Below are 215,380 nucleotides of genomic sequence, written 5' to 3' on the forward strand. Positions count from 1 at the left end.
TCCTCCCTTTTGAGTCAGAGCTTTCAGGGGGAAGAGGAGAAAGTTGCTGGGGTTTTGGTTTTTTTTTCTTTTAAGTATGTTTTTTTTGGTAACTTTCTTTTTAGATCAAAGCCTGAAGCCTCAAACTGCAGCCCCTCAGCTTGCTACTAACAGTCCCACTCTTACTACAGTTGCTCTAGAAAATCCTTTTTGTATGTTTGACAATTCACTGCATCCAAATAAATCTTATAATCTACTTGTATGCAGTGGAGGAATCAGGCAAGTGTCTTGCACTGTGCCTCTCTGGAAGGAAAATACATGATTTGACCTTTGCATAAAAGCCTTCACAAATTCGTGGGAGTGGGTTTGAATGGGAAAAAAGAGAAAAATCTGTAACTGTAAGCTACATAGAACTGAGCCTCTGGTCTTGGTTTTCTTTAGGGTGTTATTATAAAATATAATACAAATACTTTAGTGGTGTTGAGTACTGATACACTGTGCTTGCTGAGTCTGGGAGGTGTGGAGCAGCACTATCAGCTATCAGTGTTTGCCCAAATCTTGCTCATGAAACTAAGTACTCCACATTCTGATATCTTGTCTTTGTCTAAATGTGTAAAAGCCTGAATTCCACTAAGTAAACCTGCTGAGAGACATCAGGTAACTTCTGCTGGTTGCTTCATGGTTAGAGTAGGCAGCCCTTGCAAGGACTAATTGATTTATCTGGTTTTTCGGACTAAGGCAAGTCATGCTAGACCTGTGGTCACAGATGTCTGCCCCATGGCTTCATTCATAAAATGAGTTTCATAACTCTTGGCAGTGACATCACTGGCAAGTAAGAGCTGCCTTCTGTGTTCCCTGCTGTTCTGGCACTGTTCGAATGCCACCTAGAGCTACTCTGTGAGCTGACAGAAATTAAGGCCTTTCTTATTTCACACCTTCTCCCCTGAATGTTGTATGCAGCCTCCTTTTTGGAGAGGCACAGAGAAGAGACCTTGAAGGGGCAGCGATGAAATGGTTCTGTCTGTTAGCCAATCTTAAAACTTTCACTGCTGGTTGTTGCCACTTTGTACCAAGTGGAAAGAGAAGGCCCTGGCTGGTTGGAAGCTACAACCACAGACACCATCCCATACAACTAACACAGACAGTATTCTGGGATACATCCTGTGGCTGAAGGGCACACCTTTATATGTCTAAGCTGGGCTGCAACTGCATTAGAATTACATATAAAAGTCTACTGATAAGTAGTTATAGCCGCAAATATGGTTTGTATTAGAAATTGCATCAACCACCTCACCTTCTGCAAATTCTGTGGTAAAAACTTCCTACACAAATGAGCGAATCTATACCAAATGGAATGCTTACAGAGATGTTGTCGCGGTACGGTCGCGAGACAGTCGGCGATGAAAGAGACGGGGCAGATTGCTTGGATGCAATAAGCCGATTTTATTGATACAGGGTCGGGTTTTTATACCTTTCAGTTATATAAGCAGTTATATAAGCAGCAATCACTATAACAACCATATCTATGTTTCTTAATAACATTGCAAAACTAAAAGCTAGCACTAACTATCACAGGTACATACCAAGCATACCTTTTATGCTGACTGTTTCATTATAGGCCTTACTGCCTGCCACGGTTTGCGGCCTAGCAGCGTTAGCGCGTCTACTTCTGACATGAGTTTAGCAGTGCTCTCACTTCTGCTTTCTAGCTCTATCTCCACAGAGATACATCTGCTGCTGCTTTTCAAGGCAAGCAGATGCAAACTTGTTACATGGCAGACTGGAAGGAACTTTGTTTGGATTTGTCTCTGGTCTCTGTCCCTTGTTTGGTCTGCAGGGAAGCACATTGGCTCACCCTTAGATGCCTCCTGGAGCAGGGGGAAGGAAAAAAGATTAAGAAAACTTAATTTTCTTAACAGCTTATATTCAGCTCTATTGGTAAGAATATGCATCAGCATACTAAAAAGCTGAGGGTATGAGGAATTTCTGGAAAAGTACTGTAACTTTTGGCTTTATCCTTGTTATCAGACTTGACTTTAACTTGACTCAAGTTAAAAAAATAAAAGATCAACACCACCCCAAAAACCTCCCATAAAATGACCTTGCTAAGGCATCAGCTATTGCTTATTTACCAGAGCCAGGCTAAGAGTTACTGGAGAGTGGGAGAGCAGGAAGACCTAGCTGTAAGAAGTATTATAATTTGGGGAAGCAAGCCTAAAGAAAGAGCATGTCTTGGGTGGTATCTGTTTACATGCCATTGGCTCCCATTAAAGACAGGGGTGTCAGAACTCCACTCACTTGAGCACTGATCCTCAAGTTATACTTTTAAGCTGTGCCAGAAACTTCTCCCTTTTAAAACAGATCTAATTTTGCATTGGATCAGAGCTAAAAACATCTCACAACCTATCAGTTGCAGGAACTCTTCTCCAGGAGCACAGCAGAATGCTTTCAAACAGAAATTGTTCCCAGTGTACCACAGCTTTGGAAAAACTGCCATTCCTTCACTGCTGACAGCACTGAGCAGCTGAAGGAGGTTATAAAAAAAAAAAATTACCCCCAGTTACAGAGCTTGGGATTTGTGCCTTGGCTTTGCAGCAGGGGAAGTTTGAGAGTTGCATCAAAGTTTCCAAAGTCTCCTGGATGCAGTCATGCTTTGCTAGAAGCTGTGAGGGCTTTCAGATTCCACTGGAAGCACTGGTGCTCCTGGCTGGCCAGAAATGGAGAACCCACATGCATTCCTGCAGCCCCTACACACTGCGATCCTGGGAGGTCCAGGTGGTGTGTGACCAGAGGCCAAAGGGCTGCTGTGCCAAGAGATAAATTGTGACTACAGGAACTCTGCCTTGGCTACAGGATTAAATCTGAAATGGACTTGCTGGTTGTTTATTGGAGCAATAGATGGGGGAGGGGGGGAGGTGGGAGGAGCCTTTGCCCCCCTCCTTCCTACTCCATCAGATTCTCCTTGGAAAAGAGGAATCTGGGGAAGATAGCTGCTAAAAACTATTGCTCTGAGCTACACTGAGATCCTTTACAGTTTCTGAAGGATAAGTGTAAAGAGCTTCACCAACAAATTTACAGGAAGGGGTAGGATCACTACACAGCCAAATTGGTAGCTGATTTTTGGTTTGTCTTGGGAGTGTTTTGGGGTAGAAGTGCAAGATGTCAAATAAATACAGGGTGAATGGAAAGGGCTAAACTTGTTTTAACAGCCTTGTTAAAAATATCTCTCCTGCAGCAAGTGCAATAAGGTCCATGGTGACAGACAGCAGCAGCAAAGTGCTTGACAGCACCTTCCAGCAAGCCAAGGGGGGGGCAGCTTGGACTTTACAAGGCTGCTTTGTTCCATGTACGTAATTTGTGCATTGCCTCCCAGACTTGTGGATGCAGGAGCTGTCAGCAAAATTTCTGATAACCTGAAACAATACCTCTTCATAGTGGGGAATGATGGGATTTGCTTGTATGACCTAGACTTTCTAGATGTCTGTAACCCACCTCTTGCATCAGATACAACATTACAGGTATAATTCTTACTTCTTGAAAGTTGGTTTCTGCTCTTAAAACACAGTAGGAAGTAGCACTGAGTGTGTAAGGCTCCTTTGTGAATTACCTGCCCCCAACTGAAATGCTCAATTAAAGGTGTAGCTTTGAAGGTGTCTGGCTTTGGTCTAGCACCCTGCAGTTGGTGCTGTATGGTGCTCCAGCAGTGCTGAGCTCTCTCAGGTTAAATTCATTGTCCAGTAGGAAAATTCATACATGAACTGCTAGATCTATTCCTATGCTGGCGCAGGTAATCTAGTGACAGCATCTGATTTGAAACTGCTGATTGGAAAGGACTTTGACTGGAAAGTTTTTTATATTAGTCACCATGTGTTCTGTGATAAAATGGATACTGACAGGCACGATCTTTGGAAAGGCTAAAGCTGTTCCAGGTGTAGTTGTAGGGTTTGGAGCTCCAAGGCGGGTCCCACTCAGAGGGAGGTGCTGGCACAGCCACTGCCATCCAGGAGAGCTCAGGGTCTCACTCAGCACCGTTGTTTATAGGGTCCCAAGACTGTTAACTTTGGTCACCAGTAAGTTTCCATCCTGGCTGTAACTCAGTAATTGGTAATTACTGGGCTTTTATTCCCTAAGTGCAGGAACAACGGGTGCCACTCCACTTGAGTCAAGTGAATGGTTTACCAGGGCTACAAAGGATAATTCCTTATCCTTTGTTTCCCACCTTTCTTGGAACAGCTTATTCTTCCTACCTCTACCATGCAAGAACTCCTGGTATGGTCAGGCAGTGCCTCACGGCTGGACTGGTTCACTCAGAGGACTCTTCACTCCTCAGATGATTCAGTCAAGGCTTACCAGAAGCCTCTGAGACCCTAGAGCAGGCCCAAGGATGAGATGGGTGTGTGTGCGTGCACCCCCACACCATCACAAACATCTGTGTATTTAGAGCAAGTTAACTTTTCTCATATTATCAGTTCCTTTCTTCACTTCAGTGACAAAGGTCCTTGAATTGCCTCTAAAGTCTCTTGCCCTAAAAACACAGAATGGAATTTCTACTGTTTGTCTTGCATAAACCTTACCTTACACTTGCAACAGTGTTAAAAGAATGCTATGGCTGCAAAGTCAAGTTAGCTAAGAGTGGAAATCCATATTACAGATATTTCTGCAATATTCATTTAGCATGTTATAGGTGTTATGGTACTGTCTTGAATTACACAGTCACAAATTATTTCTTCTGCATGCTTCTGTCTCTGCTGATCAATCCAATCTGTGTGCCAGATAACACTGCATCCAATAAGGAATGAAAAAAAAATTACAGTCTTGAAGTTCAGGCCATCCATCCCTCCTTGGGAGGTAGATTTGGTCTCTTCACTTATCATGGAGTTCTGGTGCTACTCTGGACAAAAACGCCTGCACAGAATTTTTTTTGTGATCGGCAGTACTTCGCTTTTTGTTATCTGGATTCAGAGTCTGAGGATCCAGCTCTGATTTGGACAAACAATTAAGACAGCTACTGCTGTAGTCAGTGAAAAGTACCTTGAGTATCTAGGGTACTATAACATGGAAAGTAGTAGTACAAAACAGACTCTAGTAAAAAGGCAACCAAATAAAGAAATACTATTTTACTTTAATTTCTGTATGAATCATTTCCTCTTATCTCACAGGAAGTTTAAAATAAATGGCTTAATATATTTCATTGCAAATAAATCAGTAGCTTCATCTCCAGCAATGGTTTAGAGAATATGCACTATAATAAGAACAAAAGTTGTGCATTGGACAATAATGAGAAATCTTTGAAGCAAGTACCCTTCATTCTGTGTACTAAAAGACAAAGCAGTAGGATGGGGGAAAGAAATATGTGTTCCTATAAAGTCATATCATAGTGCAAATCCATGGTGAAGCAAATCAGGGATGAACAGATAAATGTTGACTTTTCTATTTCCTGTCTTCTTAGTATTTGAGCTGGAACATCACTGTAATGTTCTTTTAAACCTTTTGCAATGGATTTATTTAAATTTGCTTGTATTAACATAGAAACTTTGCAGTAGATTTCTCCAAGATAGTCTGTGTTCTTCAGCCTCTCATTGAACCATTTATTCTCATTGGCTTACAGTAACATATAATAAATTACCTTTTTTATATTAATCTTGAGTATATTTACATAAATGCTGTCATTCAGAAGCATTTAAATCAGATAGTGACTGCTCTATAAACTCAGCTCCTTGTTTAACAATACACCTAAAATATAGAACTGGACTTGTAAACCCAAGGGATTCTTTCTAAACCTGCACAGGAATTTTTCTGACTCTGACATCCTGTGGTGTGCAGTGCTTGTATTAGTTCCAGCTAATAGGTGAGGAGAAACTGAGTGAAAAGGAACTATTAGCCACAAAGAGATTGAAACCTTGGGAAATTCCTGTTATTCAAACCTTTTTACTATCCTATCTTTCCACAAAAATCAGGACTAACACCTAGGTGAAACTACCTAAAGGTATCTGAGTTTCCTCCAAAGGAAATTTTTCACCTGGAACACAGTGCATAGCTACATTGGTTTGTTTTCTTACTTGGTTTCATCTCTGCTGCTATGAGTCACTGTAAGGGATGTAGCAGGAGGAGGCAGCCATGTATTAGAAAGCTGACTTTTAAAAAGATACCCACAAACTCCCTAGCATTTTCTATAATAAAGATTGCATTAGTAGAATAAATCTAATCCTACTTTTATTGTTTCTTATCAGAAATGGGGAATTCTGGAGAGAGCCATATTGCAATATGAGTCAATATTGGAGTTAATAACTTGCTCAATAAATCCAGTAAAACTGGAGATTACGGAGCCTTTTATGCTTTATCTAGTTAAAAAGACTTGGAGACAGTTAACAAAATAACAGACAAAAAATTTCTTACAGAAATTTCTTACTGTCCCCTATTCTAGAAAAAGATTAAAACTCAAAAATATCCTTACAGATTTTTTCTTTCTTTTGTAGAATGCAAGACCTTCATATTATAACTTTTTGAGCTTTTGGGTTACATAGTGTTCAAGTGGTTAAAGCTGAGGTCTGAAGACATTGCTGTGATAATTTTGTCTGAATTCTTCTTTCAGTGATACAGGATCTAGGTGGTTCCATACGATGGCCCAGATTTTTAAATGTAACACAGAAGGCAGGTGTCCAATTATCTCTGGGCAGGAATCTGTAATATCTAATGGAATGACAGCATATGTTATAGCAAACCACTTTATTACAACATGCATTAAAAGAGATTGTAACTGAGATCTCAGACCAAAAATCATGTACAATACATAATCTGTTTCTCAGCTGTTGGTGATGTTAATCCAAGCAAGCATGATGTAAATGTGGATACAATGCTTCATTTCTCCTTAGGCAGGCTAGGGGGCATAGGGCACAGCAGCTGGCCAGATACAGAGAACTTTGCTTCTGAAGTAAAATTTCTTTTGGCTTACATCCTTGGGCTCCAGTGCTGCACTCACAGCTTTCTTTGTAGGCTGGATGCTGACTTCACAGGAATTACAAAGACAGCTACACCCCAGATTAGGCGTTTGCACGACTATTTAAGGAGTGATCGTGTTAGCAACTATGTCAAAGCAAAGGTTTGTTTACTGGAAAACTGATGAGACTTGGGTATTCAATAGCTTTATTCTGCAGTTGCACAGTGACCATCAGAACACTGAGTCAGACAGCCAGACTGACTGACCATTGCTGCGTAGGGTCACAGGTTCCTGTCCTCAGGGCTTCCCTGCGCTGTAGTTTCAGAGAATTCCAAGATCTTAACCTCTGTCTCTGCACTGCATTTTGTGCTCATGTGCTGGCTCCCGTCTGTGTAAACTCTCAGTTTGCTGATCTGTAGTGGTACTTTAAGCTTGTTAAATACATGGCTGGGTAGAAGAAGTAGCCATTGCACCACAAAAACCCACTAAGTACAAAAAACCCCACCTTATTATTTAATACCACAGTTGCCTCTGTTCTAACAGAGCAGAATATCACCTCTACTTTTGTCCCTCATTTATACAGATTTTATTTATGAAATTATTTTGGCCAACATTTTAAATTTTGGATTTTTGACAAACAGAAAAGAGTTTTTTGCCAACTCATCAACAAGTTCATATAATAATATTCCCAAAGTTCATTTCCCTGACCTAGTTAAGTTCTTTAACAGTAGCAACCTTTTCAAGCAGAATTTGAGTATTTGCAGCTTCCTGTTTGGCTTTCTCTCTTCCCAGTCATTACAGTAATATGCTTGGTTTAAATTCATTCCTTCCAGGCTTCAGAATGTTTTATTTCCTTCTACTTTCTCTTTTTTCTTTCTTTCTTTTTTTTTTTTTTTTGGTGACTGTCTTCTCTTTGGTTTATGTTTTGCTTCCTTTTTCCGTTACAGTTCTGCCTCTCCGCAGTGGTTTTCCTCCCTTTCCCATTGCTGCACACATTGCTGCTGTTCAGAACAGCTAAGGACCTTGTGACAGAACTTCTTTGTTGTTTGGTTGTTTTTGTTTTTTTTTTGTCAGAAAAATGCACAATATAAACTCTTTAATCAAAGGACATCCCATTTAGTTACACTCCTTAATTTTTCAAAGCAAACTCATGTATTCAGACTTTTTTTAAACGAGGTCAAACTAAAGTCAAGGTCAGAAAGATGACAGTTAAGAGAGCTCATTTCCCCTCTCATTCACCCTTGTAATATGTACTTTTTTCACACGTGACTGTACTGAAATGATCACACTTTCAATGTTGCTAATAGAAGGCAGGTGTGAGAGAGGCAGGTGCAAAGTAACGCAGAACTTGATGGTAATTACACTCTGTTAGGTAAGAGTTGACTGTAGGGAGACCTTGTTGGTGCAGATGTGCTTAACACTTGGCAGCTTTAAAAATATACCTGCAGTTACATCCAGAATTATATTACAGATCATGTCACTCTGCAGGGCACACACACAGACAGTGCAGCAAGTAAAATGTTATCTTTGAAAATTAATCTTTACATTCAGTCATGGGTAAACTGTAAGTGAACTGACACTGGCTTTTGAAAACATACTTTGAATTTCTGAAAGTATCTTCTTCACAGTATTTTATAAACTATTCTGTTTACCAAAATGACAAACTAGTAAGATCCAGTCATCTCCAAGTTAGAAAAGAGTTTCTTTCCTAACAGGAAAGAACTGGTAGTTCCATTGTGCAAGGAATTTTATCTCAATCATCAGGGGCCGATTGGCTTCCTGCTATGGAAAAAAATAAGACACAAGTTAATTGGTGTCTTAAAGATACTTTTCAGCAAGCTCAATAAGCTTTCATTATGAGCTTTGCTTAGTTTCTTTCAAACCAGTGGTTCTGGCATAATGTAGGCTTGGATTTACTTTATTGTAACTTCTCAAGGAGCAAGATGTCAAAAGTAAATCAACATTACATCCCAGTTCATAGAACCACAGCTGAATAATCAGATACATTGCCTCTTGGAGCCAAAACCAACTAGCTGCATTTCTTAGCCTGACGACATCCTTTCAAGTGTTATTTCCAAAGCTGGCAACAAATCCCCAAAGAAGCAACTGACTTAATGTGTTGTTTAGTACACTTGGACAAACAGATTTACGATGAGAGATAAATGTGAGGTTGAATCGAGTGTTGAACTGGTGTAGTTATTTCTTTTAAGCGTGTGTTTTACCCCTTGGACATCCTCAATTGCCTTTCTTTGTTGCTTCTTGAAAGAAACTCCATTTTTCAAAGTTCACGGATTTCAACTCACTTAAAAATTCTTTTTTCACTGTGACTTTTACTCCTGAACTTTCCGCCAGTTTTCTCATAATGGTGTTGGCTTGTCACTGTCATATTTAATTGTTCAAATTTTAAAATAACAACATGGAAATATAATGGATAATAATATAGTTTTACTTCTTATTGTACATTTGAAAAAGTATCTAAGCCTCCTTTTGGTTGTATTTTATGTATTTACTTTTGTACTGTGTTTGATTGGAAAGTATTGGTATTCTTTGTCCTTAGTAACTTTCTCGGCTTGTTGCAGGGGAATCCAGAGCTTATGAAATGTACTGTTGTTGTGACTACTCTTGGGGTTTTAAAATAATAGTGCAGTTTAAGGATATTAAAGGAGCAAGGCTTACAGGAAAAGGTAGTAATACCAGATTAATCGATTCAGACTGAAAAATGGAAATGATTTCAAAGGCCTTTCTTCACAAAAATTTCCTCTCACATCTCTTTTTAAACGAATGTGAAAAAAAGAGTATTAAGCATTGTAAATCTACAGGATGGGCCAGATGCTGAGTCTCAAGCTCAGGCAAATATTGAGCAAGTCTTTGTAACTCCTATCTACAGCTGAAAAAATATTCTGAGATACCCAACAAATTCTTTAGTAATACATTCCAGTGTTAGTACAACACAGTGTCAAATAGCATTCCAAACTGGATTTCATACATAGTTGCTAGGTTTAGGGAGAAGAATATCACCTGGTTCTTTTAAAATACAGTGTCTTTGACCTTCAGGTTTACAGAACCCTCAATATCAGCATGTTAAAATTCCTTGCTGCTTGACTGGCAGCAGTGAAGGGTGAAAGGCAAGAGCTGGAAACACTGCAGAGCCTCCCCAACTCAATCACATGTCAGTTTTCAGGTGAGACTACTTGCATTCTTCCTTCTCCTTCTGTGTTCTCACTGATCCTATCCTCCATCTTCCTTATCCTAGGAATATAATTCTCCAAATAGTTGTTAAGCCTTTCTAGAGACTGCAATATAGTAATATAAGAACAACAACAAAGTGAGAAGTGGTGTCTAGTGAATATTACACAGACAGTTCACAATGACGCAGTGTTCTTACACAGATTGAAAGTCAGTGATTTCACAGTGGTCAACACAACTGTTCTTGCCAAAACACTGGATAGGGAGTAAAAACCGTGCTTATATGTCATCTTCAAAACTGGCTATCCTTACCAAAATTCTTCCTAAAACTATACCAGAATATCAATACAACTGTGGCATTTCATGAACATAACATGATGGTCAAATCTATCACATGGACATGCAAAACCTGTGAGTCCTGACTGTACCCAAAAATAATGGAAGTGGCTGACTAGAGAAACAAAGGAAAAGGGGAAGCTTATGTCAAGAAGTACTTCAGGTCTTCAAAATGGTATCATGAGTAGAATCATGGAATCACAGACTGGTTTGGATTGGAAGGGACTTTAAAGCTCATCCAGTCCCACCCCCTGCCATGGTAAGGGACACCTTCCACTATCTCGGGTTGCTCCAAGCCCCGTCCAGCCTGGCCTTGGACACTTCCAGGGATGGGGCAGCCACAGCTTCTCTTGGCACCCTGTGCCAGGGCCTCACCAGCCTCACAGCAGGGAATTTCTTCTGCATAGTTTTGAAAACTCCAGTTATGGAACTAAAACCAGAGAATTATGCATTTTCAACCCAGTCTTGCAACTGGAATTTGAGGGTACGGGTCTGTAACAGCCTCCTTTGACACAATTACAGCCTTTACCCATCCGACTGCCAGGATTAAAGCACAGTGCTTCAAAGGGAGGTGGGACTGCTGGTGGAAAAAACGCTGCAGCTGAGCTAAATGTTAACCAACACCAGAATAAACCATGCGGAAGGACCTGGAAGTTTTTACGCTCTGGCTTTAAGATATTAAACGCTTAAAAAAAAAAAAAAAAAAAAAAGAGAGAGAGAGAGAGAGAGAGAGAGAAGATTGGGAGGGGAGGAGGCGCTGTGGGTGTTGGCTTGGGCGGTGTGACTCGCTGAAGAGAGCCTGCTGTGTGCAGTGCCGGGCTGCCCTGCTCTGCCTGCGGGTGACCGTGCCCAGGTGACCTGTGCCACCTGCTGTCACGGCGGCACAGAATCGCTCCTAATGATGCCTCGGCCAGCCCCGCCACCCCCGCCTTGCCGTCAGTAGAGCCGTCCGAGGTAACGCTGCCGTCTCTTCCTGCTGTTCCTTCTTTTTTGTTTTGTTTTGCATTCTCCTCACCGTGATGTTTTTCATCTCTTAACACCTCTGTCACCTGTACGTTTTCAGGGCACTAACTCCTTAATATGCGGGTTAACCAGGTCGCTTTCTCCTGTAAGTAAGACTTGACTGCTGTATTTCACACAGACCCGCAGGTGTATATTCTTGCCTCTCAGAGGTTTTCAGTGCTTTTAGGGAGCCGCGGCCGGTCCCATGCACGCTCTCGGACCGGGGCCTAGGGGACAGACCTGTTCGTCTCCCCGCCGCCCACCCCCCAGGGGGGTTTTAGCGGAACGGCCGCGGTTTGGGAGCAGATTTTAATTGAAATCTGCATTTCGGAGCTGCGCGGAACCTCGGTGTCGGGGCGGCTGTTTCCCGCGCGGCGGGGAAGGCTCGGCTCCCGGAAGCCGTCAGGGTCACTCCCGGAAGCAGACAGGGAATCGGGGCCGGCCGGAGCCGCTATCCAGCCCGGGCTCCTGCTCCCGGCGTCTCAGAGGCAATCGGCGGGCTCGGGACGGGGCATTCCTTTTCCCGCGGCTGCCTGTAGGTTGAACGTTTTAGGCTGATTTCAGATACAAAAGTGTCTGGAAACACGCGCTTCGTCGAGTCAGCCCAGTGACCTGGAGTTTCAGTCGGTGAATGGAGCTCTTATTTCACTGATAAAAACTGAGTGTGTTGAGCAGGAAAAATGTGAGATTAGAAGTTGTTTCGATGTCCCCTCGTTGTGTTTGGAGTAAGGACCCAGCTCCCATCCCGGCTGTCAGGCATCCCTGGATCACAGTGGGCTCCTACTTCCAGCCTGCCGTGAGGAAACCCTGTTTGAAAAGGAGCTGCCCACACCTGTGGTCAGCGCCAGAGGATGTTCCGGAGTAGTTCCCAGTACTCGAACCACGGGGAGATTTGACCTCCATCGCTTATCGCAGCCATTTCGCTGTGAGGATTGGGGGATCATTGCTCCCACTTCCTTGCACGGCTGCGCCTTCCAGGAAGCAACTTTAGGAGCTAAAAAGAAACAGCAAGGTCTGAAATGTTGGTATTGACAGCAGCCCGTGGTGAGATGCTTTTATTAAAATTGGGGAGTGGTAATTAATAAAGCTTTCTTGGATGGGGTTAAAAATAAAAACGATATTTTCCACAAAAATAAGTTGCCCTTCCTCCCTGTGTTGTTTTTGCATTGTGCACTCATAATGTTCCCATGTGTGAAGGAATCTTGTGGTGCCTGGGGGCATGGTTTAGGGTGATTATGGTGATGCTGGGGTGATGGCCATGATGATCTGGGAGGTTTCTGCTAGCCTTGATGATTCTGTGTGATTTTAAAGTGGTTTGTCCTAGACAGATTATTGTCCTGATTTTTGGATGTGCTAATGATGACAGTGGGGCACCTCCATAGGATACTGTTGGTCAGGGAAGGGAATACAGAGAAAATAAATATTACAACAAGAAAAGATTTTTCCACCTGAAAGACACCCTGGGGGCGGGGGGAGGGTGGGCTGGAGTTTGGGTTTTTTTGGTGGTGTTTTTGTTGTTGTTGTTGGTATTGGTTTGGTTTTTTTTTGTGGGGGGGTTGGGTGGGTGGGTATTTGTTTGTTTGATTTCTTTTTCTTTTGTTGTTGTTGGGGTTTTTTGGGGGGGGTTGAGGTTTTTTTGAGGTTTTTTTGCAGGGGAGGTTTGTTTTGGCTTTTTTGTGTTGGGTTGGAGTTGGTTGGTTGGGATGTTTGTGGGTTTTTAAAGTTTAGTTTGGTTTGTTGAGGGTTTTTTGGGTTTTTTTGCGGGGTGGTTTGTTTTTTCTTTTGTGGGTGGTTTTTTTGTTGGTGTTTTTGTTAGTTAAATGATCTTGAAACTTGGAGCCTCCTGCTTCCAAATTAGCTTCTAGCACACGAACACAAGAGCTGGCAACTACCTTAGGAGCCCTAGGCTCTGGCACAATATTTATTTGAGGGATTAGGGACTGCAGTTTGCCATCACCACCACCAAAAACTGTGTCTCAAGCCAAACAAAAAATACATCCTCATAAAAAAACTAACCCATGTAATGAAACTTGGGTGTTTCTAGTAATGATCCCATAGCCAGTTCTCCTGCCAAGATGCAGTCTTTCTTGTACTTCAGACATAAAACATAATAGATGATACAGAAATAAGTTATTTTTTTCTCAGCAAGTATTTTAAATAAAATCTGGCATACCCTGCAGTCTGGTCATGTAGCCAGGTGGCTCTCAGAGGGCTTCTCATGATCAGGATGTCATGTGGAAGTCTGGTTTCCACAAACTGGATTGAAACAACTGATTTTTATGAAAAAAATAAAATCAAGAAACTCCTTAATTGACTTGAAATGACTTAAAGTTTTAGTGGGTGTGCTAAATTTTATCTTGAATTTAGACACAAGTATTTTGTAGCTGCATGAATAGCTGCATCTGTGTTTTCTCAGTCCTATGGCATTTGGAAGCTTAACTGGAGCTGTGCTGGGTTTGTGCACTTGTCCTTTGGCAGGTTTGTTTCCATCAGTGCCTTGCTTCATTGGAATGTGACACATGGAGTCTTGATATTATAAGTTGGTAGGAATAAAGAGAAAAAATCAACAGTAATACATCTGATTTTGATTTCGGCTTTTTCTAAGGTAGAAGCATTAAGAATTATTTTGCTTTCTGTTTTATTCAGGGCTCAGAGATGGATTCACCAGAAGGAGCCACAGCTAGAAGTGAGCAGAAATTCAGGTAACTTGTGTTCTAGAGTTGATACAAAACTTTCTCTTAATGAAAATCTGAAATCACATTGGGAATAAACTACTGAATATCGAATACAAGAACAACATCATGCCTGAAAACTTGAAATTATCCCGGTAGTTTCTTCACTGACCAAGTACTTCATGCTCACTTAAATTGTTTAGTACGAGTAAATAATGAGAGGAAACAATTTGGGCTAAATGTAGCAGGAAGGCATGGGTCATCAAGCACGAACTTGTAGGCACTAGCTGGCAATCACATCTACATGTTCATTGCTTTGCCTGAGGCCATTTCAAGTCGAACACCATAGTTTGACCTAGGTAGTTTCAGATGATTGTGAAATAAGAGGTGTTAATCATCCTTATTACCATGTTACCAGGAACTAAAAATCTGTAAAGGTAGCTTGGAAAGTCAGGGGAGTTCTGAGGTTCTGTACTACTGAAATCCTTGTTTGTACAGAAATGATTTTACTGTATGGTTTATATGCATTTTCACTTCTTTTCTGAGTAATCATGAAAGACAGATTTTCCTCACAGTTCCCTGTGCTGGTTTGTGCAGCAACTATGGATGTAACACCAACACACCTCCGAGAAGGATCTGTGGGTAGTAATGTCTAAATAGTGTGTTGGATGAACTGTTCATCTGAACCAGCATGACTGCTATGTTCACATATCCTACAGTGACCATAAATGAGAACAAAATATTCCACTTTTTCCCAAAAAACCCCCCAGAATTTATTTTCTTGAAATACTGTGACTTGTCCCTTTGAAATAGTTCTACTTCCTTTCTATCGCACATGTATTAATTCAGTTATGGACAATCTTTTGCCTACTTTTTTCAAGATTTCATTGGAAATGGTGTTTGGCTGGCCCAGTGGCAATTGTCAATTTGGATCTCAGAGATATTAGTGATTTGAAGTTGTTGCCTTTTTTTGGCTGGCATTAACCATGCACATTTACTTGTCTGAAATGGCAAAAAGCCTTCAAGGCCATTGTTGGTTTGGGGGAGGCCGTGGGCTTCTGTGGCTGCCCATCTCATCTTGTTGTGTAGGAACAGAGAACTCTGTTCCTGCTGGTTGGTTGGTGTTTTGCAGAAGCTTTAATGGCTCAGATAAACTTCTGGAGTCAGTCCCTGAGCTCTTCAGGCAAGCCAGGAAATGCGCCATGAACAATGAGCACTTTTGTTTTCTGTGTTCAAGAAAATTCTTAAAAAGTCTTGTAAGAAAGCAGCCTCAGGACCTTCTCCTGGTAATTGGGACGGGGGTGAGTGCTGCAGTAGCCCCAGGAATCCCGGCACTCTGCTCCTGGAGAAGCTGCATTGAGGCTGTCCTTGGAGCAGCTGAGCAGCTGGAGGTGTTGCACCCGGGGGATGTCGCTGAATTCCGAAAGAAAGTAATCAAAGAGAGAGACCTGCTTGTGGTTGCACATGATCTCATCAGGAAGATGTCACCAGTGAGTATGTTTATAACCTATGTTAATTTCTAAAACTACTATGTACTTTTGTTCTAAGGAAACACGACTTCCAAAAGTTGAATTTTTTCTGGTAAAAATGGAAATTTTGTGGGTAATCATACAGCACATTGTACATTTTGGAGAGGCTAAAAAAATCTCTTGAGTTTTAGTATAAGTTAGCATTCATCAGAATTAATGCAAACAAGAGTTCTGACTATTAAGTATTTGCTATAATGTTTCTGAGAAGTGAAAGAAGAATTTCTAGATTTGTGGCTATAACTGGAGTGACCCTGAAAGTACAGGTAGGCCTTGAGCCTTGGGCCACACACTGTGAATCACTGGTGCAGCTCACGCTTCCCTGAGGACAGCCCATGCATGCCCAGTCTCAGCCATCCATCTGAGTTTCCAGAGGTTTACAAACTGTGTTAGGACCTTTGCCAAGTCTTCCTTCTAGCTGAAATAATCTGGGTGACAGACATAGTGCTAAGTGTAGGCTGGGGTGAGCCTCTCTCCAGGCCCAGTGGGACAGTAAGGTTGTCTGCATGTGTTTGTAGCAGATTTAATAAAGTTTTCTGAACGAGGAATGAAAAAACAGAACACCTGCAGCCTCCCCCTCCCCTTAATGGTATATCCCAGGGATATCCAGGATATATTGAATAGCTGAATACCTATAAAATACTGATGTGTCTGAATCCAGGGTAAGCTAACTTTAGTGTTGCTTTATTGTGTCTGTATTACAAGCTCTCTTGAGAAACTAAAACAATTGTTTGGAGCTACACTAAGTAGAGGCAAGAGCACTGGAACAAATTGAGATTTGATTTGGTACTGTTCAAGCCCTCTTTTAGAGAAATGTTTTGGCATTCAGTAGCCAGATGGCGTGGGTTCCTGTGGGAGGCAGTTGTAACGTAGCACATGGGCCTGATGGAATGTTCCTCTTCTCTTTCCTCAGCGTACTGGGGACGCGAAGCCCAACTTCTTCCAGGATTGCTTAATGGAGGTGTTTGATAATTTAGAACAACACATTCAGAACCCTGTGGTTCTGCAATCCATCCTGAGGCTCATGGACAGAGGCACAATGGTTCTGACTACAAACTATGATAATCTGCTTGAAATATTCGGTCAGCAACAGGGTAAACCTATGGACTCTTTAGACCTTAAAGATAAGGATAAGGTACGATTGAGAGCAGTAAAATTGTTAGACTTAATATATGACAAACCAGCACATAAGCTGCACTGGAAGATGTTTTCCTGTTTAAAGAGTCAAGACTAAAAGTTGTTAATTGGTAAAGCATGTCTGTAATCTACAGCAGATGCCCAGACATTTCTTTTACATATCTCTTTATACTGAATAATCTGGTTACAGTTACCAAGGAGAATTTCAGTGACATGTTTGTTAACCAGTTCCCTGCCATTTACTGGAAAAAACCCACAATTTATTTAACTTATGTAAAGTCGTTGTTAAAACCCCAAATAGAATTTCACCTGGTTGATAGTTAATTTGCTGTTCATACCTTTTCTGTCAGTGCTGCTGGAACTTGCTTCTTGGTTGACTGGCTGTTTAACCCAAAAAGCCAGAGACAGCTGCAGCATTAGCCATCACCTCTTTGTTACAATTTAAAGTGAGCTATGTAATTAGTCATTACAATCTCTTGCTGTAGGAAGGTGCAAAAGGAGTTGTTTCTGCTTTAAGTGGTTTATAAGTCAGTTCAGCTGTATAGTTTTGTGGATTCATGGTGAGTGTGGCATATTATAACAAAAGGATGCATCTTGCATGATGTGCTTTAGGTTCTTCAGTGGGCAAGAGGCCACGTAAAATATGGAGTTCTTCATATTCACGGCTTATATACAGACCCCTGTGGAATGGTGCTTGATCCCTCGGGATATAAAGATGTCACTCAAGATCCTGAAGTCATGGTTTGTGTGATCTTTAAAATTTTGACTGTGTTTTGCCTAACAGTTTTCTTGTAATGACTGCAGACAAGATACCGAAGGCTCTGTTGCACCATATAAATTAAATACTTGGGGCCCAGAGGAATTATTCAGAATTTTTCAGAAAGGTGGCTCTGTTGCAAAGGCAGTCTGTGCCCTTGGGTGCTGTGGCTGTGTAAATCACAATCAAACCCCTCAGCTGGATATCACAGTTTGTATTTATCTTTGGAAAGAACAGGAGCCTTAAAATACTGAACACCAGGACAAGGATTCATCATCATACGATTGCTAGGTTTCTTAGGGTTTTAAACTGTTACCAGCTCTGGATCCTGGATTTAATGTCATCTTAGCTGTCATAGGAAGTCAAAACATTTGGTCAAGAATATTCATTTTCCTTATTTAGAGATTGACCTAACGGGAACCCAATAGTCTGTCATCCTAATTCTTTTGATTTAAATTCCCTTACTGGCAACACTTACATTCCATGGAATGGCTTGGGTTGGAAGTGACCAAAAGATCATCTTATTCCAACTCCCAATTTTGTATGATAATTTTTCCTTTTTTTTTCATTTTTTTTTCTTTTGTGTAGGAGCAATGGTTATAAAATGTCAGTTTAGCCTGATCCTAAAACATTTACTTTTGTCAGTTCACTAGTGAGGTTCTGCTCTGCTGGTCCCTTCTCTGGCTGATGTATTTTAGAAGTTCTGACCTTTTGTCTGCTCAAGTAAGTGTGGCTCTTCTGTGTTTCTATTCCTTCACAGGAAGTTCTTCAGAACTTGTACCGAACCAAGTCTTTTTTGTTTTTGGGTTGTGGAGAGACTCTGCGTGACCAGATATTCCAAGCTCTTTTTCTTTACACAGTAAAGAACAAAGTGGATCTAGAACATTACATGTTGGTGCTTAAAGAAAACGAAGACCACTTTTTTAAGCTCCAGGCAGATATGCTGCTGCATGGAATAAAAGTGGTGTCCTATGGGGACTGCTTCCAACAATTCCCAGAGTATGTCCAGGATCTGACTGCTCAAATCTGCAAGCAGAGAAGTCCAGGTAATGTGGCCTCTTCAACAGCACAGTCTGGAGCAGGTACTGGGCAGTTTGCGCTGCCTGAACACTGCAGCTGATTCGAGGCACTGACCTCGTGTGCAGCTTTGTTGCTTGTGAGGAACATGCAGAGTTGGAGCATGTGGCCAAACTGTAACTAGATGGTTTTTTTTGAAATCTGTGGATTTTGGAGGTCTGTGGATTCTTGCAAATTTAATCTTGAATTCTGAATTTGCCTATTTGTTAGTATTTGTTAAAGATGTTAACATGTATTTATGATGTGAACTACTTCAGCTTATTGAGTATTACATTATCAGAAATCTGACTTGTCAGGAAAAAAACCTAAGAGAATTGAAGGGATTAACTGGTGGGATAAGCTGGTTGAGCCACAATATCTGACTGAGCATAGAATGGGAAATTAAGTCAGTGCATCCAATAAGTGTTTGGCTTAGTACAGTTAGGGTTGTGAAGAGAACGAAGAGAAAGAACTGTATGTCTAAGGAAAGAGATTTCTTTAATGTATTCCAAACAAGGACAGTTCCGTTTTGGTTTATCCAGAGAACAATAACTAAATGACCTTGGGAAGAATTGCTGTTCGACAGCTCTTTTATTTATCATTTCAGTGAAACTGATTTGTCTAAAATTATCCCCAGGTGGTGCATAAGTGGAACCTTTTCCCTGAAAAGTGCATGCCTGAATTATTATCCCGATTTTTGTGACCTGATGATATTCCAGTTAGACTGCATTATGTTATTCTTGCCATGAAGGCTAGAAAAAAATATTTACCGCACCATTGAGATTTCAAGAAGTTTGTCTGCAGTTTGTTTGCATCAGACTTGCAAGAAGAGGGACCTTACTCAGACTTGAAAATCTCTTGATGTCATTTACAAGTCGAGATCCCAAACAGAACCATTTTCAGGTGTGCTGAACTACTCTGTACATCACAAACTGTCAGGGTTTGGGTTTTTTGTGCCTATTTACAATCTCCCTTCTAAAATATAGCAGGAGGAGTTTGTTAAAAGGGTTATATGAAAGAAATGAGAAATGCAGGCCCTGATGCAGATTGGGGACTACAGGCCCCTGGACACTCACTGGAAAAGGAACACAGCAAACTGCAAGCAGTCCAGGAATCCTGGAATGCGTTGAAGACCACTTCCTAGGAGAGGTGATGGAGAGCCTCAGAGGAGCAGAGGAGAGGCTCAGCTGGACCTGAGGTCAGGGTTGGAAGTAGCCTGGGCTGCACCAGTCATGTCCTGGTAGAATTCTCAATCTGCTAAACCATGATGAAGTTGCTAAGCCATATTATTTGAAAAACTGTGTCAACTGGGGAAGTTCCCACTGACTGTGATGCCTTTTCCTGATCTTAAAATCAAGAATCAAACACGGTTAGAAGGAAAAAAGGGATTTTACTTCTATATTTATTTTAAGGATCCTCAGGTGCACCACGTCCAGGTGGAGTGCGCCGAAATGCACACCTCAATGCACACCTCAATGCACACCTCAATGCACACCCACAATAGATCTCGTATAACATTATAGGTCTTATTAATTAGCATTTCTATCAAAGATTCTCTAATGAGAGGCTCGAGTGAGCCCCCCTCCCCAAGGAACCTTCCCCTGCATGGTTTTATCTTAGTTTACAGAATGTGTTCTGGAGAGGACCTTGGTGTCTGGGGCACACTGATCCCTAACTACGAGGCTTCTGAGATGTTTAGTCTCCTAGCTTGACAAAATACGTCTAAGAATGTAGGCTAAAAAACACTAAGAATACAAAAGCTATAAAAAGGTAAATAACAGGGGTATAAAAGAAAAGGCAAAAAATCATCATGGCATCAACCGGAAAAGAAGAAACCTAACCCCCATTTTTAAAAAGGGAAAAAAGGGAAGACTTGGGGGATATGGGTAAAAATGGGCTGGATGGTTACACTCAGGGCTGTAGTCAGTGGTTTTATGTGTGGATGGAAACTGATGACAAGTTGTGTCCTCCAGGAGTCTGTGTTAGGACCAGGACCTTGTAATGGCTTTGAGGGGGATGTGGACAGTGAGCTCGAGTGTGTCCTCAGCAGATGACAGCAAGCTGAGCGCTGTGGTTGTAGGGAAGGGGTCACATCCATAGGGACCTTGATAGGCTGGAGAGGTAGGGCTGTGCAATCACCAAGTTCAGCAAGGTCAGGGTCCTGCAACTGGGTCAGGGCCATCCCAAGCACAAATCTAGGCTGGGGATGAGCAGATAGAACAGCCCTGGGGAGGACTTGGGGGTGCTGGTGGGTGAGAGCTGGACAGGCCCCATCCCAGAAACCTCCCTGTGCTGGGCTGAGCCCCCAGCACGGGCAGCAGAGGAGGGGGGGTTCTGCTCCTCTGCCCTGCTCAGGTGAGACCCCACCTGCAGAGCTGCCTCCAGCCCGGCGGTCCTCAACATCAGAAGGATGTGGAGCTGCTGGAAGTGGGTCTAGAGGTGGGCAACAAAGATGATCAGGGGCTGGAGTACCTGTGCTTTGGAGACAGGCTGTGAGAGCTGGGCGTGTTCAGCCTGGAGAAGAGAAGGCTCTAGGGAGATCTTACAGCAGCCTTCCAGTGCCTAAAGGGGTTCCCAGAGAGCTGGAGAGGGACTTTTGGACAAGGGCATGTAGGGATAGGATGAGGGAGAATGGCTTTAAACCGAAACGGCATAGATGTGATTCAAGAGGACATTTTTTAATGATCAGGGTGGGGAGGCCCTGACAAAGGTTGTCTGGAGAAGCTGTGGCTGCCCCATCCCTGGAAGTGTTCAAGGCCACACTGGATGGAGCTTAGAGCAACCTGGGATAGTGGAAGGTGTCCCTGACCATGCCAGGGGGTGGAACTGGATAGGCCTTAACATCCCTTCCAACCCAGACCATTCTGGGATTCTAAATACAACCTTGCTGTTTTGGGATGGTGCGTAAGAGTATAAAAACTTCCTGGATGCTCATGTGTGTTGCTGATGTCTCTCACACTTCTCTAGATGCTGATCGGGTGGACAGCACAACACTCTTGGGTAAGTAATGTTTTTATTTTCACAGAAGTTCCATAATCCTACCAACACAAGAAAAATACCCCTCTTATTTCCAAAGTAATTAAATAATTACTTCGGAGAGCTCTGAAAGTTTGCTGAATGCTCTCTTTTTACTCTCTGGTTTTCTTTCTGCCTATCAGCAGGTAACTGAAGGCCTTTTCAGGTCTATCAAATGACAAATGATAGCACGTAAAAGCTATAGAAAATATATATAAATAGTTACTAATATTCACCAGAGTACTCCGAGGTAATACTAAAGTCAATGAGATTTTTGGCTTAGATTTCCAAACACAGGTTTCTGTTCCAAAAGCCTTCCTTAAGGAGGCCAGGAAGAGTGAATCTCAGTTGTGTGGTACTGGGCGATTTTTCAGCTGAGCTGTTCAGGTGGTGGTGTGGTATTTCTGTGAATAAGTCATGCAATAATACATTCCAGTTGATGGAAAAAATATAGCAAAACTTCCCTCTGAAACAAAAAGATTCCAATCCTGAGAGATCTGGGCTGCTGCAGCCAATATCAAAATTATACAGAAGTATCATTTGGTAATGCATGTAAGGGCCTTTGGCAGTGCGGGAGGTGAAACCCCTGCTCTGTCATAATCAAAAAGTACACAAGAGGTCCAAGACACTTGTGTGCAGGTGTGAAGTCAGAAATTAGTTTTGTAATTTCAATGGGATTTTACACTTACCTGTCTCTCAACTGACTTCATAAATCCCATTTTCAATAAAATACAAATAAGCGGAAGAGAAACAAAAAACTTGAGTACAATTTATTCCAGCCCCTCTTAACATCCCTCTTAACAGTCCCTCCTTTACTAACTTGTTAGCACCATCCTTAGTTTTACCTGTTATCTTGGAATACAGACCAAGTAAAAAACCTCAAGAGGATTATTGTGTGTAATATCCCACAAAATCTATCTGGAGTTTTAAGTGAATGTTATGGTTTTGAAAGAATTTCTGTTCCATTTATGTTCCTTTCCAGTTACGCGTTTTATGTACTTCCAACAGCAGTTTACACCAAGGATTTTTATTGCAGACTTCAGGAATGGTTCAGGTTGGGACCACTGGATTAGTCTATTTCAACCCTCCAGCTCAAGCTGGGGCCTTTGAATAAGGGATCTAGACTCATGTGTGAGCTCCACAGGTGTTAAATTATCTTTGGCAAAAGGCAGCTGGATCCTGAGCTGAGTCCCTGTTGCTTGTGAGAGTACTAGACATCAGTTTTGGGGGGAGAGCTTGAGCCCAGACTTTTAGCAGGGTTAATGTTACAGGTAATTCAGAATCCAAATACAAGAACCTCTTCAGAATCCAAATACAAGAACCTCAGGGGACCAGGATTGTGTTTATCTCAATAGCTGATGCTTGTAATAAAAAGTACACCAAACACATGGATGTAGCAATATTAATTTGTTTTCTTTCCCCTCTCCCACCCCAGGAACTTCGTGTGTGGACTGTGCTAAAAGGAAGTTAGGAGAAAACAGCACTGATTCTCCCAAGAGGATCAAGCAGTCAGATAATGATATACCCACTCTTGAATGAAAAAATCCCAAACGCCCAAGGCCCACCCCAGAAGCTTTTTAACAGTAGGTGTTTTACATCTGCTGCGTGGAAAGTTTTGAGCTGGTATTTCCATGGTTTTAAGTGGAATAAAATTGTACATACTAGCTTTTTCTTTCCTAAAGCTGTAAATGTGTTGTGTGTGTAAAGCTTGAGAGTCAAATGAGTCACTCCCCTGGCACTGCCAGACCACTCAGGCAGGACCTGCAGGGTCAGATAGAAGCAGATGTAACTTCTCTTTGCCTCTACATGAAGCAACTTGGACCAAACTCTTCCCCAGGTGAAGCCACACATTTGAATCTGTCAAAAGTGCTTCTTGGCACACCTGCTTTTGAAACAAAGGGGTTTCAGTTCTCCCATTGGCTGAACTGAAGGTGGGTTGCTGGATTCTTCAGGGGTCATGCAGGCTTCCGTCTCTGATCCCCAAGTCCTGAGGAACAGTGATGTTCCACATTTATGGAACCCACAGCCTGATGACCCACCTGCTTTCCACTTTTGGCATGAGGATTTGTTTTCCTTTGTGTGGTAAGGCACAAGATCACCTGGGGAGGAAGGGCTGGAACAGTGCAGGGACAGACTGCAGGGCAGGTGCTCCCTGACCTCTCTGCAGTGGGTTCCTGTGGAAATGTTTTAAATATTGTTACAGCACAGACTGTTCTTGGACCGCAGGTAACAGAGTCCTGCAGTGAAATGAAACCCAATCAGTATCAAAAGGAGCCATCTGCAGATAATTCCTAGTAAGTTTGCCTTTGGCTGAACTGCTCCAAGGGTGAAGGTAAGGCCCAGCAGTACATAGTATTTCCTCCACCTGTATCATCTTGACAGCAAGACACAATTCCCACTGCAGCTGCCAGCACTTGTAATCATGTGTAGCTTTCCAGTCAGCTGGCTCTCACCTCAGTGGCTGCAGGAGAGCATGTCCAGGGCTGTTCCTTGTGCTGATGCCAGCACAGGTGTACCTGGCAGGGCTGAAGGATTGCTCCTGTCTGGTTTCCCTGTGGCTGTTTCCTAAGATTTCTGTTAACACCTTCTGAGAGCAGGTCACACTGTATTGGGGTTTTACAGGGAAGGCAAGGGGTGGGTCTGACAGGTGACTTTTCTCTCTGAACTGTGGTTTGGCAGGTCTTTACTCCCTTGTCACACAACCAACTCCTGCAGTTCCCTGGGACAAAAAACTTCAGTGAGGTGTGCTGTTAGGATGCTGCTGTGCTCCTGCAGGACTTCAGGCAGCCCACAGCCACCCCGGTCCTCTGAGAGAGTCTATTTACAGCAAAATCACTTCTGAAAATTGTCTTTCAGCAACACAGAGTGTTATCTGTGAGACTACCCTCTAACATATGCTTTTGCAGTCAGCATGACCTGGCTGCTTTGGAAAGTGACTAGTCAGGTTCTTGTAGATCCTGATGATCAGCTCAGAACACTTCACCTGTTGCTTCAAGCTGCAGCAAAATCCATCATTTGCACTGAGGTATTTATGACCCTGATTACTACCACTATTTAAACCCTAAAGTCATGCAACTCCTTATCATGTGCTTGAACTCGGGTCCACAGTAGAAAATCCCATCACTCCCTTTGGTAAGGATCAGCTTACAACCAGCACTGGTGATTCTTCCCAACTGCTGAACTGCAGCTTGTCCAGCAGCCTCCTGTCTCAAGGCCCATCTATTGTATTCTCAAAAGCAGAAGAGTGAGGGGTTATGTTATCTCCTAACACACACATCTGTCACCGGATTCTGAATTAAGGCACTGATGCTGACTCACACCTCTGAGTACATTATTTTATTTAATGCTGTGTAGCAGTAACACCAGTATTGGATGAACATCTGTATTCCTGTGAAACACCTCAACACTCCTGCTCAGACATTCTTCCTCCCTGAGGCAGGATCCCCACAGGCCCAGCACAAGCCCAGGGTTCACAGCACAAGACAAGGCAGGTATGTGTAGGCAACCCATGGGACAAAAGGAACCTGCTCTGTGAACACAATATATAATTATTATGAACAACTACAAACCAAGGGGAACATGTCAGCACACACAGAGGTGGAACATAAGCCAGATAAAGTGATTCCAGCTTTCAGTTTTTTATACCCAACTTCATTACTTTGCTGCTTAGATGAAAAACGGCCAGCGAAATAACTTGAGTGTACTGGGACAACTGCATAATAACCAACCAATACATTTTTATAAGGCTGGTGGCTCTATAGCATCTGCCTCATTCTTTCCACTTCTGTGCAAACTGAAATACCTCAGAGGTGAAATTTTTCAAGGTTACATCACAGCTCTAGAGCTGCATCACAAGTTTATTTGTACAGTTAACTAATACTTGCGTAAGGTTGTAGTGGAAGACTGAAGTCTTTCTGGTTGTCACAGAAGTCACCCAAGAGCACATTCCAGTACCTTACTGTTTTAGTAAAGAGGAAATAATCCTATCTGAAGGCAAATGCAGCTACAACAAAAGGTCCTGACTGGAGCAGTGAGTACCTGAACAGTGTGCTGGCACTATGGACTTTTCCTAAGAAAAGCGAGAGGCTTGTTCTTTGGGATACTGTACTTACAGAAATGAACCTGCAGCCCTTCTTCTTACAGCCAAAACATTTGGAAAGAAAGCTTTGGGTATCAGTGTGCACACCTCAGGAACAGCCTCGGCCTCTCACTCCTTAACAAAACTGCATCAAGGAGTAACAGCTGAGTCCCTTAATATTTTGCAGAACTGCTTCATTTGAAAAGTGAACATTTCCCTGTCAACTTTTAAGAACCACATTCAAACTCAGGTTTGCAACAGTCAGCTGTGAACCCAGTTCCTGCTGTCACCTGGCTCTGACACCATCCATGTGCTATTCAAAGACAGAACTGCGGCTCGGCTTCTCTGCTGTGTCCTGCTCTTCCCCCTCTGGGTACTCTGTAAGATCCAGGGTCAGGACTTGGCTAAACATAATATCATCGTGCTGGGAAGAGGGAGGATCACACCATGTAATACACTTCTGGTACTTGAAATAAGCATTTCATAACTATGAGATACAAGCATGAGCTTGAGTTCCCCAAAGGATGTTCCCCGGAGCCAGTACCTGCACAGCAGGACACACCCAGTGTGTCACCAACTGTGTGCATGACTCACTGGAGCAACACTTCAGGTGTGACCCAGCACCTCAACAACCCCATGTGCATTATTTAACCGTAATTAATTATTACCTCAGGACACACTCCAATCAATGCATCTGCCTTGCAATAAAACTCTTCCTTCAGGGAAATAACTATCATTTGGAACCGTTCATGTGCCTGTTCTCTAATGAAACTCGAGACCTTTGGAAAAAAACAAGTATTTCAGTTAGTTCTGGCAACCTGAAACAGTGCTGTGATTACAGAATGGTGAGGGAACTGAACTGTGCTAGCTGTAGAATTCCGTCATGAAGTAAGATTGATAAAATGAGAAATAAACCAGTTTTAAAAGCCAGATATTTTGCATGGCTTTAAGACAACCCCTCAGATATGCTGCTTTTTGAAAACATTTAAGAAAATAATGGTTCAGTCCAATGAATAAAGCTATAAAAAGACACCAGTGCCCATGAATAACAATTTTACTTAACGTAACTAGAAAGGAAGGTGGAAATTCCTAAATAAGTTTTTAAAAAAAGTGTGAAAAGTTTGCTACTGGCTGTATAATAATCTTAAATTAGTTCACTGCAGACAGCAGCAAGTTTCTCAATGATAATGCAACATAAAGGTACAAAATGTAAGTTACGAACTGGTGAGTATTGCAATGTCCCCCAATATAAATTAAATGCTGCATAAAGGAAATCCAGTACATTTTTCATGAGCCCTCTGCCTGCACAGTTCTATCTACACAACAAGGAAATTATTTTTTAATGAAAGAACTGTTGTTAGTAAGTTATGGGAAGAACTGTCTTTAGCAAGTTACAGACTTCACAATAATTTCAGAGTATAGTTCCAATTATTGAGGAATCTGCTTTAATACATCATCAATCTGAAAGAATGGAAGGAAATGGATTAATTTCTCAGGATAAAAAATGGATACCCAGGGAGTACCAGCAACAATCTTTTACACAGCAGTGTTGCTCACTTCCAGTATTTAATTTTAACTATGTTTAAATTGAGAAATCCAGGTGCATAGAGGCAAAATCACCTCTTTGTTTCCAGTGTTTTGACAAAAATGTTGCTCAGCACATCCTTAGGTGTAGAGGGGACCTCTCTTCTGCCAGGCAGAATGACCCTCCTCAGAGAGGCAAAGTGCCCTGTGCACTCTGTTATCAGCTCTATTAATGCATCATAGGTACCCTATATGGAAAGCTGGCAACATCCCAGAAATCCTCACTTTCATGCAGCGTGTATGGGATTGGGGCATGTCTAATGGCAACAGGAATTTACTCGGATTAATAAAGTCATCCAGGTAACAACCAGGTAAGGGCATGATCTGGGTCCCTGCCCAGCTCCAAACAGAGCCAGGAGACATACCAGACAGCCACCCCAGACAGCTGCAGAGATGGGCAGTGCTCATCACCTGACACACCACAGCTTCCATGAAAGGCAGAAATGTGGAGTTCAGCAGTAAATGGTGTAACAGCAAAGGAAAACCTGGAGTCAGCCTGCACTGCTCCGGGTCATCAGCCTTGAGACATCTGAGCCCAGAAAGAACAACATACAGAAAACATAATACTCATATTTAACCAGAATACATCATCTTAGAGTGGTCCTGAGGGAGACTCATAAGTAGAGCAGTATCTGACAGAAGCTCAGATCACAGAGGTGCTGTGTGATGTGTAATCTTGTTTTTACCATGTCACTGAGAGCCAAACCCGAAAGCTTCCTTAGGGATTTTCATTATAGCCCCATTACATCCCATCTGATCTTGCTCAAACTGCATCCAGTTAAAACAACCTCAGGGCCTGGGTAACCTTATGGACCTGCATCCCAAGGAATATTTATGGAATTCAGGTTCAGGAACCTCTCAGAGCGAGTCAGTAACCTCCAAGAAGGAACTGAATTCTATCTGGCAGGCACAAGTGGTAGAGCTTCCCAGCTGGCTATTCCAGAGGTACCCTCCAAGCAAACTCTGGGGTACTCAGCACATCACAGTTAATGCCATCAGGGGAAAAACCAAAATGGATGGTGTTTAAACAACTGCTTTTGTTTGTTAGGCTCTACCAAAACTGACATTAGCAGTAATGCCAGTAGAAATACTGCTCTGAAAAAAATGCTTCCACAGAAGAAAATCCAGGCTTATGTGGAAAGCTTTAGGATTCCTCCCTACAAACAACCCTCCTGTTCTGAGCCTCCCCCTCTCAGAGGCTGCCATCCACAGCTGCAATCTGCTGTTTGTGCTCCAGCCTCAGTTCGTGTTACATTGAACAGTTGCTGGCAAAAAGGGAAAAAGTAATTGAGAGGGCAGGAAGGTGTTTTAATCAAGAAAGTCATGTGACTAAAATGACAGGAGTAACAGCTTAACTGGTGCTAATGCAAAAATAGTTACTAGGCCAATTGTATTAAACACTCCAGTGACAGAATGACTTGGTTGCCACATGCGGACGCACTCCTTGCTACTTCTCAGAGCCAAGGGAACTCCAAGGCCTTACAAATTCCAAGCAGCACAATTCCCAGGTGCCCGCCAGGTCAGACTGTGCCGCATGGGGTTACGCTGCACACCTTCACACTCCTCACCACCTCCTCTCACCTTCACAGTTTAGAGGCCAATCAAACACACTTGGATTAAGGAATTTACACTTTGCCTATGTCTCATATCTCAGAGACCAATTACTTCAGCCCTAAATCCAATCTCATTTACAACAGGTTCAGTCAGGCTAATCAATCTCTGTATCCCAACACCCTGCAATGGAAGTAGCCACACTTCTACAAAAGGTACCAGATACTGCTGGTAAAAGACCAACTTACTTTATCAATGTTTGTGTTGTCCAGTGCAGCATCTATCTCATCCAAAATAAAAAAAGGAGCTGGACGAAAGCTGCAGAAGACAAGACAGTGTTTTGCATTGAGATACCAAAATGTTAATAAACATTCTAATTACTTGCTTACTCCATAAAAAAATGTTGACAATATTTTGCAATATTACTCTTATATTTATTTTAATTAAATAATTAGGTATCATTTAACATTTAATATTAAATAATAGACAACTTAATTAACAGTTAATATTTTAATTAACATAAAAATCTACATTGAATATATAAAGTCATGACGGATAAAGAATAAGGACTTCAGCAATGCTTGAATACTCCATTAGCAGAATTTTTTTAGTATGTGTGTAAGCATAACACTGTCTCTTTCTATCACCTATTCTCCAGGTATCTGGCCAAGTACCACAATACTTCCTTTTTTTCCCTGGATAATCCCAGAACAGTTTTTACCTGTGTATGGCAAACACAAGAGCCAGGGCTGCCACTGTTTTTTCCCCTCCTGACAAACTGTCCATTGGCATAAAGCGCTTGCCTGGAGCCACACAATTAAAGCCAATGCCTTCCAGATAGGGCTCCTCAGGATTTTCAGGACTAAGGAATGCCTGGAAACAAATACATTTAATTGTTAATAGTGACATTTATAAAATTATTTAGATGGGTAGTTCTTAGTTTTAAAGACTGCCTGAGCTAGTGAGGAAACCAGTGAGTTTGCTTCACTTTTAGGGAACCTGTTCATCCATTCTGAGAGTAACATTATCCAATTCCCAGAGAGTATGGTTTTGCTAACAAACCAGGAACCAAGAGGCTCAGTAACAACACCAGTAAAGAAATGGCAGCACATATTTATTATTGACAAATTTTCAACTACTGAACAAACTTCATTTTATCACCTTTTATGTAACTGCTTTGGTTTTTTTTAATTATTAAAATGTTACACTTCAAAAGCAGGTTTCTTCTTTTTTGGCCTGGAAGACAATATATTTGCAAAATTGCATTTTTCTGGTGAAAGGCTGGCTTTATAGAACCTAGCTTTGAGCTAGGTTGGACAAAGACTGCTTGTATTAAAGTCTTCTTCTGTACTTTGTATCCTGGTTCCCAGGGCCAAAATTTAAAAGCATTATTTTAAAGGAACCACCATTTTTCCAAACCACTAAAAGGACGATGGGTAAGATCTTTGCTACATGGTTTATTTTTCTCATTAATAGAAGAGACAATAAAATAATACAGACTCTTCCCCGCTGCACAAGTGGAGACAGATAGAACAGAAATTTCCTTACTTAACCCTCATTTCAAATGTCTCCTCTCAGATCACAGACATAATGGAAGAAAACCAAACGAACACACAACATGCTGAGGGAAAACACAAAATCTTACGACAGACAAGAGTTCAATCCCTTAAACATTCCACAGTCTATGGCATTTGACGTAACCAAAGCATTTGGGAGTTCCCCCTTGACTTTTGGTGTTAATACAGGAATAGTAACAAAGAATTGTGGGACAATTTTTCTACATGTTTCTTAAAAGTTGCAAACATATTATGTCTGTGTTTTCTAAATATTTAAGTGGGGTAGAAGGTGCTTCAAGACCTTGTACAAAACACTAGCACTGATTTATGATTTTTAGCTGTCTGTACTAACGATTAATATTTGTATCACCTGATTTGTAAACCAATGTTATTTTTAAATGAAGTACTCAATTACATTTCACACTTTTGTTCTGATAATTTACAAGTTTGCTAAAAGCAAAGAGGAAAACTAAGCCAAGCTGAGTAGTTCCCAATTTTGTTCACAGATTACCTCTCTCTGTCTAATGTCAAGCATACTTTGACTTATCACCTATTCCTTCCCTGACCCTAAACTTCTGTAGTCTATTTCTGTAATTTTCATCTTTAGGACTGAGACTGTCTTTGGAAACCAAAAGTGCTATTTGATACTTAGCATCCACTAAGGCCTTTAAGGCAAAGCCCCTGAACATGACACACCTGAGCACTAGTGTTCCTGCAAAGCTTCTTGTAGATCCTGTCAATGGCTATGGAGGCATGCTCAAAGCACCGGCTAAACAGCTCATATCTCCTTTTTTTCACCTCTTCAAATTCCTGTTTGCATATTCTGGCCTCCTTTCTGCTGGTCTCAAAAGCTACGGGAAAAAACCCAAAATCACAGGAATTACTCCTCTGTGCCACAATTGTCTGGAGCAAGGAATAAAATTCTCCTAGTTCCTTCTGGGAGCCAGGCAGCCCTAAGCAGCACCAGCACTGACCTGGTACAGCTCCAGAACCCCTTAGGTTTCTTACATTGTTAATGTCTGCAAAACTCTCTGAGGATACTCATAATTTTGCAGAAATGCTCATGTCTGAGTTTTGGACAACACACACAGTTCCTTCAGTTATGTAAGAAAAATTTTAGCAATTTTAACATTAAAGTCAGTAATTCTCAGAAAGCAAGTAAAAATACTTTATGATGTCATGTGGGAAACAAATATCTTCCCAATCATTCAAACTGTATTTCAACAAACTACTGCTCACTCAAGTGTATGTTACTGAATTGTTTACATATAATTAGATAACTGAGGATAAACACTTGAGCACAAAAAAATACTTTGATATCTGAAAGGAGCAAAGCCAGCAGGACCAACCCCAAGAAAAGGAATTCCAATTAGGGTGAAATCTCAAAAGTGACTGACATGAAAGACTCAGTGTTACCATCTATTGATTCTTGGAACTTGTCTCGAGCTGTCTGTAATTTCTCTCCTGCTCTCAGGTTTGGAGCAGCTGTCTTCATTAACGTGACCTCTTTACATTTGATTTCCTGCTGCATTTGCTTAACATGATCCTCTATATCTTTATCAGATTCTAGTTCCTAAAGAAAAAAAAATAGAGCAATCTAATTTGCTTTTAGGCCAAGACATTTCAATACATACAGCACGCACTCATGGTTCCTGAAACAATTACCCACTTATTAATAGCTTTAACTGGAAACGCAACTGAAGATGCCACCCAGGTCTTACCTCTTGCAATGAATCTACCAAGCCCTCACTATTCTCCCCCAAGACCTTTAAAAACAGGGAACCAATTCCTTTCCCTTGATTCCCTTTTTAAAATACAGCACAGGAGCAGAATTAGTGCTTCACTCCTTCATTTTTAAAGGAGAGGTTCTCATGAATTCTTTGAGATAAGTTCCAGTGATGACAGATTCATCCTTTGCTCTGTGCTTAGCCTTGGACATTTAACTATCTTCCTCAAGATTAAAAAGGAAAACAAAATTACAAAACCTGCTGAGAAAATGTGACCTAATGGGCTGTTAGACATGGAAGGATGGGAAGCCCCAGTCTCTGCAAATGCCACAGAAGGTAAACAACCCCCCACATCCTTGGGTTCTGGAGTTTTGAGCCTTTACTTCAAGGCAGAAAGTAAAGGAGGAGAGGGAAAAAAAAAAAAAAAATCAAGGTTATATTAAGTCTCTCAATTCCATTTTTGTGGTTCAAGTAAGCTGTAAGTTAAAGCCAGTTACATGGGAAACTGATCTATCTAGAAATCCCACACATCAATGCTATGTCATGAGTGCAAAACTACAGCACATATACACATGCACTTCAGCTTAGCAGTGTTTTTACCATGTGCCACTTAAAGACCACGGTGAAGAATAAATAAACAACAAATAAAGTATTTTTCACAAAAATAAAAATCAAACACTCCATCTCTAATAATTTCAGACAAAGATGATTACCTTTAGCTCGACTTCTAGGGCACTGTAGTCTATCTGAATTCTCTCTTCCCTTTCATAGATCCCTGATAGAGTCTGGGTGCCTTCTATTTCAGTTCCTAGCTATAAGATGAAGGACATTTTAAAATTAAGAGACAGTGGTAACATGGTATAAGGTAAACTTAATCCATGGGTCTTCCTCTGGCCCAAATGGACTGAGGAGTTAAGATCTCATGAGCCTAATTAGCACCCACACCTGTTAAATAAAGATGAAAACATCTGCTAAACTCAGCTTGAAGCTATGTTGAAAGCAGCAGCAATTTGTTTGTAACATATTTACAACACAGTACAACCTGTAAATCTCCTGACTGGAAAGATTTACACTCCCTGATTCCTCAACCCCTTCAAAGGGAAGGCTGAACTGTGTAAACTGAGGCATTTCCTCCACTCAGTCAACCTCAAAAGAAACAAGGAGCTTCAGTTCTATATGGCATAAGCAGAGAATCTTCTACTCCCCGCAGGCTGAATTTCAGTCACTTTCCCTCAAATGAAACATGTGCCACCTCTCATTATTAGACCCCTTTCCCACCAAGATGCTTCCTCAGAACCAAATCTTGCTGGTCTTCTCAGTGAGATTAATTAAGAATCCACATAGTTATTCCTTCTGCTCACCTCCTTGGTTTCCTCTCTTCCTTATTCAGGAACAGTGAGAGCTGAGTTCCTACATCCTTTGATCACTAGCAGTTCTGTTCCTTCGCAGACTGCTCACCCCACCTCATTGCCTGCATTTTGTCTCCTGCCCAGTTCACACCTATCCTCCAGCAAAAATACTTTTCTAAGGAATGGGTTCAAGACTCCTTCCAAATTCAAACACATGTAGTAAGTTCTTCAAAACCCACAGCTCATTTCTTTTGTAACAGTGCAGAAAGTTTATTTCTCCTCACAAAAATATGTTGGAAAAGGAGGGAAGATGAAGACAAGTAACGAGGGGCAATCATCAGACAGCAGAAATGTTTCTACTTTAGCCTATCCCTGATTTCTGTGAATATCTACATCTACTGAACACAAAAGGATGATTTTACGTACAGCATTTATATTATGGATGATTGACCAAATGTGATCTCAACCCTTGCACAAGCCATATTTATTTACATTTCCAAACTGACCCCTGTGTATCCTCTTATGTATCTTCGTATCAATTTTCTTGTCCCACAAGATTTTATGTATTTCACAGAAGTATGTTTCAAGCACAAGCAAAAATACTTGCAAACAATATTTCTGTCTACAAAAATAAAAAGAAATACTTCTTTTGAATGAAAGAGACCTGATCACACAAATAGAGCATATTTGTTTGAATAGTACTATGTAAGACAAACAGTCCTGTAAGGAGAGAAAAAGGATCTTTAAATTAATAAGTAAGTGCTCCTCTATGATATCTATCTCCTGTAAACACTTTAAGTACCTCTACTTCACTGATGTCATCCAGTGATCCAAACAGTAACTTGATTTTCAAGTCCTGCACCTTGCATTCAAGCAGCAGATTGTGTCGCTTTAATCTCTTCTCTTCCAGAGAGGTTTCTAGAGCTGTAGCTTCCCTCTGCAACTTTGTGGCTTCTCTACATGCACAAAGGGCACAAAACAACTCAAGAGTGGAAAACCACTGCTAATAACATCCACAGAAAAGCAGCAAGATAAATACAGCATGGAAAACAGATTCCAAGCACCAAGAGTGCTCTTTCCTCTGCAGTAATCCCCATCAAATACAAAGGAAAAATGGTACTGTACTTCTGCCATCCCCTCCATTCTCCTGAATTACTCCAGAGGGAGCCTCAGTCTCAGTACATTGCCAAGTTCACTTAAAGGCATGTTCAAATACCCATCTTTCCTAATAACAGCCTACCCCTGAACTCTAGTGAACACGTATGGAGATTTGATCCTTCAACATGTAAACAAGTATCTTTTATCATTACTCTTCTTGAAACAGCTTGATTCTTTGCAACCAATTCCTCTGATAGCACAAAGTTACCATCAGCAGAAACATCTTGTTAAAATTACACACAATACAAATTAATAGGCATACAGTTCGTAAGTTTATAGAAAATTCCACAAGTTTACCTAGCCATACTGTGCCAACATGATGGGGTTTTAAAACACAGAGATGACTCCTGATTAAAGGACAGTAGCCACATCAATAATAAGCAAGCACCACAAAACTGAAGTATAAACTGTCCACAAAGGAGTTGATTTAATATAATAGTAGAACAAACTAATGACCTAAAGTTAGTATTAGTTTAAGGTATCCAACACATGAAAAGTCTGGAAAAATAACAATGAAATTGGAAAATAAAAATGTTCCCATTAATTGGGCCCACTGTACAACTCAAACTAAATTGTGGAACTACCAGGGAACTTCACGTGCCCCCGGTCAAGCTGTAAGCTACTACATACTGACCACAAGAGATCAGAGATCTGTGGGCAGAGATCACAGTGAGACCCAAGACTAGGCAGGTAATGAAATTATTCTATATGGTTTATGGAATGGCTCTCTTGAAATACTCTCCTTCACACACTGAATTAGAAACACTGTTAAACTAAGGCACACTGTAGATGCAGATCACTATGTCTCTAATAAATCTTTCACAAGAAAACAAAACAAGAGAAATCCAAACAGGTGATCACTAAATCCCTTCTAAATATTATCCCATTAATCATCTTCCCAGGAGTACAAGTAGGAATTACCTATTAAGAGTTAACATCGTCTTTCTGAACTCTTCAACTTCATTTTGGCTTTTTGTAAGCTCAGATTTATGAGCACTTAATCTATCCTTAAGGTGTTGCTGCTCCTCCAAAAGTTCATTCACTTTTTTTAGAAGCTTTTCCTCATCCTGCATAGAAATATTTAAAGTTTTAACCTCCCACCAAGAATCTAGATCTGGAACATCTACTATAGAGAAAGGAGAAGTTAAAGTTTAAACCTGTTACATTCAGATGTGTTACAGCACAAGATCTGAAAAGGCACTGGAGAGAGGGGATTTCCCCCACTTTGTGGCAGTTTTATACACTTCACTTTTTGTTTTTTGTTCAAAGCACATCTTTTCTCCTTCCCTTTTCTGTGAACAAGCACAGTTTCTTTAACAAGCACCATCAGCACAATACAGGATAAACACTGTGAAGGAGGACTCCATACATATTACTTCAACTAAAAATCTAAATCGGTTTCAAAGCATTATTTTAAATGTGTTAGTGGCTGTAAAGTAGCTTAAAGATGTAAAGCACTAGAGTTGTTTGCTCTTACCCATAAAATCTGCTGAATCTGAGCCACATGCTGCTGGTTTTATCTGTAGTTGTATGTTGCCTTTTCATATCAACTGAACACATTAACTGAACAAAATATAAAATAATACTGTACAGACAATAATCCAAAACTTAATTTTTAGTAAACTTATTTTTAATAATAAATAAGCATCCAAATACAGCAGTTTATTCCAAGGTTAAAATGCAATATGCATCTGCATTTTTTAAGTAATTACCAAGTCAAAACTAAATTAACCTCTTGAAAAATTAATCCACAGCATCAACTACATTTATTCAAAATTGGAACTGAGAGGAAAGAGTGCACTGAATTACGGAGACAGACATTGATTTTACACTTACCTTCTGTAGCTTGATAATCTCAGCTTCATCTTTATGAACTGTCTCCCTCAACTTGCTGACTGAGTTTGTTAATTTTTGTAGATGATCACGATTATACTCCAGCTGAATCTTCAGTCGTGTCCTCTGATTTTCAAACTCCAGTCTAGTCAAAGTACAGGATTTAAAACCAGTTCTTACAAAGCAGGCTAGTAACTGTGATTGGACTCTATTTAGATACCATTACTGTATCTTCTATATGAACACAAAAACTGGCATACATTGATTCTACTATACCACATCCTGTGGATATATGGGAAATCACAAAGATACAGTGATATTAGTTAAAAAAATACAATATAGCTACATCAATATGGAAAGTGACACTTGAACTTCAACCATCAGTTCATTTTATCATTTTCCTCCTAAAATACAAATCTATGGTGCAGTGACACAAGAGAGAAACACTAGGTGAGGTCACATGTGAAAAACTCAAGAGCCTGTCTTCCTTAAGAGTATGTTCCTATACGAAACACCTGCATCTTACACCCAGTTTTCCTTAAGATTTTTCGAACACAAGTGACCCTTCATGCTATTCTCAATCTGGGATAGTGCAATTTTTCAATGTAGGTTTCAGAAAACTATTTCTTTACAATAGTGCTACCAAAATAGTAAATGTTACCTTTCAAGTTTGTTGCAAGCAGTCCCTGACTGTCTAACAAACCCAAACCACAGCAGTGATCTAACTAATCCTTGTCTAACTAATTCGTAGCAGTGGCCTACCTAATCCTTACAGTAATAAAGAGAACCTTCTACATCCTCTAGGACTTTGTGCTATTTCCTGTGAGGGAGTTTCTCAAGTACCAGTGTGCCCAATCTAATACTGACCCCTGGTTTACATTTCAGTGCCATATATCACCTTCTCTTATCAATCTCCTCTTGTTGTCTCACATGTTCTTGTTCATACACACGAATATTTTCTATACCAATTTCTTCACAGAATTCCCGGAAAACATCATCTTCAACCTTTGAAAACAGAGAAATGGAACAAAAAATGATTATACTATTTTTCAACTCACAGATGTAAAATATTCAATCACTTCATGCTACAGACTGGATTTTTAAGATACTTTAAGAAAACAGCTAACAACTACTGAGAAGTAATTTGTATTTGAAATTTTCAAATAACATTTTCAGTCCAAATGCCAGACATACGGCATATGTGCCTGTGAGCTACCAAGTGTAACTCCAACCTAAGATCTTCTTGACAGCACCTGGTCATTCCGAAGACAAAAGTCAGCACAGTTGTAACCTGCTTCCCTGGTTTTGCCTGTTGTTCCCAGACAGCGGAAGAAGAGAAAGCTGGACAGGACACTAATTAGATACACCAGATTTCTTGGAGTTGTAGTTCAGTTTTTCATTTGAATCCTTTCAAGACAACCATTAATATTAATTACTGTGCTCCATTTATAGAAAAGTCATAGCAAAAACTCTGGCATGGAATATCTAATCTCCTAATGATACAGTAGATATTAACAAAAGCATCAGCCAAAACCAATTCTAAAATTTTGAAGAAAAATTTAAGCAGGCAAATACTAGGTAGAATGTATATGGCTGAACTGAAGGAAGAAATAGCAACAGCCTATTTAAAAGGAAACCCAATGGACTGAACAAAATTTTACGAGAACTCTACAGGTCAAAACCTGGTATTGTTGATATTGTTTTAGTATTCAGGCTTTTTTAGCCAGGTATCAAATACTACATCAAACCAAGTTACATTCTCCAAGTTACACTACTCTTTGGAAACCGATGATTGCTCCAAATGATAGCCCCCTTTTTTTTTTTTTCAGAATAAGCAAAATAAAAGTTCCCTGTACCTGGAATTCTTACAAGCTTAACCATCAATGACATTCTCAGTGTTTGCAGATGACAGACACCTGCACTCCCTCATGACTGCACCCCAAGCAAGACAGAGAACCAGCAGCAATTTTGGCTTGTTCTTAAATGTAGAATTCCAGTCATGAATTAATCCCAGACTGACTGATGAAAATGGGTCAGAAGCCAGGAACTAAATTAAAGATGTATGATACAGCCCGAGTTACTACGGACAGTGGTGAGGAATCTCTCCTTCTCCAGCATTTACACCAGCATCTTAAGTCGTAGGCTGTGAATTTTTCAGATAAAGCTGCAGTACCACTTTTCCACAGCTTATACCAGATTTCTTTGTTTGGCAAGAGTAGGAACAAAGGCAGCTTCAAGATGCAGGTAGAGATGAGATGCCTATTTCCCCAAGAGGTCAGTTACTGCCTACTCTAGCAGAACACAGTAGGAAACCCCTCCTAGCATCACATTAGGCTTTACTAACATTCCCTTCACTGAATGCCTTCAGTCTCTTCATGACAACCCTGCTCTTCCATCTGCCCAGTGTCTGTATGAACTGTTCTGGGGAGCACGGGAAGATCAGCAAATGACAGGGAAACTGAGGGATGAGATGGCAGAAGTGTCTACACAAACACCAGCTGAGAAACCTAGGTGGTAGATCACATATCATAGGGAACTTTTCCTGTTGCTGGTAAGAAGCAGACAGGAGCAGATTCTAAAGACAAAAGCTGTTTAGTATTCTAACAGGTAATGAATTTGGACAGGTGGGGTAGAACAAGATCTCCAAGTTCTCCATCACCTACAGCTCAAAAGAGAGGGTGAAAGAAGAACACTCAGTTATATCACAGGCTAGCTCCACCTTCCCTGAATTGGACTTGAACACAGGTATACAACCGTCTTAAAAAAAAAAAAAAAATCAAAACCCAACAAAATACCAAAACAAATCCCAAAAACCACAACATGCAAAAAACCCGAAAGAACCTCTTTCCCACCCACCAAAGAAAAAACCAAACAACAAAACCACAAAAAGAAAACCTCTACAGAAACAAACAAACCCCACTAAACAGTGAAATAGGAATTTGCTGACAATTATCATGCACACCTCAGCCACTTTCCCGGGGTAATCAGAGCATAGAGAATATGAAGCACAAATACTGGCTACTTCCCAAGAGAAAGGAACCTTCACACTATGCTGTTTTCCATCTACTTTCCTAGTATACAGGCCATCCCCCAGACATGTCACCTGTAGAGTTCAGAACACAGTCCTCTCACAGTACTGAGGACTCTTTTCAGCTCTAGAAAACTGTAGATACTAAGCAAAGCTTCATCTATTTGAGACACAGATGGATTTGGTTGGTTGGATTTGTGTTTAGCACTTGACAGTCACAGAACTTTGACTCCAAGGAAACCGATTTGCAAAGCTATGACACACATACACTAACATTCTCTGTTCACAGCTACCTTGGCAAGAAAGGTAGAGGATGTGGAGAGATTGCTGGAATAATGTACAAGCCTTGTTGACAAAACATTTTACAAAGTAAGAAGTTGTCCGGGTCTAAATGTCAGTAAAACACAGGTTTCTGTAGCCTAACAGCACAACATCTCAAAGCTCTGATGGAATGCATTACCTCGTTAATTTTTTTCTGAAATTCTTGTATTTTCTCTTTTCTTTGTACTACTCCTTCATTAAGCATATCATACTGAGCCTCAATATTTACCAGTTCACTTTCCAGTTTTGATTTCTCCTAGATAGAAAAAAAGGAAAAAGATAGTACTTTCTCTTAATAGAAGGATCAACTTTCTAGAAATTAAGAGACAGCTCTGTTCCACGTTAACTGTTTCTTCTGATTAGAAATTTAAATATTTTCTTCTCTAATGCCACTTAACCACTATTATTGCTAATCTGCATGTAACAATTAGTTTACATGAGCAGAAAAGCAAACTAAATACCACATAAAGTGCACTTTGACTTACAGACTTCTGAAGGTTACTAAATGATAAACCAAGCTTTTTAAAACTACAATACAAAAAGCCTCATGTGAAGTACCCTGCAATCTTGTTTTTTATATTTTATCAATTCCTCACTTGTAACTGCTATATGTAAAACTTTAGCTGAATTTTAAAAACTAAGTAAGGAAGTAGCATTACTTGATGAATAACTGCAGTTTAAAACAATACAATTATTAAACATGAAAATTATACAGAGTTAGTATTATACCATGAAGAGATTAGCAAGACGTTTCTTTTTAATAACGTCTAATTCACTCTGTGAATACTTAAGTCGTGTCTGAATTCCTTGGCACTGAGCACGCAATTGCTTCAAGTCAGCCTCCTTCCGTCTGATCTTCATTAAGTCCTGGGAAAGTGTTATGGTGGAAGAAAAAGCATTTAAACAAAAGGCGTACTATTTGAAAATTATTTGTTTTTCAGCTTTTAAAGCTAGCCTCACTGACACAGGCCTCATTCAAGGTAAGGGCTGATAGCACGGGTCATATTCAATATTAATATTGTAATGGATTTGTTTCCCCCAAGAAAGTACCCACTGGCAGATTACATTACAACTCCATCCTTCTTAAAAAAAGTCAACACTAATGACACATTGTTTTACACTGGCAGGTTTTGGTTCATGCAAACATTCCCATGTTGACAGATCATATTGTCATTTTCACTACAAGTCTTCAGGTACTCTGAACAACAACTTTTTCCTGGAGGGAGCTTGGACCAACAGTCTTGTCCTGTATTTCCACCTGTGAGCTGAGAATCTCAGCTAAGAAGAGAGATGCAGAGTTCATTATTAACTAGAACAGAATGAACAGCTATTATGTCCTGTCAAAAGCTTTGAAAATTATATTTTTAGGAGATCACCTTCTCAGAGCTGAAATAAGTTAGATATAGCATGACTTCTACAGTTAAGTGCTTTTAAGAGACCTACCTTTAACTCATTAATCAAGCTATCTCTTCTTTCTTTCATTTTACTCATTTCTTTCTCATCCCAACATCTAGCTTTAAATCTTAAATCACTTGATCCTCCAGAAATCACTCCAGATTTCAAAAATAAAGTTCCATCAAGAGCCACTGTCTGGAAGAAAATAAGTTAAATCCAAATAAATCAGAAAAAAACCCAGCCAAAATACCCCATGCACTAGTGCCCAAGATACGGTAGTTAAACAAGTAACAACCACATTTGAGTTGGGCTCAAATTTTTCTTTTCTCTTCCAAACCTGCTAACATGAGATATTTGAAGCAAAGAAAAAGTCTGTTGTTTCTTAGCACTAATTACATTTTGGTATTATTACAACTGATCAGAAAATAAAATGAAATTGTATCATTTCCTTGCATATAGCCACTTGTGTCTACACTTGTACTGAAAAGGTGTAGAACAGACATCTTTTAAGCTCGGTAGAACAGACCAAGCAACGTGGTACCGGAGCAAAGGCAAACAGCTGGTTTGTACAGTGAAAGTGTAAATTTTAGTAAAGAACATGGGTGTTTTTGTGACTATTTCAAGTAAACATGACTTCAAACTCACCTTCAACTTAAAGGTGTCTTAAATCTAAGTTTTAGAAGGTTTATTAAGTGCATAAAATACTGTCTGCAGCAATAGAGACAGGAATAAGAAAGAACTGCAGGAAGTGACAGAGAAGCTTCCAGTCCTTGACATAACCTGTATCTACAACCAAGGGATTCTGGCAGGTATTTTAAAGAATTTTGAAAGCATTTTTTCAAAGAAAATCTTGTAAGATAAAGTCTGTATTTTTAAATCAGACTGTTTCAGAAGCAAGATTATCCCTCCCTCCTACTCCTAATCACAAGGACCATACCAAGAACCATATTTGCACACTAACTATCCTTTCACTTGCCCCCTCCTTTTCCCAGGAAACCACTTCAACTTACTTTCAGAGGAAAACAACCATGTGAATTATCTAGCGATTTGTTTCTGTGGGATTAGACGACATGGTACCAACTCTGTGTTTATCTGTAATACTCCAGCATGTTTATAGAAGAATTATTTAATGGCATCAAACACAAAACTGCAATGAAAAACGTATGCCACAAACTTTGGCTTCTTACTTTCAACCTCACTGGTCCATCAAATGCAATATGTTTTGCTTCCTTAACTGTTTCGCAGATCAAGGCATTCCCACTCACAAACTGAATGACTTTTTTCAATGGTGCAAATTGTGTTTGTACAACATCCACCATCACTTTAGCTCCTTTTACCTCCCTTAGCTTCTCGTTAATTGGTTTGACCTGTAAAGCAAACAAGCAGTGTTTAGAATCCACGCTGTTAGAGCAAAGCATTTCCAAATCTGAGTGGTCTGGGGACAGAATGTACAGATCAATGCACAAGGGAGCTCAATCACTGCAAGACTAGAAACAGATCTGGGGTTTATGTTCTTGGTACACCATTGTCCTTCAATCTGTGTAACCTACTGCATTACTATTTATAATGGCATTAAGATACTGCTGTGTAACCTGTGCATGAAATCAAAGGACACTAATGCATGGGGAATAAACAAGAGAGTTCAAGATCTGTGCCAAAAGTAAGACTAAGGAAGATGTGAGCTTGCTACTGAATGAGGCAGGGAGCTTAGTGACACAGCATATAGAATGGACTGAGGTACTGAATTCCTTTTTCACCTCAATCTTTGCTTGCAAGACTAGCCTCTGGAAATCCTGGGTTCCAGAGCCCAGGGGGGAGTCTGGAATAAGAAAGATACATTCTTGTTAGGAGAGGATCAGGTCAGACAAACTTAAGCAAACTGGATGCATGTAAATGTGCGGGCCCTGGTGTGATGCAACCAGCAGAGCTGAAGGAGAAGCTGATGTCATTACAAGGCCACTTTCTATGTACCTTTGAATGATCATGGCAACTGAAAGAGGTGCCTAAGAATTCGGGGAAACCAAGTGTCACTCCTCTGTTCAAACAGGGGCGAGAGGAGGACCCAAGGAACTACAGGACGGCCAACCTCAGGCTGATCCTGCAAAAGGTGATAGAGCAACTTATCCTAGAAACCAGTTCCAGGCATATGAACACTAAACCTTGGAGAAGTAGTCAACATTGGATTCATAAGTCAGTCATGCATGACCAACAACAGCCTAACAGAACAGAAATGACTAGCCTGGCAGAGCAGGGGGGAACAGTGAATATTATCTACCTAGGCTTCAGAGAGGCTTTTAACACTGCCTCCCCTAAGATCGTCATTGAGAAGCTGATGAAATAGGGTCTGGATGAACAGTGAGATGAACTGAAAACTGTCTGAACAGACAAGCCCACAGGGTGGTGACTGGTAGCACAAAGTCCCATGGGAGGCCCGTAGCAAGCCATGTCAATACTGGAATCGATCCTCTTTAACATCTTCATTAATTAATTATCTGGATGATGGGGAAGAATGTACCCTCAGCAATTTTCTGATCACACAAAACTGGGAGGAACTGCTGATATGCCAGGTGGTCATGCCGCCATCCAGAGGGACCTCAGCTGGCTGGCAAAGTGGGCCAACAGGAGCCTCACAAAATTCACTTGCCAAGTCCTGTGCCTTAACACTTAAGCCTATTTTAGTTAAATGAGCCAGTACCAAGACTTACAAGTGTATTAGCTTGCTGATGACAGGAGAAAGAAAAACATACTTACATCAAGGTAATCCAAAGCAAGAAAAGTTTCAGGTTCAGCTCGTTCCTGTTTTAGGAACCGAATGCAATCTCTTGCTGTTTTTTCAGTGGCAACAACAATAGCAGTCATGTATTTGCTGAATACCTTGGTAACAGCAAGCTGGTATTTTTTATGAATAGGATGACACAGGTCAAGCAATCTTCCAAACTGAAGATTAAAATAGAGAGAAATATTAATACTTTAGATAGCAAAAATATTTCTGCATAGAAGATATGTTTTCCTCTTACTGCTTCAGTATTACCTATCTACCAGCTGCACTCTCTCACAACAACAGCTGTACATCAGAAAAAACAGGAATCATAGCAGTCATCAACCCAACTTGCAAAGTATATCTTCAGAATCTGAAGGGATGTAATTTTTTCTCTAAGGTTACAGTCACATATCTCAATGTTTTACTGAGAATCTCTTTCATACACTTCTAGAAGCATGACAGTGACAAAGATACCTAAGCATGTTTTTTGGAAAGTAAGAAAGTATCTAACAGTAAGATCTTAAAATGACATTAACATCTTAAATAAATCGACCTATTACCTGCAAAAGGCAGGTACCACTCCAGTTTCAACCCAAAAACGAAAAAGCATGAAAGGATAAAAACTAATTTTCTTGTACTGCATAGTCCAAATAATCAAGCCTCTTTTGCCATGTGTTGAAATAACACATCCAGAGAGAAAATTAACTATAGTTCTCTGTTGTACATGCTCCCTAAAGAGTTTTATTTCTTTTCTGTAATTATAGGCAGAGTTGAACTTTTTCTGAACGACCAAATTCCACTGATGCACATTCTGAACATTATTATCTGTGAATTCATGCAAAAACAATTTTCCTGCTTCTTGACATGTAGCTACTCATCTCTTCTTGCATATCTACAGTTTTCTTCTTACCAGATTTAAGCAAATGAAAAGACAGCTGGCAAGAGCTGTGAGCGACAGGTCATTCACAGTATTGTCTCAGCCAAGGTACTTAAACTACTGGAAACTCATGGCCTACTATGATCTGGTTTTCAGACACATGCATTTAAGTCTAAATGCAATGTCAGATTTCTATGAAAACAAATACTGAGTGTCCAACTGAATCTGTAATAACAGCAAAGTTGACAATTAAAACTATTAATGTAAGAATGCAATTTTGACAACTAAGCTGTAAAAACTATAAGCAGCTGCAAAATTCCCTTTATTGATGGGCCAAATCCATGTAAATGCACGTGTCAGTACTACAGCAGAACCACGTTATGGCACAGCTAACTTCAGTACCTGCAGTGCACACCCACCATTGCAAGCCTGTTTTAAACAGAACAGAAGCTGTAAGATGGATGTAGGAACTGAACATTTAGAAGCAGTCTGCCATTTTTGCCCATGAAATCCAGAAGACCGAGACACAAAGATTTCCTTCAGTTCTGCCAGCAGACCAGAAGACAAAATGTGTCTTGACCCTTCCATCCTAAAACTGTGATTTAGGTTGCGTTCACTCATCTGGAATTAGTAGACTCGAGCATTAAGGAGCAGTTCAGTAACAACTCTGCTGCCTCAGTATGGTAGTGTTGGGAGAACTACTACAGGAACAAGGGTAACTGAGGCAGGTAGCACTAAGCCCTCCTGTAACAGGATAGTTTATGTACCAAATTTGACTTCTCATTTTTGTTAGAAGCCATCCCATCTCTAAGCACTCTTAAATTTGTAGTTCCTACAGGAAAATGACAGAATATTCCTCAACACCAGCCTTCCCTAAGCTGGCATGGCATCACCATCTGATCCAGTTTTTTCCAACAGGGATATAAAACAAAGAGTGAGCAAAAAGAGGTAAGGCAATCAGGTTTTTGATTTTTTTGGACCATCTTGCTAACTTGGATGAAAAAATTCTGAAGAGCAGCTGAAAAGCAAGTTTCTTACTTTCTGGAGAATACAACATGATCAGATGCTTGCTGTACTCTGAGGAGGTTTTTGCAAAAGACCAAGAAGCAAAGAACTGAAAACATTTTACTTTTTATGTTCTTATGGCAACACTGGAAAGCTGAGTAAACATTAAAAAACATTAAAAAAAAAAAGATTTCCAGCTTGCACATCTCAAATGACTATGTTTCAAAAAGGACTGATTACTCTGAGTCATACTCAGAGGCCAACTATTTAATTGATTATATTTATTTAAAAATTCCTGTTTGAAATGGCTTTCAGTGTTGCATTATATCTTTTTGATGTCACTAAAAAGATGTAAAGATGCTCCATAAACCAGTTAATGTCTGCTGACAATTCAGGATCAATACACAAACCCCTTAAGTACTGAAGAGTAATTTTAGGAAAATATGTAAAATATGCCAACTTATAAGCGAAGACAGACCATTTGATAATATAAAAATTGTCTTTCAGAAGCACTATTTGTTCGGAATAAATGGTCTCATGGCTAACCTTCCCATTCATTTGTTCAAAATAACAAAGTCAAAAATATGTTTGAGGACAGAAAAAACCAAAACCAAATAAGGAAAAAATGAATTAAACACCACTAAATCACACAAGAGAGCAAAATTACTATTTGATGCTAGCAGTAATCCCTTTATTTTTGGAACCTGTGAAAAATAATGACAGTACATGCTACAATTCTTCCAGTAATACTATTTCATCAACTACACTCAAGCAAGCACAAAATTCAAAAGGATGTGCCAGACTGTCCAATTTACTCCAGCTGCTTACTCAGTCTAATGCAGAACTTTTATGTCATAATGCTAAAATAAAGCATTTAAATGAGGACATTCCATTACCACAGAATCCGGATATAGCCTTTTGAGACTTTCCAGGATCTCTGCTCTCATCTGCTCACGCCTTCCTTCATGGTAATCAATTTTGGCATTCTGTAGTTCACCAACTATTTTGTTCAACTCTTCATTCACTTCACCCATTCTTGCTGTTGCATTCTCAATTTCCTTAGCCAGCACTTCCTCCTGCTGTTTTTTTTCTGTTAACGATCCACTTTGAACAGAAGCAAAAAAAAAAAAAAAAGCAATTCACAATTTCATTTATACACACATTCAGTATAAATTAAGGTCATTTTGCAGTCACCTTACTTCACAAGGAGTAAGTATCAGGCAGAAGCCAAGATGCAGGAGGCAAGAACCGAGCTGTGCTAATAAACAACCTAAATATTAATGCTTTCTAGAGCAGCACAATTACAAAACTGTCCTGTTTTCTTGCTCAGAATTTGTCCATTAATAGCCCCATACCCATAGTGAAATAACTCGAGAGAAATTAGAATTATAGAACTGATTCAAACAAAATATGGATTAATCATCATACTTCCTACCCTATTTTGAAAGCTAAAGTAACTGAATTATTAAGTAAAATTAGTAGTAATCAGTAAGAACTCTAGTTCTTACTAAAATTTCAAAGAAAATAATTAGAAGGAATTAGAAACCTGTGTTTTGAAAATGATTAATACCCAAGAAATAATTAACACCCAAGAAATCCAGTTAGCTTTTCTTTTTTTACACATACGTGCATATTTTAGCATATTCTTCCAACTTCTCTATGCGTTTTTCATGCTCTTCCACCTGTTCCACAGTCTGTTTTATGGTTTCCTATGCAGTCACAAATAGAATGTGTTGAAAATAAACCAGAGCAAAATGACAGTTTTGTAACAAGATACACAGTTTTACATTCAGAACAAGTCCTGAGATACGTCTTCTCTTCTTTACTGGTATTTCACAGTGAAGTAACAGCATCTCTTTTGCTATAGTAGGTGCCCAAGCTGCACCTGAACAAATAATACAGGGAAATTATTCTACCAAGGCCATTACTGGATTTTCCATGTTCAGCTACAGTTTAGGAAAAGCCTCTTCAGCACAGAGAATCATGACACCAACAAATAAAAAAAAACTTTAAACAAAGAGCCAGGAAATTATAGGGCTTAAAACAGAGAAAGTGCTATTCTTGGCCCTGCATGAATAGCTTTCTCCAAAGAAGCTGACACAGCTTCCAAACTGACACAAAACATTGTAGCAAAAAAACCCCGCCAATGGTAAAACTAGAATTTTCAATTACTCAAATTTAATAAAAATACACTAACTGAAGCAAGTGAAGAAGAAAAAAAAGACTGCTACCTACACAGCTTATTAAGCTTTAATTTAACTCCTGAAATCCTTGTGACCTTTTAAATAGTTCTAGGGAAGGAAAGTTAACCTCTTCATGAACCCACTTAAATGTTTGCATATTTGTATTTCATGCACTCTTAAGTATTCCTTATTCCTTTCTCAACAACACAATGGGACTTGCTCAGTTTAAGAAGCATAGGCAATGGAATTTATTTCACTTCTAGATGCTAATTACATTTTCCTGGTAACTAGTAATCCAAAAAGAAATAGTATTTTATGAAGAAAAAAATGGATGTACAAATATCAGCTTAGCTATTATGGTAAGGATAACTTTATATTCTCTTAAGTATGGAGTAAAATATAGACTTTTCCATAGAAGCAAGTTTACATGTACAAGAATGAGGTGTTTGCGACTCTATCACTGGTAAAGTCTCATACGATGCATTGATAAGCTTTCTGAACAGGAGTCTCCCTCAACCGTGACTCTGTAACTAAATGCTGAAGAAATGCATGCTGCCTCTCTAACTTCTTAGTACATGACAAAAATGCAAGTTAGCGGAGTTTGAAAAAAAAAAAACAACCAGAAAACCCGAAACATCTAACAGGACAAGGTTTCCAGCAAAACACAGATCATCAGCTGAGCTTCTGCCCTTTTTACTTCTATCAGAAGCAAACATCAGGCATGGTAACCAAGCCAGAGTGAAAAATGTGCATATTTTATTGTTACATGTTTGTATCTGCAATGATAAAAGATATCAGAATCAAAATGACTGAAACTGTATTCACACAAAACAACTGCCTCTGAAGTGCAAGGAAAGAGGGGACACTGAGATTTTTCCAACTGCAACACATTCTTACACACAACTGACCTTAAAACCATCTCAGCAAAAGGTAACTGTGATCAAAATACACCTCTGCAGGGTGTGTCATACACACATACAACAGCAGTGGGACATCCCAGAAAGACTACACTTACAAAACCAGAAACTGATGACAGTTAAGCCAATGTTCTGAGTAATTGTAAAATATCATAGCCAAAGCTTTCAAACCCAAATCCTCAGTGTAGGCCCATGCAAACGACTTCTGAACAAATTTAGAGGCCATTTTGCTAAACCTGCTGCAACATGGAAACTGAGCTAACACTTGCAACATACCTCCTCTGCTGAGGATTTAATTATGTCAAAGTATTGAACATGCTTATATACAGTTATACCAGAGGAAATGGTAGAGAGACATTTTTCTCCTAAAAATCTAATTCTAGTTTGATACAAATACCTCAATTTCATTCTTCTTCCTCCGATTAAGTTTCAGCCTTTCTTGATCTCCTTTATCCTCCCAGCGAAGTTTTTCTAGCTGCTGGGCTAGTGTAGCTACTTTCTTTCTTGCCATTTCCTTTAGCTCTTTGTACCGCTCTAACTGAACAAAAAGAAATAAAAAAAAGATTCACTCCTTGGAAAGTGAGAAGACTTGTTACAGCCTCAAGTAACTACCTACTTTATCATAATAAAAATTATGGAAACTACCCAATTCTCCAGAAGACTCTTCTAGCTACTGATTGCAGGATAACAAGCTGTACTTTTTTAGAGTAAGATTCAATCCAAAGTTTACACCTAAGAGTAATAAAAAAGGCTAAAAAAAAACTGTAGGCAAGAACTATTATCGTTCAGGGAAGTTTATAGTACTTCCCATTCCATCTGAAGGTTAACACTCAGTTTTTGCATAGCCCAAAATTAGTGCAAGTTTTGGTATTTATATTTTCAGCATTCTCATGTTACTAAAAAATTTCACATAGTAAGTGAAATATAAATATTTTAAACAATTCTGCTAAGTGATGACTAACTGACCAAATACCTCTAAAGTGCAGAGCAGAAAGATTCACAAACTAAGGTAATAACCCTGCATGTTCTCCATTAATTGATCAGAAACTATTTTAAGGAGGAGACAGTGGAAAAAAGCTACCACGTAGTTTTACAAGCATTTGTGGCCATATGGTTGCAAAGACAGCTTCTTCCAAAGTGAATTTACTGTCAAAGGATGTAGCCCCTTCCTTCTCAAATGAGCTACCCCAGTTTCAGTCTCAGACCCACAGCAGATGCTATGTATACTACCAGGTCTGGTTTACTTTTTTGTCTTCATTGGTTTTCCCTAATTGATATCTCAGATTAAAAGCCAGTTCTCAAAAATCACTCACCCTGAGACCCTGACAAATGTTTTCTGTCCTACCCTCCCACAATGTACCATGTGTCTAAATAAAGCTTAGAATTTTGGTTTTGTTGGAGCTCAAGGGGAAAAAGATTAGTAGGAATCACAGGTCACTGGTGAAATAGCAGTTTCCCTGTAAATAGGAGTATTTTTGGACTTCTCTAGTAAACAGTACTTCTGGGCCTCCTGGTTCACCTGACTTTCTCCCAGCTCAATATCTGCTGCTCTCTGCATTCTCTCTTCTTCAGCTTTCTCCTCAAATGCTCTCCATGCCTTCTCAATATCATTCAGTTCTATCTCTAGTTCTTTTATGTTCTTCTTTTCCTTATCACAGGATTTCTCCTTGTCCCTTAGAGATTTTTTAGACATTTCTACTTTCTTGATTTGGTAGGATGTGTTTTCCTTTGCTTTTATATAGAGGGGTCTCTGCTGAATCAGTGATGCTTCCAGAGTCCTAAAAAACAAAACCGAAAACAAACCCAAAACAACCAACCCCAACCAGCCAACCACCACAAAACACAGCCAAAACAACAAAGTCACAGGTAAAGGGGAGAGAGGGAAGATAGAAAAGACACCCCCTCCCCCCTGCCAACCACATATGCAAACAATCAGTTTTAAACTGTAAGGTTGGGGCTTACACTGTGGGTATGCCCACAGAGGACATTTTTTTATCTCCACTGAAAATAGTAATTTAAGAAGTGAAACATAACCTCCTAAAAGTTAATAGCAAGCAAGCATTTCTATAACGAAATATGTATCTAGGCACGGTAGATGAGGTGAAAACCATTTCTAGATTTTACTTCAGTGAACTGCTAGGAGCTGACTTCCATAGCACTGGGCTATCACCCAAATTTTTACCAGGATAATGCTTTAAAATTCAACTATCACAGAATCTGATTGGAAAACCTACTTCATTTCTTTTTCCATATGCTGTTGGTCCCTGTTTAGTATCCCAAGTAATTTCTTCTTGACTTTAAATGAATCTTCTGCTGTAGAAAGAGACTCTTTCTTGATATGAGCCTCCATATTCTTTTCATCCAAACTGTTTTTCAGAAAGTCAATTTTTTTTTCATTGTGATAAAGCTGAAAAAGCTGCACTTGTATCCTTTCTTCATCCAGTTCCTTGATTAGCATCTGGTAATGCTCTGCCTACCAATTTAAAATTTAATTTGTAGTTTATAAAAACTATTTTCCATCATTAGCAGTCTAATTTCAAGGCCAAAGTGATGTAAGATGACATACAAGTAGCTGTAATTTCAGTAATGTTCACTAATCATAAAACTCAAGTATATAAGTCAATACTTAATTAATTATACTGGCAAGCCTATGCTTTCTTTTATTTAGATTACGTGTATTCATCTACCTTTTTAAACTATATTATTATATACTACACCATACTGGAAAAAAAATACCAGACTAAAACCAACAGAACTTTGTGGGTTTGTTTCGTTGGTTTGTTGTGCTTTTTTGAACACTACTGAAGTTCACAAGAGATGCAAAATCCGGCATCTCAGCATGAAAACATGGAGTAAATTGAAGTTACCTCCTCTTTTTCTATCTTTGCTTGTTTGCGTTCTGCTGCCACGCTTTTTTTCTTGTTATAATTAAACTGTGCATCCTCTTCTGCTTGCTGCATTTTCTTCTTTTTTTGTTCATATTCTTCAGCATATTCCCATGAATTACTAATTTGTTCAAAAAGTTGAGTTCTCTCCTTTGGCTTCTTCATTGCAATTGATTCTACTGTTCCCTAAACCAAAATTGAAAATAATTATACAGCACTGTAGATCATTCTGATGCCTTATGAATTTAACAGTATATAGTAAAAATTGACCTCTGTATATATTTATGGTGAACACAGTTGGTCGGTCGGCATCTGGATTTGAACCCAAGGAAAAATTTGGTGCCAAAATGAGTATCACCTAACCATGCGGGTTTCTATATATGTTTCTGCAAAAGGGAGAAATCCATTCTTCCTTAGGAATTTTCGTCAGCAACTCCAAGGAAGATGACTTTGTGAAAGGTATTATTCAGCAAATGCTTAAGGCCTATGTAATTAAACTCATGGAAACTAATAGCTGAACAGAATTTTCAACCCCTCAGTCTTAACAAAAAATCCTCTACATTTTCATGCATCTTTACTAACAGGAGTGTTTTAAGATAAAATCACTTTTTCCTAGCACTCCTACAATTGAATACACTAAACATTTATACAGACCCATACTTTTTCTATACTGTGAACAATGTAAGCACTCAATTTCTTCCAGATTAGCTTCTTTCTTACTACTGTATGCATGTACATACAAACCCCATTAAGTGTATTTTGTAATCTTGTAGTTCTTGGCCCAGGTCAGGAAAAACATGTTGCCTTGTAGTTAGCTATGGGTGTCCTCATTTCTAGACAATACTTAACTGTGTATTCTATGAAATAACCTAAGAACCTTTTGTTTTCTTTTCAAAGTACCTTGAACGCTCACCTGAAAAATAAGGCAATTCCTGGCCTTGACAAGAATGCCTATTTTTTCAAGCTCAGATATGTATGCAGATCGGCTGACAGACTTGTCATTGAAAAGAAATTCAGAACAACTACCTAAAGGAGGAAAGGAAACAAATTACCGCTGAAAACAGCTACAACAAAAAATTCACTGGAAAATAATTAAACTATAAACTACTGGAATTATTTAACTGAGCAATTTTCTCAAAGAGGACAATAGATTTCAATTACTCATTTATTCCTTTCAGTAATTTATTTTTTCTGTTTGAAAACTCTAGTCTCTAGTTTTAGTACTTTCTGAAGGAACAGACATGTTTATGGTGCTCATGCCTGCAGCAAGGCGTCAGACCCCATTTCCTAGAGCCAACGTCATCTACAGATCCAAGGAAATATCTAGAGACAGATATCGAGCAAAGAACATAAAATAACTTGTTTAATTTAACTAATTAACCCAAATATAGGGTTTTTTTCATTTATATCACTACTAAAATGTTACCTGAAGGACTATACTAATCTGCCCAACTACGAAATAGTATCGGGCATCTGAAATTCCAATTTGGGTATTTTTGGTCTCCATTTCTTTACAGATCAGAAAATAGACAGTACATGCAGCAGAATTGACTACCTACCACGGATAACTCTTGAAAATGTTTTTTCTTCCCCATCTTCCTCACAATATACTATCTTCACACTAGCTGTAGAAGAAACAGGTTTTCCAACATGTGCTCCATGAATAAGTTCTCGAACGCTTTTAACTCGCAAATTTGATGTCTTTTCACACATCACAAAGCTAACAGCATCCATTATGTTAGATTTTCCTTGAAAAGTAAAAAAAAATTAAGACTTTTTTGACAAGACATACATAGAGGCATCTTATTAAGAATTAGTTAAAGAATCTGAAGAATTGTGAATTCTTTGTAAATTCTATTTCTAATTATGTATTTTTTATTATTTTAGGAAGAAATTCTTCCCTGTGAGGGTGGTGAGATAGTGGCACAGGTTGCTTAAAGAAGCGGTGGCTGCCCCATCCCTGGAAGTGTTCAAGGACAGGTTGGATGGGGCTTGGAGGAACCTGGGATAGTGGAACATGTCCCTGCCTATGGCAGGGGGGTTGGAACATGATGAGATTTGAGGTCCCTTCCCACCATTCTATGATTTTGTGATTTTACTGAGGAAAAGCTGTTGCACATAATAAACACATTTTTAAGAGGTAACACACTGGCAGCAGAAAATAAGCCTATCTGTAATAAAAATTACGACAAAACTAATTTACTTGTTCAGCCTTATTGAAGAAGTCCTTTGTTTTTACACAAGCTTCTCTGGAGGAGAGTGTGCCACATCACTCTCCTTCCTTGGCAGTGAGCTTTCTGGAGCGAAGTGAGGGAAGTTTATTGCATGAGCACTGCATCCCCAACCTTTCCACTGCAACTCCCGTCTCCTGAAGAATACAAGCACTATCCCAGATCCAATCACCACAGCAACAAAGCTCTCTGGTCACAGTCCTTCGACAAAAATCCTCCTAATGGAATCTTCTTTTTGTTTTATCCCTTTAGTCTTGAGCATTTCCGCTGACAGCTTAATTATTTTCAGCCTTTAACCTTGCTACTTCGACAATATTTTGACTTATTCGCAAAAGTATCAGAAAAGGAAGAACACCATGAGAAAACCAGAAAAATAAAGATACTCAATTCAGGGATTACATAATACACCTTTAATTCCGGGTTTACATCATATTCACACTTTTCCCCTGGATTCATCTATAAAATGTACTCAGACTTAACTGAAAGAGCACCTGGAAAAAGTCTCATCATTCTGAGACTTTACAATACAGAACAGTGGGGGTAGGATGATAAAGAACATGAGAACAATGCTGAATATATTCAACTTACATTCACAGATCTTACTTCAATCGGGTATGTGAGGAAACTACAGGTTCTAAAAATCTGAATTATAAATTAAATCATTAACAGACTGGGGAAACTAAAGTGAGATGTTAAACCCATCCTTGCTGCTTTGTTAAGACAGCCCTCACCTCCTACCACTTTGACAAACAGAAGATAAAATCCCCTTTGTTGAATGGAGCTTTCTGAAGCAAAGATCCAATTTTAAGAAGTTCCAGCACCTTGGGATCACAGCGCGGCGCTGCACCTGCAAACGCGCTGCTCGCGTGAGCCCGACTTCGTGGCAGCCGCCATCTTGTAGAGCCGCTCTCCCCTTCCCGGAGGAAGCGTGGTAAAACCCACAGACTCCCATAAAAAAGCAGGTTTCCACTGGTACAGCCCGGAGTATTACAATAAAACCGCCTTTATGTGACCTTTGTAAGCTGGGGTGGCCAAGACAAGGTGTGCTGTTTGCAAACCAGGCTTTCTGCTTAAACTTGAAAGCGCCAGGTCAACCCGAAATTAAAATTCCATCAACGCCCTCTCCCCCCCAGCCTGCTCCTGCCCTTTCATGCTGGAAGAACCTACATCCTCAGCTAAGGATTACAGAGCAGGCACCTCCAAGGCTTCATTTGTGCTGCCGCCCCTTCAGGTGCACATGAGACTTTCAGTAGGTCCGTGAGGCTAAATCCCACCTAACTGAGCCCTCAATGCTGACAGCTCATGGAGCAGCTGCCCCCTACCCAGGCACCACCCACACTACCTGATCCATTGGGTCCGATGATGCAGTTGAACCTCATGAACGGGCCGATAACCTGCTGCCCCCTCCACGACTTGAAGTCCTTCACCACCAGCAACTTCAGGTAACCCATCCCCACGGGAAGCCGGGGGCAGGAGCTCCTGAGCTCCCCGCCTCAACCCCCACAAAGAATCGACGAGGATATTTTACCAGTTGGTCTGTCGGCAGAAAAACAGCCCCAACCAAAGCCACTATTCCCCAACTTTATCGCCTCAGAAGGACGGACGGCCCGGCCCCGCCCCGCCCTCACAGCCCGCGCGCCTCGTGCAGCAGCCCCGCCTCGCGGTGCCCGGCGGGCGGCGCCGCTCCCGTTCCCTTCGCGACGGGCCGCCTTGTGTCCCGGCTGGTCACCGCCGCTCCTGTTCCCATCGCGACGGGCCGCGTTATTTCCCGGCTGGACGCCACCGCTCCCGGCCACCGCCCTCACTCCAGCCCCGTCGTCCCGCTGTTCCCTCCCGGCGCCATGAGCAGGCTGGGGCCGCAGCGGGACCTGGAGGAGGCCGCCGCCCTGGAGCGCCGGCGGCGACGGGAGCTGCTGCGGCGGGGCCGCATCTTCAACGCGCGGCTCCGCACTATAGGGGTGAGGGCGGGCAGGAAGGGAGGGAAGGCGCCGTGTCCCCCCCGCCGGTCCCACGAGTTCTGAGGAGAGGGGCTTAACGCAGAGGCGACCCCCAGGGCAGGACAGGGAGGGAAGGGGCAACTGAGCCGGTCTGGGCGGGCCAGCAGCGGTACCCCAGTGACCCCTGCTCAGGCGTGTGTGTGAGGGGGAGGGAGGGCCCAGATGCAACATTTAGAGTCGCTTTTAAAGTCACTGGTGACAGAAATCACAGAATACTTAGGGTTGGAAGGGACCTCTGAAGATCATCCACTCCAACACCTCGGCAAGGTACGGTCACCCAGAGCAGGTGACACAGGAACATGTCCAGGCGGATTTGGAATATCTTAAAGGGGGAAGACTTCGTGACCCCCCTGGGCAGCTGTTCAGTGCTCTGCCACCCTCAATGGAAAGAAGTTCGTCCTCCTGTTGAGGCAAAACTTCGTGGGTATTGCTTCTTGTATGTACTTGTGCCCCTCTTCTCTGGGTTCAAGGGCAAGGTGTCATTGCCCCCGAACAGCACAGAGAGATCAAGCCTTGTGTTGCATTTCTGTGTAGGAGTTAATGTGGTTTGCTTTACTTTGAGGAAAGCCAAATGCTTCCAGAGTCAGCTCATGCAATGTGGCTGAAACAAATAATTGTTTTTTACCTCTCTGCTCTGATACTGCCCTTGTCTGCTTGGATCTCACTAGAATTGATGCTGTGAGAGATTTACTGCTGTAAGGGTCCTGCAATTAGTCAGTATTTTGCATCAGACAAAATAGGACAGATCCATCCTTGTTTATGTATAGGTAATTATTTGTTGTGTCTGTTTTTTCTTGGCATGGATGTGTAAATGTGAACACCCTTTAGGCTGGTGGATTTTCTCCAGAGTTCACTATGTAGTTTGCATCCTGAACATGAGGGAATGATGTGCTCTATACCTATTTGACTTCGGATGGAATAGTGTATTGAATCTCCCTGTGATATGTTCAAAGGCCTACATTAAGATTCTGTGAGCGTGCATGGAGGGAAGAGTGCTGTGAGGTGATTTCATTGAACTGGTAGAATTGCAACAGATGTCAATTGGATCCTCTTTTATGAGGTACAGAAACATAACTCAGTGGAAAAATATCTTCACCTTATCTCTGACAGGGCCTTGAATTTATTCTTGTCACTCTTATGCAAGAGTCATTGTAGCTGCAGAGCAATTAGCAGTTCCCACTTAAGGAACATGACAGATGTGTCCACCTGGTATGGCATCCCAACATACGCAGTAACCAACAATATACTTAAGTGGAAGGAGCTAATATTTTTTAGCAGTTGTGGGATGGGTTAAGATACTTGAAATTTCTTCATCAGAAACACATATTTTCTCTGGCTTTTCTAGAGCCTTAAAAATTAAGTGCAAACCATAAATTCTCAGTTAATGAAATAGCTGGCAACTAATATATCCTGGTGTGTTTTATTGAGCTGTACAGGAGTACACCATCCGAAGGTTTTACCCAAATACTTTTGTAGAACTGACTTATTTTGTAGAACTGACTCAGGCAGGTTTTGATAGATGTTTACATAAGACAAACATCTAAAATGAAGGAGAGATCATCTGGGGAATTTTGATTAACCGTATATTTACCGTCATTCAATGTACCTGAACAATGATGCTGACATAAGGGACTGTTATTACGCTTTGAAGTTAGGCCAGGTCTGAACCATTAAGAGCCATGAAATCCATACAGAGATATTCTATATCAGTATTTTTGTGTGGTTTTTAGATTCTTTGCTTCTGTTCTTTGACCAGTTTATCTGAGTGGCAGTCTCTAAGAAAACTAAAAAATCAAGACAATATTTGACTTAGAAACCAGAAATCCTAAAGCAGGGCTTGAATAAAAACGTGGAGGTAATATACTGGAAAGCAGAATGGGAACGCAGATTTTATATTCTTTTTCCTTGATTATTACTAGTTTTATTATTACTTTGACTTCGGTATCTGTTTGGTCGTCTGAGTAATGGAAACGTAAGATACTGCCCTCTTCACTTACAGGTTGAAGAATTTATCCTCAGTAAATCACTGATTTTTCTGAAGAGTTCAGATGAGTAATCCAAATGAACAATTACTTCTAATTTACATGTGAACTTTATACATAAATAGACCTTGTTTAAAAATTAGCTGCTTCAAACTGTTTGTAGATTTCTTATTTAAACACTTAAAAGTGAAACCTGTAGTTTTATATGACTGGGAATGTCTGTTTTAGGGATGTTTTTGTGTCGAGTGAAAGCGTTTGGAAGAGGAGAGAACCAATAGTGTAACACAAGCCGATACACTGACCTACCTCTATTAGTGCCAGAATACTAAGAACTTGTATTGAGTTTCTCTTAACAGTATTTCCTGTAGTTATACTGACAGCTTGGCTTCGCCAGTGAGACCTCTGAAAGAGTTGATATTTAGTGTCCACAACACCATTGTTTTTGGAGGATAGAATTCTTGATGGTTTCACCCTTGCTTACAAACTTATCTCTTTGCCTGATTGCTACTGTCAGTTGTCCTTGACAGTACTAACCATGTGTATTTTCAGCCATGATTTGTTTCTGTCTTCATCTGAATAGTTTTTAGACAAAGACTATCAAAATTGTTTACCAGCTTCTTGAAGATTTATCATTGTATTTTTCACAAATTTTTTAAAGACATTAAGTGACTTGACAATAAAAAAAAAAGAAGTAAAATCCATGTTTCTGCCTATTAATTTGCCACTATCTGCCAATAAATGTGAGGCCACATTCTTTTGCCTAAAATTGAGGTGTCTGCTCCCATTTGATGATGTGGCCTATATTATCCTTTCCTCAGGTCCCACTCCCCATGGATGTGGATGTTCTGTACCATATCTGTCAGCTCATCACAGATCATGTGCCCTGTAGTGCATTTTGGCAACCATGTGAATCTCTCTGATAAGACTGGAAACATTTCCATTCCATTCTTCTAGTGAACCTTCTGTATTTTTTTCAAATGTGAACTATTACAACTTTTCTGTCATCTTGACTGTTAAAATACTTACCTGCTTTATAAATGAAAGCAGAACAATAAAATTGCCAGCTGTAATGAGGAAAACATACTCTGTGTAATGCAGCTGAAAATATTTACAGCTCTATGTATCGTGTAAATGTGGTGTTTTCATATGATCAGGTGCAAGAGCATACCTATCATTATTAAAGCAAAGCAAACAAGAATAGTTCTGTTTCTGGATTTTGTTTAACCTACATTAGTAATGTGTATATAGTCTGTTGTGAGTGGGCTTATATATCTATCTTGTACAACTGTGAGTCAATGTAGCTTGACAATCCCTGTTTTAGTTGTTCAAACAGTATCTCCTAAAGAGCTGCTTTTTTTTCATTTCAATAGATTGATAAAGATGCATTGGATGCGCAGGTCAAGGAGAGGAAACTTCAAGAAGCAGCTGAAAAAGCACAACATGAAAAATTCGGTATATTCATAGATACTGTGATATTTCTGTGAATAGTTAAATGTTTTAATCTGTTTCCTGCTTTCTTTTATCCTTTCGTGTATTCTGTAAATTCAGTCATCCAATTTATGTCCTATTTATGTTCATACACCTACATTGGCACAGTATGTATTTTCCTTGCTATCTTAAGATTTATATTGACATGATTGAACTGGGATACATTGCCTAATAGACCAGAATGTTCAGTGTTTTCTTTTAAAAGCTGTTGACAAATAGCATCATTTAAAAACCTGAATATGCAGGAGGATTTAAAAATTACTTACCACTGTCCTTTTCAGTATAGTAGTGGCTAATCTGTTTTGGTTGCTTTCTTGTAGAGTGAGCTCATGTTCTGTCTGGCCATTCTTTCATAGAATATATAGATTCTGTGGAATCCTCTCTAGATTATTGCTGGAAGCATGAGTCACGTACAGTAAGGCGATAAGAGGAGCCGTTGCTGAGTCAGAACACGCAGCCACACAAATATTTCACACTGTGCCCTGACCTCAGACCCTTTGTGGTGTTCTGTTCTTGGCATGCTTTCCCGTGCTATCATGTGAAAAGGTCCCACAGCTTGAGCTCTCTGTGTGCCTGAAGAGGAGCTAAAATGGAGCTGCCAACTTCCATGCTGTGCTTCTACTACAGCTGCTTGTGATCTTCCTGGCTGGAAAATACACCTGTCAGGGTCTGACTCTTGGGAAACTACCAGCAGCAATGTGGAGCCTGGAAAAAGAGGAGATTATCTTTTCTAGCAAATTATATTTAAATAGCTAAAATGGCTGGTTTGGTGGGAGTTTTGTTTGTTTTTCTTAAAAATGCTGTGAGTGATTTAGTTTCAATTAAATGGGCAGGAGCTATTAAGCTGTTCAAAACTTAATGCCAGCCAATGATTTTAGTGCTATGGTTAGAAAAATCACTGGAACTGTGGAAGAGCTACCTATATTCCTTTCAGTTGGAGCCCAATTTTGGTTTGCTTCCTGACAAGCAATAATGTATTTCAGCTGTAGCTGTAAACTAAGAGTAAATGGGAACAACTGGTTTACAGTACATTTCTTGTGTTCCTGCAGGTTTTCACCAAATGAAACCTCATAGTTCTAGTACTTACTATTATATTTTTTTTTCACATGCATATATTTCATTGTAGCATTAATAAAATAATTTATACCTAAAAAGCTGAAAATATTTCATAAGTAAATATTACTAACATTAGAGTGTTTGCTGGGCTGGTACTTACAGATCAAATACTCTCCTAAGGTGTAACAGTTTGAAGACTTATATTCTGTTTATACATCTTGAAAATTTTATTTTCATCTTATGTGTGCACTCCAATGATTTGTGCACCTCTAAGAGTTGAGGTTTCATTGTGTTCATTTTTGTCTAGCTCATAACATGAAGAAAAATGACAAGCTTATGTGTCTGCTAGAAGAACGACAGAAAAATGAAATCAAAGACATGAATAGGGCTCTCACTGAATTTCACAAGAATTTTCAGAAGCTGGAAACAAGACGTGAATTTGACCTGAATGATCCACAAGCCCTAAAGAAAGACAGACCTGCTCGAGTTTCAGACAGTGATCCACGGTGTACTATATCTGGCATGCAGAAGTTTATGGGTGAAGACTTAAACTATGATCAGAGGATGAAGTTTCAAAAGGAGCAGTTAAGGGAGTGGTCTCTTCAGCAACAGAAAGACTGGAAAAATGCATTAGCTGACCAAAAAGTGGCAGGTAACAAAAAACATTATGTAGTTTTAATCTTATTTTCCTGAATTTGTGATGTGTCTGATGAGAATATGGTATACCCTATTGTATATTTAACTTCTAAAAATACTAGAGCAGTTTTACTTTATAAGCTCTAATGTATCCACTATTTCTTTTAGGAAATCTCTATTTAATAACATGTGATGATTGTAATATCACCCAGTTTTCATTTCTGGTTTATGCCTCCAGTTGGTATGCTTACTTCATCAGAGCAAACTGTCCAATTTGTACTGTTCTAGAGCAGAAAAAATAATACTGATTTTTCTTTCCCAGCTTGTCATGAAACATTCTTTTCTGCAGTACTTAACTTCTTTCATTTTAACACCAAATGTTTAGACAAGATAGGTTACATATTAAACTGATTCATGGGTCACCTGAAATGCCAAGATGGAAAGCTTTGATGGTAGGATTTGGAAATAGTTATTCAGCCTACTGTATCTGTAGCTCCCCCCTGCTTCTTCCCCTTGTTAACTCATATTGCACATCATGTCCATGAATATTGACTAAATTTCATTTGAATCGAATTTAGATGATCTTTATGACAAGTTTAGGATTGAACTTGACCGAAAGATTATGGAGGAACAAAGAAAAGAAGAGGAAAACAGGCGTGTTGTTTGTACAGCTACTAAAGATTTCAATAGAATCCAGGTAAATTAATATTAAGTTGGTTGGTTTGTTTTTCAGAAAACATGGAGACAGAGAAGGAAAATAAGATGCACAAAATCAGAATGAGTAGTAATGTTTTCACAGGGGTTTCTTAGCAGCTGACTTCCAAGGTTGTTTCAGCTTGGAACAAGATAGATTTTATTCACTTTGCCAAGTGAACAAAGGATTCAAGGATCTAGATGTCCTCTGTCTAGTTATCCTCTGCCAAAATTGTGCCTCCTGGTTCTCAGCTTGCTGACTGGTGAGAAGAAACAGCTGCTCCGTCACTCAGGGGCTTTGGTCTGGTAAACTGGGGTACAGCAAAAGCCTCCCATGCTGCTTTCTGGTTTATGTTATTGTGTCTGTCTGCTTTTCTTTGCACGTGTGTGGAAACACTGTTAACATTAGCTTTTTGTTCTTACTGTTTACATTAATTCTCCACAACCACTGGTTTTGCCACTTTGGCTATTTCATGAGTATTTGTGTAAAATGTCTCCTGGTTATTTACTGACCTTGCTTTGGAACCTGTCTTAGTACCATTATCTGTCATGCTCTAGTTCTTCATCTTACTGCAGATGGTTTTTTTCTCTTCAGCTTCTACATACAGCTCAAAGGGCTACATGGATGCTAATAGCTTTGTTAAACTATGTTTGTTGTGACTTAGCTTTAAGTGTATTTAGTCACATCAAAATAAACCACATTAGAATTACCTACATTAAGTATGGTACTTTTTGGTTTAGCTGTATAAGCATGCAAGTCCTTAAATGTTGCTTGAGCCTTTCAAGGGGCATTTGTCATATAATTTTATTTATAGACAGCTCAAGTTAATTGAAAATCAAAATCTTAAAAGTACAGGAGCAGGCCGTTCCCATGTGCTGAAAGTGGTGAAGACCAGCCTGACTGAACAGATGGCTTTGGCTGAAGCTCAGGGAGAAAAAGAGAGTTTATCACCTTTGGAAGAAGGGACAGGCAGCTCAGGAGGACTGCAAGAATGTTGTGAAGTCATGCAGGGAGAAAATTAGAAGGGCCAAAGTCCAGCTGGAACTTAATCCGGCTACTGCTGTCAAAGACAATGAAAAATGTTTCTACAAATACATCAGCAGCAAAAGGACAAGGAGAATCTCTTATCCTTTGTTTGGGGGGAAACATAGTGACAGAGCATTAGGAAAAGACTGAGGTACTTCATATCTTCTGTGCTTCAGTCTTCAGCCCCCTGAGCTGGAAGGCAGGGACAGGGATCAGAATGAAACTCCCATAATCCAGGAGGGAATGGTCAGTGAACTTCTAGGCAACTTAGACCCACAAAAGTCCATGGGGCCAGATGGGATCCACCCAAGGGTACTGAGGGAGCTGGTGGCAGTGCTCATGGAGCCGCTTTCCATCATTTCCCAGCAGTGCTGGCTCACTGGGGAGGTCCCAGGTGAAGGGAAGTTGGCCAGTGGGACACTCCTCTGTAAGAAGGGCTGGAAGGAGGATCCAGGGAACTACAGGCCTGTCAGCCTGACCCTGTGCTGGGAAAGGTCATGGAGTAGATCCTCTTGAGTGCCGTCATGCAACACGTGCAGGACAACCAGGGCATCAGCCCAGCCAGCCAGGGTTTATGACAGGCAGGTCCTGCTTGACCCACCTGATCTCCTAGGACAGAGTGACCCCCTCAGTGGATGAGGGAAGCTGTGGATGTGTCTGCCTGGACTTTAGTAAAGCCTTTGACGCTGTTTCTCCCAGCATTTTCCTCATGGCTTGGACAGGGGCACTCGCTGTTCACTGGGTAAAAGACTGGCTGGACATCTGCGCCCAGAGAGTGGTGGGGAATGGAGCTACATCCAGCTGGGACCAGGCACCAATGGTGTTCCCAAGGCTCAGAACTGGGGTCAGTTTTTTAACATCTTCGTCAATGACCTGGACAAGGGGATTGAGGGCACCTTCGGTCACTTTGTAGATGGCACCAAGTCTTCTGGAGGATAGGAAGGCTCTGCAGAGGGATCTGGACAGGCTGGATTGATGGGCCTAGGCCAGTGGTCTGAGTTTCAAAAAGGCCAAGTTCCAGATTTTGCACTTGGGTCACAACAACCCCCTACAGCTCCAAGATGGGGACAGCGGCTGGGAAATGCCTGGCAAGAAAGGCCCTGGGGTGGTGGTGACAGTGGCTGAGTATGAGGCAGATGTGCCAATGTATGCAAGAGGCCAATGGCACCTGGCCTGGATCAGAAATAGTGAAGGCAGCAGGACTTTGGACAGGATAAATCTGATTTGTTTTCAGCATTTAAAATCTTTCTTGTCGTTAATCATGGCATAGTAGTATGACATACATGGCTATGCATAGGGCTGGGGGTTTCCTCCAGTAAGATTCTCAGGCAGCTTGGAAATTTTATGCTCTCCCGCTTAATGGCAAGTCTGAGTTACAGTGTTGAAGTGCCTTGTTTTGATCTCTTGGTAGATCACAGTGGAGTGACATTAAGAAAGTGATCTAAATAACAATTATACATTTTAAGCTTCGAGGCTAGCAATTATGTGAAATCCATTCAAAATTATTTTCTGTTAAATGTGATTTACTCTGGAGCTTTTTCCAAATTACAAATAATTGCTTGATTCATAGTATTAATAAGATAAAAGTATATATTCAGATGTTCTGTTTCAGTGTTCCAAAAGTATTGGATGATTGAATATCTTCAGGGGTTTGGATGTTAAAAGTTGTAATGTCATCGTTCCTTTCAAGTTCTTACTGACTCTTCTTGAGAAAAAAAAAACCAATTCAGGGAAATACATTTTGAATTTAAAAAATTTCTTTTACCTTCTGGTAAAAGTCATACTCACTAACATCAGAGATGGAAAAGTGGCCTGTAATTCTTACTGTATTATTCCATGTTATGATGACAATGATTCCTAGATCTGAAGCTGATGTTTGTCATGAGAAATTTGATTTGCTTGAGGTTTTCTGTTTTTCTAAAAGTAGGCATTTCTTTTTTTGCTTTATAGTTGATGTTCCTGTTGGGTGGTAGACTGTACTAGTTTGAAAACAAACCAGGGAGAGAAAACAAGTCAGAATTACAATTTAATAGGAAAATTAAAATACATGCAATAGTACAAGAACACTGACAGAGTCAGGATACAGCCTGACATCCTATTAGTCAGGGTGGTGGTAACAGTCCAGATAAAGTGGTCCTATTGAAGCAGTGATCCTGTAGAAAAGGGTGTGGTCATCACCTGAAGGTCCAGTGATAGCTCTTGTCCTTTGGGAGTGCCATAGGTAAGGGCTGCTCATGCTGTTCCAAACCCCAGACTATATCCAGGTGGGAATGCTTGGCTCCTCCCCCTGAGTGGAGCATCTCACAATGGGTTGATGTAATTCTATGAGTCATGTGGTGGGTCCTTGATTGCCCGTTAAATAGAGATAGCTCCCAGAGGGAGTTATCAGGGATGAGTCATGGTAGGAGATAACAAACACTGCCTCACCTGCTTTAACAGCTTGTGAAGATGATAATAGAATGCATGCTTTTGGTTACATCTTACATTGTAACCTAGGACATAGACATCTCTAAAGACGTGATTTTGGGCATTGTCTAAGCTGAACTGTGGCTTAGCTAATGTATAATTTAAAAAAAATAATTTCTCTTCTTTTACTTTCTTTGCATATCAAATACTTCTGTTATTTTAATGGAAACCACAAGGCTGTTTTCAGCCAAGGAATTTATTAATCTAGGATATGGTACTTAGTATTAGTTGTTTCTTCTGCCCCATCACTGACAGGTAGTTTAGCATGTTTACTTGGAGCAAACAGAAGTCACTCTCTGACAGTCTCCTGGCCTGATGTTTGGGACAACCGCTGTTATCCAAACTCAAAGTCTTTAACTAAAAATGTAGAGATAATCTCAGTTTAGCAGTCTTCTCTGGTGGCATAGATCACCGTGCTTGCTCAGTTAGGATTCTTTTCCTTAAGATGTGCAGAGGAACAAGTTCTCACACATGTCTGTAGTCATGTTATTCTCTGTTGTTTATATCTTCTAGTTACTCTGCTTACTCATGTTCAACTTTCTATGGCACAGAAGACTTTACCTGCTCTTTCGTAATGGAAAACCCTCGAGTTTTCATTTGTCCTCATCTACTTTGCCAATACGTATGTGCCAACCAGTGAATTACTGATCAGCAAGAAAAGTACCAAGCTGTTCTACATAAGTGAATATTCTCAAGGCAGTGTTTTTTTTTAACAGCACATCTTGGTCAAAGTGGAGACAGAATTACCCACTGATCTGTTGCAGTCAAGATAGATGTGTAAAGAGAGACCGATCTGGCAGCCTGTTCTCTGTGTGCCCTAGCAAGCAGGAGGTTTTTTTGTCCTCTGTCCAGATGGAAGCTGGAACCAGGCATTGTTCCAGATAGTTTAGTTTATGCATTACAGAAGAATGACACAGTATTAGAAATGAATGATGCATAGCATTATCATTCTACTTTAAGTTAGTTTACTTAGTCTAATTATTCTTTGGAAGGTAATTATGTTACAGTAAACCCATTGTATTTTGTTTCTGGAGTATTGTAAAAGGAAAATTTCCTTTGAATAGGAGACTGCACCTTGTAGTGAACATTAGGAACAGTGAATTCCATAGAAAATTCATACTGTGATTTCCAGTATTGCAGATACATCCACATAATATGATTCAAGTTTGGATTTTGTATCAGCAAACAGAATCAAGGCTGCATCTAAAGACATTAATTGGACATCTGTCTATTTTGAGGGCTTACCCACACTCTTCATTCAGTATGTAATATATAAATCAAGGCTAGTGATTCAGGATTGTAAATTTTTATTGTAAATTTCTTCCATATTGTATTTGTCTGCCAAATATCTACTGGTTATTTACTTGGGGATAAATGTGGAATTATTTTTTATTTAATTCTGCATTTTCTTATAAAACAAAGTTATTTTCCCACAGTTTACTTGCTATATGTGATATGACAACATTAAAGAACTCTTTGATATTAGACTTTTGATCTTGGCCAATAAGACAATGATCACAGTATTTGTATGTGATGCTTTTGACAACTGTATGCAGGTTGGAAAGACATCTGTTAAAATGTGTTAACATTTTTTCACTCCTTAGTTCATATTTTCTCTTGGAAAAAACATCACTTCTCTCTTTCCACTGAATTTAGGTTGCTGAACTAGATCATAAAAATGAATTGGAAAAGGCTCAAAAAATAAAAGATGACATGGATGAAATTACCTTCCTCCTTCGAGGAGACTTACTTTCTGAAAATCCTGACCAAGCAATCGGTCCCTTGGGTAAACATCATGTGCTTGTGGATCGATGGAAGGGAATGAATCAGGAGCAGCTGATGGCAATTCGTCAATTTCAAAAGGAACAAGCTCTGGAGAAACTGGTATTTAAGCTCACATACATTTTCATGCATTTTCTGTTTTCTTGGTTGTAGTAATACTATAGACAATGTTTGTAGAAGAAAAATACCTTGTTTGCCCTGGACATGCCATTATGAGACTGTGTTTTCCATTGATCTGCATTTTATCCAAACTTTAATCAGTCTAACTGAACACAGTGCCTCTGAAGCACCTGGGAGATGCCATGGGGTAGGCTGGAGCCCTGGAGTTGGACTGGGAGGAAGTTTGCTGAGGAGCCCAGGGCCAAGGGGATCTTAGGACATGGTCCATGATGGTCCAGCTGAGCAGCAAAGTCCTGTCCAGCCCAGGACCCAGGCTTCATGGTGCAGTTCAGGACCTGAGAGTGGACAAGCTGCCTGCAAGGAGTGGGCTGCTCTACAGGGGAAGAATATCTGGGACCTGAAGGTGAAAGCAGGGCAGGCCAAAGCAGTATTCTCATGCTCAAGGGTACCCAAGCAAGGCAAATAGAGCAGGTCCACTGACCTTGCTCATGCATATTTCTTAGGCCTATAAGTTCATGAATGTGAAAATGTGATGGAGTTTCGTTTCTACTGTCCTACACAGCTATGAACCGTGCTGTAGAATAGAATTACAATGGTAATAGTTGCTGCTCTAGAGATGTACAGAAGGAGGCAGTCAAAATGAAGACATCTAGTCTCCTATGAAGTCAAGAGTGTCCAGGCCTAGATACTGTGAAGTAGGAAGTGACTTGCCTCCCTCAGCACAGAGGCTACATTTATGACAGCTAAGGAATAGTGTTTGATTTTATCTTTTAGTTCCTACAATACTGTGGGCTATACTGTGTCTTACCTAGGACTTATTAAAGCTGGAGGTAGAATTGTCATTTTCCTGCCTCTCCTATTATTCTGAAGTAAACCCATTCAAGTCATTAAGCTGACTGAAAATGAGTACAACCAAGAAAAGTAAGTTTTTTGCAGGCCTCATTTTTTGATTCAGTTCGTGAGGTGTCAGACAGGAAGTGATGCAGAGGAAAAAAACAGTTTCAGTCTACTCATGTAGTGTTCATGGCTCATCTATTATGTATACCAAGTTAGCCATATTATAAGCCATACTGATGTCTGTGCACTTCTTAACTCTATGCACTTCTTCCTCAAGAACTTTCAACTCTTGATAACAAGAATTTAAAAAAAAAAATCTGTCTTGCTGCTCTGGGTTTTTACAGAGAGAAAAGAATAGCACTTTCATTGGCTGTATCTTGCTTCTGCCTGATTTAGAAGTCCTTGCTCCCTTCTCCCCATTTCAAGTGCTACCTCTAGTGTTCAATAAAGGCAAGCAAGTTTGTTTGGATGAACTTACCCATGAGACTTTATATATACAGTTTCATCTTTGAAAGAGAAAATGAAGCATTCTTTTCGCTCCTGTAGCGAGTAAGAGAGCAGGAACGCCAAAGAGATGCTGAATGGGATAGGCAACGTCTACAGACTGCGAGAGCCCAGTTGCTTTGGGAGCGGCAGCAGCAGCGGCAGAATCGGGTACAGCGCCGAGATTTAGATTTCGTGAACGCAGAGCTCTCTCAGGAGCAGAAAGCAAAGTAAGTACCAGAATAGGGTTCTTCAAATAAAAACAGCTCTTTACCATTATTAACACAATAGCATGGCTTTCAAAGAGCCTTTTTTACTTGTTCTGTTTCTAACTTTTTAAAGATACTTTTTACAAGTTCATTCTTTCAAAAAAACCAATATGTCTGAAGTATGTTTTTCAGTATTATTTAATCAATCTTCAAAGTGTAGGTTTTGAGTGTTACTGACTGACATACATGATTTAGGATCTGGAATTCTTAAAAGCGTTCCACTGACAACAGACTGTTCATATAGGTGGCAAAATATGGAATAAATATAATTATCTATGCAGAAAATTATATTATCAAGTGAAAAACAGTACATGTTTCTTTAATTTATCTTAGTTTTCTGAGACAAAAAAGGATGACCTACCAGTAGAACTGCCAGTTTTTGATAGCTCAGGGTTAGGCTAGCAACACAAACAGCATTTCCATTATGTATGACAGAACTGGATGATTTTTTAACTAACCACTGGATGTGTCTTGGTGGGCAGCTCTTGTGTCTGCTCTTATGGGAAAGGAGGAAGATAATATGTGCAGGAAAAGAAAAACGAACTTAATGATTTGGTGTTCTTTTTTTCCAGTTCCTTCTTTTTCTTTTTTTTTTTTTTTTTTTTTTGGCATGAATTTAGAATCACAGAATAGTCAGAGTTAGAAGGGACCTAGAAGGGTCATCAAGTCCAACTCTTAAGTGGATGGCCCATATGGGGATTGAACCGGTGACCCTGGCATTATTAGCACCATGCTCTGACCAACTGTGCCAGTCTCAGGTTCATACATACCTTTTGCAAATGAATTTCCAATACATGATGCCTTCTTGTTATGAAAACAAAAGTTTGGAATTGAGTTAATTCAGGTTTTCTTACTGTGAGATTTTTGGAGGGATATTTCAGGAAGAAAAAACCTAAGTTTGCTATGTTGAGATGTGGCATATATTTTGCAGAACAAGTTCTAGTTATATTAAATTCCATTTCTAATAATTTATGAGCATTTATAGGTGTTAATGCATTATATCTTCTTTAGGTTTCTCAGGCTACTTCTGTATAATAGCAAGGAAACATTTACTAATGGCTTTTTAAAAAATTTTATTTAATTCTAGGAACATTTATCTTAAAGAAGAAGAGTATTCAAATATTCCAACAGACGAGTTTTATGCACAGTTTAATACAACCACCCGGTGACAATCTGGATAAATCAACCTGAATTATACAGAAGTATGTAGACATATTAAAATTTTCAATTGAGCAATCCCATGTTTTATTATTTTTATCTGTTCCCTGCCCTGTTCAAACACTGCACTCAAACTAAAGGACAGTCTGCCAGGCCAGATTTGTTCTAAGAAAAGGAAAACATTGTAATAGTTTTTAAACATGATTGGTGTTCTGAAAGAACTAGTAGATTCAGTAGTAGGTTATTTGACTCTTGTGTCTCAGGCTTAGCTGTAATATTTACATTATTCATGCCTTTAGGAATTAATTTCTGGAAAGAAACCTGAATTTAAACTACAATGCTGCTTTATGCAACTTGGCCAGAGGGGAATGCTGCCTACCACAGACCGCAAGTGATGCGCTTCTCTAGGAGGGAAGAAAGATGACCTAGTGAGAAAATTTTGGGTTGGTTTGTTTGTGGTTTGGTTTTGGGTTTTTTGTTTTGGATTGTCTTAAAGCAAAAAAACCAGCCAGACACAAAGGCAAGCAAAGAGAAAGAAGCGGTCAAGTTGGTCAGAAATGTTTTATTTTGTGAGCAGTGGGAATAAGAGTTCAATAGTCATCAAAGTGATTAGTGCACTGAGGTATAGCACTGAAACAGAATGTGTGGTAGAGTTAGTGTGGAAAAGCAGGGGGGAAAGTATTCCTACATACACCCTCACTCTTTGGAAATAATGGAGAAGATTTCAGGTAGTGTGCTGCTGAAGGAGAGTGGGGACAATTCACAGGTGTGACAGAAGAGGGGTGAAAAAGCAGGTGTGCACCAAACAAAGTCGAGGAGAAAAGTCTCAGCTTGTGCAGGGTAATTCAGGGAAACTGTTTACTTCCTGCCTTCATGGTGGCAGTGTTGACTTAGCAATGAAAGAGCCAGTCACTGACATTTGAAACATGGGCGAGCACAACACCAAGGAAGAAAACACAGAGAAGCAATGCAAGAAACTAACTACATAAGGGAAATGGATGGTGGAAATCCAGAAGAGAAAGAGCTGACATGGAATAGACTGCAAAAAGGAGACTAATCCTAAGAGTCAGGAGATATGAAAGAGAAGAAAAAATGAGAGTCAGATGAGAGATTCAGCTAAGAATCCAAGACCTCTAATATTGTGAACCTTTAATAAAAATAGAGAGCCCATTTATAAGAATAGATCTCGATAACTTGCCAGCATATGGGACATAAATCTGGGGTAAAAACATCCTGATGATGGTGGCTTGGAGTCCACTTTGTCTCAGCAATAATGGTAATGTTGAATGAACTTTGTGATGAGACAGGTTGAAGATGCCTCCACCAAGCAAAGGAGGAAAGATACTTAAAAAAAACCAAGGGCTGAGATAAACTTGAATGAGTTATTCTCACCTCTGAAAATAATGAAGAATGCATGGTTCTTGAGATATTATTAGGAGGATTTTATGATGTTTGAAGGAAGCGTTTCTTGAAAGGGGACTGTTCAAACAGATCTGTTTGCTCAGCTGAAATAGTGCCCTGTGGGCTCACGCTGATACAGTGTTCCTGCCTGATTCAAAACGCTGATTAAAGAGGAGTTTGGAAGAGACCCATCATGTTAATGCCTTTAGATAGGAGAGGTGAAAGAAAATGCAGGAGAACATTAAAATGGTTAAAGAAGTGCCTTTCAACATGATTATCCTGAGGAAAAAGGTCTGTCCCAATTGTAGGACATTGATGCAATTGGAATTAATTGCAGTAGAGATAGAAGCTAAGTAGAAAAGCAGTGTGGCTGAAATACAGGAACTGTAGGAAAGTTGGAAAATGAAGTTGAGAGGGGGTCATGCACCGTTAATAATGAGCTGGTCTACAAAGAAGTAAGAAGGAATGATATTCAAGAGATGCCAATGTGAGATCCATTTATTTGTCAGACTGAGATTCACATATGGCTGGATGTCTTTGGAGTATTACCTAGAAAATTGACAATCTCAGGAGTGCAGGTATGTGTCTTAGAATAGACAGGCCATCAAATGGGATGGGTGGATTAATATGCCATCTATAGTAGTTCTCATGTCACTAAAGTTGGTTTTGATCTGTGTTGAATATCTCAGACTCTGACTTTTTCTTTTTTAACTAGAATTTAATTACCTGACAGAAAAAAATAAATAAAGCAAGTGCTGAAAAGTTCATGAAGTTGTCTTAGTTTGTCCAACTCGTGTGACTAGGTGCTTGCAGACTTGACAACAGCTCTACAGTTTAATGAAACGATGCTGGACCTTGTCAGATGATGTTTGAGTTTCCTTCAGGAAGGAATATGTTTTTAAAGTCTTTTTGTAATACCTATTTGTTTGCTTGGAAACATTTTATATGAGATCAGAGAAGGATAGGTTTCTCAGCTGTACTCTGAATAAGCCTTTAGATGGAAATTCAAATAAGACTGACAGCTCAATAATTGGGCAGGATCAGGCATCACTGAATTTCCTAGAAAACTTTCAGCATCATCAATCATATTTGCAAGAACAACCACGTTCCATTCTACCTGTTGCTTCAAAATATAAAACCTGAAATTTATTTTGGGTGTTGGAAGCACAATCAAGTTGTAGATAACATGCTTAATGTAAAGGGGAAAAGGTCTGATTCATTGTTATTGATATTTTATACTAACTTTTGCCTTGCACTGAAACAAGCCATATTTTCAGTAGGTATTATCAACTGAGCAGGTGATAATAAAGAATTGAAGTGCAGGAACTCCTCAAGCCTGTATGGCTTTGAAACAAACAAGCTGTGAGTGGTATCTTCACCTTTTGAAGCATCATTCTCTTAACTTTTACTGCTGAGTTTTGAAATAAGTGGAGGAGATCAATTAAAAAGAGCCTTAGCTGATTGTAGGTGCTGTTTGAAAATGTTGATTTCCATTGCTGAGGTAATCTATTTTTTGTGATATTTGTAGGTATTTCTATTAAATACAGCAGTGAAAAAGACAGTATCTTCTATGTGATGATATGATCAGCTAACTGGAATGAGTACAAATCACAGCTGCTGGGAGTAGAGGGATAGCAACTATCTCTCTCTAAAAAAGCATAGATATGTTTTCCATTTCTTAAGAAAGACTTTTTAAAAACTGTGAGTATGGCATAAGAAGTTTCTAACATTCATCAATTCTTATAATGGTCCTTACAAATAAGCACAATTAATTAGATTAAATGGTCTTCATGGAGCTTCACGGAAGTAAGTTGGGTAAAATGCATGTGCTAGGACCTGATTTCAGAGAGGAAAATTATGATCAGTACCTATCATCTTTAAATTTGTGGTTTATATTCACACAGTTTTCCATGTGTCTTTGGATCAACAATTTGGGAAAAGAGTAGGTATTTAAAGTTTAAAAAAGAAGTTACAGTGATTGACCTGAGTCCAGTATTCTACTTTCTCTTGGGATTTTCTACTCTAATATTTATAATATTTCTCTGTCTTAACTCTGGAGCAAAGGTCTGACCCAAGGAAATTCTTAGTTAGTGTACAAAATTTTCATGACAGTTAGCACTTTTTGATATGCTTGTAGAAATTGGATTGGGATAAATTTTTTTTGTTCATTGAAACATGAACTAGCTAATTATATATGAAAATGAGATGGGGTTTTTTTGTGTCTCTCATTGATAGCGATGTAATGCAAAGTGCATAGTTAAGTCTTGGAAACAGTAGTAATTGGTGTGAGCAAATGAGTTTGAAATTCTGGGTATGGTTCGCCTTCTTCCATGCCTGTCCCTAAAGAGGGACTAAGAAATTTGTCAGAATAAATATCCAGCTAAGCCATCATCTCCAGGATGGGGGAATACTCCTTTCCAGGAAACTGTCTCAGGGACTTCCAGAGCTACAATAGGTGATTGCTATTGCAATCATTAACCGTGATAAAAACCCTTTGCTTTTTGAACCCAGGTAAATGTACCATCCAAGATGTATTTCTGCAGACTCACCTTCTGTTTGTTTGGTTTTTGAACTTGACATCTTTGAGCTTCACTTGCTTCTGTTAATCGTCTTATGAAAATGTTTTAAAAAGGTGAATAGCTGTTCCTCATATTTTTTAAGTTGTTTTAGACCACTGTCACATCACCATTTAATCTTCCCTTTTTGTAGGCTGAAGAATCCTAAGTTTGTTCAGTTGCTCCTCAGTAAAAGTTATCACATAGGTTTCTCAGTCCTTTTTATTAACTTCTGTACTTTTAAAAATTTGACTACATAACCTTTTTGAGATGAGGAGGTCAGAAGATTGTGTAATAATGATATTTTCTGGTTTATTCCATATTTTCCATAATGCAAATATATGTGTATTTCTATAGAATCCTAACATTGGGGGTTTGGGCCTTTGTTTAGCACTGAGAGGCATTTTCATAGAACTCTATAGTGTTGCTCAAAGACATTTTTTTTCTTCCGTTCGGTATCAACTAGTTCAGGTCCCCAAAAATCTATACTTAAAATTAGGGTTGGGGGGTAGTTCTTGGTATGTGTCACTTTTGGGTTTTCCTGTATCAAACTTCACCTACCATTTTATCTTCTCATCATCCTTTTGCTACACAGGTAGGTTAATATGATCAGGAAAGTATATGATCGCAACATTTACTTCTTTTTTCAGGATGTTGAATAGCATTTTACCCAGGGCTTGTGGGACTTAGCAATTTCCCTCCAAAGGGAAATTTCAAAGGGAATTTTCATTCTGTGCAATCTGTTACTGTCCATTTTGTTATGCTGGCCTGGGATGTCTGTAATCAACACAATGGCTTGAAACACTACCAATATGTTCCACATAATACAGTGTTCTGGTTTGGAAACATCCCTACTCTCCACCACTGTGAATACACAAAAAATCTCTTAAACTGTTTGAAATGACCTCATTTTTTCTGCTGCTTTAAGAAATTTTGTCTCCTACAGGCTTCTTTTTAAGATCACCTCCTTATGAGGTATTCAGAAAGGAATATAAATTTTATACCTTTACTTTAGAGATCTCTAAACTTTATTTTTGGTCTATGTTGTTAAGTTTTACATCCAAATTGCCAAAGTTTGGTTTCCCCTTTGCTTCTGGCATGGACCTTTGGAGGAGTTGACGGCATCCTTGAAAAGGTTTACTCTGCTACCTAACAATACTTGGGGAAGATTTTTCCTCTAAGGTTTGGATAATATTTAATTTTGCGTACTTTTTTTTTTATTAGTGGTTTTCTACTTAACTAGGAATTTTCACATTTTCTGGCCAATGAATTTACAAAATCACATTAAAAATATTTCCCCAGGTTTTACTTGACTTTATAGGTGAGAGAGACGAAAGAAAGGAAAAACCAGTCTCCTCTTATCCTTATGCCAGCACGCAGTTTATTTTCTTGTGAAAAAAGTATGAATTCTTCATTTTTATCAATTAATTAAAAGTTTAAAAAATAGTAAGTCTGCAGTTTACTTTGCTATTTTTCAAGAAGGGATGACTGAGTTTCTGATAGTCTAATGCTGTCTCCTTCTCTCACTTCTAAAACTCAGAAAGGCCTAGTAAGAGTCTTGCAGATGCTAGTGAGCTTTGAATCAGAACGGAATAGGCAAAGTTCAGCTCTTTTCTGTTAAAACCCCAGAAATCACTGCAATTAAACTTCACTTTAAACTAAATAACTAATGAAAGACGTCTTTGAAGTAAAATTTAATACTTCTACTAAAGTTATGTTGTTTGCATGGTACAAGGTGTTTTAAGTGTATTTTCAACTTAAACAAACGTGCTGAGGAACAAAGAAAATATTCAGTTAAAAAATAAAACAAATAAACCAATAGAACATCATAAATCCAAAAGGAGTGATCAGACCTTATAAAATAATTGGTGTTATTCTGGGTCAGGTTTGACCCTTCACTACTTTTTTCATCTGTTCATTTGAGTAAAATAAGTCTCTGAATTAGAATAATCAGAATTAAACCTATTATATTACTGAATTTTATATTTGGTTGGGTAGATGACATTCCATTTGTAGTCATTAACTTCTATGCAAATAGAAATATCTGCTGAAAGAGTTAAAATGCTTATGTGTAAAGTTGTTATAACTAACGGATTTGAAGGATTTCACTGAGTAAATTGCTGCTGTTATTTTGGCAAGTTGCATAAGCAAGTAGTGGAGAGTCAGGTTGGAACTAGCCATTACAAATACTGAAATCTGATTAAAGAATGAGAAAAAATGCTAATTTTCTTTTTCTATTCTGTTTTATATCTCTGTGAAGATCCTGATATTTCTCTTTTCACGTCAATTCTTTTTTAGAACATTTTCTCAGAACCAGTTTTTAGTTCCTCATTTTAAACCGAAGATACTGTTTTGTATCAAATGCAATTCAGAGGATATTAACCTCAAAACTTGGCAATGAAGGCAGATATGTTACATAATCCTAAATGTAATTTGCAAATGAACAAGGCAAACTATGCATGGACGAATAGGCATATAGATTTCAAAATTAGAAAAAAGAAGTTTCTGAGTGGGGGAAAAAATGAGTTTCTGAATGAATAAACTACATTTCACTAATTTCCTGGGGTTTCTCCTGCAAGGGCAAAGTTAAGTTTTTTTTGCAGCTATTACTGAAATATTATTGGTATTTCCAACTTATCTAATGTTAATATAATAATGCTAAAAAACAAATAAAAGCACATAATGAAGGAAGTCAGGTCAGTCCTGGTTTTCCTACTGTAATTTTTTTTTTTTTTTTTTGCTTCACATACTCCTCCACATTTATTTCTTGACAATACTGTATGTGTTCCCAGCCCTGTAATACCAAACCACTGTACTTCAAATTCTCAAAGCGCAGAAATACTCTGTATGAATTAGGGAGAAAATTCATGTTAAGTCTATTCCAGTGAATTTTATGTACCATTTCTGTCTTACCTTGTTGCAATTATTAATGAAGTTAAATGCTTTTCAGATGCCAGCATGTGGAACCAGGGAAAAATGGATATCTAGTAGACATTCTACTTGATTAAAGGCTGATGATGCAATGGAAGTATGAGGAATACTTCAGGTGATCATTTAATCAGGAGAGATACTGCTTTCTGAAGGCTTTCAGAGTTTTATCTAAATATGATTTTTTTAAAAGTTTGGCTTAGCTTACTGGTTTTAGTTAACTTTATTAAATTGATTATCATTACTCTTTTGTTGCCACAAACATGTCTATGTATGTACATATATATATATCTGTGCCCATTTTTGCATGAATCTTTAAATACTGTTTTAAGACTTCAGCATGCTTTCTGTTGGTTTAAATACTTTTCCAAATATACTGTCCTTTTCTAGATTTATTACCAGAGTTATGAAATGAGGACATTACCATTAGAATGTTTCTTGCTATTGGTGCTCTAACCCAGAAATGTAATGCTGCTTAGCAGAATTGTAATGAACTCTCACCCTGAGAAATCTAATTCCTGTGGCTTCTCATTAGCAATCCTGATTCTTCACAGAAGAAACCACAAAAATCTTGCCCATAGAAAAAACCACAGGAAATAAGCAGCAGCCTCTATATGTCATAGTAGAAATTGCACAATTGCTGTTCACACAGCAAAAAATACTCATGCTGAGGTCCTTAGAAAATAGGGATAAGGGTAATTTTTTTTTTTTAATAATACATATTCTAATCTAACTATGCCATTTTGCAATAATACAAGAGAGTGGAAATACTGAGGATCCAGATGCATCACTGTCATACCAACTTGAACAAAAGAGTGCTCCAGTGTGTGCTATGGCTTTTCTAACAGAATATTTGCTATTGCAGCGGTGGTTGAAATATTCTAAGAAACAGAATACTGTAAATACTGTAAGTGTTTGATACAGCATATAAAAATGAAAATTATTTACCTTTGAGCTTTATTAAATTTTCAATGAACTTTCTCCATCAATAAAATTTAAGAGTTAATTCAGGTTTCTTGTTTGAAAATGCTAGGAAGGAAGTGAGGATTGAAAAATCGAGCATACACAGGAAAAATTGACAAAAAGAAACAGCCAGCTACATAAAGATGTTACTATTTTAAAAAACAAAATATTTCATTGGTAATATTAAAATACTAGTTTCTGCTTTAATGCTGTCCCTGGCAATTAAATGATGAGATGTTTAAACACAAATGTCTGGAAAGTTGGTTAAAACCCTTGGAATCAATGACACTGCTCTGAAATCAGGATGAATGGAAAATTTAGTGAAAGGATAGATGAAAAAACAGTCCAACTGCTCAACAGTTTAATAGTGTGATATCTGAGAAAACTCAATTAAAAGGACATATAATAATTGGAGTTTGCTGAGTAGCAAAATGGGTAAAGTAGTCACTCTCCAGGAAACCTTCTAACTGGAAAATACTGTTTGTCTTTTCACATGCGGAAGGATCCACAGTCATTCTCTGGGTTCATGCTTCTGCTGGAAAAACAGTTGAGTGTGGAGCAGTGACAACTTTGAGTTGTGAATTCTTGGGAGATGCAGGTTTGCTTGTATCTGTCGTTACCCAAGTCTGGCTAAGAGATCCAAGTACCAAGCCTAGACTCAGGATAACTGAAATTATGGTGGATCGATGTTTTTAGCCTCCCACAATACATGTGAGCATGTAATGTGTAAGTATAGATGCGTGTACATACACAGAAATGAAAGTGCAATTTTCAAAGCCATCTGTTCAGCTCCTGCTGCCTTAAAAAAAAAGAAAGACAAAATAGTGTTTTTTTGGAGGTATGGCCAGCACCAGAGTTCATTCCAACAGAGATCATAAGCTTATTTCTACAAAGAAAATGGTTTTCCCTGAAAGCTGAAAGGACTGAAGAATGAGAGGTTCTGCCAAGGCTAGCCAAGTGTTATCCAGGTGGTGTAGAGCTGGGAAATAGCTTGTTGCTCTGATGAACTGCATTAAAGCATGGTCTAAAGGCTCTTCGCTTTTCTATTTTTGAGACCTTAGTAGGATGTGTAACAGTTCTTCCAGAAGTGAGAGCATGGGCCATGTATGGCACAAACAAGTAAGCTCTGGCGGGGTGTGTACCTTTGTATGCTTAAAAGGTACACAACCTGTGAAAACACAACCCCTGAGCGGAACCAAAATTTCATCTCTTATCTCTCCCTGTTGGTTTTTGGTTTGGTAAGCTGTTGTTAGCATCCCAGAGGGAATAGAATTATAGTATTTCTGTAAGGTGATGGGATAGAATTTCACTGATACAAAGGTTAGTGGCAAGTTTTGTCTTAGCCAACGGAAAATAGATTTCATGCTGGTTAACTGAATCATCTGAGTTTTCAGATATCTAACCAAGAAACAGAATGGAAAACCAGAAAAAGTAGAAAAATAATTAAGTAAATTATGGATGAAAAGTCAGAAACATCAAAGCATGGCTGTATAAAAATCTGAGTAAATTATGAAAGTAATATTTGATGCTTTTAATTTTTGCACTTTTGAGCCTCTTAACGGGTAATTTATGAACAAAATAGAGCAGAGGTCACTAAGGTTCTGGTCAGGATTATGGTCACTTTTGGCTGCAGCCATGATTTGAAAGTTCAGGTGTGTACAGTTATGTGACCACTCTGCCAAAATATGGGAAGCAGCACGTACTGAGCTCAGGAAGATAGAAGGTGACAGTTTCTGTAAAGCTTCTTCCACTTGAAGTAAGTCTGCCCTTCTTATTCTGTAGTTTAGAAGGTGTGTTGATGCATTAGTATCCTGCAAAGAGGCCATGGTTTGCCACATACGTGTTACAACCTTTTCCTTGCACATTTCTGATTTAGTTGTTTATACCTGCCAGTTTGACAAGAAGTTGCACATTCTGCACAGGCTTCGTTAATGCAGAAGGACACTTGGGAGACTTAGTCCTCTTACAGTCTGGATACCCTTTTGAAACATGGAACAGAAAAGTTCTGAGTTTCTTCCTGCATGATTATAATCAAGGTGTAGATTGCGTAGAGATGGAAGAATCTCAGGCTACCAGATGGGTATGTATTTCCAGTTACATTCCATGTTGAAAAAAGCAAAGCACAAAAAGGGAATATTATGGAAAAAGGGAAGATCTCACAGCAATGTTCTCCTGGCTTGGGATTTTCTTTCCTCCCTTTCTTGTAAAACTCAAGTTGTTAACTGTGTGCATCGAAGAAGAAAATGATTTTGCATCCTCACTGAAGAGAAAAGCCCTTGCTGTATCAAGTCTGGAATACAGCATCAGTTTTGAATTTGATCTGTATATAAATAAGCCACAGAACTGTGACATAATTCTGTTTATGAGGATATGCATCAGGGTGGAGCAGAAAAAAGCCTTGTGTTAGACATAAGTAAGGCTGAAAAAATTTTAAAGAAATAGTACATGTTTTTCTCTTCTGGAAATGTGACTTGTGCTAAAGAAAGTACATTTTGCTTTTCTGTCAGATAAAACCCATGTGCCCCAAAGTTACTAATTATAGCTCAACATACCAAAGGCTTGGGAAAAAAGAAAGGCCTCCTCAACCTCCTCCTTCAGGGCCTTCCTAAGTGCTAGAAAACTGTTTTATTGTCATATTTCAGTACAAAATATCAACTTGTAAGTAAAAGTTAATGAACAATAAACGAGTATATCAAGTTTGGTCAGCACAGAAAATTACTTCTATTTATTCTAGTAGTATTTATTGATAAGATGAACTCTTAAAGATACCGGTGTAACAGTCGTTGTCCGAGGGCCTACAGACCTGCCTTACTATGAATTTGAATGTTTGTTCAGTTCTGCTGTGTGTATTAATTCATGTTTCAGTTTACTGGAAATTTTTGTCATTTTTAACTAGCTGCTGTAGTATTAAATATTGGATTGTCAATGTTCTTGTGAAGGTAAATGTCGAGAGAAAGTACTTGAGTAATGCCAGCATCTCTTCAAAAGAAAATCACTTTGTACAGTAGGTCTCTAGCACACGAGATTTACTGTATTCTGATGTTATGATGCATTTATAGAAAAGCCTTAATTCATAAATGACGTAATGGTATTTTAACTTAGCCTCAGTTACGCCATTTTGCAGTAAAATTCTCAGTCTTCCTCCTGTGTCACCTGACCACAAACTGTGTTTTGTTCAGACCTGCAGCTGTGCTGCCTAACAAGCCCAAAGCCACATGTAACAGAAGTATTGACTTGCTGCATCCTTTCCCTAAACAGGTCAATCACCTTTGTTCTTTCTACCTTCTCCAAGCTCAACTTGTGAAATTAATATAAATTTCTATTTGAAAACTTTACCTTCTTTTATTTGGGTTGAAACTGGCAAGGGATTCAATGTGTGAAGGGAAAGGAATGCAAGACAGGAAATACGGGTTCTGTCACTGTGCAAGTCCTATTTCCATAGGAAAAAAAGCAAGTCACAGGGATCTATGGACAAAGCATAAATATCAAACTTTCCCTAGCCCAGGTCCCTGAAAATACAAGACACGTTAGGAAGTGCTTTTTTATAATAGCAGCACATAGAACACTTCGCTGATAACGCCAGCAAGCAGCATAATAATACCTTAAACCTAGTGGAAGACAATGGCTGCTTAAAATAATAATGACACCTATTAAATAGAAATTGTAGCCACTGAAGAAAAAGAGCTAAGACAAGTACAGACTTGTACTTGTTTATAGCCAGTTTGTCACAGCCTCAAACCCCAAACTGATTAAGGAATGACATAACGTGGTAACATGATCCAATACCTTATGCTTGGCTGTGATTGTTCTCTGCCAAAAAATTCTGAAGTAGGAAAGGGGGCATTTTGGAGATGAGAAAGAAAAAAAGTTTGTATCTCAGAAAGAATCAGTTTGTGCAATAGTTCTGAACACTGGAGACCACAGTTGCATGTCCTTGGTCTGCCACATGTCATGTCTGACCACGAGAGTTTTAAGCTTTCTTCAGTTTAATTTCTAGTCTGCAAAATGAGAATAATTCAATAGCAAATAGTGTAAACAAATACATAGATTAGATCTACTTTCTGTGCTCACTTCAAATTTGAGGCAACTATTTCACAGCACTACAGTCAAGTGTTAAATAATGGCATTAAATTATAAAGACAGATAAAGCAGAAGAACCAACTAGAACAAAAAACAATAAATGTACCAAGGATTTTATGTCACTAGACAGAGATATAAAAATACATAAGATAAATTGATAGGTAAAATGGACGTCAAGTTCTACTGGGCAACTACTAGGCCTGAATATCTCAACAAATACCCACATACATTGAGCCATTACAGGTCTCATATTATTTGTACTTACTAGTTCTGTAGTTCTCATGGGCATCCTCAGGTTTTAAGTGACTTTTGTTTAACTGCCTTCTGTGCCACATGGTAACACCAACTGCCCTTGAAATGCAGCCAGCCTCTAGAGGAGAGCAGTTGCATTTGTGCAAGAGTTGCAGTCCGAATTAGGTCTGGTTTGGGTTAGCTCAGGTGTCTCCAGCCACTCAAGCTTTACACAAATACTACAACTGAGAACACAGTGAATGGGCCATCTTATTGAGTCTCTGATAAGAGAAGACAATGAAAATGGAAGGCAATATGCATACCATTGTAGAAGGAAATGTTTGAAAGCAACACATAAAGTAAGGAAACAGAATCTTTGAGGGAGTTAAATAAAATCTAACAATTTCCTTATATCCTTATAGAGAATCTATTGAACCATTTTGGGCATGTTGTGAAAATTACGATGTAAACGGTCATGTTCAGGGCGTAAGCAAATTATGAAGGACCACTGTGTGATAAATCACTAAAGCAGGTTAGGAACATGCATGATTTCATTTAAGGCAATGGAACTGTTCGTACTCAAAGTGTACCTCAGTGCTCTACTGGCTCAGAAGCTCATAGATCAGTGGTAGAATTTCGGCTATGGGCAGGTTCTTTGGAAGGTGTGTATAATGCCTTTCTCTTACTTTCCCCTAGTGCGTAAGTTACTATCAAAGGCAGGATGTTATGATAGATGGACGACTGGTCTGATCCAATAGGTTGTTTATGCGCTTATATTTTCCTGTGAAGAGCAATTTTTCAGTGTTTTGTTTTCCTTTCTCTGTAGTGCATAGAGGAAAAAGGAATTAAGAGCCCTATCTTCTGCATGCTCTGTTTGACCTCTCTGAAAACAGAAGAGTTGTATCCACTGGGAAATGTCAATTACTAGACATGTATATCCTAGGAACAGACAATGGAGATCACCTAAGAATGTTATATAATGTCCAGGTCTTTTAAGTAGCCAGGAAAATAATTTCATTCTTCAGTAATGATGTCACTGAGCTTGTAGTCCAAATGGTGTTCTCATTCTTGGCAAGGAACGTTAAACAAAGAATGTATGGTTTTTAAATGCTGCTCAGATTCAGTATAAAGCATTTACGCAAACAAAGGATGTTGTTGTGTCTAGAAACCATTGTTTATCTTTAGAATGGAGCCATGTTAATAGTTTTAATATGCTAAAATGTGAGGTCCTAGATGCATGGAATAATCAGATTCTGTTCATCTGCCTAAAAGCACTGTCATCCTGTGACCTGAATTAGGACTGTGCTGAAGCCTCAGGCCCTGAGTAATCTGTGCACAAACTAAATATCATAGAAGTTTTTTTTCATTCTTACTTTCTATAGCAAGTAGAGTTGTCTTTATCAGTATTAGCAGTATTTTTTTGAATGTCTAGAGAAAATATATATATAATATAATTGTCATCATGCTGCATCAGTATACAAATTTACTGATGTCTTTTTTTTTTTCTGGAATCTTGAAGGAGATTTATGTTGAAGAGTCACTGTGAGTTTTGATTCAAAGTGGTTTATGTCCACATCCAAAAGTACTAAATTCAACAGTGGGATACTGCTTTTGGTATCCTCTGTTTTCTTATGAGTGCTTATGATTTAATCAAAGGAGATGATGGTATTGAGTGTGAATATGTAGAGTTACCTTTGTATTCATGTCACAGAAAATAAACAGAGACTGAAACGTTTAGTTGAGAGTATTATCCCTAAGAGTAGGTAAGAATACACAAATAGATATGAAGTAAAATGAGCAGTGTATTCTTGTGATGATTTACTTGACTGCCAGCATGAATTTCCAGTTTTAGCTTTTCTGGTGGTTTTTCTAAACATTTATATTTCATTATAGGACAGTGTACGGTGCCATTTTTGTGTAGGGCTGTCCTTTTGTACATGGAAGTTATTCCCAGGAGGATGATAGAGCACTCTAACAGATTGCCCAGGGCAGATGAGTCTTGATTCTCAGAGCTATTCAAAATTCATCTGGATACAGTCCTTAGAGTGACCAGCTCTACATAGCTCTGTTTTGATTAGGGAGTCTCCAGCTGATTTCCAGAGGTTGCTTCCAAATATAACCATTCTGTAATTCTGTGATTTCATTTCTTGCCTCAAAAAAATGAAGGGAATATAATTTTTGTTCACTCAAAGTGTTCCTCTGTGTATCTACGTGTCTTATCTCAATACCACTGCGACATTCAGAGGAACAGAGAAGGAACATCTGTGTGTCAGCTATGCATCAGACAGTTCTAAAGTGCAACCTCAGGGCCATTTGGATAACTGTGTAATTTAGCAAGGCAACTAAGACCTTTTAAGCCATTTCTGAAGTAATATACAAGCAAAATAGGTTGTTGGTTGCCATAGGTTGGTTTGTCTTTGCTTTCATTTGTTCTTCCATGTTATTAAATTAGTCTCAGAAGGTCTTGGACAGAGAAACGAGAAAGGAAAAACATAAAAAACATTTTTTTCCTTCTCCTCCTTTCTGAAGTAAAATGAAAGAAATGTTAATTTAATACTGTAACAAAAGTAATGCTGTCCACTGAGAACAAAAAACTCTGATGGAGTAAAATTCTTCTATGTAAAAAGTTTTAATCCCTTCTGGGAAGAGTTTAGGGTTCCAAAAGTCTTGTAACATTGTTAAAATTTACTCAGTAGTGTTATTCTGGACAGAATTAATTATTCTGCCTTCATAACAAGTCCACCATATATAAATGCATACATTCAAAGCATAGGTTTTCCAAAGAAATTCTCAGAAATTACGCATTCTTGGTAGGGGAGAAGAACCAGTATCTTTCTGTCTTTTAAATACAAAAAAGCACTGTGCTGGTTTGAAGGCAAACCAGTGGGAGAAATTAACTCCACACAAATATGTTGCAAGAGATTCCGAGTCAGAACTACAATTTAATAGGAAAAAATACAATAAAGGCAATAGTACAGAAACACTGGCTTAAACCAAAAAAGTCAGAATACAGCCTGACCTGTTGGTCAGGGTGATGGATGTGGTTCTGTCCAAGCAGTGTTCTTGTAGAAAAGGTCTGGTTTTTCTCTGGAGGTACAGGGGTGGTTGTCAAGAGCTCTTGTCCCCTGGGCACCCAGTAGTAGTATTGTGATGGCCCAAGCCCCAGATTATATACAGGTGGGAATGTTCGGTACCTCCCCCATGGCAGGGCATTTCACAATTAGATGATGTAATTCTGTGAGTCATTCTGGGAAGTCCTTGATGGTCTATTAGCAGAGATGGCCCCTTTAGGCTGAGTGTGTGTTTGGCAGCTGTTGCAAATGACTGACCATTAACAGTTCATCAGAAGGTGGTGTAGGTGGTTATAGAATACATGCCTTACATTGTAACCAAGACAAGCACTCTAAGATGCCTAAATAGTATCAACAGGCTGCAATTGAAGCAGTCCTATGAGACAGAGAAGGAAGGGTACCAGTGTTCGGGAGACAGGGAGGGTGGTTTTTTTTGTCCTCTGCTGCTGTGAGACACTGCTCTCCTCCAGCTGAGGTAGAATATTCCAAATTATTTTAGAATATGAAGAGCAAATCTATAACCTTGTGGATTCCCACCTTCTTGAGAGTTTGGAAACTGTATCACTTACAATTTGAGGCAGCCATGAGGATGTGTAGATTCTCCACCATTTGCTGTTTAGAACTGTGAGAACAAAAAAAATCCATTTTCTTCCATCTTTTCAACTTGTGTTTTTTTGTATTCAGTGACAGACTCCAAGATCTAGTTGCTTATTTTCAGTTGTTATAATAGGCTTCTTACACAAAAATGTCAATTAGCCCATGTCACGTTCCAGTCCACAGACTCTTCCCAGTGATTAGTAAATAATAAACTTTCCTAGAGCATGATACAAAATCTTTTTATCATCTATAATGCAATCTTCCTCATATAAATCTGAATCTTCTGTTTCTGAGAATCTGAGGCAACTGTGTATGGTCATTGTGGAGTTCGCTATGCCAGTTCCTAATTTAACACTAATATTTTTTTGAAAAAGTGCAAAATAACAAGCAATGATGCTTGCTTCATATGCATTTATATCTCAAATTCGGAGTCTTAGTTTTGCCCAAGGTTGAGAAATTTGTGTATTCTTTCTCTCACCGGCTCCCTGTCATGTAATAATTCTCTGTCATCTAATTAAGTAGTGACCTGAGATCAGATAAGGCCATTCAATGTGTATATTGAATTTGGCCCAGTCTGTGAAAATAATGTACAAGAGAGAGAGATGTGTGAAAGTACTGGGAAAACAAAGGAGCAATTTAATTTAGTTTTAAAAAGTATTTTAGACAATCTAGCTTCCTTTTTGCCTCTGTTTCTTTATTCTTTTTAGCCTTTAATGTTTGCCCTAGAAGAAGACTTTTGATCAACAAAAACTATACCAGTTCAACTAGAAATCGCTCAGCAGAGATAAATGTAAAAAGAAGTTGCAATAATGCAGTTGGAGTAACATGGAGCAGGAATGGGCAATTTTGATGTGCCGAGGTAAAAACTGGTTTGTGAATGTGACAGTGTGTTGAACAGAGCAGTGAACACATACCCCTGACACTGGCTCCCTGGGATGGAACTAAACTCAGCAGCATCACCATGGGAAGCATTTGCCACTCATTGCTAAGGCAGGTCAGGTTTTCTATTGTGCAGAGAACAGTCATTACCTGATGGTGAGGTGCAGCATTTGTACTTGGAATTATAGTGTTTGGGTAGAAAAAGGAGGGATTTCTAATGGGATTCTTCACTTATAGAAGTTTCTTCTTAAGAAGATTCTTGTTTCTTGAAAAATTCTTTCATCCCGCATTGTATGGTGCACTGAAGAGGTGGGTAAATTGAATTTCAAACGTGCAGTGGAGGGAGATAAGCCTCCATTATCAGAGACAGGTAAATGTTCGTAATGCAGCAGTTTAGTAGAAGCATAAATGGTGCAGAATTGAGGCTTAGGCTTTGTGCTCACAGGGATGTTAAAACAAAGGATTGCCTTTCCATGCTCAGTTCTTACATCTGGGTATAAAATGTTATGGGGAACTGAATATCTACTTGCCGTACAGTAGATTGGGTGGAAAACAGACACTGATATGGCTATTTGATTTATTTGAATGATGTTGAATGGATTTTGGGTTTTGCTAAAATTTAGGCAAAAATTTTTTTTTTGCTGAAGATGTTTTTTGCTTGAGATACCCTGAAAACAAATCAAATCTTTAACTCACTGCAGTCTCAAATGATTACAGGAAATTTTAAGTTAAAAAAACAAGTAAAAACCACACAACTTTTTTTATAGGCCATGGTGTTCAACTGTATTATTACTGTAACTACTGAAGGCCAAAATGTTCTTCACTCATGTGCACAGCTTTTATTGACAAAGCTCAAGCAATTGCCCCTAAAATATTCTGATTTTCATCCTGTTGCTTTTCATCCTGCCTTGCATCCTTGCCGACTAGACTTACAGTGTGGATGCTTTAATTAGAACATGCTCCTTGCTGTCTTGAGTAGTTTTCAGAGCAGTATTTTCCAAGTGTTTGTGACACTTACCATATGGTTTCCAACTTCAGTGCTGGCCAAAGCCTGGCTGTCACCAACAGACATGAACAGCATGGCTTCATAAACTCACATTCTTTATTCCTTGTGTTTTGCATCAGTTCCCTTTTGCAAAAAATCTGCACTAAACTACTCTTCATTAAAAGAGGAGAAATTGAAATCAAGTGTTCTATACACGTAAAACTGCTGCCCGCACACAGGAGGATGATCTGTCTTCTCTACCATCACTGTTTGTCCTTTGAATTTACTTTACAGTTCCTTTGATGAATGACTTAGGGTTGATACTGATAAAAGAATGAAAAACTGAAGATATTAATGGGGTAAGCAGCTCAGCTGTTATTACAAACAAGACAACTTATTTCTGTGAATACTGCCATCTTTCTGTTAGCCTGTCCTCCATTTGTTTGTTTACCTCTCACTGTAGTTTTCTGTCCTGAGTTTTAAGTAGGAGTATTTTGGCCCATGTATGCTTTTGGCCTCTAAAAGGAATTAATTCTGTTTCCCATTTTGTCCTACATGGTGGAGTTTTAAATATATTTTGGTGCTAATTCCTGTTGAATTCAGAAAGAATTAAATACCTTTATAAATATGGTGACTCAATAAAAATAATAATTAGAAATGTATCCAATACATTGGGAATATCATTATCCAGACGATATTTTTTTACTCATCTTTGATTTTGCATCATTGGGAGCTTTCATGGATGGGCCTAATAGACTTGTTGTCCTTTAGATAGTAAAAAAAGAGTATCTGTTTAGGTTGTGGTTTCAGGTAACTATGAGCCAGTGTTGTATGGAGAGGATACAGGATAGTGTAGCTGGCTGTGGAACACTGGCTGTGGGTATCACTTAAAAAAGGCAAGTGTAACAAAGGTGGTTATTTTTAAATCAAATTCTTTCATAGGGAAGGAAAATATTCACAGTTGAATGCTGTGTTTTTCCTTTCAGGTTTTCACAGGTACTTTTTTCATATGGCTAGAAAGGGTTCAAATAATGATATGAGTTTTCTTCCTAGACAACTGCAGTTTTCCAGGCTTCTAGGTTTTCCTAATGAATTAATTAGTCCTTTTTCTTCTATGGATTAAAGAAAAAGAATGAATCATTTGACTTTACATTTTTGGTAAAATCTGTGATTTTGGCTTACAGAATGGTACATTCCAGTGAAAGTAAGAGCCAAGCAGTCCAGTTTACCACTGATGTAAATAGAATCATTAAGGTTGGAAAAGGTCTTTGAGATCATCAAGTCCAAATCAATGCAGCTTCATAGAATCGTGGAACTGTAGAATTTTAAAGGGTTGGAATGCACCTTAAAGATCATCTAGTCCCAACCACTCCTACAATGTGCAGGGACACCTCCCGGTTGACCAGGTTGCTCAAGGCTTTATCCAGCCTGGCTTTGAACACTTCCAGGGATGGGGCAGCCACAACTTCCCTGAGCAACTGCCCTTCTTTCTTTCTTTGCCATATTGCCCACATTTGTAAAACAGTACCTGTTTGGGTTTGGAAATACTAATTTGTTCCTGTTTAAAATGTGCAGTGGTCTGTTCCATGCAGAATTCAGTTATAAATTCATAATAAAAATTAAAATGTGGAAACCTAACTCAATATGATCTACGTAAGAGAATTGGGAGACTTCTGCCTTATGGACCTCTGGGTTATCTTTCAGAGGATCAGTGCAGATGTGGACCATGTTGTTATTTCAGGCCATAGTCTGTGTGGGTATGCAGTGCATTTAAAAAGGTCTGTCACTGAGAGCTTTTAAGACAATTAATCAGCACAGACCAAAAAGGAAGGTCCTTGCTTAGCTAAACATCTAAAATATTGGCTAAGGAGGATAAGTCTAAAAAAGTTGTTTTTACAATGAATGGTCATTTGCAAATTTCAGCAGTGGTCTGTGCTAAGATCTACTCTCTTCAACGTACTTATAAATAACCTAGAAGCAGATGTGAACACTGAGATTAAAAGTTTGGAAGATACTAAGTTATTCAGAATAGAGAGAAGAAGAAAAGGTGGTAAAGAAGCGCTCATAGAACTAAATGACCAGGCAATAAAATGGCAGCTGAAATTCAGAGTAAATAAATGTGAAGTCATACACATGGTGAAAACAACTCTGGAGTCACGTAAAACTGAACCAGCTGTTCCCAATCAAGAGCAAGATTCTGAGGTTATGATCTTAAGTTTCATAAAACATTGATTCATTGCTCAGTGACAGTCATAAAACCAAATCAACTGTTTGGCGTTTTCAAGACTGAAAACAAAACAGAGAACACCATTATGCCACCATGTACCTTTATAGTTCAGTCGTGGTTTTTTGCGCAAGTTCTGATCCCTTGATCTCAAAAAGGAATTTATTAAAACTTGAAAATATTCAGAGAAGGCAAAAAACGTGACAAAGGTATAGAGTTTCTCCAGAAGGGGTGGATTACTAGGCTAGCCATTTTTAACTTGGAAAAGGGTGATTTAGAGGGCTGATAAGAGATCCACAGAATCCTGGCTTTCACAGGAATAGTTGATACAGGTCAGCTGTTCACTCTCTTTTCACAGAAAAACTAAGGACCATCAAATGAAACTGGCTAAGCTGATTTCAGATCAAATACAATATGGCAGTTCTTTAACCAGAGAGTTGTAGCCCCATGGAACTGCTCACCAGGAGGCATTGCAGATGCTCATATTTATGTGGATTTTAGGGGGAAGTGGACAAACACTTAGAAGAGGAATCCACTAACGATTAATAAACAGAAAAAATCCATTAAGCTTAGGAAGTTGTGTGACCTGCATATAATTGGAAACTGAGGGACTTCTGAAGGAAAAGTCTGGTTTTTCTCTGTTGCTATTCACTGAGCATCCACTTATGGCTACTGCCAGAAAAAAGATACCGATCTAAATGGCCCCCTGGCTTGAATTCCTGTTCCTAAGAAGTGCAAATAAAGTGTTTCTTTTTTAAAAACAATAAAGACCAAAATCACCCAGTTTAATACCAAAATCACCTGTTTGGGGCATGTGGTATGCTGTATTATCGGGCTATTTAGACATCCAAGCAATAATTTAGAGCTGATATTTTCATAAAATACAAAGGGACTTAATGACTTCCAAAATTACTTAAAGGGACTTAATGGATTCCAAATCTGACTGATTTGCAGTCTGGTTTAGACATTTCATTGTATTTGTTGTCCTTGAAAACTGGGGCATAAAAAACTATACAGACAATATCAGAGAGTACTGATCACAGTAAAAATTACGTTGACTTTGGAACTTTAATTAGGGATTTATGTCTTCTTTTATTTTTTAAGGTTATTAATCTGCCACGCATATTTTCAATATAGAGTGAGTAGAAACTCGTGTTTCTTCTTTAAACGCCTGGATTGAAAAAAACCCGATGAGTTCAAAACCAGTTGATGTAAATTGTGATTTTCCAGGAAACATGACTGTTCCATGAATGTATTATATTGTTCAATCAGTCAGAATAGTGCTTTCTTCATTTGCTAACTCATGGAGGCTGCTATAACACTCCAGAATGGGAAATCCTTTAGAAGGGTTATTTCTGAAAAACCAACTGGTGCTTGGGGTTTTTTTTCAGCTAAGACTCAACAAAAAATTATGTGGTTCCTTAAGGCATATATTTCTTAAAACTACCCAGTTTCAGATCTAGAAGAATATTGCTGTACAAGATTATAATAATGCTTTCAAATATTTCATCTGAGAATTTATGTATGAATGCGCATTCCTAAAGCATATGTGTTAGATTAACATTCAGTCCACCACAGCCACAATGCACAGTTTCCTTTAATGGATTCCAGGGATTTAAGAAAAATATATTTTACGTTATTAACTTCAGCTTAGTTCTATTAACAGCAATTAATCCTCTTTTTTGTTCAACTTAATGAGATTTATGCAAGTTTAGGATTTTGAAAATAGTATTGTTATATTAGCATAAAACTACTAATGAAGGGATAAATAGGGAAATCAATCTTCACTGTCTATTCAATGAAAATTCCCTGTCTATCCAAATGCTAGCATGCTGTCCATCATTAACATGCCTGCTTGATTCACAATTAAGTGAGGCTTATAGCTGGCACCCGAGAACTCTGAATTCACCTAAAGATTCCTGCTGACTGATTATGAAATTAATGTATTTATATATATGTACAAGTATATATTATATCTAGCAATTCAGTACACCATTTCTGACAAAATTAGAAATTTTCTTACTACGCTAAGTCTTTTGCTTATGTTATTTGTTGTTTTCACTATATATTGACCCCAAATAATATCAATAATAATCTTCTGTAAAGTTAGCAAAACGCTTTAGTTCTTAATGTCAGACTAATGTGTGATGAAATAATATCTCGTTGTATGTGACAGCCTATTTCTTGGTCTGCCTATCAAGTAAATAATAAAGTACAAGAATTCAAAATTTTTAAGTTGGAATAAGAGTATTTTTGAAGCTTGGAGTGAAGGAGGGAAAACTCACAAAGAATTTTGCTCGCAACATCAGTGCATCTAAGACTCAAGTCTAAATTACCAGCAGCACAGATCATAATTTTCTGATTTTAATTTTTCTTGTCCTTTAGCTATAATAAACAATGGTAGTAGCCAGTTTTCAGGATGACATTTAGAATTTTTTTTGTATTCTAGTGTATTAGTTGAATCCTAAGACAGATTGCATCACTTCCTGTGTATTGGGCTTTCATTCATTCATTCATTCATTCATACAAGTTTTCTTCTTCAGTTAAGAGCATTGTACAGATACTTTGGAGCTGCACTTGTGTTTAAATTTCTGCTGCAGAAGGCATTTGTTTCCTAACGTAACATATGCCACTTTTGACATAACCAAACCATTTCTGTCTTGCCAGCAGATGATGTGTTTGGATTCAGGCAAATTGCCAAAGAGGCTCCACTATGTTACGTTTCTTGTACTGTTTAAAAATTGCCCTGAATACATCAGAGGGACTAGGCAAATCTGTTCAAAATTTAGATTCTAAAGGGGTTGTAAAGGGCTGGTTTAGGAGCAATGAAAATTTTAGTCTAGAGCAGAAATTACATTGCCTTGTTTTCTTTGCCCCACAGGACAGATTGGAGACCTATGCCTGCGTGGATGTCTTTTAATATGAACTGAATATAGTCTGAGAATAATATTTCTGATCAGCATAGCAGATTTATTTTCCCTGTTCCTCACTGGGAAGCAAAACTGGCTGTTTAGAAGGACACACAATAGGTACAAACAAAACCATTTCTTTTGAGATGTTTTGGTCTGTTTCTTCTTTGCTTTGTACTTAGGGAAGATTGGGAGGATAGTATGAATGTGATGATGATTTTCATTCTTAAAGTAATCTCAGCATTAATTTCCATAATGAATTTAATGTACGACTCGTAACTAACCATAACTACAAATAATGCTTTGAGCACTCTGGATGCCACAAAGCCAGACATAGCACTCCTCCCTAAACATTGAAGAGGAGACATTCTGAGCTTGAAATGGTATTTGGGGCACTTCCTTTGAGACCCTGAAATATCCTCTAAGACAGTTTGGTAAAAACTTAGTGTCCTTACTTGCATGTTCTGCTCATTCTTACAAGAAGATGGCAGTTTGCTTTTCTCCATTTCACATACATTGTTAAGCCTTCTGAGCTCTTTTGTTTGGAGACTTTATATGAATCCAATACAGAAATCAGGGATTAAATGAACAGAAAAATTACAGAATAGTTTTAAAATAACATGAAGATTACTCTGTGTTAGAATTCAGGTGCAGCTTCTGGTTGCACTAAGTGATAGATTTTGATTTTCTTCCAAGTAAAAAACTCAGTTTTTTGGTGAAAGTTAATTTTAAGTCTCCCCTTTCCAGAACTTCCAAAGTAATATACCTTCCATAAAGCCCAGTGGCTGCCTGGCTCCCACAATACCTCGCAGTATGCCAAAGACCTCTGTAACAGGAAAGAGAGCCGGAGTCTCTGGCATTGCCTGTCAGAATAATTATAATGAGTCACTTTTGTCACTATGGATCTAGTGACAAAGAGTGATCTTGGAAAGCAAAAATGGGATCTCGCTGTTTAAAACCTTTTTTTTCAGAACCAGTGTATTTCAACTGCATCATTCAAATGTGGATCTTAATATTCACAAGACCATGAAATTAAGAGTAAAAAGAACTTATACATTAATAAATGACATGCTAAAATAATAATTATATGGTTAGCTAGTATATGTGTACATATTAACTGCCTCCTAGTTTTCATTTCATTTGAAGGGCAAAGTATATCTAAAGTAATCTCCACAACAGAAAATGTTTCACATAACTTGGACTGGATCCTTTTTCCTATGAAGTAAGGAGAATTTTGCAGTAGATTTCAATGCACCCAAGTTCTTATATAGTCATTTGAGACAATGCAAAGAAAAATGAAAGAAAACCCCCACTCTTTTTCTGTCTTACAATTAGCACCAGGGTTAATGGCTAACATGAAACACAGGAAAATGGATAATAAGGCTCAAGAAATACTGTCGTTGGGACCATGCTTGAATTTGTATGTGCAATTACATCATTTTATTGTATTGTAGGAAAAAAGCCTTATAAATTTGAAGTAAACATTTCTAATGGAGCACAGGTGTTAATATCTTAGTTAAATAATTGGCCGATAGTGAGTGCTGTCTGGCAGTTCCACCCAGTTGAAATGTGTTGAGAATTGTTAGTTCACTTCAGTGGTTTCTGGTCTAAGCTTGCATGTAAATGTGCAGAACTGTCTCAATTATTTGTAATTTGATCAGTTTATTTTTTAAAGACTAGATTTCAAATTAAGTATTTGTGTTTTAACGGTGTTTTAACCCCGTGGGCAGGAAGTATTTCTGTTGGTTCATTTAGTGCAACTGTTACGTAGTTAGCTCAGTCCTTCTACTCTTGAAATTAATGGCAACATTCCTGCTGATTTCAGCAGCAAAAGCAAATCTACATCATAACTAACCGCAATTCCCTTTACTCCTCCTTCCCTCTCCAAATATTGTGTTTATTAGAGAAAATTAATTTTAAAATGTTCTTTAACTAGTGATCTGCTGAAAGACATTTAACTCCTTAAATTTAGTTTTTAAATGTCAGATGTTAAGAAACAGAAGACACTGATTAATGTACTTCTCTTTTCACTTTTCAATTCATAATCTGTGCTTATGCTGAATCCCTGGCTAGAAGGGAGATATTTACGTGGTGCATATTACAAACACTAAGAGCATTTAGAAAGACCTATATTAATGTAATTTTCCTGCTTAAATGTATCCTCTGTGCTTTGCTTGGTACTGGTTAAAGCTTATTAACATACAACTGAAATGAAACAGCCCAGGGAAAGAGGCTGCTGTCAGATCCCACATGATGAATTGTAACTTCAGGCATCTCTGTGTAAATCTCTCTGCTAACCTGTTCCCAATTAGTGACATGTGGGACCAGATTTTCTTGTATTTGAAGCAGAGGCTCTAAGAAGTTTTTACGCTGAAAAAAAAAAGCATAAAAAAAGGAGATGGGAAATGTTGTAACAGAAAGAACTTTAAATCCAAGTCCTATGTGATTTTATAAGCAGTGTCAAATATTTTTGAGTATTGCATCTCAGTGTAGTGCATTATACCATGATGTGTTAAAGGTCTGACTTTACAGTGATTGGTGTTATTCCAGGTCTTAAGTTTCAAACTTTAAAAGGCCTTTTTTTTCCTTTTTTTTTTTCTTAACAAGGAGATGAATGAGAATATCTTTGAAGAGACACTAATAAACTTCCTGCTTTACATCTAGAAATACATAGGATACTGCACCTCCTTTTTTTCCCAAGAGTTGTCAATCCTCTTCTGTTGCAAATTGGCACAATTTTGATGAAAATAGTGGAGCCATGAGGATTTAAGTGAGCCATAAGACTGAGAGTCTTGACATATAGATATCTGTGCTTCCATTGCATTTTTAGTTACAATATCACTTTCATTTTTCTTCATGCCATGGATGAGTTTTTAGACTCTGTATGTGCTCAGTCTTTCCCTGAAGTTATGGTTGGAGTGTAGGAGTCTGAAGGCAAAACCATGTAACTTCCTGAAGTGTACAAAAGGTCTTTTAAACAAGAATTCTTCATTTTGAGAGACAGTGAACATTAACCTTCTGTGCTTTTCAGCTGAAATTTGGGATATGTTGATCCAAGAACCAGGCCAGCATAACATTGTATGCATAGATACATAAATAAACAAAAAAGCAAAGAAACACATGCTCAAACTTGGCACTTTTGTGGTGTTTCACTAGTAATTATGGGTGCTTTTCGTAGGCATTAGGGTCAAAAGAGAAGGTGGTTGTGTTTGTCCCAGAAAACACCCTGTTCTTGAGATACATAAGAGTGCCTAGACAATTCAATATCTAAATGTAATTATACATGCTCTAGTGACAGTTCCAGTTCCGTGCTGCAAAGTGCAAAACATCCATTCCTTCGCTGAGTCCTCTAAAATAGAGAGGAGCACTGTGAAAATGCCTCCAAATAAAATACAACCTGGGTGGTACATGGGAATGCCAAAGCCAAAATTACTGCAAACACAATAAAATGGGAGCCAGATAAACCCACATTGCTTGAGCATTTTCTTATATTCTAAATACATTTTGAAAAAGTGTAAATTTTGAAGGGTGTCCCATGGGACAGACAGAGAGAGGAATCATTGTGTGTGCATTCTGGTTCTCAAGTGCTCATAATACAGAACTTAAAATTGCTGCAGGCTGATGGGTATGTTGCTCATCTGTGTCTGTTAATGTTTTGCACGGCCTGGTTTGTGGTAGTGGGGGGGCCACAGAGGTGGCTTCTGTGAGGAGCTGCTGGAAGCTTCCACCATGTCCAGCAGAGTCAATCCTTGGTGGCTCTGAAGATGGACATGCTGCTGGCCAAAGCTGGGCCAATGAGAGATGGTGGTAACACCTCTGTGATAACATATTTAAGAAGAAATCAAAACAAAGATAGTGGGGCAGTTTTAATTCCAGATGGAGAAGAGGAAGAGGTGAGAACATGTGAGGGAAACAACATGGAGACACCAAGGTCAGTGAAGGAGGGGGAGGAGGTGCTCCAGGCGCCGGAGCTGAGATGCCTCTGCAGGCCATGGTGATGACCATGGTGAAGCAGCTGTGGCCCTGCAGCCCACGGGGATCCACGGGGGATTCAGAGATCCACCTGCAGGCCTTGGGGGAGGTGCCCATGCCAGAGCTGGTGGATGCCTGGAGGAGGCTGTGATCCAGTGGGAGACCTGGTGGAGAGAGGGGGCCCTGCTCCCAGGCTGGAGCAGCCTGTCCTTGGAGGACTGCACCCCGTGGAAGAGTGACCCATGCCCCAGCAGTTTTGGGAGGACTGCTTGCCTGTGGGAGGGACTCACACAGGTTACAGCAGTTGTGGGGGGACTACTGCTTGTGAGATTGGAACCATGCTGGAGAAGTTCACGGAGAACTGTGTCCCGTGGGAGAGACCCCACAGTCTCACAGGGGAAGGACTCCTCTCCCTGAGCAGCGGAACAAAACCTCGGGTGATGAACTGACCAAACCCCCATGCCCTGTCTCCCTGTGCTGTCCGTGGGAAGGAGGGATGGGTTGAGGGAGGAAAAAGTGTTTTAAGGGCTTATTTTACTTTTCATTATCCTCCTCTGATTTTGTTAGTAATAAACTCACTTTGTACCTCGAAGTTGAGCCTGTTTTGCCCTCAGAGTGTTTTCCTTACGGTTGTTATCTCAACTCATGAACCCTTTAATTTTTTTTTTTTTCTCCTCTGTCCAGCTGTGGCAGGGGAGGGTGAGTGAGCGGCTGTCATGGGTGCCTGGCATTTGGCCAGTGTCAAACCATGACAGTTAATGAGAAAGATTGTAAATAAAACTTCAAATAGAACAAAGGACCTTAAAGGGACTTTATTAATCAGTGTGTCACAAAAGCAGACAGTAATCACGGAATACAGTGGTTCCATGACAGACAAAGCAATCATCAAAATGAGTGTAAAGGTGAAGAAAGGGCAGAACCCCCAAAGAATAGCAAGTATGAAATAATGAAACATCAGCCTGAGGTGGAAGAAAAGTACAAATTGTTTTTCTTTGGCCATGACTTAAATGGAAGCTTCATCAATGACTGTTCATAGACCAAACAGAAGTTTTCCCTATGACTTATCAGTTTAAAAAAAATGTCGGAAGAGGTATTTTGACATTCCTGTCTCATCATATGTCTGGATGGAAGGGTGATGTAGGACATAACAGTGTAGGAAGGCATTAGAAAGTGCTGTGAATATTCACAATAAGCTTGAAAAACAATATCATGCTGAAAGCATTATAAAGGCTAATAAAATATTTCTGGTAAGTACTTTCTGACCTTGCCATCCTGCTGATAAAATAGTGAGGACTTTCTGAAGTCACATAGGCAGTTAAGTCTCATTTCTATCATGGCAGTGCTCTTAAGAACAAACTTGTCCTTCTAGCAGGAAAGATCTCTAGTTAATCTTCCATCTCAAAAGCCGTCTGATGAGAAGCTATTAGCGACTGACAGCTTAAAGCTCGAGTACTTTAACTGGTGTCTAAGGTAAATATTAATTATATTGTATGAGGAGGAGCCAGGGAATGTAGGAAGAGAGAACAGATGAAAGGAATTCTTTAGACTTTTATTAATATTTTGTGGACCATTGCTACTATTATTTGCCGTTTATATGAAGGCAGTATCTAGGGGTCTGGTTTTAAAAATGTGTATTGGGTTGACCCTGAGTTGATGGACAGTCTTTAAGACCAATTACGCTTCTCAGAATTTACATATTTAAGCCGCACAGAAAGGGGGGACTGCCCCTTTTTGTCGGAGCTCGCCTGCTGGGAGGTGGGGGGGCTCCGAGCTCCGAGCCTCCAGGCCCCGTCGGGCCGGGCCGGGGCCACTGCCCCTTTCCCCCTTTCCCAACGCTGCGGCACAGACCCTGGGTCGCTGGGGGGACTGTCCCAGAGCCGCAGGCAGCTCAAACCAGCCATGGACTGCCACAGCTAAACCCATCCAGCGTGGCTTCTGGGGACAGGCGGGTCCCTCTCCTCTCCATGCAGAGCCGGCGGAGTCAACAGGAGCCGGTGTAGCCTCCTGTCTGCAGCCAGCACACTTCGTGCTGAACTGAAGAGGACACCATGCAGCCCGCAGCACAGAGGGAGCGAGACTTTCCCCACCGTAAAGCCTGAACAAGAACACCCTTCAACATGGCGGTTTCAGAGTCAGAGAGAAAGAGAAGTGAGTCACGTGGGACGGAGCTGGAAATGGCGACGGGAGAAAAGAGGGCGGCGATGGGAGAAAAGAGGGCGGCGCCGCGATTCTGGCGCGCAGCTTAAAAAAAACCTTCTTGCATGCCGTGGTAAGAAACTGTAATACCACAAACTGTTTGTCTCTTTAATCCATTTGAAGAACATGGGGGGATGGAGAATCCCCGTGTGGCCTGTGAAGATTGTGAAGAATGCCTATGCTAGGCTATATAGAAGTAGTAAGAGGCTGTTAGAGACTTGTGGCGAAGAAAAGCCTTTGTGTGCAGGCCAAAATAACTTATCCTTAAAAGGATTAATAACCCCGTGTGATGGCCTATGTTTTGCAGTGTGAAGGAACTGTGAGATTTTTCATGGGAGACATGTTCTACACACAGCAGATTGTTTGTTTCCGGGCGGATCTGCTGTTAGTGGCAGTTTGGGAACCACGTGCAACGGAAGGAAAACCCTTTTTTCCTTAAGCATAAGAGAGAGACTTTTCAAGAACTGGAACACTGACTAACATCCCATGTTCTGTTATCCTTTGTGCGAGTTGGGTAAAAGGAGAGAAGTGCTGGAAAGGGGGGGGGGGGGGAGGAAGGGGGATTTGCTTTAATTTTGTTTTGTTATTTTCTCTTTACTTTTAATTCTATTAGTAATAAAGCTCTTTCATTGTACTGCAACTGTTTAAGGTTTGTGCCTGCTTTGCTTTTCTCCTAATTCTTATATCAGAAGGAGAATGCTGGCGTTCAGTAAGTAATGAATATTTTGAACCAAAACCACTACATTTAATTGGTGTTTCCGCCCAGTTTCGAACTCAACCCACTACAAAATGTCACTCCACAGTGATAGATCCTCTAGGAGTGACCAGCTAATGTCTATGTAATCAAATAAAGGAGTGATTCCACTATGTAGAACCATGCCTGGAAGAGATGACATTCAGCTAAAACACAATGAACAACAGTCATGGGAATGTGACAGTGTATTTGTCTGTAATCGCCTGAAAGTCTCTACTCCTGTGTCTTCACTCATGAAGAAAATGAATATGAGATACACTTGCCTGAGATACAAACACACTCTTGTGTGTGTGTTCTCCATGAAAGTAGGTTCTGAAGAAAAATTGAATGCCAAAATTGCTAGCTCTTTAAAAAGAACAATCATTGCCTCCTTCACAGAATAAATAAACTCAGAATATAAGGGAGAAGTTTTCTTTTTTCTTTTTCTTTTGAAAATCTACATAAGTTTAACATATGAAAGTAATGCTGACATTACTATTTGGGTCCTCTTCCCCAATACTGAGTTGAAGAGAAATCTGGCAGTGAAAACTCCAGCATGAATTTTTTTACTGGAACCAGAACAGCAAACCAGAAGAGAATTTACAGACATTTCTAGTAAGGCTGGCTTTACTAAGAAAGGAAACAGCTCACTGTGACAGGCAGTGAAGTGAAACGGACCTTGGATTCTGTGAGCTGTCAGAAAATACAGATGGATGCATGAACAGCATGGGTGTGAAAAAGATTCTTTTGACCCGTGATGGAGTCTGGCAAATGCTGGCTTGAGAAATCATAGTGAAAGACTACAGTTCTCAACATATATTTTGGAAAATGAAAAACATGAGTGAACTTTTTTTTAGGACACTTTATATAACCCAGTTCAATAAAGAATTTAAGGGCATATATAAATTAAGGTGTGTGAGTAATCCCAGTGAAGTTAGTAAGCCAGTTAAATAATGATGAAGTGTTTGGCTGTATTGAAATCAGGCTACATACCATCCCATGGGAACAAGTCCTACAGCACTCCAACAGAAATATTACCAGTTTCTTCAGTGGCAGTCTCTTGCAAAGTTAGAGCTATTCTTAGCTTTGCTGCTTCAGAGCAAACAGTCCAATTTCTTCCAGCTATGATCAGAACAACGGTACTTGAACATCTACTGTGAAAGTTCAGAGTTCAAAAGAAAAGCAGCTAGAAAGACTTTGCAAGGGGACGCAGAGAGTTAGTCAATGACCACTAACATGGATCTGCATTCCATGTGTTTAGCAGAGGACTCTAAATATGGACCATCCTCAGTATAACTTAAGTAGAGAAGTCTCCACAGTTGGATTTTTAGGGGTTTTGTTGCACTATCACAATGTTGCTGAATTTTCTGTTCCACATTAAATTCAGTTCCTTGTGGTTTTTTCCTAGTCACAAAGTCATCTTTGTATTTCAGTGGGGGCAAGGAAACGGAATGGTTTGGTGTAGGGTGTAGTAAATGGTCTGGAATAGACATATATTTAAATCATAGAATGGTCTGTGTTGGAAGGGAACTTAGAGCCCATCCCATTTCACTCCCTGCCGTGGTAGGGACACCTTCCACTATCCCAGGTTGCTCCAACCCCTGTCCAACCTGGTCTTGAACACTTTCAGGCATGGGGCATCCACATCTTCTCTGGGGACTGTGTACCAGGGCCTCACCAGCCTCACAGCAGAGAATTTCTTCCTGATATCCAATCTAAACCTCCTCTCTGTCAGTTTGAGACCATTCCCCCTTGTCCTGTCACTCCAGGCCCTTGTAAATAGTCTCTCTCCATCTTTCTTCTAGGCTCCCTTCAGGTACTGGAGAGGGCAGTTAGGTCACCCAAGGGCCTTCTGTTTTCCAGGCTGAACAATCCCAATTCACCTAGCCTTTCCTCACAGGCTATAAATCATCCTTAATTCTGACAGTTTCAGAAGATACAAAACAATATACTAATATTTCAACAAATTTTATATGTTTTAGTGCATTTAAAATGAAATGTCAAACTTGGAGGCAGAATGTTCCACAGTGTTCACTTAATAAACATGAGTTTCTTTCTGGAAATAATAATAAATTTTAAAATTTCTGTAAAATAGTCAGTGAAACCACTGGAATATGGAAGTCAACATAGGTGCTTTCATTTATAAAAGGAGAAGGTTTGTTTTACTCCAGGGTAAAAGTTTGGGGATAATTTATTATGCTAGTTTTGTCTTGAGGATTTGGCAAATTCTCAAGAATAACAGCTTTCGTAATTGTACAAGGTCAGTTCAGCTTGTAAGCAGTCTGGATTGAGGTCTTAGCAGAGGCAGGCCACCTTCCTAGGCAATCTAGATTTTCCTTGTAGGGAAGAGTTAACAGCAGTATTGGCCCCACTGAAGTCAGTGGGAATTTTGCCAATGATTTCTGTAGAGCCAAGCTTTCACTTGTCTTTAGCAGAGCTATTAAATACAGTATATTGCATAAACTGAGATGAATAAAGACACTTCTTTTTCTGGATTCATGTAAATGATTCTGCAAATGCTTTTCATATGACCTATCTGCTGCAGGAGAGTTAAGACACAATTTATATAGCTCCTAAATACACCTATTTGAAAGAATCCTGTTTTCTGACTTGCAATGCAACTATTACTGACATGCACAAGTTAGATCTTCATAATGACAGCCTGTATGTTTGTAGAGTACAAATTATGGAATAACTATCCAGCAAATGTTTGTATCTGCTATTCTGTTGGAAATGTGCCTGTCTGTACATTTCTAAGTTTGGAGAAAACATGAGAGCTATTCTGAACACTAGTGTTTCTGTAATATAGACTATATAGGATGCTGCTTTGAAACAGGGGAAATAGAAGTTAAAATTGGACAAAATTATTTCATACCACAATCGTGGGAAGCTAATGGCTTAAAGTTGCTAGTTTTTAACAACTATTTCTTATGTGTCTTGTTTAATTTTATGGAGCTCAAAACATTTTACAAATCAGGTTATCCCTATAGACAACATGTGGCACTAAGAGGTCCAGTATTTGGCCAAAAGGTATCTCAGAAGCCAGAGAGAATGAGCTAGAAAGAGAATGTTTGTTAAAGTCTGCTCAAATTTGCTGTTCAGCAGGCCACATTTCTCTTGGATAATTAACTCCTAAATAGTTAGGACTTTCAGGGTGTGTGGGTCATTTTTGTGAGCAGCCTAGATTTTTTTCTGCCTCCTTTTGGTGTAAGTTGCTGCTGTCTGTCTATATGCCACATCCTGTTTTCATACATTCACCTGGGAGCTGTTCTTCCCTCTTGCAGCAATAGCTCATTGACCCAATCCCAAACTCTTTGACTATATGAAAGAACAGTTGTGAGATCAAAGTTGAAAGAAATAAAAGTGTCAGGAAGGGGTAGTCTGGAAAAGATCTGGTTAGTTGGTTCAAGTTCTTTTAGCTGGAACCTAAACTTTGTTGCTTCCTCTGCTTCCAGAGCTCACCCAGGAGCTAAGAAAGGAATGACAGAGTAGTCCCTGACATTAGCTCAATGTTATCCAAAATGTAGAGTATACTGTAGCTCTCCAAAGACTCTGAGCCAGCCTCCTCATCCACATAGGCTGTGGCTAATGATGGAGTATATACAACTGAAACTGGCTGTCCTGAGAACCACAGGGTACATGCAGCATGGAACATGAGTTCATTTAATAGAGCTCGTCTATTTATTTTGCCTTTTGCAGCATTACATAGGTGTTCTGATCCATTCACCCTTCCAACTAGAACCCAGTGTCTACTAATTTCACATGTACCAGATATCAACCAGTTTCTGGAATTGTGCCAGAAAATATGTTATGTTTATAATATTTTTATTCTAAACAGTTTGCTACACTACAATAACTTTAAAAATCATGTTTATTAAGGTATGGTCTCATAGCCACTGCTCAGAATTGTGTCAGAATTTTGTAAATGCAAGCCACACTCCCTGTCAATTGTATTACAAACGTGTTTGTAGAATCAGGCCTCCGAGAATCATCTTGGGTTCCTGGGACAAAGATATTAAGCCCAAGGCTGTGAAGTCTAAAAGATGTGATGCATAAGTAAATAAAGTTTGAGAACCTCTGATAAGGAAACTGAGACTGAGGAAATGAAACAGGCTGTCTGTGAAACTGGGGGAGAAGGAGGAAAAGAGTATACATGAATTTGTTGTAGAGTTTTATCAGTGTTCATACTCTTTCCACTGACTGCCTGCTTACATTATACTGTGTTTAAATTGCAGTTTCTACTGGTAAGATAAAAGTTTTCTGGCAGGCTGGGACTGTTTGAAGATGGGTAGGATGGGTTCTTGTTTATTAGAATTACACAAAAAGACTTGTAAATAATACAGAAAATTCATAAAATGATGAAGAAACAGCACTGAATGATGCAGGTCTTCAGTGATTATGAGGAAGCATAGAAAACTGCTCCTGGTTTAAAGCTGGTAGGTACAGCTGACTCTGGGATTTTATTTATTCAAGCCTGAAATGTCTTACATTCATTTGTATATTTTCTGGTGCCCAAAGATCATTGGGTCACATACTTGAATATTACTTTTGTTTGACAAGGGATGGAGTTCAGATTTACCAGGGTTATCAGGAGGGGAAAAGGCCTTTATCAGAATAGCCATTTACTTTATTGATTGTTTTTCCCCACCCTTTATAATGAGATTTTATTTAGACTGCAGCTAAAATAGTGACTGATTCGTGCTGTTGTTGGATTTGTGGAGGCTCCAAGCAGAGTCTAAGGCAGATGCCATTGTCCCCTCCTACCTGTGTGTGCATGACTCCCACTGTTCTCCAACTTAACCAAAGGATCCCAGCCTTCCTGGGGCTCAGGTCCTGGAGAACACCTTGCAGATCCACACATCAGACTAGGTCAGTGTGTGGGGACATGAGAAAGTTTAGAAGGGGAAAGGAAATTTATGGGAAGTGGGAGATCCGAGAAACTGGGAGGATGCATCTCTAGAAGGAGAGGCAGGAAATGCCCCATGAATGTCAGATTGAGTTATTCCTGAATTCTACAAATAATACCACAAGGGAAATTACATGGATCATCAAAACATTCCTCTATGCCCAAATAAATTTCCCCTTGTCTTAGAAGCAGCCCCCATACATAATAATGGACAACCAGTGTGGGTTCTGAGTGTCCAAGATAGCTATATCTAATTCCCTAAATCAGAGAGGACAGAAAAGAAAATGTAGGCAATATGCAAAAAATGGATACAAATTCCAAAATGGGCAAAACCTCAACATGCTTAGAAGCAACACTGTTGAAAAGGACTCAGGGTTATGAGTCCCAGTCTGGAATATTTAACTGATCCATGCAAAGAGGGGTTTTGTCTTTGACAAGGAAAGCTCTTTAAGATAAGCCAAGCCTCTTCTGACAGTCTCTAGGCATTTGAAACATAGAGCCCAGGCAAATTCCCTTGTTTGGATACAAGCATCTGTATTTCTTGTCTATGCATATGGCATAGTGGCTTGGACTACTGGCATCTGTGTAATTGTACATATGCATATATATATATATAATACGATTTATGTATGTATTTCTATGTAATACGATTTATATAAAGAACAGTGTAAATTCAGGATTGTTATGAATGGCATAGTAATTGTTCTGGAAGGAATTCCAGCCTTGACTTCAGCTACAAGATGCCATAACAAGCCTGATGGTGGTGTCTGGGTGGGCCTTCTTGGAGGTGCAGTTTTGGACTCTTAGGGCAACAGAGGAGGCTCACAGTCATCCCACTTCCTTTTGTTTACCTAGGCTGGGAGCCATTTCGTATGGATAGTCTGTAGTTTGGGATTTGAGGATGGGGATGTGCCTGCATCCTGATTTATTCCAAATTAATCCCTGACAAGGATTTGGAAGTGCATATGAAGTGCCCCCAAGTGACACTACGCTAAGGGGCTTTGGTGATCAGTGGTGATGTGCAAAGTGTCAGCAACTTCAACATGAATACAAGCCCAAAGAGCTATTAAAAGCTAAACTACGTTGATTTAGACTCAAAATAAGCAAGCAATTGTTATCTGTAATGGCAGTAGCAGTTTCAAAAAATAATCAAGGATTACTGTGCATCCATCTCTGAAAACTCTGCTAAGTTTTCTTTGTAAAAGATGTCTTCTAGTTTAATGAGCAACTTATCATTACTGTCCAAAAGGCAAGATAGTCGGAAAGGTTCCCATAAGCCTTCAAAATCCATTTCCTATATTAAGATACTAAACCAAAAAAATTCTAAAACTTCCAATATTAAAATGATTATGTGTCAAGTTGTTGCCACATGTCTTTTGTACATAGGTTTTATTCAAGTTCAGAAAATATTCAGGTAGTGTTTTCTCCAGGAAAGAAGCCAAATGTCAGTTGTACCATGCCTGTACTAGTGTTTGGAGCTTAGCTAAGTGGTCATTTGTACTCCACTAGCCATGGATTTACCTACTTTTGGGGTTTGGGGTCTTTTATTTACAGTGAGAGATGGTAAGATCCACATGAATCCTCTTAATCCTTGTGTATCTGTACCAATCAGTGATGTATTCTTCCTATTAAGAAGGAAAAGAGGCCTTTTTATGCATCTTTAATGAGGCACATTTTCATAACAAGAACCAATATGTAGCTTCATTTTTTGCCATAGGGCCGAAGGACTTTCCCTTTACAGTTAGAAATCTACAGTTAGATTTAATTTCTAGGGGAATCTATTAACTTCCTTGCAACATTCTTCCTGCAAACAGGGAAGATAGTGCAATTTAATTTCCCTCTCTTTTGCTCAAGTTCTAGGACAGATAGGTGGAGTGGTAAAAAAATCAGACTTTGGGAGCTGCAGTAAAAGAGATGAGCTAGGAGGCACAGCAGCTGGGACCCTGGGTCAGCTTTGTTCATTAGACAGAGGTCGATACCCTTATTTAGACTTAATCAGGCCATCTCAAGAATTCCTGAGTAGCCAAATGGGAGCTGTGAACCTGCTGCCATAGATGGCTAGATTTGATAGAGTAAGTCTAAATTCTTTGTCAGTCTACTTGTGTGTCTCTACTCTCAACAGGACCCTTGGAAATGACTTGCGGAATGATTTTATTAATGATTAGCTGTCACTGCTCATTAATGTGAGCTTCTGCAAATGATTTCTATTCTTATGAAGTAGAAACAAAATCCTCATTAAAGAATTTGTTTGTTTTAGAGCTACACAAAAGATTACAGGACCTTTATGAACAGATATAAGAAAAAAATTTGGTTATGCAAAATGTTCCGTCTCATAAACCCTTGCTTTCCATTGACTCCCAGGACCTCTGCATTGAGCCTGAAGTGCATGGCTCAGCTCATTACAAAGCTTGGGGTCAGTAATTGGAATCACATGTACTTGAGGCCTCTCAATCTGACTGTAGGTGAGAGTGCCAATTTATCCTGGAAATGTGTATTAAACAAAAAAACCCCCACCCCAAACCAAGGAAAAACCTATTGTCAGATCTGCAGATGACCATAGCCATGATGTTTTCTAGAAATACTTTTTAAACTTTTATTTAAATTTGCCTCATTTCTGGTATAGTTTGTGGTGGCGAACTAAATGGGAACAAGGAATTCTTACTCTGGAGTAAAAATGTCGACACATGGTGTTAATCAGAGTAACTCCATGTGTGGACAGGCACATGTATAACTTTACACTGTTTTAGGCACACTGGGTGAAGTTCTTTCTATCCACCTTTAATCAATTTGGGGAGGTTTTAATGTAGAGTGAAATAAGGCAATATTGAACTGAACCCAGAGTTTCTGTCAAGGGGATTCCTCTGGTTCAGTTAAGCTGGTATGAATTTTAGACAAGGTGTAATCTTTGTTAGGTGTCTCCCACAGCTGTCTGATACATGAAAAATGGTAACTTGGAGGTTGGAATGAAACACTGGGAAGGTCCTGCTGTAACTGATGTAAAATCATTTTAAACTGAGTTAGGGCATTAAAAAAAGAGGGAGAAATAGACATGCTTATGTAGAAAATCCTCCAATTAAAATCCCCCCCAAATAAAATCAGCCATACATCCTTTTTCTCCTTTTCCAGCTGCCCCTTCCCAATAAGACAGAGGAGAAAACCAACCAACCAACCAACAACAACAACAAAAAACGGAAAAACCCACAACAACAACAACAAAACCAAACCAGCAGTCAAAGGAAGATGATGTAGGCATTTTGAGTGAGGATGGAGGTCAGTTCTTGGATAACTCTTTCTGCTGTAGATGTGGGAGGCAGCCCAGAAGGGCGCTGGAACTAGGTTCAAAAGGAACAAAAGGAAATGGCCCTTCGCACAGTCAGTGGTAAATCCATGAAACCTCCTGCCAAAGGGTATTTTGGATTATAAAGTTTTACAAGAACTCGTGGGGAGACATGATAAATACCTGAAATAGAAATTCACTGAGGGCTACTAAGTACACATAGACCACATTTCACCAAGGAAATGCTCCAAACTCAAAGGAACTGAAGGCTGGAAGAGTGGCCGGGAAAATTATCACGTGTGTTTTTCTTATTCATGTTCTTCCACTACTTTACGATTGTGGCTGAAGACAGGCTATTGAGATAGTTGGACTCTTGGCCTTATGGCTGTATTTGTGTTCTTGTGTTAGAAAAGTACAGATAACCTGGTGCGGAAGAAAACACACATTCAACTCTTACTGACTTAAATACTTTTTCCGATTGGACATTTTGAGGAGAGATACTCAAAAATTGCATTATTGGGTATTTACAAGAAGAATAGCCCAATTAGAGTCCACGTGGCACAACCTCCAAGTAAACACACACTGACTTCCAACTCTTTCTTTGAGTAAAATCGAGGTCAAAGTATACAGGGGTGTTGAACTTTGTGTATTTCCATCCCCATTTGCCTGCAAATATTTTCCCTCCCATTATCTTAAAGATCTCAGCAACAGCATTACCAACTGGGTCTTTTGACCACTATCAGTGTTTGTGTTGCTGTTTAAATAAGATAAGGAGGTTAAAAAAAAAAAAAAAAGGGAAGGGAGAGAGAGAGAAGAGCTGCCTCACTTGGGTTGAAATTCTTATCCTGACTTCTTAAGAGGAGGGGGAGGGAAGAAAGGATTTTTATTTTTCCCACTGAATTTCATTGAAAGATTCTAGAATCTCTCTCCTTTTAAAAATCTTATTTTATTGACAAAAGCTGTATTGGGGTAAAATCCACGGAAAGACCTAGAAGGGGGATTGAATATCTCCCCTTTAGAGGTTAAACCTCTGCTAGGTGGTTTCTTTTGTTTTGTTTTGCTTTGCCTTGCTTTTGTGGCTTTCTCCTACTTGGCACCGAGAGAAGTCGCTGCACTTCTTCACAGAATCAGTCACGCCGGCCCGAGGTTCACGCTGAGGATCTGCAAAGTTTTCCGAGCTCAAGGGAGTCACTTTTAGAGCGTGTGGGGGCGGCGGGGTATTAGAAGCAACAGGGCTCGTGCCTCCGAGCTGCGGTGACGGCTCTGTTCTGCCGAGCACTTGCAGGCTGTATAATTAACCGGGCAGGCAGTGAATTAAATCTTTGTAAAGCCCACCGAGTGGGGGGTTCCTGAAAGCTCTTTTCCAACCGGTCTCAGGCGGCTGGGATAACAGCAGCAGCAGCAAGCGAAAAGGGGGAGCCCACTGGACGCCGCAGGAGAGCCAAGACCCGCTCGGAGCGAGCGCTCCCGGCCGATGGACAACCTCGGCGGGGCCCGGCCGCTGCGGCTGCTCCTGCTCCTGGCGCTGCTGCCTCCGCTCCGGGGACAAGGTAAGTGCGGGAGCGGCTCCCACCGACCCGAGCCTCCGGGCTCTGCCCCGGCGAGACCCGCTCCGGGATGCGGGCTCCTGGGGATGGGGCTGCGGGGCTCCCCACGGTGTCCCCGGGCTGCCGGGGGACGGGGCCGCGAGGCCCCCCTTGGGGCCCCCTTCTTCCCTGTATCCCTGGACGTTCCAGGGAGGCTTTAAAGCGCCGCTGCCACGTCCAAGTGAGCAGAAAGGCGTGGTGTGCACCGGCCCCGCCGCTGCCCCCCTGGTCCCGCTACCCCCGGGCAGATTCGATATGAGGCTCCGCCGGGACGGGCTGTGCCGTGGGGAAAGGGTGAGTGTGCTCCCGGCGGACAACTCCGCCCGGGATCCAGCGCAGCTCGGTGGATGTCACGGGAATCGCGACATGTCGTGGCGGCCGCCGCACGGTGCCCCCCGCCCCCAGCGGGAGGTGCCCGGCGGTGGCACCGCGAAGTGATGGGTCTGAAACCGGCGGGCGCCAGAGGTGTCAGCTCTGATCTGCCGGAGACAGAACTACGCCCGAAAAACATGGGAAACTGGACCAGCAGTTAGTTGGAATCCCAGAGAAGCGGGAGGAATAGTGAAGCAAAGGATGCGGGCTTTTTGGAGACCAAATGTGGAACATTTATGAATGATACCGTGTGATATGGTTGCTTTTGAAAGCAGGGATCTGGATCCGGATCATGACTCTTTTTACTTATTGCACACTTTTTCCTGAGCTCTTAGTACTGTCTGAAGAGAGGATATGAACTTGATTTAATTCATTGTAGGAATCTCATGCAAATCTTAATTTGTAGGAGATGACAAAGAAAGTTATTTGTCCTATGGTGATAATGAATTTATCACAGCTAACAGGTAAGTGACTTTTCCATTAGAGTAACCCCAAGGGGTCTTTTGAGGTTTCATTTCACTCTGGGCAAGTACTTGGAAACACATGGTCTCTGGCCTAGGCAGACAAAAGCCAGTGAAGTAAATAATTTGTTGCTGTCACAGTGTCTTGGGTCTTAGATTTTCGTTAGAAGAGTACTATCTGTCAAAATACTTGCTTTTGATAAAGAGACTGTAGTGCTCCTTTTGAAAAAGGACAGACTAAGATGGTCAGAAGAGCAGCATTTACCTCCAGAATCAAAATAGCTCCTACTTCCCCTTAGACAACAAAATACATCAGCAAAACTGTGGCTTTGATGTGTCACAGTGAGCAGACAGGGTAATTTTAAGCATTCAACTTTATTGTAGAACATGAAAAATTTCACTTTGTAACCTCTGTACATTTAGCCTTAGTTACTGGGTAACTTTTTAGAAAACTGGGAAGTCATTAGATCTATGAGTTCCGTTTTTAAAAGTTTTTTTTAATACAAAAATTTGCAGTAAAATGTATATCAGGTTTTTATTCACAAATTAGAATCAATACTCTAATTTGACTGAGAATTTCTATTTCTTAAAACTTAACAGTGCACTGGATAAAATTAAATTTATACGTCTGAAAGCAGGTGAGGATCCTTGCTTAGGAGATCGGCATTTAAAGAGTAGACTTTGCTTCAGTGAAATAATTATTGAATATTGAATAATCATCTGTGTTTTAGAAGCAAATGAAGTAATTACGTGGTGAGTTATGTTGTTGAAGTCTTTGGGGCCGAGCCTGTGCTCCCTTGCAGGTCTGGAATAAGGGGCCTTGGAGAAAGAGGAGCTCTTATGTGCTTTAGTGATACAACTGCCAAGTTACTAGGACAGCATATTGACGAAATATGGTTTTCTTCTAAACTTGTTACCATCAGTTTTCTTAATTGCTTTGCCTTACTAATGAATCATCAAATCATCAGTAGCTCTTAAAGTCTTCATTCTGAAGAAACTGAAGGAACTGCCTTCAGGGGAACTGCCCAGTGCACGTAAATATACGTATGTACATCATTCTTTGCGAGAGTAAGGATCTTAAAACCTTTAAACATTTCATTATGCAACTTTGTTTTACTGTAAACATTGCATTATTTAACACATATCAACTACCATAAACCAAAGAAGATGAATTACATCACCATGGCCAGTCAGTGTATTAATAGTTCATCCTGTAGCTCTCTCTTTGGCATGTCTTGGTACTACAGGCACAGTTTTAACTCACTAAACATCTGGAAACATGTCTATTCAGGGGAAGCTTACAGTTGTAATAAAAAAAATGTTCCACTGACTTCGTGGAATGAGTTTTATTTTAAGATTATGATTTTTACATGTGCTTTTATAACAGTATATTTATAAGGAGTATATGGGTGGAGGTAGGACACATAAAAGGCTAAATCTGTGCTTTTTTGCATGCTATCACAGATAAAATCTACCCCAAAAAATCACATACTATCAGTTCTAAAACATGAGTGCTACCTCTAAATTAGCTGAGTTTCATTTTAAGAGGCCATTTTGAGAAATGACATTTTATTGCAGTCAGGAGAAGTGCAAGATGTTAAAGCTCTTTGTTTTTCATCTGTGTAATTGAAAGCAGACGTGTTAGTGAAATCCAAGAGAAACCCCCATAAACCAGCTTATCAAGTTACTGCAGTGTATTTATATTGTTCTGTTAGGTTTCAGGTATTATCTGAGAGTAGGTCAATGCATTTTCAGAAGTTATTTATTTATCATTCTGCTTTAGCCCATTCTGCAAGTTTCATATCAACTTCACACGTGTTTTCAATAAACAGTTGTGTTAAGACCAACTTTTCTACAATACTTCTATTACTATTTTCTGAAATGAAAGATGGGCTTTGGCCCTCTGGAACTTGACTGAAATAGTTAACTGGGACCAGTAAAGAGTTTGAGTTTGGTTTTGTGAGTTACGGATACTTCTAAAGAAGTAGGTGGTAAAATGAATTCAGTAAGCAGAGAATCTGGGTTTACTTGACGTAGTAAAATATCTGTAGAGAATAAAAGGGGGGTGAAATAGAGAAGGTCAAGAAAGGGAGAGCTGAAATCCAAATAAAACAACTTCAGGGCACAGGCAAGAATTTTAATGGTAACATAGAGTGGGTTAGTAGAAAAGAGATAAATGAACAGAAGCTTTTGTGAAAATGTAGCAGAAGGTGATGGTTGACAGTTACAGGGAGCAAAGAAAATGAGTAAAGTTAAGAAATAACAAAGTAAACAGGTAATTTTAGCCAAATTAGGCAAAAGCTTTTGTAATTATTCTGGAAATGTCAGGCACCCATGTTTTCGTGTAGATTCAATGGAAGAAGATAGGCCAAGGGTGAGATTTTAATGGTTAAGTAATCACACAATTAAGTTTGGAGGTTAGATAGCATTGCTCCAAGATAAGATGTAGAAGTGGAAGCAGAAGGTTGGGAAGATTGCAGGGTAAGAAAGAATAGAAAAATTGTCTGCAAAGAAGCTCATGAAGGAGTTGTCAGGAGCAAGAGAGAAAACATAGGAAGAGGCCACAACAAGCAAAAAGCCTCAAAAGGAGAGAAAAAGTCAGTACGGATCAGTGAAGAGTTCTAGAAAAATGGTTAGAATTTCAGGCCATAATATTTTGTGAATAAAAATTAGCTTGGAAATGCTCAGAATAATGTCAAGTAAGTGGAGAAGGAGTAGTCAAGGACCTACTAAGATGATATACTGGGTGATTACAGTGACAGAGTGTACAGTAAGGGGAATATTGTGACAGTCACCTGCACGTTCATCAGACTTGGCAAGGATTCTTGTCCTCTGGTAAGACACAGGACAGTCCAGAACAAGTTGTGTTGAAAGTCTCTCTGATCAACAGGATGCAACATATTAAGCATCTCCCATGCTTGTACTCTCCTCAATATACCAACAAATCTTTGGCTAAGGCAGTTTATGAAGTTTCTTCCCTTCACTTTTTAAAGCAAGCAACATTTCTGTTTTCTGCCAGCGCTCAGGAGTACTTTGTCTCTGATTTGTACCTATTATGACCTACTTCAGACTTAAAAGTTTTGAGAAATTGCCTTTTGGATTTGAAGTATGTGCTGCTGTATCTTAAGAAGAAAATCACTTTCAGATTGTCAGGGATTTTTATTCATACTCTTTTCAGTTAATCAAATTACTGTTACATTTTCGTTCAAAGAAAGCTGATGTAGTTTTGGGTACTGAGTACATAGGTATAGGAAGTATGTTGTTTTCTGGGTTATGGTAGCACCACAAATGAGTGATGCTGCACAGGGGTGCAGTATGTTTCCCAATAAAGGGTTCATTTTTGAATCTAGTCAAAGTCTGGATTGAGACTTTAAGCTTAGTAAGAAAGAAAACAATACCAGAAAAGATCGTTTTTATCAGTGCTGAAGTGTACAGATGTAGAAATACTTTGTATGGTTCTTTTCAGCTTTTTAGGGTGTTTCCAAGGATTTATGAAGCTTTGGAAGGATATAGTGTGCAAATGCTGCTCGCAGTACATCCACTGGAAATACTGCCATCTTCCAGCTTTGCTCTTGTCACTGACTAAATTTCAGGTACTGAGTACTTTTAATATCAATGCTTAGTCAGAGAATCTGGGAGAGCTAGATAATGATTGTGGCTTACTATAGATAATTTCAAAAATGAGGAAAGTCTCACATAAAAGTTCTAGTACAGTTTTCTCTAAAATGAAACTTTCCCTAAGGCATTGTTATATAATTATATGCAAAAATAGATCTGTATTGTCTTCCTGCTCTGTAAAGCCTGTGGTTCCTTCCATGCTTGAACCTTGACCCACCGTGCTATAAATTTTATCCCATCTGCTTAGTGTTTCCTGACTATTCTTTAAATATGGCAATACTAGAATATCAGAATCTTTCATCATTGTCTATCTTTTTTTTTTATGTTCAGCAATAAACATGCTGCCTACAGAGTAGATACATTTTACTTTAGCAGTATATAAAAGCATCGTAATTCTTGTTAATTTTCTGGTCAGATAAAAATACAGAAATCCCAGTGTGAAAATATTTTTCCTGTAATCATTTTACAGGAATAGCAATAGAATTAGAAATCGTTTTATGGCAGTAGAAATGCTTGAGCATGTGTGTTTGATATTCTGAGATGTGCTGCTCTGTCACATTCTCATATCCTTCTTATTTAAGTAGCTTTATTTTGGATATATACATATACTTGGACTCAATCCAAAGCTCTTCAAGATCTACTTAAAGACTGTCATTTACTGCAGTACATTTTTGGTCATGGACTTTATACAAATGAACAGGACTCACAATAGGTTAATTTTAATACCCTAAATAAAACTTTCTAATCACACAGTTTTTCATTATTTGAAATGAGAAATCAAGAGAAGATTAAAATTTTTTCTTAAATGAGAAAGCCTGATGTGGCCCTCTTTCTGTCAAGGTCCTGTGAAGTTATTTTGTTATTTGCATGATTTTCTCGCAGGGGTGAGAGTGAAGGACAAAGTTTAGCATACGTTTATCAGGAAGAACAGTTGCTCTTCCAATTATGAGGTTTTTTTTGTTTGTCCTTCCATGTCATCTTGGTGAGTCTGGGTTCTTTAGGCCACCTGTGTCTGTCAGAGCTGTGAATGGACCATCTTTTTTCATGTTCTTTTGAGTATGTAAAGTCTGGGACAGATACTACATGTACTAAGCTGTTTACACAATGCTGATTCAGTGGACTCCAAGGTTCTTTGAATACTTTTGTATCTTCTAGAAGTTTTCAGAACAGTCTTTATTCTTTTAGTCTTATGTCTTTTGAACTTCAGCCTCGTCATGGAAGCCCAAAAAATAACCCATCCAGAAAGATGAAAAAATTGGAATTAATTTGTTTCCAGAAAAGGCACCTTCAGGGAGCAGGTACACAGAAGGTTGGGTGTATAAGAGGTAGTAACAAAAGAATGAATTGAAACAGGCTTTTGGAGTGAACAGGTAGTATATTATCAAAAAATCTGTGGTGTTGCTGAATGTATGAGATCTTCGAGCACAGGAGCACATTGCCTAGACACGTTTGGGAATCAGCCTCACTTGATACTGATTTTGAACAACTACGTAGGGCTCTGCCCACAGCTGACTGAATTTTATCAGGTCTCCCTGGAAGTAGTAAGACAAGATAACCTCCTGAGGGCTTCTACATCCCTGTCTTTTCTGACATTTTGAGATACAGATATAGACACATACATCTCTCTAAGATGCATTATTCCTGCAATAGATGGAGTTGTCTTTTCTAATTTTTAGTAGCCATTTGCCTACTTTTAGAAGGATTTTTTTAGACCTGAGACATAATAAAAACCCTGCAGTAAAGCATGTGCTTTTCCCACTAAGGACATAATGGGTGTTGCAGCATGCATTGTCTCTGTCAGGCCTGTCCTTATCACCAGCTATTGCCATGGAATATTTTGAGAACTTGTTTTATAAACTGCACATACGTATCTCATAAAATGAGGTTTGGCTGTATCTGAAAAATCCCCCTAGTTGTGTGATGGCCTCTGCTGGTGCTACCAGAGTCACATTCCCTATAAATGAGTGTTCTCCAGACCTAAAAAATTTCCAGTAAAATGTTGGCTGTTTTCAAACCAACCACAAAACACACTAACATACCAGGCATTTCCTTTAGGGTGCTGCTGCTTCAGTTACTATGCTGTCTTTCTTCAGTGATTTCAGCTGTCCTGAAATAATTGCCCTCAGCTGAGAATACATGTGAAAGTAAAACTTCAAACCCTTTAAACATGTTTAGAGAGGATGTTGTATTTTTCAGCTGCATGTGAATTGTGAGTGATTGTCTGTCAGTCCATAAAGCTCCAGTACAACCCCTCACACTTGGAGGAGAGAAGTTCAGTAGTCGTAGATCCTCTTTGAGGGACTAGAGCAGGACAGGAAGGGGACAGCTGGTGAGGAACACAGCCTTGCATCCTACAACATATGCATTGGAGAATTCCTCCTGGCCCATGCTGCTGTGGGTGTTAAGAGAGAGGGTGTCCTGTCTCCAAGTTTTATGCTTTTATTATGAAGTTCAGACTGTCATAGTCTTTAAGGGAACCTGTAAGAACAACTGAGTAGAACAACTAAGAATATCTTACTGTCCAAAGCTGACTAGTGCCACAGCTCAGCTGCGTCTGTTCATTGTACCCCATCAGCATATTGGGGTAGTTGATGAACAGTCTTAAGGTGAACCAGCATTTCTCTGCAGAAAGAGAAAACCTCCTATTCACTTTGCTTCTTTCTTTCCATATAAAGAGGGGCATCTTCATTCCAACTCCATTCTGAAGAGATCCATGACATACTCGCATCGTCTCAGATGAAGAATGGTAATGCTCTCCTACATTGCTCCTTTACTTCCAGTTCAAACTATTTGTTTCAGGGAATCATGGGGCAGATTTTCTGTTATACATCTTTCCCTTTCATGGTTTCAGGTCTCCTTCACCCTTTCCCCTACTCTGTGTGCCTAATCCCTAGGTTTACACGCAAGATAAAGATGCAGCAAAGCTGTATTTGTCATGTTAGTTTATTACCAGTTGGACCTTTGAAGTCCACTGGCTTCCCTTTTGTCTAAACACGTCTCCAGGTCTATTCAATACCTTAAGTGGCCAGTCAGAGTGTGTTTGCACTGCCAGAGACAGCATTTCCACAGTTTCTTGTAAGAAGAGCCAAAAAATCAAGACTACATACAAATCCCAGCTGCCAGCACTTAACTGCTGTCCTTGCTACAAAAGCAGCTGACTTTGTCCACCTGATGATAGCCAGGTGTCATTGTTCAGGAGGAATTAATTTGGTGTAGCAAATCAGGCCAAGCACACTTTGTTTGCCCTGAATGTTGAGCAAAGGGGAGCCTTGGCCAGAGGGATATGTGGTTGCTGTGGTTTTGTGAGAATACAGATATAAGGGGAGATTGGAAGACAAAGAATGTGACTCTGCGTAGTATGGATGGCCAGTCTGTAATTCTGAGGATCAGATTCTGTAAGTAGATTTGGAGTTTTTTCCAGGTGGCAGTTAGATGGATGAACATCACTAGTGAGAGAGTTTTCTGGACAGGACAAGAAGGATTTTATCAAAAAGGTACACAGTGAATGTTGAAAGTGGTTTTCTTACTGGAAACCTAAACCAGTGTGTGTCTGTTGTAATCACGAGTTCCAAAAATTCTGCATGACATACTGTTACTGAAACATGTTGGATTAGTGCTGAGCTCTCACAGAGTCCATCTGTTGCCTGTATCCTCCTCATATGCTGAGAAGTGATGCCTGTGTTTTGTTTTCTCACATTCCATAGTGCTGAGCCTCTTACAGAGTAAATTGAGTGAAGGGCAAGATCTGCACCACATTTTGCAAACGTAATCAATTCATGTGCTTAAAGGATTGTAAACATCTTAATAAGAAGGTGTGATTTTGACCCCTTGACCTGGACTCACTTCCAAATCTGTACCCAACTACAGCTGGTTATGTGGGCTGGGAAATCATGGAGTTCGAGGGTCACATCATTGACTGCCCTGAAGAATGGGCAATCTTAACTGGCACTGGCTTGGTGAGCCCGCCTAGGCTCAGGTGTCACTTTGGTTTGGTATCACCATCAGGTTGATAACTGTTCCATAGATCAGCACTGAGTAATGAACAGCTATCCAATCCTGGACTCTATATAGACCTTTCTATTAGAGGCAACCATGCAGATTGTTACCTAAAAAGTCTTCCTTTTTGATCTAGCTGCAATGCTGCTGCTATGAAATTTATTCAGTTCTTTTTACTTCTGCTTATCGTTTGCACAATTCCTAGAAACAGTTCAGGTGCTCTCATTCCAGGAATCACACTTTTGGGTAACATTCTTAAGATTATCTTTCTTTTGCAGAAAATACTCACTGCAGCTGCTGAATAATCAATTATTACATCATAGAAGTCTAAGGTTATGCAGATATTAACCTCATTTCTTGCTTTGAACTCCCACAAATGGCAGTCCTGTTACGATTAGCAAATTACCTTTTTTTTTAAAACAACCTTCTGCTTGTACACATCATGTCTGTGTAAGTGTAATTCAGAACTAGCACATGAATGCATCATGTGCACATAGTGTTTGAATATTTTTGACCTTAATCACATCTTATCTGATAGATTTTTCTTCATGACATCTTTTGTAAAATTAGAGAGCTTAGTTCCATCTGTCTGCTTCACAAGACTTCTGAAATCTCTCTCAGAATCCAACATAGACCAGATATCCATTAGGACAGGCATCCTTGCTGTTACCATACTAACAGAGCTTGAGTTCTTTTGGATGCCCTGCTGCACATACTTCTGTACAGGAACAAAGTAGTGATAAAGCTGCATTGGATTTTACCCAAAATAAACTTGGATTTTCTGAACTGATCATTTAGCATGCAAAATTATTGTATCTGATGTAAAGGAAGTCAACATGCTCCCCTATTACCAGAGCTCTGGTTTATCCTCATACTTTTCTGTCTTGTAATACCAGAAAGCTGAAAAAGTGTTTCTCAGTTTTACAAAATGGATCTGATAGTGTGTTCTTGCATGTTATAACTTTACTGTAGGGTTTCTCCCTCCAAATAAAAGGGTACATTTAATCTGAACATAGATGATATCATCAGCCTTTCCTGTAAAGGCTTTATCTTTAGGATGCCTGAGATTTCTCTGGCTGATTAGCATGAAACATTATGCACTTGGCAAAATTTTTGAAGGAACACCAGTAATGTTGTTCCTACTTGATCATTGTTGGCACTGTAGCTCTGAGGTGGGCCAGGAGCCCACCAGCTGAAGTAAGAAACATGTGGTTACAGTCAAGAAAAAAACCCCATTCTTTTCAGTGAGATTCCTTGAGATGTCAGAATCAGAGTAGTTTCTACCTTCTGCTTCCCACTGTCTGATTCTTTGCCCACCCTGCAGTACCAACTTGTAGTTAGGAGAGGCTGCAGAGAGGACACAGCCTCTCTGTGCTGTTGGTCCCCTGAAGAGAGTGTTAGAAGGCACAAATGGCCTCAGTATGAACTTCTTGCTCAAAGGTTTCCAAGTGGGAGCCACGTGAATGTGTGTGTGTACAGTTGAATCTGCAACAAAACTACAGCTGGGAGATGGTAAGTCCGTCCTGTTTCTAAGTACTCATTAGCAACTCTTAGTGCCCAAATAGAATCACTTCTAGTGCAATCAAAAGTTGACACCCAATATGTGAGACACACACTTTGAGATTTTGAAAGAGTAGGGATTTGGCCATGAATTACCATTTTAAAACCAAACTGCAAAGCCAAGAGAAAATGTTTTCCACTGTTTAATTGTTACATTTTAGAAGAATGGCCTTGAGGGTGGAGTGCTTTTTTTACTGCTTGTTTTTCACTTCCCTCTATTCTCAGGAGATGTTTGGCAGGATCTTTGGAGGATATGAATTGTGATGTCACCAAAACAATGAGCCTGGACCACAGTTCTTCAACAAACTCTCCATGATCTCTCTTTGTCTGGATGCACTCCTACAGACAAGTTTGCTTAGCTTGGCCTGCTTTGAATTCTTGGGTTATTTGGTTGGAGTAGAGGTGTGTTGCCAGGGCTTGGAGGGAAGAGCTGGTGTCCAGAGCCAGGGATTGTCCTTCAGGGGAGGAACTTGGCTAAAGACTTATTTGCACAAAGCCCTGCAAAAACCTGCAGCCAGCTCTGCATTTCAGTTAAATGTGTATCATTTTTCAACACACTTAAGATTGATTGCAGACAGCAGCACTAAAAATAAGGTTATTTGTAATCCTTTGTAAGAAATTTGATGCACATGATACTTGTCAGCTGGAGGGCCCCGAACAGGGTCCCTATTCCCAAAGAGGAGCTTAGACACAAATGCATGGATTTCAGGCAGATAGTTATTTACTAGACTGGTTTAATCTGATTCATTATAAATTGCACTTAGCTTTCAGACATTGGCATGAATTCTGGACACACTGAAGGATTCAAGAGAAATATTGCCTTGACTTAGTAATGACAGAATTTTGACCGTTATTTTGGGTATATAAGTAAAACTAGAAGAACGACCTGGGTCATAGAGTACAGAGCACTGTTATAAACTAACACTTAAATTGTAATTCTGTTTATAAGTATAATGGTTTTCTTACTAAAACTTGTTTGGTTTACTTGATCCCATAATTTTGATTATTTTTTACTGTAATAATACTGTAATACTGCAATATTTGTTCACAGGAACCCTGTCCTTTCATGGGTTTTACTTACCTATGCTTAAAATGGTCTGTCTCTCCTAGTTTCTCCTCATTTAGCAGGACTTTGATTCCCCTGACAATCTTCCTAATCTTTCTTTATGCATTTTTCATTTTGTTGTAGTCTCTTCTGAGCAGGGAAAGCCAGAATTCTGTGCAATACTCCAGAGCTTTGCACTGGAGAATTGATAACTGCCTTAAGAGTACCTACCTCAAAATGACTGATGCATCCTAAAATCTCACTTAAGTCTTTCATTTTTGAATTATAATCACAATGGGAATATAGGTTGTTCCCTGGAAAAAAAAAAAAACAAAAACCAAAACCAAGCAACTTAATTACTGGAGGGAATTACCTTCTCTACTTGCTTTCAGCTGCTTTTGCCTTCCCTACATGTGAATATCTACCAGCTGAGCAGATACAAACTCTCTCTGATGTGTGTCAGAGTGATCATGAACAGTTTAAATATTTCAGCTTATTTAATAACTGCAGAAAGTTAAGAGGTGGGCATGTAGAAAGATGGAAGGTGGCTGTAATGGCCCTACATCAGGAGCACCTAAGAATGATGGCTTTGTAACTGCTGTAGCCAGAGGAGACAGTTGCTTGTCCTTACAAAACTCTGCAGGAAGTAATTTGTGAAGATGTAGTCTTGAATATAATGTGGCTGCCTGTTGAAGTGTGTTCATTTCAGATGTGCTCAGACCAAAGCTAAGGATGAGACAATCATGTGTGCTCTCTGTTCTGCCACCAGCTTGACGTGTAATTTGGGCAAAGCATTTCATCCTTCTGTACTTCATCTTCTCCATAAAAAACAAGTACATGAGATTTGCCTTCCTCTGTGCAGCACAGCAACAAAGAGATGGAAGGCTCTTACTTATTTTTCATTAAGTAATCAGTCACAGGATCATTTAGTTTGGAAGGGACTTCTTGAAATCCTCCAGAGTTTAGGCACTCTCACAGTAAAAGAGTGTTTTCTTGCATTCAGGTGGAACTTCATATGGTATAATTTGTGTCAATTGTCTCTTGTCCTGCCAGTGAACGCTATGGAGAGGAGTCTGGCTCCCTCTTCATCCCATCCTCTCAGGTATTTATAAACACCAATCAGATCCCCCCCTAAGCCTTCTGTTCTCTTGACTGAATAGTCCCAGCTCTTCTTGTCTCTCCTCATATGAAAGACACTCCAGTGCATATATTGTCTTGTAGGTCCTGCACCGGACTCAGTACAGCAGGTCCATGTCCTTGAACTAGGAAGCCCAGGACTGGACAGCACTTCAGGTGTGGTTTCGTCAGTGCTCTGCAGAGGGGAAGGATCACATCCCTCCATGTGCTGCCCGTGCTCTGTCTAATGCAGACTAAGATGGTGTGGGCCTCTGTTGCTGTGAAAGTGCATTGCTGGCTTACAGTTAGCTTGGAGTCCACCAGGACACAAACTCCTTCTTTGCAGAGCTGCTTTACAGCTGGCAGGTCCTCAGTGTGCACTGCTGCATAGGCCTTATTCCACCCCAGAACCAGGACTTTGCATTTCTCTTTGCAGATCTTCCTGAGGTTCCTGTTGGCCCATTTCTCCAGCCTGTTCAGGTTCCTCTGGATGGCAGCATGGCTCTCTGGTGCATCACCCACTCCTGCCAGACTTGTATGATCTGTGAGCTGGTGGAGGATGCACTGCTTTCCCATGTCCACCTCACTGTCCACTTACCTGAAGTGTCCATTGCCAGCTTGTCTGTGATGATGTTATAGGTGATGGTGTTGAAAGCCGGATGTCATGGGAAACAGCATCCACTCCCTCATCTGCTAAGCTAGCCACCACCTTGTCAAAGGCTGTGAGGTTATTAACTAACTATATGCTTAATCATCATGCTTAATGCATGATATACCCTTCATAAATCCAGGCTGACTTCTGCCAGGCACATTCTTGTCCTTCATGTGTTTGGACATTGTTTCCAGAAGGATTTGCTCTATCACCTTCCCAGAGAATGAGAAGAGCGTGCCAGATGGGCAAAAAGCCTATGGCATCCTGACCCGTACCAAAAATAGTTTGACCAATAGGGCCAGGACAGTGATTTTCCCCCTGTACTTGGCACTGGTGGGAGCATACCTCGAGTCCTATGTCCAGTTCAGGGCCCCTCACTGCAAGAAAGACATTGAGGGGTTGGAGACTGTCCAGAGAAGGGAACAGAGCTGGGGAAGGGTCTGGAGCATCAGGAGCAGCTGAGGGAGCTGAGAGGACTCATCCTGGAGAAAAGGAGGCTCAAGGGGAACCTTCTTGCTTTCTACAGCTCCTTGACAGGAGGGTGCAGCCAGGTGGGGTTTGGGCTCTGCTCCCAAGGAACAAGGGTCAGGACAAGGGTGAACAGCTTCAAGTTGTTCCAGGGGTTGTTCAGGTTGGGCATAAGGAAGTATTTCTTCATTTAAAAGTTGGTCAGGCATTGGAAGGAGCTGCCCAGGGAGGTGGTGGAGTCCCCATCCCTGGAAGTGTCCAAGGAATGCCTGGACAATGGCATTCAGTGCTCTGGTCTGGGTGACAAGGTGGGGATCAATCACAGGCTGGACTTGATGATCTCAGAGGTCTTTTCCAACCTGAATGATTCTGTGATTCTGTAATAGGTTGACCAGTTTGTAGTTTCCCAGATCTTCTCTCCTGTCCTTCTTGAAGTCAGGGAGATACTTGTTCTCTTCCATCCTTCAGGATCTCCTCTCATTCAAGATGAGCTCCAAGATCCTTGTATGTAGCCTGGCAGTGTCATCATCCAGCTCCCTCAGCACTCGCAGGTGAAACCTGTCAGGGCCATCAGTCAAAAAACTTAGGAAACTGAGAGAAATTATTAGAAAGCTGTCCCTCTGGATAACTGGATAGGGTTTTTACACAGTTTGCATATTTGTTACACAAGGAGCTGCTCAGTGTTCAGACTACAAGGTAATTAATAGAAAAGTGTGACTCATGTTTTATTCCAAGTTCTGATACACCTGCTGTGCAGTGAACTTTTGCACTTGGAATATGAAGCAAACCTGTAGTGCTTGTCAGTTCATTAACAATATTCAGTTTTATTAAATTAGAAGCTTGTAAAAATATACTCTACACAAATAATTGCCTTCAGTGTGGTTTTCCCCTTAGTTTCAGCACTGCTCTAAGTTGGTAACAGGATTAATTTTTCTTTCATATGTTAAGTGATCAAAATACCATATACCTTTTTGTTCCTCTCTACAGTACTTTTGCATTTACAGACATACTTCTGAGTAAAAGATTGAAAACAGATTAACTGGATAATAACCTCAGGAAAAAAATTGTTCTGCAAATTTACTTGTAATGAGACTCATCTGTCTTTCATATCAGGTATTTGATTTATCCTGTATTCTTCAGGATTTTAAAAGGTTGCTTACTGCTGCTGCTTTTGATAATAAAGGAGTGCAATCCCAAAGACCCTTTTATTTGGTAGGACTATCTGAACTGGTTTCTGCAGGTGTATCAGTCCCTAGGCTGTGTCTTTGTGTGAAAGGTTAGGGGAAAATGCAGTTTTCTTCACCAAGGAAGGAAAATCTCCAGCACTAGGCTTTATTGCAAGGTGCTGACAGGTGCTCTGTTTGGCCATGGCTGCTTTTTGTGTGGGTGCCCTGTTCTGTGTGTAAATCAGGGAGGGGAAAACTGACTTGCTTGTGTTTGGGTTTTTTTAACTGGCAGATACAATACCATATATTAAGGTTGTATTAAATGCATTGTATTTTTCTCTCTTTCCTCATTTCTGCAGATCTGTCAATGGAAGAATGCTGTGACAAGGGTGTTGAATGGGCAAATAAAAACAGAATATGTGCTTCTCTGCCATTAATATCCGAGTCTAGAGAATGCAGGTACATAATTACATATTATATATTAAAACACAGTTTGTACTTTAATGTGAAACCATAGGAATGGCAGGTGTTAAAGCTAACTTACAAGATGAAGCACCCAACTCTTATATCCCAGCTTTTCAATTCCATGTGTGGCCTTGGGGAGTACCTCCTGAGTACCTACTTTTCGTCCATCAAGTCCTTTTAATTTTTGCTGTCAGTCTAGTGTGGATTCACCCAGCCCTAACCCATGTGGCATGTGCTGTCTCTTACTCAGAGGTTTTCCCACTGTGCTCTACTCATGGGGCTTGGGCTCTGCCTGCAGTCAGGACATCTCAGTGTGGCTGCACTAATGTCACCAAGCTGTTTGTGAACCTGGCCACATTTCTGGGCAAATGTTTATAACGAAACACAGCAGATTCTGCACATGACTAATCTATGGTTTGAATAAGTACATATGTCTGTATGTACGTGAGGCAGCCTTTTGTGGTGCTACACAAGTAATTGTCCTGCAGTCCTTAGTTGACTTAAGCTTTAAGTTCCCCCACAGAGCGATTCAAGGAGATTCCTAGTTAGTCCAGCTTAGGAAAGGACCCTACAAGAAAGATGGAGAGACACTATTTACAAGGGCTTCACACTGAAAGAGAGTAGGTTTAAGTTAGGTATTAGGAAGAAATTTTTCCCTGTGAGGGTGGGCAGGCCCTGGCACAGGTTGCCCAGAGAAGCTGTGGCTGCCCCTGGGTCCCTGGCAGTGTTCCAGGCCAGGTTGGATGGGGCTTGGAGCAACCTGGTCTAGTGGAAGGTGTTCCTGCCCACAGCAGGATGGGTGGATGAGATGAGCTTTAAGGTCCCTTCCAACCCAAACCATTCTGTGTTTCTCTAATTGTGTTAAATGTATTTGATGGTAGAAAATAGAACCCTTCAGTTAATGAACAGATTTCTTAATTCTACTGAGAATTGATAGGATATTTCTGTTTGGTAATCGACCAAATGAAATAATGAAGGAAATGTTTAATTAAGATTTTGATTCTAATGCATCTCTTATGTTATTATGGCATTTATATTTTTTATGTCAATGATAGTTTGCATCATTTTTGCTGTTACATGCACTTGTTACATTTAATTAGCAGAGCTAACAACTGGTAGTTTGAGAGGCAGCTTCAAAGGGAACTTCATGTTTAAAACACTTTGCTCCCCTGTGCTCAAATGGATTGCAAAGTGATTTAACCTTGGTAGTTACAGAAGTGTTAGGTTGATCTTTATTACAGAAACAATGTGTCTTCCAGGGAAGTCTGTCCATGTTTTCTGACTTTTGCATTTATACTGGCATTGAAAGCAGTCTCTTATGGAGAAGAATTGATAGATAGGAAATAAATGCCAATTTAGGAAATACTTGAAGAGTCATAAGAACTACAGACAAAACAGAGGCAGGAGAAACAGGAAACCAAGTTTCTTGAACAATCTGGGAGTATCTTGATGATTTAATCGTGATTTGATTAATATGAATTGAGATTCTGCTGTAAATAATTTATTCTTCCAAAGATTTTCATTTTAGAGACTCACTAGGACTTCATAGGAACTGGGGAAAAATTTCAGTAATGATTCATCTAGCTTTTGTGCATAACTGAGATGTAGTTAAGAAAATCGTAATAGTAAAATAAAATGCACGTATTCTGTGAGAGGTATGAATGCTCCTTGACAAAACCCTAAGTTGATAAACTCAGTTCAGTTGCATTTATTCATGACTGCATGCTCCCCCTTAAGCTTGGCTTTACTCTAAAAGTGACTAAAAATGGCACCTTGGAGCACTTTTTTAAACATCAATATTATTTTACTCCAGTTATGATTGCAAAATGGCATAGCTGTGAGAGGTACAGAAAAATCACTTTAGGATGCCATTTCAGACACAAATTCTACTCCTAATTGCTGGTGTAACTGGAGCCAGAATGAGCACTGAGGGAGCATGATTCTTTTTGCAGGCACGTGAGGGTAATGACACTGATGTTCTACATTTATTTCTGCTGCACAAAGACGGGAACAGACCCGCGTTCATTGCCCTTGCTGAGGTCTAGGCACGTGAAAATAGAGGATTGAGAAACAGGATGCCTTATTGGTCACAGATTTTCAAAAGGACTTGGTCCCTACTTAGACTCCTGCATGCAGTGGGAGCTGCTGGGGGCCACATGTCAGCATTCCTGTGGTGGTTTAAACCCCAGCTGGGGTCCTCTGGCCATCTAGTGCAGTGCAGTGTTGACCATCTGACTTGAGTGCTCTAGAAAAGTGGGGGGGTGGAAAGCCATATCCCCTGATGCCAGGAGGAGTTGTTTCCCCTGCGTATTTCAGCTTCAGTTTGCAAGGTTAGCAGGTGACTATAGGGGAAAACACATTCTGAAGTGAGTGGGTTTGATAAAGTTCCCGGAATAAAAGGGATTTTTTGCAGTTACTGTGCAGATTGCAACACAGAAAAGATTGGATGTGAGTACTTTCTCCAATATGCTTTACAAGAATTTACACGCTGGTTTTGAATCATCTGTTTAGAATAGTAATAACTTAGTGGTGTCTCAGATTCAGTCCCTCCCTCAAAAGAAGCCCACTGCTAGTGTCCCTTGTTTGTGTGAGGAACCAACTGCCTTACTGAGTTAGATTGCATCCCCTTGGCCGTTTCCCAACCATTTAAAATACATCCATACTAATCAGAGAATCATGGAATGGGTTGGGTTAGAAGGGACCTTAGAGATCATCCAGTCCCACCCCCTGCCATGGTCAGAGACACCTTCCACTAGACCAGGTTGCTCCAAGCCCCATCCAACCTGGCTTTGAACACTTCCAGGGATGGAGCATCCACAGCTTCTCTGGGCAACCTATGCCAGGGCCTCACTACCCTCACAGGGAAAATGTGTAAAGAAAGAATAGTTTCCATAGTAAAGAAAGAATTGGTTTCCAGCCCTGTCATTCTTGTATCTGCTGTGCATCCCAGAAACAAAGGTGACAGTTCTGGGTTCCAGCATATTTGTTGTATTCTTCTCCCACAGTCCCTTGTGGTTCCTGAGGGACTTGCCAGCTGTGTGAGTGTCACTTGCTGAGTGTTGTGTGGTTCAAACTACAGACATCCTTACTTTTTTGTCCTACACAAGGTGAGCCAGACCCTGTGTGAAGTTCACAAGTTCCAAAGATCCGTCTGGCTGCTCATATTCCGTTGTGTTTAAGCTGAAACAAGGCTCTGGGCCCACTATCTGCAATCTCTTACTGTGGTTTCTTGCTCCACACCAGTTTATCTCATTGCATTATCTCTCTGTACAATGTCAGTGTTTATCTCTGTGTCTTTGTGACTCAGTAAATACAAGTGTAGAATTTTAATGAGTAATGTCTGGCTGTCATCACAGTGGGTCTTCTCCCATTCATTCATTTTCTTGTGGTGTGGTTAAACTCACAGCAGTTGGAAAGAGCTGCCATTTAATTTTGGAACTCGACCTGTCCAGTAAGTCGTCTTCCTTTCCAAGTGAAGAGTTTCCCCTGCACAGAGCTCTTAGCAAGTGAACTTAATTCCTGTGCCAGAAACAGACTATCTCCATATGGTATTTGCATGCCATTAATAATGTGTAGCCTTTCTGGAATTACATCAGGAATAACATTATTTATTAGTGTTGCAAGAATTCAGACTGAAGAATGTAAGGCTGGAAGACCCAGCTTGTTTTTGCAAGATCATTCTTCTTAATTTTGATATTTTGTCCAAGACCTTCCCCTGTACACATGAATAGCACTGACAAAGCTTGAAGGAAGTAGGAATGAGAGAGACAGAGGGTAATAAAAGTAGATTGACAAGAAAGACATTTTCAGAACACAGTTAAATTTTAATGCTTTTATGAAAAGAAGTGAAAAAATAGGTGATTATGAAATTGGTGCTGGTTTAGGAGTGCATCCTCTAGACAGGAGAATAATAAATGTGAAAAGATTGTGGATATAAGTGGGTGTGTAGATTTTAATTTGGAAATTAACTCCATGAAAATCAGCCACATTGGTTAAATTTAACAGAAAGTAAAAGTGAGAATATAAAACATGATTTCTTAACTTGATTTATAATCAAATTATCTAGTAGTGAGATAACTTCTAGATCAACATCTGAAACAATAAGGATTTTTTAAATGTCTTGGTGATTTTTGTTCACTAGTGAGCCATGAATAAAACTCATCCTTCAGAGATGCATGATTTTACTTGAAATATCCTGAATGAATATCAATTATGAGGTCTCCTGCTCCTAAAGATTCAATATTTAATGTTATACAGTATCTGCCATATTGTGAATACCTGTTTATTTTCAGTAAAATTCTATTGCAGTCTTTTAACTGAAAGTCAGAATAAGGCAGATAACAAAAAAAGCAGCCTTTGGCTTTTTAAAGTATTACTCCTAATTTAAAAAACCCCAAACTCACAAAACTTTTTCTGTTTTTAGAGACCAATATTGTAATGTCCATAGACTGTTAATGGTACACAGGGACACCTGGAAGGTTTTACACCAAGAGACAAATTTAGATGTCTTCCTAGCCAGGAGAGATGGCTCCCTCACCTTGCTGGGGACTAGAAAGTGAGCATATATTAGCTGTAAGCCAGAGAGACACATGTGACTTAGGAAAGGAAGGGAGAGACACTGCTCATCTCAAACTCCCTAGAGCCTGCCGAGCTGGGTGTGGTGGGTTCTGGCAAATGGCAGCACCAGGGCTGGTGTGCAGACGGAGAAGGAAGACCAGCACTGTGCAGGTACTTCTAGCATTTTTCTCTGCCATCTTTCAAGGACTTCTGCCTCTGTTACTGCCATACTAGTGTTTAGAGTCTCAAGCAATATTTGCCACCACTCCAGCTTGGCTGTAGGATTTGGGCAATGAAGTGTGATTTTTATTGTTGTTGTTCTCAGATGAACACATGGTATTTTAATCAGTATTCAATTGATGTTTAATTCCTTATTACAGTTGGGTTGGACCACATGACTTATGAATGCAGCTGTGGGAAACATTTTAAGAAACTTTCTTGTTTTGGTTGAAATTGCCTGTTTGTCAGAGATTTCAAAGAGTTGGCTTGTGTTTGAAAAAAGAAAGCCACACCAGGAATCAAACAGATCTACTGAAAGACTGCTGTTGTTTGTTTATTTGTTTGCTTGTCTGTGGCTAACATATCTAGCTCCTCAAGAGAATCAGGAGGGCTAAAGAGGCTGGAGAGTCTCAGCTCCCACGCTCTTGGGCTTGGAGTTCAGGTTTTAGAGGCTTCCAAAGCCCTGAAAGTCAGACCACCCCAGAGCTGGGCAGGGAATGGAAATGCTGCTTCAGAGGGAATTTCAGCAACAAAAAACCTACATATTCTTCCAAACTGGAACTAAATCAGATATCAAAAACTTCAAATATCCTGCCAAATAAAGTTACTGTCCTGGGCTTAACTTCTTGCTATGACTTTAGAGTCCATTTTTGAATAATTTGTTCATGACTTTATCCTAGTTTTTGTTCCTATGCATTGAAATCTCATAGCTGTTTTTGTCCAAGTGAGAACTGCACAGTCAGACCATTACTAATCATGGAACTGTAGAATCCTAGAGTGCTTTGGGTTGGAAGTGGCCCATGTACTAATAGTAATTGGAATCTTCAGGAATGTATCTTGACAACCTGGCCTCACCCACATGCACAGAGATGCATAATCTCAGCCCAGTACCCACATGTTCCCTGCTTTTTGTTGCCTGGCCTTAGAGCTGAGGGAGCCTGGGAGCTGAAAGGTCATCCTGTGGTCCTGGAGAGCAGGAAGGCCCCTCCAGAGGGGATGCATGGTAAGCCACTTATCTCAGGTTATGGTAGGAGAAGCCAGTAGTTCCACTAACCCACACCTCTTCCTGATATTACTAAAATGTTTAACAGTGGAATAGAGGATTTTTAGGAGTACAGGGTATTTTTTCTGCATTTCCCAGTGTCTATTACAGAACATAGTGGTGGAAGAGCTTTACCCACAAAACTACCCAGCAGAGCAGAGTTACCCATAAAAGCAGAGTGGAGAGAGGAGAGAGATCTTCACTGGGCTTTGTATTCAGGTGACAGTAGCACCAGACTGGAGGAGTTCAGAGCTTCCTCGTGCAGATTTTTTTTCCCCGCAGGAACAAGTTTCCTATTTTTTCAATGACACTGAGATAAAATAGAATTATTTAATGAGCAGTGTGACAAAACTTAGTTTCCTGCGCAATTTTATCCTGTCTCCTCTTTGCGTCTCTCTGCCCTGTAATAGTCTTCTTACCCCTGTCTTTCTTTTCCCCTTGCTGCAATACACTCTACTGTTTCTCACTGTGACTTCCCTTGGTATCTTCATTTCTCTTTATTATCTCCAGGTGTCCCACAGAAAAATGCTCTGATCTTCCTTCCACATGCCATACCTGTTGATTTGAGGCAGCAGGTAGACTGGGTAGACTGGGACTGTGGGCTCTTACAAGATCCAGGGCCTGACTTCTCCCTTTCCCCAGCCACTAGCTGTCACAAAACATGCCAGAATGTAGCCCTGTAGGCCTTGAGCCCTGAAGCAGGTGTGGCTGAAGTTACTCATTTGCTTAAAAAAGTTGTTAGGACAGACTGCAAGGTAGATCAGCAATGAAACTGCATTAAACATGTCACACAGACATTCTGACTACTCCCAGAGAATATCTTTACGTTGTGTTTCCACAGAAACCCCTTTCCACATAACTAGCACAAGTACTAATTGTGAAAATTTGTATCATCTGTTCGTGACCCATATGTGACATTGTTCTCCCCTTTCTTCCATGCTGTTGGCAGCATGACCCAGTTGCAGTGCTGCCGCAGCCAGCTGGAGAAGCAGTCCTGTTCCGATGGGGTTGAATTTGCCAACGTGCATGAGGAGTGTGATACTGCCAAGAACTCCACCTGTGAAGCCGAATACTTCAAGGTGAGACATCAGAGCTACTCCTGTTTGTCTTTAAGAAGTGGAATTGAGGTTATTTAGCGTTGACCCTGAAGGTCATTAGACTTGGTTTGCTGCACGTGGACAGTTTGTCCCTGCCTGCACCTCATGTCTCTGTTAAGGTTGTTCACTTTGTCCTTCTCTTTGAGAAATGGAGCTCTGTTCAGCAAAGCAGACTGTCACATTGCATTTTAGCAGAGGCAGAGGGGAGAATGCAAAAGGGTAGAAAATTTTGAATAAGTAATTAGCCAGGAAATTACTTCTGCATGAAAAGAAGATGTCAATGCTGTAGTGAGGGATGGGTGAGAAACTCAGACACATTTCAGACTTCAGCTTTCATTAAAGCAGCATGGCCTAAGGTCAGACTCAATGGTTTTCGATATTGGTGGTCCAAAGGGGTAGGACTGAAGTTAATCCTCTGAAGGTACTTATGATTCCATCTTGTGTAAGTGTTCTAAGTTAACGTGACTTTGATTTACAGCTGATGGAGAGATCTGTAAGCCTCTGATACCAGCATTTTATATCAGAATAAAGATGCCTGTTGTTGGCATCTGCAGTTATTCTGTGCCCTGCCCTCCACCTTTATTGCTGTCTTTGTCTCTCACTGCCTGAAAGGGAGCACAGTCATACCTTGCTTCACAATATTTTTGGAAGAAAGTTCCACCAGTAAGATCATGACCTTGACCATGATCCAGTCATGAACAGCTCTGGTCCTGTTATGGATTTCTTTCCACGGTGATTAGAACAGATGAGCGTGATTTTAGTTCTTCCCACTGCTCCAAGATGCTAAATGATTCATTCAATTAAAATAAAAAATCTACTATATGGAAAATGGCAGACAATGTCTGACTGACAAGTTTCATATCCTTCAAAATGCTGTCTTGATCTGCTCCTGTCAGTGGGATGCCACTGATTCTAGAGCTGGGAAGTAATTCAGGTTCTCACTGGGAATAGGAGGAAAGGTAGCACATGCTGATGAAGCTGATTCTGTTGGGTTGTCCTGAGTCTGTCTGCACTTGTGGTATTATCTTGTCCCCAGTGGACTGTGTCTCCCAGAGGGGCCATACATCACTTGTTGATGATGTCCAGGGAATGGCCTGCTCTTGGCACAGGAATTTCTGTGTGCGGCCTTTACTGCTGGGAAGCACATCCCCCTCAATCTGAATGTGGCACAAAATAATATTTCACCCTCTGTATCAGTACTTCGAAGGGCTCTGAGCAGATGAAGAGGGACTGATGGTGAGGACTCTGCAGATCCAAGTGTTTGTTACCAAAGACAGGATTTTAGCAGCAGTACTATTTTAACCACATGCCATGGCACAACTCTAAACCAGAATTCAGCTGTTCAAGGAAACCCACTTACCCACCAATTGCCTGATGTTTCCTTATGTAGGCTTGTCAGCGTGAGGAGGAAGGCTTAATGATGTTTTTGTAACTGGCCAGATTTCTTTAAAGATGGCAGGTTTTGACAGTGATATCTTTATTATTAAACAAAGTGGACTGGGCCTTGATCTCTGGCCCTGAGAAGAAATGGCTCAGCACAGTTGTCACATAGCTGCTGTCCTTCCCCTGCAACACACAGTGCAGAAGGGCTGTGCTGGCCTCAGAATACTCTTCAGCCTTATCTGATGGAGTGTTGCCACTAGAGCTTGCTGATATTTAAACATTACAGGTGATTGTGGGGTAATGCCCTGAGCCCACATTCTGCCCCTGTTTAATTTACTGGTATAAACATAGTCCGAGTTAATTAATCTCTGTGAGTCACATTCTGCCCTTCCATTCCCTAACAGGGATATCCTACACTTAATAACTTTTCTGAGGTAGGAGTATCTTTGAAGATAATCTCTGATCCATGGTGGACATAGGTGACTTATGATCTAATATCAGTGAAAAATTCATCATTCCGTATGTTGACTCCATTTTGAATCTGATCACCTTGAGACATACAATGACTGGAAGATGTGCCTTGCTATGGTAAACAAACTTGAATCTCATTTTTCCTAACTTTGTCCATTTTTTTTAGCTTAGGTCACATAGAAAATCTTTCGGATCTTCTTTGTCTCCTTCAAGGAAGCAGAAAGAATGATTTAGTCATTCAATTAGTAGGATTAATTGCAGCACTTTGCAGCAAATGAGGCAGCTGATCTTTCCTTTGAATCCAAAACTTGGGATTGGAAAGAAGATAAAAAGACCATATTTTGAAAACATTTGCCTCGGCTTTTACACATAAAGGCAATAGGCATAGGAAACAATGGGCAGAATTTTCTCCTCTGGTTGTTTGGATAGTTTTTCTAGGTTTGGGAAAGAAAAAGAAAGGATGCAGAATGAATCATTAATCTATAAAACCTTCATCAAAAGAAAGCAATCAATTTCCAGGCATGGTGCTGGTACAGGACATGTAGAAATTATTTTCTGGAAGTTTGTACTCCAGCAGCCTTGCAGAAAGGAGTGCAGCTTCTAGAAATTTGACCACCTTTAGTGTGCTTGGACATTTCCCCAAAATTTGTCATAGGTACTTTTCAAAAGTTGAGATCCGTCCTTATCTCAAAAGTTTTGTCATGAATATTTTGGTTGTGTGTAGTAGATGAGTACATAAATTCTATTGCTTTGGACTGTTGAACATATTTTTAATTTTCGTTTAGCTCTTTAAAAGTTCTGGAAAACTCCTTGGAGTTATTAGTGAGTTTTTGGTTAGCATCTAACAGATTTCAACAAGGGAGAGACCTCTTGTGGACAGATACCAAAAGCAGTGTTAGTACAGGATTCACACCAAAACTGACAACTTAAATCCAAACATAAGTAATAAGAGCTATTGTCAAACTACTGTAAACTTTACATAATTGAGAGACCTTATTCATCTAAGGAATTTCAGGTGATTCCTAATCACACCAAAAACAAATCTTCAAATTTCTGACATATAACTTTACTTCTTTACTCCTTTCTGTGAGAAGGCAGTCTAGGGATCATGGGTCTTCAGGTAGGACACAGCTGTCCACTGTCTATCCACACATGAGGAGCAAGACATGGCTTTGAAGCTGCATGGGTTTTTGCTAATACCAGGGGGAAAAAAGTTTGATATTATTATTAGGGTGACTTAAGAAGCAGAGGCTTACAGGCAGTGAAAGGGTATAATAACAATTTGATTGTTAGGTTGTACCATCCATGAAGGCAGTGGTGGTTCTAGCAAATAAGTAAAGGGTCATCACAACTTGCTTCCAGGCAACTGGCAGCCTTTGGAAAATGGCTGCAAACACCTCAAGAACTGAATGAATATGAAGGTTAGACTGCACTCCTGACTGAAGGATCAAAGGCTTTCAGAACAGGCCAATAGCCCAGAAAATTGGTGTGGAAAAGGAAACATTGTGATTAATTATACCAAGATAGTGGTAGTTCCCTGCTGCTTTGTGTCTTGGAATTCCAGAGTGTGCCATGAACGTTAGTCTCCTTATCACTGCTATGCTGTTCCCTTTCTACAGTGGGAGAACTGAAAGAAAAGGTGACTTTCCAAGTTCACAGGTGAAATATGTGGAGCTGTGTCCAGGTCTACAGAGTCCTGAAAGTGCTCTTCATCAGCTTCTCCATCTTCTTTCAGTCATGAAATGCTGGCATTTAGGACTGCCAGTGTAGAAGCTGTGAGGGTCGGTAGGAAAATTCAGTAATGATAAATACCAGTTGTCATGGTTTGACACTGGCCGAATGCCAGGCACCCACGACAGCCGCTCACCCTCCCCTGCCACAGCTGGACAGAGGAGAGAAAAATTAAATGAAGGGTTCATGAGTTGAGATAAGGACTGAGAGAAAACACTCCAAGGGCAAAACAGGCTCAGGTTAGAAGTACAAAGTGAATTTATTGCTAACAAAATCAGAGGAGGATAATGAAAAGTAAAATAAGCCCTTAAAACACTTTTTCCTCCCTCAACCCATCCCTCCTTCCCACGGACAGCACAGGGAGACAGGGCATGGGGGTTTGGTCAGTTCATCACCCGAGGTTTTCTTCCGCTGCTCAGGGAGAGGAGTCCTTCCCCTGTGAGACTGTGGGGTCTCTCCCGCGGGACACAGTTCTCCATGAACTTCTCCAGCATCGTTCCAGTCTCACAAGCAGTAGTCCCCCCACAACTGCTGTAACCTGTGTGAGTCCCTCCCACAGGCAAGCCGTCCTCCCAAAACTGCTGGGGCATGGGTCACTCTCCCACGGGGTGCAGTCCTCCAAGGACAGGCTGCTCCAGCCTGGGAGCAGGGCCCCCTCTCTCCACCAGGTCTCCCACTGGATCACAGCCTCCTCCAGGCATCCACCAGCTCTGGCATGGGCACCTCCCCCAAGGGCCGCAGGTGGATCTCTGAATCCCCCGTGGATCCCCGTGGGCTGCAGGGCCACAGCTGCTTCACCATGGTCATCACCATGGCCTGCAGAGGCATCTCGGCTCCGGTGCCTGGAGCACCTCCTCCCCCTCCTTCACTGACCTTGGTGTCTCCATGTTGTTTCCCTCACATGTTCTCACCTCCTCCTCTTCTCCATCTGGAATTAAAACTGCCCCACTATCTTTGTTTTGATTTCTTCTTAAATATGTTATCACAGAGGTGTTACCACCATCTCTCATTGGCCCAGCTTTGGCCAGCAGCATGTCCATCTTCAGAGCCACCAAGGATTGACTCTGCTGGACATGGTGGAAGCTTCCAGCAGCTCCTCACAGAAGCCACCTCTACCAATACCACCACTACCAATAACTTGGCTGTGCAGAACCAACACACCAGTTAAGAAAGCACTTGACACTTTCCATCTCTGGATCATTTTGGCTGTGGTATACAAACATGAATTATTCTCGTTCTCCAGATGTTAAATCGAGATGCATTGTGCACAGTTAGAATAAATATAGGTTGGAACAAATGATTCAGGGCACACAATTATGTTAATTGAAGATATAGTGTCTTACAGACATTGCAAGATTTAGCAAGCTCTGTACTTGAAGTTTCACATCAGCTGGAGACAGGTTTTTCAAGTTGTGGTTCAACCTGAAAGAAATAAGGGACATAAGGCTATTCTACACTTCAAAAAGGGCAAGATTAATGATCACTCTTAAAAAAAAAAAAGAGAAACTCTGTAACTCCCGATTTGAACATCGTGTGACAAGACAAAGAAGTAGACTGAGTCTTCCAGCAGAAGCCAGTGAGGGTACCAGAATTATATGTCACAATTTGTCAAAACATCAGCCTATTCAATAACTTAAATAAGATTTGGTTATCCAAAATATGCAGGTTTAAGTCAAGTAATGAATCTTCAGCTCACTTTCCACTTTTGTCTTCTAATTTATGGTTGTGAAAATTGAAAATTAACAAAATTATCATCTGATTTAAGAACTTTGAGATGGATGCCTCAGGGAATTGCTTGATATGTTAGAATAAATATTGAGAAAAGTTGCAATCATCAAGGGTTTATTTCTAAAGTCATCCAAAAATGCCAGAAAAGATGGAATTACCCCAGACATAATAGGATGAAACTGGAGCATCTGCCATTGGATGGAAGTAGTTGGAGAAACTAGTAAAAAAGTGGGTAGTAGGAACCATCTCACCAAACAAGAGAGGGAAAACATGTATCCTAGAGATTGGGACGGCATGAAAACAACATCCCAGGAGATGAGGTTAGGAGAGAGGAGTTCCAGCCCTACAGCAATCTGCAGCATGGAAAAGCTTCTGTCGTGTATTTAATGACATCATACAAAATGGAGTACTTACATACTTCAGGATGCTGTTATTATCTCACCTTCATGCTGCTCTAAATTTTAAAAGTGCCTTTCAGTTCAGTACAGGGAGAGAAACATGTAATTCATTACAAGGGAAAACTTAGAATATAGGCAGGGATAGACATCTCAAAATAAGGAAAAGCATTTCATAGTTGCCTTCTTTTCAGCAGGTGTGGTGCTTAAAGCACCAAAGTATAGAAATTTAGTTGAAAGTTTAGTTATTTTATATTCCATCTCTTCTGTTTAATGGTGCAGGCTATTTTTTTCAAGCAAAATAGAGTCTGGAAGACTAACAAAGCTAATAAAAAAGCTTAAATCTGTTTTCATGTGACAGTAGCAATTGGCAGACCAGTTCCAGAGAACCAAAGACTTTTGCTCCTTTCTGGCAGCAAGGAAGAAAACTGAATAAATGAGAAGCATCCTCTCAATTTAAAATAAAGGAAGCCTCCATGGGATTAACTTGTCCTGTGCATGCTTGTGGTGTGTTCCAGGTCTGCAGTTCATCAGGTCTCAAAGACACAGATCATGTGTTACTCCTGGAAGTCACATCAGGACAGTGATGCTTTTAAGTAGTGTTTGACTATGTTTTTCAGAGCAAAATAGCTCTTCTTTATGACCTATTAACACAAACATTGGATGAGTTGTTTGTTTATTCAGGGAGGAGGTTGAATAAGCAGCTCCAGTCAGACTGAGTCCTACACTTCATTGATTGTATCCCGTTTTAATTAAACTGGACACAAATGGGAAGCAGGGGTGTGAAGAATTTCCACTTTTGGCTGGTGTTTGAATCCAGGCTGTGCAGGTAGGGAGTAATGAAATTCCATATACATGTGGGGAGTGTTGTGGTCTTCCACAGCAGCTTGCACACACCTTCACACAGACAGTGTTTCTGAGAACTGGACCCTGGCCAGATGCAGAGCTCACTGAACTCCACAGCAGGTTAAGAAATTCAAGCCCAAGTATACCAGGAGTTCTTAAAGAGTTTGCAGAAAATTTTCCGTCAGTGCCAAGATGACACGACTACTGACAGCATTGAAAAAGCTTGCATTGCTTTCACTTTGTTAATATTTTCATTTTCTTTTTAACAGACATGTTGTTACTGTTGTTTGCTGGGAAAAGCTGCCCAAGTTCACGGACAGAGTTGTGAACCCAACCCGAAGATAGGATATCAGTGTGGAATTGTCTTCAGAACTTGCTGTGGGAAAGGTCAAGAAGGCATTGATCTGTCCATCAGCGATTATGCTCCTAAAAAAGAGCCAGGTATTTTATAGCAGACTTTAAAAGAGTGAGGCACAAAATGATACAGGTACAAGAAGTGTTTGCACTTTAAATTATTTATGTTAGAATTCCTCTAATTTGACATCTCATCTGAGTAATTTAATGATGCTTGTTTTGGAGCTCATTTTTTTGGCTAGTGATAGCTGAAAGGCTGTTGTTGAAATCAAGAGGCGGAAAGAGGTCGCTTACTTTCTGGTGTCAGAACTTAAATGTAAGAGAGCTTATTTTGGCAACTAATGATCTTGTCTTGGAAGGTGAATATAAGCTATTAGATTTAATGGCATTTTGCCCACTGATAAATGCTTAATTAAAATGAAAATCAACAACCAATTCTTTGAATTGTGTTAAAAACTAGAGGGCCTTTCCCAGCTCAGCAGAATTCAAATGTTGCCATTGTGTGAGAGGCAAATGCCCAGAAACCAGGGGTGTTTGAAATGCCAGGACTGTCTGGGACAACTAAAGATCTCCAGGAGTGTGTTTCTTTCGATATTACCAAAAAAGAGAGGTACCTGGATGGCAGCAGCTCCTGACGCCCTTTTCCATACCTAGTCCACAGAGCTGAAGAGGATGAATGTGTACAGACTGACCCTTATAGACCTTCATTTTTTTGGGTTTTTTTTCCCCCTTTTTCACTTAGCAGACAGATCTGAAACTGCAGACAAGTCATACTGTGTGGTGTTGCCCCCCTCATGGGCCTCCGAGCACTGAAAACACGCAATCTCGCTGGCAGATCACAAGCGATGGGTTTTGGGAGATATCATCCTAATCAATCATTTAAACACAAGCCCCATCACAAAAGCTTGCACTGGTCTGCTTGAGCCAGCATGTTATCAGACTTGTTCCAGGTCTTTCAAGCCTGGCTTGTCTCAATGTCCCCCTTATCAGGTAACATCTGGAAATCCCCTTTCAGGCAGTTTGTCTGTGTGTGCTGTTGTCTCAGCAGGGGAATTGCCCCTGTCCATTGGCACTGGCTGAGGTGACTGGACTAGTATATTCCTTGTACTCAGACATCTCTACTAATAGCAGAAATTTGCATACGCAATGTACCTGCATGACATGAGAAATATGTCATCTATGAGAACTGCGAGCGTGGCGTAAAGTATTTCTCTGCTTGCCCTTGTGGGCAAGTGACGCACACAGCAATCATTAATATGGTTATTGTGGCACACATCAGAGCCACTATGCATTGCAAAGTTGGGGCTGTGTCCACTAGCAGGGCAGGACAATGTTCTCAGTTGTGAAGGGGAGATGAGGCTCCATTTTGCAAGGCAGATTTTTGGACTAGCACCTTGTGTCTGTTGTGCCATAGCAGTGCATGAAGGGCACTCTGCTGCAGGGGTAAGGCAAGCTGGTTCTCCGAATCATATAAGTGTTGTCCACAGGTTGGACTTGATAGTCTTGGAGGTGTTTTCCAACCTAATTGATTTTGTGATCTCTGGTGCTATGTCCCCAGAGGCCTGTACAAAATCCATCCAGACTTGGACAAACTGATTTCATCAGCTCTGTGTAACTGAAATGTGCTCCTGTGGCTTGAGGATTCAGTGAACCAACCCAGCCTCATGCCATTGCAGAAAACATTGCTTTCACATCTACTATGCATCCCTTGCTTGTAAGTGACTGCTAGTGGAATGGGCTCATGGACATTCACTGAAACGAGCCTAAGTTTCCTAGTAAGCAGAGTATTTTGGGATTGTGTTTTTGCACACTACCAACCCACCTTTGCCCCTGTGTTCAAAGTGGCAGGATTGGAGGAAGACCGTTAGCTGGTTCTTTGGGGAAGCAGTGGGTTCAGGATGTGTTTGGTCCTTTTATGTCCTCATGTGGTGAGAATGGACTCTTGGGATACATGCATGTGGCAGGAGTATCACAGATCAAAACTCTCCAATGTATATATTTGAAAGAATACCATAAGTATGTGCCCAAAAATTTAGGTGTGGAGTTCCTTTTGAAATGAAACCTAAAGAAGTAACTGAGGTTAATCTGATTTTCATTAAATCTCTGAGTACCCCAAGCTACTATAAAGTCAGTGGAAGCCAAGCATGCCTCAACAACATGCCTTATGAAAATGAGGTTAAGCTCTGGTTAAAAGTCTGACATCATGAACCTGCATTTGAAAATCTCAGTCCACATGTAGTCTATGATCACAGTGTGACTTTCATATTGAATCAGTCAGATGGAAAATGCCCCATGGCCATGAGCATTTGAATGTCAAATTTAAGTAAGAAATAGCTGTAAAATATGTAAATAATGCTTTTTAATTTTGTCCTGGTTTGTCCAAAACCCTCGTGTGAGTTCTGTCCTAAGCACTGAGTGTTTTACAATGAGAAGAAAAGTGCTTTCTTCTCTAATTCCTATCTCTCCTCTTTTTAGTTGAAATTTCAAAGGAGGAACTAGACCAAGAAGATCCTTATCTGCATGATGGCTGCAGAGGTAAGTCAGGTGACTAGTCGTGCTAGCCAGCTCTTTCGTGATTGCTTTCAATAAAGTGAAACCAAATTAGATCTAGAGATTAGCCAGAGTCTTTTGCTAGGATAGTTATGGGTAAAAAAAAACATTGAGGAAGAGCCTTTCCAAGGAGTAATGGGCCATTATGTGATGCCTAAATAGTTCCTAAATACAAGGGAGGCATTGTCTCTCACAGTGGAGGCCATCTTACCCAGCTGAAGCTGAGACAATACATTTAACTTCTACTTAACTTCTAGTGGGAATACCTCAGAAGTGTCATCCTTGAACCTGTGGAGTACTTTGGATTCTTCAGAATATGATGATCCTATATTAAATATGTGCATCTTTTAATCTTTTCTTGGGGTGATCAGGGTGTTTGAATATGAAATTAAACTTGTTTCTGTTTGAGATTCATCACCTGAAAAAATGGAAGACAAAAGTGGCTATTGTCCTGATTAGTCATGCTGCTCTGCCTCCTTGGAAACGTGTGTTTGGAATATTGCTCTGCTAAGTATTCTGATTTATTGCTTGCCACGTGATTTACATATCTATAAACCTAAACCAGCAGTGATTCATTCTTTTCTGCCAGCATTTTGGAACTCAGAAATGTATTTAGGATATAAACAATTTAATAGTCTTATATTCCAGTTGAAAAGTTATTTACTGTTCTCCGTGTTCTACAGCTGTTACGCTCTGGAGAGAATGGGAATATCTACCAGGTCATTAGTGAACCAGAGTCAACAGTGCCTCTCCTCCTTGTCTCCAGTTGCTAATTACAAGAGATGACATAGAAATACGTGTTACATATTTTCCTAGCATTATTTCTTCATGTAATCAGTTGTTGTATTTCTCAGTTAATCAGCTGCCTGCAGGAGGTGGATTGGTATTGCGAGCTGCAAGTTAGTGGTTCTGTCTACAGTGTATTTTCTGATAAACTTGGCATGCCAAAAGTACTTGTAATTTTCTGAACTTTACCAGGGGAAACTTAAATTTCCTAGACAGCGGAACTTCCAGCAATTTGTTTTGGAGAATCTTCATTTTACATGGGGAAATTCTGTTCTCCTAGCAACTCCACTACAGATTTTACTGCTAGGATGGAGCTCACAGTATTAGCAGAGATTCAGAGAGCAGAGGCTGTTGACCTCAACCACAAAACTATGGTTTCACCTAATTTTCAGTGGTGCATTAATGCCCCTGTCCTCGTCAGAAATTGTTGTACTTAAAAAACTATTTTATAAAGTACTTACAATGTATTATAGCTGCAATTGCTCACATGGATTGTGCCTATCTCAGACCTTTTGTTTAATGCCTCTCCAGCCATTCCAAAAAACAGAGATGGGTTCTGTTTGTACTAAGAATATCTGCAGCCTTAAAACAAATATTTGTTGTTGGAAGTATATAACATTTTCTCTATTTTTAGAATATGAAATATTTTTAATATTAATTTCTATTGTAACAAGATCAGAAAAAGTTTTCTTAATGATGAGCCAAATTTTGTGTAAATTCTCTGTAGTATTTTCTTTCTATCAGAACAACCCTTCTTGTATTATTTTAGAGCCTTCTGTGCTTAGCCCTTTCTTTCTTCTGTATATGTGTATTAACTTCTTTTCTAAATAAATCAGGTATCCTGTTAATTAATGGTATGTTTCAGTTCCTATGAAGAGCCTCTTAATTACATGACTTTTTAACATATCCATTAGGTGGTGGTCCCTGCTCTCAGCAGTGCAGAGACACAGGATCCAGTTACGTCTGCTCCTGCTTTGTTGGTTATCAGCTTCAACCAGATGGTATCACCTGTGAAGGTAAAAGAAATAAAGCCATTGTCTCGATTATCAACATTCTTGTTTTAAAAGAGCAAGGATAGATACAAAAATACCCAGAGAGAAGAGATCAGAATATGCTTATGTCAGCTGGGGAAAGAGGTGAAGTCATAAAAAGTTGATTTGAATGGAGTGTTGAAATGAGAATTGTGGGAAGATGAAGTTAAGAAAGGGTCAGTGTAAAAGGTGGAGAATTTAGAATGGAGAAGAGGCAGAGTTTGAATTTGTTGTGAATAAAACCAAAATAAAATACCTATTCTCTCTCGTAATAGTAGATTGTAATTGATAAGGCAGATGAAATAAATAGAGTAGGATTCTTTAGCTTGTTAAGGACACAATTGACAGAATGGATGAATGTTCTGGATTCCATGAGTAGCATGGGAATTGTCAAGGAAGGATTTTTAGTTTCTCCCAGAAGAAGAACTGGTTCTTCCCCCAGAGGGTGCTGGGGCACTGAACAGGCTCCCCAGGGAATGGTCATGGCCCCAAGGCTGCCAGAGCTCCAGGAGTGTTTGGACAATGCTCTCAGGCACAGGGTGGGATTGTTGGGGTGTGTGTGCAGGGCCAGGAACTGGACTCAGTGATCCTTGTGGGTGCCTTCCAACTCAGCATATTCTACTCTGTGACATCAAATGAAGCACACTGGGATGGAGGTCCCATTTGACTTCAGGCACGTGCAATGTGACATTTGGCTCTGATCTGGTGAGCCCAGGCTCCTTGTTGCTGAGTTATATGCGCCCTATGACACAGTCCACCTTGCCCATCCTGCATAGTAGTTCAAGGATGACAAGTGTTCCTGATGAAGAGTGCCTTTTTCTCTCAGTGACTGAAAATGGAGTCTAAGTAGCTCAGATACAAACTTCAGAATACAAAATAAATATTGATGTTTGGTCAGATTAACATTAACCTAGTTGAACATATAAAAAGGAAGAGCTTTTACGTTTAATACACATGGATGTCAGATTTTCTTATGCATTCAAATTTAAAATGAAGAAAAATCACAAAGGAAATGTCTATCAGTAGCTGTAAAGTAGAAAGTCACAGCTTGGCTCAGAGAATCCCTCAACCATATGTCGGTGGGATACAGAGCAAGGCGAGGATTTCTGAAAGTTTGCCTCATTCATACAGTCACTATAATCCAACCATGAAATCACTGACATTGGAAAAGACACTTAAGAGCATCAAGTCCAACACAAATCAAACACTGCCAACTCCACCAGCAGACCATGTCTACACATCCTAGCTGTAACAACCTTAGATGTGTCCGGAGACATCATCTACTACTAGACTCTATCAGATGATGTTGTCTCTTTGCTCTCACTCAGTTACCCTTCCTCCTCTAAAGTACAGGGAAGTCCTGGTACCAACAGGGTCCAAATGTCTTTGCTGGCTCACACCCTGGCAACAGTTGTGTAGTGGGGTGTAAGCGTGAGGCCAAATCCACATTTTTGTATTCTGATGCTCAGAGGAATACCTGGTTGGAGGTGTGCCCACAGCTAGCCTTTGACCTTGTCTCTTTCCAGGGACTTCATGCTTCTTATTTACTCTCTCTTATTTCTTTTAAAATAATTTTGCATATTGTAGATATTAATGAATGTATCACTGGGACACACAACTGTGGGATTGGACAAACCTGTGTCAATACATTAGGATCCTTCCGCTGTCAGCGGGACACAAGCTGTGGAACTGGTTATGAACTAACAGATGACAGTCGTTGCAAAGGTATGTCCTGTGCAGAGAAACTAGAATCTTTCAGGCTTAAGTTCAAAACTAAGCACATCATTATGTCGTGCTTCTTTGCTTTTGGTAAATACTCGTGTAACTGAGACACGTGCACTTCAAGAACAGCAGTTCTTCCACCTGCGACCTTGCAGATAACCAGTTCAGGCAGCTGGGGGCTGCTGCAAAGACTTCCAGGAGAGATATTTTACACTGGCAGTTTTTGTTGCATGTTAGAAGCTGGTTTGGGGACTAAAACAGGTGATTATGAAGGTCCAGCACTCACACTATACACAGCTTCCTGGAGATTATTTCTGGCTAGCTCCAGTCTGTTCTGAGGAATTCATTGCTCATTAATGAGTGGAGTGCCTGAGTCCTGCTCTTGGAGGTTTAGATGTGCCTGAATAAATCAAGGTTGCACATTCTGAAGTGTGAAACAAAGTGTGGCAAGTGGAGCCAGCAGGTGATTCAGTCTGAAAATGTGCAGGTAGATGCATCTTTAGAAAAAGAAAGTAAGCTTTTATCCTTAGGAGGTTTAATTTGTTACAAAGGGATTAATTTCTTAATCACAGCATTCCTAGGGATTTAAAAATGTAAAGAGGCTAAAAGCACTGTTCTTGACTAGCTGTGTTTGAACACAAGGGCAACAGTCTTTCTTACTAAAAAAGTTACTTATTTCAAGTTGCATCTAGCTTAAAGAATGCTGTTATGTGCATCTATAACTTCACCTGACATGCTGCCTTTACAGAGATATAAATTATCAGCAAACTCCAGTTGATGTGGAATTGGTTTTCACTATGAGAAAGTCTATTATCCCCAAGCTTGGAATGGTTTATAAATAAACTAATTTCATCCCACTAAGTAAATTAACTCAACCAAAATTTTAGGCAAGGTTTTACTGTAGGAACTGATCAGTGATGAATAATAAATAGATTGGATAAATAGGCTGATTAATGACATCCAATGCAAAACTTGCAGAACATCAGGCAATGTTTTTGAAAGTGTCATGGTGTAACTGTGATCCCTTTGAAATAACACTTCTGTTGGTTTGAATGATATCAGATTTAGGCCAACAAATAGCTTACTGGCAAGTATTAACACCTTTCTCTGTTGAAAAAAAAGGAGTACAGTTAGTAAATTATGCATGCCACTAATTTTAGAAAGTTCTTACCTGGGTAAGATATGTTAATAATGTTAATTATTAATATTATGTTAATAGTGATAAAAATAGAAGATTCATAATCTTCATGTATGGTTTTTAAATGCCAAGTAACATGACTGAGTTGTGCTACATGTAGAACCCTGCTAAACCCAGTTCAGTATTAACCCAACTAAAACTTCAAATGGTCTCCACAGTCAGTTTTTAAGTTCCACAGAGCTCTAGGGCTACTGTTGTATCAACTGCATCAATGAGAAAGCTGAGGTATTCTATTGCTAGAGAGTTTCTGTATTTTGATAACTTTAGGAGATTTCATCCCAGTGCCAGGCAGCAAATATTAAATTTTAGTTGCTTTTATGTGGACAGGACTGCATTCGTGTGTGAAGCCTCATTTGCTGTTGTCTCCTTTATCTGCTTTACCTGAACAATAATTTATTCACAAATATTTATTGTCTATTCTGAACTGGAGTAGAATATTAAAGTAATCAGAAGTCATATTTATGTGCATTTTAAAGCATGATAATTCAGGGATATTGCAAGCCTTTATGGATGGGAATCAAGGCCAATTAATTCATTTATGAAAGAAATTAACAATACCTGCATTGGATCTAAAGTTAAAATTAAAATTGCACTTGGATAATTAAATCTTCCTGACTTCAAAGCTAAGCACACTGCTGAATCAAGGCTTGAGCAGTGCTGAATGTGATGCTTTAGATAGTCTGTAATGGTTTTGAATCATTTAATAGTGAAAATTAAACTTGTAAAGCATAATACACACAGACACACCCCTATATATAATATTAATAATGAAATAGTAAAAAAATCTTAACCTACCTGGTTTTACTGAGATCTTTTTTGAAGTAGTAAGTCAGACTGATCCTGGATCACAGAATTCCAGGAAGGTATGCTGAGGATTAACAATGATTTAACCTATGTCTTATGTTTTAAATGTGATGAAAAAAATTGTTGAATTCCTGCTAACAATTTTTTTTTGTGATGTACCAGATATTGACGAATGTGAGACTGGTACTCATAACTGCCCCCCCGATTTTATCTGTCAGAATACTCCAGGATCTTTCCGTTGCCGACCCAAGCTACAGTGCATGAGTGGGTTTATACAAGATGCACTAGGCAACTGTATTGGTAAGGCATGTTCTTATCTTGGGGAATACTCAAGTGTTGCCTGGGAGATAAATGGTAGTTTCACTGGTTGGGTTCTGAGTTGCTCAAGCCGTTCTTCATCTGTGTATGGATTGCTCTTTCCTTGGTCCCATGGGTAAGAGTGACAGAGGAAAGCCATTTAAATAAAAGACTTAAGTACTCAATAGCCATTTTTAATGAGATTAGGTTACCTAAGGTGCTTAGCTGCTTAAGTCTTTGGGTGTTTTATCTGAAACAAAATTTGTAAAATAATAATGATAAATTTTACCTAACTCTATCCAAAAGGTTTTAGCCAAAGCTTTGTGTAGAAAGGTGTAATTATGGCCTCCTCTGCAACACGCTTTCATATTAGTCTGCTTGGTTTTACAGGCATGTAGGTCTTTCCAGACCTGTCCCACGTTACAGGCCATCAAGAATCTTACTGTGTATGGGGCAGTTAGACCGTGAAGAAGAGTTTTACTTTAAAGACTGATGACAATCTTGTCAGGCCAATGCTTTGTTTCCCCCAAACCAGAATTATAACCTTCATATAAGTACATTAGAATTACTGGTTTCCAGCAGACTCTATATGGATTTGTCTAATGTGACCCACAAATCTATCAGTTATTCCCTTGAGTGTTATTTTCAAGTCTCAACTCCACTTTTAATCCTTCCATTGGCATAGGAAGTGTTGGACTTGTGGAACTGGCCGAACAGCAGCAGCTGCCAAGTTGCACTCATTATCAGCCCCTTTTTCTCCTGATCATATCATACCCTGTAGTGCTGAAATCTGACACTGGAAACAGACTGAAAACAAAATTGCAGCCTTTAAAATGAGGGGGGGCAGTGCCTGCGCACAGCAAGCCCTTTGAAGACACATGTCTGCCATAGGTAGCACCAGGTCCATGGCAGCTTGTGGTTAGCTTTCCATCATGGACATCAGTAAAGCCACATCAATTTGCAGCAGCAATAGTTATGGCCCGTAAAATGCGTTTGCTCAAAATATTTACCAAAGCAATTTCACAGCCTATTTTACACCTTGGCAATCAAATGCTTTCCTATGTGGAGTTGAGGGGATTTTGTTGTTGGATTTGTGACTGATCATCATATACAAGCTAAGACCTAAATCAGAACCAACAGACTGAAGCAGCACTGGTTGAGATGGTGAACTGAATTGTTGATTAGCTCTTTGTGTGTTCAGGGGAGACTTTTAAAGGCTTTGAAACAAATACCAGTTCTATACCAAATTTCCACAGCTTTTCAGTGGGATCTATGGCTTTTATACCTCCACAGTCTTCACACTGGAAGCATTTTATCAGAGAAGCTAAATGTCATGAATAGTTGTACTCTCCCACGGGCAGAACTTTTCTCTGAAGGGTTACATAATGAGAGCATCTTACCTTAAACCTCTTGAGACTGGAAACAGTTACACTGATTTCTGCTATTGTAGATATCAATGAGTGCCTGAGTACCAACATGCCGTGCCCAGCTGGACAGATCTGTATTAACACTGATGGCTCCTTTACCTGCCAGCGAATCTCACCCAGCTGTGGCCGAGGTTACCATCTCAATGAAGATGGAACAAGATGCGTAGGTGAGTGACAGTTGGGAAGAAAAAGCAGTTTTAAGAAAATAACTCACATATATAATAAATGTTTACCAGTTTCTTGCACTTTGCCCAGGTTTTTCTCATTCCCACAGTCAATTCTTGATCTTGTTCTTTCCCTCATGGCAGTCCCAGCAAGTGAAGAATGACAAGCATCCACCCTCTGTCCTTCATATAACTCATGAAACCCTATATTTTGAGGAGTAATGATTATCAGCTGCCATAAATGGCATTGGCTGTGATTGTGTCAATGGAATAATGCTGTCCCAAATCTCCTTAGTACAGAGAGATGACACAAGGTTAACTTAATGCCCCACAGAAGCCATTCAAGTAACACTGAAAGACATAGATGCCTTTGGGTGGCTTTTAACTGAGGTGCTTTTGCAAAGAGAGGCATTTTTGTATGTGTTTTCAATATCTGTGACTTACCAAAGCATTTCTGATGACTCTGGATCTCAGACATCTTATACTAGATGTAGATCTGATCCACAAATAATGCATAATAAAGCAATTTTGCACCTGAATTCCTCCAGAGATTGCCTGATTACTTCATTGCTTTCCTCCCAAGTCCATCAACATTAAGGACACCTTAGAGCTAACCTGCTTTGGTATAACTAGTTTGGATTTGTGACTCTGATCTTGTAAAAGCTGAGAGCATGGTAACGTCTCGTTTTCTGTTTCAAAACAGTTTATAACCACCAGGGGACAAAGAAATATGCTAACATGTTGCTCTTCTCTCAATTTGCGTAGTCAGAAGTGTACTTAAAATCACTTTTTATTTTAGATGTGGATGAGTGCTCATCCCCTAACCAGCCCTGTGGAGAAGGACACATTTGTATCAATGCCCCGGGCAATTACCGCTGTGAGTGCAAAGCTGGCTATAATTTCGATGTCATCAGTAGGACGTGTATTGGTAAGTTGGACCTATCAACCTAAATATGTGCCGCCATGGCACTTACAAAATGATCCCGTGTAAAGAACGTTACTGCTCTCTGCATACCCTCTGTCATCAGAATGTAAAATTGACTGCTGTATTATTTGGATGAATCTAAAATCATATTAAAGAACTGCTGATACTTCAAAGGAAGCTGTATTAGTATTGTCAGTGTGTTATCTGCTATCCTGTTAAAAGGTAAGGTTGTGAGAGTGTAATTGTTTTCTGTGATATTTTTATAAGCACCTACAGCAAAAGATTCCTTTGGAAGATCAAAGCAACTTTCTTCTGTGTAGATCTAATCCAACTGTACTCTGGAGTGCTTCTAAATGAGCATTTTGAGGACTTCTTCTCTCTCTAGTACGAAATTTAAACCTGGAAAATAACAATCAAACTTTTATAACCACATTCTTGTCCAGACTGGTACCACAGTTAGCCAGCCAATCCACAGACCTCTCTGTGTTTGTCATTGCAGATATCAATGAATGCAGACGCTACCCAGGCCGTCTATGTGCTCACAAGTGTGAGAATACTCCTGGTTCCTACTACTGCACTTGTACCATGGGATTCAAACTTTCAGCTGATGGTAGATCATGTGAAGGTACAGCTCTCAGTGCTTTGGTTACAGAATGTGAGAAACTCATGAATGTGAGAGCTCATTGCTCTTTGAGCTGTTTTTTATTCTAGGTTGCAAGACTGCACTGGAATGTCATGAGAAATCATCACAGTGCAGTCTCTTTGATTACATGAATGCTGCTGTGCTTAGCTGAGGCCGCTATAGCCCACAGCTTGAATATATTGCCCTTAGACTGGGTCATTTGACAGGGCAAGGGGACACAGCCTCAAGCTACACCAGGGAAGGTTCAGGTTGGACATCAGGAGGAATTTCTTCACTGAAAGGGTGGTCAGGCATTGGAAGGGGCTGCCCAGGGAGGTGGTGGAGTCCCCATCCCTGGAGGTGTCCAAGGAACGCCTGGACAATGGCACTCAGTGCTCTGGTCTGGGTGACAAGGTGGGGCTTGGTCACAGGTTGGACTCAATGGTCTTGGAGGTATTTTCCAACATGAATGGTTCTGTGATTCTGTGATGCAGAGGTGTATGGGTCTACATTTCCTGCACTTTGAAGGGTCATTCAACTCAATCAGATTCAAAACCTTCAAAACCAACTTTGCGGATATCCAAACACAAAAATGTATGTGTTGGCCTAAAAATTCCCTCCCAGTCTCACACCTTGAAGTACAGTAGGAAATTCTAGCACAGTGCAAATTAACCTATACTGCCAGACCCTGTTAAGAGTAACACTCTCAGAGCCCCCTGTTTCCAAGTTACTCAGTGATATGTGTGCCATCCTTTTTTAATTTAAAAAAATTACATTCCAAAGTTTTGTCATATGACAGTATTAGGAGTGATGAATATAGCAAGAAATTTGGGGTTCAGGTGTATAACTTTGCATTTCAGATTTGAATGAGTGTGAGAGCAACCCCTGTAGTCAAGAGTGTGCCAATGTGTATGGCTCTTACCAGTGCTATTGCCGCCGCGGATTCCAGCTCAGTGACATCGATGGCATTTCATGTGAAGGTGAGCTCTGTAGTGTTGCAGAGAGAGTGGGTGGGCATTTCTTATTGTCACTGCAACAAACATGAGCAATTCCATGTAATTTTTTCGTTTTAACATTTGAGTCTCTTTGGTATTTTCTTGTGAAACTCTATTTAATGAAGGTCTCCCACCCATATCTTTTTCTAGAAGTATCTCTCTGCATGCATGGTGTCAGTTTTGCTGTTTACACTGAATTGTAGCTTGGCATACTTTCATTACTTGACAGAAATTTGTTTTTTCACTGAGGAATTACCAGAATTTCTAGTCTTCAGCGAGTGGAGATTTGAGCATATTTATATGCTACATATATAATATATGATATTACTAGGTAGTATTTAATGCATCCTCTTTTGTGGCTGGTTCTGAACTAATGTGTTCTCAAATACCAGGAGGATGTGGGTGTGACCTTGTGGACAAGATCCTGAATTTGGACTTAGGTCTCCAGGACTTACTAGACAGTGAGGCCTTGGGCAGAACACCTAATTTTGATTTCCTTTTTGTAAAAACAAGGTTAAAACTATTCATCTCCCTCCCTTTTATAAAGCAGTAAAACACATGTCACTGTAAAGTACTTGCTCTTGTCCATTACATTGTCTCTTGGGCTCTCATGTATCTTTTCATTTTCTTCAGAGTTCCATTTACTCCTGAAAATCTTTGCTATTTAGATGTCGTTGGCTAAAGCCACACCTATCTGATGATCTTCTTCATTGCCCAGAAATTAGAATCATCAAATTGTGTTTGAAGCTCATAGCAGGAGCACAGTACATGTGCACTGGGTTGAATGTCATGAACACATAGTAAATTCGTGGTGTTTTTTTCTTGCAGATATTGATGAATGTGCTTTGCCTACTGGAGGACATATCTGTTCCTTTCGATGTATTAATATTCCTGGGAGCTTTCAATGTACTTGTCCCTCCACTGGGTACAGGCTGGCACCTAATGCACGCAATTGCCAAGGTGAGTTCAGTAACTGCAGGGAGACCTCACTTGTTTGTGGACTTCTGACAAGTTCTAGCAGTTTTTGTATTTAAAAAACGCCTTTCCTACGACATTATAGGTAAAGCAGTAGACCTCAGCCAGATATCTGAAGAAACCAGTCTTTTATAATAAATATACAGGAAATTTCCATTATAAAGTAATTCAGTAGAGAATACTTTTAAAAACATTATCAAATATAAAAAATTCTTACGATGAAAATTCCAATGGTGAAATGCTATGAGTTAGTTTAGCCATTAAAAGGAAATATCCTACTGTAAACATGCCAGTAAATATTGAGGTCATGTCCACTTAGTGGCACTGCTGCTCTTCCTTTTCTTCTTCTTGCCAGTTGGTTGGGTTAAGGTTCTTCTTTTTTGTTCTTCTGCCCTGCCCTTGCAATCCTGTAGTAATGTTTAATTGCACCCCATGTTCTGTAGTATCTAATAGGATACTGTCATTGTCTGGCACCTGCAAGTAGAGGAAAAGCATGTGTTTAATCCACTCCCCTGTTTCCATTTGGCAGATATCGATGAGTGTGTTGCAGAAAGCCACAACTGCTCTTTCAATGAGACCTGCTTTAACATCCAGGGTGGCTTTCGCTGCCTGTCTTTGGAATGTCCGGAGAATTACCGCAAGTCAGGAGATACGTAAGTACCTTCTTTTTCAAGGTCAGGCAGTTTTTTGGTGACAGGATCTCCTTATGTCATGCCACTGCTGACTGAACACAGAGCAGTTTCTAGCAAATGTATTCTGTTGGCAGGCCTACCCTATGTTTTTCACACACAGATCTGGTGTCTTTCTCATGCTCCTCTTTCTAAGAAAAAAATTCTCCCTTAAAAAGTGCCATGTGTGAGTGGTTTGCACCATAATGTTCCCCAGAGCCATGAGCAGATACTCTCTGTCTGGCTTCCTTGCAGGCAGCCTGATAGGAGGGCTACATTCAGCTTTGAAATCCCTGGCTTTTATTTCAGAATCACACATAGTCTTTCCTTACTTTCACACTTCAGCCAAAGGGTTCTTTTTAGCTCCCTCTCTGAATTCTCATCTGTGCTGTTGCAAAGCATTGCAAGAATGTCTTATATTTAGTACCATATAATTGAATCATAGAATATTAAGGGGTTATAATGGACCTTAAAAATCATCTAGTCCCAACCCTCTCTGCCATGTGCAGGAACATGTCCCACTAGACCAGCTTGCTCAAGGCGATATCCAACCTGGCCTTGAGCACTGCCAGGCTGGGGCATCCACCTCCCTGGACAACCTGTTCCAGTGTCCTCACCACCCTCACAGTAAAAAATTTCTACAAATTATCTTATGTAAATCTCCCCTCTTTCAATTTGTACCCAATTTTCACCTGTATTAGAAAACCTGGGAGCCCTAGCAGGGGTGATATGTTAGCTGCAGCTCATAATTGTGTCACTAACCTAGCTCAGAGACAGTGTGCATTCTGGTGTAGAAAATAGGAGACAGCTCTGGGAGGAGGGGCAACTGGCAGCTCTTTTATACCCATCAAATGGTGTCAGCAGAGTGGAGAAGTTGCAAACTCTCAGTTGGGTAGCTGAGTTTATGGCTAATGAAGGTGATGCTTTGCCTCCTGCCTGTGGCTTTCCGGCCACCCTGTACTCCAGCAATTCTTCCAAAGGCTGCTTCATGGTCCCCTCATGTGCCCTGTACTCAGGTAAATGTGTTCCACCAGCCAGGGAGGAAAGCTGACAAATCACATTTGATATCAGCCCACTCTTGCTTTTCCCAGTCAGCGTTGGTATGGCCACCATCTGTTAGACAGAACTGAGTACTCTGTGCCTCCTCTGTAGAATGAAGCTAATGCTGATCTCCATCTCAGGGATTTTGTGGGAATTAGTTATTTTGCATTTAAGCCTTAGTCTTTGAAATGCCGTATAAGTGGCACAGCAGATGTATTTGATCAGAATGCTGGAGAGGAAGTTCGTGGTGTAAACCCAGCTATTTATAAAATATGCTTGTGTTCTGGGAAGGGCAATAGGAATTAAATTTTAAATTATATTTGTCACATCAATGACCAAGCAGTGCCTCATGATGGAGATGTTCTCTTTATTTGTAATACTGCGGGTTCATTTGTTTTCTAATTTTAAAAAATGTGTAATGTGCAATGGGCCACTAGGCAGAATCAGCAGATTTCTACTTTTATGGACATTCCTGCGTTGCAGAGTTCAATTTATAAAATACACATCGTACACACATTCCATTTGTTCTTCTTTCTTATCTGTATTTGACTTTAATGGCTATTTGAGCTATATGGGATCTTTTGGGAAAGCATTAGAATGTTTGAATTGTTTTTCTGTGTCTGGGTTGTTGGGCTCTGTAATGGCTGTCTCAGCCTAAGTCAGACCTACTCATAGGGTGAGATCCTTCTGAGGTGCTTGGGCTATAATTAGGCTATGAGTCAGACACAAATCCTGCAGCTGCTCAGTGAAATGCTAATTATTTAAATTCCTTGAGTTATTATCTCATTGGATATATTAGGTTTTCTCCTCTCAACAGCTACAGATAGTTACTAAATGTATTGTTGAAAACATGTTTGCATAAAGCAAAGAGAATGTGAGTTCATTATTACCATTGACAAAGTCCAGTGGGTTCCAGAGGCTCTCTCATACTTAGCCAGGATATGAATGTTGTACCAAAGTGCCGGAATCAGGATTTATGGGTGGGATTACCTGGCACTCACTGGGGAGCAATTTCATAAGATAGCTCTTTAGCACTCTTTTTATATCCAGACTACTTTGTATCTTCTTGACTGATTTAGTTTTGCATATATACCCCAGCAGGGCTGATAGCCAGCATATCTTTGTTACATTCTGTGTGATAAGGACCTTAAATTGCTTTTTCACACAGGCTCTAAAATCAAAGCAGTTGGCTTCTTATAACATCACATCTAGTACAGATACCATTTTTTCTCTCCTTTTTATTCAAAACACATTCCAGTTTTACCAACTTGGCACATAGTAAGAAAGACAATGTATTTTTCCATTCCCGTCAAGTTGCCACCTCAGGAATTTTTTTTACCCTGTTCCCCATTGTTTTCTTTGGAATAGCTATGATTTAATAAGCCTTAGTCCTGTAAATCCAAGTTTCTTTATTCTTATTTTTCCTTAAAATCCTTATGTACAGGCAACAGCACACAGTGATCCAGAAGCTTCATTACCCAATACCTTTAAAGCAGAGGTTTTTGCATGGTGGCTGTTGCAGTGGTGATTGCCATCAGGTAAATTAATTGCAGTATCGTCCCAGGCTATGGGCTGAAACCTCAGGATGCTGTTTAGATATTCTAAGCTCCAAGAGGAAACAGTCTGTGTTATCTTCCCCAAAGACAGCAAAATGCCTGGCCTGATCTTAATGGTAACAATTTTATTGAAGGCCTTATCTTTTACTTAAATTCTGCTTTTTGTTTTTCATTGATCAGTCTATAGGCTTGGTATTTTTCCCAGGGTAGATAAGATCTACTGCTTCTCATAATAGAACTTAACTTGCTACACTGCCTTGCCAAACAGTTTTTGTTTTCAAATTGCATAACAATTAACTTCTCTTTATACGGCATTGAAGTCTTAACATTTGTAATATTTAACCCAAGAAAAATAGAAGAAAAGATAAAGAAGCATTTGTAGCAACATGTCAGACATGTGTCCTGCATTGAGCCAAATGGGGAAGTATTTCTGTTTTCTAGACATGTCTCCATATTATTAAGGTTGCCTGGGGCTTATCATTATTAGGACGTGTTTTTAACTCCTTAAAATTTGCCAAATTGTCGTCAATGGCTGAAATTTTACATGCCAGGTATCTGACTCAGGCTCAAGTTTTGGCAAATTTCAGCCAAAGAACAAGTGTAGAGAAGAGCACACTGGTTTGTGTGTCTTAAAGACATTTTTGTGATTTTTTTTTTAAATTTATTTTAATAGTTTGCTGTCATGTTATGGAGCAGAGATCTGAAATTTGTTAGGAAATTGCTTTTGCACTTTTTTGTCATCCTTACCAAAATCCTCTGAAACTTTTGAAATTACAAACTTTGTAAAATTGCATTCAGCCTTTTTTTTCCATAAGCGTTAGGAAATGAAGACCTTGATGGGTAAACTTAATCCCCTCCTGTATGCCAAACTAGGCTCAGATGTACCTGGAGTATTTCTGAGAGTTCTTTAACTTTTGCTTCAAGTCCTTGAATGATAAAGATTTCATAGCAATCTGTCTTTGTGTTTGGCTATCTGCCTCACTGCAATTTAATTCTTCCTATTAGTAGAGAGGTCTTTTTCTTCCAGCAACAAAGAGTTTCCTTCTGATTTAGTGGTCCTGAGCTTCTTATTGCTCTTCACAGCAGTCTGAGACATGCAGGTCCAACTCCACAGACTGTCTGAGCCTGCTCCCACATAAAGCTACAGGAGAGGAGCCTAGTCTGTCTGTCCTGGGCCAGGTACTGCCTGCCTGGACAACCCCAACTCCGTGGATAAGTGAGCTGTTTCTAGCATGGGTGAGAGAAGAGTCAACTTGGTAAGAAGAAAATGCATACTTTGAGATAAGGAGGCTGAATGTAGGGAGGGAAGGATCTGAAGGCATGTCAAGGTGAGGAGAATGAGTCTTGGAGATGCTTCAGGGGTAGCAGGTAAAATGGGGTAAAACTAGAAAGGGGAAAACAATCACAGGGGTCAGGACCTTATGGTCAAGGGTGATTGATTCCAGGGAACTAGTGACAAGACAAGAGGACATCAGGAAAATTTCTGCACTGAAATGGTGGTCAGGCATTGGAAGGGGCTGCCCAGGGAGGTGGTGGAGTCTCCATTCCTGGAGGTGTCCAAGGAACGCCTGGACAATGGCACTCAGTGCTCTGGTCTGGGTGACAAGGTGGGGCTTGGTCACAGGTTGGACTCAATGGTCTTGGAGGTATTTTCCATCCTTAATGATCCTATGATTCTATTCCAGATTTGGATGAGGACCATCAGAGGAAGGAATAATTTGGGATGGCTGCACAAAGATCCTGAGGGAAAGGATCTGTGCTTCAGGTCTTGGGTTGTGAGGTAGAAACTGAGAGAACTAAGTGTCAGCCAGGAGAGAATGAAGCAAGAAGAGGAGGATTGGCACTGGCTGAGTAGACAGTCCTGATGCCAAATATTTGTGTGAGCAGCAAGGGTCATAGGCTAGGAAAGGGAATAAGAAGAAGAAACTAGATTAGAAAAGACAGATGAAGGAGACAAGGATAGGACATAAAGGCTCAGTGCTGAGGGCAAAGAGAAGGTAGTTCTGTCTCCTCTACATCTTGAAATATCCTAGAGACTTCCCATCTCCAGACAGGAGGAGCATACAGTGTGCTGTTCCATCCTCTCTACTACTCTGCTGTATCCTGTTTTCTTGCCTGAAGCAGGGCTCCAGATTCTTCTCTGGTTAAGAATTGTCCATGAAGACCAACCATCAGTTGGTTTCATTCCCTTTAAGTTCTGGTCTGTTAAAGACAAAACCACCTTCCCTGCACAGCTGATCATTAGCAGCATCAGTGTTGAGATCCATGGTGTGGCAACGGCTCACTTGGACCTCATGGTGTGGTGCAACCTGCTGAAAAGAAGTGCACGCCAATGATAGCATGAGCGAGCCTTTGCAGTGGAATATATTCTAGGAGGCCTGGAAGATTGTTACAGCTCTGGAAATCTACAGCATAGAATGTATAGTGAGTGTATAGTTCACTAATAAAACTTGGTTGGTTGTTCAGCATGTTGAGCTGGTTTCCCTATAGGAAGTAAATCACAAAGCCATAAATTTTGCTAATAAAAGTTCGTTTTCCCTCAGTACATGAGGAGTTGTTGTATATCACTCAACTCCTTTAAGCACAATGTAGTGAAAACCTGACTCAGAAATTAAAGTGAGGGAAGGCCCAAAATATTTTTTCCCTGTTTTTCTATTACAAAATGTTATGTTTATTATCTACAAATGGAATCCTTTTAGTTTTTTAGTTTTCTTTTATCAGTGTTTGGCACATGAAATTCAAACTGGGAGTAATTCTTTGAAACCAATATCTCAGCCACATAAATAAACATAAAAGAACAGAGTAGTAAGTGAGCTAAAATAACTGCATTTAAATTCAGTAATAAGCAATTAGCAGCAGTATACACTTACTTTTGTAGCCCATGCACCTAATTTGGAGGTTTGCAAAGACATATGCAACTGCCCCTGGGCTCCAGGCTGGTTTTCTCTGGTAGGACTTTCTGCCTCCTCAGCACTCCCCTCTCCTGCTGGGCCCCTTGGCTCTGTCCTATGGCTCACAGAGTGGTGGCAGGACACAGGAGCTCTACAGGCAGCTCACCTGTCCCAAGGAGCCATGGAGCTGGGCAGCACCCAGGGCTTGGGCTATTCCCTTGTTAGCAGCAGCTTGCTGCATTCCCCCGCCATGTGATTTCCTGCTGCCCACTGAATGCCTAGAGAATACACTGCGGTTGAAATGTTCTTTGCTTCTTGCCTTTGCGGCACGTGACCCCGGAATGAACTCTGGTTCTTGAAAGTAGTAATATTTGCTATCTCTCCTTTGTGGTTATTTGATGGAACAATTATTGCACATTAACTGAACCTACAGTACAGCGTGCAGTGTATACCAGCAAAGCATGTGATAAAAGATGACGACTTTTGAATTATTTTAGTTCCTAGCCGCAGGCGCATCTATCTTCACAAATAACTTTCTGAATCAGCAGAACATCCTTTTTCAAGTCTTCAAAAGCTGGAAGCTTTGTTTTTTTGTTCTCTTAAAAAATTCTGGCCATAATTTTAAAATGTATTTTACTTTTATAAAACAATAAGGGAGAGCATCTTTCTGAGAGTGTAAGTGCTCATAAGCATGTACATGCTTCTAAGAAGTTGTATTTGAAGAAAACCTTTCCAACTATGGAATGAACTGTCTCAACTTGCTCCACGATTTCAGCAAAACCAAGTAGCCTCATTTCAACAACACCAAGTCATTCTCCTTAATGGAGTTATTAGTGACATTTCAGAAGAGAATGCAGAACTCTCCATACCTGGAAATACTTCAAGAGTATCCACACCTAATTAGTCGTCCATCCTGTGAGGACTTGCATGTGATCTTTAAACACATGAATAAAATTAAGAACGCCTTTAAATCTTCAAAGAATTGCTTCAAAGAACTACTTTTTGTTTGCAGGTAGTATTAAAAGAAAACACATTAATTGAAGAATTGGGGGTACTTTTAATTAGTCTTTTTGAAAGAGCTGATTTTGCGTATAATGAGAAGTTCCTGGAATTCAGATCACCATGCATTGGCAACAAAGTGGGGCTCGCTTATGAACCACAGTTCTTTTGGTAGCAGATACTCCTGATAGGAGCTCAAACTCATGTCAAAATAAAATAATGAAATGGACATTAAGATTTACTTGAGGTGGTAAGAAGCAAATCATGCTTTTGTGCTGGAGCATTTCTTGGTAAGGAAGCAAATTGTTTAGTTTCCAAACTTCAACCTATGGACCAAATACTGCTTGGAGTGGAGAGACTTTTGCACACAATTTAATTGATTTTAGTTTTGCACGGGGCAAGTTTGGAGCTAAATGCTCAACCTGATCATAACGAAATTTTACAGTTATCATCCAGCTGAGATCGTCATTGTCTACCTTTACTTCCACATACCTGCCTGAAAGGATGTTTTGATACCTCTGTGGTGACTTGGGCATATCTTTAATCTGAAATGCATACGAACTTACCCAGTTTGCAATCCTTTACACACTTCTCAAACCCACCAGGTACCATGACTTGTCAGATCTTCATTAATATGCTGGTAAACTGTAACACTCTTTAACAGCAGTGACTTGGATGTCCATAGCTGTCTACCGTATTTTTCTGGACAGAGATCACTTCTCTTAGGAACAAAACACATGACTGCTAATGTAGAGGTTTGTTTTTCCCTGCCAGCCTGTATGGGTGATCTCTTGCTAGTGCTCTGGATTTTCACTGGGACACAGTGCTAAGGGAATGAAAGAGCAGAAGGCAAATTCTTCTCTCACCAGAATCATTCCCAGGACTTAGGACTATGTAAGAGGGGACTGGATGTGTAGGACACGTGCTGGAGACATCAGACCATTGGATCTTGTTTTCAGGGCTTGCCTAGATGGGTGTTAGACTGACTCAGGTTGGTTCTCCTGATAGTACAGAGGAATACTGTGCTGTATCAGCAGGAAAAGGTCTGTCTTCAGAGACCAACTCCTTGGAAATTCATGGTTTTCAGAATACTTTACTCAGTCTAAAAATACAGCCAGACATCCCAAGTAGGACACAGACAACTCCCTAACCACTTAGAATCTCTTCCTTTACTGAACATATGTCCAACCGGCAAAAGAATAAAACTTGGAGGGGAAAAAAGTGCCAGTGCTTTCCCTAGGAGAGCTTGGCTGACGTAAATGCAAATAAACTCTCACCCCTGCTGAGGTGCCAGACTTGATCCATCTGTGCGTGCAGAGCAAGGGCAACACTTCTGACAATGGCAACGCTTCTCCCAAAGCTCCAGCTGCAGGCAAGTTCATCGTTATTGAATACATGTCCATTTGCAATATGAGTGAGGTGCCAGGCTGAAGAATGGATACAGGATGAAAGCCTATCTTTTCCCACCCCCACTGCCCTTGCTCTCCCCTCCCACTTGCTAAATGTGCACTAACCTTCCTCTTGTCTTGTGTTCTCACTTTTCTTGCAGTCGCTGTGAGCGCTTGCCTTGTAATGAAAATAAGGAGTGCCAGAGCCTGCCTCTGAGAATAACCTACTATCACCTCTCTTTTCCTACCAACATTCAAGTACCCACCGACATTTTCCGCATGGGTCCTTCTAATGCTGTCCCTGGGGATAAAATTCAGCTGTCCATCATCAGCGGGAACCAGGAGGGGTTTTTCACCACAAAAAAAGTGAACAACCACAGTGGCCTTGTGGTCATGCAGCGTCAAATCACAGAGCCCAGAGATCTTCTTCTGACAATTCAAATGCGACTTTCCCGCCATGGAACTGTCAACACATCTATTGCCAAACTTTTTATCTTTGTCTCTGCACAGCTTTGATCCCTAATTTACAGTCATCATTGGCTACTCTTTTCCTTCCAAGAGTAGCTTTCCCCCCAATTTTAATAAAGTTTTAGTTCATCTGTTGCATGCTGCACTTGCATTTTATTTGCCATCATCATTACAGTTTTCCACTTTCTCCTGTAACTGAACATCTTAATTCATGGAGATTATTCTGTGTACTCTGCATGATTATACAAAGCAGAAGTTGGTGTCTAAGAGTTCATTAGCTGAACATACTGAGGACTGAAAGCTGTGAATTCACTTCACACAGTAGGGGAGTCATCTGATCGTACACAGTTACATATGTTTAGGTCTAAATTTTCCAAAGGAAATAGGTACCTATTTTGAGCTGTCTCAACTGAGACATCTCTAGAAAATTTCATCGCTTATGGGGCAAATTTTCTGAAAATCTGTTAAAAGGGCATAACTTGGACCCTTAGGACCCCTGAGGTGCCCCAGCGCATGTCAGTATAAAAATGTGCAGCCAGATTCTCAAGCTGTCCTATTTATCGTTGCTCTGTTGTATCCCGTGAGCTAATGCTGATTTTCACCAGGGACAGATCCCAGTTCTAACTTCTAAGGATTGTACAAAAGCGAATCTCCTCTAAAGAACATTTATTTGAGAGATATTTAATCTTTTTTTCTGTGGAATTTTTGCTGAATGGAAAAACTAATGACAGCAGAACAGCAATCAACTTCATAACAGCATTCAGCTAATAGCAGAGAGCTCCTTTCTGTTTCACAGGCTATATCTTGAAATGTTACCATCTATAGGAACATTTGAAAAAGATACTTGATTTGTCTCATAACACTTTTGTCTCTCCAGCTTTCATATTAAAGCTGATAAATTTTGAACATTAAAGACTTTACCCACAACCACCATCAATCCAAACCATAGGTGCCCTGAAAAGTCGGTCAGAATTCCAATATCCAAATCTTTCTTCCTTTATTTGCCTGCCTTTGTTTATTTCTAGGCAGTCAAGAATAATGTAGACAATAAAACTGGAATTTCTTTGGAATTCTTTTTTATTTTTCTGAGCTGGAAGAGGATTTAATTACAACAATCCTCGTGTTGATAAATATTAGAAGCTCAGTCCCAGAGGTATGATCCAAAAATTAATGTTCAACACCACCCTGGGCTCAGTTATCTGCTGCTCATTACACAGGCAGAACAGTCATTCTGTAGAAGAACAGGGAATATTCCATGTGAATGCATCCTATAGAAAAAATACCTCACAATGTAAGTGCTGACAGCACAGTCAGGGTACAAGGGTAGAAACTGGGAACCTTCTAAACCAAGATCACAAGCATTAATCACCTGAGCACAAGGAATTACTCCATTAGCTGGAAGCTGCAGGCTCTCAACTCATCATCAGCCAACGCCTGGATCAGGGCATGATCGCAGCACTCTGCCAGAGAATTACATGTTCCCCAAGGCAAAGTTTATCCCAGCTGGCTGACAGGAGTTCAAGTCTCATAAGAAATGCCAGTGTTTAATAAGCCTGTTGACACATCCTTATAAAAGCTGCCAGAAGTTGCCAGTGGGGATAGAGTCCCAGGTTTAAATACTGAGAACACAAGCCCATGCTACTTGAGCTGATGGGGTTTATTACTGCTGCAGAAGATGCTTATATGTAAATGCTCTCTGGCTAACAGTTCATTATGAGGCCATAATGAAGTAGGATAAATATTCAAAAATAAACTTCATTTTTGCAAACATTAATATATTTTTTTTTTTTGGCAGAAAAAGAAGAGGGTTTGAGAACTTGGCCCTCTGTGTTGTAAAATGCTACCACATTAATTGTATTTAGCAAGGAATTCAAGAGCACAGAGCTCACATTCCCCTGTGTTAAATGCTTGAATGCTGCAGTGTCACTGGGACTTTCAGGAGCACATATGTAATTACATAGTGCTATTTATATTTTCCAAATGAAAATGAAATCACAGCTCCCAGTCCAAAGAACTTACTCACTGAATCTAACAGAGAATATGAAAAGGAATTGTACCAGGACCCTAGAAGAAAGAAAAAATTACACTTAGGAAATAATCAAAGCAACTCAGCTGTTTCTTTACTTTCTTCTCTTTCAATGAAAATGCCTAGCGGAAAGATCAGCTCCAAACCTGTAATTCGTGCTAGAGGCAGAAAACTTGAAGGAAAGGTTCAACTAAAAAAATTCTCAGCACCGTGGAAGAAACTTTTGTCAGTCACAGTCCCCATTGTAGGAGAACATGAGCAAAAAGAAAAATATCAGCTAATCAGAAGATGAAATCCAAAGGTGATGTGTAAGGACAAAATTATAAAGTATTATGAGAACAGAGCATATAATTTATAGCAAATATCAGGATTTTAAATAAATGTTAGTTGTGAAAGAAGTTATTCCAGTTTGGAGATGAAGCAGTGAGAGAACAAAGTGTTATCGACTGCACTTTGGATATGCTGGCATGAGGCAATTAGCAGGGGTAGTAAAAGAAAGGAGATCAGAGAGTGAGTATAATGAAAAAACAAATTCCAGTTTAGCAGTGTGGACAGAGCATGCAAAAAAAAAAAAAAAGGTTAGTGGGATTTGTAAGAGGAGAGACAAAAGGTGCAAAGTAGAATGGACACAGACATCTTTCACACATGTGGTTATGAGCTGGATGGATCTAGAACTCAGTTTTGATGAGAACTAACACAATTCACTTGTGACCATTGAGATCCTCTGATCTGTACCAAAGTCATGTCAGAAGGCTTTATTTCACAGGTGAGAATCATGAATACAAATCTTGCTTAGGACTTCATCTTACACAAAATTATGGCTTTATTGGCTAAGAATTTCAGAAATATTTGTATTTGCCTTTTGTTCCAGCTGAAGTTGAGAGTAAAGCTCCCTTTTATTCCCAGGAAGAAGCAAAAGCAAACCATTACTGAATGCCTGAGACATTCCCACCACAATGTTTTTTGCATACAAATTCTATTATCTAAATACAGCTACAGAAATGTAGGATGTTCTATGTATTCTAACAGTACTTCATCAGTAATAGTGTCCCAAAATAAGTCATGCAAGCTACTGTTCATAAGTGAGGTGTCTAGGAAATGACAAGATTTTGTACACAGATAATGACGGGAAGTAAAAGGTCTCTTCTGGCCTGTATCTCCTGGCCAGTGTCAAAGCATCGAGTACAGGGTGTGAATACCAGGCTCAGCTGGTGTTCGTTAACTCAGCTCTGTTGCCTCCCGGTGGACTGTGCCAGTTCGCATCTGTTGAAGCATGTGTTCCTTGATGTTGATTCGTGTTTTCCCCTTATTTTAGCTTCATACAGTATCAACATGTTTGGCTTAATTTTCTTTGATGAGCAGAGGTAGAGAGCATGTAACAAGATGTTACTGATATATTGATTATTAATAAAGCCATAAACACCTGAAAAAAGATGGTTTGGACTGGAATCACACGTTTGAAAAGAGCAAGAACTGTTTGTTTTTAGAGGTACATGACAAACTAAATCTTTCCTTTTTTTGTTTCCCTTTAACTCAGTAATTTTTTCTCACTTTTAATCTTTTAATTCCCCCCCTCTGACGCTGCAGTATTTTCTTTTTCCACTTAGAAATATGTAGAAATGGGCAGGTCAAAGTTGACATCATTTGTGTGGCTTAGTCACATTTTAAGTCCTAGCACAGTTCTTTCATCTCTCATGAACACAGAGCGCGCATTGTGTGAAGTTCTTGAACTGTAAGTGACTTTAAATTCACTCTAGTGGACAAGGGTGAGAAGTCATTTAACTTTTTAATAGACTTTCAAGGCTGAATGAGCAGCTGGTTGAGATGGAATATGAAATGACCCTTACCATTTCCCCAAACTCAGAATTCAACCTTTGAGGTTTTAAATAATGTGGTTAACTTTTTTCCTCCCGTTGTTTCCATTCCTCTCTGTTTTCTCAGTTCTCTCAGATGGAAAGGGAGGGTATGAAAAAACAGACTTTAAAAAGGCTCTTCTGGCCCTTGCTACACTGAAAATCATGAAAGTTGGCCCTTTACATATTTATGCCAGATTTTTCTAAAATAGAAACGATTCTGTCTGCTTTATATGACTGAGTAAAAAAGGCTTGTGCAAGTAAATGTGGCTCCACTGAAATTGCTGAGACCAGGCCAGCTGAGGGTATGGGTCTCATTGTTTGGTCCTGTTTGTCCTTGGAAAGGGACATTGCATGGCCTCTTGGGCACTACAGTTCTCCTTGTTTTCACATGCCTGGCTTGAAAAACTGGGTTTGAGGGGGTTTTGACTGCAAGTCTGAGCCAAACCAAGTTCTTCAGGGGTCATAAAGTTCTGATGATATGCATTTGTCTAAGTTTGTGAGATGAAGAATCAACGCTTATATCAACTACAGTTTCTAGCTCCCTAGATTGCAAAACACAAAGTATTTAATATTCAGTCTATATATGAATCTCTTTTTGGTTTCTCTTAGTGTCAGACTAGAAAAGACAGATACCATCCGTTGCATTAAGTCTTGTCGACCAAATGATGTCAACTGTCTGCTGGATCCAGTCCACACAATTTCCCACACTGTCATTTCACTGCCCACGTTCAGAGAATTTACAAGACCCGAAGGTAAGTGGTTTGTTCCTTGTTCCATTTAATAGACTACAACATATAAAACCTCCACCGGAAATCCTTGCCTAAAGCCAGACTCGCTACCGGTGCAGTAAATGTTTGCACAGCTCCAAATTATAGGGTACTATTCATTTAATTAAAACCTTGGATATCCAGGAGTTTTAATTTTACGGAGGAAAGAAAATAATTCTGATCTCTAACTCATACCGCTTCCCAGTCTAAGGAAATACTGACTCTGAATTCCCACGTACCACATTTACTCACACAATAGTCATATGCCCCATGACATTTTTTCTTCCCTTGTTTGTAGGTTTTGCTGTATAAACAAGGTACTCAATATATTTCTCTCATCTGTCTATGACCAGTTGTTTGCAACTGACAGGTGACTTGTTCCAAGAATAAAAACCTTACATGGAGACATTAATCACAAAATAAATTATATTGAGTATATGATCTGTGACTGGCTGATTTTTGACCTATGAACAAAGTGTTGTTTGTTATAGATTAAAGGAAGAGAAATTCCAAAGACAGGGCAGAAAGTTTTTAAGACAAGAATTTCAAAAAGCACCCAAGTGAGTGGCTGTCCTCTGCAGTACCTGAGAATTTGTAAGTCCTGGAGTTTCATAAGGATCACACTCACTTTCTCAGTTCACATAAAAACGAAAAACTTACAGATCGAGAGCCAGTTTTTGCTCCTTGCCATTTGTATGAATTTTCTGGCAATGCATCCATCAGTGGGATGACTGCCTGCAGCCCTGCTGCTCTCAGCACCTTACTGAGTGGCACAGACACAGAGAGAAGGGCATGGAGGTAAGAAAGGTTATTTTGTAGGGGTTTCTAAAGGCCCTAAATCCTCCTTTCTGATGTACCCACAGTCTCAGACTTGCTGTTTCAGAAAGTTGTCCTAAATGAAAGCCAAAGCTGATTCTTCCCCTCTGCACCAGGCTGGAGTGGGGAAAGAGACATCCCAGTCCTTGCCCGAACAGGAACAATTTAACCACTGATGTAGAGCTCCTGTAGGTTCTGTCAGGCCAGTTTCAGGCCTTGGCTGGCCCTGCTTCACCAGGAATGGAGAAATGCCCCATGGCCACTTCTGCTCCCATACACACCCCTTCAGCTTCACCAGGTGTACTGGCAGCAGAGCTAAGGATTTGGCCCAGGATGCTTCCCAAACCTCATCAGTCCATCCTCGTGTTTTAATAAAAAGAGATGAGACCTAGTGATCTGAGATTACTACTGAAGCCCAGAAGACGTAAACTGTAATTCAGTGCATGGCCTCAGGTGAATTCTTACAGCTCCAAGCCTAGTTTCATCATCTGTAGAGTGAGGATAATAATGAGAGTAATAATACCTCCATCCCTCACAAGGGACTTGAAAATAATCTCACTTTTATTTTTAAACCTAAACACCGCCTCCAGTACTCCAAAGGACTCTTTAATTTGTAATGGCAATACTTTGTGTAACTGCCTAGGGGAATCAGAGTGGAGAGGTTTATCTGTTTGGTCCCTTTCTTAGCCCAGCCTGTGGATCCTTGATGTTGTCCTCTTTGCGTACATGCTGGAAATCTGATTGGCTTTTTAAGAGCATCTTTTTGGATTTTAAAAGTAAGAGTGTTTTGGCTTCAGGGCGCTTGGATGGTGGAAATAGGAGGAGAAAATAAATCTATCCAAATCCTCGCTTCCCTTAGATCTTCTGCCTTTCCATTTTAAAGGACAAACTGGGAGTGGTAAAGGACGGGAATGTCCTCCACCAACTTTGAGGACAAGACGTTTTGGACCAAACTCTGTTGGATTCTTCAGTAATGTTTTCAGATACTTGTCAGTGCATTCTGTGATACTCTTTACTTGCAGAGATTATTTTTCTTCGTGCCATCACACCTACATATCCGGCCAACCAGGCAGATATCATATTTGACATAACAGAAGGAAATTTAAGAGACTCCTTTGATATCATCAAGCGTTACATGGATGGTATGACAGTGGGTGAGTAGTGTTTTTTGCCTGCTTTCTTCTCTCAACTATACTGTAGGATAAGGTCAAAGAAATTAACTCAAGTAATTAATTTCTACCTTGATTTTCAAGACAGTGTTAATTTCATATTCTTCAGTCCAAAATGTGTAATTTGAATTAATATCACAGATAATTTTTTATTCAAAATACCAGAGGCTTATTCTTTGCTTTTGAGAAGTATTTTAACTTTTTTTCAGAACTGGCTCTAACTAAAAATGCAAACGGCTTAGTTTTGAAATGATGAGGGACCTAATGTAACCAGGAGCAGTTGGCAAATAATGTTAAGGTGGAGGGCAGGAGCAGGTCTTAGCTGATGTGCTGTTCTGCCCAATGGGCGCTGCTCAGGCGGTGGCAGGGGAATACACTGGGATTCTTATGCCAGGTATTAAAAAGCACTATTTCATTGCTCTTTATTAATGTTTAGTTATGAAAATAAAGGACCACTGTTCCCAGTGAATATTTTTGCTTCGGTATGTGAATGTGCAGATTCTGCTCAGGTTTATACATGTGCTTCAGCAGGACTTGTCTGGAGGAAAAGAAAAATCACTGCAGCTTTCATATGGAGGGTTGTGAAAAAGCCCTATTTCATGTGGTCTGAAGGTGGCACTGGTGCATTTCAGAAGCAGGATAGCATAGCATCAGCTCTGCAAAGGTTTTATGGACTGTAGATAAAAATCCTAAGTCATTAGGTTTCTATTTCTTTCTTGATCAAACAGAAGTATACATGTGAATGCTGAGAAAAAGGGAGAGTCTGTTAAAACAGGATGATAAGATTACAGATTTCAGGTATTGGAGCAATTCTTTAGCAGAGTATAAATGTTATCAGATCCCACAGGAGTTACAGTAGTTTGCTTTTCGTGCCGTGTGCTTCTTTTTGTCTGAAATAAGAAAGAAGGATGTGTTTGGAAATTCGACTGGCCAAGGTATTTGCCTGAGGGAAGTGTTTCCATTTTGAAGAACAGGACTGTGTGTCAGTGGTATTTTACTTGGTAAACTGGATTGTTTTCCTCACTTTGTAAAGAAAGAAAGGATGTTCTTATACACTGAATTGAGAAAATATGATACTTGCCCAAGTATATTCCCAGGTCTGTGAAAGAATTGGGTAACTCTTTCTTCACCTCAGTTCCCCCTGTGCAACATGGAGATGATAAAACATGCCTACTACTGTCTTAATTAATTCTTGTGTGTAAGACTCTTAATTAATTCCTCTATGTAGAAGTACTTTGAGATTAATGAATGGAAGCTGCAAAGAAAACTGCCTACAGCAGAACTGGAAAAGGAAAATCAAAACAACCCCCCAGCTGATATTACCTGGAGGGGCAGAGGTTCAGGACAGCACATTGTATGTGTGATATTAGGATTGCAAATAATTCTGCTGGCAGCAGTTCTGCTGCTCTCATCATAATATAATTTTTATTATTATTAATAATCAGAATGTTAGGTGTTTCCTTAAAAAGTGCTGGGAAGTTTTCAAGACAAATAAGGTGGGATCCTAGTCCGTGAGAGGTCACAAAGTGAGTCCCTTTTGTAAAGAAAGTGATGGGTTTGTGTAAGGGAGGAAAACCATGAAGGGCACAGACAGTATCAGAAAGCTTTAGTGGTTATCCCACTAAGGTACAGGGATGTCAGAATTGTGGGGAACATAGCAACTCTAGCAGAGCAAATGTCCAGCTAGGCCAGTAACAGCTGGGTTTTCAGGAATCTTTCTGCAATTACCATGTTCCAACTTGTTGCAAACAGCAACTTATGCGCTTCTGGGAGAGCACACCTGGGCCATCATGCTCGATGACCACATATGCCTCTGGGATCCATGTTGCATATTTTTTAATCTTTTTTTTTACTACATACTTTTTAATGTCCTTTTGCTGCCTATATAGAAAGAATACATTATTTTGATAATAAATCATAAATGCATTGGTAAAAGTAGCAAGAAGCATGTTTCATTCTGTTGTACTATTTCAGGAGAAATGACCAGAATATCAGAGCTATCTTGTCTGCTAATGGAAATTAGATCACCAGATATCTTTTTTTTACAAGACTAATTTTCTCTACAAGAGAAAAGATTGAAAATTTCTACAGTAAGCTTCTTGTTGGTTGTTTTTTTTTTCTGTTAAAGAAAAGACACAGACTAGTTCAGAGCGTGATGAAATGCATAAGAGTATATGGAAAAAATCAGGAAAAGTATTACAAGAATTATTGAAAGACCTCAGTGTAATAAACCTTGACTCAATATCAGACTAGAGGAAGCCAATGAAGGAATTCAAAGAAAGGAAGGAGCACTGGGAAAAGTGGGGGAGAAAGGACAGACTTTCCTGAAGATGAAGATGCACTTGCCAGAAGACCCTCATTAGTAACACAGTTTTTGCTAGGTTGTCACAAATAAGGAGAGACATGATGCCTTATGAAGGACCTGCATCTAGCCTGTGCTTGTGTGAATGCAAAAGAACAAGATGCTCTCAAAAGTGCAACAGGGGGAAAAAAACGTGAAAAGGTATAGCTCTTTTGGGAAAGGTTTAAAGAGAGGGAGGAGCTGTCAGAGGTGAAGTTACAGAGGAAAAGTGGAGGCTTCAACACTGAGAGAGAATTTTGAGCTGAAAAGATTCAGGTTACCAGTTTCAGCCATTATTCCTTTAAGCTGATGCTGAGACTTCAGGGAGATGTTAGGGAAGCTGAGTTACGGAGAATGGCTGATCAGGCTGGTTTGTGCTTTGTTGATGGAGAGATTGCAGCTGAGGTCATTGGAGGAGATAAGTGTGAAGGAGCAGGTTGTGAGGGGGATAAAAGAAGAAAATAGAAGCAGAGGAAAGCCCTGCCCCAGGGAATGTTACAAAAAGAAAGAACACAGTCTCCCAAAGGATATGTAGAAGAAGCAGGCCCAAAGGGAGGTGAAGAAGGCAAGGACAGTATTGCAAAATCAAGGAAAGAAAACATATCAAACAGGAATCAATGATCAGCACTACCAGATATGGAGGAGCCAAAAGAGCTAAGAACAAACTCCAAAAGTAGCTCTGCTGACCTACAGAAAGTATCTTTCAGTGGAAGAGGAGGAATGAAATCCAGACTCCTGAAGAGGCAGCGTGTAGAATTCATGCAATCTGATGAAAAAGAATTGTATAAAAAGTTGCTTCTGATATTTGTACCCTGTTGTATTAAAAAGAGATGCAAATCCCCATTCTTTCCTGGATCAGGAAGTGCTGTAGACTTCTTGTTTCCTGGTGTGGGTACAGGCCAAGGTGGCAACGAGTCCAAACGATACTGTTAACGACCTCACATGACTTGCTAGCATGGGTAGGAGAAAAACAGAAGTGCAGACCTATCCAGGCTTGGTTTTTTTAAAAGCTTTTATAGACTGTTCACTGCATTCCTCCTTTAACCAGCTGTCAGTGAAAAATGAAGAATGCATTTTCAACCTGTGCAAAAATGTCCTATCAGTGCCTAAGGTATTATCAGTTGCTATAAAACACTTTCCCCTTCAGCTATGCATTCATTTTTTGAAACAGTAATCCCACCTTGTAGTCTGGTAAACTTCAGGAAGGTTTTAAAATTTCATAATACAGCTAAAAGTAGTTTTGATAGGCTGAAATCTTCCATATTGCATTTGGTAATAACCTAAGCCTGTATTCTTACCTATAAAGCAGAATGGTGGTATTCTTCTGGAAAACATACTGTATAGCCAATGTAGCTATAAAAAGTCACCATAGAGTTTCTCTGGGGGGTTGTGCTGGTGCTTGAATGCACTTGTATCTACACTGATACGTACTGCTGCTCTCCATTGTTATTTGCAACTTACACTGCTGTCTCTGTCCTGAATGTCCAACCTCCTTTATGTGGGTGACAGTTCATGATGTTACCTTTGAAGCATTACAGAAAGTATCTCAACTACTGATAGCACTATGCTGGATTTATCACTAGTCTAATTTCTACTGTGGTATCATGATTGTTTAGTGTGTTCCAGAGTCTGAGGAGAAACTTGTCAAAAATGATCAAGAAGAAAAACAAAACCAGGTACCATGAGCAAGTGTTCTTGTGAGATCCCATATTAGTTGGGGGCAGAAGAAGGAGACTGGAGGTTTGTTTGACTTTCGTGACACCTGTCCTTAGCACAGGGGTAGTAGTTCTGTATCTTGTAAGTAGTTTGGCCATTCGCACTGTGGCAAAGTCTTTCTACAGTCCTCCATGCAAATGTTTGTATGGTCTGACATTAAATTCAGTCATTGGTCTGCAAAAGATTTGGTTCTGAACTTTGTCCCTGGACCCACTCTCCATTGCCAGGCAAGTACCTTCACATTTCCCTCAGCTTCTGTCTCCTTTGTTACTCCAGACTCTTTATCTTTGGGCCAGAGACTGGCTGGCTCTTACCATGCATGCGTTTTGGTGTTCAGCAAAATAAGATTCCCAGACTGATGTGGGCTTCCTGGCACAGCTGGTGCTGAAAGCAGCAGTTCACCTACATCTGGGTAAGGTTTCTGTGAGGCAGGGGAGGTGTAGGCAGAGCCAGGGCATCCAGGCAAACTCTGCTGTGTGCAGGGGCAAGGAGAGAGAACACTTGTTATCTCCCCATGTGGATAACTCTTACTAGAAAGTAAGCAGCAATAGGAACATTTTGTTGTGATTATAATGTCATTAGTGTGAAACAACAATGGTGTCTGGCCATACAACACTGGTGCTGGCCAGTCATTACCAGCAAGCTCATGGAGCAGGACATAATTCAGTAGGTTTTTCAACAGGCTTTTGCAGCTGTACATTGAAAAAGACACGGTCCCTTTCAGTATCTTTGTTCTGGTTTCATCTCTAGGCTTGCCTCTCTCACAAGAGGAGCTCCTCAGAAAAGAATATTTTGTGAGTTTTTCTCTATGCCAGGTTGCCCTGTTGAAATTAGTAGTTGTGCATTTGAGATGAGGGTGCCCAAAAGCCATTTGGTAAACGGGATTCTAGATTTACAGCCTAAACATGCCCTTTCAGGATACTGCTGACTGCACTGCTCAGTAGTCAAATCGCTCAACACCCTCCCTCCCCTCCAGAAAAATTTGAGGCTGGAGAGCTCTTCTGGGGGCAAAGGAGCACCTTGAGCAGGAGGCAAATTTTTGTTTCATATCTGAGAAATGCTGAAGGTGCTTTTCTGGTGAGAATGATTCTCGATCTCGAGTGGAACAACATTCCTAATGCCAAATTTCATTCTAGCACATTGCAAGTATCTGGTTAATGCAACCTTCCTCCTTGATCTATGTTCATGTCACCTCTCGGGTGTCGCAAGGTATTACAAAACCATTCATACAGACCATCTTTGGTTATAGTTCCCATAAGGCCCAGCAGGCAGATAAATTATAATGCAGCTCTGATGAAGTTTTGTGAACTGTGAAGTATAAAACCTGACACCTTGGGAAAGAAATGGACTGAGTTAGGGACAGCAAAGGGCACCAAAGTCCTTGGTTCAGATTTCATAGCATGCATTTTCTGGTATTCATGTTAAACAGTGGGCTGAGATATTGCATAAATGAGCAAATAAAGCCAGATTTGAAATCCAGTACACCAAGAAACATACTATAGCAATTCCTCAGAGAGATGTCTGTGTGAATCCAGCTTTCTGAGGTGCCCTGCCCCAGTTCAGAGTAGTCAAAGACCTCCTTTTGTGATGATCTCCAAGGGTGAAATATATGTGCAATTGATTAATGACTGGATGTGACACTCAGTGCTCTGGTTTAGCTGACACTGCGGTGTTTGGTCAAAGGTTGGACTCAATGATCTTGAAAATCTTTTCCAGTCTTAATGATTCTGTGATTCAGCTGCTTCTGCTGCTGTATCCGAGTCTGTGTGTTGATAGCAACCATCTTATTCCTGCAGCAGCACCTACACACCCTATAAAAATGGAAAAGGAAGATAAGACCCAAGGTGTATCGTAAATCTTTCCCAGTATGATATGCAGATGCCTGGCTCACTTAAAAACAGCCCTATCTTAACTTTAGTTTTTAAAGGGGCCAAATGTGGTGAAGTGACCCCTTATTTCAGCCCTTGAGAACTGGTCAGGAATTGACGCACATTAAAGTACAGGAAGCCTCCCTTGTCACAGTTCTGCAAACAGGAACAGCAGAGCCGGTGCCTCTAGGTGAAGACTGAGCACTCTATAAGGGTTCCTGTGCCAAAGCCTCAGGATTAGGTACTTTTTCTTCCATGGTAAATCAAATCACAGAGCCATATGCTGCTGTGTGCCGTAATTGTGGCTCTTTGCCAAGAAATGCTTTTATCACAAGGGTTGCAATAATTAATTGCCCGGGTGTCGCGGATCCAAGTGCGGCTGAATGGGAATACTGCAATTGTGAGACAGGTGGGGTGAACACAGCCACTCTCACTAAATGGAGACATTGCATGTCTGTGATGATGCACATGAAGGCCCCTGTAAATAACATATTGGGAATAAAGGATCAGGGGACTGATAGATGTGATTTTTCACATTTTGGACATTCATCCCTGAAGTTTTTCCACCTGTTTTTGTAATATGTAAGGGTCTTCTAACACATAGAGCACCTCATATTCTTAAAGTGGAACAGGAAAGATTAAAAAATATATGATGGAAACTATTTTTTAATGAGGTTACTTCAAGTATAGTTACTGCATTTTAGGCATGAGTGATTTCACAGCATTGTCAACATTGAAACCCTTTGCGAGGTTTGGCTGGAAGGCAAACCAGACATCTAAAAGCACTTCGAGTTTGCCAAACCAGGATAAGAGCACATCTCTCTGAAGTTATTTAGTATTCTTAATAAAGATCACAGTATTTGTAAACTAGCCAAACCTCAGTAAAATCAAAGATTGTTTTTAATTCTTTTATAATACCAAGGCTCCATATGGTCCAATATGACAGATAATAGCTTTGAAAATATTCACCATTTGTTTCTGGCCCAAAAATGTATTAATATGACACCTCTTTATGGACTCTTTATTTGATGCATTTCAGCAATCAAAGTTTTCTAGAGAAACCCAAGTGTTAATGAAATTAAACTTCATGGAGTTGTTGAATTTATAATAAATTGAATCCTATATTTCTGATCTGTCGAATAATGCAGAAAGATCCTTTTTACATACTGAAATGTAATTCCTGTACTGTAACTTCATTTTTTTCATTGGAGTTGAAGCAAAAGGGAAGAGAGAAGCAGATTCAGTTTTAGCTAAACTTAAACTAACACTCGTACGCTGGGTGGAAACTTCAAAGGCTGTGAGTACCTGAAGAGTTTTAGACAATTGTTTAAGCAGTCTTTAAAAGAGAGCTTTGCCTTTACGCGGCTTATAAATGATTCCAGTGGCCACAGATCTTCTGCATATGGGAGAGATCTGAGCCAGAGGTGCTGGTTGTGGTTGCAGGCATGGCTCACCTGGTTACACTGTTTTTCTGAGGGGTGTCTTGACATGCCCCTGGTCCTCTTTGACACTTTTCAGTGAAGCACCCAGTATTGCCTTGAGCTGCACTGTTGGATAATGGTTGTTGAACTGCTCCAGGGACACACACATGTATATATTATTTTTATATCCCAGGGTAATGTGCCACTGCAGTCAGCACTGCACCAGCTGGCCTGGGTCATTAGGAGCCCTGTTCATGCCACTAGTGCAGTACTCACTGTGACTGGACACTGCTGCCTTTCTGTTCCCAATAGGAGGAACATGGAGGTTGTGTTCAGTCTTACGGAGCTTTGTTGGTGCTCAAAAGGGAAATCTCCTTCTCCTGTCCACCTCTGAGCATACACTCCACCCTGTGGTCAGATGAGTGCTTGTGTGGCAAGCTATGGTTTTGATTTTTCAGGTGTTAATCCAAGGCAAGGGGTGGAGGATATAACAGGACCACTATTTTTGATCAGCTTAAACCAACAGTGAAACTACCGTGAGTGTCATATAGCTTATAAAAGTGAATTTTATGTGTCCAAACTTACTTCTGAAGTATTTTATAAGCCCTTGGTTGCTCAACAGTTGAAAAATAGGCCTTTTTCCTAATTAAACATCTGGGACATTCATGTTTGAAAAGTATGTTTTTGAAAATCTTGTCCCCAGATACTTCAGCAAAGATATGTATAGCCAGCCACATTCCTCTGAAGCAGTTCTCCAGCAGCATGGAAACCTTGTTAACATCCAACTCTAACTTGATTCTCCAAAACTTTTATTTTGTGAAGTGTTCACCATCAAACTTGATGAAGGTCTAATTCACAATGTTATGACGGCAATATACTTCAAAGCAAGAGGAAATCTATTTTGGTACTTGTATTTTGATTAATGAGTTTTCTGAATCCTTTCACTATAGTTATGTTTGTCAGGTGTGGCATCTTAAGGATTAATGATAACTTCAGAGCTATTTTTCTGTATGTGATTTGATGCCTGAAGTGATGATTACCAAGAAATATTTCATTTTACAAAGAGAAGCCACTTACTCATAAAACAGATTATATCAGAAACTATAGAACACCACATAGCAGGAGACACATTGTTATTGTGACAAATAATTGAGAGAAACACAGGTAGCTTTCTCTCACACACACACACAAAAAAAAAAAAAAAGAAAATGAAAGAGACTATTCAGCTTTTGAGAGATGGAGGAATCTCAAGTATACATTAACTTTCTGAAGTCAGCAGACAGATATCTGGTGGTCTGGGAAATGCCTGCAGTTTGACAGCTAGATTGTTCCTTTAGGCACAGTCATGAACTGGAGAGGAGTGGAGGAAAATAATGCCTGTGAGGCTGCCTATGGTGGCAGGAGAACTGGTGACAAAAGACATGAAGAAAGATTAAGTATTCAATGCCTTCTTCACCTCATTCTCTACTGATAAGACTGGCCTTCCAGAGTCCTGGGGGTCTCAGAGCAAGAGGAAGAGCTGGAGCAGGAAATACTCACCCTCAGTGGAGGAGGTTCAGGAACATTTGAACAAACTGGGCATAACCAAGTCCATGGGTGCTGGTCGGGTACTGAGGGACAAGTGCTGGGGGAACTGGCCAATGTCATTGTAAAGGCACTCTCAACATCTTTAAAAGATTGTGGTGAATAAAAGTTCCCATGAAAAAAGGCAAATGTCACTGCAATCTTCAGGAAGGCCAGAAAGGATCTAGGGAAGTACAGGCTGGTTAGCTTCACCTGAGTCCCTGGGAAGGTGATGGAGCAAATCTACCTGGAAACCATTTCCAAACATCATAAGGACAAAGAGGTCACTGGAAGCAGTCAGCAAGGATTTATGAAAGGGAAATCATGCCTGACCTACCTGACATCCTTCTACAAAAAGATGGCTGGATTAATGAGAAGAGTGGATGTTGCTCATCTTGACTTTAGTAAGGCTTTCAACACCATCTCCCTTAATACCCTCACAGGCAACCCAAGGAAACGTAGGCTGGATAAGTGGACAGTGAGATAGATTGGAAAAAGGCTGAACTCCAGGCTCGTAGGGTTGGGATCAGCAGACCAGCTCTCTGCCAGTCACCAATAGTCCATTTGAGGGGTTGATTTTGGGGCCACTGTCTTCATCAGGGGCCAGAGGGCACCTGGACAGGGATGATGCAACAGAGTTGTGCTGGCAAGCAGAAGGACCTTGACAGGCTGGAGTAATGGGCTGACAGGAACCTCGGGAGGCCCAGCAAAGGCAGCTCTCACTCTTCCAGGTGCAGTGCGACATTCCCTGATGTGCAGTGTTTGAGCATTGCATTTGCAACAGTAGGACACATTAAGCAATTAGAGGTTGATTCACTTCCCTGGCATAGCACTTCCCCGGTCAGTAGGTACTCGAGTAACTATGTTGGCAGAGCAATTTATGCGCTGCACCAAAACACTACTCTGGCACAACCTTTTGTGTAATAAGTAGAAGCCTTTAGGAAAGGAATTTAATTAAACTTCAATGCCAAGCTTTTTACAGAACAAAAAATTGCTAAAATAGCCTAAAATATGTATTTTCTGTTTGTGATCAGGATGTGAATTATTTTCCAACCCTACTGATGAGCTTTGTATATTTGTAATGAATACTGAAAAAGAAATGACAAATCTTATGGTGACTTCTTTAGAGTTAAGGTCTGAAGAGCCAAAAATTGGCTATGTAGTTTTAGCTTCACACTATAGATATGCATTTACATGTTGTAGACTGAGAGTGCTTGGTGTTCAAGCCTAACCTGCAACTCCTTGTCTATGATTTGATCCAAAGAAACATTAATTCATGTCTGGGTTCATTTTCCTCCTGCTCATTTCTGGAATGATGCTATCAATTTACCTTTTATAATAGTCTCTGCCTGGATCGTTTCTCTAGTCCAAAATTTCCTAATTGCCTGAACATCTTTTCTGAAACTATGACAACTCTCCTAAGTAACACTGATACAGCTGAGATGTTTACTGTTAATTTTGTAAATCTTGGCCTGCAGTATAAAGCAAAAAGCCTTCAGGAGACAAGAAAACTTGAAGTTATAGTCCAAGATCTTGCATTAACATGAGAAGATTGGTCTTGTATTGCTTAAGGGAATCTCATAAACAAGCTCTTCCCCCTCAAAAAGTTGTTCACCACACATTACCACCAGTGTGCCAGAGTTTTGGTCTCCTTGTCTTTAACAGCCACACAATAGCTGTAGGTTCCAGGAGGAGCAACCTCCTTTGTGATACCCAAAGATCCATTACTTAGAAAGGGGTAGTTACTGTTGTGTTGTGGTAGTTAGGACTATTCATTTCTGACAAGCCTGTAAGAAGGACCAGGGTCTTTTTTGTGGGGAAACAGAGACCCGGGAACAGCCAAATGCAGGACTTCAGAACACAGGCTGAGATTGTTTGGAGTTTAATAGAAAGTATATATTTAATATATACTTGAGTTTCAGCTCTGTTTATGTTCCAGCTCCACAGCTCTCATCACATTTTCTTATGCTTGAATTTTTCCCAACTGATCATTTCATGTTCCAAGTATCCATTTAAAGCACGAGGAAAATAGCTGGAGGAAAAATTATAAGGTGGGGTTTTCTGGTGTCATTGAAATCTCTCTCATGTAGGTGTCACTAGCAGCTCATCCCAAAAGTTCTATCTGAAAACAGACAGCACTCTCTCTCACCATGTAATAGCACATTTTCTTGACAATCCTTCCTGTGCTTCTTTTCAAAGGGAGAACTTTTCAATGGGTTCACAATGGTTTAAAAGTGAAAGAGGGGAAATTTAGGCTGGATATACAGAAGATATTCTTCCCTGTGAGGGTGATGAGGCCCTGGCACAGGGTGCCCTGAGAAGCTGTGGCTGCCTCATCCCTGGAAGTGTTCCAGGCCAGATTGGATGGTGCTTGGAGCAACCCGGGATAGTGGAAGGTGTCCCTGACCACAGCAGGGAGTGTGTCTGAATGGGCTTTAAGATCCCTTCCAATCCAATCCATTCTATGGCTCTGTGATTCTATTTCATGATGAGCTTAAGCTTTCACTTACCATCAGGCTTGTCATAGCCCAAAGGTTAGGAAATTTAGGGGGAAAATCAGACATGCTTTATCTCACATGGGATTTATTTATCTAATGAGGACTAGACATTCATATATTGCTACCAATATTAGTTTCTGATTCATGAAAGTTAATTTTAATAGTGCATGGCCAAAGCAAACCCCAAAATAGCCTGAATAGCAGCATGTGCTTACTTTGAAGGAAAAGCAAATGATGAGACTTCGTAGCATCACAGAATCATTTGTTGGAAAAGACCTTTAAGCTCATCAAGTCCAGCCGTCAACCCAGCACCACCACTATGTTCACCACAAAACCATGGCACTTGTTTGGCTGCCTTAGGTATTTCAAATATATATCCTATTCTTATTATTTTACATAGCTTTTACAGAGTGTTTAATTTAAAATAGATCTTAGAATTAATAAAAATGTGTGTTTTGTTCTATTTAGGACATGATTAATAAGTTAACAATAGAGTAATGATTCAGAAAAGTGAATTTTCTTATTTTCATCACTTCATGCTTTCTCAGTAACTCCTTACCATACATCCCACATTTTTTCAGTTCATGGTCAGTTTTCAGCTGACCACAGATCATACAACTAAACAATGATAAAAAAAATAGCAAATTATCCTAAATTGATTGTTTGTTCCCAGAAAAAGTTGCTAAATTAGTACTTGCCTATAACGTCAAGGGTGAAGTGTTGCACTAGTGAAAACAGGGTAATACTGCTGGATTCACCCGACAGTAACCAACCTCTGTTGGTTACACATCTCTCTGTTAACTTGCCTCCTGAGAAGAGTCACAGAAAGGACATTGTGTGCTTGCTGTGAGCACAAAGGGAAAGAAAAAGGTGTTTTTTTACTGTCCTTTGGTATGTGGTGACTGGAAAAAACAATATAGCTGTAACCCCATGGGGGAAGCAATGGGAAGGGGACAAGAGGAACAAGAGCTCTCGTGCTTGTTACTTAACACAAAGCTTGAAATGTGGTTGAGGGAATTGATTCCAATTTTGATAACTGTGTTTATTGTATTTCCCTGAGCGTAGCCCACAGGTTATTTGGAAGAATAACTTTTGACTTGGCAGCAGTTGGGGTTGTTTATATATATACAAATACATATGCCTGTATATGCAGGCAAGGCAAGAGGAGTTTACTGCAGCACATCCCCTCTTCCAGCAGTCACCATGTACAGCCCTCACTATCAGCCTCTGATTCCTTGACTGCTCTGCTAACATCTCTCTGCATGATTTTTTGGGGGAGCCTTAAAAATTTAGCTCTCTTGTTCAGGAATGGGTGCAATTTATGTCTGTTCTGTGCTCCTAATGATGATACAGATGTAAATATTTGACTAGACTCAAGAATCAATCCCTGTGGAAAATCCTATGAGCTTCACCTCTGAACCATAAAATGTAACATATTGCAACCTCTCTATGAACTCAAACCAGTATTTTCTTATGGCAGTATGGAAATAAGCTGCTTGGTTTTGCTTTGCTTTTTGCACACCATGGTGATCCCTCTTAGAGGAACTTCCTCTAGAGGAAATGCAAATGTGGTGTGAGGAACACCTTGACCCAGATCCCCTGAGAGTGTAATTGCAGCAGATTTTGTGGCTAGCAGTGAAACAAAGAGAAAGAAAGGTTTTTTTAAAGAGAAGCATTTTAAGGAGCTTAGCATAGAAGTCAGAATTAGGAGTCTGGAGGCAAGATATGAGTGCATGACAGTGCAGGGACTTGTCACCCAGAATGAGTTAATGTGGTAACAAAACAGCAGCTCTTCTCCTCAGCTGAAAATGGAGCTTCTTAGCAAATCAGCTGCCTAATGCAGAAGTACAAGCAGAAACCAAACACAGAGGTGAATTGCCTGAGGGTCTCACATATTTCAAAGCAGAGAACTGTAATGATATCTTAAAGAGGTATAGACAAGCCAAGGAATACCTGTGGCATCTAGAGAACATGTCTTATGAGGAGCAGCTGAGGGAGCTGGGGGCACTGAGCCTGGAGAAAAGGAGGTTCAGGGGGAAGCTTCTCACTCTCTACAACTCCCTGACAGGAGGGTGCAGCCAGGTGAGGGTCAGGCTCTGTTCCCAGGGAACAAGAGACATGACAAGGGCAAATAGCCTCAAGTTGTGCCAGAGGAGGTTTAGATTGGATGTTAGGGAAAATTCCTTCACTAAAAGGCTTGTCAAGCATTGGAACAGACTGCTCAGGGAAGTGGTTGAGGCAGCAACCCTGGAGGGATTTAACCAATGTGTGGATGTGGCACTTGGGGACATGGGTTAGTGATGGCCTTGGCAGTGCTGGATTAATGGCTGGACTTGATCTTATAGGCCTTTTCCAATCTAAACAATTCTATGATTCTCTCTGGTTAAAATACTAGAAATGCTGCTGAAAGGCTTAGGAATATTAACAGTATTATCCTTGCTGTCTTATTTATCCCATCTTCTCTGATAAGCAAAAGTTCAGTAAGTCAGTGACAGTTACTCAGATTATTGGCTGTTGTCATTGCTCTCACTTAAAAATATGTATTATATATTATTTAGGTTATCATCCTCACTACACATGGTGACATGCTTTACCTTAGAAAAAATCAAAATACAAAACAGAAAGAAGAAACAGGACAGGAGAGTAGCTCAGGGTTTTAATTATAAAGCTTTAGGAGTTGGGCCATGGTCAGACCATTACTGTGACATCCAAAAACTTGCTGCCTCTCACTTGGAGGCTGTTTGCTTTCACAGATCAGCAGGTGGAAAGGATTGCCATAGATCCTGTTTACAATAAGGGCAAAAGTGTGCAAGAGAAAGAAATCTTTTTTTTTTCTAGAAGGAGGTCAGCAAATCATGAAGATACCCAAACGGATTTGGGATGTGTAATGACATCTGTGCTTAGTTAACAAAACAGCAAATCCAAGCACAGATCATGGAAGGCATTCTGCCTAGCCCATGACACATGACATTTTCTGCAAGTTCAGTCTGTATTGGGTCACAAATTATGGACCAAAGACAATGAACAGCACCAGCAGCTCATCAGACTGGAGGGTACCAACACTGGTAGATGTGCCTGCAAGGAAGACAACACAGGTGCTTGAGGTTGCCCATCACATTGGATTCAGCAGCAGGGGGAATCTCCATGTTAATACATAATCAAGCATTCACCCTGTTGTTGTTGTTGTTGTTCCTCTTCTTCTATGCTAACCTAGCTGAAGTCTGATATTGTTGGAAAAGAATTGGGGTGAACTTGCTTAAATGAACTCACCTGCTTTGTCAGTGGTAGAGCCTGTAGCTTCGGTCCCTGAGAGGATCAAATGGTGGTATGTGAGAGCCCTCTGTTTACAAGTAATTTCCTGATCAGCCCCACTGGTGCTCCTGACATCCTGCGGACAGTGACTCACAGAACAGTGGGCACTTCTACAGTGGTCCAGGACCAAGTACCAGTCTGCAGTTATCTCCATGGCAAATCTGAGTGGCTCCATCCAACTACTTTGGACTTAGGTAAAAAAGAGATCAAAAACCAGCTGCTTAATTTTTACATTTCCTGACTTCCCAGTGCATTTAAAAATTGTAACCTTCCTGTTACTATAAGGGATGTTTTTATACTTAGTGTTCAGCTGATACCTGCCAGACCACAAATCTGGACCCACCAGTTTGCCAAAAGGGATAGTGAAACAGCATGTTTATGCAAATGTTGCAGTATCTCACAAATCCATGTCACTTAAAAACATACAGAATTATAACATGTGGCTTCTTCAAATGTATCCTGGGCTAAACGCTTTTGAGATACTGACTGATTCGTTGAGCCACATATGTGAATACATGGACCAGGCCTGGATCACAAGATTTTTCTTTAGTCTTTTGTTTGTGTGAGTCAGCCCAAAACTGCTGGTCTTGTTTGGGTCTGGCAGAGCTATGCCTCCCCTCATAGGTGACATGAAAGGTACGAGACAGCAGAGAATCAGACACAGGAAGCATCTTGCATGGTTTCCACCTGCATTTTCCCTTGAGTTTGGTGGAGAAAAATACTCAGGTTTTCCATTTTAGCACTTGTCACAAAACAAAAATGCAAAGCTCTCAAGGAATGAATCTGCCAAGAGCAGCAAACCTCTCATATGCTTTTGTCCAGTAGAACATTTCAAGGGTTTCTCCTGACTCTTCATTTTTCATTCTACCCATTCAGAATGAATGCATCCTTACACATACACTGTAGCACAAAGCCACCTGCCTGTGTCATCCTGTATCATCCTCATTCATTTAATGGGAGAGAAGTGAAATAGTTCCTGCAGTGGTGGTCATTTCAGGATCATCTAGAGCATTGGCACAACAAACTGTAGAAGTAACTATTGTCAGAGTATTGTTTCCTTCTACATTCCCTCAATTTCTTGCTTCAATATAGCTGTCAGCATGCATGGCATTCACTTCTCAAGCCACTTTATAGGCTGGATTTTAAAACCGCAGCAAGCGAACTGTGTGAAAAGGCACTGCCACATGGACCGTAGTGTTTTCCTGTTGCACCTTTTTTCCTGCCTGTTAGCACGATGCATCTCAACAGAAATGAGAACATTACTAATGGCTTTGAATGCTGCATCAGTGATGTGCAAATGTTTGCCATACTGTGGCATAGCACAGCAGAGAAAACACAATTTGCAATCCCACCTCCAGAGTAGAGTAGACTCTAGTAGAGTAGCACAGAAAGTGTAGAATCCTATAATAGGATTGCTAAATGAAACCAGCAGCCTTTGCTCTCTAAGGCTTAGTGATGAGTGCAGGAGCTGCTCACAGGGTCAGTTAAAGCTTGCCAGCACTGAGTGATTTCAATGCTGTGCATTTCCGTGGTTCTCAGTTAGAGCAGTGCCTGCAACAATGTGATGCGTTGTTAGCAAAATGCTTTAAGTGCTACCCTAAAGGGAGGGCAATTTTAGCAAGGCTTTTCTGTTTCAATACATCATCTGCCAAGCCCGGCTATTTTTATAAGATACAGGAGAATAGCCAAGAAAACTAAAGAAAATAAAATATAAGTATATATATATATGCATATAAATTGTAGGGGGCAGGATGCTTAAAAAGTGTATTCATCAAATATGGCAGGCAAAGTGACTGTGGTGAGAAGTTTGCAATTTCACTGCATGCTGAAGATATTAGTTAGTGTTTGAACAGGACAGAACTGTAATGTCATCACTGCCTTAGGAAAAGGCGCTGACAGCCTGCACAAGCAAACATTTATGTCTCCCATCAGATCTCAGGCCAGTGTGTTCATAGGGAATGGCTGTAGGAGCTCAGCTGGGACTCCATGATGGTACTGGTGTGCTGTGAAACATAATCCCCAGCATGCAGGAGGAGCACATCTTAAATCATCCTTCCTTAAACTGTGCATTTCCTTCTGAATCAAACACCCTGTCAGAGCAGTCTGTTGTCAGAAGGAGGTGTCTGTGGAGGGAGGTCCCCAGCAGACTCCCCGTGCCTGCTGGCTGACCTTGGCTTCATGTGATTTTGACATTTGGGGACGTCCTTTTCAGATGACAGCAGTTTGGTAGCTGCCTACTCTGTAACACCAGGCCCAGAAAATAAACAAGAAGTGAGAGTATGTTTAGGACCTGATCTGCAGCCTTGGGGGTCAACGGCAAAGCTTGAGTTGACTTTGTTTTGTAGGTCTGAAGCTTTATCACTGTTCTGTGTAGCCACATTGCATCAAGGCACAGATAACTCCTCATGACCCAGATGTGCCTTCTCAGGGTCCTCTTCTGCACCCTGCCCAGAGCCCAGGAGCCCAATGTCCGCTTCAGGCCCTGCCTGAGCAGTTCTGGAAGAGGGCTGTATAACAGCCCAGGGTCCGCTTGTTCTGGACCCTGCCCCACATGTTGCCTCCTCAGTTTGACTTTGGCCCAGCATCGTCCATGAGCCAGGCTGTGATCTGGGTCTCTGGGTGAATGTGGCTGCCCCTGGCCTGCCCTGCTGCCCGGCTGGCAAGTGGGACAAGCCCTGCCCTGCCACCCTCTGAGGACTCCGGCCGTCTCCATCCTGGCACTGGGGCTCCTCCATGGCAAACCAGTCACAGGACTGGAGCCCTGGAAGACACAGCTTACTTCTCCCTTACTGCTTCCTTCCTTATCAAACCCCAATGCTGGTGAAGGAATGACCACCATCTACATGAGGATGACATAGGAGCAGATGCAGAGATACCCCCTTTCCGTATTAAAATTAATTCCCATTGTGTCCAGTGGGGTTGCCCATCCATGACTCAGCACACTAATAATTGACAGATGGGTGTCATTCTGATGTTCACAGGGGAAGGGTTGATTTTACCAATGCATTTCAGATAGCTTCTACTGTTCCAAATGAAATGGGGTTTTCAACCCGATACCAGGAATTGCATGGCATTCCCAGGTGTGCTCATGAGCAATGTGTGTTCTGGGTTACCCAGGGAAATCTCCTTCTGCCCTATGTAAAAGTAGTGTCACAGCATGCTTATTGAATTTATGTCTCCAATTAAAAGGTAAAAAAAATTACTGATTTCAGAATATATAAGAGGGTTTTGCCATTCGCAACATCTTAGTGCTCATTATAGATCTTTGAGGTATTTTGATTCAAAAGTTTTATTTTATCCTTCTTTTGCAAGCTTTCTTGCAAGCTATTTATAGACCCAATAAATAAAATACCTTTCCCTGGGCTATACTGAACACCAAAGGTGGTGTAGCTCCCCCAGACTTAGCTAGATTCTCCTGCTAATCTCAGCAACCTATTTCTGTCCCAACAGGTGTAGTTCGCCAGGTGAGACCCATAATTGGACCTTTCCATGCCATCCTGAAATTGGAGATGAACTACGTCATGGGTGGGGTGGTGTCTCACCGCAACATCGTCAACGTCCACATCTTCGTGTCTGAATACTGGTTCTGAGGGACACCCACAAGCAAGTGCTCCAGCCTGAAACATTACCACAAGCTATTATGTCATATACTTGTTTTTAAAACCCAATAGTGTTCTTTTTTGTTTTATTTTTAAATATTTGGTTTATAGTTTAAGACAAGTAACAAGCTATTACATTGATTAGACATAGGGTGGAGCAAATTAGGTGAGCCCGATGTAGTTGTTTGTATAAATACGTAGTGTGTAAAACTGCTCAGCTGCCTGGTGGAATTTAAAATTTTTCTAAATGTTTGGACAGATCTCAACTATTGCTCCTTGTCCAGGTAACTGAATGACAGGCTGTGGAACAAAACAGATGTCAGAGTTCATTGGGATGAGTATATGGTCTCTTTGGATGGAGGAAGTTGGATAAGGATTAATAATTTCGCCTCAAATTAACTACCTTGAGGAGGATTGTCAGAGAGTGATAAATAGTTCATTTTGGGCCCTCTAAATAGGCCCCCAGAATTGCTATTAACGCCTGAAAAGTTCAGCCTGGATATTTAAGAAGTGTCACTCAGCTGCAGCTACCAGAGGAAGTGCAAAAGGAACTAGAAATACTTAGAGACTAACAAGCTATTACACATATTAAAAAAATGCTCCTTTTTTTGGGTACTTATTATTTGATTGTAAGATTGTTTGATTCCAATTAAACAAGTACCTCTCATTGAAATTAATCTGTTACAGGAACACAGCATATTGCCTAAATTCCAATCTCACCAGTACTCAGCAATACACGGGAAACTCCGACCTTATCTCCTGTCTGTTATCAAGCTCCATGCCATTTTAAAATTGGTAATAAAATTAGCATGTTAAACTGTACATTTCCCATGCACCAAACCAAGGCATATGTAATATTATAAGGAAAATCTCACAAATAAATGAATGTTTAATGTATTTTCTGGCCATAAAAATAATGTGTCTTTTTTATTACAGAACAGGAAAGAAATAACTCCATGTTTCAGTTTGTTATGTTTGTTAAGATATGAGGAAATAAAGAAGGTCAGATGGAAATACTCTGAAGTATGCCATGGTTTCTGATTCCCAGGAAAACAGCATGATACAGCTTTTGTAAGCAAGTTCATGATATACATATTCCCCACTCAAACCAGACCTCCTTGGTCTTTATTGGCACTAGGTATGGAACAGGTTGCCCTGAGAAGCTCTGGCCGCCCCATCCATGGAATTGTCCAAGGCCAGGCTGGATGGGGCTTGGAGTAACCTGGTCTAGGGGAAGGTGTCCCTGACCATGGCAGGGGGTTGGAACTGGGTGAACTTTAAGGTCAGTGTGATCCTGCTACCTTTACTTTTTAAATGAGTGTTTGTGGTCTAGGTCTGTTTGGGAGGATGCTATTGATGCAGAAAATAACAGGTGGCAGCTGTGGCAGAAGACAAGTGTGGGCTCTGAGGGACATTTCTGCGAGCCTCTAGCAACCTCTAGCAACCCTTTAGCAGTGTTTCAGCAGTTTGGATTTAGCAGTCCAAAAATAAATTTTACAGGGATGCTGACACATGACTTTTCTGTATTCTGTGGTGGTGTTAAGACACATTGTGTAGGAAAATTTTATTTATGTTTGTATTCACTGGCTGGGCAGGGATGGAGATGCTCATGCCATGGCCACAGTGCCTTTTTCTTACCCATCTGAGCTTGACAACTCATCTCCCAAGTCGCACTCTTGACACCAGTGAGATCACTAATGCAGCTGGATGAGGAACCCACCACCGGGATGCTCTCGCCACCTTGGATGGGCTTTCCCAGCTAGGTGGGTCTTCACAGAGGTTAAACAAAGCATCAGTTCCCTTTGCCATTGGCTATGTCACATACAGAGCCAGTGGTGGTTGGCTGTGGTTGATGTGGTTCATTTAACCTTTTTTTTGCTTGTGAATTGTGACAATACCACTCATAAGAGCAGCAGGGAAAATATTAACACAGTGGAAAATCTGCACTCTTATCTACTTTTTGCACAGTGATCTCAAAATAAGCAAACAATAATGACAGCAAAGTAACTCTTTTGGAGGGCTTCAAAATGAATCTAAGGGGATTCCAAGCAGCCACATGAGACAAGGCTGTTGGAATTCAGTAGAACCAAAATAAATTTGCTCCTTAATATAATTTGTTTTCTTGAAGAAAAAAAGAATCTGCAAATAACAGCATTCTGCAATTTCTTTCTATTGTGGGCAGATCTACTGTCTTGATATTGTCTCTTCTCATCTATTTCCTATAGCAAGGTTTGAGTTTGGGTCCACTGGCTGCCTCTTCCCTTTTGATTTTAAGTACATTCAACATCCAGAGCTCAAGGAGTGTTTGAACACTCTCAGGCACATGGGGTGTCCTGTGTGCAGGGCGAGGAGCTGGACTTCTAGGATCTCTGTGGGTCCTTTCCAGCTCAGGGTATTCTATGATTCTATGGTAACTAATCAAACGTATTTATCTTGATTTGTAGGAAAGGTATTATCTCTGAAAGTAACAACAACAACAAAAGATCCTTCTCTTCCCTAAACTGGCATTTTTGCTGGCTTTTCAAAAGATACCAGCTTAGGTCTCCCAGAGGATGCTCATTCCAAGGGCTTGCAGTCAGTCACCCCCAAAACCAGCAGTTGATTGTTCTCCCTTGGCCAAGGCTGGAGTGAGCATGGTTTTGATGTAACAGCCAGAGCCCCCCAGGTTGGCCAGCACAGCACATGCCTAGCCACGGGTTAAGGAATGCTGTTTTCCCTAGGGAAAGGGAGAGGGACCAGAACGTGATTTATGTTGCAGGGTCCCGAGTTTGGCTCAGGTTTCCAACCCGCCCACAGGCAGACCGCAACCCACCTGCCTCTGTGCCCTCAGCTTCTGTCCTCCCAGCCAGGGCTCCCAGACTCCCCGCAGCGGGTGGGGAGGATGCCTTTTCCTCCAACTCCCCTCTGGTCTCTCCAGAGCAGGGCTCTCTGCTCTGACACAGCAAGGAATGCCAGAGCCCTTCCCACATCACTTCTGCTCTCCAAGTGCCTTTGTTCCTGCTGCCTGCGGTGAGCGCGGGAGGTGTGAGGCTGCCTGAAAATTGCTGCTCCAAGACAGAGACATAAAGTACACCCACCAAGTCTCCAAAACATTGGTCTGATGAAAGATGTTTTATTCCTGCTGTGGCTAAAAATGTGCTATCTCTTCTGTAATGAGCCCGCTTTTTTTTTTGCTTTCACCTTATCCTATTTCACTGGGGTTTTTCCCTCTTCCTTTCCTTTATTGAATTTTCTTCTCCCTCTCCATATTTTCACTCACATCGTTTCTTTTTTTTTTCTGTCAATGAGTGTTTACTTGTAACTGAGCATTTGAAGTTTAAACATGATCACCAGACCCAGGAGAGAGATCTTGAACAGCTGCAGAGAGAGTCATCCTGGGGTGACTGCAGACATACAAAGGCCTATTTGCTTTCATACCCAAATGTTTTACCATGATAGTCTGAATCACATTCAGATCATGCCAGGATGGACACTTCCATGGGACAGTTTCTGGCCACCTTCTTTTAAACTTCATTCTTGGAGCACATCTTCTGTGAGGAAAGGCTGAGAGAATTGGGATTGTTCAGTCTGCAGCAGAGAAGCTTTGGGGTGACCTAATTGCCCTTTCCAATACCTGAAAGGAGCCTGCAAGAAGGATGGAGAGAGACTATTTACAAGGGCCTGGAGTGACAGGACAAGGGGGAATGGCTTCACATGGACAGAAAGCAGGTTTAGATTAGATACTAAAAAAAAATTCTTCTGTGTGAGGGTGGAGAAGCCCTGGCACAGGTTGCCCAGAGAAGCTGTGGCTGCCCCATCCCTGGCAGTGTTCCAGGCCAGGTTGGATGGGGTTTGGAGCAACCTGAGATAGTGGAAAGTGTCCCTGCCCATGGTAGAGGGTGGGACTAGATGAGCTTTGCGGTCCCTTCCAACCCAAGACATTCTGAGATTCTGTGATTCTTAAACGGTGTTTGAGATTCCATGAGGGCAAAGCACAGTTACCTCAGGATCACACCTAGCTTAAGTCTGGCTTTGGGATTGCTGGCATGGAAGTGGAGTCACCCCATTTAAATTAAAAAACAATAAATCAAATGGAAGGTGATGCCTTTTTCAACCTGGAAATGAAACTCGAGATAGTTTTAGTATAGGAGGCAATATAAAATTTGATCTTTATTTGAGCTCCAGGGGCATTTACAGAAGAAGGTTAACAAAAGCCCACCCCCACGGGAGTGAATACATTTTTATAGGTTTTAGGAAATTAGCAAAATTGATAGAACGTACCAGTAAGGAGGACAAGCGATGATGCAATTCCCCCCAAGTCAAGCCCCTTCTCTGTAGCCCCCACTCCCCTTGGAACTAGCTGTACTTTGTTTATGAAAATGTTTCTTGAAGAGCTGTTTTCGGCCTTGGTTTCCAGAAAGAACCAAGATAGGATAGGGGCCTTGTACCCCCTGGTGCTTGGAGCTCTGCAATTTGTTTTCTCTTCCTGCCTAAGGAAACGGCATGGAAAACTACTGGGAAAACTAGCTATGAATGCATTAATAAGCTACAGAGCTCCAAATATATGTGTAAAGAATATAGAGAATATATAAAAGAAAAAAAAGATAAAAACCAATAAGGATCAAAGGAAAGAAGCTGTGGTGTATCACACCATAGGTGATGGGTATCTTGGGCTGGCCATGTTCACAGAGCAACATCTGCAGGTTGATCCCCAAGATGGTGATAAGCTTTTTCGTTTTGTCATTGGCTGATGGTTCTCACATGAGTGAGATCGGGGGCAGATCATACAGTGATGCAGGGGAGAGCTGATAAAAGATTTCGGTTTTCTCCACTCAGGCAAAGCCAAAACCAACTTTATCTGAACCCAGCCCATGAGTGACCTTGGACCTGATCAGAACAACCACCCTTGACTCTGGATGTGAGGTAAGTTAAATTACACACTGCTGAATTGTCCTAATGCTGCCAACATTTTGAGCAGAAATTGTAATAACAATAAAAAAGCACTACTGTAATGGATACCATCATAACTCTGTAACTACAGTTTAGGTTTTGAAAATTACAAATATGTGTTTAACTAAGGCTAGCCAGAAAGTACTAAATGGTGCTTGAACTGTGGCCAGCTGTCTAGAAGCTAGAAATTAGAAAAAAATTGGGGTTTTCTCTCCCAAAGTGGAAAAATTGTGTACGTTTGTACCTATTGAGCTGGTGACTGTTTGTCCAGCCCTACAAGGAAGCACCAGATTTTCTGTGGTATCAAGAGGATGAAGTAGTTTGTAAAACAACTGCCAAAAAATAGACTGTCTAGCCTTCAACTTGTGATACACTTTACATCTTACAGATTAGGGATTTCATTTGCAGCCACTAAATCTCATACTTTTTTTTTATCAGACCCCATCAGTTAACAAGTCATGGTAAACTTTGCTTTCTTTAGCAACAGTGAGTTTCATTTAGTCTTGAATTACATGGACTGACTGATCTTGGTGATGTTTCTTCAACTCATACAAGCAACTTGGTTCTTTCCAACTCATGTACCTTTGGCTACTGAGCTCTCTAAATGTTTATGATTATAATTCTTTTTTTACCTCTCCCCTGAGTAAGATTTACACCTGACCCCTTATTCCATTTCCTTCTCCTTAAGTTTCTCAGATGGGGAACAGCTGGGAACATGGAAAGAGTATTTCAGCTGCAGATGCCTGTGTCCGTCAAAGAGAAATTAGATGTTCTGCCCCCATAAGCCACTGTGTTGCGGAGCTGCTGCTTCTGTGTCAGACGGAGACCAGAGAAGGTGGTCATGGGGGTGAGATGAGCAGAAAAAGCCAGGAAAGTATCTGTGTTAGCAAGCTGGAAAGGGAGTATTAATGCAATCTGAGAACATGCGGGCCTTGCCGAGCTCCTCCCAGGCAAAGGTTACACTGAAATCACCGGTGGCTGAGGCTTGGCTTTGGTTTTGATGACTGGCCAAGCGCAGTTATCTGATAGGTGTGGGTGGCTACAAGATTGCTCTCATTGAAGGGCACTGACAAAATGAGCTGCTTTTCTTCCCCCTTAAATCCACAAGATTTCCCAGATCTGCTGATGAACTGCTTACTGGGATGGGGTTAGAAAGCTGCTAAACTGGAGTTCCACAGAGATGGGCTTAACCGGGCAGGGGCACAAGGACTGTGAACAGGCACACGGGGTGAGCTGAGGTGGGATCTGAAAAACCCCTCTTCAACAGTGGTGTTGTATTTGATGCTTGGAATAGAGGCTGCCTCTGCAGGAGCCTTTCTGTTGGGAGAGCAGTGGAGAACAGCAGTTCCATGAGGAGTTTGGCCAGCAGGGCCTCTCAGGTGTCTCTGCAGCAAAGCTCAGCCCTCCATTCTCTGGACTCCCATCTCCTCTGAAACATGGAAGCAGGGGTTTGGCACAAGAGACTGGGACCCACCTGGTCCATCCTCTTTTCCATGGTGGTTGGGTATGACCTGGTGAAATGGAGAGGCCGTGGTGCTGGACTGATGGCCATGTGCCATTCAGAGCCAGGGATGTCCAGCACCCTGAGTGCAGCTGTGGGAGCCCATGGAGGGGAGGAATGCCCTGGAAGGGCTCCTTGTGCCTCTGCTCTCACACACCACACTGGGCTCAGTGTACCTGGCCTGCCTTCCTACCTGCTCAGCTGCTGAGGCAGGGCTGGGTGGTTTTTCCGGGGCCAGCCAAGGAGGTTCAGGGGCTGGGGAAATCCAAAATGATTCAAAGCAGAATCATCCAATTACTCTCTGCAACTGCACTGGGGTCAGAACATTTTGAATTTCGTTTCATCTCCTGACAATAACATTAAAAGCCTAAATTGGTGTCCATTGAAGCTAATGAAGAGTTCATGATTTATCAGGCACACAACATTTCAAAGAGACCTTGGGCAAGTGTTTTACCTCTTCATGTTTTATGCATTCCTTCTGTCTGTGGAGATTATGTAGATGGTTATCTGAAAAACCCACATTCTGATATTTTGTAAATAAAAGCCAGTTGTGCTGAACCCTTGGGTGGCAGACACTTCGAGAGAACATGGAAATGTTATTAAATGGTTTGCCTTTAATATGTATCTTTAGCTGTATAAAAATGTTAAAAGATGTTTTGGAAGTGTTTTAAATTCATAACCCAGAAACTTGACAGAAACAGTGGAAAGGCAGTCTGGGACCACGGCAAGGTGGCAGTAGTTACTGGGGAGGTCAAAAGGGAAAATATCTTCAGCAGAGAGCACAGCTCTTGCCCCCATGTTGTGGGGGTGTGCTCATAGGTTGGCTTCCATGGGCTCTTTCTGTGGAATATCCTCAGCTGGGAGGATCCCAAAGGGTTGGTTTGATCCTGCAGAGCCAGTCCAAGGGCTCAGTACCCTGCAGCGCTCCCACCTCTTGGTCCCTAGGTCCTTCTTTCCTTGAACTGTCAGAAGCCTTTAAAATGACAAATAACTACTTTTGGGGTGGGAGAAGTAGTTTTCTCCACATGAGTGGGAGAGAGAAAATGTCATAACAACAACAAAAAAAGATAAAACACAGCTATAACCAAATTAGCCATGACTAATTTACAGTGCTGTGTTGGGGGCTATCAGATACAGATAAGTTCAACAAATCATCTTCAAACAACAGGGACCTCACTCAAGGCTGTTAGTTTCAGATATGTGAGATTAAAGGAAATCCAAGAATGTACTTACTTGCAGTACGTGAAAGAGTTTACATCAGATTTTTTTGAAGGAGTTTGTAAAAGCAGCCTGTTTATCTGCAGCTATGTTCTACTTATTTCATCTCCTTTGCAATTCTAATGGTATTCATGTTTTCCTCCCTGCCCTGTACAGTTGTTTGGCACCTGCCAGGCTCTTTGGCGTTGCTTTGGAATATTATGTAAGCCACTGAGTTGATGTAAACTGCTCTATTCTGTAGCTGGTAATCGTTCATGAAACTGAATTCATGCGCAAATAAGGAGCATTTGGGTAAGGGCAGCTTTGGCTCTGCCTCAGAAATGCACCACACTGAAATAACTGAGTAGCATCTGTCTCTGAAGTTACACTGCATGTGTGTCTTGTCCACAAAAGTTCTTTTATTCTCTTTGAGTTGTAGTTCATGGTCTGAATTTGCTTTCCTGAAGTCCATGGAGCATTGCCATTAGTTTTAACTAGAGAATTTCATTAATGACTGAACATCTCTTGCTAGCTCTCTCCCCACCCTCTGCTTTCTTTTTGATTCTTCTACAATGCTAAATGCATTAGATCCTCTATAACATATCAACCGTATTTTTTATTTACCAAAAATTAAACTCTTGAGAGGAGGGAATCCAAGAAATATTTGACATGGTCTATGGATCCAAAGCTGTTTTCCACATGGCCAGATTCCTGAAGATCTGCAGATGCCTAGTGACACTGTCATAAGAGTCAAGACAGATTAGCTATCTGTGGTATTTAGGTATGTCAATGCTTTTTATTATCTACCCCTTAATCTCCTCAAAATTTGGCTGTATAACAAATAAGAAAGTATGTGCTAAGGTATTTACAGAAGGCATTTATTTTTAATGCCATTCTTCCCTGACTAGAACATGAAAATAAAATATACGGAAAGTAACGTTGTGTTTTCCCACTGCCCATCCTTAAACTTAAACCAGAGATTATGTATGTAAAGCTTGCAGCAAATTGAGCATGGTATTGACCCTTCAGCTGGGATTGAGGAATAGAAATGCCAGTATTTTATAGGAGTCCAAGGCAATATGATTCAAATAAATACAACCAACCTGCACAGCAAAGCAAACAGTCACTTGTTAACAGTGGAAGAAAGTTACTGATGAATGAGCTGCATCCTCTCTGCCTTGAGCTTACAGTCAATAAATCTCACTTGAAAAGTGATACTGCCACTTATCCTGTCAGCACCAAGCTGTATTATTCCTAGTCTCACAGGATTTGTCCTGCTGACCTATTATTAGCCATGTGATATCAGCATCCATGGCTAAGTGTTATCAGACGCCAGTGGGTGGAATTGTCCCAGGTCACTGTGGAGCTCATAGGTGGAAAGCACTTCTCTATGGGAAAGAAAGATGAGAGGGATGGGCCCATCTGATGGCTGGTGTCTTGTCTGACTGCAGCTTCTGGCAGGTCAGACGTGCATCCTGATATAAGGCCATAAGTTGCCCCAGATGCTTGGCTGCAGTAGGTTATAGCTGTACATGTAATTGTTACATGCCTCAAGAAGCAGCAAAGGAGGGCTGAGCTTTGTCATCACACTACCCTTGATGCTCCCTATGCCCTTGAGCAAGATGTGTAGGCTCTCTCTACACTAGCAAGCAGTAAAGCATAAAAGGATCACATCTGGTGATGAGGACAAGAAGTTGATGCTTGCTTCACTCCCCACAAACACACAAACTCTCCAGGCTGAGGGGTTTTCCCTATAAAGGTCTAGTCTGATCAACAGTGCTGAACATTATGAGGCTGAAGCACAATACGTGCCCTCTTGAAATGCATCTTGCTTTAGTTTCACCCAGGTTGAATCCAGCTGTTACTCTGTGATCTCTTTGCAGTATAACCCAAGGTACAGTAGCTGGACACAACCTGGGAGATGAACTTCAGGAGTGCAGTAATGGTGCAAACTGAAATGCCCACGCGGGTCATCCTGTTACTCCTGATGCCTCAGAGGGAATTGAGAGGTTCATTTATGTGTGACTGCTTAGCACAGTCCAAACACAATCATGTTCTTTGTGCAATTCAAAATGGGGACTTCTTATCAACTGGTGGCTTGAACCTGGGTGGCATCCCAGGAAATACAGTTTTACCCCTTCTCCATAGACTGGGGAGATCTGGCACTTTTTTCTTCTGGGGTCTGTCTGTCCCAAGCCGTAAAACTTGCTGAGGGTGATGACTAGGAAGTCCCATCTATATTAGTGACGCACGTAGCACTATCTATTGCATCCTAGGGATTAAGAAGTTATAACAAAACTTAAAAAACAATCACGTCATGTTGTGAGCCTCCTAGATAGTACAGCCTGGGTCAATTTTTTTAAAACCTGCCCCATCCATTTAGAGTAGTTAATTTCTGCAGAAAATGGAGACAGAAGTGAAACCATCTTCTAAATTGCCTAAAAGAACACGGTTTTGTTTTGCTTTGTTTTGTTTTGTATCAGAGGTATGTTTGTAAGAATGGAAATTGCTGCACAGATTAAAAGCACCCTGGGCTGCAAAAGAGGAAAAATGCAGTAATTGATAGGAAAAGGCAAACTCCAAGCTTGTCTTCTCTGCTGTACAGGATGAGCTGTGTGCAGCTTCTCCTCAGTATGCCCTGTTACATGGTACTCATTTCAGCACTAGGATTTTGGCAAAAAAGTGTTTGGACAGAAATTTTCTATATCTCAAGCCAGTTTTTGTTTCTTAGCCTAAACAAGGCTGATGTTCTCAAACAGAAAGTTGTGGCAAATCAGAGTGAGTGTTGACCTGAGCTGATGGGTGCCAGAAGAGGGGAAGGGTAAACATGCCTCCTGCCATGAAGGAGCAGATGGTGTGCTACCTGTAGCTAAGGAAAAGTCTAAATTTGTGCTGTTTCTATATTAAAGCATGCATGGATTTATCTATTTTTGTTATTTTTTGTCACTGGCATACTGAGCAAGCGCTCCCTAGTCCCCAGGTGGAATGGCCCCTCTGCCATGCAGGCAACTTCTTGCATCTCCAAGAAAATCTGCAATAGTACAAGAATTGACAGTCTTGAAAACCAGCAGTCTGAAAATGTTTGGATGAGAGGGATACCTTAGGCTTCAGCAGCTTCTCTTTAAGCAGGTAGAATTTAGGTGCACATCTGTTTTAGGTGAAACCATCAGATCTCACCAAGGCTCTTTGGTATTGAACCATTTTAAGTTTTCATTATCAAGTGCTTAATTCTCTGCCAAACAGCATGCCCTGAAGTGTCAACCTGACCTTCAAAATTCCCACCTCCTGCCTTGGGTCATGAGGGATTCATGGGTCAGGCATCTCTGCAGCCTCTCAGTTCCCTGGGGAACCCAGTTTGTAGATGTGCCAGGCCCTTTGCTTCTCAGGCACTAGACTAGAATAATTATATGTCACCTCTAGAATAAACCAAATATTCTGAAGGGGGCCTGGTCCTAGTTGTCATACAAACTTTGAACAAAAAGGTGATAAAAAGATGCTAAATTTTAGAATGGAAAATGGAGTTTGAAGGAAAAGTGTCTGCAGCCAATGGCATTATAATGCTGATGAAATTAACTTTGTGTTCCAAGAAAGAGCATTTATTTATACAAAATCTCCCAAACTCAAGGTGATTCTGTTCCACAGGCGGCCTTGTAAATGCAGCATTCAGGCTGTTCTGCTGCAAGAGTCTGCCTTCAGCTATACTGCTTGAGAGATTAAAGGTATCTACCCAGCCGAGCAGCACAGAGCTATGACTGTGCTTACTTTAAGATTACATTTTGAAATGGAAGTAATGAATTCAGAGCAGAGCCGGAGAAGCTGTGTGACTTTACTTGGTTCCAGTTGTGTAACTGGATTAAAATGGCATTGCACAATAGTAGAGCTGTACTTAACATCCCAATTTTTTTTTTTTTTTTTTTTTAACTTGTGGTAAGAGTCAGGATGCCAGTTTGGATGGGTTAGATATGTGTTTCAGCAATCTAATGATTACTTTTTCTTTAGCTTTTTTTAATGTTTATATATAAAATAAAAATCTTTAAAAAGTCAACAAAAAAACTGACTTTAAAACCATAATACATATTCTTTTCAGCAGAAGATCTGTAAGAAAAGCAGGATAGTGTGTTTGTTGTTAAAAGCTGCTGGTAAAGGCATGCACAAAAAAAGCTGTTAGCAATGCATGAAATGAAGCTTAATCTGGTCTGGGAGAAGTAAGTGCCATCCTGTGGGAATTCATCCATCAGCAATTAGCATATCTCCACACACATCTCTCTTCCAGGATGTACCTGTTTTCTGCTCTGGTGAGATGGAGCTGCACAGTATGGCAGAACATGGCCAGATGCTCGAAGGAGCCAGCACAAACCAGAGGAACCAATCTGGAGCAGAGCCCTGGGACTGTGGGAGGAATGATGCTGTAGTCCCACTGACTCTGATTTTTACACTGCAGTGTACTTCCTCATGCATTTACCCAGTATTTTGTCTTACCAGCATCTCAGGACTGACAAATCAAGGGCAGAAACAAGAGCCAGACCATCCACCCCAATCCTTTGCAGAGATAATGTTCTTGCATTTAAGGAATTTCACCTCATCCCAGGCACGTAATGGAAACCAGGTCGAGCAGACCAGCAGCTCTGCTCTCTGTATTGCAGCAGCTTTCCTTGGTTTTACCCTTGCTGTGGTGCTGCTCTCCCAGCCCAAGGAGACACCAGGTCTCTCCTTTGTGTGTACTGGCTCCTCACCCTCTGCGTTCCAAGGACAGCCCTTCCCTGGGCCCTGGGCTCAGTTTACTTAAGCATTTTCCAAGTATCTGCTCACACTCCATGCACTGAGACAGAGCACTGGTCTGCCCCACAGGTGTTTGTTGCTGTCCTTGAGCTCCTGAGATGCCCCTGACAGTGGGATGTGGATGTGTGAAGAAAGTGGGGCTTGACTGCAGATGTGAGTCAGGTTTAGGAATCTTAGTCCAGTTAAATTCCTCTAATGAAAAATTTCTTGTATACAAAGTCTAGCTAGTGCTAGAGGTTTTGCTAAACCAAGTAGGAGAGAATCCTGAAGTCAAAACAAGTCAAGGAACAAAGTTTCCCTTTCTCCTCCAAAGAGTTTAACCCACAGGCCATTAGATTTAGTTGACAGAGGGATTGGAAAATCTGATACATGTAGACAGATGCAGACAAGTATAAGATACATAAAGTAGTTACCTGTAGGCATAAGGATTAGCATACAAACATACTAAGATTTGTCCTCGCAAAGATGGGAATACCAGTACAAACACTGAAGTGATAGTTTCTATACATCATGTAATGATTAATTTTTGAACCTTGATAAACTTAACTATTTGGCTGATGAGCACAGAAGCACTGTCCCTCACACTGTCCAGGCACAGGGTGGCCTGGACAGGCTCAGGTATCTGAAACTGGCTGAGATCTTGTCAAAGCTCTTTTACAGCCTGCCTGGGCTCTGGCTGCCCCTCTGGAAAGGTGTGTATCTTCCACAGCTCCTACATCACCTCTGCCAGCCTGTTGTGGGTATTGTGGCTAGCCCAAATCACCTACTGCACATCTGTGTTCAGGTACCTGAATTGCTCCCTTCAGGAGCCTTGCTAAAGCCTGTATTTAGAAAGAATTTTGACCATAGTGGATTTTTGCCATTGGGAAGACCAACGCACTGTGGAAGGAAGAAAAGAATTATAACGGATTACACAGGGATTGCCTGACTAAAATGCTACCACCTGTGTGTTGCAGCAGGGAGTTCTGTTACTGCAGAGAGGAAAGGGAGTAAAATGCCCACTTTGTTAGCTGAGAAAGCCCAATTTGTAAAGTTCAAATTGGCATTCAGACCAGAGTCCAGGGTTATTTTGATCAAAGGGGTGAGTACAGCTTGCTGAGAGACAAAAACAATAGCCAGGCTGGGCTGGCAGGGAGGGAGCCAAAGCCTTCAGCCACCAGCTTCTCGTATCTTGGAGCACTGAGCCTGGATATGGCTGTCCAGGAGTGAGTAAGTGCACAAAGCAGCTGCATTTGGGGGCACTGAGGCTCTGGTGGGTAGATAAGACACTAGGAGGAGATCAGATTGCTGTGTGTTGATGGAACATGTGTTTTGGGGAACAGCAGGAGGAGCAGAAAGAAAAAGACAATATAATGTGCAGAAGATAAGGTTTTGGCAGTATTGTCAATTATTTGAGTTTTCGGATTTCCAGGAGAGTTCTTGTCCAACCACTGGTGAACTTCCCCACTGCTCCCTGCTGGCAAGGAGCTGTGTCCTTGCAGGAAGTGCAAGGAGTTTGCATGTGATGGTTACTGCAGCAGAGAAGGGCCAGTTCAATGGCTACACTTGGTTTAAGGTAGAGACCCATACCAAAGAAAGGGTTTTTGATGTTGTAAAAGAAGCATCTGCATTGCTCAGGGTTATTTAAAAACTGTCTCTATTGAATCACTCTTTGAGTCAGCAATATGAACTTAACAACACAAACCACTCCTGCTCACCCCTTTTTCATTTCTTATCTCTCTGCATGTTGTGCTTTTGTCCTGAAAAAATAAAAATAAGTGGACCTAACAACACCAGTCATTTGAAGAAATGAAAATGCTGACAGGATGGAATGGCTCAGCAGTAGAGAGCAATTTGGCACTTAGGGTTGCAGAGGCTACAGACAGCTCCAAGTGCTGCATTCCCAATGAGGATAAAAATTTTGATTTATTTCATAACTTCACCTGCCTCTCACTGATAGATGGCTGCTTATTTTGATCCCTGGAAAACAGTTTTGCACAATAACATAGGTGCATTGAATGCTCCAAAGGTCAGGCAGCTTGAGCATGGGAAAATATTTGTGAATGAGGCCCAAAAAAACTACTGAAAGAGGTGATTTCTGGCTCAGAGATTAGTCTTCATTTAGAGACTGAGAATTTATTGCTGCCCAAACCAGCATTATCAGCTTTCTGTCAGCAACAATCATCAGGATTTCCTTTCCCAATCAACATGAGCTGTGACCTCATTGCTGCAAAGGTGAAACCCTGACAGGGATTAAAGGCTAATAGAAAGAAATGAGGTAGCAGGGCTGAACAAAGAGGAGCTTGTTACACAGCAATGGCCAACTCGGGCAGAATGTTACAGCTGAAACACGAGCTACCGAACCAAAGGCGAAAAAGAGTATTTTTAAGAGCCTGAGTAATGCTGGGTCTCCCCATCTTTCAGTGGAGAAGGAAGGCAGACTGCCGTCCTTGCCATCAGAGATTTTTGAAGTGGGATTAGCATAGCCTTGTGGTTTGTCAAGTGTTTAATTGCAACTCTGCAGGGACGCAGCCTCAAAGACACTGGAAACCAATTTAACAATCATGCCTATCATTATAGACACCAAATTGCTCCTGTGCACGTATAATATTCAGTAGTCTGAAACAGCAAGGCTAAGTCTAGGGCAAGGTTTAGAATGTGAAAAGTGATGAAAGGCAAATACATGTCTGATATTCATCAAAGCAACTTAATCCATGGTGGAAGAGTGAAAAGAGGTAAAAAGGGGTTTATGTTGTTGATCTGTGAGTTGCTAGTTTTTTCACTCATCCCCCAGTTCCTAGAACCAACAAGTGAGGCCATTTTTTCAGGGGGGATTCTTTTCTCTTAAAGGTCACTTTTGGCTGCTACAATATCTTTTCATCTTAAAACCCACCACAGACTTGGTTCAAGTCCCAGTGGAAGCCATATATAACATGACTTTCAACGGACTCTAGATCAGTCCCTTTGTCAGTCGCCAGCATATCCCTGCTTTTTCCAGCAGAGGTAGACTTGTGCTATAGTCCAGATTCAAGGCTTTTGGAAGTTTATGGCATCCAGGATGCTTTCTGCATGTTTCAAACGTCTTCAGCCCACCAACACAGGATAGCATCTCCTCATGCTGTGTGCTGGGCTCTCTCAAAAAGGGACAGGATAATTTGACCTCTCACTGGAGCACAGAAATTACTTAACAGTGCTGAGGGTACTTGACACCTCATGACATGAAGTCTTTGGGGTGCAGTGTATTCTGAGGCCGCAAGTGGAGGATTAGAAACCAAATCCTTCTCAAACATACAAGAATAGTATTGAATTTGATGTGGACCAGATTCTGTCATATTTGACATGGTGTATTTTGAGCACCTCTCAATCCAGCACAAAGAATCCAAGTGAATCTTAAGCAGAAAAGATGAAAGGAAACATTCTTGTTACAAGTACATGGATAAATCAGGTTTTTTGCTGATACTGAGCAGGCTTCAGAAACTATTCACAATAAAAATATCTCCAGCCTAACACATTATAGAGCTTTCTGTGAGGAATCAATGCATCTTTAAAATGTCTGAGGTGCTTCATTCTTCATATTTTAGAGATTAATGTCAGCCACAAATACAACAAGGTTACATCGCGTTTTTTAAAGAAATCACCATCTCAAGCAGCCTGGTTGACGCCCAGCTCCCAAAAGGTGGAGCTGCAGGAACAGTGTTAAGCTGCTTTGGAAATGTTTGTAGCTTTCTCCAAAACCTGAGGTTGAGCCATGCGGATAATCCCCAGCCCAGCATCAGGAAGCATTAGGACGCAATGTTCATAGCTGCAAAGGGTAGCCTGGCTGAAATTCAACAAATGATGAAAACCTCTGCAGCAGCTTTTGAAGGCTGGGCAAAGTCAGTGTCCTTTCTAGGCTGATTTGAGTGGAGTTTGACATGGCTAAAACTTTTCACTCAAGGGCAGTAAGATATTTAATTGTATGAAAACCTTCGAAATATTAGATTTAGCGATGCTGTGGCTTGAGCTCCTCTCATTTAGTACTCTCAGACTAAGAAATATGAAGCCTTTTTGGGTAGAGGAATAATGAGTTCTGTAGCAAAACCCAAAGCTACTACCCAGCATTGAAAGGTGAGTGGCAGGTTTTAGGTTTGTCAGACAGTTTTCAGAGAGGAAGACACATACATAATGCTGAACTGAAGGGGAAATTTAATTAGGGACAATGTAATTACCAAGCCAGGAAACTGGGCTAGGATCTTTATTCTTTATGAAAACTGCAAGGATTGATGCTTGACAAACTAATTGCCATGAATAATTTATTAATTTATATGATCCCTCTTGTTTTTGATTTCATTTTTAGTGACTGACCACCTGCAAACTAAGTTAACTTTTCTCTTTTTTTTCCTCCCTCAAGTCTTCAGCAGCGCTCAAACAGGATCCATTACAGTTGCTGCCTTTCTTGCGAAGCTCTTGTTTTGATCAACTTTTATATTTTCATGCTATTTCTGCTTCATGCAGAAATAGCACTGGCTCTCCAGGCACAAGAAACCTAAAAAGATTGCAAGGCTTCAATCTATTTTAAAGTTGGGTTTGAACATTTTTATCAACACCTGAAAATGGAGGAGGTTTTGCAGATTTTTACAACATGGGAATATTTTAAAGACAAAATCAAAGACTCTCATGTTTCTTGTTCCCATGTCTTTGTCAGGAATGAACACTGGAGATTTCACACTGGCGTGTGGCCTAAGGCACCTGTATCTCCCTCAGCTCACCAGGCATGCTGGCAGTCCTACCAAACCTCTTATCCTATTGAATTAAGATATGTTCCTTTGAGATCTTTTCCTGGTATGTTTGAATACCTTTTTATTTGTATTATACTCAACTTGAAAGCCCAACAAGGGAAATAGCTGTGTTCTCCACAACAGGACCTATTAAGGGCAGAGATCAGCATTACTCAGCTACAACTATCAGAGCCCTCCTCACTTCCTCCCTTTCTCTGCAAACACACTCTAATCTGGAGTGAGCTGGAACTGTATTTTTTTCCCTGCATATATTGAAGACAGACTTGGTGTTTGTATTGGCCCAGGGCCTGACATGGCATTTGTGAGGATGAACCACAAGCATGTGTACTTCAGCTAGGCTGAGCCAGGGAAACGTGCTAGAATGAGGAAAAACCTTCTTCCCCTCTCCCTCTGCTTCCAAACCAATAAGGCAAGGAGAAAAACACCTTTCAGGCTTCCCCTTTGCAACCTGAGGCCACAACTTCCTCTCACCTCCCTTGACATGTACACATGAGGCCCCTTCCAAGGGCTGGGAACCATCATACCTGCACGAGCAAGTTTTGTGAGGCAGCTTTTGCAGGGGTGCAAGGGAAGGAAGATAGAAGTGGCCATACATGGATGGCACTTTGGCTTTCTTTTCCAATAATTTGCAAGGCAACGCAGCTAAACTTTAATGGAAGAGAAGACGATATGCCCCTAATATGGCCAGTAATTGAGAATGTTCCCAAATGGAACATAGTGGAGACACCTCTCCAAGGAGGCAGTTATAACTCTGTATCTGAATTTTGTCTCTGGTGTGCTCCTGGAGTAGCCCTGCTCCTAGCCCTAGCCAGCAGTAACTTATATGCTGCGATGAGCAAAACTCCACGGCATTATACAAAGACATGTTCTGTTGTAAGGTTAATCTGAAATGTACAAAAGAGTGGTTTGGCATGTGGAGCAGGGAATGAATTGTGGGACCTTTTCACACAATGGTCATCAGTTCAGATCTCACCCAAGCTGGTACCAGCCAAACTCCCCTAAACAGACTCTCCTGTTCTTGGGTGTCTTTCACAGGGAATCGTGGCTTTCTCACCTCTACTCCAATGTCCAGTACAAACAACAGCTCCCTGCCTGGTAACTTCCCTGAGACAGGCTGGTCCTGTGCCAACAGAGCCAAGAACCGATCCCATTTCAACAGGCACCATCTTATGATTCTACCTTTGCTGAGGGACATCAGTGCTGGAAACTGAGTACCAGTTGAGCAGGCTATTTCTGTTCCTTTCTATGATAAAAGCTCCTGGGATGCTGTCCTGGTGGTATTTGGGCTGTGCTCATCCTAGGGGCAAACCCAGACATTATTTTCCAGTAAATGAAGACTGACGTAAGAGGAGATGAAGTTTGTGTGGGTATATGTGAATCATGTCTGTAGAGTGTAAGGGCTTTTCAAGGACCACTACAGAGCAAACTGTGCCAGGTTCAGTCTGTGTGCACTGGCAGAGATGCTTGGTGCTGCAGGAAGCAATAGGACTGAGAGGTGGGGAACGGCAACTGTGCACAAGGGTCATGGAGATGCTTGTCCTTGTTTGAAGTCAATGGCAGCTTCTCGATGCCCTAGTAACTTTTGTTTTCAAAGCCACCTACTTTCTACCTGTGCTCAGCAGTATGTTGCTCATCTCCTAGAGGTAACTCCTACAAAATATCTTGATTTGCAGTGTGACTGGAAAAAATATTGTCACTTGAGCTCATTAGACTCCTCTGAGTAATTAATTGTATTATTTCTATTGCTAAATCAGCAAATTTGGTGTGTATTCTTCTTACAATATTCCTTGAGACTGTAATGCTAGCACAGTATTTGCAGTAATCTGTACTTACACTGTGATTATAAAAGTAGTTGTGTGTTGTCATCCCTACCCAGATTAGGATACTCTATTTTCTCCTGTTATATCCAAATGCTGCAAATCTTTTAATGAACTTTTCTTTCCTCCTTCAAATTAAAATGCCCATGAACATTTTTTATCCTCACTTCAAAACTGGGACAATTTCAGAGAATAATCTACCCAAGAAAGAAAAAAAAATTGTTATTGTTTTTGTAAAAAAATTTGAAAAACACTTTATTTGATCTAAATTCAAAACTGTGCAAAGGTGACATCATCAAAAATTTGGAAAGCTTTCATCAGAACTGAGTCAGGTTTATTAACTCTAACAAACTGGATGTAGTCTGACAGGGGGTTTCTGTGATTGAAATGGATAAAACTTCTTTACGTTTAAGAGACAGTCACCTTAGCATCTCCTCTAAGTAATTTATTAAGAATGCAAAGGTAGATAAATCAGGAAACTCCAGTTAATATGTTTCCCTGATAGATTCATCAGTCATTTATGCCTCCTCTTTTTGTTTAATCATTAAATCAGTCAATCTTTTCTGCTTCATATGTATCTAACTTCTATCTCTGTGTAGGGATCTCAGACAGCTTTTCTCTCAGAAACCCTGCAGGGATTAACAAGATGTTTTTATAAATCAAAGGCGAAAAATCAACAAAAGGGATTTTGTCTTTCTATAAGCAGACTGGCTTCACTTCTTTTGGAATTTTTTTCCCCTTTACTCGTTAAGAAAAAGTAATGTCCCAACCTGGTTTACTGTGAAGCCCTCTTTGCAATTTTCTTAAATGCAAAAGACAAGTAGGATGGTGGTTTTAAGAGAGATTATTGGACAGAATGTCTGAAGGGGTTGAAATACAACTTTAAATAGAAGGTATTTTTAAGAATTTGGGCTTGAGGAAGAAAAGTTGCTGTCAGCTCAACTCTTTGTTTGCCAGGGGTCAATGAATGATGAGGAAGAGATTACACAGCAAGCAAATAATGTTGAATAACGAGTTTGAAACTCTTCTGAAACTTTAAGCTTGGGCTTACTCCTTTTGTTTCTTCTGCATTGGTCTGAATAAATCTTCTTAATTAAAAAAATCAACATCTGGAACAAACACCGATTTGTCATGTAGACCATGGGGCTCAACAAATCTTCTTGCTGTTTCTGACCTTAGCAGAGTGAGTGTGTGGTTGTGGCTGTGCTGTACCTGCTTGGAGGATGGGCTCTGTAGGGTTTGGTCCATCCACCCATTCTTGGGAATGCTGTCCCTTGACTGTAATTCTCTAGAGCTATCCATGACTGGCATCTTTCTGCCCTGTGCTCAGATAGGTGAGGACAGCCCTGTGCTGCCCTGTGCCAGGAGGGGACAAAAACAATGCGGATGTCATTTCTCTGTTCATCAGCTGCCTGTGGCTTCCTTGGGGTCTAGTTTGGATATGTTCTAGTTCTGAGCTATCACAGCCCTACAGGTGCTGCGCCATCTGTCCAGCACAAACTGCAAAGTTTATCTTCCTTTCCAGCTCTGATTTGCCTTCCCAAAATCACCTGCCCCACCATGCTCTGTGGGAAGGTGGCAGTGCCAGTTATCACATCCTGCCCTTTCACACTTCCCGTCCCTTGTTCCTGCAGGCCCCCATCTCCTGCCTTGTGTCAAGGTAAGTGTTGAACCGCCCCATGGTGGATTGGCATCAGGAAGTAATAAAAATAATAGCAAGAATATGATAATGCAAAAATGGAACAGTTAAATCCAGTCACCAACTCACAGGGGCACGTGGCCACAGAAACACTCACAGCAGCACGAGGCATGGGACACCAGCAGCCAAGAGCAGGCAGGAGGAAGGACGGCAGAGAGTCCTGGAGTCAACTTCCAGCCTTCCTGCTGGATCAGCCCTCTCAATCAGCTTGTTCTTCTACTGGGTCACTGACTGCTAGACCTCAAACAATGGAGCAAGGATGGGAAGTAGCCCCCAGGGCAAAGCAGGACTGCTGCTTTCCGAGAGCTGTCAGCTCCAACATCAGTCTGTAGCCATCATGTGCACCTGGCTCAACTCCCTGAGTCAGATCATCAGCAATCCCCACTGGAGGAGAAGGCCAGACCACTTCAGGGCAGACTACTTAAGTCATCTTTGGCTTCTGAAAGTACAGTCTCATACAGGATATTCACTGCTGTTCCCCCCATCCTTGCCTACCTGCCAGGGAATACCATGGGGTAGAAGTAGGGCCATGAGATGCATTGGCAAGCTCTTCTTGATGTTTGCCACTGCACCAAGTGCTGAAATATACCCCAGTTAATGACACCCCAGTGAAATACCGGTATGCCAGAACAGAGCTACATTGCTCTTGTTTAAAGGAATATATGAGAGGACAGCCTGTTGAGAATGAAGGTATCTTCTGAAATAGGGAGAGGAATTCCTTAGAAAGGCTCTTTCCAGCATATTAACATGAATTAATGCTGGAGTAAAGCAACCCAACTTGTTTAGACTGGGATCTTTGTTAAACAGTGAATGCAGGCTGAATGTACTGTTGTGTTTAAATCTCAGCTGTCATTATTGGGATGGGAGAAGGGAGGAAGAAAAGACAAAAACGACCCATTCATGCCAAAACCAGTCACTGTTTCTTCCTTTACAAACAAAGGGGAAAAAAGGGAAAAGTGCTCTCATGAGAATCTGTATGAATTTCCTTAAGAGAGTGTACTTTAGATGGAGAATAAGTTAAATTCTGTGAGATGTTGGGGTTACCAGGGTAACAACGTTTTGAATACAAAAGCAAATAGATGTATGAGCCTGAAGTAAATCATTAATGTGCATCAGTATTTTTGAGATGGGTTGGAGTGATTTATATATTGTAGTCCTTCTTTATTTAATATTTCAAAAGTCTTCTTTGATTTAAAAGCAAACACTTCATAGGCTGCTTTTCAGACAATTATGTCCCCTTTTCTACAAAGCACTCTGAAAAGAGACTAGTCATTGATGCCATCTAATAGAACAAACACACAAATTCGATGGAGTCAAACAGAACAAAGGGGCCTTGGTACATCAAGAAACTTAAACATGGGCATGATTTTAATGTTGGTAATCATCCCAAGACTACTGTTTCTTGCAAACTTGCATTCAGCCCCCTGCTGAATTCAAGCTTATGTAGTCAATCTGCAATATACTTTTTAATTACAAGGAACATTTTTTGGTAACTATTTTTGAACTAAGGCTTTCTATAATAGATGAAAAGAGTGGCTGTAGATAGGTTGGGGCTGGATGTAACCGTTTTCCAAGCAATTATCTTCTTACTCATACCTATTTTCCTTGTTTAATACAATTAATTCAGCCCAGGAGACCTGTTCATAGCTGCATGATAAAAAACTGCAAAAGTAAGTTAAATAGTCAGTTGAAGAGATCTCTTACAGGATCCTAAATCAGCCTTGGCGAGTACTGAACCTCTACTTGTTAACAGTTGCTACTAACAGTGAATGATTGCTTTTTTTCCCCAAGATCCAACCATTCTTCCCAACATTTCTTCCCATCCTCATTGCTATTCTACAGACATTCTAGGGACATACTCAAAGTTTGGGCAACATAATTAGTTGGAATAAAACGTGGTCATTTAACAATGCCACTAAACTGGAACAAATAGAGCTACTTTGCTTATTGAAGTTCAGGAAAAACAACAGAGAATAATATCCTAGACAAGAAGAAACATACTGCATGCCTAACGTTATGGAAGGGAATTAAACTCTGACTTGCAGTTAGAAAATCGTTGTAACTACTTTCATTAGTCCAGTAAAGAAACTCAGTTCTTCTCTGAAATAGGAAGTGTTAAATCTGTGGCAATTTATTAAATGCTGGAGTTTTTGCAGTTCACAGCGCACTTGAATGAGTATAAAAAACAAGTTCTTAAGAATTGAAGTAGTGTTTCTTCCAAGGATTATTTCTGAAAGCTCCTATTCGCTGGATGTTATTTGTGTCCTTTTGCAAGTGGTAGTGAGTTCAAGCAGCTTCTGTTGCAGGGCTGAAGAAGGATGTGGGTGAATAAGAACTCCTCTGGCTCCTGCAACTCTGCTAATGGTCCGACCAAACATACCTTTCTGGGGGACAGCAGCTGCACAGTTAAAGGTCAGCACAAGAGGAAGAGGAGCTCTGCTGACCTTCCCTGGGAAGCTCCAGCCAGATGAAGGTGCCACACCACATCACTGCTGACAGTTCCTTGAGCAGATTCCTTCCATGGGCAATTAGCCTTCACAAAGCATGAATGGACTAGTTTTCTATCAGGAGACTGAATTTTAGCTGACAAATTAGACAGATTCCCTGAGGCTAGAGTTATGCAGCTTTGCCAGTCTCACTAAAAATGTGATTTATAACAGATTCCTCAGCAGAGACACTCCTTGCTTCAGGAATGAAGGTGCACACTGTACTCAGACTTCATCTAACATGATGATCTTACTAACCTTTGTCTTGTGCAGGAAAAACTGACTGTTACCTGCTTTTGACTTATCAAGTGACTCCTCATCTGTCCATGAATGGACAGTGCTGGGAAACTACCGTTCATATTTAGAAGTCAGGCATGCACAGGTGTAAATAACATTTTAGGAGGTAAGAGTATATTAATTTGAGAAGTTATGTCAGATGTAGCTGGATGAGGTTTCTAGCTGTGAAAACAATGCAACAGATTTTGTCTATGATGTGTCTCTGGCTTTTGATGATGCTGGCATAAAACAGAAGCAGAAGAGCAGAGGTTGTGGTGCACAGGGTTGCACTAATTACACGAGAAGTATCTCACCCTGTATGTTCCCAGCACCGGGTGCTGAGCAAGTGACTCCTGATGCCTGCTGGTTGTGATACAGCCTGGGGGCAGGATGAGCCAAGGATGGCTGTTCCATCAGTGTGGGGCAAGCATGGGTAAGAGACAAAAATAAAGTCTAGCAGACACAAATACCATATTGTGCTTTATTCTCTTTAGTTCTGCCTTTAAACCAGACCACTCTTAAAGTGAGACAAAAAAAAAAAAGAGATGTTTTCCCAAAGCTAATGGAAGAATCAAGGTTTTGTGCAGTTGCAGAGTCACAAAAATTATGGGCAAGGAGAAAAAGGAAGAGAGAAGTCAGATCCCAGACCCAATTCCTGCCAACTGAGGCTCCACCTCTGACTCATCGCAAGGTTTCTCCTTGTTTCCCCCTCTGGTGAAACCAATATTTGTATTCTGTGAATATCAGCACTTGCTCAGATCAAAAAGCAGGCTCACCCATCCCTGACAGTGTCTTGAATGTGTCTGTGTTTGCATGGAATTAATAGTTAATATTTTAATTATTAATTTATATTACTTAATAACGGCATGCTGTGTTACTGAGGTATGAAGCACACTCAGAGACTGGTAAAGTATGGGAGGGGAGGCTAACAAAGCCCATGTAGCCTAAATCTAGCAAGTGGACACATATGGCAGACAGATGCAGACACGGGGGGCTGATTTTATTTGGATGAGTTTTGGACTTAAGGAGTACATCGCCCAGGTGGACAGATGGACAAATACCTCCTTCAAAATTTGCTTTTATCTCCATGTGAACTGGGAAATTTATAGCTCTGAAGTATTATTACTCCCAGTAATTAAAGAGTGTGGGATTTTTGAATTTAGAAGCCTGTCATACACATACAAATAATGACTTCTGCAGAGGCCAAATCTTATAATCAGCAGATGCAGAAGGAAATTATCAAACTTAACTTATATTGTGTCTGCTTAAGAAAGATGTTAGTTTAAAAAAATTAATAATATATCACTTTAGTCTACTGACATGATCTTGTGGGAAAAAACATATAAAAAAGGAATGGATCAAAGCTTCTCTTCACATACATAATTAGACAAATGGTTTTGGACAGCCTTTACATACTGGTTTAAAAGAAATATTATTTTCTTTTTTCCAGATCCACAGGTATGACAGGGAGGTTTCCTCAGATATTTCTTCAATAGGTTAAGGTTTTGAAATTACAAGGCAATAAAATATCCTTATATCCGTGAACCTTCTGAAATCTTCTGATGATGTTATTTTAATAGCAATATTTGTTCTCTTTTTTAAAGTTTAGGTTGCATGTTTCTTTCAATGAATATTCAGCTGGCATAGGAAAATTCTAAGAAAATAAGCTCTGAGATTTTTAACCCGAATTTCACAAGCTTCATCGTGCCATATGAAAATGAATGCTCACAGTTTTCAATAACTTTTTCTTGTAAGTATTGAAGTTTTTCTTATAATTTCAAAAATTGACAAAGAGCTAAAGAAAAAGATTCTGGTGAACAGAAGTTTAACCCTTTATTTCTCAGTTCTATCAGTCTAAAAACTCTCTCTATGTAACTGGATATATTTTCTCCTTAGAGACAAATAGATAATATATGTAGCAACTTCTAGCTACCAACAGCATCTTCTCAAATATTATTTCTTAAGATGACATGAGATTGGCTTTCATAAATTCAGAAAAAGCAAACTTCATAGGTATTTGTCTCCTAACGTGAAGATACCAATCTCTGGCCTGTTGCTCTTACCTCACAAAGCTTATCTGCTTTGTACATATGGAAGACCTTCTAAAGGCTTAGGTTATTGCAATTTAGAAACTTAAATTATCCTGAGTTGGAAGGGATATGCATCCTGTGATTTTAGTGTACAATAAAGATGAGTAGACTAACTCATATTTCACAGATGCCACTAACAAATTAAATGGACTCTACACCGGCAGTGAATGATACAAATTCCACAGTCGGATGGTTTTAGGCTGAGTTCTGCTGCCCACTATTTTACCTCCACTAGATGTCAGGATTTTGACAGAGCTGGAGGGGTTTAATCCCTATTTCTTAGTATGAAGGATGGTCAGGATCACAGCTACAATTCTCCAATTTCAAGCACCAGCAGTAACCCAAAATAGGAGATAGTCTGAGTCACTATATGGGTTTTTCTTGTTCTTCATTTTTTTAGGCCTTGTTTTTTCCCTGCAGCAAATTTCTCAGCATTGACAAGGTACACTAATGCTGATAAATGGGAGCACTGCCAAGTAATGTGGGATTCCCTGTGGGCATTTCCCTTTGTTCCTTCATTCATTGGCTTGACACATCTGTTCAGGACGACTATATAACTGGTGAGTTCCTCAAAAATATTCAAGCACATGCCTCTTTACTCTCTGAGCGTGACCAGGTGGTGGGGAGCTTTTCAGTTATTTCTGCTCCTTAGTAGAGATATTTATTTCTATTTTCTGGGAATGAGATACAATTTCAGAGAGTGTTCCCATCTTTCCAAGAGCATCCTTGTAAGACATCTGAAGGAGCCAGGCTGCACTCCAGGCTCAGCAGATTAATTACATTTCCCAAGCAACACAAGGCAGAGAGCATTTTCAGGACTGTACACACAATTTTGGAAGACTTTGCTCACAGATGTTAACCAGTCCCCAAAAGGTGAGTTTCCCATGTGGAGCTCTGCAAATACAGAGCAATCCCAGCAGGTTTAATGTGCATGTGGGGAGTAACTCCACACTGTGCAAAAGCAATGAGTCTGCTTGAACTCCCTGTCCTGTGCCACAGAGTGACTCCACAGAAGCACAAAAGCCTGGTGAGCTCAGCATAGAGCACAGAGGTGATTTATGTGCACTGGCTTAATAGCAGCTTTTTGGATGCTCAGTTGTCTAGGCTGCTGAAGTCGAGAAAAGCTGTTGCTGCAACGGAAACCAGGAAAAGCCAAGATTTTCACATGACAGATGAGAACTGATTGTATTCGTATGGAAATCTACATTAAATGGCACAACTGTCAAATCTAGCACTGCTTGTGGGAGCATTTTCACACTGGATTCTAGGACTTAAAGTAACACTGAATAGTAGAAAAGATCACAAGAGGAGACTAGTAACTGCATGCTCTCACCTTCACAGTCCTCCTCAAGAATCCTTCTTTACCACAAAACCTTAAACAAGATTCTTAGAATTTATTTCAAATATGTTGTTTCTGTGCAGCCAATCTACAAGCACATTCCTTACTGCCATATTCCCCACATCCACCATTTTTCCTTCAGTCTTATGACTGGTGTCAAGGGCAGCCTGCCTTGTGGAGAGAGATGTCCTTCCCTGCTTTGTGTAGGGCCTTGAGCATCCCTATCCTTTCCTACAGAGATTTAACTGTGGTAACCAATTTTTTCGCTGCAGCGGTGTTAAACTATGTATTACTGTCAGGCATAGAATCATGGAGAGGTTTGGGTTTGGAAGGGACCTTAAAGAGCATCTCATTCCACTACCCTGCCTTGGGCACGAGCAACTTCCTCTGCAACAGGTTGCTCCAAGCCCTGTCCAGCCTGATCTTGAACACCTCCAAGGATGGGGCATCACCTGACACTCAAGAAAAAGAAGAATCAGTGACTTTTTTAAGGTTTAGTTTTATCCAAATTTGTGTTAACCCTATATCAGGGAGATTGTCTATCCATGAGAATAAATTTCTAAACAGAAGGGGGCCTCTCCTTGGTGCCTCGTAGCATGGGAAAAACTGCAGGACGATGCAAATTAATGTACACAAAACCTCCTTGAATTTAGCACCATCCTTCTTACAATTCAGCTGCATTTCCTTCTGTACCAGGCAAAACCCTGACTTTAAATTCTACATTTTATAAATAAACTGGTACGTGAATGAGGTGAAATTCATGTACCATGAAATTCCCCAGGCTACCAGGGAACTAGATTTTGGGTACCAGATATCCTAAGTAGCATCTCTTTGATCCAGCTGAACAGGGCAAGGACAGTGTCTTTCCATATGCTTATGCAGTTGGCTAACAGGATGAGAATAATGCTGATCCCAACAAAAACACTCCATACAAATGTGGCATAAAACCTTTGTGAAGGGCAGATGACAGTCACTAAATTCCTCATTGCCTCTAGAAATTGGACTGCATCTAACAAATGAGGCAAGAGTCCCTGCAGTGACTCAGAGCCTGACAACTGTGCAGCGACAGCATTTCATCTGTGTCTGCTTCTTGGAAAACATCGTTTGTTCCCAGGACAAAATGCAAGGGCTTTGAACATCTCCTCCGAGGCCTTGCGGGCTTTTTTTTCCAGATGGAGGGATTTCTTTCTTATGAAGAATTAAATGTATTTTATTTATGATATTACATAACAAATGAGTGACACATAAATCTCAACATCAAATGTAACTGCTCTTTTTATGGCCTTCAGACACATGTACCATCTCACCTGAAGCCAAATAAACTCTGTAGTTGGCTTCAGACTGCAATAGTTATTCTTGGGTTTGAGACAGTCTGCCAGTATCCATTTCTTATGGATTCTGTTTCACCTTTGGTGTTTAAAAAATGGTGCTACCTCCTCTCAGATCTGCTCTTCCTCATCTTAATATAAGTGTTCAGAATCCCTTGGCAAGGCACTGTAACTGGCCCAGTGTAAGCAGGAAACTGAGGGCATGACGGCAGGGTGTGCTCCACAGATTTAGCAACAGAGGCTAATAAAAAGCATTTTTCCAAGCACACAAATCAGTTTCACTAGATCCTATTAAATAATAGAACAAAAATAAAAGCTTTTGGTCTACAGCTTCAAAGCTGTGTGGCCTAAGTCAATATAAGGCAGGCCCAAAATAAGAGTCAGAAAACTAGTATTTATGCCGGAAATATATCAAATATTCATGCTGCAGGATTTGCTTCTTTACTGCACAGTAACTTTTTCCAGAGCCCAAATTTTATCTTTTGATGGAAGTTGCCCCCAATAAAAAAGGGGCATAGTCACTATACGTTTTGTGATTAGAACAAGTGGGCCTCTCACAACATTTGAGATAGGAGGGATTCCATGTCTTTCACCTACTTTGACTCCTGCAGAGCCAGCATTTGCCGGAGTGGGGCAATTGTCTTGCAGTGTCTTAGCTGAGACAGATCCTTCTCTGTTTCCAGCTTCAAACACTGTTGCCTCAAGAGTATGGTCTACCTCTTAATTTGATGGAGAATTCTTAAAAAATAAGTTCTGCATAATTTTATTTTCAGATGTAGTTGGCTCTAGGTGGACTGTTTCCCTTCTTTTAGTTCCCTAAAACTGTGCTAACAAAAATAAAAATTAGTTAGACTGTAAGCTCTCTGGGGGAAAAGCTGCATCTTTAAGGGATCTGCCTGTTAGGCAGATCAAATGAGTTTAAGATATAACATCTGTGAGTAATCTGGAAAAAACCACTATATTTTATAATCTATATAAGAATTGGCTGGATAGTTGAACTCTAAGCGTGTCTTGCCCTGTGAGGGTGGTGAGGCCCTGGCACAGGTTGCCCAGAGAAGCTGTGGCTGCCTCATCCCTGGAAGTGTCCAAGGCCAGGCTGGACGGGGCTTGGAGCAACACAGGATAATGAAAGGTGTCCCTTACCATGGCGGGGGGTGGGACTGGATGGGCTTTAAGGTCCCTTCCAACCCAAACCAGTCTGTGATTTAATGATGATTGTCTAATAAAGCTTTCTATAGTGTTTGGCCACAATTAGTCTTTTTATCCATTGGAAGCTAATTTCCCACGCACACACATGCAAGTTAACTTTTCATACATGTTTAGAAAATGCTGAAAGACATTTTCAGAAAATAAATATTAAATTAAAAATGCAGTATTTAATTTAAAAATATTTTAAAACCTGAAGGGATTTAGTATTTACTTCACTGTATCACAGAAGGGTTTGGACTGGGA

General features: G+C 40.4%; 5 protein-coding genes across 23 annotated transcripts in view; 4 read left to right on the top strand and 1 right to left on the bottom strand.

Annotated features, from left to right (window-relative positions):
• The window catches only part of UPK3A (uroplakin 3A), a 3,620-nt gene extending 66 nt beyond the window's left edge, over nucleotides 1–3,554 (top strand). The window contains 5 exon segments of the mRNA XM_032105711.1: nucleotides 1–228; nucleotides 230–258; nucleotides 3,215–3,285; nucleotides 3,287–3,334; nucleotides 3,336–3,554. The exon segment at nucleotides 1–228 is cut by the window's left edge and continues 66 nt beyond it. Coding sequence (XP_031961602.1) covers nucleotides 77–228; nucleotides 230–258; nucleotides 3,215–3,285; nucleotides 3,287–3,334; nucleotides 3,336–3,554 — 519 coding nt within the window. The 5' untranslated portion in view covers nucleotides 1–76.
• Nucleotides 3,555–11,201: 7,647 nt separating this feature from the next.
• FAM118A (family with sequence similarity 118 member A) lies at nucleotides 11,202–46,960 on the top strand. Of its 14 annotated transcripts, none has more exons than XM_032105873.1 (8): nucleotides 11,202–11,392; nucleotides 14,087–14,142; nucleotides 15,245–15,602; nucleotides 16,552–16,773; nucleotides 17,388–17,516; nucleotides 18,293–18,578; nucleotides 21,556–21,588; nucleotides 23,039–23,284. In XM_032105873.1, exons 2-8 carry the CDS (start codon nucleotides 14,096–14,098, stop codon nucleotides 23,140–23,142), a joined length of 1,179 nt encoding a protein of 392 aa, XP_031961764.1. In that variant the 5' UTR covers nucleotides 11,202–11,392; nucleotides 14,087–14,095; the 3' UTR covers nucleotides 23,143–23,284. The 14 variants fall into 14 exon arrangements, 10 of the variants coding, with proteins under 10 accessions (XP_031961764.1, XP_031961765.1, XP_031961767.1 ...); XM_032105874.1 differs by having other exon boundaries at nucleotides 11,204–11,392; nucleotides 15,350–15,602; XM_032105876.1 differs by lacking the exon at nucleotides 11,202–11,392 and adding an exon at nucleotides 11,446–11,546 and having other exon boundaries at nucleotides 15,350–15,602.
• On the bottom strand, nucleotides 24,925–55,621 carry SMC1B (structural maintenance of chromosomes 1B). Of its 2 annotated transcripts, none has more exons than XM_032105869.1 (25): nucleotides 55,385–55,621; nucleotides 53,371–53,559; nucleotides 52,725–52,837; nucleotides 51,794–51,997; nucleotides 51,161–51,399; nucleotides 50,446–50,704; nucleotides 49,324–49,464; nucleotides 47,453–47,535; nucleotides 46,726–46,930; nucleotides 43,935–44,120; nucleotides 42,371–42,550; nucleotides 41,232–41,378; nucleotides 40,518–40,655; nucleotides 39,928–40,044; nucleotides 37,338–37,444; nucleotides 36,443–36,584; nucleotides 35,528–35,673; nucleotides 34,251–34,404; nucleotides 32,813–32,911; nucleotides 31,789–31,945; nucleotides 31,069–31,223; nucleotides 29,538–29,689; nucleotides 29,065–29,134; nucleotides 26,350–26,460; nucleotides 24,925–26,105 (listed from the first exon to the last, which is right to left on the bottom strand). In XM_032105869.1, exons 1-25 carry the CDS (start codon nucleotides 55,491–55,493, stop codon nucleotides 25,995–25,997), a joined length of 3,714 nt encoding a protein of 1,237 aa, XP_031961760.1. In that variant the 5' UTR covers nucleotides 55,494–55,621; the 3' UTR covers nucleotides 24,925–25,994. The 2 variants fall into 2 exon arrangements, with proteins under 2 accessions (XP_031961760.1, XP_031961759.1); XM_032105868.1 differs by having other exon boundaries at nucleotides 46,723–46,930; nucleotides 55,385–55,620.
• Nucleotides 55,622–55,699: 78 nt separating this feature from the next.
• On the top strand, nucleotides 55,700–96,605 carry RIBC2 (RIB43A domain with coiled-coils 2). Of its 3 annotated transcripts, none has more exons than XM_032105882.1 (8): nucleotides 55,700–56,000; nucleotides 59,392–59,473; nucleotides 60,873–61,217; nucleotides 61,780–61,898; nucleotides 67,044–67,271; nucleotides 68,673–68,839; nucleotides 69,966–70,080; nucleotides 92,832–96,605. In XM_032105882.1, exons 1-7 carry the CDS (start codon nucleotides 55,884–55,886, stop codon nucleotides 70,045–70,047), a joined length of 1,140 nt encoding a protein of 379 aa, XP_031961773.1. In that variant the 5' UTR covers nucleotides 55,700–55,883; the 3' UTR covers nucleotides 70,048–70,080; nucleotides 92,832–96,605. The 3 variants fall into 3 exon arrangements, with proteins under 3 accessions (XP_031961773.1, XP_031961774.1, XP_031961775.1); XM_032105883.1 differs by lacking the exon at nucleotides 92,832–96,605 and adding an exon at nucleotides 76,943–80,658; XM_032105884.1 differs by lacking the exon at nucleotides 92,832–96,605 and having other exon boundaries at nucleotides 55,707–56,000; nucleotides 69,966–72,283.
• A 12,205-nt stretch (nucleotides 96,606–108,810) lies between these two features.
• On the top strand, nucleotides 108,811–186,747 carry FBLN1 (fibulin 1). Of its 3 annotated transcripts, none has more exons than XM_032106849.1 (17): nucleotides 108,825–109,493; nucleotides 124,343–124,442; nucleotides 131,216–131,345; nucleotides 138,187–138,358; nucleotides 140,747–140,806; nucleotides 142,522–142,623; nucleotides 144,226–144,363; nucleotides 146,525–146,662; nucleotides 148,110–148,253; nucleotides 149,050–149,178; nucleotides 149,675–149,800; nucleotides 150,658–150,777; nucleotides 151,621–151,752; nucleotides 152,297–152,420; nucleotides 165,270–165,412; nucleotides 167,266–167,397; nucleotides 185,582–186,747. In XM_032106849.1, exons 1-17 carry the CDS (start codon nucleotides 109,418–109,420, stop codon nucleotides 185,719–185,721), a joined length of 2,106 nt encoding a protein of 701 aa, XP_031962740.1. In that variant the 5' UTR covers nucleotides 108,825–109,417; the 3' UTR covers nucleotides 185,722–186,747. The 3 variants fall into 3 exon arrangements, with proteins under 3 accessions (XP_031962742.1, XP_031962740.1, XP_031962741.1); XM_032106850.1 differs by lacking the exon at nucleotides 108,825–109,493 and adding an exon at nucleotides 109,941–110,365; XM_032106851.1 differs by lacking the exons at nucleotides 165,270–165,412; nucleotides 167,266–167,397; nucleotides 185,582–186,747 and adding an exon at nucleotides 160,472–160,916 and having other exon boundaries at nucleotides 108,811–109,493.
• Nucleotides 186,748–215,380: the final 28,633 nt, after the last annotated feature.

The sequence above is a fragment of the Corvus moneduloides genome, chromosome 4 (assembly GCF_009650955.1).
Source record: "Corvus moneduloides isolate bCorMon1 chromosome 4, bCorMon1.pri, whole genome shotgun sequence".
Classification (NCBI taxonomy): Eukaryota; Metazoa; Chordata; class Aves; order Passeriformes; family Corvidae; genus Corvus; species Corvus moneduloides.

Coding starts and splice junctions, on each gene's coding strand:
- FAM118A (XM_032105872.1), top strand. CDS start 15,099: ATGCACATTTACTTGTCTGAAATGGCAAAAAGCCTTCAAGGCCATTGT. Junction 15,603..16,551: donor TCATCAGGAAGATGTCACCA/GTGAGTATGTTT, acceptor CTCTTTCCTCAG/CGTACTGGGGACGCGAAGCC. Junction 21,589..23,038: donor GGACAGCACAACACTCTTGG/GTAAGTAATGTT, acceptor CTCCCACCCCAG/GAACTTCGTGTGTGGACTGT.
- SMC1B (XM_032105868.1), bottom strand. CDS start 55,493: ATGGGTTACCTGAAGTTGCTGGTGGTGAAGGACTTCAAGTCGTGGAGG. Junction 51,400..51,793: donor CAAAGATAGAAAAAGAGGAG/GTAACTTCAATT, acceptor TTAAATTGGTAG/GCAGAGCATTACCAGATGCT. Junction 26,461..29,064: donor ACAACACAAACATTGATAAA/GTAAGTTGGTCT, acceptor TTTTTTCCAAAG/GTCTCGAGTTTCATTAGAGA.
- RIBC2 (XM_032105882.1), top strand. CDS start 55,884: ATGAGCAGGCTGGGGCCGCAGCGGGACCTGGAGGAGGCCGCCGCCCTG. Junction 67,272..68,672: donor AACAAGCTCTGGAGAAACTG/GTATTTAAGCTC, acceptor TCGCTCCTGTAG/CGAGTAAGAGAGCAGGAACG. Junction 68,840..69,965: donor TCTCAGGAGCAGAAAGCAAA/GTAAGTACCAGA, acceptor ATTTAATTCTAG/GAACATTTATCTTAAAGAAG.
- FBLN1 (XM_032106849.1), top strand. CDS start 109,418: ATGGACAACCTCGGCGGGGCCCGGCCGCTGCGGCTGCTCCTGCTCCTG. Junction 148,254..149,049: donor AGATGGAACAAGATGCGTAG/GTGAGTGACAGT, acceptor TTTTTATTTTAG/ATGTGGATGAGTGCTCATCC. Junction 150,778..151,620: donor CGATGGCATTTCATGTGAAG/GTGAGCTCTGTA, acceptor TTTTTCTTGCAG/ATATTGATGAATGTGCTTTG.